This window comes from Lepidochelys kempii, chromosome 10 (assembly GCF_965140285.1).
Source record: "Lepidochelys kempii isolate rLepKem1 chromosome 10, rLepKem1.hap1, whole genome shotgun sequence".
NCBI lineage: Eukaryota > Metazoa > Chordata > Testudines > Cheloniidae > Lepidochelys > Lepidochelys kempii.
The window spans coordinates 60475793-60764150 of NC_136389.1; the positions used below are offsets into that span (position 1 = coordinate 60475793).

The 288358-nt window shown below is 41.4% G+C and overlaps 5 protein-coding genes and 1 long non-coding RNA gene across 26 annotated transcripts; 4 read left to right on the forward strand and 2 right to left on the reverse strand.

The window, feature by feature from the left end:
• Positions 1-651: 651 nt before the first annotated feature.
• CCPG1 (cell cycle progression 1) lies at positions 652-66610 on the forward strand. Of its 9 annotated transcripts, none has more exons than XM_073303801.2 (12): positions 16768-17213; positions 21848-21918; positions 33589-33706; positions 37868-37947; positions 38114-38321; positions 41502-41597; positions 44979-45233; positions 46772-46783; positions 49012-49133; positions 54022-55427; positions 57290-57381; positions 64530-66610. In XM_073303801.2, the coding sequence occupies exons 1-12, from the start codon at positions 17126-17128 to the stop codon at positions 64538-64540; spliced, it is 2559 nt and encodes an 852-aa protein (XP_073159902.1). In that variant the 5' UTR covers positions 16768-17125; the 3' UTR covers positions 64541-66610. The 9 variants fall into 9 exon arrangements, with proteins under 9 accessions (XP_073159905.1, XP_073159900.1, XP_073159902.1 ...); XM_073303800.2 differs by lacking the exon at positions 64530-66610 and adding an exon at positions 57918-58629; XM_073303804.2 differs by lacking the exons at positions 16768-17213; positions 64530-66610 and adding an exon at positions 652-845 and having other exon boundaries at positions 57290-57719.
• LOC140894918 (uncharacterized) lies at positions 31570-46401 on the reverse strand. Its single transcript, XR_012153994.1, has 3 exons — positions 46084-46401; positions 39747-39846; positions 31570-31897 (listed from the first exon to the last, which is right to left on the reverse strand). It is a non-coding gene; the product is annotated as an uncharacterized LOC140894918 (long non-coding RNA).
• PIGB (phosphatidylinositol glycan anchor biosynthesis class B) lies at positions 55864-72427 on the reverse strand. Of its 2 annotated transcripts, XM_073303807.1 has the most exons (12): positions 72216-72427; positions 70447-70582; positions 69934-70051; positions 68745-68849; positions 68398-68528; positions 67258-67398; positions 66702-66753; positions 64890-65101; positions 62603-62667; positions 60171-60384; positions 59180-59357; positions 55864-58600 (listed from the first exon to the last, which is right to left on the reverse strand). In XM_073303807.1, the coding sequence occupies exons 1-12, from the start codon at positions 72364-72366 to the stop codon at positions 58481-58483; spliced, it is 1623 nt and encodes a 540-aa protein (XP_073159908.1). In that variant the 5' UTR covers positions 72367-72427; the 3' UTR covers positions 55864-58480. The 2 variants fall into 2 exon arrangements, with proteins under 2 accessions (XP_073159908.1, XP_073159909.1); XM_073303808.2 differs by lacking the exons at positions 62603-62667; positions 64890-65101 and having other exon boundaries at positions 66707-66753.
• On the forward strand, positions 72089-76214 carry PIGBOS1 (PIGB opposite strand 1). Of its 4 annotated transcripts, none has more exons than XM_073303813.2 (2): positions 72089-72469; positions 74075-76214. In XM_073303813.2, exon 2 carries the CDS (start codon positions 74159-74161, stop codon positions 74318-74320), a length of 162 nt encoding a protein of 53 aa, XP_073159914.1. In that variant the 5' UTR covers positions 72089-72469; positions 74075-74158; the 3' UTR covers positions 74321-76214. The 4 variants fall into 4 exon arrangements, 3 of the variants coding, with proteins under 3 accessions (XP_073159914.1, XP_073159912.1, XP_073159911.1); XM_073303811.2 differs by lacking the exon at positions 72089-72469 and adding an exon at positions 72507-72608; XR_012153993.2 differs by lacking the exon at positions 72089-72469 and adding an exon at positions 72615-73135 and having other exon boundaries at positions 74075-74146.
• A 6374-nt stretch (positions 76215-82588) lies between these two features.
• On the forward strand, positions 82589-155569 carry RAB27A (RAB27A, member RAS oncogene family). 9 transcript variants are annotated; one of them, XM_073303817.1, is made up of 9 exons: positions 82669-82755; positions 83794-83833; positions 99717-99906; positions 110391-110517; positions 139050-139223; positions 141274-141359; positions 142720-142823; positions 144454-144577; positions 152967-155569. In XM_073303817.1, exons 5-9 carry the CDS (start codon positions 139071-139073, stop codon positions 153163-153165), a joined length of 666 nt encoding a protein of 221 aa, XP_073159918.1. In that variant the 5' UTR covers positions 82669-82755; positions 83794-83833; positions 99717-99906; positions 110391-110517; positions 139050-139070; the 3' UTR covers positions 153166-155569. The 9 variants fall into 9 exon arrangements, with proteins under 9 accessions (XP_073159926.1, XP_073159918.1, XP_073159916.1 ...); XM_073303815.1 differs by having other exon boundaries at positions 99735-99906; XM_073303816.1 differs by lacking the exon at positions 99717-99906 and adding an exon at positions 138475-138574.
• Positions 155570-167328: 11759 nt separating this feature from the next.
• On the forward strand, positions 167329-185002 carry RSL24D1 (ribosomal L24 domain containing 1). Its single transcript, XM_073303830.1, has 6 exons — positions 167329-167487; positions 172129-172242; positions 178449-178521; positions 181956-182019; positions 183209-183294; positions 184776-185002. The coding sequence occupies exons 1-6, from the start codon at positions 167407-167409 to the stop codon at positions 184847-184849; spliced, it is 492 nt and encodes a 163-aa protein (XP_073159931.1). The 5' UTR covers positions 167329-167406; the 3' UTR covers positions 184850-185002.
• The last annotated feature ends 103356 nt before the right edge of the window (positions 185003-288358 follow it).

Genomic DNA, 288358 nt, shown 5'->3' on the forward strand with positions numbered 1-288358 from the left:
CGAGTTGCATTGGCTGTTTAATATCCGTGCCCGCTGACTGGCACTAAAAGTAAGTGCATGGGAATGTCTCGTCTCCTGATCCGATTTTGTACATGCCTGCTTTAGGTAACAGGGTTATTTTTATCCCTTTCTTCCCCATCTTTAAAATGCCGCCCAGGAGCACAGCCGGGACTTGGTGAAACAGCCAGGACACGACACGGACTTTACCCTCTCCTGCCTCCTCCAGCTGAGAAATGCGGCCTGTGCCTCCGGCTGCGGCGAGCCGGGCACGGACGGACAATCGTTTACAGCGCCAGGAGTGGGGCCGCGGCCTTACCTCACCTCTCAAGTTCTGAGACTTAACAGGCGCCAACTACCCACCGCGACAGGTCGGGCCGGCGCGCGCGCTCTGCCGCTGCTTACCACGGTCCGCCTCAGCCTGGCCGCCGGCGCCGCTGCTGCTGCTGTCCAAGGCGCTGCAGCCGGCTCTGGACAGTGGCCCCAGCTCCGCAAAGCTCAGGCGTCGGGGGCGTGCGGCGTTGCCATAGCACCAGCCCCTCAAGGAGCCGCTGACGGTTCCTTTGTTGACAAACCTCGTTGCCCTTTGACCTCTGCGCCGCCGCCCCGTTGCTGCCTGGGATCGGTAGTTCCCCTCGGGCTCGGCCCGCAGTGAGTGAGCAGCGAGCGGACTACACTTGCCAGGGTGCTGGGGCGCAGTAGCAATGCGCAGGCGCCGCTTACCCAGCTGCTGGTTGTTTGTTGTTTTGTGAAGGCATCAGGAGCTAGCGGCGCGAGCCCGTGGCGCCCCCGTCCCACGTCCTTGGCTGGCTGCGGCGGGGGGCGCCGCGCCGGGCCCGATCACTCAGGTACGAGGGGCCGCTCGGTCGAGGTGGGCGGCAGGCGACTCCTTCCTTCCTCTTTTCGCTCGGGAAGCGCATCTCGGCTTGTCCCTCAGCCCATGGTGCGACTGCGCCACCCGCTCCCCACTTGGCTCCCTAGTGACAGCGCTCCTCGGGGGGCAGCCCCTGAGCTCCCTGCCCGGGAGAGCGCTGCGCACCCCCAGCCGCCTCCCCCTTCTCCTCGTTCGGGCCCGCTGTCGGGGGAAGGGCCCTTTCGAGAGGGAGCTGCGGGCAGGGGAGCAGATAACGGGCGGGGCGCTGGTTTCTGTGCGTCAGCGAGAAGGGCCCCAGGCTGCCTCTGGGTTAGGATATGCGGCCCGGGTTTGAGAATCGGGAGCAGACAGCGTGGCTCGAGGCAGCGGGTTAGTATTTAAACGTCCGTGCTGTACGTGGGAAGCGCGTGTTTGGGCAATACCCATGTAATGACACGATCACTTATGTAACTATTCTTGCTGCCCTTTGCTATGCTTTGTAAGGGTAAATGTCAGCTTTTGGGAAGGGGGGTTCAGGATGAAGACAGCTAAGCACCTCTGCTGTTGGCAAAGGGCAGGGCCATCAGAGGGAATCCCATGGTTTTACTACTCTGTGGTGGGTGCTGGGCACTCTTTCTGGAAAACAAATTTCCTCTGCCATGTCTGCCAAATAGTGCTGCTTTTACTTTAGCCTGTTTCATCGTGGTAACGTTTAAATAAGAAATGGAATAGCAGGCCCCCCACCCCCGTGGTGAATGGGTATATACGTGTTTGTAGCATTTTGTTGGGGATTGGTCCTGCTTTGAGCAGGGGGTTGGACTAGATGACCTCCTGAGATCCCTTCCAACCCTGATATTCTGTGATTTACGGCTGAGTGCAAGAGGATCTTGAATTGCTCACTATATTGGTCAGTAAAAGGCGACACTGTTTTATTACTTTAATATATCTTATGTAGTTCAGTCAAATGAGAAATTGGCTCTTAGATCTTGAATATTATGCATTATGATTTCCCAACTTCCATCTGTTTCATCATCTCCATACAGGCTTGTGACCAATGAAATGTATTAGATTTCATAAATGATGTGATAGTTTACACTGCTGAATGTTAAGTAAGTTGTTTTGGAACCATGCTACTTTATCTGTAGCCAAAACGTCATACTTATGAGAGAAAAAACAATAATATATTAGTAGAGCACAAAACCAAATATAGAGATTGTTTTTAGTAAAGCAGTGCAGGTGCACAGACAGAACAATGTGTTCACATCATGCCCTGGGAATTCAAACAACACTAGTATCACGGTACAGTAAGTAAATTAGCATTACAGAATTGTGAGTTGTCAGAAATCTTTTCATAGAAATATGTTGATCTGAGGAAGCAGAAAATAATTGCTATTATAATTGAAGACTGCTTAGTAGAAGTAATATAAATTTGCATGAAGATCCTGCAATAGCATATTTACCTTAATTATTTATTCTGAGACTTTTTTTTGTACATCAGAAATAGGATATTCCTGTAAAACAGAATCCTTAGTTTCCCTAGCTAAAAGTGGAATATAATTAGCTAAAAATAATTACTTTTCACTATTTAGTCATTCTTCTTTGTTAACATTCATTCAGGTCTTTCTGGTCTGACAGGTCTTGTTTCAAGATGGAAGAACTTTGCAGTTATACGTAGAATGGAATTATTATTATGCTGTTTTACGTTGGATATCGGTTTTATTCCAACACTCAAATTTTGGTGAATTGGACATATAGTATTTTACATTTCTGTTGTATTACCAGTAAGAGACAGAAACCAATAGTTATCAAAAATCTTTATTTTGCACCCTGAATATTTATTTCACTTTAATGGGAGCTGCACATTGTATACAGTGATGTGAATAAACTGTTTTAAAAAGAGACTGTCAAATTTGGTTACAGCAGTCAAGACACTGTCAAATTAAGAAAATAATATTTATATATTGAATAAAATGAATTTCCTTTTACTTGTATCTAAATACTCTAAGATTAAAACTAGAAGAATGTTATTTCTTTCACTCAGTTTTCCTTTTCCTTCATATCTCTACATGCACATACCCATTTCTTTTAATCCTGTGTTAGATTTCATGCCATTACAGGAGCTTTATCTCATGTGCACCCTATAATTACCTCAAATGGCACTGACTCCTGTGGAGTTCCCCACACAACTGTGCAGTTGTGGAGAATGCAGCCAATTGCATCATAACTTCTGCTATGGGGGATGGAGCAGAATATTTTTAAGCACATTCTTTCAAGACAGAAGAACCAAGACTCTGGAAGTAGACAAACTAATTTCTACTTAATTACTGCCAACAAAATAGTAAAAAGACAGAAGGAAAATGATAGCTTTGTCATTACTGTGAAAGGTTTGGAAAACCATTACAATAGATTACATTTCTAGATAACCTCAGTTTGTAGACTGGCTGCTAATATAAATAATAATTTTCAAAAAAAATCTTCCGTCCAATTTTTTCAAGATTATGCCCTGTGTATTTTAGTTATATTTTCATCATAAGAAGCTACATATTTTAAAGTAGTTGGTTTTACAAACAAGAGTAAAATTACAGTAGTTTCACTGTTGATACCTTGGATATTGGGGTCTGATCCAAAGCCCATTGAAGTCGGTAAGAAGATGCCAGTTGATTTTATAGGGCTATAGGGGAGATTCTCCAAAGCTCACTAAATTGTAAGCTCTTTCAGGCAGGAACTGTTGTTTAATATGTTTCCTTCACTGCCTATCACAGTGGAGTACCAACCTAGTTGAGGTCTCTAGATAGTATCATAATATAAATGTCAAATAACAGTAGTAGTAATAGCTGAATGAAAGACTTGGACAGCTTTCTTAGAAGTTTGTAATATAGTATTGGTAAAACATACCGCGTTATTTCTGTTTCTGTTATTATAGGGATGTCATCTTAAAAATAACACTGAAATTTATCTATTGTTATAACACCTCAGATTACTGTAAAATAACCAAAATTAAAAAAAAAAAGATTTTTCAGTCTGTGTACTTTGTGCATTTTGTAGCAATTGGTGTATAGTCTTCTTCAGTCTTTCCCCTGTTCACATGAGTCTTTTACTGGAGGGGAAATACACAATTTTTAAAATAAGAAAATGTAATTTTGAAACCACAGGAGGACTGGGAGGGTCAGCAGCTATAGAAACTTAAACTGCTTTTAATTTTTTTTTTTTTTAAATTTACTAGATTTCAAGTTGACTGTGTCCCTTTAAGTCAGTGGTTCTCAAACTTTTGTACTGGTGACCCCTTTCATATGGCAAGCCTCTGAGTGTGACCCCTATTACAAATTAAAACCACTTTCTTATATATTTAACACCATTATAAATGCTGGAGGCAAAGCGGGGTTTGGCGTGGAGGCTGACAGCTTGCAACCCCCCATGTAATAACTTTGGCATCCTCTGAGGGGTCCCAACCCCCAGTTTGAGAACTCCTGCTTTAAGTCTTTTAGTATCAAACAGGTCGTGAATGGTAATGGCTGGACAGCTGGGTGTTGAACTTCTCCAGTCTCTCTGGTTTTGTACATTAATACCTTTAAAAGATCTCTTTGAGCAGGTATTTCATGGATGATGATAATAAAACTGCACTAGATTATTTATATGAGCTACTTAGCATTAGGCTGTATTTATGGAAGTTAATACTTTTTTTGAAAAAAAAAATTAGCAAATACTGTAAACAAGAACACAGTGGCCTTGCTTCTCACGTTCTAAAATGTGATTAATAGCTTTATGCCTCTTATCTGTAATCTAGAAGGGCACATTTAAAATAGAGAGCAAATAAATTGCTATAAAATGTAGTACGTTCAGTTGGTCCTGTAACTCCTCCATAAAACTGGCTCTCTGGAATCCACACAGAATTTGGTGTGAGTGTAGGGAAGCTCCCCTCTCCCTTCAAAAAATGTCCTACACAAAGTGTCAGTTTCCTGGAAAATCTGTGAAGTCAAACACATGTATTTCCTTGCTGCTTTGCCATGATATGGGGAATGATTTAGCACACAATTCCTTGATAGTGAAACTTTGAATCAAAGATAATATATGTAAATTTTACTATAGAAACTTGATTGCAAGAGGCAGTGCAACCCTAATCATTCATAATTTTGCTGAATACATTTTTGTCCAATTTTTAAAAACATAAGAAAACATCTAACTTTTGCATGGGAAATGCAAGAAAAACATAAAATATAAAGTTGAATGCAGTGTAGTGTATAACATATGGCTCTTTTCTGGAGTCTTCTGAAGCACATTGTGTGCAGATCTTTTGAGGATTTTTTGTAATTGAAAGAAGTGATATTTCATACAGATGATTTAAGACCTGATACATAGCATACTTTGGGCACTACATAAATAATATTTCAGAAAATGAGATATTTTCAGAAGTCTAACCACATTGTAGCTGTAACACTATTCTCTCCTCCTCCTTTCCCTGACAGCTTGGCATGTAGGTCTGATGACTATTTGAGAAGGAAATGGATTATTTTATGTAATGTAGGCATTACAATTAAAATTTGTAACCTTTCATTTAAGAATTTTTTAGAAAGCTTTAAATTATTGCTCAAGTGAATTTTATTTGGTCTAGTCCGAAGGAAGACTTCTTAATCCTATTCTTTGGCGCTGATAGGCTTGAATATGTCAGATAGGTGGAGCTAGCCTCTTCCTAAACCAGAGCCCCAGGCTGAACAGTCTTTCAGGGCTAGAACAAACTTTATGTTCTGAGCAGCTCTTTTCCTATCCAGGCTCCAAGGCCAGTTTTAGTCCCAAGCTGAGCAGGCCTCTGTCTAAGCGAAAGACCCAGGCTAAACGGACTATGAAAGTTTGGACAAGTTTTAAAACTCCTTAATCCTGCTCCCACTTAACTACAGCTAGTCAGCAATTGCTTTGAAACAAACCACTCCCTTACACACTTTTCTCATGACAACAACTTTTTTCAGGCCAACTTTGAACATGAGATGCTCTGTTCTTTATCCTAGTTCTCAAGACTAGATCTTCTTACTCATCTAACTAGTGTCCAGTTTTAATGTTATTTTTTCGGTCAGTTTAGAAACTGAGTCCTAAGTGCTATCTTTCAGAAAAGGTTGAACTGTACTATATAGCAGATGAAAGAACTTAAACTACATTACCATTTTCTACCCACATATACTTCTTTTCATGTTTTCATTCCCCTCATTTGCTTCTTGGTCTAAAATAATAAAATAAGTACTTTAAACAGTATCTTTTTCATTTCCAACTTTTCTTTCATCTGAGTTTACATTCGTATCAGCAGTCTGCTTGTACCCTAAAATTCTGAGAGGTATCTTAATCCAAATTCTCAGTGTCTATGTTGGTTTTCTAACTCAAGTACTAGAAAAGCTAAAATCATGCTTCTGTTTTTAAAGTTAGTGGAATTATCATTTTTAATACAGATTTCTGAATAGTGTCCATCAACTCAGATGAGGTCATATTTTATCCGTGCATGGATTAGCAATATAAAGTTTATTTGCAAATAAATAAAGTTGTACATATGCAAGTGGTACTTGAAATATTTTAAAATAATGTGAAGTTATTAGCAATTTTATTTTAAAACGCTGTATTAAAGAGCAATCTATTCTCCACTACCTTTTGGCTGGGGCTAGCATCTGAAGGGTGAGGTGGGTCATACTATTTAGAAATATATTAAAGATCTACTTTAAATGAAGTTGGTAAGGAAGAATAATGTTGTTTTTACTTTACTTTAAATGAGATTATTGGCAAAGGAACAACAATTCTATTTAGAGACAGTTGGTAACATTACTTTAAATGAGATTATTGGCAAAGGAACAACAATTCTATTTAGAGACAATAATTCCAGGACAGAAAACATTAAGGAGTTATGGTTATATTTAGCTTCTATTAGGTTCATAATGTTTTCTTTCTCTTTAAGTAATAGTTTTCTCAAGCCACGTACTTAGCTTGGAAATTTAACAGTAAAGTTATAACTTGCAACAAACATTACATGGTATGGAAATGCACAATTTAGGGGGAACCAAACAGCCTTAACTCTACTCCCACTGTCCTCCTTTACTATCTAAATGATGAAAGGAGGTGCTTTTTTTATTAATTAGTTAGTGAACATGATTTGAAACTCTCCCATTAACACCTGATGTAGACACAATTTAACACCTTTAAGATTGTGTTCTCTGTTCCAGTCATAACCTAGATTCCCACTCCAGATTACAACACCCATAACACAATATTGTAGGTGTTACACACTGTGTATACATCAGATGCTAATGGAGTGTTTCAAATCATGCTAGATAACTAATTTGTAAAACACATTTTTTTCTTACATTGTGTGTAGGATGGGTAACAAAGTTTAAAACTTAGGCTAATACGTGTTGGAGAAATGTTTCAAGCTAAGTGCGTTAGTTTCCTTAAAATACATGTAGAAAGTACAGAATTTTTTTATTGATTTCCTCATTCTGCTTCCTTTGATAGAAACAGAATATATATGACTTCTTGCCAGGATAACTCCTCTTAAATTGGCACTAGTATGGGGGTGCATAGGCGCCGACTCCATGCTCTGCACCCACCAGGAACCAAGCTCCCGTCACCCCCCAGCCCATCTCTTCCTTCTCCTCCCCCACCCCTGAGTGCGCTGCGTCCCCGCTGCTCTGCCTACTTCCCAAGCGTTTCCCACCCAGCTGCCGCCAAACAGCTGTTTGGCAGCCTTAGCACACTCCGGGAGGGAGGAGGAGGAGCGGAAATGTGGCGCGCTCAGGGGAGGAGATGGGGAAGAGGTGGGGCCGGAGTGGGGATTTGGGGAAGGAGTTGGAATAGGGGCAGGGAGGAGGCAGAGTTGGGGTGGGGACTTTGGGGAAGGGGTTGAAATGGGGGCGGAGAAGGGGTGAGTGGGGGCGGGGCCTCATGGAATGGGTAGATTGGGGGCGGGGCCGGGGGCAGAGTGGGGGTCAAACACCCATGGGAAAGAGGGGAAGTCAGCGCCTATCTCGGGGTGTGGTAAACCAAAAACATACACCACCATTTAAGCTAGATTCTAATATGGCTTGAGACACAGACCGACTACAACTAGCACACAGTTTGATTGAACTCATCTTACCTTACTACATAATTATTTTCCTATATAGTCTGTATTTCCCTTTCCCAATCTATTTACTCTTTTTACATGAAAACAGGAGCTTTTATTCCTTGTTTTGTTCTGCTTCCTTGGTCACTTGTACCTCACTTGAAGTCCTAATCCTTTGACATCACGATTGGTTGCTGTGGTGATGATTATAATGTCTCAGACAGGGTTATGGCTTGTGATACAGGGTTACCCAATCCCAGAGCTTTCATCATAAAAATACATGCACTCCCTGAAAAAATTGCAGTTTGTTTATTTTAACAAAACAACAGGGTAAGAATGGGGAAAAATAATGCACAAACCATATGTTAGAACTCTCTTCCTCTTTCTTCCCCCCCACCCCTCAAGTAGACCTTGGATATGCTCAGTTCATCCTTTATCAGCATCTTCTGCTAATGTCTTCTTTTTTACTCAGACAAGGACTTCTCTTAAAGGGTAAGAGTTCACTTATATTTCCTCTCCACAAAATCACTAGAAAAAAAGAAATAAAATAAAACAGATGTACACTGGACAGACAGGCGGTCACATACAAATTTCAAGACCTTATTACGAAACATGGAGACCCTAGAGCTTCATTACAAAACGTCTGTAAGAATTTAACGTGGTCAAAACAATGTAATTGTCCCTAACCTTGGCCCGAGCCAGGGCTGACCTGTTTTTGCTGAAATTTTCCCAAAAATTCAGTGAGAGGCAGACACTTGGCATAGAAATGTTAGTTCTTATGGTTAAAGTTTGGCAAAGTTACAAACCATTGAAAACAGGGTCTTATAGTTATAAATGTTGGGTAACTTTAATTGTAGGTGTTGCTACCTGTAATACACCTGAACATGCAATATATACACACACAGAGAGTTGAGTACTGGACACATGCATACTTTTGCATGCTGAATAATATAAATAAGTAGAGCTCTTAATAGAATGATTTTAAAAATCTTAGTAGTCTTCTAAATGCATTATTGGGGGTTTTTATTTTTTAACATGATGCACATTTATGTAGCATGCAAAAGTATCCATTTGCTGAATACCTTCAACAGTAAGTGAAAAAAGAAAAAGAGTACTTGTGGCACCCTGGAGACTAACAAATTTATTTGAGCATAAGCTTTTGTGAGCTACAGCTCACTTCATCGGATGCATTCAGAGGAAAATACAGTGGGGAGATTTATATACACAGAGAACATGAAACAATGGGTGTTACCATGCACACTGTAATGAGAGTGATCACTTAAGGTGAGCTATTACCAGCAGGAGAGCAGGAGAGGGGCGGGGGGGGGGGAACCTTTTGTAGTGATAATCAAGGTGGGCCATTTCCAGCAGTTGACAAGAACGTCTGAGGAACGATGAGGGGTGGGGGAGGGATAGTTTTACTTTGTGTAATGACCCATCCACTCCCAGTCTTTATTCAAGCCTAAGTTAATTGTATAAAACTCGTACAGATACAGACAGACAGACATCTTCCTTTCCAAATGCAAACAGATGGACATCATACCAAAAGGACTGAAGGTAAAAAATCTATTACAATCTACATACCACACACACTATGCTGACAGCTTGTGCCACACGCTCTCAAAGAAACTGCAGAACCACCTGATTAACATCCTCTACAGCAAACAGGGAAAGATTAAGAATGAGCTCTCAAAACTGGATACTCTCATGAAAGAACAACCTTCCACACTAACTTCATCATGGCTGGACTTTACAAATACTAGACAAACGATTTACAACACATACTTTGCTTCTCTACAAAAGAAAAAGGACACTAAACTATCTAAACTATTACATGCCACAAGGTGCCACAACAATGGTTCCCTTAACCCACCCAGCTATATTGTTAATATATCCAACTATACTCTTAGCCCAGCAGAAGAATCTGTCCTATCTCGGGGCCTCTCCTGCCCCTCCACTCCCACGAACATGATACACTACAGTTCTGTGGTGACCTAGAATCCTATTTTTGACGTCTCCGACTCAAGGAATATTTCCAACACACCTCTGAACAACATAATAACCCACAGAGACCTTCCTACCAAGACTACAAAAAGAAGGATTCTGGACGCCTCCTGAAGGTCGAAACAACAGACTAGACTTCTACATAGAGTGCTTCTGCCGACGTGCACGGCCTGAAATTATGGAAAAGCAGCATCACTTGCCCCATAACTTCAGCTGTGCAGAACACAATGCCATCCACAGCCTCAGAAACAACTCTGACACCATAATCAAAAAGGCTGACAAAGAAGGTGCTGTCGTCATCATGAATAGGTCGGAATATGAACAAGAGGCTGCTAGGCAGCTCTCCAACACCACTTTCTACAAGCCATTACCCTCTGATCCCACGGAGGGTTACCAAAAGAAACTACACCGTTTGCTCAAGAAACTCCCTGAAAAAGCACAAGAACAAATCCGCACAGATACACCCCTGGAACCCCGACCTGGGGTATTCTATCTGCTACCCAAGATCCATAAACCTGGAAATCCTGGACATCCCATCATCTCAGGCATTGGCCCCCTGACAGCAGGATTGTCTGGCTATCCAAGACTCCCTCCTCAGGCCCTACGCTACCAGCACTCCCAGCTATCTTCGAGACACCACCGACTTCCTGAGGAAACTACAATCCATCGATGATCTTCCTGAAAACACCGTGCTGGCCACTATAGATGTAGAAGCCCTCTACACCAACCTTCCACACAAAGATGGACTACAAGCCGTCAGGAACAGTATCCCGATAATGTCATAGCAAACCTGGTGGCTGAACTTTGTGACTTTGTCCTCACCCATAAGTATTTCACATTTGGGGACAATGTATACCTTCAAATCAGCGGCACAGCTATGGGTACCCGTATGGCCCCACAGTATGCCAACATTTTTATGGCTGACTTAGAACAACGCTTCCTCAGCTCTCGTCCCCTAATGCCCCTACTCTACTTGCGCTATACTGATGACAACTTCATCATCTGGACCCATGGAAAAGAAGCCCTTGAGGAATTCCACCATGATTTCAACAGTTTCCATCCTACCATCCACCTCAGCCTGGACCAGTCCACACAAGAGATCCACTTCCTGGACACTATGGTGCTAATAAGCAATGGTCACCTAAACACCACCCTATACCAACCCCTCAGACAGAGACAAACACCTACAAGATCTCTATCAAGCATTCTTACAACTACAATAGCCACCTGCTGAAGTGAAGAAACAGATTGACAGAGCCAGAAGAGTACCCAGAAGTCACCTACTACAGGACAGGCCCAACAAAGAAAATAACAGAACGCCACTAGCCATCACCTTCAGCCCCCAACTAAAACCTCTCCAGTGCATCATCAAGGATCTACAACCTATCCTGAAGGACAGCCCATCACTCTCACAGTTCTTGGAAGACAGGCCAGTCCTTGCTTACAGACAGCCCCCCAACCTGAAGCTAATACTCACGAGCAACCACACACTACACAACAGAACCACTAGCCCAGGAACCTGTCTTTGCAACAAAGCCCGTTGCCAACTGTGTCCACATATCTATTCAGGGGTACCATCATAGGGCCTAATCACATCAGCCACACTATCAGAGGCTCGTTCACCGGCACATCTACCAATGTGATATATGCCATCATGTGCCAGCAATGCCCCTCTGCCATGTACATTGGTCAAACTGGACAGTCTCTACATAAAAGAATAAATGGACACAAATCAGACATCAAGAATTATGACATTCAAAAACCAGTTGGAGAACACTTCAAACTCTTTGGTCACTCGATTACAGACCTAAAAGTGGCAATTCTTCAACAAAAAAACCTTCAAAAACAGAGTTCAAGGAGAGACTGCGGAATTGGAATTAATTTGCAAACTATATACAATTAACTTAGGCTTGAATAGAAACTGGGAGTGGATGGGTCATTACACAAAGTAAAACTATTTCCCCATGTTTATTCCCCCACTCCCCCCCGCCACCGTTCCTCAGATGTTCTTGTCAACTGCTGGAAATGGCCCACCTTGATTATCACTACAAAAGGTCCCCCCACCCCACCTCACCCCCCCGCCATCCCCCTCTCCCTCGCTCTCCTGCTGGTAATAGCTCACCGTAAGTGATCACTCTCGTTACAGTGTGTATGGTAACATCCATTGTTTCATATTCTCTCTGTATATAAATCTCGCCACTGTATTTTCCACTGAATGCGTCCGATGAAGTGAGCTGTAGCTCACAAAAGCTTGTACTCAGATAAATTTGTTAGTCTCTAAGGTGCCACAAGTACTCCTTTTCTTTTTGCGAATACAGACTAACACGGCTGCTACTCTGAAACCAGTAAGTGGAAAGTGTTGCTGTATTTTGGAAACAGCAATAGTGTAAGGTTGTAACTTGATCCATTTTTTTTATTAGTAGCAAATATACTAGTACAGTTGATTACCCAGGGCCACAATTTGAACTGCATTTACTTCCTTTATTACATCTATTGGAACACAACTTCAAATTGTTTACTTAACTTAGCTCACGAAAGCTCATGCTCAAATAAATTGGTTAGTCTCTAAGGTGCCACAAGTACTCCTTTTCTTTTTGCGAATACAGACTAACACGGCTGTTACTCTGAAACCTTCCTTTAATATGTTAATGTGACCTGAGGCATACATCAGGGAGAGAAGACTAGCAGTTCTTCCTGTGCTAACTTCCTGTTTTTGTCTTTCTCTTTTTTTAATATTCGCAGAACTTGTGTCAAGTTTAAGTATATTATCTATGACCTCAGATTTACATATGGTTTCTGGATATTTTTGTTAAACTTGTTCTTGCAGTAATGTGCATTCAGTCGCTTCTGTTGATAAAGCAGTTTATATTGCAGTGGTATAAGTAGCTTGGTGTTTGTGTGTTGTGGATATGTTTTAGTTTTAATTTGATGAATATTTAAATGATTTATTGTGTAGGGTTTCAGTATGTACATCTGATTGCATTCTTACACTATTCCTGTGTAAAGATTTTTGTTCTTTTAGATATCTTTTTTTTTAATTGCTATAATATTTTACTAGTTTTGACAATCATTGTAAATATGCATAGTTTGCAGAATCTGTTCATTTAGCAATCTACATTATTTTAGTTTAGTTTGAGAATAATATAAAAAAGGATTTGACCAATTTATGGTATTTAAAAAGTTTGCTACTTTGAAGTTAGATTTAGAAGACATAGTTAACTGTGATACTGGCAAAGTCGTTTGATTAAAAAAGGGATCTCTGGCTTTTTGCTTGTTACCACTTGCAATCTAACCGAGGAAAACAAATAGTGGCAGAATAGTTAGTGTGTGGCTCTTTTGGTCTGTATGAAATGAGTTGTTTCAGTTTGCTTTGAAATTGTTGGGTATCTATTCACAGTTGGTTATTGGAACCATTGTTGGCAGTCCCAGCAGGGAAATCAAATGTTTAATGGTTTTTGGAGACTGAGGGCTTGTCTACACTGCAAAGTTTTGTTGCCCAAAACTACCTTTTGGTGACAAAACAGCAAGAGCATACACACTACAATGGGACTTTTGTCACAAAAAAACTGCTCACCCCTACAAGAGACTTTTGTCTTTTCTTCTCCCTTTATTGTCGACAAAGAGCCAGTGTAGACACTGCTGATTGTTTTGTCGAGGGAACTGGGTTCTGCCAATATCCTGCAATGCCTGTGCTGATTGCTCTGCTCAAAAGTGTTTTGATCTCTGCTGCCCTGCAGGCATGCACCCCTCCCCTTTCAAAGCTCTGGGAAGTATCCGTGTACTGTTCTGTTTGGTAAACAAACAAAGAGGGAAGCACTGGCATGCTCCTGTTCTGCCCTGCACTAGGAACGCAGCAGCAGGCAGACTGCTGCTGTAGAGGGAGGGGGACAGACTGCTGTGCTGCTTTGCCATTCCTCAGCACGGAGAGCTCACAGAGCTGCTCACGTTGCTGTTCGCAGCAGCTGGGGGGGCAGTGGGAGAACTTGGAGAGAATCCCAAGATACGGAGAGATCAGCTCTTCCTTCCCACACAGAGGTGTTTGGGTGCCCAGGGCAAAATCTGAAACTGTGCTTCCCCGCTCCAAAAAAATTACCACTGAAGGGAGGCTTTGGGTGGGGGAGTTGGAGAGTGAGCCCATCGCAGTGGTTCCTATCCTATGGGGCTGGACCCAGCTCTCTACTCGGGGCGTTGCAACTTGGCACAAAGGGTCACAGTGCCACTCATGTTTGGCCTGGCTGCCCCTGGATCATGACAGAGGGGCAGCTGGGCCAAAGCTGAGTGGTGCTTTGACCCTGTACATCTGATCACAGTGCTACTGGGTTTGCACAACCCCTGGGTAGCTCTTTTGCTGCTTTGAGCGGATGTTAGTATGACAGATTAACATGTAAAGTGTTTTTATTATGCATGCTTGATAGCAGCTTTTTCTTAGTGTTCTAATGCGCTCTCTGCACTCTTGAATGATGGGGGAGACTTTGGTCAGCGGGAAGAAAGCGGTCATGGCCCCTTTAAGGGTCCCCTATCCCTGAGGGTGGAGAGACAGGGTGATATCACCTGAGCTGAGGGCTGACTGGAAAAGGCTCCCGGCGGCCGCTTGAACCCGGGGAAGGTGGGATCTATGTACACGTGTTGCTCCAAACAGAGCCCTCCTTCACTGGGATCAGCACACGTGTCATGAGCAGTTATTCATTCCATAGGTGGCATGGTTTCCTGATAGACTGGAGTGGGAAGGCATCCTCTAAATAAGCTGAGGAGTGGAGGTTGGGGCTCCTAATTTGTGGTACAGCTAGGAGAAAACCCTTTTTCCCTAGTCCCCTTAACCGTCATATGGGGAAGGGTGGTCAGGGTTCTGGTAATGGGATGGGACCAGGTTTGGAGTGTGGGTAGGCTGACTGCATTCTTCAAACAGGTGGAAGCAATTAAGAAAGGAGCGATAACCTGTACTGTAATTTATTGTTAGATAGTTCCCAGATGAGTTGTTAACATTGCAGCCTAAGTAAAACATACTTTACATCTTGCCTGTCTTTCTGCATGGCCAGGACAATGGGTAAACATTAGCTATGATGGCTATTCCTCCCACAACTAGGCACATCTGGATCTTAGATGATAGAAGAATCGGGATCTCCATTTTCTGTCAGATCGTGACATTGTTTTATTTCCAGTAAGTCTTCTCTTGGAAGCTGTAAGGTTCTCCCCATCCCCCATTTTTTAAGCTTTTGGAACTCTTAGATTTCCACCTTACAGGGGCTACACCTTGTGGCTACGGTCCTTCTAGCCCAGGAAGACTGGAGACCATTTATGGTGGTGGGATTGCTGTATATTTATACAAGGCATTGCCTCCCACACCCATGTTTGAACAAGTGGTCACCACAGCTTTCTTAGCCCATGTTTCAGGAGTGGAAGACCAGGATTGAGACACCAACTCAGCCTTCCTACATTGCAAGACAGAGGATTTCCACAAAGTCACTCAACTAGTCTAATTTTCTTATAGTGCCTCTTCCATTCTCTAATTGCTCCCTCTTTTCCTATTCCCCTTTCTCTCCCAACTTTTCCTCTCCATTTTTCTAAATCCACCAGCATAGTTTTGGTTCAGATACTTGGTAGAGCAGCTGTGCTGTCCATGTATTGAGAAAATCTTGCAGTAACATGCATCTAACATAATACAGATGCTTATAAGGAGATGACTTGCTGGCATGACTTCTGTGTTCCTTTTGAGCTAGCATCTTTAAATTTGCTACTCTAATACATTATGGACTGCTGAGTACAGGGAAAATTACTGCGAAGAAACCAGTCTTACAATATTTCAAACATTTGAGTGCCCTTTTAAGCTACAGTCTTGAAGTAAGGTATGAATTTAATGTGTTCCACTGATAATGAGGGGCTGTTGTGAGAAAAACAAACCTGAGATTTGAAATTTATAGTAATATTAATTGTAATAGTAATACAAAAATATATATTTCCTTCTGTGATGTGGTCTTGGATATGGAGCCTCAGACTTGGGCATCTGAGATCACCAGTGTTGTTTATTGGATTTTAGCCAAGAAAATTGTCAGACATGCCAGTGTACTCCCTGCAAGTGCTGATGTTGATAGTCACTGTCACCCAAAAGATGACTGTTAATTTTATATAATTGCATCTGAATGATCTGATGATATAGCACACATGTTTTATGTTCTCATCAGAATCCTGAATAGCAATTGTTGCCAGGTGGTCATGCATTGTTTGGTATAATAGCACACTACATAGTGGCCACTCAAAGAGTAAAAAGATTAAGTGTAGAGGGAGAAGGTTTGAAGGAGACCACCAACCACATCCAAAAGATGTGGCATCAGAGAATAGGACCTCACTATTAACTAAAGTTTATTTGTCCAGGCCCATAAGGGCTTGTCTGTGCTGTGCAGTTAATCTGCAGGTTTTTGATGTACATCAGGTAACTCATAATATACCCAAGACAAAATAATAGCATGCATACAGGTTGTGTGTGCTGTCTTTCAGTTCTTATTGTGTGTACGCATGGCAGCAGCTGGCTGTGTACTAAACACATGGTGTTCTTGGTTGGACATCCTGGGATCTGTTGCTTTACTGCTGAGTAGTGTGCATCCCTGGATTTTTCTCGTTGTTAATTGTGGGATATATAGCAGAAGCCAGATGGGTTCAAATTTTTAAAAATCCCTTATTTCCATTGCCTCGGTTCCATTTTTCCTGTGTGGGTAGACTAGTGCCATTTTCGACTAGTGCCAGCGTGGACCTGACAATGTTCCATGTTGCTACTCTAGCAACTGCAAATATGTAGAGGCTGCTTGGGCTGTATTTCACCTCTCAAAGCAGATGAATTTGGCTTTGACTTTATCCACTGCACTGTCAAGCAGATGATGTGGTGATGGCAGTAGCTCTTCCACCAGCAGTTTCAGTGGGGGAGGAAGTGGGATGAGGACAAAGGAAAAAAGAGGAACAATTGAGAGTAGAAGTGGATCTTAGAGCAGCTTCACACTGCGGTGCTATTTTGAGGTTTGGGAAACAAGCATGGATTTGTGGGAAAACATCATTCTTCAGATCTGGGGATGATCAACAGTGGTGAGAGATTACAGGGTGGGGAAGGCAACCTTTTTTATGTGCTGAACTAACCCAGGAGTACACAGCTGGTGATCCATACCTGTGGAGAAGTGGGTTGCCATTGCCATCTGGAAGCTGACCATGCCTGAATGTTACCACTCCATAGCCAACCACTTCAGCATGGCAAGATCAACCGCTGGAACCATTATCATGCAGATGGGTCATTCCAAGAAAAAGGTACTGTTGCACCAGGTTATAAACCCTGGTAATGCTCAGATTATTGATGGAAATTGCACCATGGGGTTCTTAAATTGTATTGGGGAAATTGATGGGACTCATGTACCTTTTATTCCCACATGCGCATCCAGGTCTGAATTTATAAACAGGTTTATTTCTCCATGGTACTCCAGGGGCAGGTTGACCACCATGACAGGTTTACAGACATAAATGCCGGGTGATTTGTAATGGTCCATGATTCTAGAATCTTTCAGAACTCAAATTTGTTTACCTTAATGGAGGAAGGACTGCTTACCCACTATGGACATTAACGGTGTGGAGATCCCAGGAGATCCAGCTTATCCTCTGCTTCTCTGGTTAAAGAAGCCATGCACAGGCTGTTTGGACAGAAAGAAGGGATTGTTTACCACCTCAGTAATTGCAGAATGATAGTCAAACGTGCATTTGGCCATTTGAAAATAAGATGGTGCTATTTGTGAAATAGGTTGAGAGTTGCAGAAAAAAAAAATTTCCTAAGATTATAACTGCATGTTGCACAGCATTTGTGAGAGTAATGGAAAAAGCCTTACCAGCGGGTGGGAGGCTAAAGTGCAGAGACTTGCTCAGCAGTTTAAGCAGTCAACAAGATTTTCAGTAGAAAATGGAAACACTCAAGGCAATATTGTCAGGGTAGCCTATTGTTTTTATTTTATTTTCATTCTGTGACCTGAAAATTGGCAGCTGTGCATCCAGCTGTTAACCTGTGAAAGAGGGGTGGGATGGATTGTGAGTGGTTTAGTGTTTTTTATGGGCAGTGGAAGTGTGGCATTGTGGACACTCCTTATTTTACCTTGTCTTTGCCTAGCTACTTCTGTAAAACCCTATGAATTATTTCAAACTTAAGGATTTTCTGTGTAAAACATATTGATGACTCCTTATGAATGAATTTTTAAAGGCTTTTGTTGTTTAATAATCAGTATGGAACAAAAATAAACCTTTAACTGCAACAGCGGGTTCTTCTTATTAAACAATACATTAAACAGCAATCTGTTATCTAACAACTACAAAGAATTCTTTGATATTTTTTGTTTCACTATTGTTTTAAAGTACAACAGTGCAGTGCAGGACAGAACACAAAGCAGGAAGTGGTTTAAAGTTGCAGGCAAGTAGATGCCTATCTTCTGGTACTTCTTTTTCATGGGCCTTCTAAACATAAGAATGGCTGTACTGGGTCAAACAAGTAGTCCATCCAGCCCAGTATCCTGTCTTCAGACAGTAACCAATGTGAGATGCTTCAGAGGAAATTAACAGAACAGGGCAATTATCGAGTGATCCATCCTCTGTTGTTCACTCCCAGCTTTTTGCAGTTAGAAGCTTAGGATACAACATCCCCTGGCAATGAGTTCCATGGATTGACTGTGCATTGTGTGAAGTAGTACGTCCTCTATTTCTGGAGTTTGAGTGGTGAGGCTCGAAGTTACCAGAGGCTTTTGAGGGCTCACAAGAGGTGGACTATCAGATGCAACTGTTTTTGCTGCCCTGAGTTTGTGAAGGGAATGGCCTCTGGGAGCAATGCTGCAGGAATACAGCTGGGAGGAGTTACTGTTCCCAATAGCCTGTGTTTCCAGGAATTGCATAACATGGCTGGGTCCTGATTTGAATTTTGCATTGCCTGCTGCCGTAACAGCAACAGCAGCAGAATGCTGCACCAGGGCATTCTGGCTTTGTGTTGCCTCTGTATCTCCCTATCCTTTTCAGTCTTGTCTTTTGACATGGCAATGCTGTCCCTGGCAACTACCATGCTGTCTCTGGCCTCTCTCATAATCTCTCTGGAGAGCACCCTGTCATTTTCCCTCTCTGTCCTAAAATACCACCTCCACCTCTTCGTTATTTTTGTTTTTCTTTGGGGCTCTGCAGTGTGGTCCGCAAATATTTCATCCTGAGTTTTCTACTTTCTCCCATTCAGGTTAGTCAGCCACTGAGATGTTGATAAAGGCCCTGTCTGTGAGGATCTAGCCACTGCAGGTCCTGCAGTTGTGAGAGTAGGAAAAACCCACAGTGGGTTATTGTTCATATTCGAGAGAGAGTATGGTAGCATTTTTTTCATATGCATTTCTGACTTTTCTTCCCTGAGATTCTTCACAGCCTTGGAGGAATCTCAGAGATGGTAAAACTGTTCGTAGTTTTTCTTGTATTGTTTAGCATTCTGGTGGTGGCCCCTCACAGTCATCTGCTTAGCTATGTCCACAAAAAGAGCTTTATTCCGGTGGCTGACCACAAGAACTTCCTGCAGCAACAGTTCTTCTCAGATGGTGATGAGAACTAGTGTCTCAGCATGGCTCCAAGCAGCTGCACAAATCATGTTGTAGGACTTCTTGAGTAATATTGCACCAGTCAAAGCCAATGGCCAAAATCTGGCACCCTGCCAGTTTTTAAACAGGGGAAGGAACATCCTGTCATCTTCACATCAGAGCAAGGGACGGCACAGAGTTAAACAGACAGGTCAGTGATGGTTACCTGCAAAACAGTGGGATAGCCATTAGAGTCCTGACAAAGTAATATACAGCAGCATTATGTGCACATGAACAATAAACGGGACTAACTCAATTTACAGCAAATTTACTTCACTTTGAAAGAGGATTCTAGATTTTGCAATAAATGCAGAGTTAGTTCACTATAATGGATGGAGGTGTGTATTCTTAAGTTTTTTCAAAACAGACTAGTGACTTAATCCAGTTTAAACCCTCCCATGTAGACAAGTTCTTAGATCGTATTTGGTAGCCTTCTCGTACCTGACCCAAAGCTCATTCATTTTAATGAGTCTCTTTCTATTGATTTTAGTGGATTTTTTTAATAAGGCCCCTAGGTAATCCAAATATATTAACCCAGGACTGGCTAGTATCTTTCTGGATCTGTATGGAAAGCATGAATGTGTTTTGCTTTAGGTAAATTTCCTTTCTTTAAAATGGACCAAAATTTAATTATTTTGGTTTTTCAGTATTCTAAATTGATATCTGAATTGTTAATTATTAAGAATTCTTAATCTATTAGCAGTGATCAGTTCTGGTTGTTACCATATCTCTGTAGAAATCCTAAATATTTTAACATAATTTAATGAGAAAATGGAATGTTATAAAATAATTGCTAATAAATTTGGCGGTGACTGCAGGGATTGGTCAAATGTAACTCTAAGAAACACAATAGGAAAACAGATTAGGTAATTTTTCCCTCTGTAAATTCCTAGCTACAGCTCTGCATATGGAGTGACATTGACATTTATCTTTGAAACGAGTTCTTTTTCATGTTTAGTTCATATCTTCTAAATATGGTTAAATATATAGAAAGGGATAAAGGCAGCAGGGTCAGTAATAAATGAAGTAAATGTATTTAAGCGAGATACTATGTTTGTACTCTCATCAGAAATATTTTGAACTGGCAGAATTTCTGGTAAAGAGTGCGTGTTTATGAACCAAAGTGTTATAACTCTCTTTTCTTGTGTTAGTAATTTAATCATCACTTTGTCGAAGTTTTATTCAGCGTTTGTATCCCATAAACTTACTCTTCCATTCTGTTGGATGGCTAATACAGCATGATTCAATAGTTTTCCGATTACTTGGAATTTTTTTTTATAAGTGATAAATGTATACCCTGTTTATAAAGTTTGACCCACTTTGTCTTTTTTAAGTAGATTAAATCTTTTTAAAAATGAAGAACTTGTAACTGTCTTCATTTTAGTCTTTTGGGAGTTTAGAAACTTAGATTGCATTTTAACAATGAAGAAAACAGGATCTTATTGGTAAATGGGAATAAACAAACATCAATTGCAACCATACATCTACTTTTCTGAAAATCATTCCTTAACCCCTCTCTTATAGCAGCAATTATAAGTTCACAGTTTATTGTAACTAAATTCCACCTTTACATTGTTTTGTTCTCATCAATCTACTTTCTATGCCCACATCATATTCCCCACTTCTTTGGAGTCATTATTAAGGGTTTCTTACTTAGTGGAAGGAATTGAAGAATGATTGTACCCTGGTTTTGAGGCTTGGGGTGGAAGTAACTCCAATAGACTATACTTTATAAAAGATTCCAAGTTTGTTTCCTTGGAGCCTGCTGGACTTCAAACACTGGGGATTCATATAATCAGTCATCTCAGGGAAACATAGTTGCTATGACAAGTAATGGTTTTAATCATTTTCATTATAGTTGCTTGGTATCTTAAGCACTCGGAATTACCTTTAATCTTTAATTGTTTGTCTGTAGGAAATATTCTTGGGATATATTACATAATTGCACTTAGTTTTTTCCTCACATTTTGAGCATTTTAGATGGCTAAAAGGGGAGCCATAAGGGCCAAAAACACTGCCTATGGTCTTGATATAGAAAGTCCATATACTCAATATTTACTTAACTTTACAAGAATATAGTTTTAAATATTGAAATACAAAAGTATACCTTTTTTTTTTCAAAACAGACCTGCTCTTTTTATTCCAGTTTATTCCAATTCTGTAAATTGTAAAGTATTGTATAAGTATTATAATTGTGTGATCTGTGGTTTTCTAAGCTGGATACATTTTCAGTTGTTGTTTTTTAGAAAAAAATTACAATAACGATATATGTTTCATGCTAACATGATTTATTTTCACTTGTAGCTACTTTGAAAATGTCTGAAAATTCCAGTGACAGTGATTCATCTGGTGGCTGGACTGTCATCAATCATGAGGTACTTAGTCTCAATTAATATTAAACAGACATGGTTAACTTAAAAGTCACATTTGTTTTCCAGTTTACGTTATTCTATATAGTCCAATGCACCTTTTCCCTTCTATAGTTAGTGAATTTTCCATTTGAGTGGATATTTCACACAGACGTAGAGGAGAAAGAAATATTTTTTAAAATAGGAAAATATGATTGCAAAGCTATAGAATTTGGCAGATACACTTGGGGGTTGGTGTTGCATCTGATACAGCTTTTAACTTTTAAAACAACAATAACAAAAAAAACCCAACTAAACAAAAAGCCGATTAGATTTCAAGTTGATGTCCCTTTAAGAAATTTGTAGAGTTTTGGTCACATTTTCTCTTTGGTGCATTTCCCTCAAAAACATTAATGATGTATGTCATCTGCACTTTTGTTACCATTGCCAGCATATTTCTACTCCTCTCCCCAAACCTAATGTGGGAAGTGGACAGTGCAGTGGTTCCTCCAAGGTCTGTATTACTACCGCCAAGCAACTTGAACCTTGCCTCATCAACAATGGCTTTTGACCACACCTCCCGCCTTGGGTTCCTTCCTCTTCCTGTGCAAAACCATGGCAAGAGGTCAAAGATCCAGTGGACAACAAGGTGGTGGTAAAGGGCCTTTGAGTCCAGTCCCCATGAGCAACCTACAACCAGTATCTTTTATGTTCCTATTTACAAGGGTTTAGTCAGATGCTTCATGGGGACTTGCTAATTAGTCCTCTGTATTTTGACATTCAAGATATAGTGGGCAGGAGTTGATTCAGCTCCACTGGAGGTTTATCAACAGTCAGAGTGCTAGTGTAGACAGGGTTCTGGTACCTACTGTTATTTTTAACTATTGTATTGTCTAACCCTCTTCAGAACATATCTAGATGACATGATGGAAAAACACTAGTGGCCTCTGGTACTCTTTCTGCACCAACACGTCCCGTATTGCTACTATTAGACGAGCTGAATCCGTGGTAGCATAATCCATTAGTCAGTGTGCGTTATGCATCCCCATCTGTGCCCAGTCCACAGAGCGTGTGAGTCATCTGTTACAGCCCCCAAGTACAACTGTTGTCATCACAATAGCATTGGTGTGAAAGTCTGCTATAGGTAAATCCTGTGTGTTCTGATATGGGGTTCAAAGAAGCAATAACTTTATGGGTCAAACAAAGTTCATGTCAAACAAGCAGACCTATGGTTCTGATTCTCAATGGTAATTCATTGGCTACTTCTGTCTTCATCTGAAGGGTGTGAAAAATCTATTTGCCCACAGTGAATAAGAATATTTCACAAGTGAATAGCATCAACTTCTGCAGAATTTAAGCTTTCCTTTAAAAATGAATCAGATCCCTAGCTTGTATGGTTGCTATGATAACCTTCCAAAGATGAATTGAGCATAATCTAATGCAATGAGTTGTTCCAAATTCTGCAAAGAAAGAGCTCCAATGTTGTCATCGTTGTTCAGTGATGTTCAGAAATTAAACAGTATTTTCTCTGTGGTTTAAAATTAGTTCATTATATTTCTCTAAACACCACCTAGCAAAAACAAGGCTCTCCTGTGCAATGGTTAAAAGCTGGTGGGCTAATATTTCATTAGGGTCAGGAACAACCAGGTGAATAGATTCATGCCTGAGAAGGAGCTACAATGTAAGTTTAAGTGTACTAAGGACCTCTGTGGCATCCTCCCACCTCACTTCAGTGATTTTGGCATGGAAAAACTTGTCCAGCCTCTTCCCTTAGAAAGTTAAAAAAAAAAAAATTCTCAGAGGTTGGAAGCAAGGTTTCAGAAAGTCCCCTGGTTGCATTATTTAACTGAGATGTCTCTTTAGATCCTTTTAACTTCTCTGCTATGGCTAGCAACACAGGCATAGGTTACTGTTCCTAGAAACTAGACAACAAAGCAAAGCCGCTCCTGACAGCATCAAAATATCATGGAAAAAAACTTTGTGAGAGCTGATGGACAAAGCAGTATAAAAGGGAATTCAAACCATTCTAAAAGTCAGACAGTCCTTCAGAGGCTATTCTGTGAGAAAATAGAATAAGAGAACTAGTACAGTGAATAAAATGGAATAGATGAAGAGGAAACGACACAGGGAAGACTTACCTAGGAAAAGCAGCCCCACCACATAGCATTCCACATGACCCTGGTATACCCAGTTGGAAGAAGAGGGCTGAGTACAGTGGTGGACTCTACTCTCTTCTTTGCAGAAAAATAGACATTCACCAAATGAGTATTGGACATAATCCAAAAAAATAGTTAATAGAATAATCTAGAATATCTAAGCTCATATTTCTTATCCTCAGTATCAAAATGCACCACCAAAAATTAATAATATTTAAAATTTAAAAATGAAGTAAGATATGGATGTCTACTATAGACCACCAAATCACGAAGAGGAGGTGGATGAGGTGTTTCTAGAAAAAATAACAGAAATATCGCCAAAACTGGTAGTAATGGGGGACTTCAACTACCCAGACATCTGCTGGAAAAGTAATATGGCAAAATACAACATTTCCAGCAAGTTCCTGGAATGTACTGGGAACAACTCTTTGTTCCAGAAAGTGGAGGACAGACTTGATTCTAGCCAACCAGGATGAATTGGTAGCGAATATGAAGGTGGAAGACAATTTGGGTGAAAGTGATCATGAAATACGATAAATTTCACGATTCCAAGGCAAGGAGGCAAGGAGAGTAGCAGAATAAGGACAACGGACTTCAAAAAAGCAGACTTAGAAGAAAATCTAAGGGAAAAAGGAGTGCTGGCAGTTTTTCAAGGAGACAATATTTAAGCACAACTGCAAACTGTACCAATGCAAGGGAAAGGTAGGAAGAATAGTAAGATGCAAATATGTCTCCATCAGGAGCTCTTGTAATGACCTGAAAATCAGAAAGGAATCTTACAAAAAATGGAAATATGGACAAATTTCTAACGAGGAGTACAAAAGAATAGCACGTAGGAACAAAATCAGAAATGGTAAGGCCCAAAATGAGTTACTCCTAGCAAGGGACATAAAAGGCAATATGAGGAGGTTCTTTAAATACATTAGTAGGAAGAGAAAGATGAAGGAAAGTATAGGCCCTCTACTTGTGGGGAAGGAGAACTAATAACTGATGACATCAAGAAAGCTGAGGTGTTTAATGCCTATTTTGCTTCAGTCTTCATTAAGAAGGTTTGTGGTGACCAGATACTGAACACAAGAAATATGAACAAGTGGGAAGGAATGCAAGCTAAAATAGAGAAAGAACAGGTTAAAGAATATTTAGATAAGGAAGGGGCTCTATATCTGGTTGAACAGAAGGATACAGCAGTAGCCTGAGCCCCTTGCACAAAAGCTCTATTTCCTGCTGTAAGGGTGATATGAATCCTGCTTGCCCCAGGAGAAGATATCTCCTTGGCTGGGGGTGAGTCCTAGCGAGTATGGTGGTTGATAGCCTGATGGAGCTCTTCCCTTCCCATCCCCAATTGTGCGGGGGAGAGGTAGGGACTTTCCCAGTGGCTGCAATCACTTACTGTGTAGTGGTCAGAAGGTTCCTTCTCAGGGGACTTGGGGATGGCCCAAAGCTGTGGAGCTTGTGGAGCGCACAGAGATTAGGGTTGAATGTTTTTTCTTTTTCCCCTGGATTTTCCAGGAGCTAGCAGCAGCCTGTAATGCAGGCTCCCTGTGCTGTTGGCAGCCGGGCTGCCAGATTAGGTTGGGATTGTGGATTTCCTGAGTCCTGTGCCCATACATAAGAAGATAGGCAAAGTAATGCCCTGTAGTGGAATCTATATGGTGGCCCCCTGCAGGGCATGCATGGGTGTGGGATTCAGAGACGGAATGTTGGCACACTGGCTATGGTATTGAGAAAACTGTCCGTGTAACTGTGTAGGGGAGGTCATACATTGGAGCTAACTGTGCCAGTATTTCATCAAAGGAAGCATAAACAGCAGTAGCTGCTCAAGTCCTGGTGTACCTTCTCAAAGTCAATAGAGATAATATTTAAAGTGCAGTATATAGAAATAATCTCGGTGCATAAGGGAATCATGGAATGTGGGTCAGAGAGAGGTAAGAGGGACATGGAGTAACTTTGATCTGGGGAAGTGGACATGCCACCCAGCTGATATGTGCAGGTGCATGGTTGGACAGATACTTGGAAAGAGGCTCAGCCTTGTCAATATAGAGCAAATTAGTCTGTTGGGCTCTGTTACAGGGCTAGCTGCACTTCTGTCCCCTTTCTGGTCTTTCTGGTGTCAGGCCTAATGCCTTTACCTATCTTGGGATGAAATTTTACAATTCTTCCATTTTTTGACCAGGATCTGGGCTTCAGTAACCTGTTCTTATCCTGCAGGTCCGACTGAATTCGGGCCCCTGTTGTTCTTCCCTTTGGGAGTCTGTGACTGGTGGTATATAGTAACAAAAAGCTTTCTTAAATCAAAAGTATTGTTTATTTAGCAGTGAGAACAAAGCTTTTAGGGAAAAAGGATTTTAAAACAACAGTTATATGCATGTCTTTTACTTAAAGACTTCCCATCCCCTGATGGTGACCTAGGCAGTCCTAACTTCTTCAGACACCCTCAGCAGGATCCTCTATGTCTGTCTGGTTCTCTGAAAAACAACTGCCTCTCTTTAGAGTGTCACTTTAAATCCTGCCATAGGGTTTTGTTGTTCTGTGCTTGGGAGGTCTTGTTTGCTGCTAGTCAAACCAGTTTTATAGGCTCAGTAGGGGATCAAGCCAGAGTCCTCAAAACCAATGGTTCTGTTCTGGTGTTGTCCTTTAAATGACACTTAATTGTCAGTTGATAGGTGGCTAACGGTGGAGTTTATGTGGGAGTTTCGGGGGAGGATTCCCTCCCTTCCCCTTTTTTCCCTAGGAATAGGATCTAGGAAGTGAAGACAACAGTGGCTCCTGTGACAGCACTAGAAGTGACCTGAGGAGGAGAAGAGACAAAGAAGATGGTTGGATGCAGAAGCTGTGGGATATACTTCATTGTTGAGAGAGCATCTGATGGAAGTCACCTATGTTTGAAATGTTACCTAATAGAGTTCATGGCAGAGAAGATCCAAGGATTGGACATGCAGCTGGAGACAATGATGGAATTTATATGGGGATTTGAAGATGGAGATACCACAGACAGCTCAAGATTTGCAGACATCTGCCAAACAAAAGGACTTGGAGAGTGAACAGCTGGAAGAACAGGGTAATCCATGGAAGAATGTGACCATGAGGACAAAGCAGAGGAAGACACCAGCTAGTGGTGGTGAAAACAAGTTGGATAACAGGTTTGCTGCACTGGGGAATGAGGAGGAGAGAAACAGGCTGAACATAAGGTTGTCAGGAAAAAAAGAAGGGAAGCCAGTCCCTGCAGAAGAGAGGAGCAGATGGTGGAGATAGCCAGGGAGAAGAGCCTAAGGAAGAAGTAACGATAATGTAGAGGGGACTGCAAGAAAGAACGTAAGACCGATTCATACCAGCACCAGGAAGAGACATGTCTGTGTGACTGGGGACGCCATACTCAGTAGAATTGACAGGCCTGTCACCAGACCAAATCCAGAGAACATAGGAGTTGATTCCTTCCAAGAGGACTAAGTACTGTATCAGAAAATGCTTAGTGTCTCATCTCTTTTTATTATCTGTTCACTTAAGTCACAGGGCTACTTAGAGGTCTGTTATATTTTTTTCCCTGAATGTTCATTCAGGTTTTAATAAATTATTTTGAGGGGCATATTTCTGTGAAACCTTTGAGATTAAAACTAGTGATTTTTTTTTTTTTTAGTTAACAGAAACCCCACACACAAAACACTTGCTAAACTACAAAAACAGGTGACTTAGTTTTTAAAAGGGTTTCAGAATTGGTAATAACCTTATAACAGGATTGTACAGATTTTTCTTTATTCAAAAGTATTTAATGTGAATGTTTTGTGAGATCTCTAATGTTCTTAAAGCTTGTGGTTAACATAAGCGCTCTTTAAAAACAAAAACAGATCTGTTTGCTTAATGCCTGGAGGAGGGAGTAGAGGGGGAATGATCTTGAAGTGTTGCTGTAATCTCACACCTGTTGCTGCAAAAATAGCCAACTCTGTTTACAAAACGGCAGTTGGTCTTGATCCAGGATGAGTTAGTGTTTTCACTTAGGCTCTGTTTTTCTAACAATCTTACATGAATTTCCTCAGTATTTTTTGTTTGTTTTTTGAGGAATGTTACATTATGAAGATTCGCTATCTAGACAGTTAGACTAATCAAGCAAGACTGCCAACCATATTGAGAGTTCTATCCCGGCAGTTGTCTGGCTTTGTACATCTTCAGTCTCCATTTAGCTGTAAAGTAGTCAGATACTTGCAGCCCAGGCATCTGTGTTTCCTGGATTAAAGAGAGAAATCCAATTTAGGCAGGTTTTAAAAGCTATTCTGCAGTCCAGTATTGTTGATCTCTTGTGTGTTATACATGTTACGTCACCTTGATCTGGGCTGGATTAGCCCAGGGGCTTTAGGGGCTGCAGCCCAGGGCCTCGGGCTTAGGGGGCCCTGCAAAAATAAATCCATAATTATATACAATTCAACGGTGACCAACCTGTTGATCATGATTGACTGTACAATCCTGGAGCCTCTGCCAGTCGATCACAATCTCCCGGCCGCTAAAAATCCAGCAGCACAGCACCTCCTAACCTCCCAGCCGGAGCCTGCACCTCACACCCCCTCCTGCACTCCAACTCGCTGCCCCAGGTCAGAATCCCGTCCTGTACTAAACTCCTTCCCAAAGACCGCACCCCTCTCCCTCTCCGTCTCCTGAGCCCCAACAATCTGCCCCAGCCTCTAGCCCCCTCCTGCACCCAAACTCCCTCCCAGAAAGAAATTATTATTACAGCTGTTTTAAAGTAAGAAGTAGGCTATTTTGAATTAATTTAACTATATTCTACATGTTTTAAAACTGAAATGTAACCACAGAACTGCTTTATGTTAATTAAAAGGCAAGCTTAATATAGTGTTAATAGCCTCAATGCCATAATTGTGATAATTTTGTTTTAAATTAGGAAAAAGACTTGTATGCAAGGGCCCCACAAAATCTTATAGCCCTGGGCCCACAGGAGAGTTAATTCGGCCCTGACTTTGGTGTCCGTGTGGAAAGTCACTCAATTATGCCAAGGAAAAAAAATCAGTTTGCACAAGTATAGTAGAGACTTGTTAGAAACTGGCAGCTAAATTCTCTGAAGATTTCAATGAGCATCAAGAATGCTTCATCCCCTTATAGCTCCTACATACCAATTGGATTGCGTTTAGGCCATCCCTTGGGCTGGGCTGGATTTTCCCTTTCTCCTCTGAGTTGCCAGGGCACCGAAACTGAGAGCAGGGGAACTCTCTCTCCTGTGCTTTCAATGTTGCTTCTAATGGGGCTCAGGCAGCATGGAAGATGAGGAGGAAGCAGCCTGACTTGAATGTAAAAGGATGAGGAATAGGGGATGGAGGAAAAGGAGTAGATGCAAAGGGATAAGGGCAAGAGCAGGGGGAGCAGAAGATGGTGGTAGGAACAATGATAGGGCAAAGGGTCAGGAGCAGTGTGTGTGTGGTATGGCAGGAGCCATGGATGGGGACAGAACACTGCCAGAGGCTACAGGATGGGCAGGAACCAGAGAGAAGGAGGAGGAGCTGGGGATAGGGGCAGAAAGGGGGACAGGGAAAGGCATTAGAGGATGAGGATGGGATGGGGCAAAAAGGTCTGTAACACACTGGAAAGCACTTCTCCAAAGAACCTGGAATCTAACCCAGGTCCTGAGTGTCAACATTCATAGCTATTTGCTGACAGCAAAGGAAACACAAATGCAGAGTGCCTCAATCCTCCTCTAAAAGAAAAGGAGTACTTGTGGCACCTTAGAGACTAACCAATTTATTTGAGCATGAGCTTTCGTGAGCTACAGCTCACTTCATCGGATGCAGCTGTAGCTCACGAAAGCTCATGCTCAAATAAATTGGTTAGTCTCTAAGGTGCCACAAATACTCCTTTTCTTTTTGCGAATACAGACTAACACGGCTGTTACTCTGAATCCTCCTCTAGTGGCAAGTCCACATAGTTTACAGCCTTCTATTGCTACCTCTTGTTCTGTTAGTTAAAGTGATAGAAGGCTATGCTGTGGATCTAAAGATCTCAACCCTGCTGGTGGTCCACATAGAGGTCAGTATGGTTCTATGTGATGGACTTTTTTTCAATTTGTGTTTTAAAAAACACAGGAAATTAAATTTTAAAAAAACCCACATTAAAACAATGTTAAAGTTGCAAGTGATGCACTCAAAAGTTAAGACATGCTAGAATTATGGTTGCCTGTACATTCTTAATTTAGCTCCTTGTGCATATGGATTATGATGAAGTCTTTAGCTACATATTCATATGATATTTTTTCCACAGGACTCAAGACACGTTTCTTCCCCTACCCCATACTTCCATACTCAGATGCACCAGCTTCTTCTTGCTTGCTTTCTGGGCATGAACAGCTGGAGCACTGAGAGCATAGGACAGAGAATCTCCCTGCTTTCTGTTCCTGTAACTGGCTCTGTAGCAGGGGGGAGCAATTGCAAGAAAAGCCCTGCTCCCCTTCTGCAGCCAGGAGTTGGAGCATGCCCATTGCAGACAGAATCTTCTTGAGATAACTGAGCTGCTGAATTAACAAGTCTCTACTGAGCATGTGCAATCTGTGAATTTTTAGAGGTTTATAACTTGGCCAAATAGGTAGATTTTCACATAAACAGCAAAAGATACATCCCTGACATCACAGTGACTCCCTGCCAAATTTCAAATCTCTGCTTCAAAGCATGGAGATGCAAGAGCTTCTCAGTGAAACAGTTGTAAGAATTTTTGAATGTGAGAGAAAATAATTTAAATTTGTTCTTAGGAATGGCTGAATCATTTTTACTGAAATTTAAAAAAAAAAAACATCCTGAGGCAGACATTCAACATGGGGAAAAAAGCCCAAATGGTTAAAATTTGTCAATGGTTTCTATGAACAACTGTAAAATAGGGTCTTATAATGGGAATGTTGGACGTCTTTAACTATAGGTGGCAGTAATAACTGTCCATCCATCTGTCCGTCCATCCATTCATCCACATGAAAGAATTTGGTCACCTTCTGTTTATTCAGGGTTATGCATACCCATTGCTTGGATGCTGCTTTCCCTATTTCTCTGTTTTCCTTTTACAAGTAGGTATGTTCTCTGCTGGAGAAGAGTATGTGTGTGCAAGGGACAATTTTCAACCTGATTGGGAGTGTCTGATTGACAGGGGTAGCATGAAGATACCCATTAGTTTGTATTGATGAATCTCACAGGGAATATTTCCAGATAAGAAACTGATCATTCTTTTAGGGTAAAAATATTATTTTAAACATTTTGATGTACACTTGGAAATGTTCATTGTGAAACATATCAGAGTTTGTATGATACAGTACTATTAGGTTATATTTTTGAAACCCTGTTGAATTATTAGTGTCTTCTGGTTTTTGAAAATGATGTTGTTTTTATTATATTCCTTTGTCTCTGTGTTACTGTGTTTAGCTTGACTTAATGTTGGGCTTTTAAAGTTTAACCATACCCCACTCCTCAGCCTCATTTTGTTGCGGGCGAAAAGGGATCCAGAATAAGATATCTACATTAATAAAGACCATGTATTTAATCTTTCTAAATTCTACTTTTTTTAGCAAAATAAAACATTTGGATAATTTAACTGACTCCAAACAAATAAAGGGTACAGTTACCGAGTTTGAACAGTTAGGTGCCAAGCCTGATTGTCAATTTATTGATGTTTATAAGTATCATGGTTTCTCTTTCTACATTTCTTTTCCTCTGCTTTTCTCATTCATAATAATTTTAAATCTCATCCTTTAACATATTTTCCTTCCTCTAATTAGTACCTTATCTAGTGTTTTTACATTTCTTTTTCTTCCATCTTCTGTACCGTAACACTTCGTTTCGGGCTCTCGATTCATCGCCGTTAACTCACGCGATTAACTAAAAAAAATGAATCGCAATTAATCGCAGTTTTAATTGCACTGTTAAACAATAGAATACCAATTGAAATGTATTAAATATTTTTGATGTTTCTCTATATTTTCATATATATATTAATCTGGGTTGTAATTGAAATCAAAGTGTATATTATTTTTTATTACAGATATTTGTACTGTAAAAATGATAAACAAAAAAATAGTATTTTTCAGTTCACCTCATTCAAGTATTGCAGTTCAATCTCTTTGTCATTAAAGTGCAACTTACAAATGTAGGTTTTTTTTGTTGTTACATAACTGCACTCAAAAACAAAACAATGTAAAACTTCAGAGCCTACAAGTCCACTCAGTGCTACTTCTTGTTCAGCCAATCGCTAAGACAAACAAGTTTGTTTACATTTACAGGAGATAATGCTGCCCTCTTCTTATTTACATCACCAGAAAGTGAGAACAGGCATTTGCATGGCACTTGTGTAGCCAGCATAGCATGGTATTTATGTGCCAGATATGCTAAACATTCATATGCTCCTTCATGCTTCAGCCACCATTCCAGAGGACATGATGATGATGCTCGTTAAAAAAATAATGCGTTAATTAAATTTGTGACTGAACTCCTTGGGGGAGAATTGTATGGCCCCCGCTCTGTTTTACCTGCATTCTGCCATCTATTTCATGTTATAGCAGTCTCAGATTATGACCCAGCACATGTTGTTCATTTTAAAAACACTTTCACTGCAGATTTCACAAAACGCACAGAAGGTACCAATGTGAGATTTCTAAAGATAGCTACAGCACTCAACCCAATGTTTAATAATCTGAAGTGCCTTCCGAAATCTGAGAGGGATGAGGTGTGGAACATGCTTTCAGAAGTCTTAAAAGAGCAACACTCCCATGTGGTAACTACAGAACCTAAACCACCAAAAAAGAAAATCAACCTTCTGCTGGTGGCATCTGACTTAGATAATGAAAATGAACAAGCGTCAGGCCACACTGCTTTGGATTGTTATCGAGCAGAACCCATCATGCATGGATGCATGTCCCCTGGAATGGTGGTTGAAGCATGAAGGGACATACAAATCTGTAGTGCATTTGCCACATAAATATCTTGTGAGGCTGGCTATAACAATGCCATGTGAACGCCAGTTCTCACTTTCAAGTGACATTGTAAACAAGAAACAGGCAGCATTATCTCTTGCAAATGTAAATAATGTAAATGCAAATGTAAATTGTCTGAGCGATTGGCTGAACAAGAAGTAGGACTGGGTGGACTTGCAAGCTCTAAAATTTTACATTATTTTATTTTTGAATGCAGTTATTTTTGTACATAATTCTACATTTGTAAATTCAACTTTCATGATAAAGAGATTGCATTACAGTACTTGTATTAGCATTGTACACTTTGTATTCTGTGTTGTAATTGAAATCAATATATTTGAAAATGTAGAAAACATCCAAAAATATTTAAATAAATGATATTCTATTATTGTTTAACAGTGTGAGTAATCATGATTAATATTTTTAATCGCTTGACAGCCCTACTTTGTTTAGTTTTAGAGATTGCCAGTTTTCAATTTGGTCTGTTATTTTTGTTCACTATTGTTATTCATGTTGTTTTTTCTGTAACCCTTTTCAAGTACTTTAGAATAAAAATGTTGTAATTTCAGCAAATATAATTTAAAGCTTTCTATTCTTCAGGGGTCTGATATAGAGACAGTGACCTCTGAAAATGGAGGAACAAATAGTAATCTTGAGTTTGCTTCAGAAGAATATGCTACTTTAGTGGAGAAAGAAGAGCAACCATTTGATTTGAGAGGTAAGATATTAAAAGCAGAGCTATTCTATAAAATATGCAAGGCTTCTGTTGTAGCGATTAGTTTTGTCCAAGATATTCTATATGTACACCTTAATAAAAACAGTACATTGTATAGGCCTCTGTCGCATTACTACTTTATCAGTGTTGTGGACAACTTTCAGTAACTAGCATTACAAATATATTACTTCTTAATGTGTATATGGGAGTGAAATAATTAGTATGGCGCATATTACTGAATCATTACTTCAGGCATGTTAACGAAGAGTACCTATTTGTATAGTTGGAAGATAGCAATACAATTACTGATACAGAAATCATGATTTAATTGAAATTCCTTAATTATGTCATATGCCAAATCAGGATAATTTAGAAGCAAATGTGCATTATATCTAAAATAAGAATTCAGTAATGTCACTATGTCACTTTGAAGCCTAAAATATCTGTGGAGTCACTGTGAAGCATTGGGAGCAGCTACAGGGATAGTTGAGAGCTACCCCTTCTTGTCAACTGTTGGGAATGGGCCACATTCACCCTAATTGAATTGGCCTCGTTAGCACTGACACCCCACTTGGTAAAGCAACTTCCATCTTTTCATGTGCTGTATATTTATACCTGCTTACTGTATTTTCCATTCCATGCATCTGATGAAGTGGGTTATATCCCACGAAAGCTTATGCCAAATAAATTTGTTAGTCTCTTAGGTGTCACAAGGACTCCTCGTTTTTTCTTTTTGTTCAGCATATTCCCAGGCTGAATCATCATTGGGTTTTGTGAACTAGTAACATCCAATTTTTAAGTTCTGAGCCAATCTGACTTTATAAATTACATCTGTTCAGTGTACAGCTACAGAAGGCATGTATCTATGCCATGCCAAGAGACCTAGAGTAGACCATTGTGATATCAGAGGTAACTCAAACAATCACCACCCTTCCTCTGCAGCTAATTTGCTTGCTAATTTCATTGTTTGTATGAGGGTGACTGCACAGATGGTGGATTACTTGGCCAGGCTGCTACACCCATGCACCCATCTGATACCCTTACAAATCTCCCAGAACCACCCTGAAACAAAAATCAACATAACCACCTACACAACAATACAACCGGCACACACAATAATTGCAAACACACAGAACCCCTCACCGCAGTACATACCCCTTATTGACCACCTACACAAGTCAGCACAAATCTCCAAGCGCAGCCCATGCAAAACACGAAGTCTCCAAGCACAATCCCCCACCTGCACAAATCCACACAACCACCCCTTATTCTTCACCTGCACAAAACAACACAAAATCCCCCAATACAACCCTCCAGACAGAAATCAACACAACCACACAGTCAGCACACACAATAATCTGAAACACAAACAACTCCTCGCTGTAGCATACATCCCTCATTTGCCACCCACACAAATCAACACAGATCTCCCAGCATCCCCCCGATGCAACTCAACACAACCACGCACACTACAACACAGTTATCACACACAATAACCCCTGCTAAACCCCCAGATGCAACACAATCAGCATACACAAATATTCCAGTAAAACACAACCAGCACACATAATAATCCTAAACACATTTAGTCCCTCAAAGCAGTAAACACTTTCATTAGCCACTCTCACAAGTCAACACAAAATCTGCCAGCACAACACACTCAATTGCCCATCCTTATCATACTTACCATAAATCTGAGCTGTCACTGTGTGTCATCACTAGTTAAATAAACTTCAACTAATTGGTAGTATAGAGGTGCCTCAGTGGCTCTGTGTTAAGATTGCATTGAGATTTGTGCTTAAAGCAGAATGAAAGTCCTTCCATTTTATACTTTAATTATTGAATTTTGTATCAACATTTAATACTTTCTCTCTTTCTAGAGCAATTGAGTTTTCCATAATATTTTTTATCAAAGATTTATTAAGTTTACCAGAGGTAACAATTGGAAATGAGCCCTTTTTGAAACTTTTTACTGAGTCTCACATTTTTTCAGACTGACTCTTTGTTTTATACTCAAACCACCACAATCCCTTGAAACTTCAAATTTCTCTGTCCTAAACAGTCTACCATCTTGGGGATAAGACAGTTTTCAAATCATACTGTGAAATGTAGTTATTATCATAACTAAAATTGAGCTCCGCAAAGACAAAGAATGGAGCTGTTAAATTCCAGTAGCTGCTATTTCTCTGCAGTTGAGGCTGTCTCCCTGAATCCACCGATCAACTCCTTGTGTATACCTCCCCAGTCCCTGACTTTAAGAAGCTAGGCTGGACAGCCGTGATATGGCAAGGGGTGCTGTGAGCTATGAGGGGCATCAGAAGAGAGTTGAGTATTGAGGGGATGCTATTCATGGCAGCAACAGCATGGGAGGGCCCTTGAAGGTGATGGTTCAGCTCAGATATATAATGGTCGCCTTCTCCTTAGAAGCTTTCCAACACAACCCCATTTCCCCTCTATGCCCTCTGCATAGCCCCCCATATTTTCATCTCCTGAGGATCTCAAAAGGGACAGGAGAGAAGCTGTGCTCTAACAAACAATAGGGAGTTTGTCAAATTGGAGCTCTCCCTCTTTGCTTATCCATGTCCCATTTTGTTTCCCACCCTCTGTGGCTCTGCTACCTGGTACACTAAGAGAGCACAGTATTTCTGCGCTGAGGCATCAGTGCTTCAAAGACCCCTAATGGCAGTGCTGCAAGGGAGCTGATAAGGGGTGTGCTTATAGGCCCATGTGAGGGCCTATAAGCACGAAGTGGAGCTATAGGGATTGAATGAGGCTTATGGGAACTATGTGAGTAGTATGGGAGGAGTGCAGGGACTTCAGTTAGGAATCCACTGTCTCTGTGACAAGGTGTAGAGTTTGAAGTGCCAGCCGAATCTTAAAACACAGGATTTGCAAAGTTGCAGTTTGTGCATGCTCAAATATATGTTAATGAGGAAGCTTAGCATTCTGAGGCCTTTACCATGAGATCTTTCTCTAGCAGACAATACATGTTCTGTCATCCAGAAATTAAGACCAGTTAAACTATCAGTAGAAATCTCTTTGAGCGATACTTAATAATTTGCTAAATACTTTTCACAAATTGGTGGTGGTCTTAGTTTGTTGTTACGGTTGTGCCTAGAGGGCCCAAACAAGATTGGAGCCAATTGTGATAGAATACAATCCCTGTCCCAAGAAGCTTACCATATAAATAGATGATACCTTGTCAGACATATGATGGAAAGGGAAACAGAGGCACAGAAAGGTGAAGTGACTTACTTAAGGTCACGCAGCAGACCATTGTCAGAAATGGAAATGGAACACAGACCTGCTGAGTCCCAGTTCAGTGCTTTGTCCACTGGACCTCTCTGCCTCTCAGTAGAAGCAATCTACAAGATAATGGGGCAGATCTTCCAAAATGTGCATGCACATTTGTGAATGCCCAATTTTAAATACCCTATCCCAATTCATATTTATGTCTGGGTTTCCACATATATAAAGCAAGTGCAAACCTCAACTTGTATGCATGTATTTGCACATCTAGATTGGGTGCATGAATTTGGGCTTGCATGTTTTTTGAAGTTAACTTCATAATATAAATTGGAAAAAACTATATGAACCCTACTTAATCTTTTTATAAATAGGTTGAATAGGATACATATTTTTTCCAATTTGTATTGTGAAGCTAAGACCATTCATGGCAATTTTAATTAAATGGGTTTAACAGTGAGATGATTCACGCAGTTAATGCAAAACCCCAGATGATAAAATATAATAAAATTTTGATGTAATGTCTAGGAATCCATTATCCAAAGCGTGGTCAGGTCCATCAATATCTTGAAAAGTCCTTGGATTATCCAGATTTATCAATGTTCCATCATAATGTCTGGATAACTGAGGACATAATGTTGAATTTAATTTAAGTGTATGTTTTAGGATGTACGTTTCTTCTAGTATGATCAATGCAATGAGTGTCTAAATAAAAGCATCCTTACATCATCATATCCTAGTTATAAAGTATTTGGATTCTGATGTTTCTTAGAGGGATGTTAAACGATGAAGTTTAATACATTTGAAGAATGTTTATTCAAGAATGATTTGACTTTAGAAATTGTTTGATATTACTGAAGAAAACTGGGAGTCCATGTTTTTAATCCCACATTAATTGAAGATTTCTTTGTACTACAGCTGAATGCAGCAAAGATGATGTGGTGTCAATGGTAGAAGCTTCTCCTGCTGCCTTGGAGGAAACCCAGGCAGTTTCTGAGGTATATTATATATTGTACAGCTCAAAGAATATTTTTAAGACACAAAAATAAGATGTTGTTATTCCTCTTTTGCTCCTAAAGCATTAACTACTTTCTGTTTTTAAAATGTTCTACTTTCTCTTTGTCAGTTTGAATAACCTGTTTTTATATTACTGATTATTTTAAGGCAAAGAAAGAGAAATTGCCTGATCATGGTTCCTGTATTGGGGCTAATAGTGATGATTCTGACATTGTTACCCTTGAAACACCTAAAGTAGAAGAAATTGGAACGCAGGAAGAAGCTGCAGTTGTTGATGAGGAAGCTCAAGGTTCAGATGATTTTAACATGGGTTCTTCCTCCAGCAGCCAATACACATTCTGTCAACCAGAAACTGGTAAGAGTAGTTAACTGCCAAGGAACTATGTACAAATGGTACAAAAAAAGGGCGGGGCTGGGATCTCCTTTAGTAACTAAATTATGTGAGCCTTATTTCTTGCTTGTATAGTTCTCTTTGAGAAACTTTTCAGTCTATATGAAAAGATATCCCCAATGTCTGAAGATTTCATACTCTTGATACCTTACCTCTCAAACTTTGCACTAGCATAAGTTTTATGGTACTTTTCAAAAGTAGTGCTAAATTGGAAGCATTTATAAGCAGGAATGGGCAAACTACGGCCCACGGGCTGCATCCGGCCCGTCAGGGCTTTGGATCCAGCCCATGGGATTGCCACCCTGTGGTGCCACGGGCCCTGCACCGCTCCAGGAAGTGGCCGGCACCACATCCCTGTGGCCCCTGGGCGGGAGGGGACAGAGAGCTCTGTGCACCGCCCTTGCCTGCGGGCACCGCCCCCCGCAACTCCCATTGGCTGGGAACGGGGAACCACGGCCAATGGGAGCTTTGGGGGAGGTACCCGCAGGCAAAGGGCAGCGCACGGAGCCCTGTGCCCCACCCTCCTCCCCCAGGGACCACAGGGACATGGTGCCGGCTGCTTCTGGGACTGGCACGGGGCCAGGGCAGGCAAGGAGTCTTCTCTGGCCTTGCTGCACGCTGCTGCCATCCCGGAGCTGCCATCCAGGTAAGTGGCGTCAGGCTGAAGCCCACACCCCAACCCTCTGCCCTGAGCCCCCTGCCACACCTCTCCTGCACCCTAATCCCCTTCTCTGAGCCCCTGCTGCACCCCAACACCCTGCCCTGAGCCCCCACCACACCCTGCACCCCTCCTGCACCTCAACCCCCTGCCCTGTGCTGCCTGCCACACTCTGCACCCCCTCCTCCACTCCAGCCCCTTGCCCTGAGCCCCGTCATGCACCCCAACCCCCTGCCCCAGCCCTACATTCATGGCCCTGCATGCAATTTCCCTGTGCACATGTGGCCCTCGGGCCAAAAAATTTGCCTACTCCTGATTTATAGGAATGTGAAATGCATGCTGGCTAAAATACAAAATATATTACTGACATGTTTTAGAGGATTTATATGATTTTTTTTTAACTTTCATGCTTCAGATTTCTTACTTAGAAATCTTTTATATTCCCTTTTGGAAATGTGTTGATTTGCCAAATCTCTGAGATAGCTGGAATTATATCTCAGTAACCAATTAAGTATCATACATTGATGTTTGGGGCATAGAAGACTAATAACAATGTCATGCCACAAATGGACTCTTTTGCCCCTTATACTTTAGCACTATGTATAATATTTTGTAGAGTCGAAGCTCTTACTAATTTATACAAGTGTCACACAGCATGATATGTAAGAAGAAGGGTATGAAACTACAGCGAAGTTAGAAGTTTTTTTTACATTTGTTTTCTCCCTTATTACCTTTTTCTCTAGTTTCATGGGCTTCCTCCTCCTCCTCCTCGCTCCATTATCCTGCTTACTTGTGTTATGTTCTCTTACTGCCTCTTCTGCGGAAAAGGACCTAGGGGTGACAGTGGACGAGAAGCTGGATATGAGTCAGCAGTGTGCCCTTGTTGCCAAGAAGGCCAATGGCATTTTGGGATGTATAAGTAGGGGCATAGCGAGCAGATCGAGGGACGTGATCGTTCCCCTCTATTCGACATTGGTGAGGCCTCATCTGGAGTACTGTGTCCAGTTTTGGGCCCCACACTTCAAGAAGGATGTGGATAAATTGGAGAGAGTCCAGCGAAGGGCAACAAAAATGATTAGGGGACTGGAACACATGAGTTATGAGGAGAGGCTGAGGGAGCTGGGATTGTTTAGCCTGCAGAAGAGAAGAATGAGGGGGGATTTGATAGCTGCTTTCAACTACCTGAAAGGGGGTTCCAAAGAGGATGGCTCTAGACTGTTCTCAATGGTAGCAGATGACAGAACGAGGAGTAATGGTCTCAAGTTGCAGTGGGGGAGGTTTAGATTGGATATTAGGAAAAACTTTTTCACTAAGAGGGTGGTGAAACACTGGAATGCGTTACCTAGGGAGGTGGTAGAATCTCCTTCCTTAGAGGTTTTTAAGGTCAGGCTTGACAAAGCCCTGGCTGGGATGATTTAACTGGGAATTGGTCCTGCTTTGAGCAGGGGGTTGGACTAGATGACCTTCTGGGGTCCCTTCCAACCCTGATATTCTATGATGCTCTTACTCATTCCCTTTCGTAACACACATTTATACTGTTTCCAGGTTAGGGTTGCCAACTTTCTAATCACACAAAACTGAACACCCTTGCTCTGCTCCGCGCCTTCTCCGAGGTCTTGCCCCTGCTCACTCCATCCCCACTCCCTCCGTCGCTTGCTCTTCCTCACCCTCACTCACTTTTCACCAGGCTGGGGCAGGGGGCTGGGGTGCAGGAGAGGGTGAGGGCTCTGGCTGGGGGTGCGGGCTCCGGGGGAGGCAGAAATGAGGGGTTCAGGGTGCGGGGGGGGGGGCTTTGGGATGGGATGAGGGGTTTGGAGTGCGGGAAGGGGCTCAGGGCTGGGGTGGGGGGTTGGGATGTAGAGGTGTGGTGTGGGCTCTGGTTGGGGATGTGGGTTCCCAGCCAATGGAAGCTGAAGAGCTGGCACTTGAGGTGGGGGCAGTGTGTGGAGCCCCCGTAGCCCTAGGCACAGGGGCTGGACATGCTGGCTGCTTCTGGGAGCTGTTTGGAGCCAGGGCAGGCAGGGAGCGTGCCTTGGCCCCACTGTGCCGCCGACCGGACTTTTAGTGGTCTGGTCAGCAGTGCTGATCGGAGCCACCAGGATCCCTTTTTGACCAGGCGTTCGGGTCAAAAACCAGATACCTGGCAACCCTATTCCAAGCTGTATCCCCTTCTTAGTATTAAGCTGTAATTTGGAAAATAATATACGAGAAAGAACAACTTTCAAAAGCATTGCTTTAACTTGGGAGCAGAGAGTGTATTGAGTAGGTACATATACGCCATATCTTTGTGTTTATAAATGTCCATATGCATCAAAAGATTGAGAAACAGCCCAGTGTCAAAATCTGACCCATTTGTGACTGTTATTAATAAAAGTGTCATCAACTTTTTAAAATCTTCCACATTATCTGATTTTATTTTCTGTTATCTTGATTTTTCCTTTTATGGATAAATTCTAAAATCTTTCTTCTGTTTTAATATACAAAAGAAGGTTGGTGGGAGAAGCTGAGGAAGATTCCAGAATGTGTAAGGGGATGGGGTGATGACCTGAAAGAGCATGTGTCTGGCAGCCTTCCTTTCCAAGGTGGTGTGACTAAATTTGATCAGCTTGTATAAAGTTGACTGCTTGTGCCTAGCATGGAGTGCTTTTAAAGTATTAATGCCAACCTGACTTGCTGTTATAGTGGTAATGTGCCAAACAGGTGCTCAAAACCTGTCTTTATTACAGACCTTGGCTAAACTATTAGGCTCTATTTGACTGATATGCTTTTCAAAAAATAGACTGTACCTTAATTTGGAATGAGCATCAATAAACTTTAAAAACAGTATTTTAATATATTTGCTTAACCAGTTAGTTGGATGGCTGCTGTTGGAGTCCAAATGTATCTATAGTCAGAGAGAGACTTTCTTCCATGTTTAATTTAAATGATTTCAACCAAGTCTTCAGTACAGTGCATTAAATTGATTGTGTGTGGAGCATGTTTGCATTGTTTGGAAAGCCATTTGTAATTTTAGCAGTCGGCATGAAGAAATTCTACCTTTTTTCTTTACTCCAATGGTAGTACATAGCATCCAAGTGTGAACTCTTCATTTGCTTGTCTAAACTCTGGTTGAGTTTTATGCTATGATCAATCAGGACAACTGGCTTCCCCAAGGCAGGTACTTAGGCCAAGTATATATTAGAAGATGCTTGCCAGTATTGGTATATTAGCAAACCCTCCTAATTTAGACACAGCTTATACTGGCAAAAAAGGACTTTTGTCAGTATAGCTTATACTGGTTCCCTGTGTGAAATAAGGCATAGCCGCAAAAGCATTTGTATGCTGGTAAAAAACACAAGGGCTTTAGCCAGTACAGAAATGTCACCAAAAAATCAAATTAGTATTGACATTACTGTGCCGTCAAAAGTTTCTAATATAGATCTGGCCTTGATGATCATAACCAGAAGATGATATTTAGGATTGCCTCTAAGGATCACACTTTATCTTTCATATCCACTATCTTTCTGTGGGTATTTTGCAGTATGGCATTATACTGAATCCTCCTAGCTATTGTAGGAAGGTGTCGTTCTTATCCGAGTGTAGTGCTATTGAAAATTTGCCATTAAGTGCTTTTGTTGGTGCTTTAAATATTTTCAAGTCTTATAGCTGTTTCTCCTTTCTTTCTGATTGTCTTTTTTTCCGCACCTTTTTTCTATAGTGTATCAAAGAATTTCCCGTGCTGGTTAAGGGTATGTCTACACAAAAAACTAGACATCTGAGGCTGGCCTGTGCTAGCTGACTTGGGCTCCCAGGGATCAGACTGTGGGGCTGTTTCAGTGCTATGTAGACTTCCAGGCTTGGCCTGGAAAATGAGCACTAGGACCCTGCGAGGTGGGAGGGTTCCAGAGCTTGCACTCAAGCCAGAGCTTGGAAGTCTACACTGCCATGAAACAGCCCTGCAGCCTGATCCCTGCGACCCCAAGTCAGCTGGCATGGGCCAGCTGTGTGTGTCTAGTTGCTGTGTAGATATAGCCAAAGAATACATTATTCCTCTGAACAGTTTAATTTCCACATGTGTAGGCTTCCTCTGCTAGCTGAACCAACCTTGAAAATACTAAGTATTATTTTTCTAGCCATTTATTATCTTGTGAAATATTCCTTTTGTAGGTGTGTACATACAGAACATATGCATTTGTGTCTGAGCTCCACGCTGAATTCTAGTTCAAATACTTTTTCTCACCTGACTGAGCCATTTCTGAATGCTTGCTTTCCTCCTCCTCAGTTGTCGAAGTGCATATCTACTTAAATGATCCATTCTATAAAAGACCTTCTTTGTTAAATTTAAATTGATTTAAAAGTGTCTGCACTTCAGGATAAGCAGCTTACATGGTTCAACTCAATTTAAATTCCTGTTTTTCCTACCCATGCATATAAAAATTGCTCAATCAGGGATATAAACTGGATTGTATTATCAAATGAGGGGAAAATTCTCTTTCACAATCTAACACGCTACTTTTCCATGGAAGTCCAAAATAGTATATCTTAGTATTCCAGACAATACTATTTGGTAATCTGTCTCAGGGTGGGCCTGATTGGCCCTGCTCTTTATATCTGAAAAATTAGGATTTGGGTTTTATTTTCAGTGAGGAAACTTAAATTATAATGCGTGGTCTGGTTATTGCTGTCATTGTTTGGCATTCTTGTCTATTCAGTGAGATTTGCATGTTTTTACTTAATTGTTTGGTTGTTACAGCAGTGAAATTATATGTTGACTCATATTGGCCCCACAAAGATATTTTAATTAGACTTTTATGTTTGTGGCCTTAATGCCAACCACCTGTTTGTTTAACTAGGAGAAGAACCACAGAGATACTTGCATCTTATTGTCAGTGGTATTCTGGCAAGAGGCAGTAAATGTTTATGCTTATGCATATGTAGTAAACAAACGATAAAATCTAGTACTGTATACATGCACAAAGACTTAAACTGTTGCTGTCCTCTGATAACATTTCTTTCACTAAGAATCCTGTCTCCTCAAATCTTGGTGGTAAAACATGTGATTGGCAGCAAGTGTTTTGGTTCCATGGTGCTGGATAGAACAATTTTTGTGGGGCTCCATACCTTATGTGCCCTTAGAACACAGACCCATTTGCTGAGCCTTCTCCTTTCCTATGCAGGAGTGGTTGAAAAGTGGCTTTTTGGGGAAGTGTGAAAAGATTGTGGTAGGGAGGTATGATAGCTATTCAAAGTAAGTGAAAACATTTAAATAAAGTTGCTGTATAGAAAGCTATTTGTATTAATAAGTACTTTGTAATCTGCATATATTTTTATATACAAAATATTCCACTCCTATGTCTGCAAGTGTTTCCATGAAGTGGTTCTTTGGGTGTAGAGGGTTGCGTGCATTGCTTTTGAGAATATAATAAAACCATATCAACTAGCATGTGGGGTTTTTTGAGTAGACCTCTGTTCTAGCAGCTTCTGTTCCATCTTTTGCATTAAGTGGTTTTTATATATGAGAGAGGGAAGTTTGACAGTTCAGGTTTTTTCACGTTTCACATTCTGTGAATGGGAATGGAAATGAAATTTCTCACTTTCTAACTTTTATAATCATATTCCATTGTTTTGTTTTAAAAGGTACAGTTGGCCTAGGAATGTAAAACTTTCTAATAAATGGAATTCTCAGGCTTGGGAACTGTCAGGCTGTAAGATGAAACAGCTTGTTTTTATCACAGTGGTGTCTTGATCCTTTGCTTGTTTCCCTAAAATGGGGATTTTAATCAAATATGGCATTCTAAATAAAAAAGGAGCTTTTTCTGTATGACAGTTTGTGCAGTAAATGATGTACTGTGTTCTCCAGTTCTAAGTGCTAAAATATACTTTTAGTGGGTATGGCAGATAAATTTTTAATTAACTCCAATATAGTTCAGAAAACTGCAGCTGTTTCATAATTCTTTTGTTACAGAGTTGTGTTCACTTTTCAGGTTTTCCACCTCAGCCTAGTGATGATGAATCAAGTAGTGATGAAACAAGCAATCGATCCAGTCCCACACTAAGGAGACGGCGTGCAAAGAAGAGGCTAGTCTCCAACTCTGAATCTGAGGGCGGGGCACCTAATGAACAGGACAGTGAACCTCCCAAAGAACAGCAACACAAACGCCAATTCAGTAGTGGCCTGAACAGATGCATTATACTGGCTTTGGTGATAGCAATCAGCATGGGATTTGGACACTTCTATGGTAAGTACATGAAATTTGAGTTGAATTACATAACTGACAGGTGGTGTACAAAATGTACATTTGGCATACCAGTATATTGTGATTCAGATTTTTCATTCAACATATTTATTCATGTCATAGGCTCCTTAGTCACAATGGGTGTTTTTTCTATTATTCCTTCAGAAGTACAGATTGTACTAACAAGTAACTTTGATTTCTAAATGTTTTGTCCAATACTGTCTTAACTCATATGATACAAGCTTATGGCACCATTAAGTTAAATATAAATCATATTAATATAACTTTGAAGTCTCTACCTTATCCTTTCATTAGCTGCTGTTCTTTCTTCTTTTAGCTTTTATCTTGTTTGATATTGCAGAAAGGAAATGTCTTGCTCTGTTCATAAAGCACCGTGTACATTTACTTCACTAAATTATTAGCAGGGAACCGAGAACTCCGTTTGCCACAGAAAAAGGCAGAATTTGCGTTTTTACAGAGAATCTTTAGTTTTTACATTTTGTGAAAAAATAAAATTATATGCTGTGGAACTCCAGTTATCTGATCTAATTGGGACCGGGGCCAGATAGGATAATCAGAAATTAGGAGAATGAGGAGATCCCTGTCTGTCAGCCCCAGGAAGCGGCGGAGCTCCAGCTGTCATCTTAAAAAATTGAAATATATCAATAAAACATTGTGTTCAACTGATACCTATATATATTGTGGCTAGGGAAACTTAAAGTTCAGCATTTCATTTTTATCATGGAAAAACTTGGATTTTTATGTTTTGGTTTTTTTTGGATCAGAGGATTTGTTTTTGTAACGGAAAACTAGAATCCCTGCTTAGTAGTAGTAATACTTTGGACTTATTCACCTTTTAAATCCTTTACTTTTCTATTGTTAGTCTTGTGGTAACCCTTATTGTTGCTGGCAAGATACTGGAAGACATTTGTGGCCTTCATCCAGTGATTCCTCAGTTGCTGAATGAGAGAACTAGATATACTTTTATTGAACAATTCAGAATCTCTCTCGCCTTTTACATTTTGTTTGGCGGGCAAAATATTAAGTAGCACTTGAAAATGTACCATAACTTTCAATGCAATTTCTCAGTGTAGTGATGGAATCCAGTGCAGGAGCTTCTCTCTGGCTTCTTAGTACAGTGTCTAAGGTTGATTCTTTTCTGTCCAATTTCAAACCTGAGCAGTAGAGAAACACCAGAATAGATGGTAACTACCTGTCTTTTCAAAATAGCTAAGTGCAGAGCTCAACAGCTTTCCAATCTGCCTAGCACAATGGAGACCCAATCCTGGTCATGGCTTTTGGGTGCTATTAATATAAATAATAGAGTAATGGGGACTTTCATTTTATATTCATTGTATGATATTAGTAGTCTGTCATGAAAATATGATGCCGCACTAAAATAATCTGTTGATTCAGTTTCAGAATGGGAATGTACATTATCTTTTTTATTAGATTTGACTTTGATTAGTAAATTTTAACATTTAGCATAAACCTTTCAAAATTAATTTACCCTTGAATGTATTTTTTTTTTTTGTTCTCAGGTAAACCTGAAGGTAAGAAATAGTGAGTGCCATTTGGAGGATCCTATGCTTGCAATCAGATTGATTTAAAAAATATATATAGTTGTGTAATCAAGGCTTCACAATTACTACTATGTTCAGGATTATATGACTCAGCCATATAAAATACTCCTGCATAGAGCTTGCAGGCCTTTTCAGCTATTTAACTGGAAAACAAATGTACAGTGTCTGTTGGTATGGTTGAGGCAGTGTGGTCCAGTGGAAACCTGGGTTCCTTTCCAGTCTGGGCCAGCCTTCTACTTTCAGAGCTTGGGCAAATCACTTCATGCTGCTCTTCAGTTTCTCCAGCCATAAGATGGGGCTTATGATATCTACCTACCTTTTATAAAGCATTTTGAGATGTATGGATAAAAAGCAATGACTATTATTATGAATTATTATTTTATTATTATTATTTATATAGTAAAGACCATATTTTCAAATGTTTCTAATTTTCCCTTATTGAATCCATTGCTTTAGAGAGAAGTTGTCATTAATGAGATATTTTTCTCTAAGCCAGCAGAAAGGAGGCCATTTTTTAAAAGTGAAAGCTCCTCATGCTCACATAGTTTAACTAAACCACTCCTCCAGTGTTTCTGCCTCCACAGAGTGGGAAATGTTTACTGTTTTTCTCACTCTGAAAAGGTTTTTGCAAGGAATTCCTTTTCTCTGGGAAGTGATGTTCTCTTTATATTCTCTAGGATTTAAGCATTTGGACTGGAGAGCAGCACTTCACAACATCCTTTTAATGTCAGGTTAATTGTAGTTTGAGAGGGTCACTTTTGTTTCTAGCCACATAGTCACTTCTCTGTTTGAAGTTGACTGATTTTGTTCTACTTCACTGTTTTATTACTTGTTCTGTGTGGCTTGTTGTCACTACTATCTACTCCGCCGGAATTATAATTTCTAGAGAAGTGGAGCTAACATGAGAGTGGGAAACTAGTTTTCTTGCAATTGTAGTTTCTCCTAGAATGAAGCAATTGTTCTGAACAGAACTCATAAATTCATATTGGGACAGGAGGAATATTCTGTATATGCTCGGTTTAAGATGGGATTCTCTTATCTTTAAATCAGGATGGGAGAATGTTAAATGAGGTTAAAATGTCACAATAATTACCTCAGTAGTTCTTTATTTCTTTACATTGTAATAATAATAAAACATGAAAGGAGGAGCTTTGTTTCAAAAAAGGAACTCTACATGCATTCCACTGGATTGGACAAAAATATCGCATACTTTGTTACTTCGTTCCAGAACAGTGGATCCAATGCAGAAAATTTAAAAACAAAAACAAAAAAACCCCTAATATTGTCTTTTGGACTTTTTATTTATTAACTAAGCTAACATCAAAGCCAACATGCACAAATTCTATATTTTGTATGTGCATTGAGACTCAGGTAAAAGGGAGTGCAGGAGAATGCTAATTACTAAAGAAAATCTTTTATTACTTAATAATGAATTTGTAGCTAGTAGAGTGAAGGCATATATTGGAAAAACTTGGGGAAAAAGTAACATCTGTCAGACACTTGAAAGATGGGAACATGGATGTTTAATGAGCATGTGCTCAATTCTGTCGCCTTCACTTTTGCAAGTAAGGATTGCAAGATTGGACCTATGTAAGCTATTCAGATTGCTTTATAACCTGTTTAAGAATTGTGTGTGTAGGGGGTGTTTGTTTTACTTTTTGGGGGTTTTTGTTTTGCATGAATGTTAAAATAGCATGCAAATATCCAGGTAATTATTAATATAGTATTACTTGACAATGTGAAGCTATAATTTCAAAACATCTGTAATGTGGATTTGTTTCATTTCTTTTATTGTGGCTGTTTTTCATTTTATTAAAAACACTCACTAAGTGTACATGTAACATTTTCTGCATAGCTTCTCGTTGATTATATTTAAATATAGGTATTTTCTAGTTAACGTCATTCCATCTGTTTAGCATTAAAAAAATTGTTTGCTTTTATCCAAACACATAAGTATAGCAAAGTTGCTTGTATGGATGTGTTAGAAATTGTTGCTGCAAACAACAGAATTGGTATATAACAACTATAAGACTATACAATTATAAAACTAAACAGAACAGAACAAGTGTACCATACAGTGAAATACAGTATCAGAATGTTCCTTTATTTGCCAGGAAACTAAATGCATCATCTGATAGGTCATTTCCATCTCTAACTACTGAGAGTCAAACTAACAGATGAAAGTTTTGCCTTTGTAGGTACAATACAGATCCAAAAACGTCAACAATTGGTAGAAAAAACACATGAAGATGAACTAAATGGTATGAAAGATGACCTTTACCAGTGCCAACGAGAGCAAGGGGTTAAAGCAGACTATAAGGTAGGGGTAGGTGTGATCTTTTCATTACAAATCATTGGGGAATATTATCTCCCCATGAGAGGTGTGTACCTTACATTAGTGTTGAATCTGTTATTTTTATATGTTGAGAGAATGCTTTATCCCTAAGAAACAATGGAATCCACTCTTTTCTACAGGTTTCAGAATAGCAGCCTTGTTAGTCTGTATCCGCAAAAAGAAAAGGAGTACTTGTGGCACTTTAGAGAGTAACAAATTTATTTGAGCATAAGCTTTTGTGAGCTACAGCTCACTTCATCGGATGCATGTAGTGGAAAATACCATGGGGAGAGAACATGAAACAATGGGTGTTACCATACACACTGTAACAAGAGTGATCAGGTAAGGTGAGCTATTACCAGCAGGAGGGTGGGGATGGGGGGAACCTTTTGTAGTGATAATCAAGGTGGGCCATTTCCAGCAGTTAACAAGAACGTCTGAGGAACAGTGGGGGGTGGGGGGGGATAGTTTTACTTTGTGTAATGACCTATCCACTCCCAGTCTTTATTCAAACCTAAGTTAATTGTGTCCAGTTTGCAAATTAATTCCAATTCAGAATCTCCTGTTGGAGTCTGTTTTTGAAGTTTTTTTGTTGAAGAATTGCCATTTTTAGGTCTGTAATCGAGTGACCAAAGAGATTGAAGTATTCTCCAACTGGTTTTTGAATGTTATAATTCTTGACATCTGATTTGTGTCCATTTATTCTTTTACATAGAGACTGTCCGGTTTGGCCAATGTACATGGCAGAGGGGCATTGCTGGCACGTGATGGCATATATCACATTGGTAGGTGTGCAGGTGAACGAGCCTCTAATAGTGTGGCTGATGTGATTAGGCCCTATGATGGTGTCCCCTGAATAGATATATGGACACAGTTGGCAACGGGCAAAGGATAGGTTCCTGGGTTAGTGTTTTTGGTGTGTGGTTGCTGGTGAGTATTTGCTTCAGGTTGGGGGGCTGTATGTAAGCAGGGACTGGCCTGTCTCCCAAGATCTGTGAGAGTGATGGGTCGTCCTTCAGGATAGGTTGTAGATCCTTGATGATGCACTGGAGAGGTTTCAGATGGGTGCTGAAGGTGATGGCTAGTGGCGTTCTGTTATTTTCTTTGTTGGGCCTGTCCTGTAGTAGGTAACTTCTGGGTACTCTTCTGACTTTGTCAATCTGTTTCTTCACTTCAGCAGGTGGGTATTGTAGTTGTAAGAACGCTTGATAGTCAGTGGTGTCTCTAATATGAACAAGAGGCTGCTAGGCAGCTCTCCAACACCACTTTCTACAAGCCATTATCCTCTGATCCCACTGAGGTTTACCAAAAGAAACTACGCCATCATCTTCAGCCTTCAACTAAAGCCTTTCAAACGCATCATCAAGGATCTACAACCTATCCTGAAGGATGACCCATCACTCTCACAGATCTTGGGAGGCAGGCCAGTCCTTGCTTACAGATAGCCCCCAAACCTGAAGCAAATACTCACCAGCAACCACACACCACACAACAAAAACACTAACCCAGGAACCTATCCTTGCAACAAAGCCCGTTGCCAACTGTGTCCACATATCTATTCAGGGGGCACCGTCATAGGGCCCAATCACATCAGCCACATTATCGGAGGCTTGTTCACCTGCACATCTACCAAAACAGACTCCAACGAGAGACTGCTGAATTGGAATTAATTTGCAAACTGGATACAATTAACTTAGGCTTGAATAAAGACTGGGAGTGGATGGGTCATTACACAAAATAAAACTATTCCCCTCCCCTCCCCACTGTTCCTCAGACGTTCTTGTCAACTGCTGGAAATGACCCACCTTGATTATCACTACAAAAGGTTCCCCCCACCCCCACCCTCCTGCTGGTAATAGGTCACCTTAGTTGATCACTTTTGTTACCGTGTGTATAGTAACACCCATTGTTTCATGTTCTCTGTGTATAGAAAATCTCCCCACTGTATTTTCCACTACATGCGTCGGATGAAGTGAGCTGTAGCTCACGAAAGCTTATGCTCAAATAAATTTGTTAGCCTCTAAGGTGCCACAAGTCCTCCTTTTCTTTTCTACAGATAACTCAGCTATATTTTTATTGGACCTTTATTTGCCTTTTAATTTATGTCTCAACAGTACATATGTATAATACATATTTTTCTTCATTAAATTCTCTTAAATTCTTACATAACATTATTATAAATTATATAGTGAAAAAAGTTTTTTTTTTAACCTGTTGCCAAAAACTTCATAATTTGATCAAATTTTAAGAGTAAAATAGCTTTTTGAAGTAATATAGGAGTCACTGAGGGCAGAATTCAGTTAGCAGTATATTGATTACAGGTGATGATGCATGGAACAGAAATAATGTGGGCTCTAAGAGCCCAGTTGGGATACGTTTTTTTGTAAAGTTAACAGCCCTACATTTTATTTGTAGACTGAGCAAACCTGAAATGGAATCAGTGAGACACAATAAACATGGGATCATACAGTACCATTTTTAATTCCTCACCCTGTTTTGGGCAAGGGGAAAGCAAGGTTTGATTTCCTTGTTCCCTACTCTAGCATCTCTTGACCAAGGGATGAAGAAAGTAACCAGAAGACGTGGTTGGAATAATATTGGCCCCTTTGAGCCATTTGCCAACTGCATTTACATCCTGGGGATCTGGTCAGACTCTCTACTTCTGTTAGAAGAACAGGTAGCAGCAACAGGCTGATTTTTTTTCATTATCACACAGCCATAAAATTGTGAGCAATTTTTTGGATGTAGAACTTGAAGTTATTTATCCCTTTGTCACCCTGACAGAGCACTGCAGTGTGTTTTGCATGGGCTTACATTTTAAAACCATCCAGACATGGAAGCTGTTGCAGAATTCAGCAATCTGCTTAAGTGGTTGTTCTTCTTGTGAGCACATTAACCTCTATGATTTGTAATGTCTGCCTATTGGTTGAAGTTGACTTCAAGATACTGGTTATTCTTTGAGTGATGGTCCTTATGGGTATTCACCATGGGTACATATGCACTCCATGTGCCTGAGACTTGACAGTATTTCATCAGAACTGCTTAAGAGTGGAGGCCTGGATTTCCAACTCTCTGCTCCTTTGTGATATATACCCTGACAACCCAGAGGAAAAATTCTAAGATGCTCTTTTGCAAACGCTATCCTGCCTCTCAGTCCTGTCATCAAAGGCCCTGTGAGCCCCCTAGGAAGCATGAGAGGTACACTCTTTGGATAGCTGGAGAGCGTTAAGTTTCTATTTACAAAGGACAAAGCTTTTTAGAAAGTCCCTGAGGCTATTTGTATCCATCTCTGAAAGAATGAAAAGAGAGAAGCGATTTCCTTGCAAAGACTCTTGAAATGGATTTTGGGGTTTAGTCTCATCTGCTATGACTTATGGTGGCCCTTCCCCTCAGTATCAGGATCCACTCAGCCAGAACACAAGCTGCCTCAGTGGCTTCCCTGCAGGGAGTTCCCCTCTCAGAAATCCGTTGAGTGGCTACTTGGGATTCCATTCACACCTTTACTAGGCATTACACCTCCTTTGGTTCACCAATCCTAGAATCTGTGGTGTACCATTCTTCCTTGCAGCTTCCCCTCCACAGTGAGTACTGTTTGGGAGTCACCCAAGCTGCCCCTTATGTTCTCAGTGGCATAGGGCATGGGTGCTGCCAAACACCACTACTGAAAAATCTTCTGGTCTCAGGCACACGCAGAACATACAGTAGAAACTCAGAGTTATGAACTGATCAGTCAACCACACACCTCATTTGTAACTGGAAGTACACAATCAGGCAGCAGCACATACAAAAAATAAAAAGCAAATACAGTACAGTACTGTGTTGAACATAAACGACTAAAAAATAAAGGTAAAAGAGCATTTTTCTTCTGCATAGTAAAATTTCAAAGCTGTATTAAGTCAATGTTCAGTTGTAAATTTTTGAAAGAACAACCATAACATTTTGTTCAGAGTTATGAACAACCTCCATTCCTGAGGTGTTGATAACTCTGAGGTTCTACAGTATGCGCCCACAATGAAAACCCATAGGGATCGCACATCTTGAAGTACTCCAGTTACTATAAGGCAAGTAACCTCCATTTTTAATATCTAGAACTCTGTACTTCCTGAAAAACAGGCCCCGGAAGTATTGCCAAAATGAAACATCTTTTAAATCATGTTTAACTTAACTGCGCATCCAAAGATAAAGCTAACACAACATTATGCTTTAGTATATGAGCTTATTCTTGCAGTTGTTAGGAAGAATTTGCACCCCAATACCAGATGGAGCATTGCATAGTTAGATATAGGTGTCTGGGTTTCCTGAAACAGATTGTGGATGTTTTCGCCTTCCTCTGACGCATCAAGCACTTAAGGCTAATATTATGTCATGGAAGGTTCAGAGACCTCCGTGACATATTCCGCAACAGCCCCAGGGCGGCGGGGCTGGAGCTGTCAGCTGGGGACCCTGCAGCTCGCAGCAGCCGTGGGCGGTGGTGGAGACCCCGGAGCCACAGCAGCGGTGGGAGCAGGATCTCCCTCCATCCCCATTTTGTCAAGTTATTTTTAGTAAAAAATCAGGGAAGTTCACAGGCTTCTGTGAATTTTTGTTTATTGCCCATGGCCTGTCTGTGACTTTTACTAAAAATAACCACGACAAAATCTTAGCCTTAAGCATAGGCCATTCCTAGAATCAGGATACCAGACTTGACGGACCAATAGTCATTTCAGTATACCAAGTGTTTTAGGACTGTTATTCAGTGTAGTGCTCGAATAACACTTATGCTTTGTGACTAGTTGGATGATGCTATGAATTCTTAATCTTTTACCTTTTTCAAACTTAAATTGTATGAATTCTAAGATTAATAAATTTGCTTGTTTGCTTTTTGTTTGTTCAGTCACTAAAACAAGACCTTGCCACATGTCTGATCTCTACTGAGGTAGAAAAGAAATCATTTGAATCTCAGAAAATAAGTCTTACTGCAGAAAACCAGCGCTTAAGGGAATCTCTGGAGAGGGAAGAAAAAGCTTTGGACTTGCTGCAGGAAGAGTTAAGGAAGCTGAGAGAACAAATTAGAAACTTAGAAGATAAAGGTATTAGTACAGAGTCAGTTGTCATGGAAAATAAAAAACTTAAGGTACATTTGGAAGAGGAAAAGCAGAAAATACACAACTTCCTTAAGCAAAAGGAGACACTTTTTGCAGAAGCACATATGTTACGGAGAGAACTAGACAAAGAACGTCATATAACTGAAGTTCTAAGAGAAGAACTGGAGCAGTTAAGTTCTCATCAGACACCCGACGACACAGACAATACATTAAGAGAGAATGAAGAAATAGAAACTTTGCGGGGAAGACTAACAGAGCTGGAAAAGAAGCTAAACTTTGAACAACAACGCTCTGATTTGTGGGAAAAACTGTATGTTGAAGTGAAGGACCAAACCGAAAAACAGGAAACTAATAAAAAAGGACAAGAGAAAGATGGTAAAGGAACAAGTAAGACCAAAAAGAAGTCCAAAGAATCATTTTTTGGCTCTGTTAAAGAAACTTTTGATGCCATGAAGAATTCCACAAAGGAGTTTGTAAGACACCATAAAGAAAAGATTAAACAGGCTAAAGAAGCAGTGAAAGAAAACCTGAAAAAATTCTCTGATTCTGTGAAGTCCACATTCAGACACTTCAAAGACACAACTAAAAACATCTTTGATGAAAAGAAGAAGTCTGGTGATAAAAGATATGAGGCAAACAAAAAAGGTAAAACTGTTTTTTGGGAATATAACACTCATGAGAATCCTTCTAAGCATACACACCATAGAGGGCCTAGCATGAAAAAAGAATTCAGAGAAGGAAGAAAACAGAGATCAACTCACTTTACATTTGAAAAAGATAGTAATTCACAGAAATGCATCAATAACCCAGAATGTAACAGAAAACGTCACTCTGTCCTAAAGGGCTGCTCTGGTATTTTTGAATGCGCTCATCAGGAATTTATTAGCCTGTTTAACAAAGTACTGGACCCTATTAGGGCTGAAGAATTTAATCAGTTAATGCAAAAATATTTGCAGCAAGAAGTAGATAGTTTCCATCACTGGAGAGAACTAGAGAATTTCATCAATAAGTTTTTCCATAATGGGATCTTTATACATGACCAGATGCTGTTCACGGACTTTGTTAGTGATGTTAAGGATTATCTTGAGGACATGAAGGAGTATCAAAGTGACCATGAAGGGATGTTTGAGGATTTGGATAAATACATCTACAGATACTACTTTCATTATGATAATTCACCTCAGTATGGACCCAGGTTGGTTTTTGTGTAATGTTTCCTGAATTAAAATATAGTTTTTAAGGACACCAAAGGAATTAGTATCATTGTTACCTTTTAACCCTAAAATGAATGTGGTGGGATGTCTCATGGGGACAGATTTTATTGGCTGTTGGGGCAAGTGACATTAGCACAGATTCCACTGTACCTTTTACAGCTTTAATGTGTGGGGGATTCCTTTAGAAAATAGTTCTGGATTAAGATTAAGCATTGCTGCTTGGAGCAACTGTTGAATGCAACAGAATGCTTGCTTACTGGCCTGAGCATCTGTGGTAAACCCCCCCCCCCCTTCCCGCCCCCGCATCCATTTTTAACACTGGTTACCAATAAAATTGCAGTAACTTTTAAACAACACTCCCTCCTCCTCCCCCTCATTGTTTCTTAAACCCCTTCATGGGGAGGGACAGGTATATTTGATAACTCTTCTGTGAGTTCTCTCCTAGTACATATGACTCTACCAGCTTTTTAGGGGTTTTTACCATTTCGCTGTAGCTTGCCAGGTGACTGAGCTTTGCTGTAGTTGTCCCTTGGGTGTGGATCTTGATCTTTTAGCCCCACAATAAAGCTTTTTCAGAGGTGTTGTAATCACTTTCTTTCTTTCTGCTTAAGACCCTTCTTATTGATGATGCATTTTGCTTGGATTTTTAATACTTCAACTGAGTTATTCCACTTACATATTACATTCTATTTTAACTGTTTTTTCTTAGCCTCTTGAGGGAAATAAGTCCATTTTGATCTGATGAGAGAGGCAAAGTTATGCTAATGTTAAAAAAAAAAATCTCTCTCTCCTTCCACTTTACAGTAGGACAGTAACATAACTTTTCCCATTGCACTCTTCTCTATAAAGCATATTTAACCCTTTAGAGCAAGAGCAGTTTTATATTAAAAATGTAAATGTACTGTTTGTCTTTTGGACTACTGTGCTGCTCCCTTTCTCACTCAACTTTTTAAAATATTTTTGAAATAGTTTGTAATTTTTTTTAATCTTATTGCAGTTTAGCTTTTAGAAAACAACTCTCAGCTGTTTCTTTATTGGTAATAATGATCAAGGGGTAGTTTCTAATTCCTGGTTTTGGTAAATGCACACCACATCTAACTAGCTGTATTTATTTATTTAGATTTTAATTTGCCTGTCCCATTTCATTATTAAAAGAGCTTTATAATATTTTGATTTCTCATGACTTTATTATTGGGTAGCTTGTTTTTCTATGCTCTGAATTAATTCTGAATGAGACTAAAACATCTGTTCACTGTTAAAGGCATTTAATTTTAAATATATTTAGTGACTACGTTATTTATCACTACTGGGTGAGAATATTAAGCAAAGTAAGACTGTATAGCCTTTTGCTTCAAAAGTGTGGGATGTGAGACTGTAGTACAAGCATAAAATTCCTTGGAGTTCCTATCATAGCAAAAAACACAAAAGATGAGCTTCAACTGTTTAACTGCATCCCCCAGCCCTCCACATAAGTGCTTGTATTGTGCATACACAGACATACATTATGGTGCAGATGTTTCTATTTGAAACTTTGTTTGCATATGGTCCAAATATCTTCATGTAGGAGTATTGTTCAGTCCTAACCAGCGTTGTGTTCCCTGTAAGTCAAGCAGAGTGGTGTGGTATGGAAACTTGCACTGGAGCTTATTTACCCTGACCCTAACTAGGGCTTTGCGTAATCTATTCAGTACATTTTGAGAGTACTAAGTACATAATAAATAAATAAAACCCACCAACTGTAACTCTCCTTTGAGCACTGGTAGTGAAATAATAATTATGGATGTAGTTGATTTTATTAAGATATTTTCAACAGCTCTAACCAAATTTTGTTTATTCCTTTCAGTCGACCTGCTAAAAGGCCTACTTTCACACAGTCTGAAAGTTCCAGACATGAAAAACAAACTCAGAAGCACCACCACCGTAATAAGAGAGAAGGTAAATGGCATAAACATGGTCGCACTAATGGAAGACACATGGCAAATCTTGAAATAGAATTGGGGCAATTACCCTTTGATCCAAAATATTAAGTAATTTGTGTATGGTAAAATCAGGAAGATAAGTAGGTAATTTCTAGTGGTTCCTCAATGGAAACTAATTGTTTTTCAACAAAACTGCAAGATGCAAGTGTTTCTTTATACAGATTGATTTTTACCCTGCTGTTCAAAAGCAGCAATCAAACTTCCTAACTCGCATTTTCTCTAGTGTTGCTTTACTGTTCTTTGGAAATGATTTTGGTTGTAGTTGTACTGTTATGGAAACTAGGTATGTTGTGACTCTTCTGTGAAAAATAGGCTTAATTGCATTCCATTAGTATAGTTCAAACTTGAATCATACATAATGTACATGTAATTAACATGGTTTGGTGTACTAACTTCATCTCGTCCTTCAGAAAGTAGATCTAAATTATGGCAACGCATTTGTTAATGTTTTGTAATCTTATACTTGCTTCTTGTCTTTTTTGGGGGTTCAAGAGCCTGTTGACTTATGAAGAATTTGCTGTGCTGCATTCTAATCAGCTTGCTGACATATGCACTTGAAATTTCTTGCACATCTTCATATTGTGGAAGAAAAATAAAGAGACGTTGTGGGTAAAAGTCTTTATTCATAAACAAATTTAGCATAGGTGTATAGTCCCATAGAGTTATGAAGTCTTGTCTTACTCCTCCCCTTTAAATCACAACAAATATCATGCAGTAGCTGTTGGTGTTGCTGGTGTTCTGTTAATTATTTATAGAAGCCCTAAGACAGATTAACTTTGTTTTTTTCCCTCCCCTCTTAACACCAAGAGATAAGATGAGAATATTGCCACTTAAGTTCAACTTTTCCACCACTGAAGAAGCATCACTAAACCGGTTACGTCCAGTATAATCCTTATCTACTGGCTATAAATTTGAGCCAGACCTGTCAATTTTGCTTACCTATTTTTAAGTATCACTGCCCTCTGTTCTGTACTAAAAGGCTGTTTAACCGAGACACCGCTGTGCAATACTGACTTGGGTTGGTCCCAGTTCAGAAACTGATCTTGAAGCATGCTTCATTTCACCCTTCTTGCGTAGACATAGATGTGGCTTCCAATTCGTCCTTGAGGCATATGGGTGTGAAAGACAGTAGCAGTTTTCTCATAACCATTTAGAGCAAGAAATGATGATATTTCCTGTAAATAAATACACTTTCATTTCCAAACAGTCCGGCATTTTTATACTGGTGGGGTACAGAACTGTGTTCCTAAACTTCTGTTAAACCAACCACTCAGCTACCTACAGAAGTTAGGTTCTGTGTTGTGGGAAGGAGAAATACAAACCATACCATATCATGACCCTTGGTTAGAGTGAAATCTTGCTCAGCGCCCCCGCCCCCACCTTGGACTTTACAGAAGCGTTCAAGGGGAAAGAATTCTGCTGATTGCAGGCTCCTTTACTCACTTTATGCCCATAAAGTCACTCAGTGCAAACCGTGTAGATTGTGTCTGTGCACCTCAAACTTGCCTTGGCACAGCAGTACTTCATGGCATAAAGGATTTGCTGGGTCCCCATGCATGCCCTCTCTGGGATCTTTCCCTTCACTCCAGTGACATAGTAGTAACTATGCTGTATTTTGGGCAAATGTTCAAGTCATACATTTTTAAAGGCTAAAGGTCATTTTCAAAGCTGCAATATCAGCTCTTCCTTCTATTTCTTGTGCATATTTGTGTTCTTAGCCTGATCTAGATAAAGTTAACTTGCAATTAACATACCTGTTCTAGCACACTGAAGAAGACCAAGTGAGTAGGTAATGTACCATTGTAAAACTCCTCATTAAGCCACTTGAGTGGATTAGAGTAAAATATATCTGCTTCGTCAAGGTAACTCTCGTTTCCAGTTAGGTCTGGAGGACATCGAAGAAATCTCATTGGTAGAGGACAGTGAACATGGCTAGGAGGGAGAAAAAGAAAAAAAAAAAACAGATGGTTGAGATCCAGTGTTAAGTGATCAATTCAGATCTTAGTTTCAATTAAGGACGCTATATTGGAGTCTGTAAAACGTCTTGTTCTCTTATTTTTCCATGATCAGTAGGTGCATCTTTCCTTTCTGTGCTAGATGTATAATGTTTTCTCATTTCTGTATTTCAGGTAAGCATACAGAAAGTAAAATGAGGTGCCAGTAGTGAGTGTGGTTGCAATTGGAGAGGTTCATAGGAAGCAATAATCCACAATCTGATTTATTTTAGATTTTAATAGCAAAAAGACCATCCTGAGTGACCTCAGTCCTATACTGGAGCACACTTTGAAAATAACATTATATTGTATCAATCCTTTAATTTTTATATATGTATCAGGATGTGTTACATACTGGAAGAGTTACTTTAGTCATGTCATACGTAATAGTTCTATCTGTTAACCTGGTAGCGGAAGTCAAGGAAATAAGTATTAAATCTTGACTCACCGCAGTAGATAAATATTGGAGAAGGAGTGAAGCAAAGCATACTGCTAGGGCAAGCAATAAGGGACCATCACATATGTCTAACACTAAGCTGTTTTGGTAAAACAGGAAAAAATGTAGATGCTGGGTGGAACAAACAATATACAATTGATTTTTCCAATTTATTATTTCATACAGAGTTAATACAGATGGAACAATTTGGTAATAGATGCACATTATCCATCAAATAATTCAGTATCTTTGAGGGGAAACAATTGTATGCTTGAGTAGATTTAGTATTACATACTGTATTAGCTACCTTATTACCTGTAAAAAGGAGTAGAGTGGCATGGCATCATTATAAAGACAGAAGCCCATGATTGGTTAGAAGAATTGTTACAGAGCTGCTGCATATGCATCATGACATCAAGAGAGCCACGCTGGTGAATCAAACCAGTGTACAGAGCTGGGAGTAAATTTGATAAAAGCAGGAAGGTTATTGCAGATTTCTTCCATGTCTTCAATTGTTTAAGAGAATACCCTAAAGTGAGAAATATAAAACAGTTAAGCAGATAGGCAAGTGTTAACTATTAGTTTACAGCCCTCTTTTGACATAGTGCAACTTACTGAAAATTGATTAGTCATGGTTAAAATAGAAGCAAAACAGTTCCTTATTTTTAAATAGTCAAAGTCATTGCCCCCTCCAGTTTTTTGTTTAGAATGGAAAAAAGGGGCATGTTTTCTATGGATTCCACACTCTAAAGTTGATGAGAGGTTAAGCTCTTGAACCTATTTTGTGATTCAGAGCTGCAATTAGGGCAGGTTCACCGGAGCCAATGCTCAATTTTTCTAGGCCTATATTTAATTCCATGGAGTGGGAAATCATTTAAGAAGAGGATAATGAATCAGTTTGAACAAATGATAAGGGAAGACTGTTACCAAAGTGTCTGGTTTAAGTGTCACAGCACATGACATACTTCCCCCTGTCAGTAATATGGCTCTCTGGTCTCTCCAACACTTTGAAAGGCCTGAAGCACGTTACTATACTCCAAATGAATTGCTGTTGTAGCAAGGGAAGTGGGGTTAGGTGCTAAGCAATGCTTCAGCAGCTGTGGGATGAAGGGAAAAGCAGCCAGGAGCTTCAAAATTACTGTAATGGGTGTTGACTCTTTATCAAAGGCTACCCTTCTGCAGTTAAGTGGACTGTTAACAAAAAAGCAAGATGGTATAAAACACCTGACTAGGACTTTGTCTACAAACTTAAGATGAACCAGTTCCACTTCTATCAGTTTTTAAATTGACTTTGTTAAACCAGGGCAACTCCTGTGTAGACACTCTTATTTAAATTTAAAATCAGGATTATTTTGGTTACAGCTATTTCTACTTAATGTAAACTAAAACAAAATAAGCCTGGCTTAAACTGCAATAAGAGTGTCCACACAGGGTTGCCCTGGTTTAAATAATGCTGTTTAAAATTAAACTGGTGTAACTTTGTGTGTGTTAACAAGCACCAAAAATCTGTTTTGTAATTTTGCTCAGCTTTCATGGCTTTTGAGATATTCTTCCGGCCCAGGCAAAAATGACAATTTAATAAGAGTTTTTTAAATAATACCCTTTCTACATCATGAAGCAACTAAAAAGGAGAAGTGCAATTTTACCTTTGCATTTAAATGTAATTGCAAATGCAATAAATTCTGTAAAAGTCAGAGGGCATGAGCAGGATAGGTTCACACGCAATTTCTTTTTAAAAGACACTACCTTAAGGGCATTTGACTCCCAGCATTTTTGAGGGGGTCCAGGAATGAATGGGAAATAAAAGAACAGATTCAGCTAAAAGGCAGCATTGTTGAAAATCTAAATGTTAGAAACTCATTATTTTTATGGCTTTAGAGAAGGGGTGGGTAAACTTTTTGGCCCGAGGGCCACATCTGGATATAGAATTGTATGGAGGGCCATGAATGCTCATGAAATTGGGGTTGGGGTGTGGGCTCTGGGGTGGGGCCAGAAATGAGGAGTTCAGGGTGCAGGAGGGTGCTTTGGGCTAGGACTGAGGAGCTCGAAGGCCAGGAGGGGGATTAGGGCTGAGCTAGGGGGTTGGGGGCGTGTGTGCGTGTAGGCTCCGAAGCGGTGCTGGGGATTAGGAGTTTGGGGTGCAAGAGGGTGCTCTGGGCTGGGACCAAGGGGTTCGGAGGGTGGGAGAGGGATCAGGGTTGGGGCACGGGGTGGGGGTGGCTCAGGGGTGTGGGCTCAGGGCAGCGCTTACCTCAAACAGCTCGTGGAAGCAGCGGCATGTCCTCCAGCCAGCTGCCCCATCCATAGGTGCTGCCTCTGCAGCTCCCATTGACCGCAGTTCCCAGCCAATGGGAGGTGCAAGGGCAGTGCTTGGGGCAGGGGCAACTTACGGAGCAGAGCCCCCTGGCTGTCCCATGTGTAGGAGCTGGAGGGGGAACATGCTGCTACTTCTGGGAGCCATGCGGAGTGGCCCCCAACCCTGCTCCCCAGCAGGAGCTCGAGGGCTGGATTAAAATGGCTGGCAGGCCGTAGTTTGCCCACCCCTGCTTTAGAGGTAACATTTAGCGGTGCACCTAGGCAATAGTTGCTCCTGACCCTATGATTCAATCTGTTTTGGTGGGGCTGTAAGTGAATAGAAAACTAATTCTAAACAACTTGACCATAACTAAACTACAGCCTATATTTCATGTAACAAAGTTTCTACAGAAGGGTAATCACCACACAACATTTAAAATCCAAATGCTTACCACAAAACACCATGCAAAATGGCAGTATGGGATATATAAACCTGAATTCTTTGTGGCTCAGCATGCTGTAACAAAACAGGTATGGTACTACTGAAATAAAATTATAGGAATCACAGGTTTGTTGACGATTCAATAGTATGTTTTATAGCATGTAGGGACAGAAAAGACAACTTGAACAGATTTTTAAAAAACTGAATTGTAAGCCTCCTCCTCGCAGTCCCGGCTGGGGATTTCTGCTCTATTATCAAACCACCGCATTATCTGAATCCGTTCCTTGGCCCCCAGCATGAAATATATGGGGCACGAAGAAGGGATTCAGAAAATGTGGTGGTTCAGGTAATAGTGTTTTGGAAAACAGGAGTATACTGCAACTGCAAACAAACTACCATTTTCCAGGAACTTTACTAACATATGCCAATTGCCTCCAGACAGACAAGGAGGAGCATTCAGTCACCCCACTTACATAAAGAAAGTTGTGCAATAAATATCATGCTTGACTACTGTGACAATCACATACTGTAGATGTTTTTACACCCTGGCAATGAACATATTAAAAATTTAGATCATAATTAGTACTTTACTAATTTTGTGACTGGGCAACAAAATGGTAGATAAAATTCAATGCTGATAAATGCAAAGTAATGCACATTGGAAAACAATCCCAACTATACATACAAAGCGATGGGGTCTAAGTTAGCTGTTACTGCTCAAGAAAGAGATCATGGAGTCATAGTGGATAGTACTCTGAAAACATCCACTCAATGTGCAGCAGCAATCCAAAAAAGCTAATAATGTTAGGAACTATTAGGAAAGGGGTAAATAAGAGAAAATATCACGCCATATAAATCGATGGTACGCCCACAACTTTAATATTGCATGCAGTTCTAGTCTCCCCATCTCAAAGATATATTAGAATTGGAAAAGGTACAGAGGGGGACAACAAAAACGGAGAAAGTAAATAAGGAAATGTTATTTACCCTTTCACATAACACAAGAACCAGGGATCACCCAATAAAATTAACGTACAGCAGGTTTAAAACAAATAAAAGAAAGTATTACTTCACACAATGCAGTGTCAACCTGTGGAACGCTTTGTCAGGGGATGTTGTGCAGGCCAAAACTATAAAGAATTAGGTGTGTTCAAGGAGGGTGGGTCCATCAATGGCTATTTATCAAGATATGGTCAGGGATGCAACCTGTAAGGAGAGACTGTTATCTTGTCATAAGCTGCTGTTCTTAACAACAAGTGAGGAAAAGTGCTGGTGGTGAATCAAAACTTAGTTGGGCACACTACACCTATGGAACAAGATTCATCTAAGCTAGGACCATACTACTATTCAATACAGTCCTATAACTTGTGGAGTCAGCCACGGGAGGCCCACCCCATTATACCCAGATCAAGTGATGTATAACTATCACAGTCGCTCCTATGCCAACTTCCCTCCTGCAGGTAGTACAGGGGGCATGACTAGGGCATCAGACTACTTTAACTTGTGCTATGGGACTGGAGCCTTACAGGACTGGGCCAGTGCAAGGTAGTTTAAAACCATTTTTGCATCCCTCAGTTTTGTGACCCAGTTACAAAATTTGTCTATATTCTATTAATACCATGTTCTGAAACATGGGAAGGCGTTTAACATTATTTGATATTTAAATAATCACGGTCACCTGTTTCACCTTCACATGGAACAGTCTGTTTCTACAGTGAGTGGTGTGTGAAGAGCCTGAACAAACTAATCCTCACTGCCATTTCTCATCCCCTGCAAACTGCTGCCTTCACCTCTGGTTGTCTTTTGTCATTTTGGCAACAGACAGGACAGATTTTTATATTGCAATAATCTCTGAATTGCTCCATATGCAAGTCTTTTCAGACGATTTCAGAAATCTTGAGTGAAATTAAACAAAAGCATGTGATTTTCTTTAACAGGCCTCAAGTAAACAAGACTTTCAAACTCACTGTGCTGCTGAAAGCAAACACCTTTTAACGATTCAAAGAAGTTCTCAATTTTGCTGCAATGCCCAATCTGCTCTCTAATCGCTTACTGTGCCACCAACATCAGTTTAGAATTATTCCATTAAGCCACTGTAGTAATGTTAAACACAGCTATGTCATACCATTGAATAATTTATTGTAAAATATTTGGATAATTTTTGTAATTGGACACTGCAATTTGAATGAAATTTTCTTTGCATTAATCTCTATTTTGTTCTAGAGAAAATAAGTTATGATTTTGACTTTAAAAATAATGTGACTGATTCAAAGTTAATTACATTTAAGGGAACTTACCTGTATACCAACACTGTCCAAACCACTACCACTAGAAAGATCCGATACCTCTTTGGTGCCTGGATGCAGCCGTGAATAAAGAAGGGTAGATGGGTGCCCAAAATAACCGGCAATCCCTGGGTCAAGTACCAATGCCAAGGATGAGAACCATAAAATGTCCCCAAATTCTGTAGCACATTAAACTTCAAGAATTTCAGCTGAACCAGTATCCACTGAAAGGTTAAAAAAATGAATTAGTTTTAAGTATGAAAATGTTAGATTAAGTCTGTCTGGTTCTGTTATGCAGCACTGACATTTTTTTTTAAAAGTACATGGTTTGAGCATTGGCCTGCTAAACTTAGGGTTGTGAGTTCAATCCTTGAGGGGGCCATTTAGGGATGGGGCAAAAATTGGGGATTGGTCCTGCTTTGAGCAGGGGGTTGGACAAGATGACCTCCTGAGGTCCCTTCCAACCCTGATATTCTATGATTCTATGATACCATGATTTACATTTTTACCGAAAATCATTACAGCAAGTTTTTAAAGTAAAAAGTATCTTGTGAAAGCAATTTAGTTACTTTCAGCAGTTAATACAAGTTACAAGCATTATGGTTTGAAAGTTTTCTACTACGATTCTGTCATACAGAATAGGCCTCTTATGCTGAACAATACAAATGTGAAATGTTTTAAAAATCTACACACAATCGGTCTTATGTGGTCACTAACTAACTTCCACAAAAAGTACGGGCTTATCTTTTACGGTTAGTGAATCCTTTAAATGAGACATGGGTTGTCCATAGAACTTTCTTTTAAAAACTAGGGGCAGGATTCTCAGATTTGCTCAACATCGGTGTAATCTGCTCATATTTAAGTTACTTCAATGGAAGCAGAGTTGGATCAATGCTGAGCACTTCTGAAAATCCTACACTAAATATTTTATACATCTCTTCGAGCCCTATAGAATTTTCTTCTGCACACTTGCCTATTGCTCTAATACTTCTGTTACCTCTGTAATGTCTCCTGCTTGGAAAAAATCTTTTCTACATATTTTATGACATTGGGTTAGATGGACAACTTCAAGTTCGCCAAAATTGTCCATCTTACAGTAATATCGGCAACAATCATCAATATATTTAACACTTCTTACACAGAGAGCTGTGCATCTTTACCAGCATGAAAACTGAAAACATGCAGGATATGACTTTGAGCTTTTGCTAATCTTTGTTTTACATAATTGATACCTATAAAAGCTGCTTTTTGTAAATGGTAAGTACTAAACTGCTGAATACTTTATGGTAACACAAGATGTCAGAAATGAAGTTTCACAAGCAGGTTTACTAGGACAGTGCTAACTAGGATCTGTAAATACTTTTAGAAGCAAATAAATACCAAAATGCTACAACTAAGCTATCCTAACAGAAATTAATGCTGAGCTAACCATAACACTACAGCTCTCCCAGAACATAAAATATGCTGCAGAGAACTGTGTAAAGTTTAGTTATTCTGTACATAATTAAATTAACATGCAAATATCTCTGAACACTGACACTAAGTATCAGTGAATTGAGAAGCCATTGCATTGTTAGTCTTATTTGAAATGGCATTCTAGTTATTTAACATAAGTGTAGATATTAATGGCTAGAATTATACTCATAAGATTATAGGATACAGACGAACTGTTATTTGAGGTGATGCCAAAGGCAGAATGTACAGATCTCAAATCATTGAGACAGTGACAGCTCTTGAATTAGGAAAGTGTGGAACCACCTGCCCAAGTACAAAATTGTTAAACATGCTCACAAATTTAATTTAAGACATTGTATGGCAACTTACCTCACCAAAAAATACACGATCAATTATTAAAGAAATCCCTAGAATGACCAATCTGCAAAAATCAAGAAAAAACTCCTTGTATTACTGACATCTTCTGAATGTTTACACTTTTCTTCAGCTTGCCTTACACTTCATTGTGTATGTGTCACTGTCCCCTAAACTAGTCACAGTTACTTAGAATGATTGATTCACCACACTTAGCCTTTCCGGAACACCCCCTGGTTGGCTTCGAGGTCCTCCTCATATTTTCCCCTCATGAGATCTTTCCATGAAACCTCCCTCTTGTGGGGATCACAGCATTTGTACAGGAAGCAATCCCCTTCTCCAAACTGTTGCCATAGTGTTTTATTCTTCACTTTTGCACATCTCCCTAAGTTAAAACATTCAGGAGGTATCCTGCCCCTGGCTACAGTCTTATTAGTTTTAAAAAAAAAAGTAAATATTGATAAGCAGAATGCCTAAATGAAACCTGTTAGTATGGTATAGATGGTAACATATAATACTTACTATTTATTAGGCACAGTGTCATAATTTACTGAATTAATAAAATACTTACCCTACTGGAATATAGCTGTATAGAACAAGGTCTGCCTTCTTCTGTTCTTGCCAGAAATGCCTGAGCACCAAAGGTATCCATGGAATTACAGCAGTTGGACGAATAATAAATGCAAGTGTTACCAACGTTAAATATTTGCAACTAGAAAAGAAGAAAGTATTAATTAAACCGTCAGAGCACAATTATAAAAAGAGACTTAATTGCTTTTTCATTATATGATATTTTGGTCTAATGTGTCAGGACTACCACATTTTTCATGTCACCATGTTTCTGGACACTGACTCAGGCAAGTACAGCATACAGACTTCTGTACACAGCTCTGCCTTTAACCTTGAATCTTTAGGTGCAAACGCTTATTGGCCTGGTTCTATGAAAAAAAACTGTGCAAGACTTATGCAAGACTAAGTATCTAACTAGAATACAGGCTTTTTAAAAGAGTAATTACTCAGTTCAAAATTAGTTAATACATTGACTCTGAATACTTGTTTGGCTTGAGTGACCATCTTTCATGTCCTTCTTAAATTCTCACAAATTAATTGTCTCTGCACTCCCCTAAAGATGAAATTAATGTCCCCCACAGGTAATTATTTGGTTTGAAATGAGGAACAGCAGAGTAGTCATTTTACACACCTACTACCATCCCCTGCAGATATGTGTAGCAACAGCACCAGTTACCATTCCACTCAGGAACTAGAACAGCTGCAGCTTCTCCACAAACTGAGGATCTTGGGTTGCTGGATCAAGTAAGGATTAGGTTCCTATGGCCCCATCCCCAACAGCTTATTTGGAACCAGCACAAAGAACTCTTGGGATACAGAGAACTTGAAGGCTCCATAGATGAAACATCTATGCAGTCTTGCCTTGAGGCTTAACTGGTTTGCACACCACTGCACTGGACCTGTGAATTTCACCCTCAGTAACAAAAGGAATAGTTACCTTCCATATTATCTTTATACAACCTGAACTAATCTTTCTAAATTCAGAAGCCTCTGGATTTGTTCCAACAGAAGTAAACATCAGGGAGGATAACAAAAGGCAGGAAAAGTTTATATATGAACAGTAAGCATTATTTTAACAATTGCATCCATTTTGATTATCCCAACCAAAAGTTACCAATGTTGTTAGTGTAAATTCTCTCACCTGCTCTTTGTCTTTGAGCCTTCCATGGGATAGTAGAAAAGAGCAAAGATGGTAAGAACGGTTTCCATGGTGTTTGTTAGAGTTCTGGTACAGCAATACCATGTAAACCAAGAGCACAACTGGCAAAGGTACTAAAAACAATTATGAACAACAGGGTATGGGGGGGGGGGGAAGCGTTAATACAATATTTGTATAGCCTTTAACAAAAGTGGTGATAGCATTTAAGTCTAAAACCTTTCAGACATTTACTAATATCATTAAACCATTTCTTAATTTCTGCAGTACACTGTATGCTAAAATACTATAAGGCACATACATAAGACATGTATTTCAAGGCTGAGACTCACCACCCACTTTGCTGTTTCTGCAGTTTCTAGGTGTCTCACTAATGAGTAAAGCTTTACGTCTGCTAGAGCTGACAGAAGTGCTTGCACAAGTCTAGGGATCCAAATCTACATTAACAAAAAGAAGAGAAAGTTTCCTTATTTTTCTGACTCTTGTTTCTGAAGCCCCTATTAACTCCCAAGTTTAACTGCAATATATAAAACTAGGAGATTCTTGAAACAGCAATCCACTGAGGAAACAAAACTAAAGGTATATGACTGTCCTCTGTACATTTTAATGGAAAGCTCTTATTATTTTAAATACTGTAGTCCTAGAGAAAGATGAGTCCAGAGTTTCTATTAAAACCAAGCAAAGAAAGCCAGTCAATTTGACATTCAGTTGAAAGTTTCCAGAAACTCAAGGCAGCACTTTCAAAATTGTTCCACAGTGATGTAAGTCATCTTCTAATGAAGTCAACGGGAGTTTTATTCACAGTCTTCAGTGGCAGAGTTATGTCAATACCGAGTGCTTTTGAAAAAAACCTACCCTCAGATTCTGTTCAGTTGTTAGTTATTTGCAGTGGTCTTATACTTACAGCCAAAGTAATCTGCTAATTAAAGAGCTACTGAGTACATCATGTTCTGACTCTAATGGCTAAGGATATGATTTAATCACGGAGGTCACAAATTCCATGACTTCAATGAACCTCTGTAACTACTTCAGCTACAGCCCCCCGCCGCAATGACTGTGGTGGGGGCTGGAGCTGTCAGCCTCCCCCCGGCTTCAGTCCCCTCACTCCATTATTTGTACTAAAAGTCATGGGCAGGTTGCGGGCTTCCATGAATTTTTGTTTATTGCCCCCGACCTGTCTTTGACTTTTACTAAAAATAACTGTGACAAAATTTTAACCTTACTAGTGGCAAAACCCTATCTTCTTTGACATTTGAAGAGGTTGACAGAGGTCAAGAATCACCATCTTCAGCCCCACTTCTGCCACTGGAGCCATGCAAGGGGACCCTTGTGGCCAGGCAGAGCCAGAGTTAACTTAATTGAGGCTTTGGGCGCTGGCGAGTGTTTCACTCACCTGGATCCAATAGCCAAATCTGGGTCTTTCATTTTATGTGGAGGGCAGTTAAATTTCTTACCTACAACACTTTGAAATTAATTTTAAGTAGTATCTGAGCTTTTAAAAAATATTTCCTTTGTACTTACCAGCAGCTGAACGTCATCCTTTGCCAGCAGCTGTAAAACTCTGTAGATAGTTGCAAAGAGTAGTGGGTATGAATAACCCCTTAAACCTTCTGCCCATTCCCAGGTCAAGTAGCCATAATTAGTAATATTAAGGATATTTAAAGAACTTAAAAGTTTTCCTGTTAGCTTTCTGCTTATTCTCAGGATTTCCTGATTCTATGTCAAAAATCTTACTCTGTGGCCATTTTCAATTAATGATTTCTGCCAATGGTCATATTAATTTCTCACTGCTAGGGAAACCTCTAGCTTAACACACCTCCTACCAAAAAAGGACAGTAGTAGTGACATAGCTCCAGGAAAGTTACTAGGATATATAAAAGCATGGAGTGGAGAGAGCATTACTAGGGCAATAAAGTCATCATAAACAGATATTACAGTATTGAGGACAAAATTATGACAAAATGAAAAAGTGAGCACACTTAGTTCAGTTCTAGAAAGATTCCCCTCATTTTAACTTCAAAAAGCAAAGGATATTTGAATACCATATGATGTGCAACTTCAAGCGACTGCCAATATTCATCTGGAACAAAGCTTGTCTGGACTAAAAAGCAGTTAAGTACTCGCAGAGTTATGGTAAACAAGACCAGATAAATGTTCTCGCCAATAAGATCTGAGAAAGCAAAACATTAGTTTAGAGAAAGTCCTTGTTATATTCACTGAAATAATAATTGTTTATGGCTATTGATCATTGAACAAAGGCATTCTCTTTAAAGTGATAGCTTTTAACTGTATAGTAGCTTGATCTTCTTAGAAGTGAGATATATGGTAGCACTTCTGAACAACTTTCATTGTAAGAAAAAATACACATCATACTTAATCCTTTGTCAAGAAGTTCCATCATTTTATGTCTCAGTTTGCACTTTAATAGCATTATTCCTTACAGCCTCCAGTTTGATTCCATGTTGAAGTCTTAAATTATTGTAAACTACTGTATCATCAAATCAGTTGCAATGACTGAAGGATCAAAATCCAAATTAAAACTGAATTTAGTGAGAACTTTTCAAACAGGTACCTTGGACAGTTATTAGTGAGGAAGAAAGAGTTAGTGGCTTTGGGTTTAGTTATTCTTCCCCACAGCTGGGCTTCATTAAAAAAAAATTGCTCTAGTCTGGAATCTCAGCTTTTATAGATATATATTTTTACAAGTAAGCCACTGGCTCTCAAGTTTGTAAACATTAATTGAATGTAACTGCTGTAGTGGTGTCTGATTTTGCAGAATCTGAAAAATTGACAGAGGTGTGAGTAGCCCTGTTCATTTCACTGGTTACTGACTCTGATGTCCAATGAATGATAGCCATTTGAATTAAGAATAACTATTTCAAAATTGATCAAAGCATGAAGGAAAGGTGAGGAAAGGATAGAGGACACTTGCAGCAACCAAAAAGTGTTACTTTCCCACGGTTTAGTGGTGGCAAGCAATGTTCTTCAGAGTCCCCTGCTACAGGGTCAGTTATGGTAGCCTCCTTCTTCCCCCGCAATGATGGCAGCAGAATGACACCCTTAAGGGCCTAATCTGCTCTGGTGGTGACTGCAGGGGTCAGGCTGCTCCCTCCCTTACTGCCACTAGCTGCAACTGCTGCTCCCCCCTCTGCTGGAGGCTGTCTACAAACTCAACTCAAGCACATCAGCTATACTGACCTCTCCAGTTTCTCTTCATAAATGTGAGCTAGAAACTTTTTAAAGTAAAAGATTAGGTTCTAATGTAATCAGTTGACTTTGGGAACATGCTACTTTTCTTATGCCTTCATGTAATCATGGGTGTATCCTATCCTAATCAACGGTGAACTCTAGCAGTGCAGCTATACAAAGTTTTGAAGTGCATAACTGCTGCAAAAGACATCTCGCATTGGAGTCCCAAGGAGGCGAGTTTGCGGGCAGAGTTTCTGAAGAACTGCTTCCTCCGCCCCGCCCCTTGAAGAAAACACCTCACACGCAACCTGGCGTAATTAAGAATCCCCTTGGGTCCCTCCCATTTACCCAACTAACAACGGGAAGAGACTGCAAGGCCCTGGCCCACTCTTGGCTGGGAGAGAGCTGAGCCCAGCCCCGCTGTGCTGGTGCCTCTCACGCCCCCCACGCAGCCGGCCCCTCTGTTGGGGTGTCTCGCTAAGCGGCGGAGCTCCCTCTCCGATCGCTGCGGCCCGGGCTCAGAGGGCTCAGCGGGACACAGCTCTGCCTATTCCACCGCGTGCCCAGCCTCAGGCCCTTCCCTCAGAGCTTCTCCTCTCCCGGGCTCCCCTCACCTGGGCCCCGCTCCCCGCCGGCCCCCGGGGCAGCGCCGTACAGCGCAGATTTTCTCTTCCGGAGCCGCACGGTATCGGCACTGCGGGTCCGGCCACGGGGGAAGAACCCGCCTCCACCCCCCGCCCGCATGTCGGACTCCGCTCTCTGCATGGAGCCTCGAGGCCTGGCGGGCCACTCTCTCTTCCGCAGTGGGCGGAGTCAGAGTGACGCCCGGGGGCGGGGCTGTGGCCATGTCGGAGCTTTTGGAGGCTGGGTGAGCGCATGTGCGGAAGAGTAGGGGCGGGCGTTTGGGTCCTTAAGGGCGGGGCCAGGCTCTGTACTTCCGGTAGCTTGTTTGGCCTCTGGAGGTTTCATCTCTATGGTTTAATCGGTTCGACCGAGGGGCTTTGGAGGTAGGCGGCGTGCGCGGCCCCGCGGTAGGAGGGGTTTGCGGGGCTGATGTCCCCGGATCTCTCCTCTCGCTTCTCTACCCCAGCCCCCATTGACGATCGGGGGGGGGGGGGGGAGGGTGTGTGTTCCCCTCAGCCTTGCTGTGCCCAGCACGGAGCAACAGAAGCCGCTGGGCGCGTGCCGCTTCCTTCTCCCCCCCCCCCCCCCCCGGTGCCTTTCCTTGGCTGCCCGCGGGTGGGGCTGCGCTCAGGCCTTGGGGTGGCGCCCCCTAGTCTCCTCCCCTTTTGCCGCCCCCGCCCATATTTCTAGATCTGCCCCGGCCCCGTGGGCGGGCGAAGGGCCGCGGGCAGCGCCTCTCCCGCACGCTGCGTCCCCCTCGGGAAGCTGGGCGTTGTCGTCTTGATACGCCTCTCGGGCTACAGCTCTCCCGTGCCCAGCGGTCTCAGCTGTTTCAGTCCACAGCCCTCTGCTGCCCGCCCTGGCTGGCTAGTCCCGCTGGTGTCGGGAGCTGGAGTCTGGAAAAGAGCTGGTGGGTCGTGTCCCCGAGCCTTAATCCGTGCGGCGTCTGTCACCGAGCCGCTGGTAACCGGGATTTCAAGCCGCACTTCTGTCAGTTACACCTAGTGGCTAGTACTTGGTGAACCGCCATTGAAATCCAGATTGCTGTGAGCTCAGGTCGCGGGGAGAGACACTAGCTGCGCGGGGAGACGCCGGCTGCGAGCGGACACAGGGCAGTGGCGGCGTAAATTTTCCCTATGCTGCCCTAATGACGCTGCTGCTGAAGGAGACTGTAAGCGGCTTTCTGAAGGGGAGTTGAATTTCTAAAAAGTTTGGGGAAATGCTGAGATAAAGCTTTCTGCCATATTTTTTATGTGTTTATCATTTAACAATGGCACTGCTTTAGAGAATGGACAGACACATTCCCTCTACTGAAGAGCTGAGAGGCAAATGCGATCTATTGGATGATATTGGAACTAGTACCCATAAAAACCTCAATCCTGTTCTGGAGAGTGAGCTTAAAGACCTCCACACTCCTGATCTTTGTATTATACAGTACAGAATGTGTGATCCAGTTCCTCCATGTGACCAAGAGAAACCTGCTTTTAAGGTGAAAGCAGTGTTTACAAGAGAGGAGCACTTCTATCTTACTATCAGTAACTGAACACTGATTGTTAATCATGGTTGGAGTTCTTGCTCTGAAAAGTGGAACAGAGCCATAATTCTTATGCTGTCTCAGTTTAGGTGCAAAATATAAATATTGGTCTTAGACCCATCTGTTCACAGTTCAAATTGATTTCAGTGGAAATTGTGTGCATGGGTGATGTCAGAGTATTTTTTGTTTTGTTTTTTGTATAGCAGCCCCTACCCAAAGTAACTGTGATAGTCACTTGTCCATACTTCATTCTTTTTGGACTGCAACAAACATTACAATGAGTAACATTTTACATTCACTTTCATTTATATCCAGATCTGAAGACTTTGCTTGGCTACTCAGATGTCTTTAGAATTTCTTTGAAGACCAGTGTGGCAAGTTACAGCTTTGGCTGTTAAAATGTATGGTAAAGTGCCATTACCTCATATCTTTCTGGGGGCTCTCCTTGGAGTTGCAGGAGGAGTCTACATCTATAAACCAATATTTGAACAATATCACAGAAAACAGAATAAATTAAAAGAAATGCTGCAAGCACCAGAACTAGAAGAGAAGAAAGAATAGCAGGAATTACATGGAGCTGCTTGGTGATATTGGCTTAGACACCATAAACTTTTGTTCTGAGATAAAAACAAAATAACCTATTTTATTCTTCAAAATGAAACTGGTTTGTCTTGGTGAAGAATAAATATGCTTTTTAATTAATGTAAATGTGTTGTTTTCTTAGTTGACCAGCTGCACATACACTGACTGAATTGCATTTGTTTCCACTGACATTTTTCCTTAAAATTATAGGTTTCTAGTCTTATGCAAATTCAGAGTTAGGTCTGTCACTCTGCCCTTAGTCCTAACCCCATTGGGAATAGAAAGCATACTTGTTGTATGTGTGATCTGAGAATGGAGTGTGCGACCCAACACTGAGTTTCTTAGCTTTTTAACAGCATGTTATAACCTTCATGCTGTAAAAGTAGAAAATTAGACATAGGAGAGCGAGTGCCTTTTAGGGAGAGATGCTCCATAATGGTGTGAGCAGAAGGCTAGAAGGGTTAGGGCCTGCTGAGTTCTAGTTTGAGGTCTGACACTGACTTTCAATGTGTGTTTTTCTTTTGAGCGGGGGGAGGCAAGTCAACTGACTTCTCTGTACCTCAGTTTCATTGCTACGAAAGTGGGGCTAATGCTTACCTGTGATTTCTCACAGGGAATTGTGATGATTAGATAGATAGTAAATGTGAAGTGTTTTGGTGGTGGTAGGGATGCTTATTAGTCTATCCCTCACAGTCAATGCAGGATTGCTCCTAACCAACTATTTCTTAATGTCTTGTCCACTGTGGTTCTAAATGTTCTACTTGATGGGACTCTTTAGGAGCTAATGCTGCAGTCTAATAAGTCACCCTTTGGAGACTACTTCAGCACAAAGATGTTGTATATGTGAATTTGAAAATGGTCGCCATAATAAACAAACTCTGGTGCTAGGGTGAAACAGCACTGCACACTTTCATAGTATATTTTTAAAAAGCATAACTGTCTTGGAAGAGCTATTTTAATTCAAATCTAGGTGGTGTCCATATGGAATCTCATTTGGACAGCACAAGAAAAGTGCATTTCCCTCAACTCATAACATTTTATTATTAAACTTTTAATGTTCCCTTCCTAAGACTTTTAATTTAAAAAAAAAAAAAAAGCCTGAAGGAAGTGGCAGCTGGATTCTGTTAGGATATAGATATTCAGGCCTGTCTGCAAAGGCCTGTCCTTTAAGAATTTAGGGGTATTCTTATCACTTGGCTAGTTCTAGAGGTATAAAAGAAAGAATCAAAATCACTGTCTGCTGGTGTAAGGGCCTTCTCTTACTGTGACAGTTTGAGGCCCTGTTCTTAGGCTAAGGCCTTTGGCTAAGCAGCAGAGGCAGCCATAAGCTAGGAAGCAAACAGTCACATCCTCACATTCCAAACTAGTCACATTGAAATAAGGTGCTATTGGGCTGTCAAGCACTATCAGGACAGGATTGTATTCCTATCATCTCCAGAGAAAGGGAAGTGCCTAGAAAATGTAAAAGGAAACTTAGTTTGATAGCATCCTGTCTGGCAAGAACTCACTTATCAATAGCTGGGATGTGAAATCCTCACTTCTGCATTGTTTTGTCATTATAGTTCCCACTTTGCTATTGTTTGTCTGTATAATCTCTGTCTGGTTCTGTGATTGTTTCTGTCTGCTGTATAATTAATTTTGCTGAGTGTAAACTAAGGTGGTGGGATATAATTGGTTAGCTAATCATGTTGCAATATGTTAAGATTGGTTAGTTAAATTTCAGTAGAATGATTGGTTAAGGTATAGCTAAGAATAATACTATATAAATTAGGGGCAAACAGGAAGTAAGTTGGGATTCGAAAATAAGGAAAAAAAAACTTGTATTTAAGCTTGCTGGAAGTTCACCAATAAACATCAAATTGTTTGCACCTTTGGACTTCGGGTATTGTTGCTCTCTGTTCATGCGAGAAGGACCAGGGAAGTGGGAGAGTGAAGGAATAAGCTCTCTAACAGATTCTTTGGTGGATTAATAGCAGGTGAAGTGAGGAGACAGAAAAACAGGGAGTAGAATAGGTCAGGCAGGTGGTGAGTGGTACACTGATCAGCTGCAGGTCAGGTGGTATACAGACTGAATAAAAGAACTGTAGGTATGTGCTCTTTAGGCAAGAAAACTACTTGCTCAGGTAATCATTTCAGGAGAGGGTTACAGTTGTAGTAAGGAGTGTAGGACACCTACCTTAATTGTGAGTTAAAGTGGGTGAAAGTTCATAAAATGTTACAACAACCTTTAACAATCAATGTTGATAGAAAAGTTACAATAAGACAAAATTTGAATTTTTGTTTTCAAATGTAAAGGGTTACTCATGCAACTCACAGACTGTTAAAATCATGACTGGTAAAGAGGCAAATGAAATTTGGAAATTAATAGACCAAAATTGGTGTATGGGGAGTTAGACTTAATTGGTGAACAAAATAATGAAGGGATATTGTATTCCACTCATGTCCTCCCACCCCTTTGTGGATCCCCCACCCCACCCCAAAGAAAAAGTGCCTCTGGTGATCAACAGGATGGATTAGACTCAGGGGTGGAAGGGAGGCCTATAGGTCTGTGACCACCCCAGAGCCTGTGCTTCACTGGAGAGGCTTGATCATTAGGATGTCTAAACAATTGCACTGATGAGGACTCCTGACCAACGTCACTGGACCAGCAAGGACCTCAGTCTGATACACATGAGATGCTGGTCTGTCTTTCCTTATGTTCCTTTTGGTGTGTCGCTCTTGCTCTACGCTTTTCACTTGATCTGGAAACTAACTGCAAGGCACCAGCATGACAGGCTGAGAGAGCCCTCCAGCTCTGCCCAGCCTGAAGGAAACTGATAAAGGAAAGTGACCTGACCAGATCAGCCAGATGGCACCCCAGACTGAGGAAGTGAATGAGGGTTTCGTCTTTGATGTGAACTTTTCTCTAGGCCTTCACATCTGGGCATGTCTAAATCTTGCCAATTGTTTCTTTATAACATCTCTAAGATGTGGTCTTTCCTCTCCAACCACATGGCTAAAACTCTTGTCCAAGTTCTCATAATCTCACATCTTAATTAGTGTAACCTCCTTGTCTCTTGCCTTCAGAAATTTAGTCTTGCCCCCTCTCATCTGTTTAGCCATGTCAGCCTTCTTTGGGTTCTTCCCTGGCTCCCCCTACTCTATCACATCACTTTATTACTTTCATGGCTCTTCAGTCTATCACCCTCTACCTGTCATCTCTTATTCTGTATTGATTCATACCTCCTGTTGGCCCACTTTCCATCCCCCATTTGTTAAATTTTCAAACTAGCACCTTAGTTCCATGCTGCCCCTCAGACTTGGGGGAGCTCCCTTTAATCATGCACACAACTATTTCCTATTATCCTCCTCCATATTCCTCTTTTAAACTCTTCTTTGCCATGATGCCTATCAAAAATACTTGACAACTATTAGGCCACTGGTGTGTTGATACCACTGGTAGTCCTGGACCTGGAGTATACCTTGTCATGGGGCAGATAAGAGATTAGAAAGGACTGAAATCATATATGCTGGAGCTATGTTGTGGTCTGAGCAAGATCATTGGAAGATAGCAAATGAATTTATCTGAAATAGTGGAATCTTGTTTCATTTCGTATAGAAAACTGAAGGCATTACTGATGCTTTTCCTGTGATCAGTGTCTGTTTGTTTTTTGTCCTCTGTGATTTATGAAGAACTACATGCTCCTGCATTATGCCTTAATTCATTCCCTAGTAATAAATCATTAAAGTGGCCAGAGTGTGGTGCTGTTAAGCTTGGTGTTGCGTTCTTTTCTATGGCAAAACTTAACTCATTTCACTAATTTGAGGTGTGAAATCCAGATTCAAAATTTGCTTCTCCTGTTTTGGCTTTATAGGTAAGTCTCTTCTGTCAATGAGGGGTGAGGTAGCTTGCACCCTCTGAAACCCAGGTGTTCAGTTTTGAACTAGAAATGGTGTAAGAGATGGGGGGACTAACATTGGCATATACAGTCTGTTTAATGTATCTAATAAATTATCTTGAACTGTATACAGGGCTTTGTGTGTAGTTGTGCCATCCCCTCGCTCACTGCAGATAGTTGACAAGATCATGGAAAACTGAAGCATATGCCCAAGCAGTTGAGTATGTTACCTGGTTCTTGAAATGTTCAAAACTATTTTGAGGGGTTGTATCAATAGCATAGCAGAAGCCTTAGAAATAATAATTAGCTTTTATTCATTTATTTTGATTTCAATATATAGAACCAGTTTATTTTATACACTAGGTTCTATGACTATGAATTAAAAATACAATTAATACAAAACTACCCTCTTCCACAAGCATCAGCCTAACTAAGCTCTTCCTCTATGACACCAAGAACATAGTTCTCAAAGACCTTTACAAAGGGATGTGCCATTATTTCCCATTTTACAAATGCAGGAATTCTGGTGAAGTGTGTTGCCCATACAACAGCTCAGTGACAGAACCAGGAGTAGAACTGAGGTTGTCTGACTCTGTTTACTAGGCCATGCTATCTGTCAGCTTTCCAAAGCACTTTTGCATTACTTTGTTCCAGTGTATGCCTCTTTTAAGGTCTATGACTAAAAGAAGCAGCATACCAGGATTTGGGGGGCGGGGGGGGGGAGGGAGTATTTGAGAGGGAGCACCTCTTTTACAACAGAAGTGGGAGGGACAGTCTGGAGAAAATTTTTTGGATTGGTTTCAAAAGGAAAACAGCTGCCAGGTGGCAGCAAAGATTCACATTAGCTGTTATCAAAATTAACTGTGGGCAAAAAGTGATGTTTACCCCTGGAAGCCTGCTGTATCTGTCTGTAATAAGCAGTCTAGCTCAAGCTCAAGGAGTGTAAGCTGCTTTCAGAAAAGATATATTGTACAAGAGGAATAAAAGATCACCTTCTATTCACCTTTTTTCTTCATTTGGACTACTTTGTGCTCAAGAAATTTCAGCAGTGGTATGTAGTGTCCGACTTTGGTGGCCTCTGCCACAGAGGAAGTTGTACTTAATACTAATTACACCTAGTTTGTAAAATGCTTTGCCATCCATTTGCAACAGATAGTAAATATATTAAATGAAAGAAAATTCTAGCAGTAGACATAGGCTTCACAAATCAAAGATCTAAAATAGCTAGGCTTTGCAGTAATTGGGGATAACTGATATTTATTATTTAGAATATGGATAAGTTAAAACCAGCTTTGACCTGTGCAATATCAGACTATGGATATGTCTATGTTCCATTGTAAACTTGTCTCAAATCCCCTACTCTGCGGGGAGAGGAGAGCCAGATGCTCCTCAGGTTCAAGTCCTGTCATTTTTTGCTGTGTGGATGCAGCTCAAGCCACAGACCCAAGTCAGAAAGTCTGCATAGTGTAATATGAACATAATAGTATTTGTTGTGGGTCCAGGATCCAGCAATTGTAAACCTAGGTTTACAATGGAGTGTGAATGCTCAGGTGTAAGTTTGGAGACACTGGGTCCCATAAACCTGTGTTTACAATGTAATTGAGGCATACCCTAGGATCACACTGTGTAAGATTAAGGAAAGATGTGATGTTAAATTGGTGCAATTTTGAGTGGGGACATGCTTAGTGGCTTTACTTGCTCTATAATAAGTCACTAAACTGAAATAAGACTCTTCAGCGGGGCTTGCAGCAGTCTAACTCTATCTTTTAAAAAGCTGATTTGCTATTAATATAGCACTTAAGAGCCCTACTCCTGGCCCTGATCTCATTGTACACAAGGATGAGCTGTTCAGGGCAAAGCTCTAGAACATTATAACCAGATTTAAATCTATATCTGTGTGTATGCACAGAGGCTAGCACCAGCTTAATTAAAACCAAGGCAGGTTTGAGTGTTGACAAGTTACTTTTATCTTCCACCCCTACTTGTGGCTTGTATTTAAGGTGAGGGTAAGCTAGGGCAGAGACTCTTCCTGTGTGTTTAGATAGCACCTGTTGATGGGGTTTCAGAGTAACAGCCGTGTTAGTCTGTATTCGCAAAAAGAAAAGGAGTACTTGTGGCATCTTAGAGACTAACCAATTTATTAGAGCATAAGCTTTCGTGAGCTACAGCTCACTTCATCGGATGCATACCATGGAAACTGCAGCAGACTTTATATATACACAGAGAATATGATACAATACCTCCTCCCACCCCACTGTCCTGCTGGTAATAGCTTATCTAAAGTGATCATCAGGTGGGCTATTTCCAGCACAAATCCAGGTTTTCTCACCCTCCACGCCCCCACACAAATTCACTCTCCTGCTGGTGATAGCCCATCCAAAGTGACAACTCTTTACACAATGTGCATGACAATCAAGTTGGGCTATTTCCTGCACAAATCCAGGTTTTCTCACATCCCCCCACCCCCATACACACACAAACTCACTCTCCTGCTGGTAATAGCTCATCCAAACTGACCACTCTCCAAGTTTAAATCCAAGTTAAACCAGAACATCGGGGGGGTAGAAAAAAACAAGAGGACACAGGCTACCTTGCATAATGACTTAGCCACTCCCAGTCTCTATTTAAGCCTAAATTAATAGTATCCAATTTGCAAATGAATTCCAATTCAGCAGTTTCTCGCTGGAGTCTGGATTTGAAGTTTTTTTGTTTTAAGATAGCGACCTTCATGTCTGTGATTGCGTGACCAGAGAGATTGAAGTGTTCTCCGACTGGTTTATGAATGTTATAATTCTTGACATCTGATTTGTGTCCATTTATTTTTACGTAGAGACTGTCCAGTTTGACCAATGTACATGGCAGAGGGGCATTGCTGGCACATGATGGCATATATCACATTGGTGGATGTGTAGGTGAACGAGCCTCTGATAGTGTGGCTGATGTTATTAGGCCCTGTGATGGTGTCCCCTGAATAGATATGTGGACACAGTTGGCAATGGGCTTTGTTGCAAGGATAAGTTCCTGGGTTAGTGGTTCTGTTGTGTGGTATGTGGTTGTTGGTGAGTATTTGCTTCAGGTTGCGGGGATGTCTGTAGGCAAGGACTGGCCTGTCTCCCAAGATTTGTGAGAGTGCTGGGTCATCCTTTAGGATAGGTTGTAGATCCTTAATAATGCATTGGAGGGGTTTTAGTTGGGGGCCAAAGGTGACGGCTAGTGGTGTTCTGTTATTTTCTTTGTTAGGCCTGTCCTGTAGTAGGTAACTTCTGGGAACTCTTCTGGCTCTATCAATCTGTTTCTTCACTTCAGCAGGTGGGTATTGTAGTTGTAAGAAAGCTTGACAGAGATCTTGTAGGTGTTTGTCTCTGTCTGAGTTGATGGGGTGTGTCTCATCTCACCTTCACTCAGGGCTGCTGGAACAATTTTTATAAGGTGTGCGCTGAGAGCCCTTGAACCAAATTGTAAATGCTCTACAAAAGGTGACCAGAGAGCAAGTGTAAAAAATTGGAATTGCGGAATCAAGGGGGTGGAGAAAGGCACCTATATAAGACAAAGCCCCAAATCTCAGGACTGTCCCTATAAAATCAGGACATCTGGTCACCTTACCTGTATATAATGAAACCACTTCCTGCCAGGGGCTGTGGCAGCATGAGCATCCCTAGTTCCAGCACCTATGATTTTACTATAAATGTGCAAAAACAACAAGGAGTACTTGTGGCACCTTAAGGACTAACTCATTTATCTGGGCATAAGCTTTGGTGGGCTAAAACACACTTCATCAGATGCATGGAGTGGAAAATACAGTAGGCAGGTATAAGTACATAGCATATGAAAAGATGGGAGTTGCCTTACTGTGTGTGTGTGTGTGTGTGTGTGTGTGGAGGGGTGTGTCAGTGCTAATGAGATAATTCAATTAAGGTGGAAGTGGGCTATTCTTAACAGTAAAATACTTTGTAGCAGTAATGAGGTCAATCAGGGTGCCCCATTTGAAACAGTTGACAAGAAGGTGTGAGTAACAGTATGGGGGAAATTTAGTTTTTGTAGTGACCCATCCACTTCATCTTTATACAGGCCGAATTTGATGGTGCCCAGTTTGCAAATTAAGTCTAGTTCTGCAGCTTCTCCTTGGGAGTCTGCTTTTGAAGATTTCTGTCGAAGACTTGCCGCTTTAGATAAATGTGCGTTACAGAGAGAGCTGGCAGCCAGGCTCGCTCTCAGCTGAGCCGCAGAGTAGGGGCCAGCCCCGGGCGCTGTGCTACTGCTGCGCCGCGAGAGCCCTGTGGCCGCGCGGGCTGGAGGCTCCCGCCCCAGGGCCTGGCCGAGCTCCGCTCAGTCCTTACCGCCCGAGTGTGACTAGGGCGCCCTCCGCCAGGGGTGCCGGCCCGGCCCGGCCCGGCGGGGAGGGGCAGTGACCGCCCCCCGCGCCGGCTTACGGGAAGTGATGTCGCCTTGACGGAAAACACACGCTCGCCGCCTAAAAAAGGGCAGGGGCCAGAGGGACTCGGTGCTGGCTGGAGCAGAGCGGGGAGCTGCCGCCAGGTAAGGGGGCTGCGAGCTCGGTGTCCTCGCTGGCCGCCCGCGGTGAGGAGCGCCCGGCGGTGTGAGGGTGGAGCCAGGGGCGCGGCGCGGGGCGGTAGCAGCCCGGGGAGGGGGTCGGAGACCGGGCTGGGCTGGGGAGCAGTGTCCGGAAGGAAGGGCTGGAGCTGGCCGGGCAGCGGGTTACTCCAGGGAGGACGGGCAGGGTCTGCTTTGCCCGGCCTCTTCTCCCCCCTCCCGGGAGCCCAAGCCGCGATGCCGGGCTCCGGAGCTTTCCCGGTCGGGTGCGGGAGATTGGCGCTGCGTGTCGTTACAGGGCATGGCCCCTGCGCAGGTGTAAGGGGGCCAAACGGTTGGTTTCAAAATAAAACGTAACGGGTCCTTCGGGGGCAGGATCCCAGCCCCCGCCTGGCCTCAGGAAACGCTGCTTGACGAACCCCTCCAAGGTCCCCCTGAGCCTGCCCCACCAGAAACCTGCTGAGCCCTCGCTAAGCGCAAGTTATCTCCCGTGGATGCTGATCGACTTTCCTGTGTGTCGAGCCGTTTAAAATCTCCCTCGGATCGGCGGGAGCGTGGCAGCTCACATGGAAGCAGCACGGGGAGAGATCGGTGCACTAAAGCAAAACGCCAGGGAGGCGCTCCGCACGGGCGTGCCGGGCTCGGAATAACTTTTCGTAGCATGCGTTTGTTCAGATTTGCTGTCAAACAGGGGCTGGACCGGGGTTCTGCAGGTGGGAGAACAAATGAGGGGTGTTGTTGCTTTAGTTTGTTTAGCATTGCTAAGCCGGAGTTGAATTAGAGTGAAAGACAAGGCGGATTTCTTTTTAATTGTAATAAATGTTAAATAGGCCCCAAGATGTCCTGGGGTGTATATTTTTAAAATGATCAAGATATGTTTTCCTTGGGCCTCCAGGCTCAGCAAACATGGTGAACTTTGCAAAACAAAAATACTAAATCATTTAAAGGGAGCTTTGTCGGGCTTGGTTTTCTCTAGAACTGGTTTGCCAGGTGCAAATTAAGTTTTTTTCCATGTTCTTTCAGTTCTGCTGTGAACTTTTAAAGGCTTCTGTCCTGCAAGCATGTAAGTACATGCTTAACTTTATACATTGGAGTAGTTGACTTACCATATGCCTGAAATTAATATGTGTAAGTGTTTGCAGGATTCAGGGCCAAATTCATGTTCTGGAGGGAAGAACTTCTAGGTCCTGATCTTGCAATGATTTATGCATTTGCTTAACTTTATTATGGCATGTAGTCCAGTTTGAAGGATCAGGGTCTTAGCACACAGCAGCTAAAGAAACTCCACGTTTCCCAACACTGAGGACTTAAAATTAGTGGGGTTACGCCATTAAAAAATACTTTTGAGGTGGGTCAATGACTGATGAGGGCGAAATATAAATGTATGTCAACAAGTTATGCACATACTAATAATAACTACTGAATTTTCATCATTACCTTTCTACAAAGGGCAGCTTTAAAAGAGCGAGCTAGCTCAAATGATTCAGTGGTTTTGTTCACACTGACTTGCAATGCAACTCCTCTCTCTGAACCAAGACTTTGATCATGTTAGAACTAAGGAACAGCAAAGCAAAGAGGATCAAGATAACTTTCCCCTTCCTTTTGCCTGTCTGTGTAAAACTTTCTTAGTAACAGATAACTGTATCCTTGACCTCATTTTAATGTCAGTTCTAAAGGGCATGTCTTCACTGTCTGAAATCTCCAACTTCAATTTCAGTCACTGCTTTGAGCTGCATCATCATATCTTAATTTGAACATCTTGATTGTGTGAATGATCAGACAAATACTCCTAACTACTGGTGCTTAGATACTTTGGTGATAGAAAAGCCTTACTAGGAGTAAAAAGCCTAGTAACCTAGCCTTACTAGGTTATCCCAGATACTATTGGAAAGATAATTTTCTTTAGAATTGCAGTATGATGTCAGGTTTGTTTGTGACCTATTAAAAATGTTTCAATTTACATGAATAAACTCAAGTAGCAGAACCCATTAATTTTTAAAATATAATTTGCATACCTTAAGTATCCTGTGTCTTGGACATATATTGTCACTTGTGTTGTATTCCTGTGCCTTTACAAAGCTATTTTGTCCTTATTTATTATTTTTATTAACCCTGTGAATTGAATCCCTAGTCATGGACCAGGACCCCATTGTGCTAGGTGCTGATAGCACTTCTGTCGCTTTTTTTCCTGGCTGGCACAAAATAACACAATCTGAAAAGCAGCTATAGTGATAGAGTTCATGATGCTGAAAGATTACCTCTAAAGTACCGTATAATAGAAATGAATAGCGGTATTTTAATATACTATTGTGTCTAGCCAAGGATTCAAATTTGTTGTTAAAGGTCTTATTTCAGGGTCTGTAAAGTAGTTCTGAACTGGTGATACATTGTGCAACTTAGAATTTGTCATTTAAAAATTTATTAATAGGTATAACACGTAATGGACTAGAATTTTAAAGCCTCTAGCCCAATGAAGCTTTTGTTTTAAATATTTTATAGTGTTTTAAGCTTTTTCCTCACTGTGTGATGCAGAAACTTGCTAGTTTATCACTTGAACACTCAGGTTTTTTCCTTCCAAAGAGAAGAATGTTGAGCTAAAGGGATTTTTAACTGGATTTAGGTATACGGACAAATATTTTTGGTAGCAATCAGTGACTTTTCTGTAGGTGGTGTTTTTGGAGAATAGCTCCGTTTCTGCCAGGTGTCTGGTGTGCTGGCACATTGACTGTTAATTAGTCTATCACTCCATCACACACCCCCTTGCTTACATACAAGGGGCATTTCTAGACCTCACAAAAGATATCTTGTTCTAAGTACGTATTTTATTTAGGAGTGGGTAGAATGGCCATTGGAGATTAGTTGCTATTGCTTATATCTTCTATTAGTTATAACTCTTTGCTGATCTAGTAAGTAGGTGTCCCTAAAAAAACTACATTAAATTGTTAGGCCTTTGACTTAAGAATTTCTCTTGCTTTTTTTTTTTTTTAAAGTAAATGTTCTGCTTCACACTAAATTTTTCCACCCTTGTGTTTAGCTTATTGCATGTACAGGCCCTGATCCTGCAGAGATTTAAATTTGTGCTTAATTCATTTAGCTCAGTGGGACTAGTTATGTGCTTAAAACTAAGCATGTGCATGTATCTTTGCAGGAGTGGGATTGTTATGTCTGCTCCGGAGTATGTTTCTCCTCTTTGTCTTGAAAACCCAGTCCGTGCTGGAAATAAAAAATTGTGTTCACACAATGGGTTTAAACATAGTTAAAATTGGTTCAAGTAAACACAGATTGGGGAGCAGATTGGGACTGCACTGGTGTTCATCAAAAACAATCTCTTGCAATCAGCAGAAAGTAGATTTTAATTTTATGGAAATTTGTTTCAAAGGTTTTTCTTTAATCACACCACCTCTAAGTATTCAGGGTTAGCTTGAACCATGCTTTACACCAGTTCCGGTAACACATTTTTATCTCCACTCTGGAGGAAGCCTTGGTGGGGGTGGCAACCCAAATGCTTCATTTTTATAATTGATCTTCCATATATTATTTTTATATATAATACAATTTTACTAAAGTGTTATAAAAATAAACACCCCACTTATGACCGCATACACAAAATCTGTTTGTTTTTTTTATACCCAGTCTATAGCTCCTTCAGATACAATAATAATATAAATAGAAACAATTTTCTTCCAAATGAATTATTGTGGCTCCCTGGAATTGCCACAACGTGATCTTTGTCAGGATTTTGCCTACTATAAGACCTGGAATTCCATTTGCCTACTCACCAGACAGCTCAGGGGCAGCTTTCCCTGGTGAAAACGGAGCTAGTCCATCAATCTGTGCAAGAATCAACAACTTAACACAGCCTCAGACAAAACTGAGTAAAGGAAGTTATTGGTATTTGTGGGAGATGGATCTGAAAAAAAAGGCTGGAGAAAGGTAGAGAGGAAACATTTTTTCTTTCCACTTGCAGAAGCTAGGAGGCTAGGAGAGAGGTAGAAAGTAGGTTAAGTATCCCACTCACCAAACAGTGAGGAGGCTCTGGAGCTTGGGGGGTAGAGGGGATAACCCTTCCAGCAACTGGTGGGGGGGAGAGAAGGAATTCTCTGATTTCAGGTACCTACTGGCCAGAGGCCGATAACTAAGATGGAGTTTTTCAAGCAGGATCTAGGCACAGGAATTCTAGAACTCTGCCCCTTCACAATCACTGGGGATTGGTTGTCCCATACTAGTGGTGGTCCTCTCAGCGGCTTCCACTTTTCTTCCCTTCACGTTGGGGATAGTAGGCTTAATCCTATGGCTATAAAAGGCATAATGAGGGACTATGGTTGGAAGCAGAACATAGACAATAGAGTGAGGGTCAAAGTTGTCCATTGGAACGCTTTTCCTAGGAATGTGGTGGATTCTCCATCACTTGAAGACTTTAAATGAAGACTGGATATCCATCTAAAATATATAGTTCAAACAGAAGCTCAGGGTTGGATGCAGAAATTATTGGATGAGGTTCTTTGTCTTGTGTTTATGCAGGAGGTCAGAATAGATCAGTCGTTCTCAACCTTTCCAGACTACTCTACCTCTTTCAGGAGTCTGATTTGTCTTGCATACCCCAAGTTTCAGCTTCAGCCCTGCACAGCGGGACTTGGGCTTCAGCTTTCTGCCCTGGGCCACAGCGAGTCTAACACTGGCCCTGGTGACCTCATTAAAGTGAACTCGTCCACAGTTTGAGAACTGCTGACAGTATTAGCAAGTCATTGTCCATATGAAATTTTTGTTTGTATTGGTTTTGCTAGTGCTTTTTATATAACCTGTTGTAAAAGTAGGCAAATATCTAGATAAGTTGATGTACCCCCAGAAGACCTCTGTGTATCCCTGGTTGAGAACCACTGGATTAGATGATCGTACGTGTCCCTTATAGCCTTAAAAATCTATGAATGGAGGTGTCTGGTAAAGTTTTCAAGCTCTGACCTATCCTCTAGAGTCCAAAGGTTAGGTACTAGATACTACTTTAATTTTATTATCTAAAATTCCTTTTAAAACAATGGTAGTTTGCTAGGTATCCAAACTATTCATAATGCACATAATATAGAACATTGTTAATGAAAGAAAAATGCGTATACTACACATTGTACGTGTGGCAGTACTTTCTCACCAATAATAAGTGAGCCACCAGGTTGGTGGGTGGGTGTTGTTTTTGTTTTGTTTTTTTGCAGATGTTGAAATGGTTAATCTTCTTTTGCAGGTCAGCTGTTTTGCAAAGTCGTGTTTTTGAAATTCAGATAACTTAATTTTGGAGAATTCAAGGAACAAAAATGTTCAAAATGCCAAAATACTGCTTTGGTGAATTGTTTAATGACTGGCTCCTGGCTTTTCACCCACACACTGGGCCTCCCTTGACCTGAGGAAAAATGAGTAAGAGGAGGCAGGAGGGAGGCTAATTGGTAGCATCCTACATTGGTGGGGGAAGAGGGAACTAATGGGTAGCATCATAAGTTGTGGTTCTGCAGACCCGTGCTTATCTTTACACATGTGTGTGAGCAGTCCCTTTGAAATGAATTGGAGCTTTAGTAGGCATCTGCAGGCCAGCATTGCAGAAGGCAGGCAGATTAGTTAGTCATCCAGAAGATGGATCTAGGGAGTTCCTTATCCAAACTGATGTGAACCTAAGGGTGAGGATTCAATCTGGGAATTGTTTCTTTCTTTCTATGAACTGGTTCATCCATCCCTTATTATGAACTACAAGAATGAGCAGCTTATGTCTATGAGCAAAGCCTGCAATGGTCTCATTATAGCATCAGTAGTCTGTGAGCCTACTAGTCTGTAGATGGCTTATTTAATTCTGTTAATTAGAACAATACTGAAATTGTTATACAAAGTTTTATTTATTTGTAAATGTAGCATGCTAGGCTGTCTTAAGCATTGCCTGGCAACGTCTCACCCACCGTGCAAGCTATGCTTATCTAGAACACTGGAATTAAATGTCTTTAGGACTAAGAATCTTGGTGTGGGAGGGTGTTTTCTTAGTAGTAAGACCTTACCTATGTAATTTGCTACTTTTAAGCAGGATCCTGGCCCCTTTTAGGCCAGGTCTATACTACAAAGTTTTGCCAGCATGGCTATGTCAGTTAGGGTGTGAACAAAAACACCTCTTCAGCTGAGATAGCTATCCCTGCAAATCCCCAGTGTAGATGCAGATATGCCAACAGAAGAGGGTTTCTGTCAGCATAGCTATTGTCATTTGGGGAGGCGGTGTCACTCAGCTGGCTGAAGTCCTACTTCTGGCAGCATACACAGCGTTTATGCTAGGGGGCTCTGCCAGTACAGCTATACCGGTATAGTGTAGACTAGCCCTTAGAACCAGATGCAGGGTGCACCTCTTTAAGACCTTGCCAACTAATTTAAACCTAGTTTCATAGGTGACTGGTAAATCGGCAGGTAGCAGGAGTGAGTGTGATGTCTGACCCTCAAGCCTTGTAAGGTGCCCAGATACCATGATGATGGGCATAAAAATACTATTTTAAGGCAAAATGTAGTCAATAAGCTGGATTCAACCTGGGTTTACTTGGTACATGGCCCAGGTAATGCAAAGTCTGCCTGGGGGTAGGGGTGGTTGGTTACAGAAAGTGGTTGCCATCTTCCAGTGTGAGGGCAGAACTTAGCCTGTGTGTGGTGCTGGTTGAGGAGGAGGCATAGCCAAGACCGGATCCTTAAAGTACCTCTGTTATAAACTAAAGATATCTGCTTCATGCCTCTTCCCCCGCAAAGTATGAGCACTGAGGAAGGAATATGGGGAACCACTATCGGAGACCACCCTTTGTACTGTACTTCTATCTGAGGATACAAATGATTTGTTATCAAGTGATTAAATGTGTGGGATCCATGAATTGTTTAGAATGCTAGAACAGTTTATGCCTGGGTTTCTAATCTTGCGCACACCTTCACTATGATTCTGCACAAGTATCGGGTATATGCGTGTACAGGTTGCCAAGACAGGATCTAACTGGCAATTTGTATGTGCAAATAAAATACCTATGTTGTGCATGCAGTTTTGGTAATTGCATGTAAATCAAGCAAATAATTCCATGCTTGCAGTTCTGAAACTCAAGGCATCACAAGCAATGAAGTACTGTACTCCTGATTGTTGCAATGTCCTTCTCTGAGCTATTGCTTTTGGAATACTGCTGTTAAGAGCATGGACAAAGTAAACAGCACTCGGAACTATCTGGAAGGGTAGATGCTGATGACTGTTTTGCAGAAGTACTTTCATTTAGATTTTTTTTTCTCTCCATTTCTACCTACTTAGAAGTGTCTGGGCTGGCTTGACAGCTGCTATACAGCCCTGAAAATGAACAGCATGTGTGCACCAAGGTCAGCCTGGAGACAGCTGTCTTGTTGCTTTCATAACTGACGGTTATTTTGTTCAGTCTTCCTAGCTGCTCAGTCAAACAGGTATAATGAAATTGGTTGCTATGAGCACTGAGAAGGAAGAAAACAACTCTTTCAAACAAAGTAGAGTGGAGGCTAGCATCAGAGGTGAGGACTACTAACCGACTGAAGGACTGAAACTACTCTAGCCTCCTGGCAATAATGTGCCAAAAAAACTTTATGGTTATTGTGGGCTAGTGGTTTACCTAAATCAGACTGTTTTGTAGGTAGCATATTTTTGCTAGCTAACTTGCTTTAATGCCTGTGAAAAGTGAGTATCTGCTTTATTTTGGTTCTCTTTTCTCTCTCTCTCCCCACCTGTTTTTGAAGCATGTTTAAAATTCATAAATAGTAAGGGACATCTTCTATGTTCCTGCTATAAACACATGCTGATGGTTCCATTATAAATACTTAGATTTGCATTGCATTGTGAAAACTTCAGGGATTCGCTTAAAATTAACACACACAACACCAGTCTGCATTGTTTAACTTTTTGATGTTTTGTGGGATGGTTAATGTTGTAACCTTAGCATGAGAAGTGCATAGTAATTGTGGTTATCAGCAGCAAGTAGTGCCTTCCTATAGCAAATTTTTATACTTATTAAAATATAATTCACTCATGTCCAAAGTGTGGATGGTGGTGAAAGGTTAGTATTCCCCCCCCCTCTTTTTCAGGTTTTAGAGATTGATTTGATTTAATTTTTATATTTTCTGGCTTCAAACCAGACTTCATAAGTGACTGACTGCCCCAGGGTGCAGGCAATATTTTAGATTTAATCCCCTTTGGTTTTGCTATGAATTGTTTTTACTTTCGTTTCAGGTAGGATTCCAGTATTTTAAGCTGCTACTGGTGCATAACATCACATACCTAAGGCCCTTTGTTTTTTGGTGGTGGTTTTATTTATGTTTTCCTGGGAATTTATCGGTGTTTATTACAACAACAACAAAAACAGCTGAAAATCGGTGCAAAAAACTATTAATAATTTTTCAGGGTAAATATCGGGTTTTATTTTGGTATTTATGGAGGTGCGGAATTCACTTTCCAGTTTTTCACTTCCTTTGTTAGAACCCCCAAAGGGGGAGATTATGTGAGCATACTTTTTAAATTTATCAGCTGATGCCACACTTTTACAATGAGGGTCAAACAGCACAATGACTTTCCAGAATGGTGATTCGCTGTGAGAAGCTTCAGGGGACATAATGTGAATTACAGTAGCTTTCCACTTCTTTGACAGCTCTTCGTAAAAACTTATGAAAGTTTTTGCGAGGTTGATCTGCTCAGTGACTGGCAACATAGACAAGAAAAGATTTTTGTTTTTTCTGGAATCTCCCCAGATGTGCTTTTGTGAGAAAGTTCTGTTGAGATATTGTTAACCAGATTGCTATACACCTCTGTATTAGAAAATGTGCTGTCTGTTAAAGAATTGGATTCCAGTTTCTTCTGTGCTTCATGTAGTGGTTGAAGTGTTTTCAATTAGGAATTTGAGTTTTGTACAGAGGCTTTGCCTAATTTCTTGAGTAGCTGCTTGAGATTTCAACTTTTTGACTTTTCCACTGTTGAAATCTTTGTGATCTAAAAATCAAATTAAGATTTCCCCATGCCTTCTGAACACTCTGTACAGCCAAATACATACTAAACCATCCTGTCGGTATAACTGCAACTGAAATGCTGCTTCAAAGGCGATCTCTTCTCAAACATAATAGAAGAGGTTGGGTGTGGGGGTTTTTGTTTTTTGTTTTTTACTTGAATGCTTGAAAACTGCTCCAGCTTCTATTACAAAGTTTTTCAAATCCTCCATTTTGGGGACACCTGTTGCATGAGGGACAGAAACATGCAGTAGGTGAACTGGGCAAGACAACAAAGCAATTCAGGTTTTTCGTTCAGCTTTACATCTTGCGTGAACTTCATGCAGTAAGAAACCGAGTTGGAATTCACTGTTGCCGCATCTTTCCAAGTAAGTGCATATTCATGTAAAGTTTTACTGACAAGCTGACTTTACAAACTTCAAATCTGCCAAAATGAGTGCAGGCTTCTCCACAACAAAATAAAAAAAGAAAACAAAATCCCCAAGGCGGGGTGGTCAAGAACATCTGGCGATTTGTCAAAAATCAGAGAACTAACTATATTTCCAGCCAACCTTTCTTTAATTTTGTTGGTCAGAGTGATATCATTCTCCTCCAGATATTTCTTGGTCAGATTGAATTTGGCAAGGATTTTGCAGCTGGACAGAAATTTTGTACAAAGTCCCCCAAAAGACCATCAGCAAGGCCTAGCGGCTGCCATGAAAAACAAAGGGCACGTACAAATTCACTTACTACATCATGTTGATCTTGCTCTTTCTGCTGTGCCCTGATGAATGCTGATTCCAGTGTTTGCTTGCTTTCTGTTTTTGTTTTCTTGTTTTAGGCTTAAGTGTCATTTGCTCTGCAAATGTTTTTTAATCTGGTTGGCCTGAATGTCAACTTTGATGCCACACCATTTGCAGTACATACACCGCAACTTCATCCTTTTTCTCCTGTTTGTTTTTTTAAGACTTTTTCAAATACTGCCTTATGTTCTAAAATGTATTCTGACACCAATTTTCGTTTTCTTCCCATTTTAGTGTCAAATCTTTAAACCGTTATTTGCTAACAGCTTGAAATGTGTACGTGGAAGGTGTGAGATTTATCAGTACGTTCAGATGCACACGCACTTCAGAGCTTGTGTGCATGCATGTATGTTTGTGTGTATCTGCATGGCTAATAAATAGCCTTACTTCAACAGGCAGCTTTGCACATACACACAGACAAATGTATTATTGTAAAACATCTCATGCAATGTATTGTATTTTTCTAATAAAACAAGTTATTTTTATATAATTGAATGATAAAAAATAGGGTGAAAATTGGAAAAAAACGAATAATACTTCTGATAAAACCTGGGATTTTTCGGTAAAAATCGGTTTAAACTGAAAACGGTGGGGCTTACACATCCTTACTGACGTGCTCCTGTAGCAGTGCTCAAATTTGGTGGTCTGCTAATGCTGGGTCTTGAATTGTGGTGCTATATTTGGTTATACCCTACTTAAACTTGCACTGGTGGCAGAAAGGAAAAGAAGTGTGATTCAAGGGGAGAATGTCATCCCTTGTCCTAGTTTGAATACTATGCAGTAAGACCTTGGTTCTGCTCCTGTTGAAGTTGATAACCAATCTTCCATTGACTTCCATGGGAGCAGGAACTGGCCTCAAGTTGGCTTTTGAAGGGTTCTTTGGCTATAAAGCATAATTGATGTTTGCTTGTTTTGTTAAATTGCAAATTTCAGATATGGTGCTCCAATGTCAGAGACGTAGTAGTAGGTTTCTTTTACTGTGTTTGTGCAGCAGGGACTAGAAGTCTTGGTTTCAGAAAGAAACTCAAGAGAATCCTTTGGAAGAGTTATTGAGAGGCTGCTTGGAACAAGCTGCTAGAATGGAATCTTGTCATAAACTGATTAACAAGGCAATGTTAACTCATATTGCAGAGGGATTTAACCTAAGCTTATGATATTAAAGCTTCTTTTTACTTTTATCTGCAAATGTGAAGTTAATTTGACCTACCAGAACAACAGAAAACTAATTACATTAGTTCTTAAAGTAAATTGTGTTTTTCAACTGAGACATTTTGCTAGAAGGTTTGTAGCCTGATTCCACAGGGTGTTGAACACATGCAACCCGCAGTGATTCAGGAAGTGTTCAGTGCCTTGCAGCCCTGACTTTTTCACAAAACCTTTAGAATTACAGGCAACAACTCCTTTTCTTGGTGGGTGGGAAGGAACATAAGTTGAAGGGGACCCATGTACTGGGAGTCCTCATTTTAATCACCTATTTCAGAAACATCCGTACCTCAGAAAGCATCTTAATTTTTGTGAGATGATGTAGAGAGAAATGAAGGAAGAACTCGGTCAGCCTGGTAGGACATGCTTAATTGACGGAGAAATTGAATGAGAGGGGAAATGCATCGCTCCCTATGTTGACAGTACCGTGTGTGGTGATGGTTTAAAAAAATACATGGGAGTTACAAGACATGAGACAGCCTTCATTAACGTCACTACAAGAGAAGGCTAAGCAGTAATGGGCCTCATCCTCCCTGATTGAACTAACCTAGTTATCCCTAGCCTGATTCTTGCTTGCATATTTATACCTGCCTCTGGAAATTTCCACTACGTGCATCTGATGAAGTGGGTATTCACCCACAAAAGCTTATGCTCCAATACGTCTGTTAGTCTATAAGGTGCCACAGGTCTCTTTCCCATGTTCACATAGGCATTGTCTTGACATGAAAAGTGATTTGAGTTTCAGTTTAGCTAACATGCTAGTTAAACTCATTAGTCTCATGAAACCTAGGCTCTGAAGTGCTTATTCGCTCTTGAAAATGTTATTTAGGAGCCTGTCACTTAAGTGGTTTTGAAAATTTTGCACCAGTTAGTTTGTCAAACTGTAGCTTAGGCTTCTTTCTGGGCTAGAACATGAGCTAAAACCAAGCTAATGGTGTTAGACTTCCTACTGTAGTGGCAGAGTATCATACAAAGTTTTGTTGGCATAGCTATGTTGGTCAGCGGTGTGAAAAAACACTCTTGGCAGACGTTGCTAGGGCAGCAAAAACCCAAGTGTAATGTTTGGGGAAGTGATATTACTATACCAACGGAAAAATTCCTCCTGTTGGCATAACCTGCATCTACACTAAAGGCTCTGCAAAGCATTGATTGAGTAGACAAGGTTTAAGGCCTTCTACTCAAGACAAAGCCATAGTGAGGAAAAAGCTTTACAGCTTTTTATGGGGGGGGAGAGAGAGAGAGAACTCTGTCCTATTGGTTAGCTGTAAAGCAGCTCTGTATTAGGAAGACTGCCCTTTGTATTGAAAGACCCCCCCCCCAAAAAAGGGGGTTCCCAGTCTTAGAGACGAGTTTTAAAAGGCAATATTTCTGTTCCTTTACTGTACTAGACCAGATCAGCCAGAGCAAGGAACAAATATGTTCCTTGTTAAACAGCTAACAAAATCATCCAAAGGACAGGACTTGGTGGTGGTGGTGCGGGACTTCAACTACCCAGACATCTGTTGGGAAAATAATACAGCAGGGCACAGATTATCCAATAAGTTCTTGGAATGTATTGGAGACCATTTTTTATTTCAGAAGGTGGAGACAGCTACCGGGGGAAAGGCTGTTGTAGATTTGATTTTGACATAGGGAGGAACTGGTTGAACATTTGAAAGTGGAAGGCACCTTGAGTGAAAGTGATCATGAAATTATAAGAGTTCATGATTCTAAGGAATGATAGGAGGGAGAACAGCAAAATAAAGACAGTAGATTTTAAGAAGGCAGGCTTTAGCAAACTCAGGGAGTTGGTAGGTAAAATTTCATGGGAAGCAAGTCAAAGGGGAAAAACAACGTAAGACAGTTGGCAGTTTTTCAAAGATACATTATTAAGGGCATAAGAGGAGACTATCCCAATGCATAGGAAAGATGGGAAGTATGGCAAGAGACCACCCTGGCTTAACCAGGTGGTCTTCAATGATCTAAAAATAAAGAGTCTCACAAAAAGTGGAAACTAGGTCAAATTACAAAGGATGAATATAAACAAATAACACAAGTATGTAGGAACAAAATTAGAAAGGCCAAGGCAAGGCACAAAATGAGATCAAACTAGCTAGACACATAAAGGGTAACAAGAAAACATTCTACAAATACATTAGAAGTAGGAGGAAGGACAAGGTAGGCCATTACTCAATGAGGGGGGGCGGGGGAGAGAACAATGTGGAAATGGCAGAGGTGCTTAATGACTTCTTTTGTTTCGGTTTTCACCAGGAAGATTGGTGGTGATTGGATGTCTTAACATAGTAAATGCCAGTGAAAATGAGGTAGGATCAGAAGAGGCTAAAATAGGGAAAGAACAAGTTAACAATTACTTGGACAAATTAGATGTCTTCAATTCACCAGGGCCTGATGAAATGCATCCTAGAATACTCAAGGAGCTGACTGAGGAGATATCTGAGCCATTAACAATTATCTTTGAAAAGTCATGGAAGACGGGAGAGATTCCAGAAGACTGGAAAAGGGCAAATACAGTGCCCATCTATAAAAAGGGAAATAAGGACAACACAGAGAATTACAGACCAGTCAGATTAACTTCTGTACCCAGAAAGATAATGCAGCAAATAATTAAGCAATCAGTTTACAAATGTCCAGAAGATAATGTGATAAGTAACAATCAGCATGGATTTGTCAAGAACAAATCCTATCAAACCAACTTGATAGCTTTCTTTGACAGGGTAACAAGCCTTGGGTATAGGGGGAAACAGTATATGTGGTATATCTTGACTTTAGTCTTTTGATACTGTCTCGCATGACCTTCTCATAAACAAACTAGGGAAATGCAACCTAGATGGAGCTACTAGAAGGTGGGTGCATAACTGGTTGGATAACTGTTCCCAGAGATGTTTCAGAGGAACAGCCGTGTTAGTCTGAGTAGTTATAAGTGGTTCACAGTCATGCTGGAAGGACATAATGAGTAGAGTCCCACAGGGATCAGTTCTGGGTCTGGTTCTGTTCAATATCTTCATTGATGATTTAGATAATGGCATACAGAGTACACTTATAAAGTTTGCAGATGATACCAAGCTGGGTGGAGTTGCAAGTGCTTTGGGATTAAGATTCAAAATGATCTAGACTAACTGGAGAAATGGTCTGAAGTAAATAGGATGAAATTCAATAAGGACAAATGCAAAGTACTCTGTTTAGGAAGGAACAATCAGTTGCACACATACAAAATGGGAAATGACTGCCTAGGAAGGAGTACTGCGGAAAGGGATCTGGGGGTCTAAGTGGACCACAAGCTAAATGAGTCAATAGTGTAACGCTGTTGCAAAAAAAGCAAACATCATTCTGGGATGTATTAGCAGGAATGTTCTAAGCAGGACACAAGAAGTAATTCTTCTGCTCTGCTCTGATTAGGCCTCAACTGGAGTATTGTGTTCAGTTCTGGGTGCCACATTTCAGGAAGAATGTGGACAAATTGGAGAGAGTCCAGAGAAGAGCAACAAAAATGATTAAAGGTCTAGAAAACATGACCTATGAGGGAAGTTTTCAAGTATGTAAAAGGTTGTTATAAGGAAGAGAGAGAGAAATTGTTGTTCTTTATCTCTGGGGATAGGACAAGAAGCAATGAGCTTAAATTGCAGAAAGGAAGGCTTAGGTTGGACATGAGGAAAAACTTCCTAACTGTCAGGGTAGTTAAGCACTAGAATAAATTGCCTAGGGAGGTTGTGGAGTCGTCTTCACTGGAGATTTTTAAGAGTAGGTTAGACAAACACCTGTCGGGGATGGTGTAGATAATACTTAGTCCTGCCTTGAGTGCAGGGGACTGGACTAGATGACTTCTCAAGGTCCCTTTCAGTTCTATGATTCTATGGGACTGTTAAACTTAAACCCAGAGAAAAATATCCAGACAACTGTAGAAACTGCATTGTAATTTTTCACAGTATCATACAGTGTATTAAAATTCTTCTTTCTAAGGAAACTGTGGTAGTTACTTATTCTTTCTTTTCATCACTACCACAGCTTCCTGTAAACTGCAATCTCTTTGAGATAAAAAATGCACTTACTCATCAACCCATTTTGCCATACAGATAAGAATCACTGATCTGTTTAAAAAAATAGTGCATTTCTAATTCTTCTCATACTAAAAGCAGAGGCATCAGAAGCTGTTGGTTTATTTTTTTAAAGCTTCTTTCAAGAACATGGGGGGCTTGTTATTTTTGGTTCTTACTAGCTTAAATACCACTTAGATAAAAACAGGCTCAAAATGAGTACTCCCAGAAAGTGAAACCAGTAGACATCCCACCCATACTAAAGCTATAGCCTGCTAATAACTATGCATTTCATCCATGTTATGTTCCATCTTCCGTTCTTCTCAAATAGAGCTTCTTTCTTTTTAATGGTATGGGGATTGCAGAAAAATAAATGTCAATTTTGTAATTTGCCAGGGTACGGACCTACATGAGTCAAGTTAGTATATGTAAACACTAGTCTTACCTTCTTTTCTGTTGATTATTACATTCTTTATGCTTTCAGTTTGACATGTTTTGCCAAATCTATCATGAGCTAAAAACAACAATCATTTACTTATTTTTGTGGTCACATCTTGTATTTAAAAGAACCCCACAAACAACCTCCTTCCAACCCCTGATCCCCGATCCCCAATACACTCTCGACTAGGATGTTCACTGCAATCTGGATTCTAATCTCTTTCTACACTTTGTGTCATTTTCTAAAAAAATAGAGCTTTTTAATAAAATCCATTTCTACTTCTACACTACAAGGGGCTGGAACCCATTTCACTTTTTTTTTCTTCTCTCCTCCCTCCCCCAGCCCCCTTACCTCCCTTATCTAAAAAAGGTTCAAGATAAGAAACTGAACATCCTATATAGATTGGAACTTAACACTTGAGTCTGATCAGATGCAGGACTTGCATGAGTTATACTGTGTGGTTCAACATTACTTTTATCCCTTTTATGTGGATCTGAAGTCAGCACCTGAATTTTACAGATGGAGAAAGTGAGGCAGAGAGGGCAAATATTGGGACTAAGGCCACACTGCAGGTCAGTGACAGAGTTGTGATAAGAACTCTGGAGTAGAGCTGGGCAAAATATTTTGGTCTTTTTTTTTCCCCTTCAGGAAAAGGTGCAGATTCAGCAACACAAAATGTTTCATGATTCATATCTATTGCACCAAATCGTTTCTCAGTCCTGCCCCCCACCCTCCAATTTGGAAAAAGTTTAAGTGTTTTGTTTCAATACTTTTGAAATGTTCAATTTGTTTGGGCTGAAACAACTTCATTTTGTAATTTCCTTACATTTTACCCTTAAAGCAAATATGATTTTTTTTTAAAAAAGCTCAAAATTGATATGAAACCTTTCAGGTCAAATTAAAGTGTTGTTTGACTCCAAACTCCTCTCTTCTGCTCTGATTTAATAAAAATTCTGAAAAGTTTCATTTTCAGGTAAACTCAAAATGAATTTTTTAAAAATTCAGATCTGCCAGCAAACTGAAAAATCCATTATTCACCTATCTCTGCTCAGGAGTTCCTGACCTTAAGTCCCTTTCTCTAGTGTGCACTGCTTCACATAACTCGAAACTTCTGAGCAGGGTTAATGTGATCAATGTCAATATAATGATACTTCACACCTACATTGTACCTTCCATCCAATGATGTGATGTTAAACATTAATGAATCAAGCAGAGCTGGTTGAAAAATGCCAATTACTTTTTTGTGGGAAACTTTCAAAACAAACAAAAACCCTGAAAAGAACTTTTAGCTTTTCAAATGAATGTTTGGTTTTCAAACATTTTTACTGGAAAATTTTGTTTTAAAACCAGAAAAATTCAACCAATATGAAAATTTTCTGTTCGAACTTTCAATTTGGTGTCAATTATTTTGTCAAAATATGATTTTGGTGAAAAAATTGACCAGTAGAATTAAGCCTCCCGCAACTCCTAGATGACCTCAAGTAGTAGTATAAATTATGTTTGCAGATGAGGAAGCAGAGGGAAGTGATTCAGGAAGGAGCTGAGAATAGGACCTACCTGTCCTGCTTTGAGGTGAAGTCAGTAGGAATGCAGAATGGAGCCTAGGAGTCTCTGCAGTACTGATGAAGAGCTGGCAAGGAGAGCTAATATTTGGCTATTTTGTGGGGTTAAGGCTAAGGTAAGTTCAAACCAAAAAAAAAAAAAGTGCTTTTGAAGTATGTATTCATTTCACAGTAGTACATTTGTGTGTCCTATTATTGAAAAGATACTTGTATCCCAGTGAAGTGTGTCCTCAAGATCATAACAATTGTAGCTTTTTATTAAATATTGTAACCTTTTAACTCCTTGGGAACTAATTACTTACTATTAGTGTGGAGAAACTGGATTGTCTCATTAGTGCTCCTTAATGTGAGAGACTAGGAGTAAGGAGCCACTGACTTCAAACATACTTCTCCTACTTTTATTTGCAGTGGTAAAAATGCAGTAATTAGTATAAATAATGCCTAGATTTACTGTCTGTTACAATAAAAGAAAATTGAAATTTTACTTCAATCCCTTTTTGCTGCTGAAAACTCTGTTAAAAGCAGTTGTCTTTGTTGCTTCCAAAATGTTGTTTTGGATTGCACGCTTCAAAGAGAGCTTGACCTTCATTCATTTTAATCACTGCAAGGACATTTCACAATCAGACACTGGCAAAGTTTAATCTTTACCTTTCTACCATGAAGATTTATCATCTGGTCTTTATACTAGAGTGAGGCAAGTACAAAAGGATCAACATAATGCTTTCAGCTCTCAGAGTTGCATATTCGAGAACGTTGCTGTATTCACTAACTTTGCATAACACTAGCTCTGAACGGAGAACTCATCCAGTATATGGTCAGATTTTCTTTACAGTGCTTTACCCATAGATGAACTGTCAGTTCCTCCTTTTGATGTTTGATCAAGTAAGGATGATGGTTTTTGAGAGGCGCGCGCGCTCTCTCTCCCCGCCCCCAAGGAGATTTCTCTAGCGTCTTACCTAATTCTGTAGTAATAATGGTAAGAATCAGTTTCATTACCAGTCTGTCTCCTCATATTCCTTGTGCTCCTCCTTTGGTCCTGCTCCCCTATCATTTGGTTAAGAGTTTTTTATTTTGGGCTTTGCTTAGTTGTCGGTGATTTAAAAACAAAGTGCCATGAATCAGTTGAATTTGCACTTTGGTCTTTATTGTCTTGACAACATGTATTAAAACCAGTCTGCTGGCTTTTTGAGCTTCATGTTTAATTGCCAGAGAGGCTCTGTAGCAGAAATTGGCTGGCAAATGACATCAACTTTGGCTCTCTACTGTTTGCTCTCAGCCTGCCAGCCTTGCAAGCATAATGTTCAACATCTGTTGTGTGGCCTTGTGAAGATTAAGCACGTGTTGTGTGTTCATATCTTATTTTAATGACTTAAAGGAAGAAAAAGTCCTTCAGTCATAAGAATTGTCAGAAGAGTGGTGATAGACATCCTCAACTGAATTGGAAAATTTCCTTGACAGACTTCTGTCAAAGAACAAAGACAGCCAGCAATGACACTGAGTACACACTGCTTTCAGCACTGGAATTAAACAGTTCTTCTGCAGTATTATCTGAAGACTACAATGTTTATCATTAGTAGATCCATCTCCCCCTGCCCCCTCCCTCAGTCAGGTGCCCTGATCCCATGAGGAATCATGGCATAACATGTAACTGATCTGACATGTTCTTCATGGGGAAGAATCATACTCAAGTGACCACTGACTTTCTGTTATCTTTGTAACCCATCCCTGAAGATGTGTGAATGTACATAGCACCATCTTCCTAATACTTGAGTTTAAGAATTCTCCAAGCAGATCAGGTGTCCTTTGGCTTTCTCCAACTCACCTTCTAAGTTCCTAGGTCTCTACAAAGTAGAAAAATAATTGACTCATTATTAAAGTTAACAGCTTTCTAGTGAGCACAGCTAAGGTCACAAGTTCCAAGTGCTAAGATTATCTTGTTAAAAGAGCTTGATTGAAATTGGAGGAAAATGTAATAAGAATTTGGCATTCCTCTGTAGAATCTCTCAAATTACAATTCAGCTCTTAGTTTTTGACTTTCCAAGTATATTTAGAAATTTTCAGTCTCTTATTAATTGCTTTTCTTTGTTGATGCGGTGGACTGCATCGAATCATAGAATATCAGGGTTGGAAGGGACCTCAGGAGGTCATCTAGTCAAACCCCTGCTCAAAGCAGGACCAATCCCCAACTAAATCATCCCAGCCAGGGCTTTGTCAAGCCTGACCTTAAAAACTTCTAAGGAAGTAGATTCCACCACCTCCCTAGGTAACTCATTCCAGTGTTTCACCACCCTCCTAGTGAAAAAGTTTTTCCGAATATCCAACCTAAACCTCCCCTATTGCAACTTGAGACCATTACTCCTCATTCTGTCATCCGCTACCACTGAGAACAGTCTAGATCCATCCTCTTTGGAACCCCCTTTCAGTTAGTTGAAAGCAGCTATCAAATCCCTCCTCATTCTTTTCTTCTGCAGACTAAACAATCCCAGTTGCCTCAGCCTCTCCTCATAAGTCATGTGTTCCAGTCTCCTTATCATTTTTGTTGCCCTCCACTGGACGCTTTCCAATTTTTCCACATCCTCCTTGTAGTGTGGGGACCAAAACTGGACACAGTACTCCAGATGAGGCCTCACCAATGTTGAATAGAGGGGAACGATCATGTCCCTCGATCTGCTGGCAATGCCCCTACTTACACATCCCAAAATGCCATTGTCCTCCTTGGCAACAAGGGCACACCGTTGACTCATATCCAGCTTCTCATCCACTGTAACCCCTAGGTCCTTTTCTGCAGAACTGCTGCCTAGCCATTTGGTCCCTAGTCTATAGTGGTACATGGGATTCTTCCGTCCTAAGTGCAGGACTCTGCACTTGTCCTTGATGAACCTCATCAGATCTCCATGCTGACTGTTCCTGATCACTTTCCTCTCCTCTAAGTGCTTCAGAATTGATTCCTTGAGGACCTGCTCCATGACTTTTTTCAGGGACTGAGGTGAGGCTGACAGCTCCCAGGATCATCCTCCTTCCCTTTTTTAAAGCTGGGCACTACATTAGCCTTTTTCCAGTCGTCCGGGACCTCCCCCCGATAGCCATGAGTTTTCAAAGATAATGGCCAATGGCTCTTCAATCACATCCGCCAACTCCTTTAGCACTCTCGGATGCAGCGCATCCGGCCCCATGGACTTGTGCTTGTCCAGCTTTTCTAAATACTCCTGGACCACTTCTTTTTTTCACAGAGGGCTGGTCACCTCCTCCTCATGCTGTGCTGCCCAGTGCAGCAGTCTGGGAGCTGACCTTGTTCATGGAGACAGAGGCAAAGAAAGCATTGAGTAAATTAGCTTTTTCCACATCCTCTGTCACTAGGTTGCCTCCCTCATTCAGTAAGGGCCCACGCTTTCCTTGACTTTCTTCTTGTTGCTAACATACCTGAAGAAACCCTTCTTGTTACTCTTAACATCTCTTGCTAGCTGCAACTCCAGGTGTGATTTGGCCTTCCTGATTTCACTCCTGCATGCCCGAGCAATATTTTTATACTCTTCCCTGGTCATTTGTCTAATCTTCTACTTCTTGTAAGCCTCTTTTTTGTGTTTAAGATCAGCAAGGATTTCACTGTTAAGCCAAGCTAGTCGCCTGCCATATTTACTGTTCTTTCTATACATCGGGATGGTTTGTCCCTGTAACCTCAATAAGGATTCTTTTAAAATACAGCCAGCTCTCCTGGACTCCTTTTCCCCCTCATGTTATTCTCCCAGGGGATCCTGCCCATCAGTTCCCTGAGGGAGCCAGTCTGCTTTTCTGAAGTGCAGGGTCCGTGTTCTGCTGCTCTCCTTTCTTCCTTGTGTCAGGATCCTGAACTAGACCATCTCATGGTCACTGCCTGCCAGGTTCCCATCCACTTTTGCTTCCCCTACTAATTCTTCCCGGTTTGTGAGCAGCAGGTCAAGAAGAGCTCTGCCCCAAGTTGGTTTCTCCAGCACTTGCACCAGGAAATTGTCCCCTACAGTTTCCAAAAACTTCCTGGATTGTCTGTGCACTGCTGTATTGCTCTCCTAGCAGATATCAGGATGATTGAAGTCTCCCATGAGAACCAGGGCCTGCGACCTAGTAACTTCCGTTAGTTGCCGGAAGAAAGCCTCGTCCACCTCATCCCCCTGGTCCGGTGGTCTATAGCATACTCCCACCATGACATCACCCTTGTTCCTCACGCTTCTAAACTTGATCCAGAGACACTCTGGTTTTTCTGCAGTTTCATACCAGAGCTCTGAGCAGTCATACTGTTCTTTTACGTACAATGCAACTCCTCCACCTTTTCTGCCCTGCCTGTCCTTCCTGAACAGTTTGTATCCATCCATGACAGTACTCCAGTCATATGATGTGATTGGAACAACAGAGACTTTTTGGGATAACTCACAATTCCTTGACTGTGCCAGGACTTTTGTTTCAGTTCTATTCTCCACCATTTGCCTTCAAGTCGGTTTTAGCTCTATGCAACTTCATATGAAAAAAGAATTCCATAATTCTAATTGTACCTTTTTTTAGCAAAGTCCTTCTATTTTTGATAGACTTGGCTTCTGGAAAAAGAGTAGAGATGCTTGGCTGGTAGGAGAAAAGTTAGAAGTATAATCTACTACCTGGAGGGAAGGAAATGCTTTACAAACCGTTCCCTTAACTCCCCCTGCTGCTCCTTTTTCAATAAAGAAGGGAAAACATATTAATGTGTTGGAGAGGTTGAAATCCTTCTTCTTATATTGAGACCCTTCCAGACAAGTAGGTTGTACGTGCTCATTGTAAGTAACCACCATCGAGAGCAAATTGCAACGTGCCAAAGAGGTTGTTGCTTGTTCTTTCACCATCTCTTATCCTGTTCCTCTAGCCAGATTTCCAGAAGCAGTGCTTCAATAAATCCTCTAGCCTACTCTGGTCTTAAATTGTTCTCAAGTTGACTAATCATGTTGGCATTACTGAGGGAGCCGATAGTGCTCCATACCAGCTCCCCTCACAAAACCTAAAGGAGTTCCCAAGCTGAAAAAACACGTCAGTGAATGTAATAAGCATTATTAACAAATTGGTCTGTTTTATATTTAGGTAATTAGGTCACTGAATAAAATACTTTCAATGGTCTTTTGGGGAAAGGAAAACCTACTGTGATCAGGGACAAGCTGTTTCAGAAGAGGTACAGAGGAAGCATGGTCTGATCTGAGACTGGCTTAGCCACTGATTCATTGAAGGACCTTAGGCAAGTTGCTTGACATCTCTCTGTCCATTACATGTAAGGGCTTACAGCTGGCCTGCTTACCTGCCAACTTAACCCCCAGACAGTCTAATGAACACAGCTGGGCCCCAACTAAGTTGCCTGCTTGGTCACACACCCTCTTTTTTCCTCCAGTTGGCTGAAGGGATTAGCACACCTGCTCTTAAGGGCAGCAGCAGGGTGCTGGCTGCTGAAAGCATTTGGCTGTGGGCTGCATTAACTTCTGCCCCTACCATGTTGCAGTCCCACTTTTTTGCTGTGATTTTCTGCCATGCTCGAGTCTCACCACTCCCCTATTTCAGCCCTGTCCTAGCCTCATTCCTGCCTCAGACCCAGCCCGACTCCTGCCTTCCTTGACTCCAGGTAACCCGGTTCTGACCCTGGGCTCGGATTCCTGGCTCTTACTCAAGCTTGACCCTTGGCTTGGTGATTTTAGAGCCTCTGATTCTGGTTCTGACCCTCTGTGACATTCCCAAGGGTACAATCTGGATTACTGAATAGCTGAGTCCCCTTAATTCTCTAGTGTGGGGTGCCTTTTACACTGCTTTCCTGTGAACAGCCACCTTCCCGGTCCTACTCATATATAGCCACTGGCATGTAAACTCACTCCTAGCGATGTTACACGAATGCTTTCCCAGCCATTCGTGAATTTACGTACGCATATTCTTCAATCTTAGCCTTGTTCCCCAGAAATGTGCATCTTGCACTGCTCAGTATTCTCCTGTACAGTATAAGCTCATAGTAAGTCCATCATTCCAACTTTGGGTAATGATTACGCATCAGTCTTGTTATCCTACATAGAGCTTCCCAAACGCTTCAATCCAACACACTGGTTTAGATAAAACAATAAAGCAAAACAAGTTTATTAACTACAGATTTTAAGTGGTTACAAGTGATAAGGCATAAAAGTCAGAATTGGTTATAGAAGAAATAAAAACACAAGCTAATACCTAAGTGAACTTAAAAGCAAAATAACTGTCTCCCCATAAGCTGCAACAGTTCACAGACTGGATTTCCTTTCAGCCAGGTACCCCTCCCCCACTTCAGAGTCCTTCAGGTGTTCACTGATGAACAGAGAGATGGGAGGAAGAGAGGGGTGATGTGGGGGTCATGGTCTCTTATTTTTATACCCCCCTCCTCCTCCTCCTCCTCTTTCAGGATTACCCCCTGCCGGGGTGTAGAAGAACATTCCTCTGTGTACGTGAGATTTGAACCATCTCTGGGATGAAATATAAATTTTTGTTTATATCATCTCCTCCTTGGAGGATGGCTGCTTAAGCAGTTAATAGTTTCTTCACACCCGTGGTCGGTTCTTTTCCCACAAATTAGCTCTTCAGAAACAACATTCTCCAGAACCAGAACATATTTTAGTAATGTAAAGCAAAATCATGTAATTTTGCATGCAGTGTTGTCACACACGTTTTAACAGAATAATAATATCCAGAAGATTGAGTTTTCAAATCATACCTCACAAGGCATAGTTTGTACAAAATATATAACCATCTAAAAGTGGTGAACATGGGGTATAGGGTGTCACACCCTCACTTTCATTTCTCTGCTCCAGACTCCTCCTCGAGACCACTAGGCCGGACCGCCCATGTCCTCCTGGTTCCTAGAGTGCCTGGGTTTCCCCTTTGCACAATGGAGATAATGTTGCTTACCCACCTTTACAAAGCTCTTGTGGGGCTCTGTAAAGTGCTATAAAGTGTGGCTTTATATATATATATATTTTGATTTCCTGTGTCTTTTTCTTGAGGCTGGGCCTGTAGTTATGTCTAGTTCTGGTTGCGCTGCCCAAGACTTCATTAGGCTAACCATTTGTCAGACTGTTCTCTTCCTCCTGGAATTAGTGATCTCTTACTGTCTAATTCTGAATTTGTGAAATCTACTGAAGTAAATTCTGTGATGCTTTATGGAGCAGACAATAAGACTATGATTTGAACTACACTATACAAGTATATACAAGTTCTTGATGCGGCTACACCAAAGTAGTGTGAAAGACTGCAACGGGTTTGGGTCAGAAATATTTAGTTATAAAAGCTATTAAAAATCCTGAAACTATATTTATGGAGGGCAGCTTTATTCACCAGACTATTTCGATTGAAATTATGAAGCCCTTTTGTAAGGGTCTAATTTTTCCTTCCATGAAAGTCAGTGAGAGCAGGATTGGTCCATAAATTTTTACCAGTTCTTATTCTGCCATATTATTGTTTTGAAGTCAGGGGGAGTTTGACCCAATAAAATACTAAGGAATTGGACCACTGACTTCAGTGGGGCTGCTTGTGGTTACTCAAACAAGTAAAAGTTGCAGGATTATTTTCCTATCACTTATTCAGGATCTCTCTAAATAAATTAGATACTCCCAACATTTTTCAAGCAATGGTGACCAGTAACTGTCTGCAAGAAAGTGTATTTTGTATACTTATTAAATAAATTGCATCACATTGTCACAGGTCAGAATGGAGTCTTAAAGTGAACACTTAATTTTGACCAGAACCAGTTGATAAAAAACGTGAGTCCTGGTATTGTTAGGCTGCATTGAACAACATGCACAGATCAAAGAGACGGGTTAAGAAAAGGAGGAAGTCAGTTTTGTGTGTGAATGCCCAAGCAGTTACGGTTTTATAATTGTATGCATTTTTAATGTAAAATTCACCAGTAAATGAGGTATTTTGATCAATTATCTAGATTTTTTTTTTAAGAAGTGCATGTTAAATTAGATCTGTTTTTTACATCTTAGTACTTTGTATCTTGAAAATGTTGAATAAATGGAGACTAATATGCCAACAATAGTGTATTTATTTGCTCATAGCTATCCTTCCTTAATTAAAATATATATATTTTCAAATACAATTCAACGCCCAGCATAAAATAATAGATCACATCAATAACATCCTGGCACTCATGGTACTGAGCCCCTTCTGACCAGTACTGATGCCCTCAGCTATCACTGACAAGCATTTATAAATCATGGTGTACATGTGCTTTGAATATTTGGGATGTACCTATGTAAGTACTCCAAGCGTGTAAGATAATTTGATGGATTCCTCAGTAACAGAAGTAAGTGTGGTTAAAGTCTTTTCCTTTCGCTTAAATGAAGTCAGAATAATCAGACTTTATGCAGTAAATCCACCCGCAGTCCAGCGGTAGAGTTTGGGGTTGCAGTATTTGAGCAAAAGTAGCGGCATTAGTCTCTCTACTCTATTTGTGCCAGGGGTTAAAACTACTGGATCTGTGTAATTGTGGCTTCACTAGCAGCTGACCTAACCTGCCTCCATGCTGACCTATTTGGGGATGGTGGGGAAACCCTATTGCATGGCTGCTCCATCTGCAATGGACAAATACAAGGCTTAAATAAATGGTGCAGGGACCCTCTACACCATGGGATGTTTTACCCATCATGCTTTAAATAATTAAATCTGAGAACAAACTTAGAAATCTTCTAGAGTTGAGAAGTGAGAGAGGAAACCAAGAAATAGTGAGGAGAGAGCCTTGAAGTAGGAAAGGGAATGATATTAAAGGTAATCCCGCATCTATTGGAGGAGATGATGTGGTTTAAATGCCTAATCTGTTAGAGAGACTGTTGAAATCATTTCAAAATGTGAAGTGCCTGTAAGTGACTCATAGAGCTGTGCAAAACTTGGTGATTTTCAGTTCCCATGAATTTATGGGAATCTCTTCTTGGGTCTCGATCCCCTCGAGGTTCACACCCTGTTGTTTTGGCTTAATTTTCATGTTAATTTCCCACTGCTCGCAACAAAAGATGGAAGTGCTTTGCTCTGGCACCACCCTGTTACTGTTAAACTTGTCCTTCTGACTGAGTAAAGGGACAGTATAGGTGGGATTTTGGCAAACACTGTGATACTAATTTATCAAGTGACATATTGCTGCATGCATATGCACCATGATTCTAGCACTGAGCATGGAATTTATGTTTTAGATCGTTGTAGCTTTTTGCAAAATGAACAGTTATAAAATGTTCTCTCAATACAATTGAGTTGGTGGAGTTCTAAAGAAATCCATAAACTGATATTTTCTTATATATACACTATGTTTCAAGGTAAAATTTGTAACTATAATTTGAAGAAAGCTGTAAAACAAATTCTGTCTGTGCAGTGCCCTGCACAAGAGAACACTATAAAAGCATGAACCTCTGTTGCTTGAGCTAAAGGACTAAATCCACCAGCTGAAACCAGTAAAATACTTCCCCTTTGAACAGCTAGTCACATTAACCTCTTCTGGAGTAAGACTTCACTCCCATCGAGCAGGTCGCCTCTATACTATAATTGAAACAGTGCTAGACACAACTGTTAGCCAAGGTTTTTAACTTTTAAATCTGAAAACCATAGTAAATGGTGCTATAGAGCATAGCCCTCTATGCAGCCTGCAACATTATTTTGTGAGGAGGAAATGTCTGTATGTACAAGGTTATACTGTTTAGTATTGTGTGTTTTTCTATGGGAAGAAATAGAAGTAAATAATAGACAGGTCCTCCACTCTGCAAATTTTCAATACTGATGAAATGCCTCTAACTTAAAATTTAAGTGTAAAAAGTTATTTAAGAAAGTATCTATTTAATGGTTAACACCCCACTCCTGCAATAAACTCTCTGCAGGTGGATTCCTACACCTGCACAGAGGTGATTACATTGGTGCTCTGTGCAGTGCAGGGGTCTGTCTGTCCAATGCTCATTGCAGGATTGGTTAAACACTTACTAAAATTCTCTGGCATCTGGTTCTCATTCTACTGCTGTCATATGTCCTATTTAACTGAAGATTTCCCTGACTTACTTTTTTTAAAAGGAAGTTGTCTGTTTTTGTTATGGATCAGTTGTAAGGGAAGATGTGGACCCAGCATGCTTGAAGCTGATGTTGCTCATTACATTTTAGGGAGCTTTTGCTTGATGCTGGCTGATGTCCCATTTATAAACATTTTGTAAAAAAAACAAAAACAACCGCACAATAATAGGCTAGCATCCTTTTGTAGCTTGTTTTTATTTAAAAATAAATAAAATGCACTCTCTTTTTTTAACTACACACACTCAGACTTGATCCCTGGGTTAAGCAAAGGTTTGATACATTTATACTTGGTAGAGGATGGGCTAGTTAACTGGGTTGCTAGACTTGTGAAAGGAGGAAAAGAAGTCACTTGATCAGTCAGCAAGACCACATGACAAACAGCTGAAAGTAATTAGGTGGGTTGTGATGCTTGTACAGTGCTGGTTGCTCTTGTATGTTACTATATAGGCAGCATAACCTCTGAGTGCAAATAGTGATTTTAGAGTCTTTTTTCTAAATACACTTTTCTAAATTACATGTGTTTTTCCTCCCTCCCCCCATCCCCCATTGATATCAGTTGTAGATAAAAACCAACTTTTTTTGCGTGGATGTGGTGTTCAAGAGATCCAAACTGCATCAGCACTGGGAAACTTGTAATTAAAGTAGATCTGGAAAACTACAGATCTATTTCCTGTTAGCCCCAGGTATGTAAACTCCTTTTCTCTCTCAATGATTTACATACATATTTTACTGTGTTACTTTCTGGTGCTGATAAGAGTTTATCATAAATGAATCTAAATACTGTGATTTAAAAAACACAATTCTTGTACTTTGACAAGTTGATTTTAAACATTTTAATTTCATCTTTGATGTAGACTTAATCAGCAATACTAAATCCTCAAGTCCTGGAGGTGAAAGTGAAGTTAAGACTCTATAAATGCAGTATATGGTGTTATGTAGAATGTGCTGCTCTATCTTTTGTAAGTAGTTAAACAAAATGCAGCTCTTTGGTGCTGAGTAAAATGCCTTTTTGTTTTAGAATGATGTGTTTGGGGATTGTAAATGTTTGAGTCAAAAACCAACCTGACTGAAGTAAATTTAAAAGTGTTCATGGGAGCCCTAGCTAAGGTTGTCAGTGCTGCAGAGGGTTTCTCTGTAAACAGTCTTAAAAGCTTTTTAGAGGCAGGAAAGTTTATTTTACTTTTGATTCATATATGCTTTCTCTTAAAAAGTATTTCTCAGATTGCTGATATAGGATGATATTCTGCTTTACAACTGGGTCAATCATTGGATAAATAAATACGGATTAAGTATTTCTTTGGTGAACTGTGTAGAATTTTTGGCCTATAGTCTGAGACTATAATTACCTAAACTTTTATTTAAAAATACGTGACCAAAGTATTATGCAGATAATAACTACTGACTTTTACATATAAAACAAAACTGAAACAAGACTATTTTTTTAATGATCTTGTAGTATGAATTTATTTTATGGGATAAAACTATATTTTAGCTGTATATTTAATCTAAGTACAGCAGTAATATGTAAGCTTTTTATAGCTAAACTAAATTATGGATGATAAAACAATTTACAGGAAGAAATAATCTGATTTTTTGCCCTGAACCTGCATCAAGATCCACTGGGCTAAACTTCTGTATCCGTGTAAATCAATGTATATCTATGAGATTCCATGACCACAAGTGTCTGTGCTAGGGGATCCTGATACAGGATCTTTGTGTGTGAAATAGTCTATTCAGAAAGAGACTAGCCCTCCCCTCATACCATCTCTGCTGGTAGAAGGGCATGTAGTTTATATGTGAAACATCATGAGCTGCTTCTCTTTGTGGGTTGATTTTTAAACTGTGCATCCTACAAAGTTGTGCCAGCTCTTGCACATAATTAACATGCAGGTGATCAAAAGGACAAGGATGGCCAATTGTATAACAAATGCAACTTGATTTTAAGAAGACAGTTCTAGGACTGCAAACATATATCTGTGCTGAAGGACCCATGTGGAATTTTGTACTTCAGCCCAAAGGATACTCCTCAAAGGATCCTGAAATGTTTTTTCAGGTCACATTTTCCACCTCCCCAACATATCACAGATCTGGTTTGTGTCCCCCTGCTGGTGGCAGACCAGCTTGAGAGGATCCCAACATGGAGTGCCCTGTGTGCTTTAAGCTTTCCTGGGTCTCAGCAGGCTGCAGTATTGTTTCCTCCCTTGGCCTCTCTGGCATGTTTCCTGGGCTCATCAGTCTCCTATATGCAGCTCCACTCAGTGTGAGCTGGTGAAAGTCTGAAGAATCCCCAAATAGATCAGCACCTGCCCTTTGTAACCTTCGAGGCCCTTTGTGAGGTGACATCTGAGGAGGCAAATGCAGGACGCTTTGTAGTCAGGTGACCTTCTCCCTGACAAATCAGTTTTCATGGTCCAAGCCAGTCTTTTTTTGTCTAGAGCAATAAACAATTAAATTTTCAGTAGCTGAACACTGCAGTCAACAATCCTCTCGTGTCAGTAGCTTTGGCATTTCAAATCCAACATAAAGGAAAAAGAACATAGAGAAGATACTTAGCCTCCATGTTCAGAAGGGAGTTTGCAGCTTGGTAAGACGCATACAGAGTTGATAAATTGTACAGATCCCCAGATCACTACTCCCCATTATGGCCCGTGAGCACGTTTGCATTACCATCACAGTGCTCATTGGAGCTGGGTGAAATTTTTCTTGGTGAAAAATGCAGCAACAGAGAACAGTTTCAAGAAGCAGTCATTTTTCATGAATATTGTATGCATTTTAACACACGCACGTGCACACACACAATACCCCTCTTCAAGTCTAAATGTTTTGACTACATCTTTGAAATGAAATGTTTAAATTTTTTTATTTGAAATGAATTAAGTGAGAAATTTCCTTCCAGTTTATTAAAATAAACATGAAATGCTCAAAATTAAAATGAACTCTTTCATTTGATCTGAAACAAATTTGTTTGGCAATTGCCTCCCTCCCCCAAATAAAAATCAATGAACTGAGAAACCCATTATCCGCATAATGCTCAACTCTGGGATAAAGAACTAACTGTAGTGACCTCTAAGACTGCCATCTTCATCATACCATAAATAAACTAGAAGGAATTATTCACAGAGCAGAAGGCACCATTATCATGCTCCTTTTTTGCAGGAAAATCACAAGGCTGCTCCCAAATGCCTGGTCCTTCTTAGCTTTGAAGCCAGCAGTTTCTGTTTGTCTGGTTTTGAAAAGACCTCAGTCTGCTGATTAAGCTTCAGTGCAGAGTATCTATTGTAAATGTAAGTGACTAAAAAATTAGGATCATAAATGTTTTGACTTGGATGAACCATCTATCTGGATTGGGCTTATTTCCCTTTCCTTCAGTCCCTTTCTTAATCAGTTTATTACAGTTACAAGGCTGAGCCCCAAACCTCATTAAGCAGATACATGAACAGCTTCTTTCTTTGTTGGGATTAGTATGCTGTTTTCTTATAAAGAACTATCTTGTTCAAAACAGTATTAGGTAAAATAGCCTGGAACAAAACTCCCTGTAAATGCCATTTCCCAGAGTCAGACTCATTGTAATCCTTTTCCTGCTCTGCTAGATAGACTTGCTGTTATTATTTCAGATGCCTGTTGTCCTTTTAAAAGTAATATTTCTGAATAATTTTAAAGTGTGTGTGTTAAATATCCTGTTGGGAAATCAGTAACCCATTCTAGTTATTTTTTTAAACTATTTAAAAAAAAATCTTTAATCAGACTAACTCATTTGGGGATTTGGTTATCATTCTAGCTAATTTTTTCCCACTTTCTGTTACGACTTCAAGATGGTATTGGTGAACTTGCCCATTTTCCAACATATATTCTGTTTTCATCATTCTCTGTCTGAGTTACTCAGAGCACTTTCTTTAACTCACTTGTATCACAGTTCTGCTAAAAATAAATAACTAAACCATAGGAAAATTATTCAGGATGAGATTAATGGTGTCATTAGGAAGGGAATCTAATAAACTCTAAACAATTCAGTGATCCAGTTTTCTAATCCATTAAAATGGACAACCAACAAAAGTTAAGCAAGTTTCCTCCAATTAAAAAAACTAAAATAAACTCTGGTTTAGCATTTGGTGGAAAAGCAGTCTTGGAAGAAATCCTAGAAGAATCAAGGAAAGGAGTTCAAGTCAAAAAGGAAACAGAAGTGTCTTAAGGAAAAAAAAGCTAATTCTGCAGAAAGAAACTTTGGGTCGAATTGGTGTAACACCATGTAGCAGAGTGCTGACTCCCCGGCGTGGCACCTCCTACTGGTCAGTCTGGGAATTAGCTCATCCAGCTCAGGAGCACCCTCCTCTGTCCAGTTTCTTGCCCTCAGTTACCTGCCCTATTGTCTCCACCACCTCTGGCCCCTTGTCCCTCCTGGACCCCAGTTTCCCTTACCTTGGGGTGCTGCCCCACAGCAGTGCCCCCACACTCTGGGTCTCTCCTCCCAGGGGAACCCCTATACCCACCTTGCCTCAGTGGCTACTGCCAGTCGTCATCTAGCCCCTTCTCTCAGGGGCAAACTGCAGTCTGAAATGGCCACTCATCACTGGCAATGGTTGGAATTGCTGCCTTTCTAGTCCCAGCTGCTTCCCTGCAGCTCTAGTACCTCCCCTGGCCTTTAGCAAGGCCTCAGCCTGGGGACTCTCAAGTCCAGAGTTCCTCAGCTCTGCCTGCCTTGCTCTGTCTCAGGTATCCTGCTTGCTCTCCCAGGCACCTTGGTCCTCTCTGCTCCCCAGCTGGAGCAGGAGTGTCTCTCCTGCTCTCTCAGCCTGCCCTTTTGTCCTAACCCAGCTGTGCCCTAATTGGGTACAACCACACCTGTGGCTGACTACCCAACCAGCCTCCCTTGGCTGTTTTTAACCCCTTTCTGACTGAAGGGGGGTGACTGCCCTGCTACACACCACTGACTTCATTCATCACCAAGAATGTATTTGACCTCTTTCTACATTTAAAAAAAGTGTTATAGGAATAATGCATTCTTCTCAAATAACTTGGCTCCCACTAATAAAACACGAGCCAGCTATTGACTTAAATAGGAGCAGTAGTGGGTGCTATGTGGCTGTTTTAAGAGTTGGACAAAATGAATTTGGGACTCTGGCTAGATTCTCAGCTGGTGTATATTGGTGTAATTCTGTTTCAGGCAGTGGAGCTGTGCTGATTAATATCAGTTAAGATGTTCTGTTTCACTGTTTGATGAAGTAGCTTTCGCTAAATGCTTAGGTGAGTGAAACTTTAATGCTTTGAAACTGCAGAAGTATTAACAAGCATTCTGCACTGCTAATAGATCTCAATTTTTAACAATTTTATGAAAGGTTAGATTTAAATATAGCCTGTATGTTGGTACAAATATAAAAGAGAGGGGGAGACAAGTATGTTTTATTGTCCGACATTTTCCCTGACTAGAGTCCCAGTTCCACAATTGGATCCACATGGATGGACTTTTGTGCTTTTGTAGAAGCCAGTGGTACTCTGCATGTGTGCACGGCTCTGCCTGTATCGATCGAGTACAGGACTGGGGCTTGGGTTTTAATATGTAATTCTGTGATTGCTGCCTTTAATGGTCTGTTGAAGCAGACAAACTTGATTTGTTGGAAAATGTTCTGTATACCGCTTCTCTCTTGTGATTTGTGGGCAGACATCCATATCTGAATTGCTTCTTTCATATCTATTTGCATTTTAGAACGCAAATTCCATTTCATGGGTTTTAATACCTTTTTTATAGTCATAATTTTTGTGGTAACTGTTAAGTTCAGATCACTGTATTCATTTTGATGGTTAGTTTGCATGGGATCTTCTGATTCTTATTAATGTGTGTTAGACTTTGCTGATCTTGATTGTACAGCAGTGATTGGTCTGAATTTCTCTTGAGTTGAACATTGCCGTTGAGATACTCTAATATATCTTTATGCAGTGAATCTACATTAGTTACATTAGTTTGATCACTCACTGAGTAATTAGTGCACTTGCTCTGGAAAGTGGTAGGGTGCACATGTGCACCCCCCAGACCCTTGAACTAATACACAGGACTTGTGTGTTTATAAGACAGTAGAGCACCTTTCTTGGAGGCAATGTAGATAGGTTCTAAATAAAAGATATTAATGGGAAATTCCTCTTTGGGGAGGGGCAGGAAGTCCGTCTGGCATGTAATGGTCTGAAAGTAGCAAAAGAAAAATGTCATGTAATGCCTCCATGGCCATGCAGTTTCTTCAAAATAAAGAACTCTTTATGAAAAGTAACCATCATATGACAGACAAAGCTCTGTCAGCTTACAGCTAAGAAGATGTGTGTTAACTATGGAACTAACATACCCCAAGCCTCAAAGACAATTGGTAGTGGGGAAAACCATAAGCAATATACTAGAGATTGCTTTTCCTTAATTTTTCTTTTGAGCACCACATTTCTCATCCTGCTCCCTTGAATAATACCAGCCTGAAGCTTGGAGAGCGGGGCAGGGAGGAAATATCATCACCATCATGTGCCTTTTACACCTCTGACGTTTAGGGCAGTGATGAAGCTTCTCCACTCCTGTCTGTTTCTGACAAGTCTTCCAATAGTTTCCCAGCTGTACCCTAGGTTTTTCAGCTCGGCTTTCACAACTCTTTGCCATGTTGTTTTCGGATGGCCTCGTTTTCGCTTGCCTTCAGGTGTCCATCTTATTGCTACTCTGGTGATGGAATCAGCTTCCATCAGAAGCACATGCCCGATCTATTTCCAATGCCTCCTGGAAATGATGGTCCTCTTGGCTGCACTGTGTCAATAGATGTTGGTTTGAGATTGTTCTGGGCCAAAAGATACGGAGGACTTTTCTGAGGCAGGTTCTATGGAATGAAGCAGTTAGGACATATCTTACTTTCTCATTTCCCCAGCATTCTGCACTATAAAGTAGTGTTGAAAGTACGTGCTCTGATAAATCTTGAGTTTGGTTTTGGAGTTGTATTTTGATAATTTCTAGACTGTAGTTAAGCTCCTGAAGGTGTTCCTGGCTTTACTGATTTTGTTCTGGATATCCTGGCTGATAGTGCTGCCCAACTATGTGAATGTTTCTACGTTGGTGAGAACATAATCCTCTATCCGTACTGGTGATGGTGCGGCAATATTAAAAGTCATGATATCTATCTTTATTGTAGTTGATTTTCAGTCCAATTTGCTGACTGAATGCATTAAGTTGAGTTGTTTGTTCTTGTTTATGGTGTTTGGGTATGTGATAGGAGAACATGATCATCTGCAAAGTCCAGGTATTCAAGGGATAAGAAGAGTGTCCATTTAATGCCTCTTGGCATGTCTTCTGTTGTACGCTGCATTACCCAGTTGATGGCAATGTTGAAGAGGATTGCAGACATGACCCACCCCTGACATACTCCTGTTTTGACTTCAAAACTGAGCTCATTGTGATCAACACTGCACGTGAAGTTGAAATGGACGCTTTTGATGACGTTGATTATATGGAAAGAAAATCCATATGCCCGCAGAATGCGCCATAGGCTGATTCCGTGAATGCTGTCAAAAGCCTTCTCAAAGTCTGTGAAATTTATGTAGAGTTGCCGTTGCCATTCTAATCACTGTTCTATTATGTTTCGTAGAATGAAGATCTGGTGTGTGCATCCATGCCCTTTCCGAAAACCAGCTTGCTCTTTTCTGAGAATGCTATCAACTGCCTCTGATATTCTCTGGCCTATGATCTTACACAATACTTTGCTTGGTACAGATAAAACTCTGATACCATGCCAGTTATTACAATCACTGAGAGTTCCTTTCTTTGATATCTTCACTATAGCCCCATTGATCCACTCACCTGGCACTTTTTCCCTTTCCCAGATTTACATAAATTAGAGGGGCCAGGATCGATGCTGCTAATTTAGGGTTTACCTTGAACAATTCTGCATTCAAGTTATCCTTGCCAGGAGCTTTCCCATTTTTTAAGGATTTAATGGCTTGAATAATCTCTTCCTTAGTTGGGGTGTCTGTGTTGATATCAAGATGATCTTCTGCCTTCTGGATGTTTGCTTCCTTTTTAGGTGGCTCCCTGTCCAGCACATTTCTTGTTCTTTTTTGGTTGTTAGTAGGTGGCCTTGTTTGTTCCTGACAAGAGTGTTTGGTGGTGTGTGCCGTTTACCATTGATAAGCCACGTCATTTTGTAGATGGCTCCTTGTTCACGACAAGCAGCTGTATCCTCTGCTTGTGTTGCCAGATTATCAATATAATGCCGTTTGTCCACTCTCACAAGGCGTTAGACATCCTGGTGTGCCTTGCTATACTGCTTGTGGTATTTGTCCTTTAGCTTCTGGGATTTTGTGTCTAAAACTTTTTTCTTCAGGGCTCATCTGATTTCTAAGGCGTTCCATGTGCTGGGTGTAATTCACTCCTTCCTTCTCTTCCACCTGTAGCCTACCTAGAGAGGCTTCACTGCTCTGTTTATAAATTGCTGTTACTTTGTCCCACTTCTTGCTGATCTCTTCTTCCGCATTCCCCTCCTCTTCATCAAGGTCTGTAAGTGCTTGAAACCTATTTTTTTTAACTGCAGAATGAAGGTGTTCTGTATTTCAAAGGACTTCAGCTTGTCAATATTATAACATCTATGTCCCTTATTTGGTGGACCCACACTTCTCAGTTTTAGCTTCCTGGAGACTGTCACAAGGTGGTGGTCACTGCCAACATCTACACCCCTTCTCAATTTCACATCTGTCAGTGAGTGTCACCATTTGCCTTTGATCATGATGTGGTCAATCTGGCTCTTCTCTGCCATTTGGAGAACACCATGTCAACTTGCGAATTTCACGATGTTCAGATAGGTTTCCGCCAATGACTAGGTCATTCATATTACAGAAATCAACAAGCCTTTCTCCGTTTTCATTCATGGTGCCACACCCATGTCTTCCTATTGTTCTGTCATTGGTTGTGTTGTCCTTACCGACCTTGGCATTCGGGTCTCCCATGATAGTTAGGTCATGACGTGGTACTCTCTCTCTAACTCCGCCTGTAGCGTAAGGTAGAATTTGTCCTTTACTTCTTCATCACTGTCATTTGTTGAAGCATAGCACTGAATCAGGGTGATATTATTCTGTTTCCCTTTTGGTCTGGCTCTCATAACTCTGCTGCTGCTTGATTTCCATTCAAGCAGGGAATGCTCCACTACCTTCTTCAAAAGGGTGGCAACATCGTCATGGTGTTGTCCAGAAAACAGCAAAGTTTTTCCTGAGGCGGCTGTTAATCTTCCTGATCCCGTCCATCTGCTCTCGCTGACAACCAGGGTGTCTATTGCGTCTCATCTCTGCTGTGACCTGAGCTAGCTTCCCTGTTTCGTACGTTCCAAAACCCAAGTTTGATTTTTGTCTTGGTTTTGAGCACTTCAGTCTTCGTGCCTATGGCTTCCTTTCAATTTTCACCACTGGCAGTCTTACGGGTCATTGACTCCTGAAGGCCATCACACCCAATAATGGTTAATTTCTATCACTATTTCCGTAACATATTTTGTTTTTTACAGGACAGAGTTGTTAGCCCTGTGCCTAACCCCCAACCAGGGTGTCTGTTTTGTCTGGCCCCTCCCCCACAGACCAATCCGGCCTGGTTGAACCTACCAGTAGCAAAAAGCCCCCGCCGATACAGACTCTGGGGATCGTTAGAGGACGCAAGCTGTTCAGCCACAGCAAAGCACGGACACCAGAGGGCAGCAGGGAGGAAGTATATTCAAGACAAATACTAGATAAATTCCTAATTTGCAAATTGGATAATGGAATAATCTAATAAGAGAAATTGCTGAGGCTACCTCGCTAGGTAGATTTAACAGAGAATATAATATTGAAATATGGAGTACAGGAACTGCTGTTCCAGTGTGATCAGTCCCTTTCGTTGAAGTATAGATCACATCAGAATGTAGGATCCTGCCCAGAGAGTGGTAAAATGGAAAGAACAATGAAAAGAGGTAGGTGTGAATGGGCAACTTACACAGAATAGTTCAGCCTGCCTAACCAATGCCTCCATTAATGTCCTATCAGTATCTTTTTCATGGCTCTGGAAAACTGACTATACTGGAATAGCAATTCAAATAATCTTTTTGCTAGGGGATAACCTGAAAGTTTTGACAGAGTTCACTCCTTTATTAAAGAGCGTAGCCAATGATAATTCACAGTGTGTGTGTCATACAAACTGATTTTTAAATTCTTGCACAGAAGCACGTGGACGTTCTAGTTGTGCTCCCTTTAAAAGGAGTGGAAACATATTCCTCCAGTAACAGACTGTGCTCCAAGAATGCATATGCCCTGATGTGACATCTGTTAGGATCTCTGCTTTTCTGTCACAAGCTGATAAGCCATTGAACAAAACAAATTATTGCCCACAACCTACAGACTGGCTCTTGTCCAGGGTGAAATGGTATGTCCTATTCCATAACAGATGTGTTAAAAGTTCCCAGAAAAATGTTTCTGAATTACAAATAACACTTAAACCTGGAAACATCAGGAATTCTAATTAAGTTCCAGATATATAGTACTAGCAAGAACCTGCCCAGCTGTGGCTGAAAATACATCTCCAAGGTACTGGCTGTCACAGTCCCTGCCTGCGTAAGATGGGTGAACCAATTTCCAAACACTAAGTACACACCTTTCAAGTGACAGACCCCTGCCTTCACTTCTTTTTGGGGTGGGCCCCACAGTCCATCTGCTCTTGACTGTGTCTCTGAGTTGCATGCCACACCTTCCTCCCAGTTGCTAACCATGATACCTAAAAGGTCCAGTGGGAACCTGTGGATAGTAATACTTCACAAGGACAGAGAAACATTATATTCAGAATAACATATGGCTTATTTGCCAAAAGGTTCCTAGCACTCAGAAAAATGGATTTAAAACAGACTTAAATGCATACTGTCTTATGTATATTTGGCATTCCCCTCAAACCCCTCAGAAGAAGTACTGTGCTTTCATTCTTTTGGGGACCAAGTTACAGCCTGTTTGCGGCACACTCTGATTCTCAGTTGGTCTGGGTGTCAGACTATGGCCACTCTTTATGTTCTTCAGTCTAGCCCAGTATCCTGTCTTCCAACAGTGCCCAATGCCAGGTGCTTCAGAGGGAATGAACAGAACAGTTAATCACCAAGTGATCCATCCCGTGTCATCCATTCCCAGCTTCTGGCAAACAGAAGTTAGGGATACTTCAGAGCATGGTTTTGCATCCCTGTCCATCCTGGCTAATGACCATTGATGGACCTGTCGGCTATGAACTTTTCTAGTACTTTTTTGAACGCTGTGATAATCTTGGCCTTCACAACATCCTCTGGCAAAGAGTTCCACAGGTTGACAGTGCATTGTGTGAAGAAATACTTCCTGTTTGTTTGGTTTTTAAATCTGCTGCCTATTAATTTGGTGACCCCTAATTCTTGTGTTATGAGAAGGCGTAAATAACACTTCCTTATTTACTTTCTCTACACCAGTCATGATTTTATAGACCTCTATCATATCCCCCCTTAGTCATCTCTTTTGCAACCTGTAAAGTCCAAATCTTATTAATCTCTCCTCATATTGAAGCTGTTCCATGCCCCTAATAATTTTTGTTGCCCATCTCTGTACCTTTTCCAATTACAGTATATCTCTTTTGAGATGGGGTGACTGGATCTACCTGCAGTATTCAAGATGTGGGTGTACCATGGCTTTATATGGAGGCAATATGATATTTTCTGTTTTCTTATCAATCCTTTCCTTAACGATTCCCAACATTCTTTTAGCTTTTTTGACTGCCACTACACATTGAGTGGCTGTTTTTAGAAAGCTATCCACGATTTCAAGATCTTTCTTGAGTAGTAACAGCTAACTTAGACCCTATCATTTTATATGTATAGTTGGGATTATGTTTTCCAATGTGCATTGAATTTCATCTGCCATTCTGTTGCCCAGTCACCCAGTTTTGTGAGATCCCTTTGTAACTCTTCACAGTCTACTTTAGACTTAACTGTCTTGAGTAATTTTGTATCATCTGCAAATTTTGCCACCTCACTGTTTACCCCTTTTTTTCAGATAATTTACAAATATGTTGAACAGTACTGGTCCCAGTACAGACCATTGGAGGACACCACTATTTACCTCTCTCCATTATGAAAACTGACCATTTATTCCTACTCTTTGTTTCCTATATTTTAACCAGTTACTGTTCCAGGAGGGGACCTTCCCTCTTATCCCATGACAGCTTACTTTGCTTAAGAGGGTTTGGTGAGGGACCTTGTCAAAGGCTTTCTGAAAATCTAAAGTATCACTATATCCACTGGATCACACTTGTCCATATGCTTGTTGACCCCCCTCAAAGAATTGGTAGAGGCATGATTTCCCTTTACAAAAAACATTGACTCTTCCCCAACAAACTGCGTTCATCTCAGTGTCTGATAATTCAGTTCTTTGCTATAATTTCAACCAATTTGCCTGCTACTGAAGTTAGGCTTACTGTCTTGTAATTGCCGGGATCGCCTCTGGAGCATTTTTAAAAAATTGGCGTCCCATTAGCTGTCCTCCAGTCATTTGGCACACAAACTGATTTATACGATAGGTTACATACCACAATTAGTAGTTCTGCAATTTCACATTTGAGTTCATTCACAACTCTTGTGTGAATACCATTTGGTCCTGGTGACTTATTGCTGTTTAATTTATCAATTTATTCCAAAACCTCCTCTAATGACACTTCATTCTGTGACAGTTCCTCAGATTTGTCACCTAAAAAGAATGAATCAGGTTTGGGAATCTCCCTCATATGCTCAGCCATGAAGAGGAGTTCAAAGAATTCATTTAGTTTCTCGGCAATGGCCTTATCTTTCTTGAGTGCTCCTTTAGTGCTTCCTTGAATGCTTCTTTCATCCTTTCACTCCCTGAGCAGTCTCTTTCAACTCACTCAAACTCCTTTCCTTGGCCTGGGGTCCTGTAATGCTTTAATATCCTCCTTTGATCCTAGGCTTAGCACTGGCAAGAGCAAACCACTCTAACATGAATGGGGGGGGTGTTTCCCATAATCAGCTTCCCCATTATTCCCTCAAAGACTCATCTGTGTGATTGTTTTTGTCTCTTTTGCCTGGTTTCTCTAACAACCCCTTTTGATTTAATTCCATAGCAAGTAACACATTATAAGCAAACCTAAAAAGGCATGCGCAGTAGTCCTAAAAATAATACAAAGATATTTTCCAATTTGTCACAATGGCCATTGATTGCATGCTCAATTAAGTCAATAAACTGGGTGTTGTGTTAATAATCTTTTGCTCTGAGATTTATCAAACACAGGAGACTTTTACCTGCTGACAAAACTGACTCAGCTCAACTCATACCCCCAAAGGCTTAGGAGGACTCCCAATTAGCTGGTTTTGTTTTTTTATTTGTTTGTGTATCAGATGAAACTGACATAGAATAAACAAAACTAGAACGGATAAAGCAAAATCAGATATGAAAATGCAGTATGAAAAACCTTACATTAAAACATCTTTCGTACCAAAAATAAGAGAGCTGGTGGGGGGCATTTCAATATCAAGTAGAAGCAGCTCCATGCTAGCAAATAACAGCAGCTAACAAGAAGAAAGTGTTTTGGGGTTTTTTTTGTATATTCCAACCTAAAAACCACCCTCCAACCACTAAGGAACAGATTCTTATGCTGCTGAAAAGATAGGCAACTCCATCAAAAATGTAAGGAAAATAATCTGATCAAATCAAATTCTGAAAAATGCCCCCATCCTCCCCAACTCTTTTGCATGTTAGCCCTTTGTTCTGGTCACAGTTATTTCAGATACATCAGACAGTTTTATGTTGTAGTCACATTCTGTATTATAATTCATGGTATCTGTGTGGACTAAATAAATTATGTGGAGAACTTGCTGGAGTGACCTGCTAGGTATCTAAGAGACTGATGCCTAATCTGCCCCTTGGACACCTGATATACTAATGGCCATAGTCACTGTTGTCATTGGCTCTGCCAGATCTCTTCTAATACAGCATGTACATTGTATCCCTGCTGAGCTTGGCTATGTGACTGTTTTGAGCCAGATTATCTGTATTCCATATAAATCAGTCTCCCAAAAATCAGAGTACAAGACAGCTGAGAGCTTTCCTATCCAAAGGAAGAAAAGATTTTTTTTGTTTGTTTTTTAAACAGGAACTGTGGAATAAGTTTAGTTACTCTTTAGAAGCGGTCAGACTGCAACTCTTAGAACTTGTCAAAATTCTGTCTAAATTGTTTGACAAAAATTGAGTTTTTAACTGAACAGTTTTTGTGTGGTGAAGAGTGTTTTCTATGAAAAATTAAATTTTTGAAATACAAAATATGTAATGCCCAAGAACCAAAATGTGTTCAGTTTTTCAGCTGAAAACAAATTTCCCATGATGCACTATGTCCACACAACTGCCATAGTGCATCACCTCCCCCTGTCGAGAGAGGAGCCTGCAGCGCATCAAGGGATATGCAGTCAGCCTGGCCTAGTGAGAATGGAGAGCATGAGAAACCTGAACAGCTTCTCCCATGAAGCATCCTAGGGGCATTTCGGATCTAACTATTTGGGATTTGGCTGAGATGAAATATTGAAAGTTGAAAAAACTTTTGTAGGGGAAAAACATTTCCCAACCAGCTTTAGTGACTGGATTATGTCCAAAATGGATGATCATGGCTATATTGTGTAAGTAAAGGGTCAGAAGATGTCTAGTACTCTCCTACTCAACAGACTAGCCATTTTAAAGTACTTGGTAGGGGTTTCTAAATGTTCCAACAAACTTGCTTGATTTCTTAAAAAGAAGTTCCCAGTAGCCACAGAAGTAAACTCAAGCAGATGATCCCAAGGCTGTTTACAGATAGCACACTCCAAGGAGATTAAACAAATAAGCCTGGCATGTTTAATTTATAGCATGGTCTTCTGAAACAGCCAATCAGATTAGATGTTATGATCTATGTTGCCTTCAGCTGTACGCAATCATACAAACCTGCTCATGATTTGTGTGAACGGCAATGTCACTTTCTGCCTATACAAACCACACTTGAAATGGTGGGGTTTTTCCCTCCTCCCAGTTTTGGGGTTTCCACGCTTTCATATTCCCTCCACTCTGCTTTTTCATTTATTACCATAATTCCAGTGGCCTGCTGATTTTTTTTTTTCACTTCCAAGAGCATACAACAACTCCCTAAAGTTTAATTCCTATAAATATCTAAAGCACTGGTCCTCCATCTACCCTCTTCCCCATAGGCTTTTGTGGGGTGAGGAAATGAGGGGGCTTGTTTTTTCTCCCTTCCTTGTCTTCTCCTAGCTCCTTAGAGGTGGTGGTTTCCACTCCCTATCAGCACTATGTTGCTGTGAGGGTGGACAAGCTTCTGTTTATCTTCTTCCTTTGGCAAGCATGTGTGTCTTTATTAGGGAAATCCGGGTGGCTCCTAAGCTGACAGTCCAGGTACTTGGTGCTATGTAGATGAGGATGTCGGAATTGTTTTTTAAATTTGAAAGGAAGCCCAGCAGGATTGTGGCTGGGACTAGTTCTAGGCAGAAGCTCTGCTGAAAAAGACAGAGCAGCAGTTTTAGGGAATAATATTTTTTCCTTATCCTAATTGTGAGAGTCGGTGTTAGGAGACAGTGTCACTTTGTATTTATCAATGTCATAGGATACCTTACACCAGCTTTTCTCAAATGCGGCCACTGAAAATTGTCACGAGACAGAACTGTTGACCTCCAACCAGCTCTAATCTACATGCATGCAAAATTTCATTTACATTGCACCACTTGCTGTATCTCCCGCTTTTTCAAGATAAAGCGGATGACCGTTGTCCTACATTGTGATTATAGATTTCTCCATTAATAAGGCCTCTACAGAAATAGTAGTACTGGTTGCATCAAAACAGAATCGGAATCTTTGAGCAATACCCCAAATTCCACACAAAGTTCAGTCTAGTAGAGCTGGAAAAGGAGCAGCTTTCACTAACTTGGCTTGTATCACCGCCATGACTCTTGGCCTTCAATAATAAAGGGGGCAGAAGGGTACACACTTTCCCATATGTGGCCTCAACTGTGTGTTATACCGTGCTTCTTCCAGGCAGGGTGCAAAGGGCCTTCCCCACATGTCTTGTTCAGACAGTGGCAGCGCACAACTGCAGTTCTTGCTCTCATCTGCTGGGCTGGATTCAAAGGGGAAACCAGGCAGTGAAAGCTGCCAGTCCCATGAGATGTCCATTCTACCTATTGCACAGAAGTGTTAACTATTTTTACCACCATTACCCATGAATTCTTGTTTCTTCGGGGTTTATTGTTTCCTTGATACGTGTTCATGCATCTCATTTTTACAATAGTATCAGAGGACTTCAGAGGGTGGGGGTGGAGGTGTTGTGTTGTATTGAAGATGCATGATATTCTGAATAGGTTTTTGTTTTTTTACTGCTATCACAGGTGACACACACACAAACCCTGACACTATTAACTTTGAACTACTTCCATTTAACTCCTGCTTTTGTGCCCTCCCCTTTTGTTCCTACAAATTTCTCTAAGCCTTGCTCTGATGAAATTCAGCTTCTTACTTTTCCTTGGTTTGGTCTTATTTTAACAAGAGTTATGAAACTAACTGTTGTCCCCGGCCTCTTCCTGCAGCCTCTACATTTCTGATGGTGTCCCCTGGCTTTCTCAAAATGATATCAAGGACTTCTAGTTTCCCTTCTTATCCTCTTATGTAAGATTGGAGTCATATACCACATCCGCAAAGCTATTGCCTAACTGACTGCTTCCATGCCTTTTTTTCTGGGAAGTTTGGGGGAGGAGGATAGAGTTGTAAGGCAGCTAATTTCTCTCACAATAAAGAACTTTTCTGTGAAGCTAGTTTGATGCCTGCTAGTTCCTGCTCTTCATTTTGACCATTCTTTTGGGAAATTCTGCAATTCTGGGCTAAATAAGCTGATAGTGGATGCAGATGCCACAGGATACATTCACGTGGGATACATGTGGTATCGCTATTTGTGAACTGAAGCCCTACAACTGGCTTAACGGGGACAGACCCTTGCACCCACAGTGAACTCCCCTGAAATCAATGGGGCTCTGCATGGGCACAATTTCAGCCTGCATATAGTTAGTCAGGGGCTAACGGTTTAATATTTCCCTTGCTTCTTGAAGAATCTGATTCCTTCTATTCCCTTTTTAGAGTGGAAGCTAAAAATGTGCACACAGCAATCAAATGCCAAATAAGCGGATGCACATACTGAGAGTATCCAAATTGGAAGGAATTGGAAATAGTGCGGAACAATTACCTCATAACTGTCTGATACTTTGTTAGTGGTAAGACCAAGGTACCATTAAGTTCTGCTTAATTCATGGCAATAATGGCTGTAAAAAGCAAACCAGGTATTAGATTTTATTAGGAAGGGACTATAGAGTGACACTAAGAATATTCTAGTGTTATATAAACTCATGACATGCCTTCACCCTGAGGTACTATGTTTGGTTCTAGCTACTCAGGGGGTGAGGAAGCAGGGGGAAACAGAGTATAAACAGAAGGGTATTGTCAGTGATTAGAGGCATTTGAAGGCTTCCATGTGAGGAGAGAGTTAAAAACATTAGAACTATGGTTTAGAGAGGAGACACATAAGAGATGGTATGATATAAATGTATAAAACAAATGCTATATAGGAAAGCAGTCAGGTGCACTTAGTTTCTCCCTTGTCTTGCGTTGAGAGGGGGTCATGCAATGGAATTTAAAAGCTACACATTTTAAAACTGTTACTCTAGCAGTTTCTCTAGCTGAAATAAGAAATTGAAAAGTGATATCAAGGTTCATACTTCAGGAGATAGCTCAACCACTAACTGTCAAGTTCCAGGAAGAAAATTTCATAATCGTGTTGTAGAACTGTTATGGGGGTTTTACATCTTCCTTGGAGTATCTGGCACTGGCCACTGTTGAAGACAGAGTACAGTAAGTATGCAGTTCCGGTGTCAGTCAGACAATGCGCAGTAGTCTGCTTTTTAAGCTAATGTTAGTACTTTTGCTTTTATGCCTAAGTCCCATTTTTCAAAAATGAAAGGCAATAAGACTTTGGGTTTATCTACAGTGTGTCCTAGTCTGCACTAGCTTGGGAGTAAATTCTAGTGCATGCCAGCAGGGTCCATGCAGGCCAGTTAGTGTGCAACATACCAGTGCAGATTAGAAGTTCCCTAGTGGGTGTTAACATAGTACTTTTTGAAATGAGACTATATTAACTCTCACAAGGGAGCTTTTTGGAGTCGACACAGGCCAGTTTGTGTACGTTATATTAGTGCACACTGGAATTCATGCCCCACTGGGGCAGACTAAGATATTATGTAGACAGGCCCTTAGGCTCTTAAGGGCCAAAGTCATTTTTGAAAGTGGAACATAGGGTATGTCTAATTGCAGTCGGTGGTTTGGTTTGCAGCTCATGTCAGCATTCCTGTGATAGCTTTAGTTTAGCTAGCTCACTAATGATAGCAGGGAGTATGGAGCAGCACAAGCTTCAGCACGGACTGTGCAAACTGACCCAGAATGCTGGGTACATACTCACATTCCTTGCCTGGGTCTGTGCTGCTATCTTTTGCCCTATTAGATAGATTAAGACTAGTGCAGGTATGTCTACATGAGGTGCAGTCACACGATTGCGGTGTAAGTCTCCTAAGTCACTTCGACATTTTTGAAAATTTTACCCTATATGAAAAAACCCACCATTAATTCTTGTTTATATCTATTGTCTAATAGATAAAAACACTTCTCACTAAGGAAAGTCTATCTTGTCCTTTCCGCACAATGCTCCATCAGCACAAAGTAATTCAGAAGGTTTAATATGGAGAAGTTCTGCTAGGTCTACTTCATCTAACCCTTTCTTTCCCCAGATTACTTGGGTTAAGGAAAGATTTAATAGTTCACATCAAGAATATCTACAAGTGACATCATTTCTCTGCTTACCTGGTGAGCGTTAAAGGCTGTTCACTCATTGGATTTGATAAAGTAGTCATGGTGGGGGTAAATCAATAGTTAGATGAGAAACTGAAGTTCTCTAGGGAAAAACCTCAGGTACTGCAGGTGTTAAGTGATTCAGTAGCTTGTATGGTTTCCATGAGTACTGAACCAGTGCCCCACTATGGTGTTAAGAAACACTGCAAGTGACATGCCATCTTTCAGCTGGACAATAAGACTTTACTCTTAACCCCTTGTGATTATTAAAAATCACCAGCCAGTTTTGCCATAATACTAACCCTAGGGTCGTGGATAAATAAATTCCAGGTTCTACCTGTCTAAATTCCCCGTGTAATTTCTATTGGCTGTAGTGTCTTTCATTTCCTGTCCTAATCTTTGTATCATTAAATATTTTCTGTTTCACTTTAGAGAGATGGCTGTGGAGGGTGAAGTGATTCCTATAGAGTATTTCTAAATCAATTTAGTTGAGTGGCACTATTTTTGTGTGTCAATTTAAGTATGTGCCTAAGTGTTTGCAGGACTGGAGGCTCAAGAATTGTTAAGCAGTTTTAGGATCCATTTGGCTGACAGCTGCCGTATGTGCAAAATCATGTCATTTTATTTTTAAAGTGTTGAATGGGGAGTCATGTGTAATTCCCCGTTAGCTAGTTGGCAAATATCTAACGTTGACCTACTTAGCAAGGACCAAGGTTCCAAATGAGGCTTTATTCAGAGGGTCACACTGCTAAAAAGCTGGCATGGAGGGAGGCCGCTCTGAACTTTTTACCCAGGCTATGAGAAAAGGTTGTGGGCAGTCCACTATAACATCAAAGAATGAAGATACTCTGATTTTCTCACTATATCAGTTGGTTAAATGTGGGTTCTTGGGGGTCCCCCTTCTATAAGGGCATTTCCATCACAACAAACCAGGTCAGTTATAACTACTACTGTAGTCATGTAGTGCGAAGTTGTTGTACACAATGAATTGAAGACAAACTAGCTTGCATGTCCACCATGTTTAAAAACCTGTGTAACTGCATTGCTCTTCAGTACACGATTTCACCCTTAAGCCAAGCTTTTCAGGGCACTCAGTGGGCAAACATTTTACACTGGGGCATTGGGCCTTAGAAACTAGGGTCTGTGATAACTGCAGGATAATTTTTCTTTGAAAGAAACAGGAATTCAGTCTTCAGAAGAAGTGAAGCCACCATTCATATCTCTTGAAAGTGGCTCTGAAATGTGGGATTCCATCTTCATTTTGCCTAGAGCTTAGTTGAATATTTTCCATCAACATTTTTCTTCAGAAAATGCCCTTTCAAAAAACTTAGAACTGTTTTTTTTATTAAAAATATTCATCAGAGGGAAGTATTTTTATTGAGGGATTAGCTCTAATGGTCCATGATTTCTATATCAAATTTACAGAGCTTACAAGTAAAAAGATGATAGTTGCTATTGTTCCTAACCGACCTTGGGCAGTTTGGGATCTGAGTCAGCCGGAGTTTGTTCCTTCATGCTCCTCATCACTAGCAATACAGGCTCTGGAGGCTAAATTCTGCCCTCATAGTTACATCTGTGCAATTCTGTTTAAAGCCCCATTGATGGGCAGTGGGGGCACAAATGTCAGCGGGCAAACTGAAAAGAGTGGAGATGCACAGGTGTCCCTGCAGGTCTAATTTGGTCTTCAGAATCTGCATTATTGATGGTGATGCCTGAAAGAACCCAGCTTGATTCCCAGATCCCAATGATGACTTTGCAGGGATGGTAGCTGGAGGGGAAAAAATCTTTCAGTCAGTAAACTGAGCAAATTCAGTATAGATTGAGCAAGAGACAATAAAAATGGAAGCCCATATGGAGTTGCTTTTCAGAGCAGAGCTACGCATTGGGATTTCTTGGATATCAGCATTTTCTAGGACTTAAATATCAGTAGATTTGTGGCAGACTATATTTTTGGTAGCTTTGCTCAAATGAGTACTTGTCAGCAATAGATCCCTATCATGTACCTACATGGTAGTGCCTTTTGATTATACTGCAGTCTATTTCCTACCATATCCTCTTGGTATGATATGCCAATGTCAATCGTACACTTTCCCAAGAAATATACCCCCTTTTCTTTCCCACAATCACTTCTTTCTTCTCTGGCTTGCCTTCTGCTACCTGGATTATAGAGAGAATATGCACACCTCACAGAAGCCTGTCTCCCACCTCCCTGACCTAGTCCCCAATGAATCTACCCCCTATGCTACTAGAATTAATTTCTTGCTGAATACAGAAGGCAAGGTACGTGGCAAGGTTTAATAAAGATGCATCCTTGTTTGTCAGACATGGCTCCTTTCTTTGGTTGTAAGCTCTTCTTGAAAATTTTATGTCGCTTCTGGAAACATAGAATCATAGAATATCAGGGTTGGAAGGGACCTCAGGAGGTCATCTAGTCCAACCCCCTGCTCAAAGCAGGACCAATCCCCAACTAAATCACCCCAGCCAGGGCTTTGTCAAGCCTGACCTTAAAAACTTCTAAGGAAGGAGATTCCACTACCTCCCTAGGTAACGCATTCCAGTGTTTCACCACCCTCCTAGTGAAAAAGTTTTTCCTAATATCCAACCTAAACCTCCCGCACTGCAACTTGAGACCATTACTCCTTGTTCTGTCATCTGCTACCACTGAGAACAGTCTAGATCCATCCTCTTTGGAACCCCCTTTCAGGTAGTTGAAAGCAGCTATCACATCCCTCCTCATTCTTCTCTTCCGCAGACTAAACAATCCCAGTTCCCTCAGCCTCTCCTCATAAGTCATGTGTTCCAGTCCCCTAATCATTTTTGTTGCCCTCCGCTGGATGTTTTCCAATTTTTCCACATCCTTCTTGTAGTGTGGGGCCCAAAACTGGACACACTGCTCCAGATGAGGCCTCACCAGTGTTGAATAGAGGGGAACGATCACGTCCCTTGATCTGCTGGCAATGCCCCTACTTATACATCCCAAAATGCCCCTGTATCTGACTCTAACTTGTGAAATAGCAAACAAAGAACAGGATGGCTGTCACATGACCTTTTAAAATTATAGTTGCCATATAACTTAATTACATAGGCCTGTTCTCTGTTATCTGGCAAATTCTAATTAGCTTGTCTCTTTAAACATCTGTCTGTGTGAAAATTAATGAAATTTAGTCAATGCATTTCTTGTTGGCTGCCCTTGCTAGCAGAGATATGGAGGTGATGACTGACATTTACATATAAAATTTTCTTTTTTTCTTGGTGTGGGGAGAGGTGCAAGTTTCACTTGCCATATTTTCTTAGAGGATGTATGGCCTTTGCTTTGCTATGAGAGCTGGTGTTGAGAGGAAAGGAGAGAAAACAAGCCCTCTCCTTCAATCTCCAGGAGTCTCAAAGTTCTAGATTACACATAGCTTCTCTTTTTGAAATTTTAGAGTGGTATAAATGGTATTGGCATATGTTGTTTCAGTCAGCAAATGTGCTTTCGAGGTTTCGGCCAACGAGTCACTTCCATTATTACCAAATCTTGCTCAGTTTCTTTAGAAATAAATGCTCCTGTCAGACCCACCCAAACCTCTTCTGTGTATTCAGCCCTATATACAGGGGAGAAACACAGATAATAAATTAAAACTAACACTAGAGAGCAGAGATTGCTGCCATATTGGCCTCCTCTAAGACAAGGGGATGCAAAGTCGAAAAACATATGAAGATCATTATGCCTTTTAAAATGTTGCTTGACTGTGATCAGTATACTATATCCTTTGTATATTTATATATAGTGATATTGTTTCTAACAGGCAATTAAATATTAAGATTTATTATAATACACACGAGGTCTCACTACCATTTTTATTTGCTCCCGGGTGGGATATATACAGATCTTTTCTTAAAGTGCTGTTTCCATTTAGAAAACAAATGGGACATTGTAAGTGTGTAGCTGTTCCCCTGCACTGCTGCCAGCCAGCACCGTCTTTACACATACAGACATGAGGCACACCTTTTTATCTATAAATAGTCACTGACAAATGCAAACAGGTGACACGCAGGCTGCTCGGCTGTGTGCTAAACAGGTGGAGCTAGAAAACTACTCCCGCTAGGAATAATAAGTATCTCCGATTAGACCAGCAAATTTCTTGAACAGAGTGGAGGTAAGTTTTATATACAATTTTTTGGGGTATAAAATTGTGTTTAACATAGTAGAGGACAGTCTGATTAAGAGCAGGTGTACAGATAGTAGTTTAAAATGCATGTGTCTGTGCCTTCATATATTTTAACTACCAGTTCCATGATTAGTCTGCTCTTCTTTTGAGCTTCACCCTTATTGCTGTAAGCCACTCTGGTTTGAAGCCCCCCGCCCCCAATCAGTAGCTACATGTTTTTAGTAAAAACATGAAGTAGCTGTTTGTGTACAGAGAGCATGTTGCGTTGTAAAGGGGAAAATCCTGTATGCCAAGATTATTTCCTTAACTTATCCTCAAACAAAGCTTCCCTACTCTTGAATGCTTTGTCACACAGCAGCATCATGGTATTGTTTATAACCAAATGTACCCTAGGTGAAACGTGACCATGTAAAGCTGATAGAAGCCTATTAATGTAAAACCACCTTAAACTAATGTGAATAGACTCATTTATCAGGAGCAGTACTTGCCTCAAGAAACATGTAGCCTTTCCTATTGGCAGAGAAATAAGTAGTAGAGTAGGCATAATTATTTGGAGATGCCACAGACATGGCCACATTGAAATAGATAATAATACGATCATACCAGCAGTGCAACCTGCCAATGGAGCTTCCCAGATTTTCATATTCTCTGTCCATCCCAGTGTTTTACTATGAAGTATCAAATGCAACCACAACACAAGAGGATCATAAAAAGAGAAGAGTTGGCTAGAGTGCTTGCTGTGTAACCTGTTCCTTTGGTAACTTACAGTTCTCAGCAAAAAGGAGTTGCTCTTGTATTTCCTACTCTTAGAAATAATGTTGAGGAAGTCCCTTCTAAAACTATTTTGGACCTCCTGCTGGGTTCTAATTATATCCAGCTCCCTCCTAGATTTCTTATGCCTTCCTTTAGGGCATATGAATGTGACCGGAAGGGACTGAAAAGTGTGCTGCAGTGCTGAGAGCTTTGATTAAAAAAAACATGTGAATGAAGGAGTTATACCAACTCCTAACTCTTAGATTATAGGTCTTCTGTTTTTTAATTGATTTTAACATCCACAATTCTTTTTCCCCCTTTTGACCTCTTCCCAAAAGATGAACACAGGCTGAATTATTGTCTCTAATTTGCATTTATATAGAACTTTTAATCCTGACAGATCCCAAAGAGCTTTACAAGCTGTGTGCATATGGTAACACTAAAATGAGGGCATCTTTAGGATAGAGAGTAGCAACTGACGCAGAGCAATGCATAACATACAGAAGTGGGTAGGGAATTTTTGCCAAAGGATCCAGGCAAACCCCAATTTATGGAAGTTCCATGGGATTTTTAATGTCCAGCCTGAGCAGACAAGAATTTTGTTTTGAAAGCAAATGGCAAAGAAATCGGTTTTATTACCTGGAAGAATGAGGGACTGAACTTGCCTATCTAGGGTCTGATCTGGTGATTACAGAGAGCTGGGTGAAATCCTGGCCCCACTAAAGCCTATGGGTGTTTTCCCGTTAATTCACTGGGGGCAGGATTTCATCCTCTGTGTATTTTAAATCTATGACTTTGGGCACCAAACCATCACTTTCATTTGTCCCATCTCCACCTTTTTTCCATTAATGGGTAAAGATTTATATACATGTAATACATATTTTTTTTTAAAATAACAAACACTGCCTATTGTATAAAAGAAAATAAACCTCAATAAAAAGTATCAGGTTTTGTTTTGTTTTTTTAACTCCTTGAAGGATTTTGCTATTTAACACAGTGTGTCAATTTATATAGTAGAAATGTGGAGGCTTCTAGGTTCCTGGAATGTAAGCCTTGTAAGGCGGAAGGTGGAGAACACTTTTTAAATATTTGTACAGGGAGGAGGACAGGGCTGGGACTGACTGAAAATAACTCTTGCTTCTCTTCAGGGTTAGGTTCATGCTTTCACAGTAAACACATCCTGGAAATATTTGAATACTGGGTTTATCTTGTAGGGTGAGAGGTGGGAGTGATATGAACTTTAACTTGACCGAGGAAGAACTTTTCCTTGTCAAGGATTGATTAGAATGTATTTTTCTTTTATTTCATGTTAAGGACTCTTGGCCCTGTTCCCAGCCATTTGGAAATTGTTAATTACAAGCTATATGGTGAATTAAAGCAGGGGTAAAAAGCAGTCTGTATTGTGCGGCAGCTTATCCAAACAGATATTCTGCAAATTCCTCTATTGGAAGGTGTATATGTTTAATCTTGTGCTAGCTCTGTCCTTTGCTCAGTGGAGGGCGGTAGCTATTTACAGTAAGTTTTAGCAAACTATACAAAGTGAGATGAAGTATAATAGTTTTCCACATTTCCAAACGTGCTGCTGCTGCCAATACTTCGCACTTCTGTTGCATCTGTCTTCTGAGGTCCTTATACACACGTACTTTTCTCACAACAGCAGTCTGTTAGGAGTAAAGGGTAGCATTACTACTAGTCTTACTTTAGTGCACACCAGCAGGGTCCATATGGGCCAGTCAGTGCACAACACACCAATGCACATTAGAATTTACACCTCTCTAGTGCAGACTAACGCAGCATGTGGATAAGCCCCCAGAGAGGGGTGACTTGTCTTTGTAACACACTAGTCCCAAATTGCACTTGTTGAGTATCTAAGCATTTTTAAAATACTAGTAATTTTAGAGATTTATGCACAACAGAATGTATATTTAAAAAGAGGGAAAGTTTACAAAAGCCTGCAAGGTAGCTTGGCAGAAGATGTGGAAGCATTAATTTAATCACAAACTAAACATTAGGAAGGAGTCATAGTCAATCTGAAGATTTTAAAAAATGTTAGGGTTATAGCAATCATGTTATTAGCATAGAGGGTAGGTGAATGTGTTTCTGGAGTGTCAAGTCTGCACACACAGCATAGAAATCATCCTGCTAGTTCTGAATGTCTCGTCTCATCTCTTGAGGGCTTAATGTCATGACCACATTTTATCATGTTTTAAAACTTGAGTGTGGAAAGTTGATTTAGCTGACCCAAAGCTGACCATGACTTTGTGCTGAGTGTAGAAGTGGAGAATTTGTATCAGCTGTTCATCAGCCCTGACGCCAGCAGGATTCCATCATGAGTAGCTGAAATGATGCAGAACAGGAGTCATGCTTGGGGAAAATTTTCAATGGCACAAATGACAGCTGGGCACCAAACTCCAGTTAAAAGTCAGTGGCCATGAAGCACCTACCTGCCACTTGTGCCTTTGAAAAATCTTCTCTCTTGTCTGCACTGACTAGCATCATGGGGTCTGCACCGTGTTGGCTAACCAAACTTATCACGGTCATGTTCTGTTTACAAAATAAAATTTTGCAACAAAGCCAAAGCCTCAGAGATAGTTACATTCCTACCTTAGGGGTGGTGATTGACACCCACACACTAGAGGTCTGGAGTTTGTTCCAAACCTCAAGTTGTGCAGTAGAGACTAAGGACTGAATTTGATGCTATGCTATTGAGGACAGTTGTAGTGTGAAGAATGTAGTTGAAATACTATGGACTTAATGAAGTGATTAGCCTTACAGCTTTGTATAGTTTGAGCAGTAAATAGTATTACAGTTCTAATAATATTATTTGCAGCCCAAATTTCACATTTTGCAAGAAGAATGTATTTCATTTTATGGTCTCTCTTTTTTCATATTTTGATACCTTTTCTCCCCTGGTAATTGGTAATTTTTTGTGCTAGATTTCTATTGGTTTTGGAAGAGCTACTCGGGTTTCTTTTTAGATGTTTTCCTTTAAAAGCTGCGTAAGGCAGCAAGATACTGCTTTTGGGGAAGGAGAGATCAGTAGCTATTCTCAAACAGGAAACTACTAGAGCACAATCCCCATATGGCTTTTTCACATACACTGAATTTTCCCTGGAATTGACGTGGTTGGTTTAGGACTTGCTTTGTACAGTCTAGGCATTTTGAAACACCTAATTTTTCACTTCAAATTTTAAATCTTATCCTTTTTTTTCTTTTAAAATCCGCAAAGGGGGTAAGACTAGAAATTTTAAATTTCTATAGTAGTGTCAAGCAGTGTATTCAAACACCTAGGTTTAGTGGTTGGTAAAACTATTCAAACTATCATCAATAAATTACAAAAATACCTGAAAATTGTCTATTTTATTACAAACTCAAAAATGGTCTTTTTTTCCATGAAAACTTGCTCAGATATGTTTTTAAGTGGAAAAACAGGCTGTTTTGGAGGGAAAAATAGCTTTGCATAAGAAACATAGGCAGTCACATTCATTTGCATGTATTCCATGTGAAAATACTAATTCTTCAAAATTTTGCGTAAAGTGAAATCTTGGAAAATAAAAGTTTTGATGATAGGCAGTTCTAGTGTTTTGGTTTTGTTTAGCTGGCTATTTTCTGTGTTGTAATGTCCACATGTGCCTTTCAAAGAACACCATATTTTTCAAGGGATCTCAAACTAGCTTCTAAAATTGCACCCACGGCGGGGGAAGGGGATTTTTTGTTGTTGCTTTTCTTTTAATCCAAGTTTTTGTGCACACATGAACCTGGATTTGCCAGTTACACTCTCGTATCCTTGTTTTCATACAAGAAGGTAGATATAGAGAATTTGGGGTTCAGTTTCAGGTGGCATTTGAAAATTTGACCATGCATGTACAATTTAAGTCCCAAATTAGTTTTAAAGGCCTAGTACAGATACCATATCATAGAATATCAGGGTTGGAAGGGACCTCAGGAGGTCATCTAGTCCAACCCCCTGCTCAAAGCAGGACCAATCCCCAATTTTTACCCCAGATCCCTAAATGGCCCCCTCAAGGATTGAACTCACAACCCTGGGTTTAGCAGGCCAATGCTCAAACCACTGAGCTATCCCTCCCCCCAGTTGTACATAAAGGGCATTTTTTAAGTAGGTTGAATGTAACTGTGACCCAACATAGTGAATGAGGCTAACAGTGTTCCCATCATGCCTTTTATAAAAAAGGTAGTGAGGTTTATAAAAAGGGTAGTGAGGTTTTATATTAATTGTGGACTTCTGCATCAAGAACATAGATGGAAAGTGTTGGAGAGACTGTTTGGATTATCTGTCTTCAATGACTAATGAAGAAAATGAACTCTTTAAGCAACACTTAAGTTGAGAGGATAGGTCAGTCTTCTTAGATCATCCAGAGGAGCATCTCCTGAAACTCCTGCCAAATTCATTTTGCATAAGACATGGAGCACTTCTTGTTAAGCGGTTTTTAAAAGAACCTGGTATGTATGGTGCATTCACCCCCCCATCTCCCCAAAATGTGCAATATAGTTTGATTACTGCAGTACAGTGCCTTTTTTTTGAATTGCTGCTTGTGGTAGGCAAAGTGGAGAGAATAAAATAGATTCTTCAGTATTCCAAATCTAGTATGCTCTGGTGAACTAGTATACTAGTTCACTAGTTCAGCAGGATACTGCAGATGTATTTATATAACTGCTGCAACTTTCAGATACGGATGTAAATAGTTCTGTGACTAATGCTGTGTACATGGTTTTCCAGATTACTTTAATTCTGTACTTAGTTGCTTTTTGCTTTTTTATAAAAAGTAAAAATTTTATTTCCTCCTTCTTTTGTTTTTAATAAATGATGATCTGTAGCAACTCTTATTGTGGAGGACCATCCTGCATTCACTTGTACCTTCCATTGACCGGCAGGGAGTTTATCCGGGACAGCTGATTTCTCTCTTTATTGAACAAAGTGAGCCTGATTTTTCTCTCACTTACATTGGTGTATATCAAGAGTAATTCAGTCAGAGCCACTGGAGTTGCACAGAGTGTAAAACTGGGGTGAGAGTAGATTGGCCCTTGGCTTCTTCTGATATTGAGTTCGAATCAGTTCTGTTGTAGTTAGGCACTGAGGTCAGTAGATTTGTGTCCCTTGAGGTCAGTAGATTTGTGTCCCTTGAGGTCAGAGCTGAATTTGGCTTCAGCCTTTCAAAATGTTAAGCTTGACCTTCCGCTCCATCATTGCCCTTTAGTGGAGTTACACCAGAATAAAACCAGTGTAAAGGAGGGCAAAATCAGGCCCATTCTTCTTCTCTTTATTTTAAAGAAGTAAGTTGCAAACAAGTTTTTGTGGAGACTTAGAATTAACAAACGTATGTATTCAGAATACTGCCATTTTCTTTGTGTAATGAAATGAGAGAAGTGTTCTTTTGTTTTGCTTTGTAAAGGTGGTCTACAAAGATCTCACTATGTCTGATGGAGACTATGATTACCTCATAAAATTCCTAGCACTTGGTGACTCTGGAGTAGGAAAGACCAGCATCCTTTACCAGTACACAGATGGCAAATTTAATTCCAGATTTATCACAACAGTGGGTATTGACTTTCGGGAAAAGAGAGTGGTAAGTTGCAGCAACTCTGTGAGCTATTTTGAATGTACAATTATTTAAAAAAAAAAATCTAGCCATCAGCTGCATAAAAATTACTGTTTTAAAACCTGATAGTCACTGCATAGTCGAGCATATATCATGGGCACAGAATACCTTCTTGTCTCTCTAGGAACTGCAGATAAAACAAAGGCTGTTTCTGTGAGGTCCACAAAATAATTATTTTGTTACTCCCTTCTGCAGAAGCAGTTAACTAATAAACCAAATTCAGTGAGCTGTACTGATAGCAACGGATGATGCTATGGCATTCAGACCATTCCCTGTAAATTGAACTGCCATTCTCATCGGTAGACTTTCCACAAGGGAAGGCCTGCAGAACTGGCCCCAATTGAGGATGTATTGACATAAATTTCTTTATAAGCCAAAGTGGCTAGTAAACTAAGACAACCGTGTTAATTTTTTGCACCACTGAAAAATACATGGTAGGGCAGTGGTGAATAATTAATACTTTCTAAATGAAAGGGGCAGCGCTTGTAGGACGCCTATGTTTTCCAAACTCCTAAGCATCCGAGGTCAAAATGTGAAAACTAAAAGCTACTCTAATACATATATTTAACAAGGTCTCGATTTTAAATGCAACAAAGTTTGAATGGATATCTACAGGATTTCCTCCTTTTAATCGCTTTTTAGAGAAAATCTGTGATCCATCCTGAATATTCTAAAGCCATTTTTTATAAAATTGGAAAACTTTAGTTGCTGAAATTTTATCTGAAGTGAGGATCCTGTCAATAAATATTGTAAACAATTCATGCCATAATATTACTATACCAACAGGGCATCCAGTACAGAAAATAATCTGGCATTGGGTGTTGGATCTGGGCCCTGATTACCTGGGAAACCCATTCTCCCATTGTCTTCAAAGAATTCAGGAGGTGGCTCTTGAATTATCTAAAATGTGTGGGAAACGTTATTTTTGATTTGAGGCAATGGAGAACCGCATTGATTACCATACCACTGCAACGCTGCTCCCTGCCGCACTTACACGTTCATAGTTGGCACCACGCCCATCTTGTTAGCATACGGGTACAGGGGTTTCAGATGACTTTCAGCAGAGTCACTTTACCTGGGCTACTCACCCCACACTCAACATGTATGAGTACCAAGGGGTTTTCTTGGTGCAGAATGTTCTTGTTCAGACTTGCTGCTTATTGGTGAGTAATTGTTCTAATGGAGGAACCAAAACAAAATTATCAAAACGAATAACTGTCTCTTGCTTGGAAAATAAACTTGATGGTTTTGCTTTGATATGCCTGTCTGACACTGTGTGACAATTATCCTGTGACACATTCTGTGCCAATGATATTGCCTGTATATCCATAACCCTAAGATTAAAGAAGTTCAGTAATACCAATAGGAAAAGGAGAGGACAACCAAAACTGAAAATGTCTTCTAGACAATGACTTGAAACACTATTTCCATTTGATGCTCTTCATATTCAACAGATGTCTTTTTATTTATATTCACCTGCTAAATAATATGGTAAGATCTACACTAGATTCTTCTTAGCAACCTTGTGACAGTTAAACAGAAGTCATTATCTCTACAGTCATATTCTGTTTTGCTGACGTAGTTCTGTTAATGGAACAAATATATTGCCACATTACATTATCTGATTGTGCTTTTATAATTGTTTCAATTTGAACAGAATGAAACGGTAATAGTAAAACTAAAAAGAATCAAGCCTGCCTAATGCAAATCATAACTACATTGAATTTCTCTTTAGCTCTTCTTAGGTTATTGGAAACATTTTCTCTTGTCTCATTTGATGCTTTTCTTTTCTTAAACATTTTACTAGAGGGCAGGATCAAAGCGGGCACCTACAACTCAGCTTTATAAGGCAAAGAGATGGTGTCTGTCTGTAGTGTTGATTCTTAGATCAACAGTGCATTAGATTGTTATTGGCATCAAGACTGATTAAAGTATTATACTTTAAACGGCAGTTTTTTGCAATGCTGTTGAGAGTGGACTGCTGACACTTCTATCTTGAAAAATTGTCTCGTTACAGATGTATAGATCCAACGGGCCAGATGGCATTAGTGGCAGAGGACAGAGGATACATCTGCAACTGTGGGACACTGCAGGGCAGGAAAGGTGTGGCCTTTATATGAAGCAAATGTGACTGTGCTCACTAAACTATTAACTGAACTCAAGTGCACGAATTCTCCTGTTATCTGTTGCATTTTATGAGCATGCCTCCTAGATGAATCAAAATGTGCCCTTATTCTGATGTTAACAGCAATGTGATCACAATTTCCCTGGGGCGGGGGTGAGGGGTGGGTGGGTTGTTCTTACCTATAATCTTTTTTTGTTGTTTTTCTAGCTTCTCTTTCTCATCTGGCTATATAATCTATTTTCTTAATTTATCTTCTTGTTCTTTCATTCATTCTTCTGAAGATATTAAGACTCAGTGGAAGCCATACACATGAGGTCAGAATGTGGGTTCTGCCAGAAGTCTGCAGTGCATATTTGGTTATAGCTACTTGCACTCTGTTTAGGCTTTCATTAGCTCTTGTAGGCAGCTAGAAGTGGCTTTAATTTATTTGAATGGTAACTATTGAGGATGATACATATATTATGCTGTGCTAGCAAATTTATATCTAGCACTGTATCTCCAACCATTTGCCCTCTTTCAAGACCAAAGCCAGTAGCTATCTGTGGGTCACATCCTGCAGTCTTTACCAGTTCTTAGGTAGGCAAACCCTCCATTGTCTTTGATGTGGACGTAGAGATGCAGGATTCATCCCTTCCTTTGTAAAGATCAGGTAGATGGCTGGTGAGAGTCACTTTCTAATGTTCTATCCTGCATGGAATCCAGTTTTTGTCCTGAATATTGTCGGCAGTTTCTCTTCATATAGAAAGTAAAAGTTGTGCATATTCTTCACATGTCCTATTTGTGTTTCAAAAGGCTTTAATATCGCCACATTTTTGGTCTGACAATGTTTTAAAATATTGTCAAATTTTAAATGCACAGTCATGAATTTCAACATGATTTGACAGGTTTCAGAGTAGCAGCCGTGTTAGTCTGTATTCGCAAAAAGAAAAGGAGTACTTGTGGCACCTTAGAGACTAACCAATTTATTTGAGCATAAGCTTTCGTGAGCTACAGCTCAATTCATCGGATTTAATTTGAATTTCACTTTGAATTAGATGCTTTTTTCAAGTTGATCAAAATGTGCTGTGTAATGTAAGGCTTGATCCAAAGCGTACAGAAATTGATAGGAGTCTTTCCACTAACGTCACTGGACTTGGATCTGGCCTATAGTAACTTAATTGGTTCAGGCCTTATGTCAGCAGAAATCAGACCTGACTAGTGGTGGTTCTAGTACAATTAAATTTTAGATTACCTCATTTGTCTGCCTATTTTATAGTATGATCATTTTTCAAAATAATTGACTCATCAGCTATACCTTATGAAAGGGAAACCAGCTACAGCTATGCTTTGTATTTCTAGGTTTCGTAGCTTGACAACAGCTTTCTTCAGAGATGCTATGGGCTTTCTTCTCCTCTTCGATCTGACAAATGAGCAAAGCTTTCTCAATGTCAGAAACTGGATAAGTATGTCACTTCTTTAATTGTATGTCACTGTTTTTCCTGTGCTGCATTTAGAAATATGGAGCTCCACAAAGGGGTTAGGGCCAAAAATATATGACTTAAAGCTTTCTAGAAAGGAACAAAATGGAAATCTGCATAAAATAGCTGTGAGTGAATCTGGTTTCCAACACTGTATCTGAAGCCTTGGCTTTCTTAACTGGCTTGCTGCACTCACAAAACCTCAGTCAGGCTGGTTTCGTGCCCCTGATGTTCGTAATGCAATGTGAAATTGGGTGATGTTTAGTAATTAAATTTGAAATCAGCCAACTTTAAACTCAGTCCTGATTCTTTTGATTGAGAGCTTGTCACCACTAAACACCTGGGAGTTTTGTTCTGGAGTTTGTTATGGAAGAGACAGGAAGCACTTGCCTAACTGTTAATGCAACAGGAACAGGGAAGTACTCACTTTCCCATTGCCAGCAGCTCACTGGAAAAGCGCATAGGCAGATCCTTCATCCTTAGACTGTGGGTTCACAATCTAGCACTCAAGGGATTTTGAGGCACATCTGCTTCAGTGATTGGCTGGCAATGGGTGCAGGCATGTTACCCAGCTCCACTCCACTGAACCGTAGCAAGAGGTTTGGTGCATTTTGTCCCCTAATCAGAGCCATTAGTATCGGGGAGGGGTAATGGGCAATACTGGATGATGTCCCCTACTGGCTGATGGGGTGGAACATTGTGCTTAACATAAAATCTGCACATCCATAAAACCAGTTTGCATGAATTGTTATTGAAAAGAGGCACGTGTACAGAATATCGAAAACCATCCATGGCTACTGGTCTATGGTAACGTCCTTTCCTCCGTATATCATAAAAACTCCGTTCTCCAGTACTGTAATTGAAGACCTTTGAGAGTGTTATGGAAAATCTTAACAAATATTGTGCCCTTGACTTCAGTGGAATTGCCGTTTGAATGGATTTGGCTCGTTCCATGTATTTTCTGTATTGTCCTGCTTTTTAAATATTAGGCATGTTTGGACTGAAGTAGGATTTTTGTTTGAGATAATCTGCTTGTCTTTCAACTGATGTCAAAACACTCTGGCATCACAACTGATTGTGGAGATGAGTGTCCCAAAGTGGAGTAATGACTTCACATGGAGAGAAGGGTGGTCTGGGGTCCTAGCACTCGGGAGACTAGGCTGAGTTCCCTGCTCTGCCACAGACTTCCTGGGTGACCTTTGGCAAATTGTGTCCGAGTTTCCCATCTGTAAAATGGGGATAAAAGCACTTCCCTACTTCACTGGGGTGTTGTGAATGTAAATACGTTAGGGATTTTAAGCTCTTGAATCATATAGTAATGGGGGTCTTATAAACATCTAAGATAGAGTAAGCAGCAGGACCAGATGAACTTATAAGCAGCAAAGATTCCACTGGGGTGCAAATATCGCAACTGCTTTTAATAAAATATTTTAAAAAAAAAAAGGTTGGGGAAGAAAACGGGTGAGAAATTGGCCCCAAACTTATTTTTCTCATGTCTGAGAATTACTTCCCCAAGTTCTCCATTTCCCTTTTTAAAAGGTATTCATGTTCTAAGTGAACATTATACATAACAGAATAAGATAAGTCCTGCTTTTGCTGTTTGTTTTGCTGTTAGGCCAGCTACAAATGCATGCGTATTGTGAAAACCCTGATATTGTATTATGTGGAAACAAAAGTGATATGGAAGACCAGAGAATGGTGAAAGAAGAGGAGGCAAAGGAACTTGCGGAAAAATATGGGCAAGTATCATCTTCTTGTGGTTAAAACAAAACTAAATGTGTTTTTTGAAAGGTCTATGATGTTGCTTCGTGTATTGGAAAGCTCTTGTTAGAATGGTCATCTTGGAACACCCCAGGGACCTGTTTGATCTCGTATCCTGTCTCTGACAGAGGCAATTGCCACACGCTTTAAGCAAAGATATGCACTTTATTGCGCAGTACTGCAGCATGAGGGAGGTATCTTTGTGCCCCTCTGCCCTTGCAGTAGAAAACAAAGTAAACACCTCTCCAGAACTTGATGGAGAATACATTTCATTTATGAGGAGATGAAGCTACGCAGAATCCTAGAAATGGCTATAAGGCTGGAAGGGACCTCAAGAGATCATCTGGTCCATTCTCTCTCCCCCCCCCCTCCCGCCCCATGATGAGGCAGGATTAAGTATACCCTGACAGGCATACATTTAAGCTGTCCTTAAAAACCTCCAACCTCTCTAGGTAACTTGTTCCAACACTTAAACTTTCAAACTCTAAGGATAGTTTTCCTAATATCTAATCTAAATCTCTCTTGCTGCAAATTAAGCTAGTTAATTGTGTCCTACCCTCAGTGAACATGAAGAACAGTTGATCACTGTCCTATTCAGAACAGTCTTGTCTACATATTTGAAGACTGTTATCATATCCCCTCTCAGCCTTCTCTTTTCTAGACTAAACATGCACAGTTCTTTCAATCGTTTCTCATAGTTCCAACCTCTTTTAGTTCCAAACCATGTTTTCTAAACCTCTTATCGTTTTTGTTATCCTCTCTGGACTCTCCAATTTAGCCACGTCTTTTTTAAAAGTGTAGTGCCCAAGACTGGACACAATAGTCCAGCCAATGCCTCACCAGTGCTGAGTAGAGCAGAACAATTAACTGCTGTTAGTACACCTCAGAATGACACTTGCCCTGTTGACTTGTATTCAGTGTATGATTCATTATAATCCCCACGTCCTTTTCTGCAGTACTGCTGCCTAGCCAGTTATTCCCCATTTTGTGATTGTACATTTGATTTGTTTCTTTGTCAGTGCAGCACTGTGCACTTGTCTTTAATTTAATCCTATGGATTTTAGACCAATTCTCTGATTTATCAAGATCATTTTGAATCCTAATCCTGCCCTCCATAGTGCTTGCAGTCTTTCCCAGCTTGATTTCATTTTCAGTTTTTTGAAGTCTACTCTCCTTTGTCATCCAAGTCATTAATGAAAATATTGAATAGTACCGGATGCAAGACAGACCCCTGTGGGACCCCTCTAGATACACCCTCTCAGTTTGACAGTGAACCATTGATAACTAAGGCTAAAATTTAGTCAAGGGTATTTTTAGTAAAAGTCATAGACAGGTCATTCATGGGGCAATGAACAAAAAATCATGGCCCTGTGACCTGTCCATGACATGTACTATATACTCCTGACTAAATCTAGGGTGTTCTGGGGCGCTCTGGGGGCACCGCTGGTGCCAGGACTGCTGCCGTTGCTGGAGGGGGGGCAGTGGAGCTGGCCCTAGGGCCCTAGCTGCTCCAATGGCCCTGGGGTCAGGCACGGGGCAGGCCGCAGAAGTTCCAGAGGTCCCGGAAAGTCACAGAATCTGACCTCCATGACAGACTTGCAGCTTTATTGATAACTACTCTTTGAGTGTTGTCTTTCAACCAGTTGTGCATCCACCTTACAGTAATGCATTTAGACCATATTTCCCAAGTTTACTTATGAAAATGTCATATGGGCAGAGGTGAAAATAAGTTGGTCCGGTATAGTGTACTGGTAAGAAAGCCGGTACACAGCCAACCGCGCTGGCAGGACTGCTGATGGTGGGGTGGGGCAAAAGGAGCAGCTGCCCCAGGGCCTGGCAATTTAAAAGGGCTCGGGACTTCCAGCAGCAGCCACAGCCCCGGGCCCTTTAAATCGCCGCTCGAGCCCTGGGACTCCTGGCTGCTGCCGCTGCTACCCCAGGGCTCCAACAGTGATTTAAAGGGCCTGGGGCTCCAGCTGCTGCCGCAGTATCAGCTGGAGCTCCAGGCGGTGCGGGCTGGGCAGTGCTGAAGGGCTGGTTGCAGGAGTCTGGCCCCAGCCCCCACCCCCCCCCCCCCGTTCCACCTGAGGCCCCACCCCTTCTGGGGGCCAGAGCCGCCTCCCCACCTTGCCCAGGACCCCAGCCGCCCTGCGTACCGGTAAGTCCATTAAATTTCACCCCTGCATATGGGACGGTGTCAAAAGCCAAAATCATGATTAATACTACCCTGTAGTATTTAGTATGACTACAGTAGGCAGAGAACCTAATTTCCTTGTGCAGTGAAACCCGAGAGTATCGTTTAGTCAGATTTGTTCATCACATTAAATTCTGGAAGAAACTGGAGGCAGTACTAAGCAGTGGCACTCTTATTTTTAAGTTAAGCTTAGCCTCACAAATTGTCAACCCTGTTTATTAAGGAGGGACAGAGCAAAATGGGGTTTAGTGCAATAATCCTTCCTTCCTTTTTCCTCCTCCAACTTACATGCTTGTGTAATGCTATTTGTGGGGCACTAACCTCAAACCAGCATCGTTTTGTAACATGTACCTTTATAAAAAGGAATGGAAATTTGGGAAATGTGAAGCAGTAGATGATGTGTGTGCATATCGAAATCTTTTTGCATGCCACTTCATACGTTGATATTACTTGCAGAAGGTGAAATGTCTGTTAATCTTGTGGTCAAAATACCAACTTGATCAATTTGGGAATCAAAAACTAGAAGGCTGATTCATAGATCAGATTTGACTCTGTGAGCTGCTCTATGGTTCTCAGTCCTTATAAGTGGATGAGGAAAGTTACTACTAATAGAGATGTTCTTACATCTTCAAAAGATGGGGTAGAAAAGGGGAGCGACCCTTCCTCACTGAGTGAGCTGTTGCTGCTGCTAACCATTCTGGATACTACTGAAAATTTCCCCCCATGCCTGTTACAAGTAAATGTTGCATTTAGAGTGGGACAGTCACTAGGAGACTGATTAGTCCATTATTAAATATTTAACGCTTAGCATTTTAACAGCATTAACTAAACCTCACAAATTAAGAGAAAAGAAAAGGAGTTCTTGTGGCACCTTAGAGACTAACCAATTTATTTGAGCATAAGCTTTCGTGAGCTACAGCTCACTTCATTGGAGTGAGCTACAGCTCATGAAAGCTTATGCTCAAATAAATTGGTTAGTCTCTAAGGTGCCACAAGTACTCCTTTTCCTTTTGCGAGTACAGACTAACATAGCTGCTACTCTGAAACCTGAAATTAAGAGAAGACAAGCAAGAATTATCTGCATTTTACAGATGGTGGTGACCTATTAAGGCTACCATGCATGGCAGCAGGAGAGGAGATTTTAAAAATTCCACCTATGATTTATCTCTGTAAATTTGTGCCTAAATAAATAATAGGGCTCTCCCTCTACTAATCCAACAGGTTCCTTTGCCTATGATTGCCCAGTTACCTTTGTGTCTCTCAGAAATCCAGACTTTCATTTCTCTTTAATTGTATAAACAGAAGCATAATTGTATCAACCAAAGGATTCAGGTGAAAGTCATTTGAAGCTTTTCATTCTTACAGTCTCCACCCTTGCATTCCTGACCTTCAGCTACGTTAGCTATTTCTTCACCTAATGAGAATGGAAGATTTACACAGTATGACAGAAGCATGTAGGTTGCTCAGCAGCGGGCCCAAGAGACAGTTCCTTGAGGCTCCAAAATCTCTTTAACTAAAAGGATTTCCCCTCTCATGAAATGTGTTGGTAAAACGTTACCTCAATGATGTGATCTTTAATGGCTTAAAACTTTTTTATCGGTATAAGAAAAGGAAGAAATGCTTCTGTATTTAACGGAAGGGCCCGTAATTCTGTCGTTTGTTTCAGCTCCATGACGAATTACTGAGTCTTTCTTAATCATCTGCAGAAGGATCCAGCATTTCCTCCTAACACTTTCATGTTTAACACATAGCCCAACAGTCCAGTGCTTTGCAGTGTGTGTATTCAATGAACCTCTCCCCAGTTTTTTGGACCTAGCACCCAGGATACTGCTAAAATCCACTTTTGGCACATGAGGGAAAGAGAGAGAGCAAGAGTGCTAGTTTGAGACTTACTGCTCTAGTTATGATCAGCTCTCATCTCCATTTTAAAATGTTACTGTGTTTGTTCACAAACATGTTCGATCAAATTAGCTGACAGGAAGCTGAATGCAACTGAGCAGACAGTGTAAACCAGGACAGACCGTAATCAAACTTTACTGGGACCAGCGGAAGGCTGCTGATTTCCTGTCAAAAGGGAGATAAGAGAGAGAAGGGTGGATGTTAGAGGCAAATTGGGTACAAGTTCAGGTTCCTCTTGCTCTCTCGGCCTGCGTGATAGCCCGCTACTTTGGGGACAGTGGCTGAAACAAACCTTTTATATTAGGGGCTTTAACGGGCCAGGACAGATTTTGCAATAATATACTGCATAATACATATGCTCTGCCCTGGTGGGCCAAGTCCCTTGCTTGACTAACCACTCTTCTATCCCATTCGCAGTATACTTTTGAACTAGGCAGCTGGGTTAGACATGATTCATTCTCAAGCCCCCTCCAAGCATACAAATAATAAGCCTGTGTTTGTTTCTGCTTCATCAGGAAAGGCATTCTAGGAACAGAGACTGTGTTTTTTATCACCACCAAGTATAGTGCCTGTGAATAGAGGTCCACATGTTCTTTTCAGATCCAGACCAGAAAAGACATCTTGGGAAATAGCTCTTGGGGAAAAATATTCTCTGCTCCTGCAACTGCATTTCATCTGGTCATTTCCTTTACTGTGAATAATTAGCACCTGAATAAGTCTGTCCTTATTTCCATTGATAGATGCCCAATTTATTTATATACAAGTATTTAAAAAAGCAAGCTTGTCCAGTTACAACAAGGTCCTTGAGTCATTCCTCAGGCTGTCAGGATTAATTTTCATGTATGTAGTATGTTAAAAAAAGTCCATAAATTAATAGATTTTAAATTGTTCAATAGATAGTCTCCCCCCATCTCCCTTTGGTCTTGTGTACATTGCTTAATTTATCATATTGCTTATTCTTTGCATTTCATATAATCAGGAAATAACTGATTTTAAATGAGACAAAATGGAAGTGTCATCAGCTCTTTCCTCTCTGAACCCCTCCTAAGTAAATTGGTTTTAAAATTCAACCACACCCTTTGGCACACTGAGGCTGCCAAAATAAAAAGCAGACAGACAAGTTGGGTGAGGTAATTTCTTTTATAGGACCACCTTCTGTTGGCAAGAGACAAGCTTTTAAGCTTACACAGACCCTGAGACAGAGCATTAAAACATATTACCTCACCCACCTTGTGTCTCTAATATCCTCGGACCAACATGGTGACAACAACACTGCATACAATAAATATAAAAAGCAGTAACAAGTCAAGGTGGAGAAAGGAAAATGCTTTGTGTATCACAGCTTCAGAAGAGGAGTTGAAGTGGTGGTGTGATGTTGTCTGGAACAATCATTAGCTCTCTTCACTTGGGTGAAGCTGCTAGTTACACTTACAGTATTAGACATGACTTGTTGGATTCTTCTGTTGGCAATAAGAATGGCTTGGTGATTCATTACATAGCTGAGATGTAAATGACAGAATTACCTGCCCTTCCTGTAAGGCAGTACCTGAGATTTTTCCGAGTGTTTGTCTATTTGTTCTAGGCTGAGAATTTCACATTCTTGTGCTGAACAGTTTTCATGGGGAATATGGCAGTAGTTTACAAAGGATTAAAAGTGTACCTTTTCCACCTGAATTGGTCCCAAGGAAAAGTTTCAGAGATCACAGCAAATCAAGAGTTTGATGTCTGTGGAAACTGCCTCTCCAGTTCCTAAATGGATCATTTCTTTTATTTTCTCCTCCTCACTCCTTCAGCAGCTGTGTGACCTATACATGCAGTCCCAAAATATGTTAGTATTTTTCAGTGTTATACAGTGTACAATTTTGAGACTGTAACTTAGTTTTCATGAGTGCAGGTATCCTTGCAGGGTGACATACTAACTGTAGATGGAGCTGTAATTTTATGTCAAAATGACTTTGACCCAGAAGAGCAGTGTATAAAGCAATAACTAGGGCAAGTTTCCAGTTATTCTCCTGGGGCCACTCTCACCTGAAGGATTTATTTCAGTGGGGAAAATCTAGAATTTCACTAATATGCAGCCTATTTATTGGATTAATATTGCAAATTTATACTAGACTTGTAGATGATACATGACAAAGGTATGTTCACTTAGAGACTTTTTGTCCAACAACAGATTCAAAATATTGAGAGAACAAAGTATTTCTACCTTTTTACTAAATACATCTCCTTTATTTCATCAAATGAATATTCTTTCCCCTGTGTTTGCATCCTGTGTCAGAAGATGAAGGAGTTATAAACAAGGATTATTCCCTCTAGCTCTGGAGCACAGCTTCAAGTGTTTAAACCAGCGATGGGCAAACTACGGCTCAGGGTCCACATCTGTCTCCTTAGATGTTTTTAATCTGGCCCTCGAGCTCCCGCCAGAGAGCAGGGCCGGAAGCTTGCCCTGCTCCGTGTGGCTCCTGGCGGCAGCAACAGCATGTCCCCATTCCGGCTTCTACACATAGGGGCAGCCAAGGGGCTCTGCATGCTGACCCTGCCCAAGCGCTGTGCCTGCAGTTCCCATTGTCCGGGAACCATGGCCAATGGGAGCTGCAGGGGCGGCGCCTGCAGATGGGGCAGCATGCAGAGCTTCCTGGCCGTGCCTCTGTGTAGGAGCTGGAGCACGGACATGCCGCTGCTTCTGGGAGCTTGAGGTAAGCGCACCTCTGACCCTATCCCTGCCCCAGCCCTGATCCCCTTCCTGTCCTCCAAACCCCTTGGTTCCAGCCCGGAGCACCCTCCTGCACTGCAAGCCCTCATCCTCAGCCCCACCCCAGAGCCCACACCCCCAGCTGGAGCCCTCGCCCCCAATTTCGTGATCATTCTTGGCCCGCCATACAATTTTCATACCCAGATTTGGCCCTCAGGCCAAAAAGTTTGCCCACCCCTGGTTTAAACAGACTTTCAGGAAGTTCACTAAATATATAAGAAGCAGAAATGTTGGGGGAGAGTGGGTTGTCTGGACTACCATGGAGTAAAAGGAGCAGCTGAGGAGAACACTGCACAATAGCTAGATGACTTTTGTATCCATCTTCACTATGGAGGATGTTGTGGAGATGATACTCTTTCCTGGTAATAAGGAAATCTCCATTTCCCAAGTCACCTTTTCCCATCTTTCTTCTCCAATGTGCGCAATTCAAGGTTGTCCATCCCTGTCCTTTCCTCTTTTACCGCTTTCACGTGCTTTCCTCCTTCTGTTCTCTCTCTCTTGCTTTTTCCCCTCAACTTCAATGCCTATCTCTGTCCCCTATCTTGCCTTCACTCCTCTTCCCCTAAATTACTAGTCTCTTCTTGCACCCTAAGGTGCAATCCAGAATCAGGGGAATCCAGATCAGTGAAGAGACAATGATTGACCATCCCACATGCGCTGCCCATTGTCTCTGATGTTTGCCACTGCCCCAAATCTGAATCCTTAAGTGGCCCATTCTCCCCGGATTCCTTGCAGCTGCCACTCTGTGCTGGAAATAGTGAGATTCACATAATGGGAGAGCCCATGGAGGAAGCACCTAGAGCAGGAGTTGAAGAGGCAACTGTTCTCTGAGACCTTGAGGTCCTTAGGAGCCGGAGGAATACAATAGCACGAAGAGTGTTATGTCCTTGGCTCTTTTCTGCTGGAGAGAAACTTTTGAGGGAGGGACATCACATACGCACAGTGGCTGTGGTACATACATTTCCCACCCCCCACCCCCTTTAATGAGCATTGCCTTTGCACCAGTTCAGCTACACCCTTGGTAGCTAGTGTACAAGATGTCTTGGCAGCCCATATATGTCAGCACTTCCATTATTGCTACCACCAATAGAGCAGCCATGGTGGGAAGTTTTAAGTAAAATGCTTGTGGAGATGAGGCCCAACAGAGCAATTGCATCTGTCTATGGTTAAAAGAAAGGACTCGAACACAGAACTCCAGGATTTTTTTTTTCCTGGCTCACTGTGGAATTCACAATCCACCAATGCCCAAGTAAAATGGGGTTAATACCCACCTCACCGGGCTGTTATTAGTTTAATTAATATTTGTCCTGCTTTTGTGCTTCTAAGCACGTCACAAAGGGTTGCATTTAAATTTCAGCTTTTGTTGAATTCTGTTTGATTCTGTTGACCTCTCCAGACATTCTCTAAGGCGAATGTTTTTATGCACATGGCCATAACCATATAATGCGTTCCTTCCAGGGAAGGTCTCACTTGATCTGTGATGGTGGGTGTTTTTTTGTTTTTTTTGTTTTCCCCTTTACAGGATACCATATTTTGAAACAAGTGCAGCTAATGGAACTAATGTGACCAAGGCAGTTGAAACTCTGCTTGACCTTATCATGAAGCGCATGGAACGGTGCGTGGACAAGTCATGGATACCCGAGGGGGTAGTACGGTCCAATGGACACAGCTCTACTGAGCAGCTACATGAGGAGAAAGAGAAAGGCAAATGTGGCTGTTGAGAAACCAACTTCATTGCAACAATTAAATTAACATATTTATGTTAAAGTATAGTACAGTTGTAGCTTAATGGATTCATTTATGGACAGCTCTTACCATATGGATATATAATAACAAAGCTGTATTAATTCTTGGTATTTGCTTTCTAACAACATTAACCGTTGCTTGGCAAATGTTTAATTTATTAGCAGTTAGCCAGACATGTATGTTTAGGTTTGGTGCAACATTGGACACTCTCAACTTTCAGTATCTTAGTCTGTAACAATGGTAAACCAGTCAACTTAAGTCCTATTTGAACAGAAATGTTCCATCATTACAGCAATAATGATAAACAGCAAACTGTATGTGCTTTTCAAAAGCAGGCAAGTAATTTTACCTTGTTTTTCATGAATTATTAGAGTCTAATCATAGGAGCTAAAATAGGGCTATTTTTATATGGAATAAAAAGCTGTCTAGAGAAATGCCAAGATGACACTTGTACAGCACTATTGCTATGCCATGCAGTCGTGAACTTGATCTTCTAAACTCCAACTGTACTATAGGAAAGGTTCAATACATTCTAATAGATCACCTAACGTGAATTTCAAGAACGTGCTGAGGCATATACATACCAAGGGCAGGTCTACACTTAAAATGTACCATTTGGTGCAGCTGCACCACTCTACCACTTAAGTGAAGATACTCCTACACCGATGGGCAAGAGCTTTCCTGATGGCATAGTTAATCTATGAGGCGGTAGCTATGTCGACAGGAGAAGCTCTCCAATTGACATAGTGCTATCTACACTGGGGGTTAGGTCGGTATAACTGACTCACTCAGGCGTGGATTTTTCATACCCCGGAGCAATGTAGTTATACCAATATAGGTCTGTAATGTAGAGGAGATTGTAGATGGGGTGTGTGTTTATGAATGCATACGTTTTTATATACAAACTCTTTTATGTTTTAACAGGAATTTAGGGCAAGCTAAGTGCCAGCAAAATTTCATCAGAGCTAGTGCTTTGCACTGAATTTGTTTGTACCAAGCGTACATTTGGAACATTTCTTCTTCAAATTTGGACTGAAAATTTAAATATTGGTCTTATTCTGGTGAGCTATAACTGCCTAAGACATCAATGCTGTTTAAATTAGTATATCCGTAAATGTATAAAGCTGGTTTTCTTCGGTTTATCTCTGGGTCCTGTACATCTTGTACATGTTTTGTATGTGTTTTGTTCATTCCTTTTAGTCTCACCTAAAGTAGAATTGAGGGAGTATGTTTTGATTATGTAAAAGAATACTCTTTCTGGTGTATGATCATTTTTATTTATCCTCAGATATAAGGAATAATCAGTATTCTTTTACATTTCTTTTCAGCCTGATTATGTGATATGCCTAATAAACTGTTTTTCTACTGTAGCAGGTTCATATAACTCTAAAATATTGCCAAGTAAAGTCTCAACATGCCAAATCCAGAGTCTTTTTATAAACTTCTCATAGCAATTTGTTTACAGAACTCCAAAGCTACTGCTGCTTTTAGAAATTAAATATTTATTTATTTAAAAGTGCTAGTTATTTTGGCTACCACATGCTCAGGCAAACTTCTACACTCAGATGGCAGCATGAGATGTAATGTAATATCTTTTTAATTTAAAAAAATTGAATATGTTAAAAGGACCAAAAATGTGTACTAGAAAGGTAGCTGAGAAGAAAGTGATATCTTCACTGAATTGAATAGAAACTTTGTACATTTCCGATTGCTTTTTAGAAATACAGAAAGTGTTAAAACTCACTGCTAGCTGTCAAAAAACATTCTGTAAAGCAACGCGTTTGTTCTTTAACAAACACACAATGTAAATATTGGGTTTTTATCACAACCTACACAGGATATATAACCTTGTGCAATATAAGTTGAATGCGAAGGTACTATGACAGAAGTTGTATCATTTTATATTGTATGAATTACTGTATTTTCTGCTGTACCATACCAAGAATCAAAATGCCTGTGGACCAGAGTTACTGTAGTCTAATTCATGAGTGCCTTTTGAAGTTGCTATCGCCTGGGTGGCCAGTAGAGTAACTGTGGAACCCAACACATTTCAGTGCACTTAAGTGTCTGGGTTTTTAATGCAGAAATGTAACCCCTCACTTTTCAGAGGGTTCCAATGGAATTTTTGCCACCTATTAATTTTAATAGGAGTTGTGTGGCTAAAATAATTTCCAGTTCCTGAAAAAAGTAAGGATAAGTGCAGCCAACTACTGAGTTTAAATTACTACTGAGGTTACTTAAGTATATTTCCCTTTGAATGCACATGTTTAGATTTTATACTAAATACTATAATTGCCATATTTTGTCCTACATTTGTATGTATCTATTTTACAGTGCTGTAAAATCAAAAATCTATCTTCATGAAATTGCTTTGATGTAACGCCATAAATACATACCTGTATTAAAAATCTATTATACCAATAGTTGAATCTATTTGAGTTATTTATAGCACAACTTTGCACCTACTGCAACTTTCAGCAGTGATTTGAACAGTCCTGTGAGTGACACCATTATACCAGTCTAGAGCTGGTCAAAAATCAGAATTTCCATGGTTTGGAAAATTCTGATATTTTAACATTTGTTTTTGTGCCAAATTAGGAAAAAAGGTTGAAATACTGAATTTTATGCTATTGGCATAAACAGTTGGGCTCCTTGCATCAATAAACAGGAGGGATTAGAAAACAGCCATTTGACTCCTATACAGCTATGGCTAAGGGGTTTATTGGGCTGATACAGTGCCTGTCAGCTGAGCCAACTTCACTAGTTTGAATTGGTGGAATTGACCATGAAAATAGTCATTTTGTGCCTTCCCCAGTGTCAAATTAGTGGCAGTTTATAACAAAATTACTCTTTGTACACTAAATTTGCCAAAGCCTGAATGTTTTAGCTTTCCCAGTCAAAATAGCTATCTTTGCTCCAAAGTCAGTCTTTTTTTCACTCAAAGCATACAGACTCAGCATAGAGTTCAGTATAAATGGAGCCCATGTCTGAGCTGGTGACCAAACAAGAGTAACCTGGCATGGTAAGTAGTTTTATATTTTAGTATGTGAATTGGTCCAAATCCTCACCCCTGCACCAAGCAGCAGTAAACTGGCCTTGGTGCAGAGATCCTGCATGCCATGGACAGAGGTAGGAGCAACATCTCCCTTCTGCAAGGTGCAGAGTGGGAAGTAGAACCGTCCTGCATCAGATGTGGTAATCCGAAGATTGTGGAGTCCATGGTGAGTATCAGCTGTGTCCTCATGCCCTCTTCAGGGGTGAATTCGATGCCCCCCATTTGTGACAGCACAGGAAGGACTATCCCCAGAAAGCAGGTGCAAGGAGTGCCTTCTCACATCCTACCCCATTGGCCCTCCTCTGGGGGAGGAAGAAGGTAAGATTTAAAAAAAAAAAAATTTTTTTTTTTCAATCTCAAAGACTCCAAACCACCGAGAAAATGAGCCCTGTCTTGCTCTTACACTGAATAAGTTGCATAAAAGGACTTGATCCTGCAAGGTCCTGAGCACGCTGACCCAATCCCTCAAAACACTTAAGCAGTACCTAACTTGAATCATGTGATTAGTTTTACTGACTTAGGACTCTAAATGTGCTTAAGTGCTTTCCTGAACTGGGCCGGAGTGCTCAGCACCTCGCAAGATCAAGCTCTAGAACAGGGGTTCTCAAACTTCATTGCACTGTGACCCCCCCCTTCTGACAAAAATTACTACACAACCCCAGGAGGCGGGATCAAAACCCACACCTGCCTGAGTCCCGCTGCCCTGGGTTGCGGGGCCAAAGCTCAAGGGGTTCAGTCCCAGACAGGGGGCCAGTAACCTGAACTCAGGCTTCAGCTTTGGCCCCAGGCAGTGGGGCTTGGGCTGAAGACCTCAGGCTTCAGCTTTAGCCCCAGCAAGTCTAAGCCAGCCTTGGCAACCCCATTAAAATGGGGTTCTGACCCACTTTGGGGTCCTGACCCACAGTTTGAGAACCTCTGCTCTAGAAGAACTTGTAAGTGTGGTCTGAACTATCCATCACTGCGTTAAGAGTGAGACATATGAGAAGCCATCCCAGCTTTGCTCAATAGTTTGGCATAGACCAGCAGACAAAAGAGCTACTCAGACTACTGCAAAACCTTCTTCAGGCTCACTGTAAGTAACTCTTTAAGGTAGTTGAGTCATAGAATCATAGAAGATTAGGGTTGGAAGAGACCTCAGGAGTCATTTAGTCCAACCTCCTACTCAAAGCAGGACCAACTCCGTCTAAATCATCCCAGCCAGGGCTTTGTCAAGCCGGGCCTTAAAAACCTCTAAGGATGGAGATTCCACCACTTCCCTAGGTAACCCATTCCTATGCTTCACCACCTTCAGAGTGAAATAGTTTTTCCTAATATCCAACTCAGACTTCCCCCACTGCAACTTGAGACCATTGCTTCTTGTTCTGTCATCTGCCACCACTGAGAACAGCCTAGCTCCATCCTCTTTGGAACCCCCTTCAGGTAGTTGAAGGCTGCTATCAAATCCCCCCTCACTCTTCTGCAGACTAAATAAGCCCAATTCCCTCAGTCTCTCCTCATAAGTCATGTGCCCCAGCCCCCTAATCATTTCCTTGCCCTCCGTGGGATTCTCTCCCATTTGTCCACATCCTTTCTGTAGTGGGGGTCCCAAAACTGGACACACTACTCCAGATGTGGCCTCACCAGTGCCGAATAGAGGGGAATAATCACTTCCCACGATCTGCTGACAACGCTCCTACTAATACAGCCCAATATGCCGTTAGCCTTCTTGGCAACAAGGGCACACCGTAGACTCATATCCAGCTTCTACTCCACTGTAATCCCCAGGTCCTTCTCTGCAGAACTGCCATTTAGCCACTCAGTCCCCAGCCTGTAGCAGTGCATGGAATTCTTCTGTCCTAAGTTCAGGACTCTGCACTTGACCTTGTTGAACCTCAACAGATTTCTTTTGGCCCAATCCTCCAATTTGTCCAGGTCACTCTGGCCTCTATCCCTACCCTCCAGCGTATCTACCTCTCCCCCCAGCTTAGTGTCAAGCGTGAACTTGCTGAGGGTGAAATCAATCCCATCATTGATGAAGATGTTGAACAAAACTGGTCCCAGGACTGACCCCCGGGTCACTCCGCTTGATGCCAGTTGCCAACTAGACATCAAGCCATTGATCACTACCCATTGAGCCCAACGATCTAGACAGCTTTCTATCCACCCTATAGTCAAACAATCCCTTTCAATAACTGATCTTGTTTCTAGCTCAAGAAAACTCCAATCTACATTCTTTCAGAGCTCAGGGATGTACATTTCAAACCAGAACACAATGATCCTGACTTAATTTAATACTAGGAGATTTAATACTTTGCTGAGAAAAAATAATCCAGCTGAAAGTGCTTGTTTACTATCATTGTGATTTAACATTCCCAGCTTGTCTGTTGCAGGCTTTGTCTGCCAAGTCTGTAATCCAGGCTGTTTAAACCACAGAGGCCACCAAAGACTTTGCAGTGCAATATTTTTACCAAAAGTAAACTGAACGGTTGTGAAATAAATACAGTCCGAAGGGGAAAAATCACAAAAGGCAGGCTGCTCTGACCAATCAAATTGAAGGGGCCTAGGGATTGTAACTGTGTATGCCAGACACCAGAACACAGCAAAGCAGCCCCGAGCTAGCTTGTTTACTTTGTTGGGTTTGCCCCTAGTCATCTAGTAGGCACGTTCATAGCTTCCATCCTAAGACTGCATTGTGTCTGTGAGTGTCTCTCTATTATTTCCTCTTATCAGCCTGCGTCTGTCCAGTCTTCAGTCACAGATGCAGCACATTCACTCTCGGGTGGAGGAAGAGACTAATATATTCTGTACAGCTCTCTCTCGCTGTCTGTTTGTGCCTGTTGAAAGCAAGTGTTCCCTGGGGGAATGAGGGGACTGAGACAGTGCTGCTCACCTGTGTCATGTGCTAGCCTTGGTCTCCTGCACAACAGGGTGGCTCAGACTGGGCTTTTAAACACACCTCCCATGCTCTGTGATTGTGACAATGAGATTTGAAAATCCCACATTGCAGGCTTTCCGCGCCAAACTGCCCCTTCTCTTTTTCTCTTTTAGAAATCTGTATACTCAAAAACTGCTCTAGGCATGTGCTGTTCAACAGCTGGCATATGTGAGTTCGAGGTGAGCCTCGTCAGAGTGAAGCCTAGCTTTACGGAGATACCTGTTTTTAATTGTCTGCTAAGGAAAAGCCCCAGCACCTCACACCAGAATGGTAGATTACGTTTCTACAGTGTCTTCTCTTCTGGAGATCTCAGAGCACTTCACAAAGGTGACTCAAGTTTTTCACCCACCACCGTCCTGTGAAGGAATAATAACAACATGACTCAGTGTTAAGTATGGAACAGTAACCCACTTTTAGATTGGGGGGGAGGAATAAGTCTCAGTAAACTTGTGAGCTTAATTTTGTAGTATAATCTCCATTTTGGACTAGAACAGCCATTTTGTCTGAGCGGGCTGCTAAGCACATGTCAACCCTTAAGCTGCGCGCAAGGTGGTTATGTATTCCAGACAGCTTCCTTGATCACTAATTCAATTACTATGGCTGAGAAAAAAGAAAAGGAGTACTTGTGGCACCTTAGAGACTAACCAGTTTATTTGAGCATAAGATTTCTGTAGCTCACAAAAGCTTATGCTTAAATAAATTGGTTAGTCTCTAAGGTGCCACACGTACTCCTTTTCTTTTTGCGAATACAGACTAACATGGCTGCTACTCTGAAATATGGCTGAGAAGTCATCACTGAGCAATGGAAGGCCTTTCAGCAGCTGGTCCAGTCCCATGGAATGATGAACTCTTTCCCCAGAAGCCAGACTGTGGGAAGGGCCTGGACTTCTTCAACCTGGCCACATGGCAGAAGAGGACACAGACAGTCTTAAAGATGAGGAGCATGGGGATGGGGGAGGGGTGTTCATCACCACATGCAAGAAGACTGGGCTGGAGAGAGAGCAGAGACTCAGCCTCTCCTAAAACCATGGGTTCCAGAAGGACTGCAAAGGTGTGTGGGTGTGGGGGGGAGCCCCCCTTCAGCTCAACCCTCCTGGAGCCCCTGAGGGAACCTGCACCCCACCCATCCCAGCCCCTGCCACTGCCCCAGCCCCTGCCACCTCCACTGTTTTATGTGGACCGAGTAGAGGAGGAGACAGACAGACACTGAAGGTGTCCTGCTGCTGATACCATCCCAGCTGGCTGCTGTGGAGACTTTACTGTCCCTCTAGCAGCAAAACTGAAATCAACACAAAAGGGGGGAGGGATAGCTCAGTGGTTTGAGCATTGGCCTGATAAACCTAGGCTTGTAAGTTCAATCCTTGAGGGGACCACATAAGGATCCAGGACAAAAATTGGGGATTGGTCCTGCTTTGAGCAGGGGGTTGGACGAGATGACCTCCAGAGGTCCCTTCCAACCCTGTGATTCTGTGTGGGAGGTGCTGCATGGGGAGGGGGCAGGTGATCAAACATTTTAAAGGGACAGGACAGCACACCCGCCCCACCAACTCTGCCACCCCACCACTCTAGCCAACCCTTCTCTTCCCCTCTCAGATGCCACCCCCCTCCACCCACCCTCCAGGAGCTCCTGCCTCCCTAGCCCAACCCTTCTGGAGCCTCTACCCTCTCCCCTCAATCCTCCTTGAACCCTTGAGGGAGCCCTCCCCAACCAACTCCACCTTCCCACAGCTTCCCCACCCAACAGCCTGACCATCCTGGAGCCCCTCCCTCTCCCTCCGCCATCTCCCCCCGCCCCAGCACACCTAACCTTACCCTCCCTGCTGGCAACCCTGAGGCCCTTGGGTGGCAGGTCCATCCTGCTTCACAGACCTGGTTAGTCCCTGCTGCCAGGAGGAGCCACTGCTGCAGTTTTGACAGCTAGCAGGTGAAGGCCCAACTGCTGACACATGGCATGATGCAGCAGGATGCCCAGGTCCCAGCTGCCCAGGCCAGGCCATTGCATACTCCCTCTTAGCCAGGTTTTAAAAAGTGGAGGGGCAATAGCATATTCCTGAAATGCTGATAAGACTTTGGATTTACAGCTGGGAGTGAGATCAGCTTCAGGTAGGATGAGACTCAGGACCGTATTTTGCAAACATCTATAACTCTCAAGAGCTTTTTAAGAGTAAAGTGAGCATGGCTAAGAATTCCTTTGCTAAGCCTGTGTTCCTTGCTTACTGCCGCATTAGTCCCAAAGGAGTTAAACAAGAAGCAAGAGGATAGGTGGAGCCCTGGGGCAGGGTATGTAAGCAACCGGGGGCTTGGGAGGTCTGAGGCACTGGTTCCAGGGTTTAGGTGGATGGAGTGTGGAGTCCCATGTCTCAAGAAAGGGCTCAGCCAAGGGGGTCTGAGCCTGGGAGTCTGCCTTAGAGCCCCATAGCTAGGGACACTGACTCAGCACAAGAACCAGCTGTCTTAGAAGCAATGGCACCCAGCATTTAGGGCCACTTACAACCTGGCCCAATCCCCCTTCTGGATGGACACCAGTCTGTTGTAATATACACCTTAGACAGTAACATATTGAGCTGTCAGTTTTAAAGCAGAACTCACCATTGATGTTAATGGGGCATTCTGCTTAAATATCAATTGTACAATAGAACACCAAGCTCTTACTGATGGGGGGGAGGCGAGGGGTGGGGGGAATGGGGTACCGAGAAGTAATTCCCTTGAAATTACAGAGTGAATCAATGGTAGATTTTAAAATGTAACGCCATAATCATGACTCTTGGTCCCTGAGCCTAAGTACTGAGTGTACTCCCTCGCTTGGCATTATACTGAATTTTGGCATTTGGGGGCATTTTCTATTTTACTCAAAATTTTTCACATTTAAAACAGAATTTTGCAAACACAGTGAGAGCCCAGAGGCCGTCAAACATAATCTTATTTCCTAGTCCTGCTCCATTCTAGGGCGGTCAGCTATGTTTCAAGGAAATAAGCGTCAACCATGTGAAAAAGTGATGACAAAGCTTATTTTTAAAGGGACAGCACCATGCAATGATTTTCTTCCCAACCCCATTCCTTGGGGATTAGTCCTGTCTGTAGAAGCCTGAGCTGCTCCCACCTTTTATCAAAACCATTCTCTATGGGAAGGACAGGCAGGAGTGTGGTTGTCAGCCTCTCACACAATGGATTAAAATAAGTGAGCATGATGCTGACAGTAGGCATGATCAGTGGGTAAATGCACTACATGTTCCTTTGCATTTTCCTGCTCTAGCTGTGAACGCTAGATTAGTGATTTTCAAACATTTTTTCTGGTGACCCAGCTGAAGAAAATTATTGATGCCTCTGACACAACGGAGCTGGTGATGAGGAGTTTGGCGTGTGGGAGGGGCTCAGGGCTGGGGCAGAGGGTTGCGGTGTGGGGGATCCAGGTTTGGGGGGGCTCAGGGCTGGGGCAGGGGGTTGGGGTGCAGGGGGGGTCAGGGCTCTGGGCTGGGGGTGCAGGCTCTGGGGTGGGGCTGGGGATGAGGGGTTTGGGGTGCAGGAAGGGCCTCCAGGTTTGGGGGGGCTCAGGGCTGGGGCAGGGGGTTGGGGCACAGGCTTACCTCAGGCGGCTCCCGGTCAGCGGTGCAGCGGGGGTGCAGAGGCAGGTCTCCCGCCTGTCCTGGCACCATGGACTGCCCTGCGCCCCGGAAGCGGCCAGCAGACAGTCTGGCTCGGTGGAGGCGCACAAGCGGCTCCATGTGGCTCTTGCCTGCAGGCACTGCCTTCACCAGCTCAGATTGGCTGGTACTGGGTTGAGACCCACAGTCTGAAAACCACTGCACTAGACAGTGCACGAAGGGGGTTTTTGCAAAAAGAAAAGGAGTACTTGTGGCACCTTAGAGACTAACCAATTTATTTGAGCATGAGCTTTCCTGAGCTACAGCTCACTTCATCGGATGCATACTGTGGAAACTGCAGAAGACATTATATACACAGAGACCATGAAACAATACCTCCTCCCACCCCACTCTCCTGCTGGTAATAGCTTATCTAAAGTGATCACTCTCCTTACAATGTGTATGATAATCAAGTTGGGACATTTCCAGCACAAATCCACTTCCTGGACACTACAGTGCTAATAAATAAGTGCTAATCACAGTATGCATCCGATGAAGTGAGCTGTAGCTCATGAAAGCTTATGCTCAAATAAATTGGTTAGTCTCTAAGGTGCCACAAGTACTCCTTTTCTTTTTGTGAATACAGACTAACACGGCTGTTACTCTGAAACATGTCATTATGAAGGGGGTTTTGTTTATTTGTGGGGTTTTTTTTAATGATTTAGAAGTTACTGCTCCAGTTGGCCACCAGGTAGAGCTCTCTCTTAGATTTGAAGCAGGCTTGGAGATCTGAGATTGCATATATAGTCCAACTACCGCTTAGATAAGAACAAAATCCTTTTGCCCCGATTTCTCATTTTGGGGCTAATAAACCCTGGGTGCAAAATAAGACGCCACCCCTTCAGTACCAATTGGACTTACTCTCCAGGCTAATAGAAAAGGAGTACTTGTGGCACCTTAGAGACTAACAAATTTATTTGAGCATAAGTTTTCGTGAGCTACAGCTCACTTCATCGGATGCATTCAGTGGAAAATTCAGTAGGGAGATTTATATACACAGAGAACATGAAACAATGGGTGTTACCATACACACTGTAATGAGAGTGATCACTTAAGGTGAGCTATTACCAGCTGGAGAGTGGGGGTGGGGGGAAAACCTTTTGTAGTGATGGTGACCCTCCATCCTTCAAAGGTAGTGTTTTTAAACACCAGAGCAGATTTGCAGTTGGGGACAATGTCCTTGACAGTTCTTGTCATTGTGGTGCACAGTAATCTGGCTCCCACAGAGTTTGTGGCAGTGGTAAGACTGTATGGCATGTGTAGGTTACTACCACTTGTCTTTATGCCAAACAGTGTGGTACTCCCCTGAGCTATGTTGTAGTTTCAGTTAGTACCAACACATACTTCTGATTGTGATCTCCTATAAGAAACAGATTCACTGGTAGGAGAAAGTCTTTGGTCTTTGGATCTATTGTGATGAACTGCAATCAAGGTTTGATGGTTCATCAGGGTAGACTGTACACAAGACCAGACGACTTCCTTCTGAAGCAGTAACATCCCAGATTATAGATCCTAAATGCTACAGTGATGTCCCAAACTACAGCTCCTGAATACTACCAGTACAGTATGTACAGGGTGTAAGGCTAAAGTAGCAGGATGGATCCTTACTGATTAAACACATCTCAGCTCCCATATGTTTAAGGAGGTTGGACTATGCAGGAAATACACATAAAGACTAAAATACTACATTTTATTCCATAAGAGCTCCCGGAGAAACAAGAATGCAACAATAATAATAAAATGTAATATTGACCTGAGTAGATTGGGGCATCAGAGCTAAGTGGTAGTTTAAAACTGTGGGCAACTATGCTGTTTATAGCCTCTGGAGAGAAAGCAGAGGCTGTCTGGCCTGCCAGGGAACTCAGAGTGCAGGCAGGGAACTGTGCGGTGAGGGTCTCCACCCAAGGGCACTGACGGCTGAGATGAGAGCCTAAAAGTGGGTGCCCTTGTGGGTCCATGAGGGAAATAAGATGCAGTTTTCATGAACTGTGACAATCTCCACAATTGCTTTGCCAGAGCAAATCTGTCCCGGAGCACAGTTATCTCAGTGGGATGAAGGGGAGAGGGGTGTTTCAGGTAGTAAGGAGGCTTATGCCCTCCAAAGGGAAGACAATCTTTACTGTTTCCCCTCCAATATGGCAGTGAGCACTGCTGAAGCAGTAGTCGATCAAATCTCCTGTGCAGAAGCAGCCATTAGCATTCAGGAGGAGGCACACTATTTGCTTTACCATTTCACGTTCAAATATTTGTTTGTGTTCCTATTTAAAGAGTATATTTCCTTGTGGTGTTCCTTTAGCCTGTTGGGGCCTTCAAGCTGAGCCCATATGTCTAGCTATGTTGCAGTGTGTGGTTAGGAGGGGCAGTTTGGTTGGACTGTGTTGCAGTGTGTGGCCTGTGAGAAGTTAGATCATTGTTGTGTCTTTGCATATTGTCTTTTACACAACATTAAGAGTATGAGGAAAACTGGGTTCCAAATAACTGTTTTTAATAACTACATACAAGCCACGTTACTTGGATGCACTGCTGTTCTGTTAGGATTCTCATGGCTTCTGCAACACAAGAGACTTTGAAACTATTTAAAGGGCTACTATAAAATTCCTGCACATGATCTCTTCTGTGTAAGATTCAGCTCTGGGAAGGTTATGTTTTAAATTAGTATGCTTTTAACTTCAGGAGTGCTATTTGTTGGATATGTAAATGAAGTGAAATTTATTTATATATTTGTTGATGTATTTTTCTATTATTTCCTCTTTTATGGGTAAGTCCTGGTTAGTGAGTTCTTCCAGCAGACATATAGTGTAATGGCTTCTCTTGCAAAAGAAGGTAAACTTTTGTTATACTTGTAGTATCAGGAATCCAATTAAGATATTGTCCTGAGAGGGACTTGTTTATCTTCACCCAAGAGTTTTCATTTGGATTGCAGTAACTCCTAATTATTATTGGCTATATTATTGGTCACTAACTCCTCCATAGTTTACAGTTATGTATAATTACTCTAAAGTCAATAAAACTGAATATAAAAACAATAAAGTTCATAAACCATTACTTTTGTGGTCAGTAGCTTACAGGCACAACACAGCCAACATGTGAGAGACATAAAAGTATATTTGGGCCAGAATTGAATGACAGACCTCACAATCAGTTACCACAGGGGCTCCAATCATACACAGCACCTCACTTTGCCCCAGTGGAAATCATCATGTTTGAAGAGTAATTCCTCCTATAGTAGGTTGTCTTGGGGTGGGAGACAAAAACTCCATGAGGGTCTCCCTGTGGAGCTACTTCAGATCAGGAGCAAGGCAAGGTCTTGTCACCCTCTACTTTCCCCTCCCCATGGAATAAGCCACATCTCCATCTCCAAAATCCAGTGGATCTCCATAAAAAAAAGCAATATAGTTTGGAACCTTATTACTTTTTTCTGCTAATTACTAATTACTTTTTCCTACTAATCAGGGTTGGTGGAGGACTATCACCTCTACTTGTGCAGATTCTGTAGTATTATGAATTGTGGTAACTCCTGCAGCTGTTTGGAGTCATATTGATTTCACGAAGGGCCCAAATGGACCAAAAGGTCTGGCCATAGACAGCAGCTTGCAGAACTGGGGCCTTGATTTCTTAAAACTAATGAGATTTTAGTTTCACATTTTGTTAAACTGTTAAACATCTGAGAAAATGTTATACATTTTTTTAATGAAGTTGAAACAGCATCTCAGTTGTTTTATGTTGTTTAATTTTTTAAAACTTCAGCTGATTGTTTTAAACTTTTGTTTATGCCCTGATCCTACAGAGACTTCAGCATGTCAATGGGGCTATTTAGGCTTTGCATGATCAGGGCTTTAGATATTATTAATAATCATCCATCATCTTAATTACAGTAATGGCAAGGGACCAGCCAAGATTGGGGTGCCATAATGCTAGGTGCAGGATAAACACAGAGCAGAAGATAGTTCCTGCCCCAAAGAGTTTACAATCAACATTTTGTTGTATTTTTATGCCATTCAACTATATTTTTATCTCAAACAGTTGGGAAAATTACCAATTTAATTCTTTAAAAAACAACACCCTTTTCATTGACGCAGAGAGCAATTATTTGAATTAAATGAAAGTTGGACCCTGTTTCTTGATACATTTGGACAAAGAAATGCTGAGCTAGCTCAGATAATGCCGGACTTCCATTCCACCGAAATTTGCTGCTCTTCCCCCCAGCCTCCTGCCCGCTCCTGCCTTCATGTCTTTTCTCCTCAATGGTCCTTTGCCTTTTTGTATTTGTTTCTGAAGATTAATTTAAAAATTAACCACAAAAGCCCCCGCTGTACATTTAATAGCCTTGGATTTTTCCTTTGCTGATAACTGGCTCCTGTGGGCACTGGGCTGAGCCACGGGGGACACCAAGGGCCTAGCAAGGCCCAGGTGCCTGCCTTGCTCATGGTCATGAACAAGCAGCAGGGGGCGCTATGAACAGTTCACGTCGCTCTCCCTCACGGAGGAGACGCTCTATCCGGAAGGGAGCATTATAGCTACACTTCCGGTCAGGTGTATTCGGTCACTTCCCGCGGCGCGGCGTGGCCAGGCGGCTGGGTGCCGGGAGGGTTCAGTCGGCAACAAGATGCGCATCGAGAAGTGTTATTTCTGCTCCGGGCCCATCTACCCGGGGCACGGGGTCATGTTCGTGCGGAACGACTGCAAGGTCGGGGCGGAAGGCGCGGCCCGGGCGGGGCGGGGGGGGGAGGGGGTGTCGCATCGCCACTCGGGGTTGGTCCAAGCCCAGCCCGCGTAGGGGCCACACAGCCTGGGGCGAGGGCAGGCCCGTCTGAGGACCGGCTCCGCTCTGGCGGCGGGCTTGGGAGACCCGGCTCTAGCCCGTTAAAGCGCAGCCTGGGCTGGCCGTAGCCCCGCAGCCGGGCGGCCCGTGACGCCTGCGGGCGCTCCCCGTCCGCTCCCGCCCGGCTGCCGTGTGCTGAGAGCGCGGGGCTTGGGGGGGTTTTTCCCAGTTCACACGGGCGCACTTGCACTCGTTCTAGGGGAGCTGGCGTGAGTCGACAGAGCGCGGGCGGCGGTGGCCAGGCTGAGCCCTGGGCTTTTCAGCCCTTCCCCCGCCCCCCCCCCCCTTTGCAGACCCCTACACATTTTCAAATGGAGATGCGGACTGCTTTGAAATCTTCGCCGTAGTCCGCGGCCCCCTAAGGGTGCGCAGACGATAGGTTGAAAACCACGGGTTTAGCCATGCGGTCTACGTGCTCGCAGGGTTTAGGATGTCAGAGCTAGGCCTGGCTAAGCCCTGCTGTCACTGCCTCTGCTACAAGTACTATTTATACTTGAGTTAGCTCTCCTCAGGAATCACACCCCTTGCTCCTATTGTAGATGTAGTCCAAAATTAATTAAGGTAAAATCTTTTCTGCCCAGCCAAAACTGAAAGTACTTGTGTGGCAAAATGTAAATATCAGCATTTGCTCTATTGTAAAGATCAGTATTAGACTAAAAATGCTTGACCCATTGAGGTCCTGATTCAGCAGAGCTCTTAACCGTGAGCTGAAATACTGTTTTAAAGTTTAGTAAATGTTTAAGTTCAACTGAAACCATTAGAATTTAGGCATGTGCTTAGGTGCCTTTCTGAATTGGGGCCTTAAAGATGAAATTAAGTTCTAAAAAGTAGTTTAGTATTTTTTCTCTGTACCTTTCAAAGCCTGACTATTTTTATGTGCGGTTGGGCACTTATCCTGTAAGAAAAGCACTAGCTCTAGGACTAAGTGACCTGTATAGAAAATTCATGGAACAGTTTTAAGGTTTTGTAGTTACTTCTGTGCGTGATAATTTAATAATCCTGTTCCCTGCAGCTTTTTGACCATCAGTTTGTTTAAAGGTAATTCCTGTATAGATGCATGCATGTTCCCAGCAGACTGTAACTGAAGATACTGTGAAAACAGAGTAATGTGACTTTGTAAAATAAAACAAAGTAAAAATAATGTTCTAAAGCTCATACTAACTTGAATAATACCATCATTGCAGAAGATACTTGTATTATTTATCCTGTTCAGTATCTTTCTATAATGATTTACATGATCTAGTGATATATTAATCTCATTTTGCCAAATCCTATTGAATATAATGGTGCATACAGACTGTCACAACAGGATTTTGTGAAATAAAACTACACTCAGAATTATGCATTTGTTATACATGCAACAGCAGAAACCTATTATGCTAACTTAATATTTCTGTGCAAAGATCCATTGAAACAGTACAAGTATCTTACTCATTATACTGAAATTTTATGTTTCAATAGTAAATATTCTGTATTCATTACTCTGCAAGAAGGTTAATGAATATTTATTCCATTAAAATTCTATTCTGTGGATTGTAGACCAGAGTTTAGACATGTGATCTGAACTAACCAAAATGAAGTTTATTTTTCAAAATTATGAAAAGGATACCCTGTAAAGCTTAATAGCTATATTTAAGTTGAAATTACCAAAACACACCAGGGCTGTTACACAAGTAACTTGCTGTAAATGCAACCCCCACAACCTCAAAGTGGGGAATGGTCTTTGTCTGGGCTGGTAGGGAAATTTGACAGTGGCTTTCTTAAGGATCCCCTCTTGAGAGAGGCAAGTGCGAGGTGGTGACAGGGAAGCATCACCTGAGCTGGCAGGTGGGTTTATGTTGCTTAGGTAAGCCATTGGCCTCTCCCCACTTATGGGAGGGTATATAAACCATGTCCCTCCTGCCTGAGCCTTCTTTCGTGCCCAGATTAGCAGCTCCCACCCTGGGAATAGCAAAGGACCAGTTGTTTTGGTCTGCTGTGGTGTTGTAAAGTTCCTTTTTTGCACTGGGAAGAAATTTTTCCCTCGCTACCAGACTGACCAGGGTGGGGCATTTTTTTTTTTTTTTTTTTTTTTTTGCCAGAATGGGCATGAGGAATGCACTGTATTTCCTAATCTCTGGTAGATCCTTCAGGTTCAGACTAAGGCTCATTGGCTGTTCGGTGTGGTTTGGCTTCCATGAAAGCTAAAATTTCTGTCCTACACTTAATAACTTTAGTTTCATTGGTACTTTTCATTATAAGGAAAAAATAATGGTGATTCTTTAAATTGGCACTGAATAGTGCCAGTAGAGTAACATAACTAAGATTGATTTCAGAGTAAAAGCCGTGTTAATCTGTATTCACAAAAAGAAAAGGAGTACTTGTGGCACCTTAGAAACTAACCAATTTATTTGAGCATAAGCTTTTGTGAGCTACAGCTCACTTCATTGGATGCATACTGTGGAAAGTGTAGAAGATCTTTTTATATACACACAAAGCATGAAAAAATACCTCCTCCCACCCCACTCTCCTGCTGGTAATAGCTTATCTAAAGTGACCACTCTCCTTACAATGTATATGATAATCAGGGTGGGCCATTTCCAGCACAAATCCAGGGTTTAACAAGAACGTCTGGGGTGCGGGGGGGTAGGAAAAAACAAGGGGAAATAGGTTACCTTGCGTAATGACTTAGCCACTCCCAGTCTCTATTCAAGCCTAAGTTAATTGTATCCAATTTGCAAATGAATTCCAATTCAACAGTTTCTTGCTGGAGTCTGGATTTGAAGTTTTTTTGTTGTAATATAGCAACTTGCATGTCTGTAATCGCGTGACCAGAGAGATTGAAGTGTTCTCTGACTGGTTTATGAATGTTATAATTCTTGACATCTGATTTGTGTCCATTTATTCTTTTACGTAGAGACTGTCCAGTTTGACCAATGTACATGGCAGGGGGGCATTGCTGGCACATGATGGCATATATCACATTGGTGGATGTGCAGGTGAACGAGCCTCTGATAGTGTGGCTGATGTTATTAGGCCCTATGATGGTGTCGCCTGAATAGATATGTGGGCACAGTTGGCAATGGGCTTTGTTGCAAGGATAGGTTCCTGGGTTAGTGGTTCTGTTGTGTGGTTGCTGGTAAGTATTTGCTTCAGGTTGGGGGGTTGTCTGCAGGCAAGGACTGGCCTGTCTCCCAAGATTTGTGAGAGTGTTGGGTCATCCTTCAGGATAGGTTGTAGATCCTTAATAATGCGTTGGAGAGGTTTTAGTTGGGGGCTGAAAGTGACGGCTAGTGGCGTTCTGTTATTTTCTTTGTTGGGCCTGTCCTGTAGTAGGTAACTTCTGGGAACTCTTCTGGCTCTATCAGTCTGTTTCTTCACTTCCGCAGGTGGGTATTGTAGTTGTAAGAATGCTTGATAGAGATCTTGTAGGTGTTTGTCTGAGGGGTTGGAGCAAATGCGGTTGTATCGTAGAGCTTGGCTGTAGATGATGGATCGTGTGGTGTGGTCAGGGTGAAAGCTGGAGGCATGTAGGTAGGAATAGCGGTCAGTAGGTTTCCGGTATAGGGTGGTGTTTATGTGACCATCGTTTATTAGCACTGTAGTGTCCAGGAAGTGGATCTCTTGTGTGGACTGGACCAGGCTGAGGTTGATGGTGGGATGGAAATAGTTGAAATCATGGTGGAATTCCTCAAGGGCTTCTTTTCCATTGGTCCAGATGATGAAGTTGTCATCCTATAGCGCAAGTAGAGTAGGGGCGTTAGGGGACGAGAGCTGAGGAAGCGTTGTTCTAAGTCAGCCATAAAAATGTTGGCATACTGTGCGGCCATGCAGGTACCCATAGCAGTGCTGCTGATCTGAAGGTATACATTGTCCCCATATTTAAAATAGTTATGGGTAAGGACAAAGTCCAGCCACCAGGTTAGCCATGACATTATCGGGGATAGTGTTCTTGACGGCTTGTAGTCCATCTTTGTGTGGAATGTTGGTGTAGAGGGCTTCTACATCCATAGTGGCCAGGATGGTGTTACCAGGAAGATCACCGATGGATTGTAGTTTCCTCAGGAAGTCAGTGGTGTCTCGAAGGTAGCTGGGAGTGCTGGTAGCGTAGGGCCTGAGGAGGGAGTCTACATAGCCAGACAATCCTGCTGTCAGGGTGCCAATGCCTGAGATGATGGGTACCCGCATGGTCCCACAGAAATGGCCCACCTTGATTATTATACACATTGTAAGGAGAGTGATCACTTTAGATAAGCTATTACCAGCAGGAGAGTGGGGTGAGAGGAGGTATTTTTTCATGCTTTGTGTGTATATAAAAAGATCTACACTTTCCACAGTATGCATCCGATGAAGTGAGCTGTAGCTCACGAAAGCTTATGCTCAAATAAATTGGTTAGTCTCTAAGGTGCCACAAGTACTCCTTTTCTTTTTATAACTAAGATTAACATCCGAGTTATTTTGGATGGGTGGGCAATAATGTCCTTTGATTATAGAAGTTTTTTCTGTTTGTATTTAATCTTTCTTTAGGTCTTTAGATTCTGCAGATCAAAATGCCACAAAAACTTTAAAAAGAAACGAAATCCCAGAAAGGTCAGATGGACCAAAGCCTTCCGAAAAGCAGTTGGTAAAGAACTAACAGTGGTAAGTGCTTGGTACTGCTGTGCTACTAAAGAATTTAAACACTCTTCTATGTGTGTTTAAGTCCTGGCCAAGAATAAAAACAAAACATGAACATTACATGTGCAATACTCCAAGTGCCATAGCCAGGCAAGTCACGGTGTGGAAGTGCTTGTGTGACCCCAGAGACAGTGAGAACAAAATCAGTGCTTTAAAAATACAGTTTGGTCTTTCCATTTTCTCAGTAATAAAGCACAAATATGCAGCATGCTTTTCTTTGAAAGTTTAAAACTAGCCATTCTTTACTCTTCACCCTGAAATTTGCCTTTCTAATTAGGCTTCTGTATTTTCAGTTTAAATGTGTTGTGCTTTCTTCTTGCTTGATAACATTGAATTACTGTGAAAATAAATAGATATAACCATTATTTTTATTCTTCATGGCACTCCTAATCATTTAGAATCGAAAAGGATTGTCTGACATGTGAAGAATAATGTAGTAGTAATTGTAGCTTTAAACTTTATGGTCATAAACATGCAGTATCTGTGATAAGAATGGCTAATCTTATCACAGATAATGATGCTGTGAAGTGGCAAAGAACTGCCCATTTTGCTTGAATCACTTTTTAATGTACAGTCTTACGATTATTTAAATTTCGAGATGTTTTGTTCCCAATTTATCAAGTAAATGCCTGAGCTTCCACACTACTGTGAGTCACAGACTTGGAGATTCCTTTAAAATCTGTTCCTCAAACCACACATTCAGCAGTAAAAACAAATGGAAATTAGTTTTACAGAGGTTTTTTTTTCTGGGTTTCTGGCTTTCCAGACGTACAGGGGCAGCAAGGCCCAAAGCCTTGTGAAAAAGGTTTGTTCTTCATTGCTGAGAGGGATGGGCAGCATGGACAACAACAACATAGTATTTTGCACTTCTGTAGCATCTTTCATCCAATGCATTCAAAGTATTTTACAAATGCAAATTAAACCTTGCAACCCACCTGTAAGTTATGTATCACCTCCTTTTTTACAGAAATCAAAACAAAATGCAGAGATGGTTTGTTTGGCTTTTTGCAAGTCATTCAGTGACAGATATGGGGGTAGGGTGCAGAAGTTCTTAATTTTTCTTGAACATAGGCATTCACAGAGGCCTGGTCTACCCAGAACTTTTGTACTGGTACAATTATGGTGGTTAGACAAAATTTTTTAACTGATAGTATGGGGATAAGCTATACTAGTATAACTGTATCCACACTGGCCAGGGGAAGGGCAGTTGTAAAGAACTATGTGGGTATAGTTAAAGCAGTACAACTTTTTTGTGTAGACAAGTCCTAATTAAGGAGTGAAAATTTTAAAATTACTGCACCTGTTGTTGATTGGGGATGCAAATGACAACTTGGATGAGTACACTGGTGTCCGCAAATCAGGTAGTTCACGTATACAGCACTTTTATCTATTGTACCCACATTTGATAGCATGGATATTTGAGTGTTTACTCATGGGGTTGGTTGTGTGGGCAGGTGTCATATCAGAGAAAACTAACGCCTACCAGTTTGTTCTTATGCCTGTCGTTAACTGGTCCGCTCATCAAGTTCTAGACTTTCAGTGCTTCATGTGCGGCAGTTATGATGATGCAGTTTTGACGAACATCTTACTTACACTTTCCTCAGACTCAAAACTTATTTATTGGAAAAGAATATTTCCCTTGTTTACTTTCATTTTAGCATTTTTCCCCATGTAATATACTTTTTGTTCTGAAGCATCTTTAATTTAATCTGTAGACTGTATAGATTTCTCAAGTGTAAGGCAGTTAACTTTGTTGATCTTTCTCTCTAAGGAGAGAATTATAAGAAGAATCTTCCCCCACAAGGATTCTTTCATTTTCCAAGCATGAAATAGATTTTAAAAAAAGTTAAAAAGAATTTCAAGACAGATTTACTTCCCTGGGAGAAATTGATTAAATATGCATACATGGTTAGGACAGTCCTTAAATAGAGGATTATTGGGATTTTATTAGCTTTTATTAACAGCAAAATAAGGATGCTCAATACTTTTTTGGCACTGTTGGTGACCTACTGCTGTCTATGTAACTTCCCTGTGGATATTATTGTGCAGTTATCCAAGAGTGTGGTTTTTAATGTGCCTGCCAGACATAATCTTTAGGCAGCCATGTAATAACTGGGTCTTCTGAAGAGGTGCTGTGTGTTACTATACTGTTAAAAACTAATTTAGAATTACTGGGTGTGGGGGTTTTTTTAGGTTTTTTTTTTGTTTGAGATCCCTGAGCTGATGGAGTAGGAAGAATGGTCAGAAGATCTTAGTTGGTTCTGTTCTCACATTCTCTTAAGCTCTTCACTTCAGATTTTAGGCTTAACAGTATCCTAACAGAAGCTGACATTATTCTAATTATAAAGAAAAGGGAAAAACAAAAATTAAAAAGGAAACTGTCAAATATAAGGCCAAGTTATAGTATATTGTAGATGAAAGCTCTATTTAGATCTAAAGGGTTCCTGTTATTAGGGAAAATAAACTGAAAAGAGGTGGAATCGTCTACAGAGTCATGGCTAGCACCAGAACTACCTATCAAAATACCACTAAAATATATGTGCTGAACTGAACATTAGCCAGTCAGTATTTAGCTATTTTTTTAGCATTGCCAGCAGCAAATGAATGTTATTAGCTGTAATGTAATCAGCAACTGGACAGTGCTGTGTGTACCTTTTTAGGAGCACTTCTGGGGTGCTGAGAGGCTTTTGCAGCCACTTTTTGCTTAGAGGGTGTTCAGATCTCTGGTACTAATAGATGATGATTTTCTCCGGGGATTTCTTGCCGCTGTACTTAGACTGGATGAAACATCTATTAATGCTTAGTTTTTGGGGCTGTCTTTCTGAGTGGCATTTGATCAGCTAGTCTGGGAATACTCATGAGAAGTTTTTCCTCAGTATAGTAGAGGAGAGACTTCCTGAGACAGCTGTATAAAACTTTTTGCAGTTCTAGTTGGTGTCCGTTAAGGCTACTCAGAATAATTTAGGACATAACAAAATACTTGTCTTTGTACTTCTCATCCTCTCCCCTTTCAGAGCTTGGGTTGTTACCAGGATTCTTGGTTCAGAATTAAACTGACCAGATCGTCTTTAGGACCTACATTTAGACTACTACTCCTGGCATTTCTAACTCCTGACCTAATTGATGGATCTAGTCCAGGTTGTTGCATTTTGATTTCTGAAAATTCCCCTAGTTCAAGTAGACTGGAGCCACCCAGAACTTTTTCTAACTCCCTTGAATATAATTTGGGTTTAAGTCTTACTTTCAAAGTACCAAGAAGGATCACTATGAAAAGTTGCAAACTGCTTCCTAACTAACTTTTCTGTACAAATGGCTCTTAAAGCTTAGTAATGATATTACTAGTTTTTAGAACCCCAGGAGATTTCTCTAGGTTTTTCTTGTCTTTTGAAATGTCTGTAGTCTGACGTGATCAGATGTTTAATGGTGATCTTATGGCTCCTGCAAAACCATTGGGTTCATGTTCCTTGCTTCTTTTATTGAGAAGTTAGTCTTGTAGTTAAAGCATAAAATCGAGCGCGGAGATCTGGATTCTCTCTCTGATTCTTGCCATAGATGACCTATGTAACCATACCTCTCTTCAGCATCTGTAAAAAGGGGTCTTGCATACCTAGCAAGGGTGTTGTGAGCCTTAATTTTTTTGCAAAGTGTGTTGCAATCGTTGGCTGAAAGGTGTTATAGGTGAGCAAAGTATTTCTTTTCACTGTTTAGGTGGTAACTGAAAAGACAATGACATGGACAAAGCATAAAACAGTTACTCTGTTCTGCTTTTTTCTAGAACTAGCTTCACTCAGTGTCCTTCTCCCCAGCTCCAAAAAACAAAACTCACTCCTTGCCTCCCAAACCTATAGTCCTTCACCCAAAATGTTAATATCTTACTCTTGCTTCTTAAGTTCACTGCACAAACATGATTTTTGGCAGAAGGATGTAATGTAAATTACATCTACATAGACAATAAATAATTTAGAATGTTTCTCCAAGCAGTAAGCAATCTGAAGTTGGTTTGGAAAGAGAATAGGATAGTTACCAATTAGGGATGCAGTTCCTGGGTGTTGAGGGTCTGCAGCTCTAACTGTTAAGAGCCATAGCAAAATGATTTGGCCTTTAGCACTCTGCATTCTCTCTTCTTGCTGTTAAGATGTTTATCAAATGAAGATGTTCAAATACAGAGGAGTTTAAAGGATTGGTATTTTCTTTACAGCTTAACTTTGCAGTTCCAGCTAACAGATAAAAAAGGAATTTTTTTGTCTTCCAGTGTCTTTAAAACTGACCTTCAGTAAGATTTTTTTCAATGAAGATTGTGAATGATGTTAAATTGTGTGAGACCGTTTACAAGCGGTACTTCGGCATTTTTCTGAGAACTATCTGGAAACAAGCAAATGATATATTAGACTCCGTGAATAGCCATCTGATACCATTTTTAGTTATTTTGTTGTGCGTAACTACCTGGTGCTGACTCAGAACTGCTGCCCACTCTGCTCTCCGTTCAAACCAAGTTTTCTTTGTTTAAAATGGTGACTTGTCCTTGACTAACAAAAACGTGAGGGTTACGGCCAATATGTTTGCTGTTTGGAGGGTGGTAGTGATGTGGGGTCCCCAAAATCTCCATCTCAAAACCATGAATAAACCCTGTCCTACTGATATTTGAGAGGGAGCGCCACAGGGCACTCTCTTAGCAACAGCATGGAGTGGACAGGTAGTAGAAGGTAGCCCAGCTATTGCCACACTGGGCAGAGATGCTGCTATGGTGCTCTTAGTAGCTGGTCAGGATGGAGCTCAACAGAATTAAATGCCACTGACCTCCAGATACTTCATCACTGGGGGAGCAAGGCAGGTGTGGATGATGCCCATCCTACATCAAGATGTGTAGCAACAGCCATGTGGAGAGTGAGAGGAGAGAATAGGTAGGTCCAGAGACAGTCATGCAGGGATTACTTTGTGAGGGAGGAAGGGGCCTGCTGGGAACTAACCACTTAAAAAAAGTCATGATTGCTGTGTGTAGGATATGTTAGAGGTGGTGGGAACAGGGAAAACCATGTCAAACAGTCTGTGTTGGCTGTTCTCCTTCCCTCTGCTTGCAGTCAGTGTGCCCCTTTGAAGCACAGCAGGTGATGTCTGTATAGTTCAACTCTCACAGAAGAAGGAATCCTTTGCTTATCTGAAGGCAGAGAGAATCGGCTCAAGCCTCCACATCTCCAAAACGGGGCTGTCCCATAGCAGTGGAGAAGTCAGTGATTGTGTTTTCAGTGAGATGAAGGGAGGATAAGGGCATAGAGGTCTGTTTGGCAGTGGTTCTCTATTTCTCTGCAGACAACTCTCTGTGGTGATTAATATATAGAGGGTTAGTGCCCACCTAGAACCCCCTGCATAATGTTCTCATTGGTAGCTCATGTCTGAGGCAATCTGTTTGCTTGCCTGCTTCCTCTTATTAAATATCTTTGTGAGAGGTGTTTCTCTCATGCCTATTTTCTCCCCTATCTTGTTAAATTAACACAGTAACATAGCATAGGTCAGAGTGCATAGTTCTGCCTCTTAGCATTACTGCCTGCTGCTGCTATGAGAGTCTTCTATGGCAGTGCTACTCAAAGTGGTGGTCCGCAGACTGGTGGTGGTCTGCGAGCCATCAGCTGCCGGTCTGTGCGCATATTGGGGAAAAAAATTGCTGGTCCCCCACATCAGATAGAGCAATGCTTCTCAAGCTATCGGTTCCTTCTTAGCCATCACAACAGGGCTCTGGGATTATTCACCCCCTGCCAAGACTCAACGTTACCTCAGAAAATGATCATATTGGGTAATTTCTGGTCTTCACCCCTGCTTTGGGCGTGCAGGGGAGAAAAGGGGTACTTCCCTTTAAGACCTAACACAAAAGTATATTTTTAAATATTAAGTTTAGAATTCAATGATATGTAGCAGAAATTAGTATTGAGAGCTGCTAAGATGTTTTGTATTTAAATTTTTTTGTTTTAGGTCTAGAGAAATGTCTATAATAGATTATATATCTTGTTCAATCATATTGTCAGATAAAATGAAGGGAGTTTTATGTTGAGATCCTTTAGATTTCTTTTCACAAATATAAATTGTGGATATTTATGCAGCTACTTGTTCCTAAAACTATGTATTGCCCACTTACTGTGTCTCAATGTAAGCTGTATTCGTTTTCCTTTTTTACACAGGATAATTCATTTGAGTTTGAAAAACGTAGAAATGAGCCAGTGAAATACCAGAGAGAGCTGTGGAGCAAAACCGGTAAGTCACTTTAGGAAATGCCAGCTTTTGTAGAAGACTAGCTGGAAATAAGCTCTTCTATCCATGTACAGTTGTCAGAAGACTTTAAACCTTGATGTTCATATTTATAATTAGTCTTTTGTAAATACTAGAAACCTGAAAAGAGATTTATTTTTAAATGTGCCCCAACCTAAAACAGGAATTTTTGTTCTGCCTCCCAGCTGCACATCATTGATATGAAATGGATTAGTCTTGGTATTCTCATAAAAAAATAAAATGTAATTTTTCATTATAATCTAGATAGACCTGTCCCATATGATTGATGCCTTTTATGGTAAATGAGTCCACACGTTTTTTCCACTTAATTTGTAAAAAGGGTAATATCAAACTTGATAGGGACAACTCAGCACTAAAACTAAGATTCTACTCGGATTACAGATATACTTTGTTTTCTGCTTCCATTTCTACAAAACAATAGTAATAGAATATGATTGTCTTATCACTCTATATAATGGTGCTCAGTTATCAACTGTAATCATAAATTACAATATTTATTTGCCTTTGTAAATCATTGTCATTCACAGAACTTTAATTACAAAACAGTTTTCATAGGTATATAACTCTGCAGTAAAACACATTCTCCTGTTTGAAACTTGATGTCTGTTTTGAGGCATTTTTGAATACCTAATTTCAGAGCAATCTGTTAAATTGACTTTTATACGTATAACAGTTCTTTAAAATGCTTTTACTAATGTTGGAATGACTTTTGTATGTGTTTGTTCTTAAAACCAGCTTAAATTTTTTAAAATGCAATCTGGAAAGCAAGTAATGTGTAACATGTTAAGTCGTTAATGCTCTTCATTCTTAGGCATTTTTAATACGTATTACACAAGTTCCAAATACATAGTTACACAATAGATCACCATAGCTCTGAAGATTTATAGCTTTCTACCAGAAATGTTCTTGTCCTTGTTAGTTTTTTAAAACAAACAATTTGACCAAAAGACTTTGTCAGGAATGCCAATAAAAAGCCAGAAAATTAAGGAGATTGGACATTGCCTATTGCATTTGAGGGGGAAGTATGATGGTGGGAATTAAAAATGGAGTACCACTCTAAAAACTCTGACTTGGTCTGTGTTCAGCATTTTGTCACAATCCTATTGTTAAGAGCACAGGATTTGCCATACAAATCAGATCATTGATCTTTCATGTTCACGGACCTGCTTCTGACTGGATCCCTCAGATGGAAGTGAAGAAAAACCCATCATGCGTTGGTCTAATGGTTTGTTTATGTGCATATGGAAAAAAAAAAAAAAAAAGCTTCATTCCTCCAGCAATCAGATGACAAATCTCATGCTTCAGGGTGATTACCCTTAGATGTGAACCTATGCAAGTTGCTAGTAAAATTGTCCAGACCTTTTAAAATTCATGTAAATTACTTAACTCTTTGCTCCTGTGATGGTGTGATGTTAAGTAAATATATTTTTAAAAATTAATATTAAGTTTTGTTAAGACTTAAATAGCTAATTTTGCAATTGTTTCAACAACAAAATAGTAAATAGTTGAAGAGAATCGTGATTCAAAAATGTGCTGTTCCTTTGTCTAAAAAGTCATAACTGCTAGGACTCCTGCTTCATTTTCTAATGACTCACCTTAAGTGTTTCCACAATTATATTTAGGTTCCTGTGTAAATATATATTACATCTTTGCTAGTAGGTACCTAATGTTCAGTCTGTTTGCACAAGTAGTCCATTTTTTCAATAAAAAATTTCCACTCCCAACAGCAAGGAGTTGGTGAGTTTCTGTTTTAAAAATAAGCGTTACGTTACTTGTCACTTATAACATGATCTCAGAGTGATGCTTAGGTTGTCTTTGCATTGTTTACATTTTAAAAAAAGTTAGTATGTTACTGTGACAGCATATTTGCTCTGCAGAGTTTGTTGGTATACCTGTGCTGCCTATTCAATTTACAGCACCGTCAATCAAGCCCTAGGTTTGATTGAGCAGTCATTTGTAAACCTCATCAATTATAGGTAAGAGATTTGGGAGTGGAAGGAGAGCATATTTTACTGGAATTATGCATCTGTAATCTTGGATTAACCTGATCTTCCTTATATTGGTTTTTCGTTTCACATCGCTGTTCAAAAGAGTTCAAACTTTTTGGGTGGTCAGGCTGTGGGCAGGCATTGGGTTTCACTTTGTCCTTATTTTTTTGAAGAACTGTTAGAGCAGTGGGTTCTCAAACTTTTTTTGTTGTGGACAACTTGAAAATTGCTGAGGGTCTCAGCAGGCCACTTGATGATCTTTGCAAATGTTGTTTGTACCATTAGCTAACTATTATAAAGCGCTTTGGATAAAAGCGCTGTATTAAAAAAAATAATTAACTTTTTTTGTTCTACAAACAAAAGCACACTCATATTTTAATATCAGTAGCCTTACCTTTTTAATGTGATAGATGTGCCCTCTCTCCCCCACTGCGGCAGCCTGTGAGCTGGGGCTGGGAAGGAGTGGGGGGTCTCTCCCCTGCCACACTAGCCACAGAGCTGAGGCTGGGAAGGAGGGCCATCTCTCCCCGGCAGCCGCAGTCCTAGAGCTGGGAAAGCAGTCTCTTTCTCCGGCTGCCGCAGCCCTGCACATCCCAAATTCCCCCCACCCACTCTTCTCATCCCACCTTCCCCCTTATTTCCCCCAAGGCCACCATCTCGCCTTACATGTGCGTCTTCTCCAGGGTCCAGGCACCTAATTAGTGGAGCCATGCCTGCCTTCATTCTCTTGTGTGCGGCAGCCGAGGTGCGCACCTTAGAGGGAACTATCCATGGACCACCTGAATGGAGCTCAGTGGTCCACGGAGCACAGTTTGAGAACCTCTGTGTTAGCGAATCAGAGTATAGAATCAAACTGCATTCTTAACCACTATGTTAGTGTTTGAGTGATTCTGTCTCCTGCTGTCTTTTAAAGCTATGCTGTCCTGTTCTTTTGATCCCATTGATTCTACACTAGTTTGAAACAAAATATAGCAATCATGATAATTTTGTGGCATGTGAGACCATCATTTATTTTTAAGTTAGGAAGAAGTATTATTAAGGGGGAAAGGGTAATGACATTTGGATAATGGTGAACTAGAAACAAAAGTCCTCCATTGTGAGAAAGGATGGAAGGGATAAGAGAGAGGTTGTATAGACAAAGTGGAAACTTGAACTGAAATTTTAAAGTAAAATTGATGATAGTTTCTAGCTACAGAATAGTATCTGTCAGTACTACATTGCAAAGAGAACTTCTCTGTTATAATTGTTAGATGTTTCTTTTATTCTGGGTTCTGTGCATATTAAGGAACACATTATAGTAAAATGTGCCTTTAAAACAGTACTAGTTAAATTGTTTCAGGATGTTAATTAGATTATCAAACATACATGTTTAAAAATATTTAAAAACTCTGTTTTTTTTTTTTGTTTCAGTTGATGCAATGAAGAGAGTGGAAGAGATCAAACAAAAACGCCAAGCTAAATTTATCATGAACAGGTGAGAAGGATTTGCAGTAGCACTTAAGAAATCCCAGTCAGGTTCTGGGTTGCATCATGCTGTACAGGCATGCTGCAGAGAGATAGCCCTTGCTCCATGGAGATGATGCTCGCAAATTTTAAATGGATGTTTGCTTCTTACACACGAACGGTAGTGCAAGTATTATTAATTTATTATGTGTAGCACAGTAGTACACAGGAGAGTCATGGACTAGGACCATGCTAGGCGTTGCAATAACACAACAAAACAGTCCTTGCCCCAAGGAGCATACAGTCTAAGTTTAAGGCAACAGACAGCAGATAGAAACAGACTGGGGAATACAAGAAAACAAAGACAATATTGGTCAGCATGGTAACACACTAGGAAGCTTGAGAAATGAATCTACATAATGCTGACTGTTCAAGGGAAAGGAGGTCTTGCCAAACATTAGGAGCTCTATTCTGATATTTGGAGGAAGCTGGGGGAAGACTTGTATGTTGTTTGAGGTTTCCAAAATCTGAATAAACTTCTCATAGTTTGAAACTTTCTTTCGTTGTCATCCCGTTGCATCAGTATTTATTGGATTCTATTTAAGTTGTAACTGCCACTATAATTCCGGAATGGACTCTGAGAGAGATGTGGAATTTCATTAAGACTTAATACACATGCTTAAGGCTACGATTTAGTCGTGGGTATTTGTAGTAAAAGTCATGGACAGGTCACAGGCAATGAAAAAAATTCACGGCCCATGACCTGTCCGTGACTTGTATTCTATACCCCTAACTAAATTATAGCGGGGGAGGGGCTGCTCTCAGGGGGTGGGCCAATGGCACCTGCTGCTGGGGGCCACTGAGTAGTGGCTACCCCTGAGGCCGCCCACCTGCTGCAGCTCCCACAGCCCCCAGGATTGCTGCTCAGGTGGTCCCCATGGCCAGCTGCACTGGCCACAGCTGGCTGTGGGGCTACTCCAGCAGTGGCTGGTGTGGCTGTCCCTGGGGCCACCTGAGCAGCTGCCTGGGCAGCCCTGGGGTCAGCCACACCAGTAGCTGTAGAAGTCACGGAGGTTGCGGAAAGTCATGGAATCTGTGACTTCTGCAAATTCCGTGACAGATATAGAGCCCTACACATGATGTATATACATTTATTTTAAAAAAAAGAAAGTAAGCTTTAGTATATAATCTCCAAATAATAACCCCCCCCTTATTCTCAGATTAAAAAAGAGCAAAGAACTGCAGAAGGCACAAGACATCAAAGAAATCAAGCAAAACATACACCTTGTTCGGGCTCCACATGCCGGTAAGAACTGGATTTATTTAATCCTTGGTTGGATAGTTCATGTATAATTATTTTGAGCAACATCCATCATTTAATGAGCCAGATATAATTCCCTTCTCACTCCTTCTCCCACAAGAACAACCTCCCCCATCTGGCCTTCACCCATGGCAGACAGAATTCCATCAGTGTCTGTTACCTATTCAAATTCTACAGTATCAAAATACTCGTTATATGTCTGGTCTCCATCATTTTAAAATCAGTCGTTGGCACACATTGAGCACATTGTAGTTACTACATCTGTACAATGTCAGACTTCTTGAAATGTTGGACTCAATAGCAAATAATCCCTTTTGAGGAAGTGACATTTTATAATTCAGTTGTTTGCAGTGTTGTAGCCATGTTGGTCCCAGGACATGAGAGAGACAAGGCGGATGAGGTATTATCTTTTATTGAACCTCACTCATCTTGTCTTTCATTCTATAATTGAGTGTTTGTAATGACATCTCAAATGCAAATGTTTATTAAACTTAATGTGATACAGCTAATTAACTAGACAATTCAAAAATAGGTTGTTAATATTAACCAAAATGTATCTGGTGAATGCATAGATACAAATTTATATTCTCCATTACTGAGCAAACTTTACATTTTTCTTGGTTCCAATTGAGTTACAGTTGGAAAAATCTGTTCCTCCTAACTGGTTTTCTGCTGGTCCAAAATTTTTTAACTACGAATACTAGGTTATGCATTAAAAGTTATTGGTAAAATAGATTGTGTAGACATTGTCTTATTTGTGAATTTTGTTTTATTCTTAGATATGGTTTTTACAGGATATGTTTTCAAACGATCTCCATCTTTTGCATACAATTAGGCACACAACTACCCTTACATAGAATGGAGAGCAGCTGAATATTTGTCTATTAATGCCTTGAAAAAATTGATCTTGGGGGATGTTGATTTGATATATTATAAAATACTATTATATTTTATATGGTAATGTTAATATAATCCATTACAACAAATTGTCTATAATATTGTAGCTGTCTTCTGTGTGGTGCTAACAGTGGGCAGTGTAAAAGAGCATAGTGCTTTTGCCTACATTTCTCTCCGCTTTAATCCTCCCCTTGGTGTCCTTTTTGCTGGGACAGTTCTTCTAAATCTGGAGAAGTGAGCAGGAGCCTCTCAGTTTTGCTTCCTTTACCAAAGGAGTGGTTCATACTACTGCATGAAGTTCTGATTGATACTGCCAACTGGTGAAAGTCCATGGTACTAGATGAGGGGAATGTTCAGTGTATTATGCGAAAGTGAAGCTGATTTTAGTTATTGCTTTAAAGTAATGACAGCTCTCTTTTTGTTAAAATCTCTTTATCAGTATGGCTAGCTGATGATAAAGGTCATAATAAGTGTGTGTTAACTTGATTGCTGTAATTTGAGAATTCCCTCTAGACAATTTTTGTTAAGTGTATTCAGTTAAAATGCTTGATTTGTCTTTTCTTTTGAAGGCAAAGGAAAACGGCTGGAGGAGAAAATGGTTCAGAAATTGCAAGAGGATATAGCTATGGAAGAAGAGTCCTAAAAACCTTGTCCCTTGTCTCTTTCTTTGTTTCTTTCTTTCCCTCCTCAACTTACTTACGGTTTTTTGACTCGCCTCTTCAGAGTTCTGACTTGTGCATTATTGATTCTTCTGATATTTGAAATGAAAGGTGATTAAACACACCCTAGATGCACATCTGTCTTCTGTGTGTGTGTGTGTGTGTGTGTGTGTGAGAGAGAAGCACCAGACATTATTTCATTATATCTTTTAAGGGAAGGTACTCTCTTAATTCTTTATTGGGAGAAAAATACACGTTACTGAGCAAAAGTTATTTTGCAAGTCATCCAATACTATTTGTAATTATAAAAATGAGGCAATTGGTATGAAACAGCTGTCCTGCAGATGATAGTTTTGGACAATACTTTTTGTAATTCTGTAATTATACAAAACCTTATTATCAGTGATGCATAACATAAAGCCTTTCATTTGAGATAATATATACCTCTTTATTGTCCAGGGAGGGACAATGTAATTTACCTTTTATCTAGCTAATAATTCGTGGTATAATTGGCTTCAGTGGCAGTTTTCCTCAGTGGACTTTTGCCCAAGGCTTTTCTAATTTGGTATGCCATACCCCTCCAGGGGTGTGTAAATTGCATCTTCGCACCTACAAGGGATGGCAGAATCACATTTTATCTATATTTACTGCAGTGGAACCTTAGCTTTTTACTGTATGCCAGTAGGGGAAAATAGGCTGCTTAAAATGTAACAATGGAAAGTGTTTTTGTGTATTTTTCCTTCCATATTTAAAAGAACTCTTCCTTTAGGACAGTCTATTAGAGCAACTAACACCAATGCAAGTTTTACTGTTTGGAGAAGGCTGCTGATAGAATGTTGGCTTCCAGTTTGAAGACTGGAACCATCACCTGTATAACCACTGGAACTCGAATCTGTGCCAGAAAACCAGGCTAGTTCAAATATGCAATAAATCTAACTTTTTACCATGTATAATGTAACTTAACACTTTTGTAATTATGTTGACAGAAAAATTGTTTTAAAGTATAGGTATATTGGATATTCTTAGTAGTATTTTCTTCATCCAAAGTGTTGTTAGTGTTGCACTCAGATAAATAACTTTCAGTGGACAACTATTATCTGCACCATGATTAGGGAAGCCTTTCAAAAACACTTTAAGTATTATTTACTTTCTTGTCACTGCTAATTACACTGAAAAATCATAATTTGCAGTTTCATTCCTGATGTTAATAGGAGGTAAATTCAATTGGAAAACTACCTTATTTTAAAAATGTATATACCTGTATGCTGTTTGTTTTAAATTAAAATAGAATTACAGTTTGTACTTTCAAAAAGAGACTGGGGAAAACTGATGTGCATGGATTCAAAAATGTAGATCCACTTGAATTAAATGTCAACTTAGAATATTCTAAACGCTAACACACTCAGTTTCAACTGCTGCTAAAACATATAATTTAAAATTAGATAAATAACAATTGCAGGAGTTTGACACGAAGGTAAAGTTTAATTGTAAGATTTGCTAACTGATACACAGTGGCAGCATAAACTTGATGATCAGTGCCTTGGCTGACTGATATGAATTGTATTTGCTATCTAAGTTCTAATTTTTAATACTGTCTGACAATCATTTGACAGATGAGCCAGGGGTATGCTGATAGGGTGAAGCAGTTAGGTGCTAAAATACACTTTCGAATGAAGAGTGCTCAGACTCCACCAAGGCAGAGAATATTTTCCCTTTGAAAGGTACCAGCATGTCCATTTTTGAGCATTGGGAAAATGCAAGTTAAGTATCCCTTTATATATGTTTAGATTGTTCTTTAAAATGCTGCATTTCTGATATCTTTGCCCTATATCAAATAAGAAATTAAGCAGTTTGTGTATGTTTGGGGCAACAAAACAGTGAACCTAATCAAATATGTTAAAATACAATTGTAAGATGTAATTTGATGCCTGATCTAAAGTATATACTAATAAAGGGATTCCAATTACACAAAAATACACTGACTCACCTTTTTGGGAAATCTTACAGAAACTTGCAGGAAAAGACTGAGAAAACTGGGTGCTATTGTTTTGAGAGAAAAAGTTCTGCTTTATGAGGTTTTTATTCTCTGGTTTTATCAGAAAGTTTGTAAATAAGACTAGGCCGTGCTAAAGCTATTGTTAATGATTTTTCTCTTAGAAAACTTGTTTTTGTGAATGAATCAGGGGAAAGGTAATTTGTTTTAATATTGGGCTGAAGATGATGGAATTGCTTCCCGAGATGACAGGTACTGCAAGGACTCTGGCTGCAGTCACTGCAAGAGCCTCAAGGGCTCTGGTAAATCCTAGTTATAAACTAGAAAAGGATTTAAACTCTCTCTTGTCTGGTACAGCAACTCTTAAGGCAGAGATTAATTTTATTAGTTGGATTACAGATCTGTGACTATTTCTGTGTTATTTTTAAAAAGGAAATTCTGATTTCTCTTTAGCTATACAAAGCTAGTTTTCTGTGGGCCAGAGTTTAGTTTTTCAATTTGATATCTGCCATAACAGTGAACTTGCACTAGAAAAAATTGTTAATGGGAAAAAGGACCTCACAGGTTAGATGTAATACTTTAGGGCCAGTCTACACTGGCAGCACTTTAATATGCCTTGTGTGGTTGCAGCGCAGCGCTAAAAAAACCACTTCAACGAGGGGCGTAGCTCCCAGCACTGGCGCTTTACAGTGCTGCAACTTGCTGCACTCAGTGGGGTGTTTTTTCACACCGCTGCAGGAGAAAGTTGCAGCGCTGTTAACTGCCAGTGTAGACAAGCCCTTAGTTACTGTAACACTGTAGAGCAGTGGTTCTCAAACTTTCTGCTGGTGACTCCTTTCACATAGCAAGCCTTCGAGTGCAACCCCCTTTGTAAATTAAAAATACTTTAAAAATATATTTAACACCAGTATAAATGCTGGAGGCAAAGTGGGGTTTGGAGTGGCGTCTGACAGCTCACAGCCCCCCATGTTTTATCCTTGCGACCCCCTGGGAGGTCCCAACCCCCAGTTTAAGAACCCCTGCTGTAGAGCTTAGTTTTATGGAGTATTTCTTTTCAGAGTGCATCAGGCCATATTGGTGACATGCAAGTTGGATCTAATTCATGACAGGTGATGGATAGTATGGTGTTTTTCAGGGTGCACTTAAACTCAGATTTTGCTTCCTGTAGAGGTATAAAGAACATCTGAAAATGGAAATAGTGTAGTTCTGTGCTGGGAGTGAAGGGGCTGGTGCGAGGAGCCCCTGCTGGTGCACAGGGGTTCACAATATAGCAGTGTGCAGCAGCAGTTTAGGGGAGCCCAACCTTATATATGGTGTGTTAGGGCAGAGGTCTTTTTTAGACTTCAGATTCTGCTTTAGCTCTGTGCACCGGGGAAGTTGATTCTTCCACCCGCTTTTGACTTTCCCTCAGATGCTTGAGGGCAATTTTGGTACCTTAGTGAATGCACTTTTAGATTCCAAAATAATACATTTCTAAAAGCCACCTGTCCTCCCCTCCCCCCAACTTAAAGGGATGCATGAAAGAAAGCCATTAAAGAACCTTGGCTTCAAATTCCAGATATCTGAACATACTGGTGTAAATTCATTAAATAATTGTATTGCCAGGGTTCTGTAGGCAAATACAGCATGTGTATTCAGAAATAGCTCACACAGCTTGCAGATTGGAGCCTGCTTTAATGAGAGAATATGAGAGAGAACACTGGGCTCAATCTTTTTTTAAGGACTCATGGGTAAGGCTACGTTTTAATCACAGGTATTTGTAGTAAAAGTCATGGACAGTAAACACAAATTCATGGCCTGTGACTTGTCCATGACTTGTACTATATACCCCTGACTAAATGGGGGGGGGGTGTCCTGGAGGGTGCCACGGGTGCTCATGGGGGGGCAGCCTGGGGGGCGCACTGTGGTTGCTGGGAGTGGGGGCAGCCTGGTGGTGCTGCAGATGCTGCACCTCTGTGACAGTCTCACAGTCTTATTCATGAGTCTCTGTGTCCATGATGACCGGTTTCAGAGTGGTAGCCATGTTAGTCTGTATCAGCAGAAAGAACAAGGAGTACTTGTGGTTAAGAGTTGGTATGGCAACCCTAATTTTTTCACTGTGTGTGTGTGTCTTTCTACTGTATTTTCCGCTGCTTGCATCTGATGAAGTGGGCTTTAGCCCACGAAAGCTTATGCTCAAATAAAATTGTTAGTCTCTAAGGTGCCAAAAGTACTCCTCGTTCTTTCTAGTGTCCATGATCATTTCCCACGTCTCATTTATTGCCTTATGCAATATAGCACCTGTTTTTGCCAATTTTAAATAATTTACCCATATTGTTTTCATCCATGTTAAACCAACAATCAAATTCTCTCTCGGAATTTAGGCACTAGTTTGCTCAAACTATTTAATCAGTCAGAGTTATTCTTGAGAGGATGATTGCCTCCAAAATATAGTCTTAGATGATTAAATCGTGCTTGTATGTATAGCCAATTTCTTATGCAATGATTCTTAAAAGGATACATTTTAAAATAAAACACAGGCTTTAATATTAAACTCAATCTGTGGAAGAATTTTTCTCTAGAGAGCTTGACTTTATTAAAAATTCACTTTTTTACCCAATAAACACTAACTCACTAAAGTAAATTTACAGCTCAAGCTATGCCTAATGCTGCTATATAGAATAAAAGAAAGTTTCAAAGTGTTTCATACAGTAGGAATACATTCGCAAAAAGAAAAGGAGTACTTGTGGCACCTTAGAGACTAACCAATTTATTTGAGCATAAGCTTTCGTGAGCTACAGCTCACTTCATCGGATGCATACCGTGGAAACTGCAGCAGACTTTATACACACACAGAGAATATGAAACAATACCTCCTCCCACCCCACTGTCCTGCTGGTAATAGCTTATCTAAAGTGATCATCAGGTTGGGCCATTTCCAGCACAAATCCAGGTTTTCTCACCCTCCACCCCCCCACCCCCCACACACAAATTCACTCTCCTGCTGGTGATAGCCCATCCAAAGTGACAACTCTTTACACAATGTGCATGATAATCAAGTTGGGCCATTTCCTGCACAAATCCAGGTTCACCCCCCTCCCAAAAACCACACACACAAACTCACTATCCTGCTGGTAATAGCTCATCCAAAGTGACCACTCTCCCTACAATGTGCATGATAATCAAGGTGGGCCATTTCCAGCACAAATCCAGGTTTTCTCACACCCCCCCCACCCCCATACACACACGAACTCACTCTCCTGCTGGTAATAGCTCATCCAAACTGACCACTCTAGAGTTGTCACTTTGGATGGGCTATCACCAGCAGGAGAGTGAATGGCCTCAGGTTCTGTCATACAAAACACAGCACCTCAGTTAGAGCGGACTATTTAAACAACATACCAGTTGGCCAGTTCTGGCCCCTACACAGACACACATGTAAAGGTGCAATAAATAAGCCATAAGGGACTGGGGGAAATTCCCCTGATGAAGGAGCCCTATGCTGCCCATTCTTGTAAATTTGCCTAGTGTCCAGGGGAGGAGGAGGAGTTCAGACACTACAAATTGTTTTTTGATGGAAACTTGAAAATTTGTACAGAAAAAATGTGACTTTTTGTTTGTCTGAAATTTTGTCAAGGGAAGAAATATTTCCAAATCAGCTGTTGCTGTAAATTAGAGACCTCCCAAGGATAATTTAATATAGATAATTAAGGGGCTATTTTGACCCCCTTAGCAGTCTGGAGTGTAAGTGATATAAAGCCACCTTTTGCCATCCCTTCCTCTAGGCTGCCTCTTTTGTGCCATGTTTTTGACACAGCACAGAATCTGGCCCTAAATTTTAAATTCAGTACTGAATTTGAGGAAAGGATTCTATTTGAGTTGCACAGCTTTCTTCTACATATATTTTTAAGCTCTCCCATCCACATTACTGACCTTACGTATATTGAGATCTAATGTGAACACCGCATAAGGTGCTAGGAGTTAAGTGTGATACAAGCCAGATATTATTGCCACTTGGTTAAATATTATACAATGGAAAAAATCAATTATGCGTGAACAGTGGATTATGCATAATTTCAGTATGCAGTTCATTTTGCTAGTTGTTTACAAGAGTCTAACAAAAGATTGCACTCTTAATTTATTTATCTTGTACAGTACATGGATAGGTGCATCTGTTTTTCAAACAGAGTATAGCAGAATGAACAGGAGAAATGTCTAAGTAACTTTAGGAAATATTTTCTAAGTTTCAGTTATCAATCTCTATTTTTACCAAACAAAATAAACATGGATTTGCCTATTTTCTCTAAAATTCTTGTGCAGAAAATGAAAATAGGGATTTTAATAACAAAGGGGTGTGTGTATGTATGTAACATAGTTTTATTTACACTTCTCTTTAGAAACAAACAGCCATAGTTACAAAAAAGCTTTAAATCAAAGACTGGCTGTTTTTTTGCAGATGAAGATTGCCTATTGACACCACTGATCGCTAATCTTCCCCTCACTTAATATACTGTGTAGTTAAAAGCAAATTTCAGGTCTCTGTTTTGACATTTGTAATGTGCATAGTGCTGGAGAGGTCTAATGATTTTATGGGTAGTGAATCTGTAAACTTAGTATTTCAACAGGCTTTTTCAGTTTCTCATTTGTTTTTCATATTAGTGATATAATCGTGGGGAGGGGAACTGCAAATAGTAATCCTCTGAATTGGGATATCTTCCAAAGAAACAAGTTAACCCTAACAGTAGTTAATGGCAGCTCTATTTAATAGGGCAGGTAGTACTCCTTAATGGGGATTACTCCAGGTGATTTAGTGGTATTGTGGTCTATAAACCCTTCTTATAATTTTTCTGTTCATTCTCAATAAAGGAGGAAGTGAAAGCTGTTCACTTCTAACAGAGGGCTGGTATAAATTATTTTGCTCCTATCTGTGCTGATTTGGTCTTTCCACACCTACAACCCAGGATGTTCTACCACATCAGACACCTTCCCCAGTGTCCCTGCCAATAAAGTGGCTCATTCCCTACATGTGCCTTATCATTAATTATTTGTATTACCTTTGTGCCTCCAGCAACATAGAGCTGGATCAGCACATTCAGGCAGAAGTATTTCTATTGAATTATTGAATGTTGGTGTTTAATGGGGATGAAAGCCCATCCATTTGATGTGCTGATTAAGTGGATTCTGTTGTGTGTGTTCTTGTTAAATTTTAAATTACTTAGTATAAATTCTTAGACACTGTTCAATGTAATCATGGTAATTTATTTATGGAACTATGTAGTATACCTTGAAAAGCCCTAATACTGCCGCTTTGTGGTGTTTTTCCCCCTACTCTTTTTGGTTTGTGTGTGAAAAGGTGGTTTCCTTAAATCAGTAATTCTCATACTCTGGTCTGTGGAGCCACTTATGTCACCATTGGGAAGGACTCATTGATCTCTAAGCAGTGATACTTTCTTCAAAAGTAAGGGTAAAAAGAATTTGTTTGGGGTTTTATTTTGGTCCAACTTCATTGTATTTTGAAAAAAGCTCTTCTGTTCTCTATCTCTGTCAGGTGACGTTATTGACTTAATCTGGGACCGTATAGATCATTGTTGCAACCAAGGTCCTGTAGTGGCACCAAATCTTGTATAAAGGGAGTCAAATAAGGTGTCTAAGACAATGTTATGGTTTGCTGATTATGATTATGCTGTCTATGTGTGTATCATTTTTGTAGTTAAAGTTATGAATATTGTCTCTATACTGTCTGTATTTCCAACTTATGCTATGCTTCTGGGTGAGACCCCAGACAAATTGGTGTCAGCTCTCCCTAGCCTATTTGATGGCCCATTAAGGACCATCAGCTATACAATTAACCCATTGAGAGAAGGCAGATATGCCTTGTGACTCAGCAAAGTATGCAAGGACTTGCCCGTGTGACTCCAAACTCCATTTTACTGTAATTTTCCACAGTAAGAACAAAGAGGTGTTCTTACACCTGGAAAAGACTATAAAAGGCTGATGCCTCATCTCCATCTTGTCTTCAATCCTGCTTCATACCTCTGAAAGAACTTTGCTACACTGAAGCTTTGAACCAAGGACTGAAAGACCCATCCTAGCTGTGGATGTATTTCAGCAACTTGATTTGAACCTGCAGTCTATTCCATCACTGCTACAAGCCTGAACCAAGAACTTTGCCATTACTGAATGTAATTGATTCCATTTAACCAATCCTAGCTCTCATCTATATCTTTTTCCTTTTATGAATAAACCTTTAGATTTTAGATTCTAAAGGATTGGCAACAGCATGATTTGTGGGTAAGATCTGATTTGTATATTAACCTGGGTCTGGGGCTTGGTCCTTTGAGATCGAGAGAACCTTTTTTCTTTTACTGGGGTATTGGTTTTCATAACCATTTGTCCCCATAATGAGTGGCACTGGTGGTGATACTGGGAAACTGGAGTGTCTAAGGGAATTGCTTGTGTGACATGTGGTTAGCCAGTGGGGTGAGACCAAAGTCCTCTCTGTCTGGCTGGTTTGGTTTGCCTTGGTATGCATAGAAACCCTAGCCTTGGGCTGTAATTGCCCTGCTTTAAGCAGTTTGTCCTGAATTGGCACTCTCAGTTGGGTCCCACCAGAACCAGCATTGTTACAGGTGTTTTTCTTTGTCAGGTGTGTCTAGGGTGCAACTTCAGCAGAAATACAATTTGCAGCCATCACCAAAATTGGAGGAGTAACAAAAAGGGGGACAGAACCAAAATGCAGAATGACTTGGAGAGGTTAGTGGTGGAGACTGCAAGGAGACTTGGCATTAATAAATGCCACTCTTCCCTGAAGATGAAATAAATAGATACATTACTGAGGGTCATAACCAAGCACGTGCATCTAACACATTAAAGTGAATTTGTTTTCAACTTTTCCCACTATTTCTTCCTAATATTACAACTTTATGTAACTAAGCACTTCAGTCCACAGGGAAAATATGAGGTTGAAGTTTAGTTGTCCACAAGAGGATCTGTATTTTAAAGTTGATCAGCGACTTTTTATGCCTTTATAATATCTAAAGGTCTGAAAGCATTACTTTCTCTTTAGTCTTTTCTTCATAAATATCAGATGTTAAGACTGGCCCTCCCTGTTCTTGCTGGACCACTCATTGAGGATGTAATGTGTATGAGTTGGGGGTGGAATGGGGTGGGGTGTGAAGTCTTTAGCCATCAGAGCTTTCTCGAAGTGTTTTATTCAGTAGGGCTTAACACAAGCAAACAAAACAAAGTGATAAGCAGTTGGGATGAAAATCACTTTCCTCTCAGGTTTTCTTCCATGATCCTTGCGCTGTCACCATGTAGTTGTCCGTGGAGCCCTCTGGTGTTGGATAAGACCTGAATTCCTAGATGTAAAACAGACAACTTGTTTCTTTTTAAAAAAAACCTTCCAGGTCTCCTTTTATACACGATAGAGGGAACAAATCTAGGTTTTATTTTTCTATAGAGGTACTGATTAATACACTATGAAAAAATGTGAGAATTACTACTTCACATGTAATGGAATGGTGTGTTGAATTATTGCAGACTTTCTTTACAGGAAATCATTTTCTCATGCATGGTTATGTGAGAGCTGCATTTTCTAATACTGGAAAAAAGAAAAATCTTTACTTAGAATTTCTGGCCAATTGTAATTCTAGAAATTTGTTTCGCCCTGAAGCTGTTCTCATTAGTAAATATTGGCAATAAAAATATATAAAAATTAGAAAATTATATTATAAATTTTAAATTATTAAATATTAATTACTCAACACAAATAGTAAAAAGATTGTACAATACTTTTAACTTCATACATTTTCAGTTCTGGTGTTAGTAAATAATTAAAATGAGTTCAAGAGGTATCTGAAAGCTCAGAAAGGGTACATTATTTCACCAGTGATCGTATATATATTGCTAACTAGTTTCAGATAGTATTAATGCTGCAGTAATTGAATAATGCAGCCTAGAACATACATTAAATCTCTGTGCATTTGTAAAATAAAGGAACCTAAACCAGTTAAATGTGTCGACATGGTCAGATGTGTCTAACAAGGCCGAAAAAGTAATATAGACAACTGATGATAGGTTCAACTGCTTGGGTTATTAACTGTAAGGGTTATTCTAAGCTCATCTGTTTGATTCCTCTTACTACTGCAGTCTCAAAAAATTCAATCTCCTTTACCAGCCTAAATTTGGTCTGGATTGTTCTGAAATGCAACTAGAGTAGGCAGAAGGCAGAAATAAATCAACTACTGACATTTTTGTTTAAATCTGAGTCTACCCATTCTTTAAAGAATGGATTTTTTAAAAAAAGGTTAAAATACAAAGAAATATGCATAAACTTATTTTCCCTCAATATAAGTAGTAATTAGTCTGAAATAAAATTGAAAATATCATTCGTCATGAATTCAAACTGCTTAAATCAAGGAGAATGGATGATTTAGTGTTGGTTGCCAAGTGGAGTAACATTTAGTTTATTTTATTTTAACCTTTTATATATTGAATGTGTCCTGACTAAACTCATGATTGAACAAATAAGGAAGACTTCTTAATGGAGAGTAATAAAACAATAGCTAGTGACTGGAGAAGGCAGGCTGGAAGTGGAGTTTCAGGACATTTTGTCCTTTTAAAAAAAAAAAAAATCTTGTTTAGACCTTGCCTTCTTATAGTTTATTTAGCTCTTTTAAGGTTCCCTATATTTTATGAAGCATCACTTGTTTAAATGTTCTCAGAGTACTCTTAAAGGTCAAGCAACAGCCATCTTATTACATTTAGAGGTAGTGCACATTTATGTGGCACTGGAGATGTGGATTGGTGGATATAGGAGGATATCAGATCCAGCTCTTAATTTCAGCGTTATTTATTTGTGAAATCACAGCTGAATAGGAAACAAACTGATGCACAAAAGTAGATGCGCGCTGTGTGTGTAGTTCTGAGCTTCCATAGTTCTTTACAGTTATCACCTTGCATCTAGAATCAATGCAGGGCCTTTGTAGAGCTGACAAATACTTTTATTTACCCCGTCCTGTCATCTGATCTTCTGGTGTAAACTAAGTGTGCAGACCTACAAAACTCTTCTTTGTCATCGCACCTAATGGTGGTTCCTTGCTAGGACGTGTGAAGAATTTCTTCTAGTCTCTCTACTTATTGGTAACAAAAAAAAGTTGTCACAAATTCCCACCTATGTCTAAGGAAGTTGGAATTACAGTCCCTCTGCATATGTAAAATTTTCCCAAGTGCTTGCTCTTTAGAGGGACCCTTGTAGTAGGTAGGATGAGTCTGGTGGAAACGCCTCAAGTTAATTTTGTACAACAGACTGCTGCTTGTTCCAGGTATATATTCCCAGCCATAGATGCTTTTTGGTTGCTTCTTAAGACCCCAAACATTCAGATGTCTCAAGTTCCCTGAGAGAAAGCTCAGCACTAGAGCTGTACAGACCATGCTGGATCTAGTTCAGTCCACAAGGGGCTGACAAACCAAATCCTGCAGGCTTGCTTTCATGGTGGTCTCGTCTCTAGTGTGAAAGTCAGCTAGCAAGGCAAATTCCTACATGCCCACCATTTTTAATAATTTTTTTTTCTAACAAGCCTAAGGAGCTAATACTTAGCTTAGATGTCAAGTGGAACTTGATGGCCTGCTTTTCTGTTTCTCCTCCTTCCTTTTGCATCTGGATGGAATTTTATCCAGGATATGTGCTGGTGCCTGGCATTTGAGGTTTGTTGCAAGTAGTTCACTCAGCATTATCTGGCATGCAGTACATGAGTACCCTCTGGACTATGGAAATTCAAACATCCTAATGTGATTCTCATTCACGCAAGACTATTGACTTTAAGAAATCTATGGCAATAGAGGTAGTGACTGTCACTGGGCCAGGGCCAGATTAGAGCAATCTTAGGGCACTAAGCACAGACCAGCATGGTCCTGCTGCTGTTTGGGGTGTTAGTCACTGAGGGCCCATGCTATCTTGTGGGGAATCCACTGTTGCTCCCTTTGGTTTGGCTGGTACTTTGCCTTCTCCCTGGACACCATTTCGCTGTCTTCAGGTGGGCAAGGGTTGAGACAGGAGCAGGGAGGACTCTGTGTGTGTGTGGGACTTTGCCACCAATATCATTTCAGTAAACCCAAGATGTAGTAGTAGCAGCTAGGGCCTTTCCTTTCCCACAGTTCTATGCTGAGGGCACCATCAGCAATTTCAGAGGTAAAGGGGGTAATTCCCAACTCTTAGAGCTATTGCTTCAGGTTGTTTGCAGATTTGCTGCAGCAGTTGTATTCAGTTCACATTGTCTGACTTTTCACAAGCATGAAGGCTAGGAGCACAATATTTAAAAAACGAAAGCTGAGATTTTGATATCAAATGACTCCAGAACATGGAGCCCTAAAACACCTCTTGTGCCTATGCCTGGAATCTGTCCCTGTAATTTTTGTGCGGCTGAACTGTAAGGCTGATCCTGTGAAGCCCAGAGCTTGAATGAAAGGGGTTTTATTGGTCAATTTTGAGGTGTTTTTGCAGAGTTGAGTGAAAAGTTTTAAACATCCGATTTAGCAATATTAATGATTTTTTCCCTTTTGGGAAGTGTCTACAAACAGCAATATTTACAAGTCAATGGATTGCTCACAAACTCATCGCTGCATTCTTTCTTGTATTCAAGACCTTGGATGTGGTGTTCACACTCTGAATGGTCACCTAAAACATGTAGTGGCCATTTCCTGATTGGATGTCCCAACCTTTATTAAACTATCTTTGCCCAATACATGAATCAAAGTAGTCATGAATCTAATTTTACTGCATGATTAAATGAATCATGGGGACTGGCCCAAAATTCATTCTCCATTAATATTTGTTTAAAATTGTTCACCCCAGCTCTGTCAAACCACCTCATGCCTGACCTATAAAGCCCTTTTTAGTTTTTTTAGCTTGCTAGAATATTTTGCAAAAAGTGAATAAAAAGAGTTGTGAACATAGAGAATTTGACTTGGAATTTGCTGAAATATTGATGATTTTTTCTTGCTATTTTTTCTGGTTTAGTGAGAAGTTGATCCTGTAGCTACTGGAGTGCCCAAGACAGTGTGACATTGCTTTTAAGAGCACTAAGATAAACCTCAACATTTTAAACAAAATAAACATTAAAGGAAAAAAACTGCAGTGGGAATAAGCTCTGTCAAACTGGATCTTGGTACATGGGCTTCTGCTGCTCTTAATAGGCCAAGAATATCATCATGTGTGCTCTTAGTTCAGCAGAAATGAGTGATTTTGCTGTTCTAAGTGTTTGAGAGGCTACACACATGATGAGAGATTGAGAGAAGTGTGCATTGGGACAGTTTTATGCATCATTTACCTTTTTAAAAAGACATACACTTGAAATAGAAAATAGCGTTTCCCTTCCCAAGCATTACATTTAATGGACTTTGAGGTGTGCAGAGAACTTGGAGTCAGGAGACCTGACTTGTATTCCTGGCTCTGCCCACAGATATCCTGAGTGAGCTTAAGAAAGTCGCTCCACCTCTGTCTCTCTATAAAATGGGAGGACTCAGATGTCTTGCTCTGGTCACCCAGAATTGTGAGGCATTATGTTACTGCCCTGCTGCAGTTCGAGCAAACTTTGCTACTGCTAAACTGTGTCAGCTCCCTGATACATCAGCTTGTTTGCCTTGTCAACAAACCGTTCAGGCTCTGCCTTCCAAACCTTGCCTTGCAGGTAAAAGTCAATTAACCCCAGCTGCTGAGTTCCCTGGAGACATCCTACTGTGTTCAGTCCCTCATCCTGGACACTCACGGAAGTTAAGTTCTCTTCCCCTAAAGAAACAGAGTACACCTCAGTCTGTTAGTCTAGCTGAATTCCCACATTTCACTTCATTATAGCAGTGATGAGATTGTTAATAAACTTTGTTTTATTTCAAAACTAAGGATATAGGTTTAAGTGATGTCAAATAAGAGTGAAAAGATGAAAGGTTACAATCAAAACACAAAAATGCTTTCTGGTGACTAAAACTTCAGCAAGTTACAATCTTTAAGCAGGTTTCTCACCTACAGTCAATTCCCAGAGACTTTAGCCCCCTTGGTCAAAGGCTCCACCTTTCTCAGCTTTCACAAGCTTTGGCCTTTTGTGTCCCTGAGGTGATGGTTGCCAAAATGGCCCTCTGTTTCTGCTCATATTTCCCAAAGTCCATTATCTCTGTTTCAAGAGGCAGGAAGGCTTCCTGTTCATACAGCCTCCATCCCCCATCATGATAGTTATGTGGTCATCTCTTCTACTTGCTAGTTTGATGGCTTTGTTTACCTGATACGCAAATGTATTTCCATTGTTTCTAGCCTCACCTTGCTCAGTTTACGCTGGGGAGACAGTCAAGCAGATGAAGCAGCACTTCTTCGTCTCGGACTGGCTGGGCTTGTGCACTGCTTGTCAAACATTTTAAGAACATACTTCCAGAACAGACCTATAATTCTTTATACGCTGCCCAAACATGCATGACACAATACTATTAATGACCAGTGTATTAACAGTTTGCGTATGATACCTTACGTGACACCGTTCAGATACATATTATGACAGGAGTGATTTGGGGTAATGAGTGTGTCAGTTTTTGGTGTGGTGTGCCCTTCTCCAGCTGGCATTGACGGGTTCCCTGGGTCTCAGGGACCACAATACTTCTGTGCTTTGCAAGGGTGAGCCTGAATTAAAATCCTTGGGTATAAGGCATCATACAAGTGCAGATGTTATATTTTTAGTAAGATGGAAGGGCCTGTCCGCTGGCTGTACTATCTGAAGTATCCTGGATTATGTTTATTTTAAACTGAGTATTCTGAGCCTGTTTTATTAACAGGAAAATAATTAGATGTACCTGAACATGAATTTCCCTTATATAATGTAGCAATATTTTTCTGGTTTAGCTTTTATCATCTTGAGCCTTCACCAGGTGGAGGCTATACCTTAGCTAAGCTATACTTAACTCCTAAATCTGCGTTCTAACTGCTGCAGACATTTATCAGTAACTGTTGGTTTTGCATTTCTTCTTAATTTTCATCCTGAAGCCTTCAGTGTACCTCTCTACCTTAACCTCCTCAGTTGGATTGGGCCCCAAGGAGTTCTGTCTAGTCCTTAGCTAAGGAGAATGGGCTAAGGGCCCAATCCAATGTGCATCCAAGTTAGTGGGAGGTTTTTAATTTAATTGATCCTTTGGAATCTCTCATTTCTTGAAACATTCTCTTCCTCTCCACTCACTTCTTGGTACACGCCTTAGAGAGGATGATTTTCTGATTAAGGGAATGGAGTGGGACTCAGGAGAGTTGGGTTTAATTCCCAGCTCTGCCTCAAATGCATTTGTGACTTTGAGCAGGTCACTGGAATTTCTGTGTGTCTTTTAGTTGTGAAATGGGTATAATACTTCCTTTCTCCCATCCTGCTGGTCTTGTCTGTTTAGATTATAAGATTGGAGCAGGAGATGCCTTTCACAAAGTATTTGTACACTGCCTTGCACAAGAGGGCCATAATCTTGGTTGGTATTTGTAAGTATTACTCAAATAGTGCTAGAAGTTATAACCATGTTACTTTCTCTGGGAGCAATAGATCAGGTCTCTCATACTAGGCTTCCAGAATGGCTTCAAAACAAGTCAGATCCACCAGAGGAAAAGTGACAACAAATTCAAATGAAATGGGAGGTGGCTGTTAACCTTTTTAAAAATTAGGGTTTTCACAGCAACACAAATTAAATGTGGAAACAACATTACAAAAAGAGGAAAGTCACTGAACCAGATAGAAGAATTGCTATGGATATGAAATATTTTAACTAAAAACTTCAGATAATCCATAAAGGGTGAAATAATGAGTTTCAGGAAAACAGTCATTTTTAAAAGAAATGCACAGATCTGAATGAACAAACCTAGGAGGGGCTTTCCATGCTTCACAAGGATGCGCCTGTGTGAGGCAGTCTTTCAGTTCTCCTTAGCACCCGTCTGTAACATCTGGAAATGGAACTTCTGGTCATGAATGTGTTCGACAACCAATAAATAGTTACCAGGTATGAGAGAAATAATGTATTTGCGGTAAGAAGAATGTTTCATTCTGTTCTTCATCTTGATGAGTGTGGCATTGCTAATCTACACTAGGTCATTCTAAATAAGACTCTCAAAGTAGGTTTTGTCTGGTTCTTGTAGTGAAACTGGATTATCAGAGGTTCTTATCTGAGTTTTTCCAGTTAGTAACATTATACATGATTCTCCTTTAGGCTAAGCTTCAGAAACTCTTAGCATATGTAATCTGGAAATCCTAATAGACAAACATAAATCTAATAAGCAGCCAAGCTTAGCACTGAGATCTCTGCGGTTATTAACATTGGTGAAATAGAGCAGAGGAACTGAAATATTCCCAAGTGCATCTATTTAGGCTAACACCCTGTGTTTTATAATTTTCCAAGGCTGCGGATTTTGTCATCTCTTAGCACAAGATTGTAGTCTAGTGTCGAAGCTTTCATTTAAAACTTTTTTTCTTAGCCATTACAGATTTGAAGAATATTTTAAAAATATTAACCAAGTGTAAATGGATAAAATTATGCTTTCCTGAGTCTGCAGGCAGCTTGACATAATAGCTGATAGATGAGAATGACTCCCATTCTTCTCATTCTTTGAGCTGGGTAGTTTTTCTGGTGCAATTGTCACAGTTGATATAAAAATCTCTAGCTTATCGAAAACTGACAACGAGGGAGCAGCATAAAAGAAACTGAATTTAAGGTCATAAATAAACAGAGGGGTTGCTGTGCTGACTATATTATACATTCATAGATAATTCATTAAAAATGTTTCTTCTCCTCATTCAAAATGAAGCTGCCTTGGGATTTCCAGTCTTCTGCATTAGATTACTGCAGGATACACCAGCTTGTCACTGATCATTCAGGCTTTTGATTTAGGCATTAGTGATCACATTTATGATAGTGCTCTGTAAAATATACTCTGCTCTTTGGTAGGATTAATTTAAAAAAAATACAGACGCTAAGACAAAAGATTAAAGGGGAAGAAGCTTTTCCTTTATTTTTAGTTTCAGAAAATTTCCTCCCAAAGACCATCTCTTTAGAATTTGCTTTTTCATATTCGCTCTGACTAAAATATGCTTTGCAAACAGGAAGTCACCTTTTGCTATATTAACTTCAGAATGCATACTGAAACTCCAGACATTCATGAGAATTTAGTGCCAGACTTCTTTGTCAAGGAACAAGACACTATATTGTCATCGTGTTGCCTTTTGGAGCTGGATTAAGGCTAAATCCTTCTTCTTTTACTCACAGCAGTCTCAGTGGACTTCAGTGGGGCAATTCACACATGGTTTTCTGAACATGAAATAGAGATAAACATTGTCAATAGCTTATATTTTTAATATTATTTTTCAACTTTTTTGTGATCCATATCCCTTCAATAAAATGATTAGGTACAGTCTACCTTTGGCTATGTTTGTCTCCTAAAGCACTGTAAAGGAGTGGGGTGGGGGGGAAGCTCTGTGTTCAATTCAGGAAAGCATTTACATGCTGAAAGTTAAGCACTGCTTAAGTGCTTTGGTGATCTGGGGCCTTATTGAAAGAACTCAACCCTCCTTTTTTTCTGACATTGATGTATGTTTTCCTGTTTTATTTATTCCACATATTCTATAAAATGCCTGCAGCATATGGGATGCTGTATTCTCTTACATCAAATTACTGTAAACCAAACCTGGGCACAATGCCCAGAAAAAAAATCCACTTTCAAAAGAACACAAAAACTGGGTTGAAGGGCTGGGAGGGAGGTGACAAAAGGGAAGACCTGGTGGAGGTTAGGGGAGGAGATCATTTTCCAGTTTTCCCAACTCATAGTTCCATTTTTTTTTTGATGGGGGGGTGAGGTTGGAGAACATTCACCTAGCAAGGTGGCCCATGCGTTCACATCGGATATTTTGGCATCAAATTACTGATGTTCATAATGTTACTGTCAAATGGTAATATGACAAACTTGAAAGATTAAAGATTCAGTTTTATAAAATGTGTGTAAATAAGGGCAGTTTGAATGTATCCAAGCATTTGAATATATTTTTAAATAAACCTGAACTTCAGGTCTGCTGGAGTTAATGCACTACAGATCTGAATTCCCTGTTCAGCCAAAACTCCTGTTTACCACAGTAGGAGTTCTGGGTGCACAAGGAGTGCAGGATTGGGTCCAAGATTATAAAAATCGTCTCAGAACGGAGGCTCATTCTAGACATAGAGTTCATGACTGGAGGCCTGGTCCACTGTTAACCACTGTGATAATGCAGGGATGACATCAGGTTTAAAGATCGGATTCAGGATGGTTAAAATCAGTAGTAAAATGCACAGTGAAGTCTGTGGGGGTCTGTGTGGAGGCAGGGAGTAGAAAGAGGTAGGAAGGATGGTCCAGGGGATAGAGAATTAGACTGGCACTAGGTAGACTTAACTTCAATTCCTAGCTTAGCCCCAACCTTCCTGTGTGACCCTGGACATGTCACGTAATGTACTCTCTGTCTCTGAAAAATGAGGCTGATACTTTCCTTCTTGCAGGGCTGTTGTGACAATAAAATCCAGTGATTGTGAGATGTTCAGATGTTGCTTAATGATGAGGGACATATAAGCACCTAGACAGACAGCTTGTAAGTTTGGGACCATGGTCTGCATTTAATGTGCCGGAGTTCATATGGGCAAGACAAGTGACAGAACTGCACTATGATTTATTTGCATTTCTACAAATGCAGTCAGTCCTAACAGATAATCTGTCTGGGTATGCCTGCTTGCCATGAATAGTGTCAGTAAACTTTTTCTTTTTTTTTTAGCCTTCAATGAATCTGACATTAATCTTACAAGAAATCTTGAATGACTTTTGGGCCACCATGTGACAATCAATATTTGGTTTTCGCTAATGAACTGAATCCGAAGGTTGTTCATATTCAAAGAATCCTATCATACTAGTGACATTTCCTCCTAGTGTAAAAACTGTTTCCTGCTGCACTGCACACGTTCTAATGCAGGGGTGGCCAACCTGAGCCTGAGAAGGAGCCAGAATTTACCACCGTATGTTGCCAAAGAGCCACAGTAATGCATCAGCAGCCCCCTATCAGCTTCCCCAACTCCAACCTGCAGCGCCTTCTGCCCGCTGGCAGCCCCACCAATCAGTGCCTCCTGCTCCCTCCCCATGCCTTCTGCCTGCTGTGATCAGCTGTTGCGCGGTGCGCAGGAGGCTCCGGTGGGGAGGGGGGAAGAGCGAGGGCATGGCAGGCTCGGGGGAAGGGGTGGAGTGGGGACAGGGCCTGGGGCAGAGTAGGTGGTTGAGCATTGAGCACTCCCTGGCACAGTGGAAAGTTAGCATCTATAGCTCCAGCCCTGGAGTCGGTGCCTATGCCGCATGCGGCTCCGAAGCCACAGGTTGGCCACCCCTGTTCTAATGCATCAGTGACTCTGAAATGTGAAAGCAATCAGGAATGCAATTGATATAATTCAAAAGAAGCAATAAATAATCCTTCATGTGCATGATTTTTTTTAAACTCAATATAAAAGGTGATGTAGTTAAGCTAGCATTTCCTATGCTGAATTTTGTGTTCAAAGGAGGTTTATTAATTGGCTGGAAGGATGAAAACAACCTTCCAGACAGAACAGGAGTCTCCTTTTGCAGCAAGGACATCCTAGTGCACTTGTCAGAGTCTCTACATCTATCATCTTATTCAATTGTCCCACTTCTTAACAGCCCAGGATGCCTTATTTGGACTTACGTAATGAATCCTAAATGATAAAATTTGTACAATTGTTGCATGTTTCAATTGGTTGGGGTGCTCTGGTGGGGAAGTTGATCTTCAGAAAAACACTGAACTGTATGTGCTTGATGAGAAACCACAGCGACAGCAGTAATTTCTTTTTAATTTTAAGCAGAGAGCAACTTAATACATAATTTAAATAAAGATGTAGGTAATGTGATTTCAGTGTCTCCGAGCAGATTTCACATTATATAAGAGACTCAAATTTGGTGTTACGGTAAAATGGTTGCTTGCCAAATGCAGAAGTAACAGGAGCAGAATGATATTCCTTTCAGTTCAGGTAGGTCAGTATCAAACAACCACAGTACATGTTGGGTACCATATTGTAACTCTTAAGCTCTTAGCTAACATTGAGTAACAAATATGAGAGGAAATGACAGTATTTTTCACAGGGGGCCTTTCCTTTATGTTTGTCCTGATTTGATCTCAGAGATTCTGCCAACTCCTCATTTTAGATTCCAAGCCCTTCTTCTCTAAGAACTGATACTGATAAAATATAGGATACAGTTATTTAATCTATATGTATCTGCTGTTTTATTTAGCAAGGCACCAAGCTGTGCATTCAATACACAATTAAAAACGGACATTCTGTTTCGCTGTGTTTTTTTAATTCTGGTATGTTAGCTGCAGTGCATGCTGCCGCAGAACGCACGCATGGTGTGATAGAAAATATAAGTAATTCACTGAAGGCAACGTTTACAATACATCTCATAATGTCCAGTGCCTGGATTTTAAGTTTACCCAGGATTCTACTGGTCTATACCACTGCTGAATAACTCCAGAAGAAAAATGGGAACCCTAAAAGGGATTTCCAACCACATACTGCAATGTAGAAAAAGCACCTGGAAAGCATGCTTGTTACCTTGGCTTTGCAACAGATCACATTTAGTCCATATTCTGCATTTGGGATGAGTCTTGAATTTACTTTTCACCAATGTGTCTTATTGATTCAGTAGTTATAGAACATTGTGTTTTATTTATGACTGAATCTATTCAGAATCTTGCTGGATAACCATCAATCTTTCCAAATTGTTTCAAATGTTAAAGCCCTTAGGGGCAGTGCTCCAGGAATGATTAGTATGGCACATGCTTAGCTCACTTGCCAAGTTCGAATTGGTACCAGGTTTCTCATTAATCCATTATGGTGGGAATGGTGGCATTCTGAACAGTGAATGCTGTATTGTCAGGATATTAGGGTAGTTATGTGTCCCTCTCAGATAAACAGCCTGCCACCTATCCATCAGGACATAGCATAAATGGTGTTGATACCAACCCCTCTGGCCATTACTTATACCACTGGTACACACTTCAAATCACTCTGCCCCTCTAGGGAGCAAACAGAGGTCAGAACAGACCTTTCCTATCAACTTCCAGGCGTTAACAAACCACTCTCCAAACAACCCACAACTGCTAATGGAACATCATAATGTGCTATAGTTACACAGGTGAAAAACCCTGACAAAGTCTACCATGTTGGATAACAGGCAATTCCACTATGTGAGTTGACTGGTGACAGCCTTGCTAAGACATTGTTCATTTAATGTTGAAGTCTGGTAGGCTAGTAGTGATGTTGTATAACAGCCATAGCATGGGAACTGTAGGCGGGAGGCTAATAGTGTGTAGGGAAGAAAGATGGAAATCAGTCAGGATGTTCTTTTGTATTACATAACCGGGAAGTTTTATTTAATGTCCCTACTATCCACATGTTCAAGTGTAAGCAGTTACACCTTACGAAGATTACAGTCAGTCTTGTGTTTCCTTCATGACATTTTTGCATTTGGAGCCACTGTCATGAGTACATGAGAAGCTCCAGCATTCATGCTATTTCCTGCCTGGCCCAGAGGAAACCCCCACTGATTAGCCACCTCCCCCCAGGGAAGACTAGACACTCAGAGTTGCTGCAGGAGGCAGGATGAGCTCTGCCCCTTCCCCTCAGGAATGGGGTAGCAGCCGTCACACCATTCTCACAAGAGGAGGGAACAGAAAGAGCCAGCACCTCAGGGAGTATCTCTGCTCCTTCCATCCTTCCTCTCTGTGAAAAATGGGTTACTCTATGTTTTGCTCCCCTCCTCCATCCCTGCAACACCAAGCTTGGGAAGGAAAAAGGGTGAACCCCTGGCGTTGCAGCAGGGAAGGTGCATTAAAGTGCAGAGGCAACGTTGATGTGGGTGCTAAGTTTGGGTGCATAATTAATTGCGGTTCTCAGGGATAGCCAGATGTGGGGCTCAGGAGGACAGAGGTGGTATGGGGGTTGGGCAGATGTGGGGATGAGGCTGCCCAGGATTAATTAGGTTTGGGGAGAAGCTAGAAGCTCCGCCCCATCAGGCAGCCAGTCAGAATCACCTTACGCTATGCGTGGGGGAGAGATGGCAGTACAGTAACTGCCCCACACATATTGAACTGGGCAGGGGAGCCCAAAAACCACAATGATTTTTGGACCAATCATAATTATTTTGGAGTCTGATTGGTGAGTTTTAAACTCTTGGAGGTGGCAGGACTGCGAGAACTGGAGCCTTCTTAAGTCCTAACCTGAGCAGCCTTAGTTGGTGCCTGGCATGGCTCCTGGCTGCACCTCCTTTTGGCTTTGACTAAGGCATTTTCCCTGCTCTTCGTAAGTTTCCCTTTTCCTCCCACCATAGTGTGTTTCTTTCTCTGTTTTAATCATTAAAGTAGTTTTCCCCTTGATTTCCTTTCCCTAGAAGAAAGCAAAGGGAACCCACTGCTATTCCCTGCACCAATAAACAAGGGACGAAGACAAATAAAAAAATGGAAAAAGCATAAGCAGGTATCTGCAAGTTCCCAATTATCTGAGTGGCCACGGATGGTGCTGTGTGAAGTTATATCAACTCCACCTGCAGGGTGGCTTATAAGATTCAAGATTGTGCCTGCTAGCTGCAAGCATGCATTCATTGCTGGCATCTCCTGTGCCCCATGGTCTAGAAAGTGATTCTCTATGTAGGGGGACACTCTAGGATAAGAGAATACCCAGCCTGTATTCTTCTTAAAGGTAAGAGAATATCCAGTTTTCTTTTACATTACATAAGTGGGTAGGAGAAAGGAGGAATAGGTTGTAGTGTGCATCCTGAAGCTAGTTCTTGATCCTGTCTGTATTCAGGGCATTCCTATTAGATTTTCTTAGGGAAGAATTTTTGTTACAATTAGGATAATCTTCTAGATTAACTCGTTTACTGGCTTTCCCTGCTCTGAATGGCAGTTCCTCAGTGTATCCCAATAGTAAACATTTTCTAGTGTGAATATTTTGCAAAGGAACTGAATGTGAGGGTCAAACTCAGAGATAACCTCAGAGTTTTGCCTGGTTTCCACATACAGCTATAACTCGGCCTAGGCTGGTTTGAAATTAAATCCAGGATGGTTTGAAATGTTCATAATCCCCAACAAGCCTGGGCTGATAGCAAAATCTAAAATCAGGACAACTAAGTTTCATATGCTTTTAAAACTTTACTTGTTAAGTGCTAAACCTGTACGTTACTACAACATAACTACTACCAGCTGTAAACAAAACAGTCCCCTCCCAACCCCCCCCCCCCCCTTTTTGCACTTAACAGTGAAGCAACACTTTCCTACTTTGTCTTGCTGCATCAGGCAAAGGCCAAAGTGTAGATCATCTGCTAGACGCTTTTGCAATATTTTATTCTTTAATAAATTTATAACTATATAGAACAAACTTGAAAAAACGAGCCTTGCTCTTTAAGTTGACAGATCTAAGAAACCATTCATTTCCCTGGAAAAATAAATAGCTACATCATTCCTCTTATGTCTTCTAGAGTGAAGGTCCATGCTATGACCTATTTAGGGGGCTTGCTGTTCACCGCTGTTCCGATGATTGGAGGGTTGTTACAAATAACTGTTTGTTTGTCTTGGCTTGTAAACTTAAGCAGGGGAAATTATAAGTATGCTATATGCATCATCGGCACACTTCAACAGACTCCAAAACTCATCCTGTTCCCTCCACATTTTGCTTTAGTCAAACTGAGTTGGTTTTTTTCTGCAAGGTCCTTAATATTCAAGCTCAATTTAGAGCAGTTCTTCTAGCATATTAATATGATCTCTACTACATTAGATCAAATACTTTAAATTAATTCATTAAATAGGATGCAATTAATTCATTAGTGAAGGGTTCATCTGGGAAGAACCATTTTATGATTATGCCACCAGTGCTTTTATTGCATTTGATCATGTTCCCATGTCATTAGAGTTCAAATTGAATGGGGGTAAAGCAGAATAAAACACTCTATTTTTGTATAAAGAGAATAGAAGAAATTTAAAATGTACAGCTATGCTATTACAATGTGTGCTCATTTGTTGAGTGGATGTTGCATGACTTTAGTAATAGAGTCTGTGTTATAGAAGATTGAGTGGGAAGATGTGGAGTAAAATATTTCCTGAAATGAGCCGTCCATGTGTATTAATAGTCCCGATATATTTTGCTCTTATCAGTATTAAAGAAAAGAGCTGTTGGTAATCTAACTCCCAAACTTTCATGCACCTCTGGGCATGCTGCTGACTCATGAAATTTAATGTCAGATTGTTTAGTTGGTATCCAAAGAGAATTTCTTCCAGTCTTTGAATTTTAAAAAAGCAGGATATAAATTGCAAATGGACATAAATAAAAGCAGACAAAATGTTTTGAATTTCTTGAGAGGCAGAAAAAAAAAAAAAACACAGTCTGACAAGGTTTTTTTCAAACACAGTTTGGGCATTTGAATGTATCCTGATGCATTTCTAGTGGAAATCCATATTGTCCAAGATTTCTTGAAAGATAGAACTCAGCCTATAAATAAAAAGTCATTTTGCCCAGTGAACCTGCACCTGGGAAGCAGTCCCTTTCTTGATGCAGATAATTTTGTTGAGGGCTGCAAAAGTACCGGACTTCTGCAGGGCCAGCAAACTGCCCGTGCCAAGTACAAGCTTGGAGTAAAGTTTGATGGGAATAGGCTCTGATCCCAGAAAGGTTTATGGGACCTCAGGCTTTATTTTAAAACCAGCAGATCCCAATCGGAGTAAACTAAAACAATAAAATCAATATTAAACTAGTGTCAGGGCTCAGATTCAACTGGTCCATGGCAGTATAGCATACTGCCCCATCCTCAGCTTGGCATCTGGTTCTCCGATTTCATGGGGGCAAAGGGGAGTTTCTAGCTGTTAATGGTTGTGAATAACATCTTGCAAATGTGAACTTAAGTGTAGTGGATGCAGAGATCTACCTGAGTTTGGGGAGCGGAATGATAGCTCTGACAGGTGTGAATTGCCCCAGTCATCTTGGTGAGGTGCCAACAGATGTTGATGTAATGTCAGCTTTAACTATTTAACTCTTCATGTAAAAATAAAAAAGAGGGAAGAGGACACATCTATACCACTTACTGCCAGGGGCATCTCATTTTGCTGTTAAGACTGGGTGGCGTTTGGGAAATACCTCCACTTATTTTTTCCCCAAATTAAGAAACCAGGGGCTTATTTAAGTCCCACTGAGGGAGAGCTAGGCTCAAGGAGCTTAAAGGGTTGGATAGTTTACTGTAAGCAGCATCACATTTTGACAGCACACACAGGCAAAGCTTATTTTGTGGGTAGAGTTGGGAAGAGTGCTCCTACCTCTCTCTCTCTCTCTCTCTCCAATCTGAGTACTAATTATTTAGTTCTAGTTGTTACCTGACTTAAAATCACAGTGAAATAGAAACATACAGAGTTGGCTATTTATTTATTTATTTATTTTTTTACCACCACCATGAACCTTGTTAGACAACACAAATGCATATTGTAACTTCCATGATTTTCTTGACTTGCCTTAATATATTGAGTCTCAGTCAGTTCTCTAAGCATATTTGGAGACAGAGTGCTAATATCAAAGCCATTTTTAATGTGCCCACAATTGTCAGATGACTCTGTGAATTATTAGTGTATGGTTAAGCCTCTCTTAGACTGCTACTGAGATACATATTAGCTTGCTTTCTTGCCAAATGGACTCCAGTCACTGTTGGTAAGTGCACAGCTCTTGGTTGATCTTTTTGGTATCTGTGCTGTAAAGGTGGGTAAGTGTTAGTAAAACAGAATCTTAGAAAAAAATGGGTATTTATCTCTAATGCTACGTCAACTGGAATGACCTAAAAGTGCATGCAAATGCCCACTCCAGCTTGCGAGTTGGAACAAATACTATAGTTTGACTTGATGTGTAGATCTTGCTGTTTAAAGTTAATATTTTCATGGGCATTTGTGTCACAGGTTTATAGCTGGCAAATAGTTTTGTTGGTGCTGGATAGGTTATGGATAAAAAATAGCTTAATCTGTATAGCTTCTACAATTTTTAATGCTACAAACGGTTTAGATAAAAAAATCAGAGGAGAAATATGAGTGGATGAAACCAGCTCATTTTTCAAATGAATTGTGAGTTGGACTAGACTGGTCTGTTTCCAGAAGGTGCAAATATAACCTGCATTATCAGATGACTTCCATGGTATTGGTGATTGGTAGATAGGATGGGGGAGAGGGAAATCTTTCACTTCTGTCACTGATCTGGATGTGGCCAGATTGGTTGATCAAAAGACATGACCATCTGGTGGCTATATAGTGGCCTATGCCAAATGAGTGTGGTGTTCTTAGTCCAGTAGCTAGAGGCTAAGTATCCACATCATAAAGGCCACTGCTGTAACTGATACCTTTTCAACTGAGGCTCCAGGGAAAGATGAACACAGTCCTATTGGAAATGGCAAGCATAATAACTGTATGCAGTGTAGTTATAGCTGTGTGGGTCCCACGATGTTAGAGAGACAAGGTGGGTGAGGTAATCTCTTTTATTGGACCAACTTCTGTTGGTGAGAGAGAGACAAGCTTTCTAGCTTACCACATAGCTCTTCTTTAGAAGCTGGAAAACTTGTCTCTCTCACCAACAATTGCTGGTCCAATAAAAGAGATTACCTCACCCACCTTGCCTCTCAGTTTCTAGGGGCATATGTTGAATTGGTTATGAGAAACTTTCCCTGTCAGCCACTTATCATTATTTTAATTCAAAGTAACACCAAGCAGGAGTGGCCCTAGCTGTTTTGCTGAGCAGGGCAGAAAATGTTCACCTCTCCTCCCCCAAATAAACAAACCAGCTGAGTGGCACAGTGGTATAGCACCCCCATGGAAGAAGCTGCCCAGGGTGACTGCCCTGCTCCCCTGCCTCTAGAATCAGTCCTGGCACCAGTTATGTTTCTTGGATCCCCCCAGTCTCTGGTCACAACTGGAATGGATACAGCTATATTAACTCCCTCTTCACCAGCAATCACTTTGTGCTTTTTCTTTCTGAGAATTACGTGCTAGGATTCTCTACCTACTGAAGTTTTCTTTCTTTTCTTGGAGGATGGCCCTGAGATTTTTAGCTAGAGAGAGAGAGCTGCTCTCAGATGGTCATCAGAGGATCTTATTGTGGAGGATCACTAAGAGGACCACTTAGAAAAAGTTTGTTATACGTAGTTTTCTTGGCTAGCTGAAGTTAGTGGTGGAGGACCCTCGAGAAAGAAAGTGGTGGTTTTCAACATTGGTGGACATCTGTATTTGCTGGTAAGTATTTGTTAAACTGTGTTCAGTCAGAGCTTTCAAAGATGTTAGTCCCACCATGATGCTTATATGAAAGGGCAGCATGTGATGAATCATTGATCCCCACGTGGTAACTGAGTTTGGCAAGAACTGTAGTGCACCTAATGCCACCAGTGAGGTTATTCATCCTTGCCATAAGCATGTGCTTTGCTTTACTTTGTACGTTCTGCAGATCCTTGGTATAGTGTTGACAAGATTTGCAGTGAACAATCACTAACTCTCGCCATGGTGTCTGTAGCTCTGTAATACTAGCTCCAGTCACACATCTCCAAGTACAGCTTCCGGTCTTGTGTTAATATGCTCCAAGAAATGAGGCATAATAGAAGCAAATGATCAATTTACAAAAACTTTCTTTCACTAGGAGCTGGAGTAATTTGTGCAGGATGAGGGGCTGGGGCTGTTTCAGGTACAATTGTGAACAACTGTGGACCATGTTCTGTCTCCTCCTTTATGCACCCAGAACACAACTCTGTGGCTTCAATCACAGGGGATTTGTAAAGGGTCCTCTGTGACTTTTGGGGAGTCCACAATCCGGGCAAAGCACTTTCACTCTCCCGTCTGGCCACAGCTTTTGTTATGCTCCTCAGCACAGTGGCACTCAGAATAGGGCCCTCAGATTATAAGCATCAGGGTGGAGCTTTTTTCTAAAGGGACAGGCAAAGTATGCAGGGCAGAAGGGATATTGATGAATGGTCCTGTGTGAGCAGAGTGAAATGCTCAACCTCTTTTGGTTGACCCAGCAGAGTCAATTTGGATGAAATTTAAGGACAATGAAAGTAATCCGTGGACTTTTGGATCCTATACATCGCTGTGGCAGTGATAGCAACTAGATTAGGATTTTTCACAGGTAAGGGAAACTCGTAGGAGAACAGAAAATAGTTTACGTAGGATTTTAATTACGCAGTTGTTGATTGGAATAAACAACCTTAAAATATTTATAGAGGTGAATCATGACTGTTTTAAACCCTCCGTTTGTTGAACAGCCTGAAGCTATTTTTGGCTTACATTTGTCGACATGGTTATGTCGCTCTGGAGTTTGAAAAATCCACCTCCCTGAGCAAGATTGCTATGCTGACCTAATTCTCAGTATAGACACAGCCAGGTTGAAGGAAGAATGCTTTCATTTCCTAACCCTTCTTTTGGCATAGGCTGTGTCTATGTTATGGAATTATGCTGGCATAGTTCTCGTAGTGTAGACGTAACATCAATCTACAAGTGAAATTCCTTCTCATTGAGTCAAAAAAGGCAAAGCTAATGGAAATTGATTAAAAGTAGGGATCTAAAGCATAGTTAGTAAGCAGAATGCTTTTAAATATTTAACCCATTTGATTAGGTTTAAGAGATGTATAAATAGTAAGATAAATAAATAGAAAGGTAATTGACATTTAATTACAATACACAGTCAGAAAATACGGAGTGGGCAGATTGTACATAATATGCTATTGTACAACCTATTACAATGGTCAATGAATGATAGGAGATACGAGTAGAGAACAGGTCTTCTGTAAAGTATAATAGAATATCAGGGTTGGAAGGGACCTCAGGAGGTCAACTAGTCCAACCCCCTGCTCAAAGTAGGACCAATCCCCAACTAAATCATCCCAGCCAGGGCTTTGTCAAGCCTGTCATTAAAAACTTCTAAGGAAGGAGATTCCACCACCTCCCTAGATAACGCCTTCACCATCCTCCTAGTGAAAAAGTTTTTCCTAATATCCAACCTAAACCTCCCCCACTGTAACTTGAGACCATTACTCCTTGTTCTGTCATCCGCTACCACTGAGAACAGTCTTGATCCATCCTCTTTGGAACCCCCTTTCAGGTAGTTGAAAGCAGCTATCAAATCCCCCCTCATTCTTCTCTTCTGCAGACTAAACAATCCCAGTTCCCTCAACCTCTCCTCATAAGTCATGTGTTCCAGTCCCCTAATCATTTTTGTTGCCCTCCGGTGGACTCTTTCCAATTTTTCCACATCCTTCTTGTAGTGTGGGGCCCAAAACTGGACACAGTGCTCCAGATGAGGCCTCACCAATGTCGAATAGAGGGGAACGATCACGTCCCTCGATCTGCTGGCAATGCCCCTACTTATACATCCCAAAATGCCATTGGCCTTCTTGGCAACAAGGGCACACTATTGACTCATATCCAGCTTCTCGTCCACTGTAACCCCAGGTCCTTTTCTGCAGAACTGCTGCCGAGCCATTTGGTCCCTAGTCTGTAGCAGTGCTTGGGATTCTTCTGTCCTAAGTGCAGGACTCTGCACTTGTCCTTGTTGAACCTCATCAGATTTCTTTTGGCCCAATCCTCCAATTTATCTAGGGCCCTCTGTATTCTATCCCTACCCTCCAGCGTATCTACCTCTCCTCCCAGTTTAGTGTCATCTGCAAACTTGCTGAGGGTGCAATCCACACCATCCTCCAGATCATTAATGAAGATATTGAACAAAACCGGCCCAAGGACTGACCCTTGGGGCACTCCGCTTGATACCAGCTGCCAACTAGACATGGAGCCATTGATCACTACCCATTGAGCCCGACAATCTAGCCAGCTTTCTATCCACCTTATAGTCCATTCATCCAGCCCATACTTCTTTAACTTGCTGGCAAGAATACCGTGGGAGACAGTGTCAAAAGCTTTGCTAAAGTCAAGGAACAACACGTCCACTGCTTTCCCCTCATCCACAGAGCCAGTTATCTCGTCATAGAAGGCAATTAGATTAGTCAGGCATGACTTGCCTTTGGTGAATCCATGCTGACTATTCCTGATCACTTTCCTCTCCTCTAAGTGCTTCAGAATTGATTCCTTGAGGACCTGCTCCATGATTTTTCCAGGGACTGAGGTGAGGCTGATGGGCCTGTAGTTCTCAGGATCCTCCTCCTTCCCTTTTTTAAAGATGGGGACTACATTAGCCTTTTTCCAGTTGTCTGGAACCTCCCCTGATCGCCATGAGTTTTCAAAGATAATGGCCAATGGCTCTGCAATCACATCCGCCAACTCCTTTAAAACTCTTGGATGCAGCGCTTCCGGCCCCATGGACTTGTGCTCATCCAGCTTTTCTAAATAGTCCCGAACCACTTCTTTCTTCACAGAGGACTGGTCACCTCCTCCCCACGCTGATAGAAAGGAACTAGAAATATGCTGCAAAGAAATGCTGCTTGTGTTGAATATATTGCTTCTGCCTTAACAGGGCTCTGCTTCATGCTCCTTGTATAGACAGAACTTCCATTGACTTGATTGGGAGGCCTGCCTACATAAGAGGTGATCTGGCCCATTGAGAAGGGAAGAGGTTGGAGACAAGCATAATAACTTCTAGTCTGGCATGAGAGAGAATGTCAGTATAAAGTGCATATAACAATGGAATAAGTTGTGATTAAATACTCTTTAGGAGCCTGATCTTGCAGGCCTATTCAGGCATAACTCCCAGTGAATTTAAGTGCTTCCCCTGGCAGTGGCATCAAGGGAGATTTGCCTGCATAACAGTGTGCAGATGAACTTTCAGGGAAGATTCTCAGCTGGTGAAAATAGTGTAGCTCTTTTGACTTCAGTGGAGCTACAATGATGTAAGCCAGCTGAGGATCTGGTCCAAAGATCCAGACAATGCCAATGTATGAATTTTAAAGGATACAAATGGCTTTTTTTAGTTCTGTCACGGATCAGAATTTTAAGGACTAGAGAGTAGGCAATATGATTAATATTCAGAAAAGGTAATGAGTAATGACAAGTGATTACCAGCGAGTTAGCCAAACATCAGCTGTTTATAACTATTGAATGGGATTCATCAAAAAATCTGAGTTTGATTGGGAACAAACCACTGGTTTGTGGGTGATGATGTGATGGTTGATAGACCTCATCTAGAGCAGAGTGGTCACCTTAACTTAGGAAAAGGATGGTATTCTTGCTAAAGAAAGTAAAACAGAAGGCACAACCAGGATAATATAAGGCGAGAGAGGGACATTTCTGTGAATGGGGAATTGAAGGTTACAGAATCTGCAGTTCTTCAGTTCAAGTCCTTAAGTCTTTGTACGTGGAAGAGTGTTTTATTTTGACATACGTCTCTTAAAGTGAGTCTGATTATATAGCAGAATTTAAAGCGCTGTAATAAATTTAGGAAGACATTTGCATCTCTGCTACTGTGATCCAGCTGTGTTCAAAGTAAACACACCATCACACGCATTCAGTGAGGATCTGGAGCCGGTTCGCTGGAACCGGGTGTTTAAATTTAGAAGCCCTTTTAGAATCTGCAGTACAACTGGTTCTAAAAGGGCTTCTAAATTTAACAACCGGTCAAAAGTTGCACCTTAGGCGCTGACTCCATGGGTGCTCCTGGGCTGGAGCACCCATGGGGTGCAGAACACCCACCAGCAGCTCCCTGCCTGGCCCCAGCTCACCTCACCTCCGCTCCGCCTCCTCTCTTGAACACGCTGCCCCATCCTGCTTCTCCGCACCAGCCCCCCAGCTTCCTGCGAATCAGCTGTTTGCACGGGAAGCCTGGGAGGTCTGAGAAGCCAGTGGCGGCTTCGCACTCAGGCCCAGGGAGGTGGAGGCGAGCTGGAGTGGGGAGCAGTTCCCCTGCGCCCCAGGTTACATGCTGCGGTGCAGGCGGCCCTCCTCGTGCCCCCCCGCCCCAGTTCCCCTCCGCTCCGCCTCCGCCTCCCTGGGCCTGAGTGCGAAGCCGCCACTTACTTTTCCGCCCTCCGAGGCTTCCCGCGTGAACAACTGACTCGCGGGAAGCCGGGGGTCGGAGAAGCAGAGCGGGGTGGTGCATTCAGAGGAGGAGATGGAGCAGAGGTGAGCTGGGGTCGGGCGCGGGGTGGGGCAGGGCGATGCTGGTGAGTGCTCTGCACCCACCAAATTCTCCCCATGGGGGCTGCAGCCCTGGAGCACCCACTGAGTCGATGCCAAGGTACCACCTTTGATGTGATTGGTGGGGGGAGCGACCGCTCCCCCTGCTCCCCCCTAGCTACGCTACCCTGCACCTAGGAGCCAGAGGGACCTGCCAGATGCTTCCTGGGAGCCGCCCCAGCTAAGCACCACCAGGCAGGTCCCTCACTCCCTGGCAGATTCCTCTGGCTCTTACGGGTGGGCACCCACTATGGTGGCCCACGAGACCCTCCTGCCTGGTTCTGGGGGCAGACAGGGGAGGGGGTGGATGGGGCAGGGGTTCTGGGGGTGGGGCACGGTCAAGGAACGGGGGTGTTTGATGGGGCAGGAGTCCCAGAGGGTGGGGGCAGGCCATGACCCCCTTGTACGGTGAGGAGGGAACAGGTTGCTAAGATTTTGGTAGCTCATCACTGCATGCATCTAGTGTGCTTTGCCATGGATTTGAATTAAGATAAATTACAGTGCAATTTCCTCATTGCTTTGATCCTGCTGCACTAACAAGATTCACAAAGTTAGTGTTGGGAGAAACCGAAAGCTTGGCCTTGATCCTGAGAACTTCTTTTCTTCACTCATGTTGTTTGAGACTGTAAAGGTGAGGCAAGTGAAATCTCCAGTGCAGTTCTGTGTTTGACTTCACAAATTGACTCGTGGGTACCCTCAGAGGAGGCATACTCTACTCCTGCACACAGACCCCCAGTGGAAATTAAAAGTACATTCTGTTGTATGTCACTAGTTTATCTAGGCCATGCCCATGGAAGAAGAAAATGGGTAGCATGTCAATATTCCTTATGTAGCCTGCTACATAAACTCCTCCTTGCTCTTCCAATTCTTGGGTGCTGTTAGATCCAATACCAAATGGCTCCCATTGACTAGTGCGTCTTCCAGCAGCCTGTTGATGGATCATGTGTATTGTATTACTGTTAGCACAACTAGTTTAGCAGTGCCATTAAAACCGATTGTGTCAGATCCTTGGCTAATATACTTTGGTTTTGAAGTAAAAGGAGCTGTACTGATTTATACCAGCTGAGGGTCTATCCCCTTAACACTAGCCTGGGAATGGTTTTGTTAGCTCCCAGATGACTTATACTGTGGCCTTGTATTTCTTTAACTGTTAATGGCAAGTGATTTGGAGGGAAAACTTTATCATACTACTTGGAAATTTGTAGCTGTGTGGTGAAAATAGCAGCTCGTGCAGTTGAAATGGTTTTCACCATTTGCCATGTTAACCACAGATATTGGCAGCAGATTATGTACTACAATTCTTGCAGTATTTCTTAATCAAAATATCTGATTAGGCTGCAAACTTTTTTTTCTCTCTCTGTTGATGTCTTCTCTTGCAATAGTGAAAGCTCTTGGTCTGGAATGTTTTTTACTCTCGATCCTTTGCACTGTCTTTCCAGAGCTCTGATGGAGCAGGTATTCTACAGGAGAACAAAAAATGGCTCTTCTGCGTTGGCTGAATATGGTTCTTGGCAAAACAATACCTCTGCATCCTGAGTTCCCCTCTTTGTTGGAAGATTTCAGTACTAAACAGAGAGAGCTGACTTTAATTATCTGGACAGCTTGTTTAATTTTATTCATAGATATTTGTATGGCTCTCACCATTGTAGAGTCCATGTCTCTCTCAAACACCAATGAATTAATCCTCTCAATACCCTGGTTTTACAGATGGAAAGTAAGGCCCAATGAATAAGTGACTTGCCAAGAAGTCAGTAGTAGAGCTGGGAATTGGGGTTTATTAAGTACCTAATTAATAACAGACATCAGGCTACCTACCAGTAATTTGGTAGTTAGGAGGCTAAAATTGCTCTAATTTCTGCTGAGTACGCACTCTTGTTGTATAGCATGGAATTACCGAAGGGGATGTCTTCATTAGAAACTCTACAGTGGGACAGCGGTAGTGTAGACACCTACTACAGTGATTGAAGGGGTTCTTGCATTGCTGTAGTAAATCCACCTCTCTGAGAGACAGTGACTAAACTGAAGGAAGAATTATTCTGTTGACCTAGCAGTCACTGGGGTCAATGTAATTGGCAAGCGAATCAGTTTAGAATTCCAGATTCAAATAGTGGGGTTGGCCTGTGCTGCTCAACTGCTGTCTCTAGGCATTCAAGCTGTACAACTCCAGACCTTCATGTCACTCCTCTTCCCTATCCTTCCCCCAATATAGTGCAAAAGCATGAAGTTGCACCTTCCTCGCAGTAGGTGCAGGATTATCAGAAAAGGCCCATTTGCATCCAGAGTAGGTTAGTTACAATATGATCACTTTCAAAATTGAGTTCCATTATGGAATAGTCCAGGAGAAGCAAAGTCTTATGGTCTGAGCACAGGACTGGGAGTTAGGCATGCCTGTGTTCTGGTCCTCCCTCCGTAGGCTAGAGCAAGTCACTTAAACTCTCTGCTAGTTTCTCCATGCAAATAATGGGGGTAAACATTTTGTCGTCTTCCTCGGAGGATGCTGTGAAGATTAATAATAAATATTTTGCACTTACTGCTTTTTTTCCAAAGGCTCAAAACACGGCACTGGAGTGAATAAACTTCACTCCCCATTACTGATGGACACCTGAGGCAGAGGGGTGTAGCACTACTGTTAGTTTGTGATTTTTGGTCCTGGCAAGAACCAGTCTCTCAATAAGGCCAGAAGCTCCAGCAGGCCTAGGGAAATGCCCCTCTGATTGGCTGCTCTTTCCCAGAAGGCAGGGGGAATGGAAAGACAGCCAATCAGGGCTGCTGCAGGAGGGAGGCTGTCCTCCCTCCCCTTGGGGTTTTTTGGGTAGGAGAGTAAGCAGTTTTGAATATGCAGTCCCATATAAATTGACCACTGCACTAGTTGATTTCAGTGGAAGAGGAAACCCATATGTGAAGCCTATATTTCTTTCAAACTGTCAAGGTTCCTCCCCCACTCTGAACTCTAGGGTACAGATGTGGGGACCTGCATGAAAAACCTCCTAAGCTTATCTTTACCAGCTTAGGTCAAAACTTCCCCAAGGTACAAAATATTACCCCTTGGACAGGCCGCTACCACCACCAAACTAATACTGGTTACTGGGGAAGAGCTGTTTGGACGCGTGCTTCCCCCCAAAATACTTCCCAAAACCTTGCACCCCACTTCCTGGACAAGGTTTGGTAAAAAGCCTCACCAATTTGTCTAGGTGACTACAGACCCAGACCCTTGGATCTTAAGAACAATGAACAATCCTCCCAACACTTGCACCCCCCCCTTTCCTGGGAAATGTTGGATAAAAAGCCTCACCAATTTGCATAGGTGACCACAAACCCAAACCCTTGGATCTGAGAACAATGAAAAAGCATTCAGTGTTTTACAAGAAGACTTTTAATAAAAAATAGAAGTAAATAGAAATAAAGAAATCCCCCCTGTAAAATCAGGATGGTATATATCTTACAGGGTAATTAGATTCAAAAACATAGAGAACCCCTCTAGGCAAAACCTTAAGTTACAAAAAAGATACACAGACAGAAATAGTCATTCTATTCAGCACAATTCTTTTCTCAGCCATTTAAAGAAATCATAATCTAACACATACCTAGCTAGATTACTTACTAAAAGTTCTAAGACTCCATTCCTGTTCTGTCCCTGGCAAGCGCAGCATACAGACAGACACAGACCCTTTGTTTCTCTCCCTCCTCCCAGCTTTTGAAAGTATCTTGTCTCCTCATTGGTCATTTTGGTCAGGTGCCAGCGAGGTTACCTTTAGCTTCTTAACCCTTTACAGGTGAGAGGAGCTTTCCCCTGGCCAGGAGGGATTTCAAAGGGGTTTACCCTTCCCTTTATATTTATGACACGCCCCCCAAATCTCAGCTAGGGTGAAACACTGGCTGGGATTTCTTCCTGGAGCTCTAGGAAAACAGAGTTAATAAGACACATGCATCTCTAAATATATTACCAAGTACATAAAGACTAACAATATTTTCCACATCTCAAGGACGATTTTAACCAGTTGATTCTGGGAAACTTTCACGGGAGAGTGCATCAGCCACTTTGTTAGAAGCTCCTGAGATGTGTTGGATGTCGAAATCAAAATCTTGGAGAGCTAAACTCCACCGAAGAAGTTTTTTGTTAGTTTCTTTGACGGTGTGAAGCCACTTTAGTGCAGCATGGTCGGTTTGCAGGTGGAAACGCCGTCCCCAAACATATGGGCGTAGCTTTTCCAGAGCGTAGACAATGGCATAACATTCTTTTTCAGTGACTGACCAGTTGCTTTCCCTCTCAGACAGTTTTTTGCTGAGAAACACTACAGGGTGGAATTCTTGATCAGGTCCTTTCTGCATTAAAACTGCTCCCACACCACGCTCGGATGCATCTGTGGTTACTAGGAACGGTTTGTCAAAGTCTGGGGCCCTTAGTACAGGGTCAGACATGAGTGTCGCTTTAAGCTTGTTAAAGGCCTTCTGACACTTTCCGGTCCACTGAACAGCATTTGGCTGTTTCTTTTTGGTTAGGTCTGTCAGTGGGGCAGCGATTTGGCTGTAGTGCGGTACAAATCGTCTGTAATAACCGGCCAAGCCTAAGAAGGATTGAACCTGTTTCTTTGACTTTGGGACAGGCCACTTTTGGATAGCATCCACTTTGGCCTGTAGGGGGCTGATAGTTCCTTGACCCACCTGGTGTCCAAGGTAAGTCACTCTGTTTAGGCCTATTTGACACTTCTTAGCCTTAACAGTTAGTCCTGCCTCCCTTATGCGCTCAAGGACTTTTTGTAGATGTTCCAGGTGGTCTGCCCAGGAATCCGAAAATATGGCCACATCGTCAAGGTAGGCGACTGCATATTCTCCTAATCCCGCTAGGAGACCATCTACAAGTCTTTGGAAAGTGGCGGGTGCATTTCGCAGCCCGAAAGGGAGTACATTAAATTCATACAGCCCGAGATGTGTGATGAAGGCTGACCTTTCCTTGGCAGATTCATCTAGCGGTACCTGCCAGTACCCCTTGGTTAAGTCCAAGGTAGAGATGAACTGGGCCCTTCCCAGTTTCTCTAATAGTTCATCTGTGCGTGGCATGGGATAGTTGTCTGGGCGAGTTACGTTTTTGCGTGGACTACCGTAAGCTAAATGCTGTATTTCCCCATCTGGTTTGGGAACTAGAACCACTGGAGATGCCCATGCACTTTCAGAGGGGCGGATTACACCCATCTGTAACATATCCTGGATCTCCCGTTCTATAGCAGTTTTAGCTTGAGGAGACACCCAGTAAGGTTGGACCCTAATTGGGTGAGCATTACCTGTGTCAATGGAGTGGTATGCCCGTTCAGTCAGTCCTGGGGTGGCTGAGAACGTTGGCGCGTAGCTAGTGCACAGCTCCTGGATCTGCTGTCGCTGCATACGCCCAAGGGTCATGGAGAGGTTCACCTCTTCCACACCACCAGCACATTTCCCTTCGTAGTAGACACCTTCAGGCCACTCAGCGTCGTCTCCTCCCTGGGCTGTAAACTGACAAACCTTTAATTCTCTGGAATAAAAGGGCTTTAGAGAATTAATATGATACACCTTAGGCTTTCGGTTGGAGGTGGGGAATGCTATGAGATAATTAACAGCTCCCAGGCGCTCCTGGACCACGAATGGCCCTTCCCACGATGCTTCCATTTTATGGGCCTGGAGCGCCTTTAAGACCATGACCTGGTCTCCTACTTTGAAGGAACGCTCTCTGGCATGTTTATCATACCAGGCTTTTTGCTCTTTTTGAGCATCCTGTAAGTTTTCTCTAGCAAGGGCTAAAGAGGTTCGGAGGGTGTTTTGTAGGTTGGTTACAAAGTCCAGAATGTTAGTTCCTGGAGAAGGTGTAAATCCCTCCCATTGCTGCTTCACCAACTGCAATGGCCCCTTAACCTCACGGCCATATACAAGTTCAAATGGGGAAAACCCTAAACTGGGATGTGGTACAGCTCTGTAGGCAAAGAGCAACTGCTGCAATACTAGGTCCCAATCATTGGAGTGCTCATTTACGAATTTACGTATCATGGCCCCCAAAGTTCCATTAAACTTCTCCACCATGCCATTTGTTTGATGGTGGTAAGGAGTGGCAACCAAGTGATTTACCCCATGAGCTTCCCAAAGGTTTTTCATAGTTCCTGCCAGGAAATTAGTCCCTGCATCTGTGAGGATGTCGGAGGGCCAACCTACCCTGGCAAAAATGTCGTCTAGTGCCTGGCACACACTTTTAGCCCTGGTGTTGCTTAGAGCTACTGCTTCCGGCCATCGGGTGGCAAAATCCATGAAAGTCAGTATGTACTGCTTTCCTCTGGGTGTCTTTTTCGGAAAAGGACCCAGAATATCCACAGCTACTCGCTGAAATGGAACTTCAATGATGGGGAGTGGCTGGAGAGGAGCTTTGACCTGGTCTTGGGGTTTTCCCACTCTTTGGCACACCTCACAAGACTGGACATAGGTAGAAACATCCTTGCCCATTCCCTCCCAGTGGAATGACCCCCCCAAACGGTCTTTGGTCCTGTTCACCCCAGCATGGCCACTAGGGTGATCATGGGCTAAGCTCAAGAGCTTGGCCCGGTATTTAGTTGGAACTACCAACTGTCTCTGAGGATGCCAGTCTTCCTGGTGTCCCCCAGAAAGAGTTTCCTTGTATAAAAGTCCTCTTTCTACAACAAACCTGGATCGATTAGAAGAGCTGAGAGGCGGTGGGTTGCTCCGTGCCGCCGTCCAAGCTCTCTGGAGACTTTCATCTGCTTCCTGTTCGGTCTGGAACTGTTCCCTTGATGCTGGAGACATCAGTTCCTCATGGGATTGTGGACCTAGGCTTGGTCCCTCTGGAAGCGATATAGGGGATGGAGCTGTTTCTGTTGACTGTGAACCGCTCTCCGCTGGTGCACTATGTTGGGATTCAGGCTCCGGCTGAGCCTCTTGTGTAGGGTTATCGGCTGCTGCCAGTTCAGGTTCGGTGGGGCCCTCTGGTGTTGAGGTTGCAAGTACTGGATTCAGTGCTGACACGGGGTCTGGTGTTGGTTGTTTGGCTAGTTCCGGTTCTGGGACTGGTTCCGTCTGGGTCTCTGGGACTGGATCCACTACTGCTGTTGCAGACATTGGCCTGGGGTCCAGGTCCATCACCTCTGACTGGGTCCTGATAGAAGTTTCCGGAACAGAGCTAGGCCTCACGGCTTGTTTAGCCTGGTTGCGGGTGACCATTCCCACCCTCTTGGCCTGCTTCACATGATTGGCCAAGTCTTCCCCCAACAGCATGGGGATGGGATAATCATCATAGACTGCAAAAGTCCACATTCCTGACCAGCCCTTGTACTGGACAGGCAACTTGGCTGTAGGCAAATTGAAAGAGTTGGACTTGAAGGGTTGAATCGTCACTTGGATCTCTGGGTTGATTAAATTGGGGTCCACTAAGGAAGCATGGATAGCTGACACTTGTGCTCCGGTGTCCCTCCACGCGGTGACCTTCTTCCCACCCACACTCACAGTTTCCCTCCGCTCCAAGGGTATCTGGGAGGTATCTGGGCCTGTGGACCTCTGGTGTGATTCCGGTGCAATGAACTGTAATCTGTTGGGGTTCTTGGGGCAGTTGGCCTTTACATGCCCCAGCTCGTTACTTAAAACATCGTCCAGCTGACGGGTCACTGGGGCGAGGAGGGTTGCTGGAGAACGGGGTGGTGGGACGATAAGGGGTCTGGAGGGTTCTTTGGGAGGTAGGTGGGGCTTTGGGCGGCCCCCGGTAATAGGGTGTGGTCTGGGGTGGTCCCTTCTGGTCTCCGCTCCAACTGCGACCAGTTTTCTTCTTCTCTGCCACCTCCACCCATCTGGCTCCAATCTCTCCTGCCTCAATTACAGTTTTGGGTTTCCCATCTAGGATGTATCTTTCTATTTCCTCAGGAACACCCTCTAAGAATTGTTCCATTTGCATTAGGAAGGGCAAATTTACTGGAGATTCAACACTTGCTCCTGATATCCAGGCATCCCAATGTTTTACAATGTGGTAGGCATGTCGGGTAAATGACATGTCTGGTTTCCACCTTAGGGCTCTGAACCTCCGACGAGACTGCTCGGGTGTTATCCCCATTCTGACTCTCGCCTTGGATTTAAACAGTTCATACTTGTTCATATGTTCTTTAGGCATTTCAGCTGCCACCTCAGCTAAGGGTCCACTGAGCTGCGGCCTCAGCTCTACCATGTATTGGTCAGTAGAGATGTTGTACCCAAGGCAGGCCCTTTCGAAGTTTTCTAAGAAGGCCTCAGTATCATCACCTGCCTTGTAGGTGGGGAACTTTCTGGGATGGGAAGTGGTACCTGGAGAAGGATTGCTAGGGTTTGTTGGTATATTCTGCTGGGCCTTTATCCTCTCCATCTCCTCCACATGCTTCCTCTCTTTTTCCTTCTCCTCCTCCTTCAGCCGCATGAGTTCTATCTGTCTTTCATGTTCCCTTTGTTTTTCCTCAGCCTGAAATTTGGCTAATTCCAGCTGTAGTCGAGCTGAGGATTTGGCCATTCTAACCTCTCTGTTTTTAACTAACTTTACACCCGAGGTTTGGAAATAAACAAACAAAACTTGGCTGTAAAATTTTGCTGTGCTGGAATAGAATACCTATTCTCTGATAGTGATTGTCAGCCTACAGAAAAAGACAATTCCCTTGTCTCTGCTCTGGGCCCAAATTAAAGCAAAAAACCTCCAACTACTTGGAAACCTGCTTACCCAGCCCAAAGAAGAAAAAAAATTTCTTTTCAAACCTGTGCTCCTTGTAAAACAAAAAAAAAAATCAAAATCCTAAAAAAACCCCTGCCACTTTTGTCTCCAGGCAAATGGGTAGAGCACACACCCCCTATTTACTTTTAGGAAGAAAAGAAAAGAAAAAAAAAAACCCTCTGGGTTGGAAGACTGTGAATTTCCCTGCAGGAGTTAAGTACCCTGCCTCCAGGCAAAGAAAACCTGCAATTCACAAGATAATCCCCTTTTGTCTCTGCTTGGCCACAAAGCAGAGAGAAACCAAGCTGCTTTCAGTTTCAAAGCTGCCTTCTGGACTTCCTAAAAATTCCTTTTTAAAATCTGTATTTCTAGTTCAAAAAATCTCAACTGGATCTCAAAATGATTTCAGGTTAATCCCACCACTGTGCCACCATGTCAAGGTTCCTCCCCCACTCTGAACTCTAGGGTACAGATGTGGGGACCTGCATGAAAGACCTCCTAAGCTTATCTTTACCAGCTTAGGTCAAAACTTCCCCAAGGTACAAAATATTACCCCTTGGACAGGCCGCTACCACCACCAAACTAATACTGGTTACTGGGGAAGAGCTGTTTGGACGTGTGCTTCCCCCCAAAATACTTCCCAAAACCTTGCACCCCACTTCCTGGACAAGGTTTGGTAAAAAGCCTCACCAATTTGTCTAGGTGACTACAGACCCAGACCCTTGGATCTTAAGAACAATGAACAATCCTCCCAACACTTGCACCCCCCCCTTTCCTGGGAAATGTTGGATAAAAAGCCTCACCAATTTGCATAGGTGACCACAAACCCAAACCCTTGGATCTGAGAACAATGAAAAAGCATTCAGTGTTTTACAAGAAGACTTTTAATAAAAAATAGAAGTAAATAGAAATAAAGAAATCCCCCCTGTAAAATCAGGATGGTATATATCTTACAGGGTAATTAGATTCAAAAACATAGAGAACCCCTCTAGGCAAAACCTTAAGTTACAAAAAAGATACACAGACAGAAATAGTTATTCTATTCAGCACAATTCTTTTCTCAGCCATTTAAAGAAATCATAATCTAACACATACCTAGCTAGATTACTTACTAAAAGTTCTAAGACTCCATTCCTGTTCTGTCCCTGGCAAGCGCAGCATACAGACAGACACAGACCCTTTGTTTCTCTCCCTCCTCCCAGCTTTTGAAAGTATCTTGTCTCCTCATTGGTCATTTTGGTCAGGTGCCAGCGAGGTTACCTTTAGCTTCTTAACCCTTTACAGGTGAGAGGAGCTTTCCCCTGGCCAGGAGGGATTTCAAAGGGGTTTACCCTTCCCTTTATATTTATGACACAAACCAAGAGAAAGGGCTACAATTCTTTTACAACATATTTCCTTGCATGATCACAGCACTCCGACATTGTACATCTAATGCCACAGTTGCTCAGAACTTCAGTCATTGCTGGGGACAGAATTTCTGCTTCAGAAAACTAGGCTTCTATCCCCTGAAAATGCCCTTTCTACAGTAGAACCTCAGAATTATGAACTGACCGGTTAACCCCACACCTCATTTGGAACCAGAAGTACACAATCGGGTAGCAGAGAGAGAGAGGGAAAAAAAATAAATACAGTACAGTACTGTGTTAAACGTAAACTACTAAAAATAAAGGGAGTTTTAAAAAAAAAGATTTGACAAAGTAAGGAAACTGTTTCTGTGCTTTTCATTTAAATTAAGATGGTTTAAAAACAGCATCTTTCTTCTACGTAGCAAATTTCAAAGGTATATTGAGACAATGTTCAGTTCTTTTCTTTTGAAAGAACAACCCTATCGTTTTGTTCAGAGTTACAAACAACCTCTGTTCTCCAGGGTGTTCGTAACTCTGAGGTTCTACTGTAGTTTAGGTTTTTACCCTTTGTAGGTCAGTCGCTAGGGGGTAGTAGTTTGTATAGTCTCTCCCTCTTATTAGTCAGTATTTTAAAGAGTTGCAATTTACCCCTTGTGCTATGGTCATTTACTGCCTTACTTTTCAAGGTTTGGGTTTCTGGCAATTCCCTTTCATTGATTGGCAAGATGTCTGGTTTGTTTTGTTTTTTTTGTTTTTGTTTTTTTAATTCAGACTCTCCATTTTGAAGGTTTACAATATTTAAACCTTCAAGCAAATAATAATAAAAAAAAGGGTTTGTTTTTCTAACTAGTTTGTTTTACAAGTTCAGATTCAGATCCAGATCTAGATATTCCCAGGAACTGAAATGTTTAGATCTGGATTTTCAGTTTGACTCCCCCATCTTTAAAGTTATTAAAGTTGCTGTGTTTTTGAGCGCCTATCTCTTTTTTTATATTTAGGAAAGAAAGTAAAATGTGTTTATAAGCCATTCAAATGGAGTGTGCTATGTTGCACCCAATACGTATTGCTGTTCAGATGATTCTGATCCATGTTAGCACCCTGTATAATGTGAGCTATTTGTTTAAATTTAAAGCGCTATCCTCATTAAGACAGAATAATATGTTAATTGGTACACATCACACTGAGAACGGGAGGTATATGGAATAAAGTGTCATAAGCAGAGTATAAATTGCCTGTGACCTCCTGGGGGGAAATGCAGCCTAAGTTTCTGCTGTGTCTTAATGATCTTAGCGTTAAAAATAGATTTGCTTTTACTTTCAACTTTTTTTAATTTTTAATTAAAATTCCAGTAAGAAAACAGGATTTGGATTTTAGTTTAAACAAGGATCTAAGTGTGTGCCTGACTTAGAGAGAGAGCATAGTCTATAAATGTAGAAGTGGTTTGGTGCATATGTAAAAAAGAATTGTAAAATGTTATTGTATGCCACTGGATAGACCTATAATTTGAAGTGGGAAGCATAAACCCACACATGTAAATCAAACGTGCTCTTTGAAAGCCCCACTTTTTAACCATAGTTACTATTAAAAGCTAGAAAATTCTACTTTAAGTATGAATTTTCTTCTTAGGCCTTTCTCTGATTTTAATTAAACCAGTGCAAACCCCTCTGTGGACATTCTTATTTTGATTTTAGCTTAAAACTGTTCCTAATTGACTTCAGCTAAACCTGAATTAAGCCTGGTTTAACTGAAGTCTACATATTCTTTTTCACTTTAGTTAAAGTGGTTGAAAATCACATTTTAAATTAAACTTGTGTAACTCTGTGTAGATAGATTCTGAATGTGACTATTCAGCTGATGTGGCCTCTGTTAGCCAGTATACATAAATGGTATGTATTTGCTCTGGAGAAGAAAAGTTACTTTAAAGAAAATGTTGATGCACCAATATGCACTGCTGTTTGAGATGACTACTGGATTTGGTGACCTGCTCTTGGGTTTAATCAGCGGCTGAGCTGCTGCTGGCTGGGGCTTGATTTCAGAATCTGGGGAGTATCCTTGCAAAAAGCAAACAATTTTGCTGTTTGTGCACAAGGCACTGCCAGGTTTGGCTGAAGGTTGCAAGACATCCTTTATGTTGGACTTTCATGGATTTTTTTTTTCTTTCAATGAGAAAAGACTTCATTTCAAAGAGAAAATGTTAAAATAAGCCTGTCTCCTTTGACTTATTGATAGGCAGAAATGTTATGAGTAATACTGATATGTGAGAATAGGAGCCAGGAATTCAGCTCTAAATAGCACTGAAATAGATAGCGGAGACAGTAGCAATGTGTCCTTTTTCTGTCTGCTTTTCTTAGCTGTTGCGACTTGCTTTCATACTTGGATGTCAGTTGTTGCCTGTTGCATCCTGATATGGTAGGAATGTCCGAGCTGGAGACCATTAAAATCTGAGCTCAGCTCACCCAACAACGTAACTTTCAAAGATCAGATCTGAATTACTGTCTCCACCTTGAAATTATTTGCACATCAGACGCTCAGCAGCTAACCTCCAAGTAAGAAAACAAATGGCAAAAACTTGTCTTAAATTTGGACTGTGCTTGGGCTGAGAGAGACCAGGAAATAGAACCCAGTTCTCTGTCTTAGCAGAATAGGCCTTAAGACTGCTGGCCTGATACCATATTATAAATAGTAAAAACCGAACCAATGTTCAATAAAGTTTGTTTCCACTAGTGAAGAAACAGCTTGCATTTTCTTTCTGCTCTGCTGCATATCCTTTTCTCTTTGCTGGCTTATAATAGCCATATGCAGCTTTTGTTTTACTGCTGTACTTACTAGGGAAAATAAATATCAAAGGTAGCTCGAATCACCATGTGAAACATATTCCCAGAAGCCTAAGTCCCCGAGTGAAATGCATTTCTCTAGTCCCCAGATCCAAATCTGTGCTTCTCTTCTGCTACTTTCATATTTCTTTTCATTTCCCTCATTCCCCAGTTATTACAACTCTCTGTCTCCAGCTACCTCTACCATCCCTATTTTGGGCATGTCTAGCTGTCTGCCCAGACCAGCTCTCCACATGTGTTCCCTTTCTGTCTGGTTGTTTCAATTCTACCGATGGGCTGGCCGCTTAATAGAATCCCTTTCAAAAAGTGAACTGTACGAGAATTTGAGTGATTCAGAGCAGTGCAATTCCCTGCATCTTCCTTGTTCTGGCCTCAGGTGTGGCTCCAGTTCAGTGGGGGATTTCCCAAGTGCCAGAGCTGACATAGTGGCTCCACACACTTCCTGTAGCTCCCAGCATACGGGCATATTTGGAGTGTTTTATTCTCCAGTAGTGTCTGGCAACCCCAAGAACCAGTTTCCAGCCCTCCCAGCGTCAGGGCTCCGTTTGAGTGTCTTTAGCTACCTTTCAGAGTAGCAGCCGTGTTAGTCTGTATTCGCAAAAAGAAAAGGAGTACTAGTGGGACTAGTGGGGGAGGGGGGTGGAAGAAAATCTTTGCTATTCCAGCTGGTCCTGCTTCAAATGCAGTTCAGCTAGACTGCAAGATCCAGTGCAGTGGCTTACATTTTCAGGCCATTATGTGTCTGCCTTTTCCTTAAAGGGCTATATGTGAATGCTCTAAATGAAAAGCAACAATGCTTGGGGAAGTGTGGGGAAGCTCTATTGCGGCCGTCTGTGCTGTCTCTGCTCTGTGGATAGACAGGATTTCAGGCTCCAGGTCTCTGTCTGTGATCCTTTGTGAGACTAAATTGAGCTGGAAGGTGAAGCTGTGGCAGTCCTAGAAGATACCCTAGGCATAATCTATTCCTGTGTTGGAACAGAAAGAACATGTCTGCACAGTGGGGGGAAGGGAGGAGAGGGAAACGGGGGTAGGCAAGGAAGGATGTGGGGATTGTGAGGAGAGGCTAATGATTTTACCTGACAACATAGAGCTGCAGCTTGGTTGCATACGCTGGGATGGATTTCATTCAGTGGAGTATGGGAATAATGAAAATTTCTGGTGCACCACACAGTTAGTTTCATTGTATGTCTGGGGTCAATCAATTTTTTTTGATTGGTGGATAAATCGTTTTCCCCCCCTAACATTGTGAGGGGATGGTGGATTGATTTTTTTGCCTGAAATGATACTGTTTTGCAAGGCTGTTTTTGGGACGAAAAGACTTGTTTAAAAAAAAAAAATCAATTCGGTGGAGGGGACATTGTATCAAGGCTGCCCTGTTTCGGCATACCTGCCTATAATATCCAGCACTGTGATGTGGGGTGGGCTGGGCTTCCTTTGTGTTTAGGAAGCTCTAGTCATGCTGATGTAACATTTACCTCAGTAAAAACATATTTGGAATTTTTTTAACCAGACTGGATTGTATTTTCCTCAGAGACTCTGTGACTTTGGACCTAGTCCAGACAGCTATTCTCTTCCTGTAGAGATCTTGCCTTTTTCCAGTCCTCCTTTCCCTTTAGTGTGGCCTACTAGGCTGTGTCACTGCAGTAAACTTTCCAGACCTAAGGTCCCCTTTTTTTGGCAGGCGCAATTGATGTGCGCTTTTTTTTTTTAGTTTCAATAGCGTGATCTCTTAATTATTTTAAAGTTAGCCTATTGTACATTATGGTACAAACCAAAACTGTATGGACCATTCTGCTGACCTGCTGCCTAGTATTTCATGGTGCCATGTGAGAGACTGAGGTCCAGTTCCCAGAGCCAGTCACTTCAGGGTTGGCATTGCACTCAGCCATTGTGCAGAGGAAGCATATTGCATTACTGTTGAGTAGTCTCTGTGATGGAATGAAGAGAGATGATGATGGGCTCTGGAACCTTCTAACCAAGGATAGTTGCTGGAACCCAGGTCTAGAAGAGTGGGGAGAGGGATGTTTTCTACTTATCACTGGGAGCAAGGAAAGAAAGCCCCCCCCCCCACAAATGAAAATAAAAACTGACTAAGAAAAGCACAAAGGAGTGTTTGATTAAAAATGGAAGGAACTGACACCAGTATAAAAACAGGTTTCAGAGTAGCAGCCGTGTTAGTCTGTATCCGCAAAAAGAAAAGGAGTACGTGTGGCACCATAGAGACTAACAAATTTTTTGAGCATAAGCTTTCGTGAGCTACAGCTCACTTCATCGGATGTGTAGCTTATGCTGAAATAAATTTGTTAGTCCTAAGGTGCCACAAGTACTCCTTTTCTTTTTGCAGTATAAAAACAGTACAGGAGCAAATGGTAGAATTATAATTACAAGGAGAATATTGTAAACATCTTTATGGTGCCCCTCAGAGATGTAGTTTCACTTAAAATTAGAAGCAATGGTTTTAGAACCTTTTCATCTGAAAATCTCAAATTGTTTTACAAATGTTAGTTAATCCTCACAAGACCCTTGTGAGGCAAGTTGAGATCATTTCACTGCTACTGTAATTCATCCATCTCTGGTGGCAGCTGCTTCTAGTAGCCCAACTGCTACATTCCACAGCACATGGGTGTTCCTCATCGAAGTGCTGGCCCAGACCCACACTGCTTAGCTCATGAGAAGTGTCAGAACCACAGCACGAAGTGCAATTCTGAAAATAGTCTTCAAAATTGCAGTCTTTGAATTGTAGCTTCATGTGAACAGGTTGGAAGGAGACAGTCTTTTTTTAAAGTCTCACCTCCATGCATAGAATTGCCTCTTTCTCAGGAAAAAAAAATCCTACTCCTTGTAGATTGCAAAAGTGTTCAGATTTCCATCCAGTTTCTTGTCGTCTTCTACCAGAAGATCCATCATCTGTGCCTGCTTTGTCATATTTTTACTGTATGTCTGTTTGAGAAAAAGACTGTTATGTATTAGGAACAGCATGGACATACTTTCTTTTCTAATCTAACCTGGGTAAAGCAGGAAGAGGAAATTAGCTGCCTCTAAACAAAATGTGGATAATTAGGAATTGATGTTATTTATGTTACACCGTTTTTGAATTCTGTGGAGCTAATCTGGGTTTATACTGGTGTGAAAAAGAGGAGAATTGGGCCATCTGTTTTGTGTCTGGCAAAACTCCATGTTTAGTTTATTTTAAAAAGTGTTTTTTTGTATGGTGTTACACTGTGTGTGTGTGTGATGGTTTTTTCTTTTGGGTTTTTTGGGCCACAATCCAAGAGAGATGAGCCTGTGGAAAAGGGGAGAGTGTGAGGTGAAGATTCATTACTGCGCTGTCCTGGACTGAGTGCTGACTAATTTCAGTTTGTTTCTGGGAGTTGTACTGTGTTATCTGTATCCAGTTGACTAATTTCCTTTCTTTTTGATGCAGATCTAGACAATACTACTTGTTGTTTAATGTAACTGCAATGGGGGTTTCTTTTGTCTTGCATAGGAAATTTGTTTTTTTTTTCATTATATCTTACTTAGTTAATCCTCCTAAAGATATATTTCCCTTCAAGTCTGGGTTTTATGGTCTCCACTTCTGTTGAGTGAGGGCTTTAAATGGGGTAGTGATTTATCTAAGCAAGTGGTTTCTTTTTTATTTATCTGTCTTTGAAACACTCTGGATGTTCTCAAAGTATTCCCCACAGAATAAATAAAACCTGTGCCAGAAATGAAGAGAGAAGCAAACTTTTGTGTGTGCACTGATCTCAAACTGAAAAGCTTATTCAGTTACTCAGTGAGATTTTGTGGAAAAAGAATGCATATGAGAGGGGCTCAAAGTTGACAAAAGTCCTTAACAAAATAAAATCCTTCTGAATTCGGGTTTATAATGGAAATTCTAGGAGACCCATTTCATTTTAATCTGTGCTGCTAGTATCCTCTTGGATAACAGCCAAGAGGAATTTCTAGGAAAAAGCATATAGAACTGAAAGCTGAAGAATGCTACCAGGATATCAGACAAGACAAGCTGGCTGTAAGGCCAGGCTTTAGGTGGTGCTGGAGTGATGCTGCCCAGCTTCTAAACTACCCCAGCAAATATAGGCCACTGTACTGGCTAAAAGCAGTTTTAGGCTGTTTCTCCCCATCAGTGCACTCAGTATTGAGATTGAAAATTCAAGACAAACACCAGAGGGCAGCTGGGTGCTGAGACCGAGTTTGAATTATGTCAAATTGCACAAAGGCAAATAAAGAAGATTGTTGTTTACAGGACAATTGAGAGACTGAGTTTGATGCCTGATATGCTTTAGGTTTCTGAAATTATTTTGCATGGTACTGTACAAGGATAGTACAACTCTTTCACTTTTTTTCTTCACATCCTCTTGTGCTATGGACGGAATCCTTGTCTGCTGAATAAATGTTTTTTGTGTGAATATCATATTCATCCAATATTCTTTTTTTCTTTTCCACTCCTAGTGTTTCTGATGTAGTGGAGTGTCTGGAAATGGAAAATAGCTTTGATGGTTTAACTGTGAGACAAGTGAGTTGAAAATATTCTATAGCTAAATCCTCACAATAAAATTGGATGGTTTTAGGCTGATCATTTTGCTAAATCCTTTCACTGTTTCTGAAACTTATGCAGGAAAAAGAGTATCTGAAAAGTTTGTGTGAAGATTGGCCAGTTTCACTGTCAGGCCTGAAAATAGGCAAAACTTACGTAGATTTATTAATGAATGTCACATGCTTATCTACTCCAGAGGAGTTAGAAAAGGAGTACTTGTGGCACCTTAGAGACTAACCAATTTATTTGAGCATAAGCTTTCGTGAGCTACAGCTCACTTCATCGGATGCATTCATTTTAGAAATTGGTTAGTCTCTAAGGTGCCACAAGTACTCCTTTTCTTTTTGCGAATACAGACTAACACGGCTGCTACTCTGAATCCAGAGCAGTTGGGATTCTTGGCTTTTTACATGGGAGTCCCTGGTGTATAATTGTATTACATGGCTACCTTTTCAAACACATTACTAACACAAGTTTTATTTTGTTCAAAAAATGACCATTGAGTGCAAAGGCTGTGATGTACTAGCACTGTAATTCAAGACTGCTGATTTCCCATGAATGTAGCTAACACACAAATGAAATTTTGTGCATACCCTCTTATGTCAATGTGCAGAGTAATTTGATTAGCTTACCACAGCCCTTTGCCAGGTCAGCTTGCCTTGTTTATTGCTTTGTAGCAATAAACTTTCTGAAATTGATCCACTATACTCCATTACTATCAACATTTAACTCTTTTTCTGAAATTATTTGTTGTTCAGCACAGTGAGATTTGTAATAGCAATGTCACTGGTGCAGCTCGGTGCCAAGTGAAACCACTGAATACAAGCACAAACCTACTTGAAATATAAACTTGCTATCAACATTCCTAATTATCTCTCTCATGCAGCTGGGTCCTAGCGGGCCCAATTCATTTCCCACTGAAATCACTGGAATTTCTCCTTTTACTAAAATGGGAGTTGGGGCGGTAATCCTTTGGACAAATCATAGAATATCAGGGTTGGAAGGGACCTCAGGAGGTCATCTAGTCCAAACCCCTGCTCAAAGCAGGACCAATCCCCAACTAAATAATCATTTAAATTAAATAATTTAATTCTGGGCTCTTTTCTCTTTTGAAAAAGGAACAGATTTCATATGTTGGAAGGGAACATCTCTGCCACTGAATAATTAAGGAAACCCCCACTTTTCCACACCTGTATTTGGGGTGTCTGTTGCAAGTCTAACTGCAGTGGAGGACAGAGTTGTTTAAACTTCTCCATATCTAGTCTCTCATACTGCTGCCCATCATCAGAATATCGGATTACCTTCCAGATAAAATCAATAGCAATAATAAAGTCCTTAGTTGACCTCCTGGAATCTCTGGTTCTGACCTTTTGGGGGTAGAAACTCTTATGCCATTTGGTGGGTTGATTGGTTTGGGCTTTTTAGAGGGGGGGAGACATTTGAGTATATGGTGTTTAGAGAGCTTATTCCTTCACCCACTTACTTCCCTGGTCCTTCTCACATGAACAGAGAGCAACAATACCCAAAGTCCAAAGGTGCAAACAATTCGATGTTTATTGGGGTGAACTTCCAGCAAGCATGATTCCAGTTTCCTTCCTTAGTATCCTCCTTCCCAGCTCTGACACCACAGAGCCTTACACCTGTGTCCCTGTTCCCATTCCTACCCTTAGCCAAACATGATTCCAACTTCCTTACTCCCATTCCCTGTTCCTATTTCCCCCTTTAGCCAAACATGATTCCAATTTTCTTACCCCGTTCCCATCTCACATGCCCACACCCTCCCACTCCCACTCACTTCCTCATTGACTACAGATTATATAGTAAAACTTGAGTTCTGCTTAGCTATACCTTAACCAATCATTTTCCTGAAATTTAACTAACCAATCCTAACATATTGTAACATGATTATGTAACCAATTATATCCTACCACCTTAATTAGTTTACACCCAGCAAAATTAATTATACAGCAGACAGGAACAATCACAGAACCAGACAGAGATTATACAGACAAACAATAGCAAAGTGGGAACTATAATGACAAAACAATACAGAAGTGAGGATTTCACATCCCAGCTATTGATAAGTGAGTTCTTGCCAGCCAGGATGCTATCAAACTAAGTTTCCTTTTACATTTTCTAGGCACTTCCCTTTCTCTGGAGGTGATAGGAACTATCAGGACAGGATTGTATTCCTAACAGCCGAATAGCACCTTATTTCAGTGTGACTAGTTTGGAATGTGAGGATGTGACCGTTCGCTTCCCAGCTTATGGCTGCCTCTGCTGCTTAGCCAAAGGCCTGAGCCTAAGCACAGGGCCACAAACTGTCACAGTAAGAGAAGGCCCTTACCCCGGCAGACAGTGATTTCTTTCTTTTATACGTCTAGAACTAGCCAAGTGATAAGAATACACCTAAATTCTTAGAGTATAGGCCTTTACAGACAGGCCTGAATATCTATATCCTAACATATGGGGATGTCCGTGTTGAAAGAGCCATTCTTGGTATGGAGGGAACCGTCCTTGAGACAGACTTGACATCTGCTATATAATTATTTTACAGCTTTGCTTTCTGTATTTCTACATCACTGTGATGGAGTGTTTGCCCCACATTTGCCCAGAAAGGTTTAATACAGAGTGAGAAGAGGGCTAATTAACCCAACAAGCCACAGCTGAGGGGAATCAGGTGGCTAAGCAATCCCCTGATTGAATGAAGAAGCCTAGCTGAGGAGGAGTGAACTGGGCTGTGACTGTAAAGGCAGCAAATTGGCAGCAGAAGGGAGTTGTTGCGAAAGTCTGCAGTCATTCCCTGGGAGAAGGGAGATGTGTTTGGGCTGGCAATCCCAGAGAAGGAAGGAAGCCAGGAAGGTAGGGCAGGGCTTGGAGAAAGGCAGTAAGGTCTAGATGGGGTCAAGCAGACCTTGACTGCTGGCTAGAGGGTCCCTGAGCTGGAGGCCAGAGTACAGGGTGGGCCCAGGTTCCCCTGCCAGTCACTATGGGCGTGGCATACAAGTCAGTGAACAGCAAGACTGCCCAGGATCACTGAAGGAGGCTTTGGAACCCTGGAAGGGGAAGACCGGTATAGTGACCTGGCCAGAGAGACAAGTCCTGAAGAGGCAGCAGCAGCAGCTTATGGGGTGAGAGAAGGGCTGCAGACCCAGAGAGAGAGGTGGTGAGAGGGCATGCAGCCATGGGAAGCAGTGTTGACCTGGGGAGCTATTCCTCAGAACGACCAGGAGGAGGTGCCATACTAGGGGTAAGTGGACCAACCTGTCACAATCACATTAAACTGCTTGAGATTAACTTTTGTAGTCAAAATAAAAATATGCTCGGGGTATTTCTTACAAATCTGATACCTCTCCTGTAGTCTTCTCAGATGTCAAATGTACCCAGTGGTAGAGGCCTGTAGAAGCCCTTATCGAAGGATTACAAACTGGCTGCAGTCTTTTTCAGTTGGATCTGCATGGGACTCAGTCTGTGTTCAGTGTTTAAACCCCATCCAGATCTAATTGAAGGATCTGGGCCTATAATTCTGGATCAACTACAAAGCTCTATGCAATCTTGCCCAGTCCTACACCTCTCCTTTGGTTTTGTTTGCCATAGTGTCATTCTGTAATTTTGTTGTGGTTTTTGAGGTATTTTTTTAAATCTCTCTCCTGTTACTGTGGGGGGAAAACCCATGCAAACCGTAGGAACTCCCTAACTATTCAGGGCTAAGAACGAAACATGCTATACCTGAAATGCTCTCAAACGTACAAAGCAAACAAGGTGAAAAATTAGAAATATTTTCCCCTCTAATCTTTCAGTTGTAGGCTTTAGGTGTTACTTTATAACATTAGGTATGTAATGTCAGGAAATGTTGAACTGAACAAATTGCCTGCATGATTGGCTATTGCACAATTAGGTTGAGTTATTAAGCCACTTAAGAGAATTCAAGCAGGTGATGACCCCTGAGGGTCTGCAGACTAAGATTTCCAAAGGTCAGCATATCCATTCAACACTTTTTAGGGGTTCACCAATGAGAAAAGGTTGAAAACCTCTGTACTAGAGGAATAGCCAGGTAATTCATGCACTTGGGTTTTGGTGTGAATTTGGTAGAGTGAAAAAAGAGGATCAAAGGTGAGTGGAATGGAAAAGACTTGGGAAATGTGAGCAGTGGCCTGTGGGGGCAGAGAACAGAACTCTGGCAGTTTGAATGACGCCCAGATTACATTGTAGACAATACTGTTTATCAGGTGTGTGGTGTATGAGAGTATCTGAATAAGCATTGTCTAGAGGATAGAGCAAGGGACTGCAAATAAAGTTTTCTGTATCCTCTTCATGACATACTGCCTTGCTGTATATGTGCTGTGAAATGGGAAAAATCACTTAATTTTCTTTAGGCTTCAGTTTCCTCATCTGTAAAATGGGGAATAATACTTGCCTATCTCCTAGGGGTGTTACTCTCAGAAAATCCTTCAGTGAAATTTGCAGTTAATAGGGAAAAGTTTACAATGATAATCTGTTGCATGTAAATCCAGGTCATTGTTATAAGAGGCGAGACTTTGTATTTTTTGGCTATCAGGCTCTTCATTTTGCATTCTGTTATGTTTGCAGAAAGTGTTTAATTTTATTTAAAATATTTTTGTGTGGAAAGGAGAGGAGGATGTAACAGTGATGCCAGTGTGAAGACCTGGACTGAAAGGATACTATGGAGGGTGGGGACAGGGCGGGGGGTGTCTCTCTATTATTATTTATTATTTTATTATTGTTGTTATATTTTTGGGTAGGCTTGTTTTGGTAAGAGACCTTCCCAAATAGGTAAAGGAGACAGAATTGGTAATCAAATTTCCACTTAAAGGAGGTGGGTCAAGAAGAGGCACTTAAAAACCAGTACCATAGAAAGAATGGGCCAAATAATCATTAGGTCCATGCATGCAGTTGCCATTCAGTCTAAAGAGTCCTGCATTTTCATCCAAGCGCAGAGATTGATCCATTGGTGACAGAATCTTCTTCCTTATGGGTGTTAATGCAGTGTGTTCAAGGTGCAGCTAAAGTTCCTCCCCCAGCACATGGGTGACAATGACACACACACGTGATTTGATCAAAACTATGTACACAAAAATAATATTCATTTGCAGTTCATTAGGAAATTAAGAATGTAAAATATACATTCTCGCGTCCCTATTCCGCTTGTTGATTTCTTTGTTTACAGTATTAATGGACAGTCTCTCCACTTTTCATTTTTTTCCCACTTAGATAATGCCTGATGAACTCCTGCCCTTGGATCCTTGACTATTCAGTTTTCTGCATTCTGGTAGCCTTTTTTGCAATTCTTTCTATAGCCAGGGACTTGACTGGACGTGTGAATCAGCAGCAATGGCGAAATCTACTTTAAGCAGCTCGCTTGGTAAATTGCATGCTGTGTTCCTAATTATACACACACAAACTTGTGGGAGCATAATCATATAGTTCCCCAGTGCGTAGCTGAGTTGCTGTGCCCAGATTTTGAAAGCTAAAGGAGAAGATGATTCTTTTTAATATTGACTTACAAAGTAAAAGCCAGGGACCTAGGGCCACTTGGCTCAGTCTTTGCTGTGCTAAGAAAAGATCACTTAGTCTGCTTTGAAGGAAAGCTTCCCTCTAAAAAGCAACCTGAAAACTAGAGCAGTTGTTTAAATCTTGATTCCTACTCTTGTAACAGGACAGGAATCCCTCGGGGAAACCACTCCTGCAGCTGCCAGATTAATAAACTGCAATTGTAGGGAACAGATCCTACTTCTGAAATATACTAAAACTCTGTGGCCTGCACTGAACAGACACACAACTGTGTCAATGTTTCATTTATATAATGGCTAATCTCCTGCTTAATGAATATTTGAAGTCAAAATGTGTCACTGTACATTTGGATGAAACACTGCTGACTTTTCTACTTTTATGCCACATAGAAGAACAGTGCACTCGTCATCAATATTATCCCTGCATTGCTTCTTTACTCTAACCTGGGGTATATTTGGTGTTAGAGCTGAATACGTTATTTTTAGCCGTGCTTTAGGCATTCCAACTGAGACTTTATGCTGTGTGCTAATTTTGAAGAAGGTGGCCATATTTTCAGTGTATCTCAGTAGTTGATCCTCACTGCTAGGTGGATTAAGACCAACTGGGACCTTGCTCTACTAAAATTTGCACCCCATCCCAGACTCTTCCTGTATCTGTAATGCCCCTGGGCTATTTTGGATAGTTGGGGGCTAAAAAGGTTGGCTTTATCCATTCTTCCCTTCCCCTTGTCTGAAAGCTTCTTTTTCTTTGTGCTGCTGGACTATTGGTACATTCTTCTCTTATTTGATTTCAGGGTGGGTGGTTCCTTCACTTGCTGTCCTGTGGCCTGTTACATGAGCAGGGAAAGGCTTGATGCATTCAAAATGCTCATAGCTATCGATTGTCTGCTCTTTCCCCGAGAAACAAGCATCTCCCCCAGTGCTGGCAGGAAATCCTTGAAGCTGCATCTTGGGAGGCCAAAGCCATGTTCCCATTGCCCCCTGCAACAATGTTTTGGTCCCATGAGGTGTTGCAAGCCCTTCCCAAAAACCTGTGTAGCTAGTTGCACTATGGGATCGCTACCCTCAGTGCACTGCTCTGTGCATCAAAGCAAGTGCTGCTAGTGAGGACACACTCCACTGACAGAATGAGTGTGGTGTGGAGTTGTACAGCTGACTTAATTACTGTGGAGGCTGGATGTTGATTTACATTAAGTTGACTTAACTTTGTAGTGTAGACATGCCCTCAGTGATCCTGCATTCAAAGATCATCTTCCAAACTTGAGGTCCAGCTATCCTGAAGCACAATCATTTAGCTGGTGAAGGAGTCTCAATGCTCAGAAGAACTAATGGGGCACTGTTTGTGTTCAGATTATTTGTCTTTTGCCTGGATCATAAGTCTGAAAATTTGGCCATTTTAAATTTACCTGGCTTGTCCACCTATCATTTTAGCAACTCCACAGAAAAGAAATTGTCATTGCTGGGGGTAATCCTCAAGTGACCCATCTCCTGTTGCCCATTCCCAGCTTCTGGCAAACAGAGGCTAGGGACACCATCCCTGCCCATCCTGGCTAATAGCCATTGATGGACCTATCCTCCATGAACTTTTCTAGTTCTTTTTTTAACCCTGTTATAGTCTTGGCCTTCACAACATCCTCTGGCAAAGAGTTCCACAGGTTGACTGTGTTGTTGTGTGAAGAAATACTTTTTTGTTTTTAAACTTGTTGCATATTAATTTCATTTGATGACCTCTAGTTCTTGTGTTATGAGAGAGTAAATAACACTTCCTTATTTACTTTCTCTACACCAGTCATGATTTTATAGACGTCTGTCATATCTCCCCTTAGTCAATCTACACTACGAAATTAGGTTGATCTTATAGAAGTCGATTTTTAGAAATCGATTTTATACAGTTGATTGCGTATGTCCACACTAAGTGCTTTAAGTCGGTGGAGTGCATCCTCACTACCGTGGCTAGCATCGACTTATGGAGTAGTGCACTGTGGGTAGCTATCCCACAGTTCCCGCAATCTCTGCCGCCCATTGGAATTCTGGGATAAGTTCCCAAAGCCTGATGGGGCAAAAACATTGTTGCGGATGGTTTTGAGTACAGGTAGTCAGTCACGCCCCCCCCCCCCCCCCCGGGGAAGCAAGGTCAGACAATCGTTTCGCGCCTTTTTCCCCTGCAGATGCCATACCACGGCAAGCATGGAGCCCGCTCAGCTTAGCTCACCATCACCGCTGCTGTTGTGTCCTGGGTGCTGCTGTCAGCAGACAGTGCAGTAGGACTGCTAACCGTCATCATCCACCACTTTCACTGCAACTCCGCTCTCCTCCTCCCCAACGATGAGCTCGGGGGATCCGTTCTGGTCCTCCTGGGTACTGTATGACTGCTAATCGTTGTCATCCACTGCTTCCGCTGCAACTCTGCTCTCCTGCAGACACCAGACCACAGCAAGCATGGAGCCCGCTCAGCTCACCGTCACTACTGCTGTTGTGAGCATTGTAAACACCTCGCGTATTCTCCTGGAGCATATCCAGAACCAGGCTAAGAGACGCCAGCACAAGGAGGATTTTGAGGAGGACATGGACATGGATGTTCCTGAAAGCATGGGCTGTGGCAATTGAGACATCATAGCTGCAGTGGGGCTGGTTGAGACGGTGGAACGCTGATTCTGGGCCCGGCGAACAAGCACAGATTGGTGGGACCACATAGTGTTCCAGGTATGGGATGATTCCCAATGGCTGCGAAACTTTCGCATGTGTAAAGGCACTTTCCTGGAACTCTGTGAATTGCTTTTTCCCCCCACCCTGAAGCACAGGAATACCAAAATGAGAGCTGCCCTGACAACTGAGAAGTGAATGGCGATAGCCCTGTGGAAGTTTGCAATGCCTGACTGCTACCAATCAGTCAGGAATCAATTTGGAGTGGGCAAGTCTACTGTGGGGGCTGCTGTGATCCAAGTAGCCAATGCAATCATTGATGTTCTGTTATCAAGGGTAGTGACTCTGGGAAATGTGCAGGTCATACTGGATGGCTTTGCTGCAATGGGGTTCCCTGACTGTGGTGGGGTGATAGACAGAACACACCTCCCCATCTTGTCACCGGACCACCTTGCCAACCAGTATGTAAACCGCAAGGGGTACTTCTCAGTGGTGCTGCAAGCACTAGTGCATCACAAGGGACGTTTCACTGACATCAACATGGGATGGCCGGGAAAGGTGCATGACTCTCCCATATTTAGAAACTCTGGGCTGTTTGAGCAGCTGCAAGAAGGGACTTACTTCCCAGACCAGAAAATTATCGTTAAAGATGTTGAAATGTCAATAGTTATCCTTGCGGACCCAGCCTACCCCTTGCTCCCATGGCTCATGAAGCCTTACACAGACAGCCTGGACAGTAGTAAGGATCTCTTTTAGCCAAGCGCAAACAGCCCAGCATGAATGGGGTCCTTTTACTGTTCCCTTACAAAAATTCCCCTAGTTCAACTAGGTGACCATGAACGCTATTGCTTTTAAACCCTGTACTGTAGTTACAAATGTGCACTCACCAGAGGTGCCTTCTCCAGCTTCAGAGTCGGGGATCCCGCCTTGGGAGGGTACTGGCTCCAGGGTGATGGAAAGGTCCTGGCTGCCAGGAGAACGGATTCACCGCTTGCCTGCTGCGCATCCTCCTCCTCCTCTTCCTCATCCACAAAATCTTCCTCCCTGTTGCGTGAGACTCCCTCCTTGCAGGTGTCCACGGACAGTGGTCGGGGTAGTGGTAGGGGTCCCCGCCCCAGAATGGCATGCAGTTGTTCATAAAAGCGGCATGTATGGGGCTCTGACCAGGAGTGACCGTTTGCCTCCTTTGTCTTTTTGGTAGGCTTGCCCGAGCTCCATAACTTTTACGCGGCACTGCTGTGTGTCCCTGGTGTAGCCTCTGTCCAATATGCCCTGTGAGATTTTGGCAAATATATTTGCATTTCTTCTTTTGAATCGGAGTTCTGCCTGCACAGATTCTTCTCCCCATACAGCAATCAGATCCAGTATTTCCCTTTCAGTCCATGCTGCAGCTCATTTGCGATTCTGGCACTGCATGGTCACCTGTGCCGCTGAGCTCGCCATGCTGACCAAACAGGAAATTAAATTCAAAATTTGCTGGGGCTTTTCCTGTGTAACTGGCTAGCGCATCGGAGTTCAAAGCGCTGTCCAGAGCCGTCACAATGGAGCACTCCTGGAGGCCAATACCGTCTATTTCCGTCCGCACTACCCCAAATTCAACCCAGCAAGGTTGATTTTTAGCGCTACTCCCCTCGTCGGGGAGGAGTACAGAAGTTGATTTTAAGAGCCCTTTAGGTCGACAGAACAGGGTTGGTTGTGTGGACGCGATCATTTTTAAATAGACCTAATGTGGCTAAATTTGACCTAACTCTATAGTGTAGACCAGGCCTTATTCATCTCTCCTCATATGGCAGCTGTTCCATAGCCCTAATTGTTTTTGTTGCCCTTTTCTGAACCTTTTTAAATTCCAATATATCCTTTTTGAAATGGGGAGACCACATCTGCACACAGTATTCAAGATGTGGGCGTACCATGGATTTTATATAGAGACAATATGATATTTTCTGTCATCGTATCTATCCCTTTATTAATGATTCCCAACATTGTTAGCTTTTTTGACTGCTGCTGCTGCACAATGAGTGGATATTTTCAGGGAAATAGCCACAATGGCTCCAAGATCTTTCTTGAATGGTTGTATATGTATAGTTAAGATTGTTTTCCAATGTGCATTACTTTGCATTTATCAGCATTGAATTTCATCTGCCATCTTGTTGCCCAGTCTCTCAGTTTTGTGAGATCCCTTTGTAGCTCTTTGCAGGCTTCTTTGGGCTTACTTGTCTTGAAAATAGTGTACTGTGGCAGATTATGAAATAAACACTCAAATGCAGAAAAGTAAGATGCTGTTGTGTGGTGTTCTTAACCAGTAAAAACATGCTGCTATTCTGCACATCAGGTAAAAAGGATGCAGTCCTTGTACACTACAGTAAAATTCAACCATATGAATATTTTCAGCACTTTCAGGTGTGAGCTGTTCACAGCGTTCCAGCCATTTGCCCTCTCTTGGCGGGGGGGGGGGGGGGGGAAAGCTGGATGGCCAAAATGTCAGGGTTGTCTTGCTGTGGAAATGTTGAAATAGTCCAAAAGCTGCACATTTACTCCAAAGGTCTAAGTCTGTTTTACCTGGTCTGTGCGCACACAGTATGATGTTCTCATGAGATACTGAAACATTATCCCCTGTGTTCATTGTAGCCGCATCCTTACTTGGAATATTGATTCCATTTTTCTGTATAGGTCATCAGAATTTTTCTGGCATGGTTATTTCTGATGAGCCAGCAGACCTTTGCTCTTTGGTTTGTTTTTCTCTTTGTCACTTTCTGTTTAGTATGGGTTGACACTAAGATGATTGGTATTAATTATATTACCATCCTTTAATTCTTTATTAATTGAATCCTGTTCCATTATCTTTCCTGGGATTGATGTCAGACTGACAGGCTTATAATTATCCAGGTCATCCTGTTTACCCTTTTTTAAAATATTGGTACATATTTGTTTTCTTCCAGTCTTCTGGAACTTCCCCAGTGTTCCAAGTCTTATTGGGGGAAAAAAAATCAACATTTACGGTCCAGCAAGCTCCTCATCAGCTCTTTCAAGTGATGCAATTTCCTCTTGTTTGCATTGTATTCACTACACCGAGCCACACTGAACAATGGAAGAAAAATCATAGTACAATTTACCCTTTTCTCTGCTTTGTTAAATAGAAGCATCTGTTTTCCTTGTTGGGTTTGAAATGTTCAGAAGAAAAGTAACACCTGGCAGAGGCATGATACTACTTGCTGGGGAGAGTTGTCTTCAGATGCATACCCGCAATTCTGGAAATATTTCAGTGGATTAGATGTGTAACTGAGCAGAATTCGATCTACTGCTGGTAAAAACCTTTATTAATTCAGCATAATATTTAACATTCTGTGAATACTTCCTTTTTTTTTTTGTATTGTGGCTAAATCCACGTTTTCTCTCTCCCTCTTCCATTGTATTGAGGAGAATGCAAAGGAAGGTGGTTTTAGTATTTAAAAAAAAAATCTAAACTAACATATGCTTTACTACCTCTGAATTTATGGTTGGTTCTCAAGTGCTTACTCCACGCCCTTGCAAATATTGCTGGAAGGAAAAGATAGGTACATGTGATTTAATTCTCCACTCTGTTTTTAAATGCTTGTAGTTCCATAATGGATTATGCTCTCCCTACAAATAATACAGCGTGTGTTTGTAACAATATTTAAACAAAGGGCCAGTGTTGTAAGAAAACTATTCTAGTAAGAAATTTGGAAAGTATAGGTTCCTACTGTAGCAAATAATATTTGTATTATTGTAGTGCCAAGGAGTCCTGGACCAGGGCCCCATTGTGCTAGGCACTGTACATACACAGAACAAAAGACAGTCCCTGCCACAAAAGCTTTGATTCTACTCCATTGTCTAGCTAGGTAATGAATTGTATGAAACTGTGTATAGTTAATTGTCTTTCATTTCAGTTATTTGAGACAAATGAACCTAAATATCACTTTAAAAACAGACAATTGTAATAATCTTTGGCATTGTTTGTGTGTCCGGATAACATGACTTCTTTACTTTGAGATATTGGAGTGCATGTTTAGTTTTTGCTTTCCACAGTTGGTTTTTATTGTTACTCCAAAGAGTAGCAAAATTGGAATTTTTACTTCGTTACTGTGAATACCTTTCAGTATACTTGAAAAGTACTGAGCTTTGCATCAGTGGGGAAGTAATATGACTGGAAAACCTGCAGAGGGCACTGTATTATCTCAGATGAGAGCTGCAGGACCCCAGAAGCATTCTGGATGCGTGTTTACCCTGTTTTCTGAATTTCTGTAAAATGGAAAAATAAATTTTTGTAAAGTTAATTGTGTTATAAAGATTCAGTAGATTTACTGGGTGTGCATTAAAATGGAAAATTGTAGCTATCCTATCTCTGGGGTGAAGGGACAGACTAGAAATCCTGTTCCACATTTCCTTCATTAGCTCTTTGTCAAGATCCCCAAGCAATAACTTAGTAAATATTTCAGTTTTGTAGGTACGTGGGGAAATGCTGAGCAGTTTCTATTACTGAAGGGCAGCTATTTAAGTCTGTAGTTGAACAGGAGGCTTTAGTTTATCCTATGACAATATAAGGTAAATTATACAGTTGTTAAATTTGGAGATTCTAAGCACCAAATGAAAGGATGTTTGGACAGTATTGGATAGAGTGTGCAGACAGCTTGTTCCAATGCCCTGAGAAGAGATCCTGGTTTTCAGATATGAAATCAAGCTCTTGTACAGATGCAGTATTGAAATAAGAACTTCTGTATGCAAGGTAAATGATTTGTGATTGACAACTACAGTAAACTATGGTCCTCCAACCCTCCTAGACATTGAAAATTGCTCTGTCCCATCTACACCAGCAGCTAGACCATTTTTAACACTTTCAATAGAAAACATTCTAGACACTGCATTCTACTAGGTGTCTATGCTGCTCTGAGTGTATGTTGAAAATGGTTTTACCCTTGTCTAGATTAGAGCCCAAAGTTTCATCACTAGTTGAAGAGGCCTCTGTGGTTTATCCTAAATATGAATTTTTCCTTTCAGACATCAGTGCATTGTTCTTGCCTTCTTTTGGGCTAACCCCACTAATCCTCAAAGGTGAACCTGCTAGTTCATGGATGTGGTTAGGAACTGGATGGTCTGCTTCCTGAAACTCAGCGTATTAGAAAGAGAGCTACTTTGCTTATTCATTTCATTAAAGGGAGTCCAAGACAAGCTAAAGAGTTCCCTATTTCATAGTATAGTTGACTTGTCTATGTATCAAGGAAACTTACTTGGCTGAGGATAGTTCTGTACCTGTGGTTCTAGGCCTTACTGGACTTGATACATAGCTACTTCCTAGATGAGAGAGAGTTTCCCTTAATGAGATTTGCTGGCCGAAATCTGAAAATCAGTTGACATGTTTACTTACTGTTCTGGGGAAGATGTGGGGACATCCATAGATGTTTTATCCAACAGCTGGGCTCTGAGTGTAGTTCTCCAAATAGGTTCTCTTTTCCCATTTCCTATTGGTTTTGTGTCCCACTTGGTGTGGGTTTCCTTGGGTACTGCAGTGATAACCCATATTCCAGATTGTGGGACACTTGAGCAGAAAAGCAAATTTGTTTTTAATTGGGAAGCTGATCTCTGTGAAGATGCTGCCAACTTGTTGGATTTTAATTAGTTAGGTGGCCTGCCAAAGAAGCTTTGACTGGTTAGAATGAGAGAGGCTGTGAGGAGAATGAAAAAATTCAGTCCTGGCAGAGCCCAAGTGTCCTTAGCCCCAACAGGAGCAATGAGTACAACAGCAAGAAAATATAAAGATTCCCAGCTTGTTTGTTAACTGATCCCTGTCACAGCCCTGGTCAAGATTTCCCCCCCTCCCCCCGATGGACATTCACCAGGCCGCTGTGTTTGGGGCCCAACATGCTGGACCTGTGCTTTTAAGCTTCCCTTAAAGCTTTTAAGCTTCCCCCTTCTACCTGGGTCTTGGTAGGTTCCAGCCATCATTTCTAGATCCAGCTTTTATGGCATACTTACTTGGTATAGACTCTATTTGCTACCACTTCACGGAAGTGGGACCTCCCAGTCCAGCTGCCCTTGGCCCCCAGGACCAGTGCGGTCCCTCTCAAGAATACCAGTAGTTTAAACACACCTTTTCCCAGAGCTCCAACCTTGTGGTTACTCTGTCTTGTAGTTCACCTCTTCAGGACATGTGATAGTTGGAACACAACATATGCAAGATAACATAGCAAATATACAGAGGTAGACAAAACAATAGCACACCTATATGCATTTCCCTGCCTCCGTTTTCTCACTGTTGAACATTCTTTTGGCTTAGTCGGAGTCCTCTGAGGAGTCCCAGCTCCTTCCTCTCTCCCTGCTGCTGCTCAAGGCTTTTCCTCTGGAACATGGAGTCTCTTTTCACTCCTGAAGACAGTTTCCTGCTTCTGGTGTGTGTGTGTGTGTGTGTCTCTCTCTCTCTCTCTCATGGCTGATGAGAGACCCTTTGTCTTATAACCTCCACCTTTGGTAGGTGACTCCCTGATTTCCCCCCCATCTCCAAGTAATCAGTTGCTTGGTTACCTCACTACTGGAATTTTAGACTTCAAAAAATGGTTTGCCCTGGGCAGTTGCCAGCTCTTCATCCAAAGGGGCTTCCACTTTAATAGAGGACCATCAAGGTTTAATAACCCTCCGTTGTTACCACTGAATCACCATCCCTTGGCATTTCAATCCAAAATGGAGGTAAAAAGATACCAGAGAAAGCAGACAAGCTCTATGGTCAACATTGAGTTAGCAGTCTGACACACAGGCACAGAGAGTCCCCAGTATCCAACAAAATTCATAAGCTGTGCATAGATATATTCCCCAGTGAGAACTGCAGGTTCTTAGCACCTCTGAGGATTTTAGCGGAGGTGGTTGTACATATTTCAGCTCAGCTAAGCGCACTAGTTTGCTACTAGCTTTACATTTTTGGGTGGTGGTGGGGTCATCTGTATCTGTGCTACACAAACATTGTTTTTCCTTCTTCCACTGAAGCCCATGGGAGCAGAATGAGGCCCATCGAATATACTTTCCTAACTTTGTAATATCTATAAACGGCTGTGACAAAATGAAGTTAAAAGTATTTGAACCCATTAATGGAAAATTTTTCTGTCATTGTGGTGATAAAAATGAATCCTTTTGGAGTGAACATTTATGTTTAATCATTTTTCAGAAGTTACTATTAAATTCTTGATAGGAAACAATCAAATGAGAATTTTATTATTCATAACTTGGAAGGGATGAAACATTAAATACTGGATTCCAAATGAAACTATGCTGAATAGCTTAAATACAGACTGTGATAATAACTGAAGTGTGCTGTAAATCTTACTGGTTCATTTTTAAACAATAGATGTAAGCAGCAAAACAACAACAATGGTATTTTAAATTGTATTTACCTAGGTCAGTCTCTCAATAAAAAATAGAAAATCTTCCTTTCAGTATGAAGCAACAACGCAGTATGTTTGTGGAGTTTAAACTTGGATGATTCTATTTCCAATCCTCTTTTTCCAGGGACCAGTTATCATCTTGGGTAGGTCGTTTAGGTTAACAGAGACGGAGGTTATCTGTAAAATGCAGATAAGACCTTCCTATAAGAGGAATAACCTTCTAATGATTGTAAAGTGTTTTGAAATCCTCAAATGAAACTTTAGGTAAGTGCGAAATATTACCAAAAATGTTTAAGTGACTGGGTTGAGAATATAAAACTTGTACTGGCAATTAATCTGTGAATTATTCTCAATAACCTGCTACTAAATCACTAGCAGCACTTAAACAAGAGGCAAGATGATACTCTAGTTGATCTATATGTCATTAAAATAAATGTTCTTGTACTGTCCATTATAACAGCACTATTTCTGCTCCACTTATTTGGGGCCTGCTCTTGCTCCCATTGAAGTCGTGGTGATAATATCATTGTTAGACTTAGAGCTTCATTTAAAGAACAAAGCGACCTTCTGATCCTCAAAAAGCTCTTACAATGAAAATAGCCTTTTTCAATGTAAATCAATATCCCAATGTCACAGCAAGTCTGTACCTGGGCAGACAAATTGTAGCACCAAGGGATGTCTGAATATCCAGAAGTAATTTTTAATAGGTCATTACTGAAATGTTAAAGTTTTAACTGTTGCAAAACTAAACAAAATACTAGATGTATTCTCTAGTGTTGGATGTACCAGATATGTATTCCATTACCGTTTGTTTGAATGGACTGTCAGAACACACATTCTGTCTCTTCCACCTCCTACCCCCTGTAACAGGGTTCAGCATCCTATTCAGCTGAGGCCCAAAGCATGGTCTGCCTTAATCAAAAAATTTCTTCTCAGTAAAGAGACCATGGATGTTAAAGAGCTTTTATATTTAGAGCGGTTACTTAAACTGGTGCAGTTAACTCGGTTTGCATCAAATTACTAACATTTACATGTGGGATAACTGGCCTTTTAAATATCTCCTAGCAGATTGATTTCTTTCCCCCACAAATTAGTACTTCCCCTTAGTTGTGTGTAATGCTACAGGAATTCTAGTGCTGTTTGATGCTCACTAATATTCTTTGTTTCAAAGTGTTTCTTCAGCTAGATTTTAAATGGGGCTGGATAATGTTGACTCGCTTCTAGCTATGCATGCGAAGAGGAGGGTGTTTAAAACCTCAGGCTGTAGGGTTTGGTCTTCCAGGCTGCTGAAAGATGTGCAGGGAGCCCAAGTGTCAGCACACAGCACTCTGTGGTTGCTCACCAGTGCAGAGAGGCATCTGCATAGTGAAGGGAAGTGGGTAAAATCTCAGCGGTGTGGACAAACTTCTGTCTGCAACAAACTGAACATTGGTGAGAAATGGGAGATTGGGGATGATGGGGTTGGAGATGAGATGTGGCTAATAAATGAAGTTCAGCAAAACAATATGATATGCATAGCCTCTCTTAAAGGGTTTTCTGCTATTCCTGCTGCTAGCCAGGATTAGCCGCATACTTAAGAGCGGCATTTAAAGAATGAGATGAGGTAGCCATGAAAGTCAGCTACTACAGCAAATGTATCAAAGGATCCCTGAAACAGTCTCACAGCCAGCTGCCGATTCTCAAAGGGGTGTGGTAGGCACAGCAATGATGCTGGCCCACTAGCACCTGCTCCCTCCTTTATGCTTCACTTTACAGGACTGTTAATAAGTGAGGTAGAAGAACCTCGATATGTGGAAACACAGTCCTACACACAGCCATGGGGTGGATAAAAACTGCTTTCTCACAACTCTAATCTGTATCCCTTTCAGATTGTGCCCTTAGTTAGCTGATCATTATAGTGATTAAGAAGGAATTTCTCCTCAAATATAGCATTACACAGTTAGCAAGAGTCATTATGGATCTTCTCATCTGAAGAAGTGATTCATACAAAATGGTCTGAGTACGGATTTAGGAATTTTACTCACTCATTTTTGTCGTCCTCTCGTGCTTTGTCCCAGAATTGCATCTCACTAGGTTAGGTGTTTGCAAAAGGAATAAAGCAAAAGCAAATGTCTTCTGCTAATGTCAAAGGGCTGCTCTGAACTGTAACAAATTAGCTATCCTTACCCTCAGATATGGTTGTTTTCAGGTAAGGGTGGAGGCGTATGAACAGGGCAGTTGGGGAAGTTTGCATTGCCCCAGCTGTGCTTTCTTTGTGTTCTGTGAATGAACACTGTGGAGCTGTCAGCCCAGCAACCTTTAACTAGCAGTAAATTCACTTGGAAATGTGTGGTGGTTTTTTTTTTTAAGTTTAACACAATTTTACAGCAGAAAATGAGTCCACAAAATCAATTTTTGAAGTCTGTGTTTGCTGTCTTTCCTGTTGCTGCATTGCATAGGGATTTCATATCCTCATAGGATGTGCAATACCAGCTTTCATTTCCCATGGCTAGAAGAAAACCCAAGATAAAGAAGGCTATATTTTGTGTGCGTATCCTATATTTAATAAACTGGGCCTAAACTCTACAAGAGCTACAGAATTTGGGATTCCTTAATGGGGAAAAAGCTTTTAATTTTTTTCCTCATATGGTTCAGTCTTACTCCTTTGTCAGCTCAGACTGGAAAAGGCAATCTTGCCAAGAAAGTGATTTGCCTTCTGTGCTGTGCTTAATATCATAAAACACTTTTAAATCAATATATGAAACATTAGCACCTGAAAACTTTTGCTGCTTTGTCCAACAGTAGCTAATGAAGATATGACAGTAGCTGATAAAGTGGTAAACATTATTTCAGCAGGAACAGAAAACATAGGGTCATACTTGATGTGTCATGCCTATTTTCCTCTCCAGTTTAATTAGAGCAGTGGGCACTAAAGACCAGCACAGGTGCTCTGTAGTATAAGGGGCGTGATAGGTATGTCTTGCAAACTAGGAAATCATGAAACCAAGCCCCTTCCCCAGAAAACTGCCTAATACAAGAGCTGCTGTTCCATGCTTCTTAGGAGTGTAGACGGCCCAGGTGCTGGGGAGAAGTTCTGAACCTCATTCATATGCCTTTTGACTCCTGAGCCCTTAGCATTCATGTTTACAAGCTTTTTCTCCAAAACCATGAAGATTAGAATCTTTTATTAGTGAAAATTGAGATTCTCATGTAATCACAGGAATCTTGGAGCTGGGATGTTAATAAAAGCTGGAAATACCATAAGACTTCCAATAAAATTCCAAGAATTGGCAACACTTGTTGCATTGATTACTACTAAGGGTTTGTCTACATTTAAAAGGTTACAGCAGCGCAGCTGCACTGCTGCAGTGCTTCAGTACAGACGTGACCTACACCAATGAGAGGGCTTCTCCTGTCAGCATAGGTAATACACCTCCACAGAGGTGGGAGCGAGGGTGACAGAAGAAGTCTTCTGTTGACCTAGTGCTGGTCTACACCTGGGTTTAGGTTGGTACAGCATGACACTCAGGAATGTGGATTTTTCACTCTCTTGAAAGACTTAGATATACTGAAGTAAATTTCTAGTGTAAATCAGGCTTAAGGAGAAAAATGTACAAAAATGACCAATTTTTAAAAAATACTTGAAACCAAATCTATTTTAAAACAATTCCCATGCTATTTTTTTCTTTAGTTGGAGGATTCAAAAAGGCGCACAGTTACTCTGTACACTTAATAGATAATAGAGAGCTACCTGTTGGTCACAAACAAACCACCAACAAAGTCAGCATTAAGGCCCAGTTGTCAAAGATGTGTGCCTGTGCAATTTAGATGCACAAATCCCAATATACACACACCTGGGTGAGTGTGTATGGGCAGTCTGGGATAGCACATGTTCATTAGGGATTGGTGCACCGTGGCTGGGCATATGCAAAGTGCATGGGCACACATCTTTGGACAATGAGTTTATATCAGGGTGTAACTATTGCTCTATTTAAGGTTGAAATGCAGCTTGTCTTAGAATCTCCCTACCTCCTACTTTGTCTTGGCCAGAAGTTTATTTACCAAAATATTTTTGGGCTAAAATTTTCCATGCTTGGACTTTGGAAAGAGAAGAATACATCTTCTCTAAATGTATCTAAATTCAACTGTTTTGGTTGCCTACATCTGTTTAAAAAATGCTGTACTGATGTGTTCAGACACATTTTTTTTTTTGCACAGGCATAATTCAACCATGACTAAATTGATTTTGTTAAAATCTGGCTTTTCAAATAAACGACAAATTTGAAGATGGTTGGCCTGATTTTTCAGAAGTGACATCACTGTGAGTTGAGTACTCAGCACCTCTGAAAATCAAGCCATGTGTGCCCAGTGGTATAACCAATTGTATAAGAAATTCCAGATTGTTTACTAATTACAAGTGTATGATGATATAAGGGGAAACTATATCTTAAAGATGACCTGCAAAGGGAGTGGGAGGGAAGGGGGGGAAAATGGGAAAGGGCATGTGACTTTGTTTTGCTTCTTTCTGATGTATAAAAAGGTTCAAACCAATAAAAAATAAACCCCTTTTTCTGCTTATTGGATGGAAGATGCTATGAAAACTGGAGATCTGGTGAAATGACTTCACAAGAGTGAGAGTTGAGCAATTGAGAGCAAAGGATTTTTAGTCAGACTGTTTAGAACTTAATTTTGATTAAGAAAACCCCACATTTTATTTCAGTGAATAATAAAAAAATGTTTCGGATAAAAGGAAACACTTAAGGGTTCATTGAGAATTTACAGCATATATTCTTGAGGTGACCTACAGGTTCTCCAGGAAAATATGGGAAAACCAAATGGAAATTCTTGTTGTTTCCAAGTTTAAAAAAAAAAAACAAGCAGAAAAGATTTAACAAAACACATAGTAAATAACCTCTCAGGCTTTCTTTGTACCCTTTTTTTTAAAGGCACAAGCCTACTTAAAAATTTTTTTTGCCAGTCACCTTGATTGCATAAGCATGGGGGGAAAATTATGGTTGAACATTCAACCTTAACGCCCTACTTTTGAGCGTTTTGAGTTGGTATTTCTTAATTTGTTGCATGGGAATTTTAATGGTAATTAGACAGACTGCATAGACTGGAGGTATGGTGAATCCATGGGAGGCTGAAAACATGAAGCCAGGGAATCTCACTGGGCACAGCTCAACATTTGGTACATTATGCCAAGAGGAAATGACCTTTTTTCTCTTTAATGTTGCTGCAGCCTTTGATCCCTTTTTACCTGGTAACTCTTCCTGTCAAAGATTAGCTTCCTGTCCTGTTTGTGACCTTCCGACCAAAAATATAATTTTTGGAAGATGTGCACACCTTCCTGGTGAATAAGATTTGTCACCCTCCTTTTTGTTATCAAGTTAGTTTGTCCGGCTCTATTGAGCTCTAGCCTGAACCGCAACATCTACACAGCTATTTTTAGCACAGTAGTGTGAACCCGAGACTGTCAACTCAGCCTCAGAAGCACACTGCTGTGGGCAGTGTAGATGTATCCTTACAGATCCCAGATGTGTTTTTGCATTTTGGTCTCAGAACATGAGTATTGATGATGTAACATGCAGGTTATGAGACTGAGCTCTTAAAAGTCAGGAAATTCCAGAAGATAGTTACTCCAACACTAACTTGACCTTGGAGCCCTGTGCTGGGGTTTCTGCTGAATCTGCACCTGTTAATGTTAAATTTCCTTAAGAAGTTAGTACTATAGGTCCTATTGACGGAGTCAACAAGCAAGTGGACAAGGGTGATCCAGTTGATGTAACATAGTTGGACTTCCAGAAAGCATTTGACAAGGTCATCACAGGCTCGTAAGCAAACTAAGGAGTCATGGGATAGGAGGGAAGGTCCTCTCATGGATTAGCTGGACAAAAAATAGGAAACAAGGGTAGGAATAAATTGTCAGTTTTCACAATGGAGAGAAGTAAATAAAAGGATCTCTTAGGATCTGGACTATAACCTATGCTGATAGTCATCATTCATAAACGATCTGGAAAAGGGATGAACAGTGAGGTGGCAATTTGCAGACAATACAAAAATTACTCAATGTTGATAAGGGGAAAGTAATTGGAAGGCATAATCCCAACTATACATACAAAATGATGGTATCTAAATTAGCTGTTGCCATTCAAACAGATCTTGTATAGTTCTCTGAAAACATCTGGTCAATGTGCAGTGGCAGTCACTAACGCTAACAAAATGCCGGGAACCGTTAGGAAAGGAATAGCTAATAAAACAGAAAATATCAAAATGCCACTACATAAATCCATGGTATGCCCACATCTTGAATACTCTGTGTCTGTTCCCCTAATCTCAGAAAAGATATACTCAAATTGCAAAGGAGGACAAAAAAATGATGAGGGCTATGGAACAGCTTCCTTATGAGGAGAGATTTATAGACTGGGACTGCTCAGTTTAGAAAAGAGACGAGTAAGGGAAGATATGAGAGAGGTCTGTACAATCATGAATGGTGTGGAGAAAGAGAACAGGGAAGTGTTTACCCCTTCACATAACACAAGAACTAGGGGTACCCAACGAAACTAATAGGCAGCAGGTTTAAAACAAGCATTTGGAAATACTACTTCATAAAAATGCACAGTCAACCTGGGGAAACTCGTTGCCGTGGGATGGTCTGTGGGCAAAAAATATAACTGGGTTCAAAAAAGACGCAGATAAGTTCATGGAGGATAGGTCCATCAATGGCTATTAGACAAGATGGTTAGTGATGTAACCCCACAGTCTGTGTCCCTAAACTGCTGATGGCCAGAAGCTGGGACTGAATGATAGGGGATGGATCACTTGAAATTGCCCTGTTCTCTGTTCCCTCTGAAGCATCTGGCGCTGGCCACAGTCCGAAGACCAGATACTGGGCTAGATGGAACATTGATCTGACCCAATATGGCCATTCTTATGTTCTTATTTCTATATATGTATAGTGTAGTAAATTCACCTTTTAAAAACAAGGACCAATTCCTTGGACTGGGGAAAAACTAGACGTAGGGACATGGGGTATACATTCCTCTAACCATCAGTCACTTTTGGATTTATATCTAGAATTTATCCTGCAAGCGTATAGCTTGGTTCAGAGGTTCATGTGCCATCCATTCTCCTCCCACTTTATGTATGATAGGAAAAACTCAGAATTCATACTGTTGGTCCTGTGTAAATATGGGTTAATGGGTAAATTATAGGTTCCCCATAGTGTAACTGTGGTTTTCTTTTTGCACACTCTGACTGGTATGTAAAAGGTCTTTATACCCCAGTGTCTGCTGCAGGAGCAGGGAGGATGAGCTTTGAGGAAGTTTTTTTTTTTTTGAGGGGGGGGGTGGTGTGTATATATATGGAGAGAAGGTGGCTGAAGTTCTGGTGGATCTAGGCCCAATTTACACCTACACATGACCATGGACACCGAAACCTGTCAAAACACACACACACACACATGCTACCTGTTGAAACACACGGGAAAGGTTTTGTGTGCTCTTGGAGGTTTAAAAAATTCTAGTATTTTTAATACTGGAAAAATTGAAACGCTTAGTTACATTTTTGAGATTTGCAAAATATATTGGAGAATGACTGTAGTTTGTTTGAGTGGTATGAGCATTAGTGACCCACCCCTCCCTCCCCCAGCTGTAGGGTTTTTTAGTACCAAATAAAATTATGCTTTCTTGTGCAGATGTGTTCATATTGGACTATTTGAGATGGCAATACAATTCTAATTATTTCTGAATGATTACAGTTTGCTGGCAAGTGTCACAGTATAGTCCCCCTAGATTGGGCTGGGGAGAGAGAAGAGAATACCTCTATATGGGATATTTCACCTCTCAAAATTTGAGTCTGTCCATTATGTCTCATTATAATTAATAATAGCTACAGTATCTCACTGGATATAGTTCATTAGTCTCTGATGCTGAGTGATAAGGATGGTCTGTATGTCAAATTATATTACATCATGTCAATTGGGCTGAGACGGCAAGTAACATGCCCTAGGGGGAATAATATGAGTAGACTGATGAAAATACCTTCTAAAACTGAGAGCATGTGAATAGTGGGTAAATAGTCACTCTGGGACTGATCCAATGCCCATTGATGTCAATGAGACTCTTTGCACTGACTTGAATGGGCATTGGACCATGTCCTTATTGGCTACCTCCCACCCACCTTTAGAAGATTGTGCAGGGCAAAGTGTGGGTTAACTATTTTGGGAGCAGCAGGTTTTCCATGAAGGGCTTGTCTCAGAGGGATGAAAAGTCAACATGAGGTTGCTGATCAGAGAATTTCTACTCCTGCCACTCATTCCATCTTCCATGTTTGCTGCTGGAGAGAAGGAGACCGCATACTGAGACACAACATCCTCAGAAAATTCATTTTCAGGGAGCTGGAAAAAAAACTTGATTAAAGGGACATGGAAATTCAGTCTGTGACTCCCCCATTCAGTTTTGTTGCATGTGGGGGTCAACTGATGGAGGGGAAAATGTTTAGTATGGGGGCTCCTTATGCAGACGGTAGAGATGTGGGAGCTCCTCAGCTGGTGTCAGCTGTCATGACTGTTGAAGTCAGGGAGTTATGATAGTTGACACCAGCTGAGGATCTGTCTCTTGTCTGAATAAGGAGCAAGGGCCACCTTCTGCACTGAGAGTCCCGAGCAGCCTAGTTTGTGTTCCTAGAAATGGAAACAAAAAGGTGGAAGGAGTCTGTATGAATGAAAAGTCTGAGGAAGAGTTTGGGGAAACATGGAAGGAAATGGAGCAGTTTTGTGCAGTGAACTCAGGACATTAATCTAAAGATCACAGTTGGATAAACTGTTTCCCTGATTAATATTATTCTGCAACACTGTAGTTAAGATTTTGGTTCATAATTTGTTCAAATTCTGATTGATTAGATTTAAAAAAAAACCAACCTAAAATATTTGCTTTCCTCTTTGATTTTGTTCCAGAAAGCATCCTTTCAGGGTCTGAGCCAAAAAGAAAGGGAAACCAGCTGCCGTTAGCACTAAAATGGGAAGCCTTTTGAGAGGACTTTACATATTGGCTCATAAAAATGACTAGTACATGAGACATTTGCTTCCTCCCAAATTTAATAAATTAAAAAAAAAAAGTCAAATGAACAGTGATTGTCAATTGACTATTCCCTACTTCTAAATGATTTTTCTTCAGGAGGATTAAAGGACAAATCCAATATCTTAATACTAACAGCTTAAATAAAGCAAGGAAGGAACAATAAGCCTCTGAAAACTAAGTTGCAAGACTTTATTTCCTTTTTGTGTCAGGAATCAGAGAGACATGCAAACCAACACTGAAACAGCAGAAAATAAATGCTCTCAAAGAAAAATAAAAACCCAAAGGACGATGTTCTACCTTCCACTCAGAAAGTCAACATGCCATCCTCAATGGCTTCTGTGGGATTCCTTTGTAATAGGCACTCTCCAATACAATGAGAGAAATAAAAGAAGCATTAGTTGCAGTGCCACAAAAAGTCCCTTTTCTGAGTTATGCAAACATACATTATTTTATCAGCAAATACAATATATATAGGAATAATGGAGCTCTTCTGTTGTGACTGAGATCTGAGACTGCAGCTGTCCACCCAGCAAAGTCTCCATCCAGCCCAAATTAATTCTTGTGCACCACATAGCCTCAATAGCAAAGGAATTTGACCTCTATCCTTTGCAAGCAAGTGGGTAGATGCCTTGGGGCCCACACAAGTCTGGTCCCTTCCTGGCCCTGTAGGAATAATGTAGGGGCCCCAGTTAGTATGCTTAGCACTTCGACTGAGATTCTAATAAGGAGAGAGTCTTCATTGGCTAATTCAGAACTGTGGTGGTTTTAAAACAGCTGGGTAGCCAAAATCACTTTTCTGGGCTGACAGCTTGAGATAAAGCTGCTCTACATCCTAACAATTACCACTCTTCACCCAGCGAATATCTTCTTTGGGGAGTAAATGAAGGGGAGAAAAGACCCCACTCTAGCAGCTCCAATTAGACAGCATCCAACACCCTTTTGATGGAGGAAGTTTGTATGTGACAGGATATCCGAATTTTAGGACCCTGAATGGAGAAGCAGGGCCTTCCTTACCCATATGCAAACTACGCAGCTGCATAGGGCACCAGGAAATTTGGGGCACCCAATTGCCCTAAATTTCCTGGTGCCCTAAGCAGCTGTGTGCTGGCCAGCCCGATCTCTGGCTGGCTAAGCCAGCCAGGAAAGCTGCCCCTGCCCCTGTTCCCACCCCCTTCCCCAGAGCTACAGCCAGGGGGACTGCAGCAGGGGTCGGGCACGCCCTGCACTCACCGGGCAACGGGAAGTGGAGCAGCCCAGCCCCAGCCTGCTCTGCTCTACTGGCTCCCACCCACGCTGCTGGTGAGTGCTGGGGGGTGGTTTCCCCCTGCCCACCAAGTCCTAAGGCTGGGAGCCAGGGGAGCAGAGTGGAGTGGTCTGGGGCCGGGTCACTCCACTTCCCGCTGCCCCATGAGTGTGGGGTCAGGCCCACCCTGCAATCACCGGGTGGCAGGCAGTGGAGCAACCCAGCCCCACCTGCTCTGCCGGCTCGTGCTGTGGGGTGGTTCCCCCTACTCCTCAAGCCTGCTCCTGTCCCCCACAAACCTTGGAGGCCTGGGGATGCCCCCTGTGGGGGGCGGGGCTCTGTAGGGCACCACAATGTCTAGGGATGGCCCTGAGCAGAGCTATTCTACTGACTCATTGTTTCTATCCTGCAGGATAAAAGATGGAGAGGGGTTAGGGAGTGAAACAGAAGGTCTTGGTGGGGGGGGAAACAGCTAGAAACAGCCAGCTCTATATTGGCTTGTTTGCTATATTTAAGAAAGAAGGAAGTTTGATTTGCAACTTAACCGGCATACATGTATGCTGGGTTCAGAACATGATAAGGAACTAGGCCTGTTCTCATAAGGATTGTGGGGAGTGGAGAAAATTCCCCCCCCTTCCATTTCTAGGGAAATTCAGGGAGCCAGTCATCTAATGTCCACAAGCTCTTTTCCTCCAGAAGTACCTCCATAATTCCCTGCTGTGGAGCTTCTTGGATAATGTGCATCATGGTACTAAATACTTGATTAAATGAATACAAATGGGACAGTTCTTTACTTTATTTGTGTCCTGCCCCGAACGATTAACTATTTCACTTCTCTTATTCACATTCCATTGAGATGAGTTCATACGTCTCTTGGAAATATCATCATTTTATTCTTGCAGTCTCGTGTTGACACCACTGCATTGACTCACATTGCGAAAGTAACAAAAATTTATTTCAAATCTCAGTTAAGACTGAGGAGAAATTTACTTATTTCATATCCAAGCTACTTTGACTAGTCATGTTACTCTTGAACATGTATTTCTTCGTGCTAAAGCACGATGTTAAGCACGCGAGGGACGCTTGTGTGTGCCTCCTTTATTTTGCTTGAATGTCTGCTATGACATTTTTGCTTTACAATTGAATAAATGTTTTAAAAATGGGAGGAATCTTGCTAGTTTTGAACATTAAATCTAAGGTTCCACACCCTAAATATGGCTAAAATCTAGACTCCTTAATGTCCTTTTCTTTGAAGGGAAAAACAAAAAACCCAATCCAGCCATACAATAGCATTTTGCTATTTGTTTGCTTTAGTTATGCCCCTAAACATTGCCAGTCAGGGTGGGAGATTGACAAATTGATGTCCAGTTGCTCTATCTGAGGTACTTGGGTATAACCTTGGACAGAGACTTGACTTTTAAAACTTACCTGGAAAGGATGTGTGAAACGGTAAAAGCAAGGACTAGCGTAGTCCGAAAACTTGTGGGCAAAACAGGGGATGCTGATGTGCACACGCTTCAAACAGTGACTCTAGCACTGGCATACCAAATCTCTGCATTTGCAGCTCAATGCTGCAATGAGACTCCTAGCTGGAACATTAAAATCAATATCTGCTCAATGTTTGCCCACTCTGGCACTTATACCATCAAACTATGGCAAACTTGAACTTATCAATTCATGAGAATCTTCCAAAGACATGCTTGAAATCTCACAAGTCATTTTAGCATCTGGCAAAAGCTCTGAAAGTGTCCTCATTCAATCCTGAGGCACGCTGGAAAGAATTGCGGGATATTACTAACGTCCCAAACAAACACCGATTGCTGACACCACAAAAGAACTTTCAGGCTTTAACCCAGTGGCTCTCAGCCTTTCCAGACTACTGTACCTCTTTCAGGAGTCTGATTTGTCTTGCGTACCCCCAAGTTTCACCTCACTTAAAAACTACTTGCTTACAAAATCAGACATAAAAATACAAAAGTGTCACAGCACACTTACTGCAAAATTGCTTCCTTTCTCATTTATCCCATATAATTGTAAAATCCATTGGAATATAAAAATATTGTATTTATAGTTCAGTGTATATAGAGCAGTACAAACAAGTCATTGTATGACATTTTAGTTTTTGTATTGACTTTGCTAGTGCTTTTTATGTAGATGAGTTGATGTACCCCCGGAAGACCTCTGAGTACCCCCAGGGGTACATGTACCCCTGTTTGAGAACCACTGCTTTAACCTACCCCATAAATGGTGGTGCACATTGCCACATGATGTTCTGAAGTGGTTCAGATGCTGTCATTTCTTCCATCTCTGGAAGAAGAGACACCATGCACAATATGACTGTGGACACTAGTTGCAAACTGTAGAGCACGTTGTCAATCAGTGCCCACTTTGATCATTTGCATCTCAGACTTACCCTTCTGAAATTACTAACTGGATCACTAATTTGGACTTGGTTATTTGAATGTTGCTAATCACCTCTCTTGCCATGAGAAAGAAAAAGTGATGTCGATAGGAGTTCTGTGATGCCCCCCTGGGTGCGTAACTGAAATCATTAGTTTTAGTCTGTATTGTATTGTAGATGCAGTGACTGAGAGACTTTTGGTGACCCATCACAATAGGTCATTCAGATATTCTCTTAACCATTATTTTTGAACTTCTGGAGTTCTGAGACCCTATAAGTTTGGGAAACACTGGTAGCCTCTGTGTTTTTCCTTCCCATGAGACCTGCAGTGTCAGTTGCTGTCCTAATTAACCGTCGCAAATCTTTACATTTCATGTCTCCCTCCCAAAGATCTTTCCTCCTAAGTAGTGTGCAAAGTCTAAAGGATTTCCTTGTTGTACGTTTAAAAACTTCTGATGTGACAAGCAGAGCTGAAAATCAAATAGTCGTTCCTCAAGTATGCAAGGCTTTTTGTACTCTAGTTGCTTTATATTATTGAGACATTTTGCTGACAGTAAAATTTTAGCATATTAACCAGTCTAATGAGAGAGGCTGTGGTGTGGTAAACATCAGGAGAAAAATGAATGTCTTTTGGACTGGATCTTAGGCCAGTCGTACAAGTGGGTAGCTCATCTGTGAAATGAGGATAATTATGCTTACTCATCTTTACAAAGTGCCTTGAGCTCTTTGGATGATGAGCGCAATATTAGTACAAAGTACTATTATTACCTCTACTGCCATGAGTAATGACTACTTCCAAGCAAAATGGATTTCAGGATCAAGCTTGGAAATCCACGTATCAGCGCATCTCATGGGCCCAATCGTACAATCGCTTATTCATTATGAGTAGGAACCATGCGAGTGAGAGGGGTTTGCAGGATCAGGCCTGATATTTTAAATATTAAAAACCCAAGGAACCTTGGGATCTGATTTTATATATTACACAGTACTTTTTGCAAACTAAGATCTATATGTGTCTGTTTAGATAAATCCTCTTTATTGGGTATGATATATGGAAAAATTAACGTGATTTATACTTTGAGAATATTGAGTCTATTGAAAACCTGAAAGCTTTTTTTGTGGAGTTTATCCTCAATACAGCATAAACAAATAGCAAAACTTACAACTTGTCAAATAAATTTGGTCAAGGGCTGTTGGCCCATAAACTTGGAATACTCACAAGACTCTGAGTACTGTTGCAGTAAATGAAGTCCTTCAGAATAATAAATTTCAGTCATTTGTACATTTCTGTATTCTGATGTAATACAACTGGATTCCAGAGGGGGAAAAAGGTAAATTAGGTTTGCTTAGATAAAATCATCAAGAACAGAATCTACTATGAGAAATTGAGAGTTCTTAAGAGAAGTGGTGAAACTCCTATCATGTATTTTTTTCTCCTAGAGCAACACTTCATGCAAACTAAAGAAAGTGGCAAATATTAAATGTGTTTTTTATTGTTACTAGCAGCATTACTGTGCAATTTTAAATTACGAGTCATTGTAACATGATCCTTTTTTGTCTTTTGTTGCAACCAATTGAAAGTAATAACAAACCAAGTCCTTACAATAATGCCAAAATTCCATCAGAACTTAATTATTGGCAGGGGCCAGAAGGAAGAAAACAGACTGTCAGATGAATGACCCCCTCCCCAAAGATTTTGTTTAATTACAGGTTAAAAAAAGCCTTTGAAGAGTTCTTTAAGATCAGTATGAGGTACAGATCATTAATCAACACTGCAGTGCACTAGTGGTGTGGATATTATTCATTTTCTTTTAAATATTAATAGGCAGTCCTTATTGTCTGAAGACAATTATTTCGAGTTATGTGAATGTTACATGCTGTGACGCATTCCAGCCCATGTTATGTGTCCAAGTTATGTAATTTAAGAATATACTGAATTAATATGATGTAATATGTTGTGTATATTCATCATGACTGAATATTACCCAAAGTTTACTTTCTCTGTGTTTTTAACCAATGTGGTAACAAACTGCATTCTTACAGAAGGATGTTTTTGAATTGCAAAGTGTCTCCGTGACATGCCCAAGAAAGTGGTTCACTGCAGTGAATGACTGCTGAACTTTTTTTAGAGTTACTGTAGGTATTTTGAGGTTTTCATTTTATTATACTGAAAATTAGCTTATGAGATAATGACTTTTCTGCTTTGATTTGCTAAGTGACTTTTATAATATACCAGTCAACAAAACCTTCTGTTCCATGTGGACAAGCGAAATCAAATTGTTTTAATTTAACAGAGCCTTTTAATTCATTTAGTCTATTTCAGGGGTTCTCAAACTTCATTGCACCGTGACCCCTTTCTGACAAAATTACTACAGAACTCCAGGAGGGCAGACCAAAGCCTGAGCCCACCTGAGCCACTCTGCCCTGGTGTGTGTGTGTGTGTGTGTGTGCGGGGGGGGGGGGGGCAAAGCCTGAGCCCCACCGCCGCAGGCAGGGGGACCGAAGCCGAAGTTCAAGGGCTTCAGCCCCATTCAGGGGGCCTGTAACCTGATCCCCGCTACCCAGGGCTGAAGCCCATGGACTTGGGCTCTGGACCCAGGACCCAGCAAGTCTAACACCAGCCCTAGTGACCCCATTAAAATGGGATTGCAACCCACTTTGGGGTCCTGTCCCACAGTTTGAGAACCGCTGGTCTATCTGAGCATTGGAAAAGGTGTATTAATTTAAATTTCATATATAGGTGGTAGTAATGTTTCAGTTTTGTCTTAGCTGCTCTTATTTTGATCTACTGTAATAGTTTTGCTGAAAGTTTTCTGAGATGAATTGAAGCGAAGACTCAAAGGAAGACGAGATTGTGGATCCTGCTCTATAGATGCATGGTTCAATGGTCTAGCTCTTTGTGGGCCCTGCTCAGATAAAGAGAGCTCTTTGAAGTTTTGCTGTTTCTTCACTCTGTGCTGAAAACCAGGTGTGTGTGTGTTAAACTTCTGGTGATGCTGGGCTGGGGCAAGGAGGTTGTGTTTACCGTGCCTTAATGGGCTCACATGTCCTGATCTAGGACTTTCTTGATGTTGCCCATCTGTAAAAACATGTGAATCACACTTTGATCCTAAGCCTACCCCTGGATGCACATCCCCACCCCTCACTTAACACGGTGAGGATCTGAGTATCAGCCTTCTGGGTTTGGAAGACAGCCAGGACCAGATTATCATTCATACTTCAATAGTGCCCAGAGGGCCCAATCCTGGAGCTGAGCCCTGTTGTGCTAGATGCTGTACAAATGAGTAAAATGGAGTTTCTTTATCAGAGAGCTCACAGTCTAGAATTCTGATAAAATGTAACCTGGATAAACAGATAATGTCATAACAGTAAAGATGTGTGAATTTTGTATAAAGTAGTAGTTTTGGCAGGTTACAGTTGTCACAGGATTAGTACAGTTCAGAGTTCCTTCTTCTAGACTGGGCTTTTGGGGCATGTGTCAGAACCAGTGCCAGAATTAGGACTAAGGTGGGCATTTGAAATTATTTTATAGCATTTTTTTCCATGTCTTTTTTTGGATTATGCTTAATTGGGTGAAATGATCATTTCATTAAATTGGGGGTGGGGGAAGGAATAACATTAACTTCTGTTTCAGCATTTTCCATGTGTTATCAATGATGCTTTACTGTGCAGTTCAAGAGGGAAAAAAAATAGTGGATGCATCACATGACACTAATGATATCTGAGAGACTGCACCTTTTGTAGAGAGACATTATATAGGGTGAGCTTTTGTATCTGATTTAATGGGGGTCTGACACACTTGATTTTGCAGTATATTCTCTACATATACATACTCCCACCCAGAAAAAGTTAGTATTTATTTTGTACTGTGGTGTTCCTTTTCCATTTTATCTTTGATATTAGTATATTTGTTTTAACAGGGCCAAAGGAGAGTAAGATTGTACTGAAAGGATGAGGATTTCAAAGTGCAGAAGTTGGTTGTCTGGAAACGTGCAATGATAGTTGAGGGAGTTTTATTGAACCTGAACTTGGAGGTATCTAATGCAGAGCGTAGTGGTTGCATTGCAATAATATTTAAGGATCAGGTTAAACAAGAGTACCTTGAAGCCTTTTGAGGTTCACGCATCACTGTTCCAGTCAGATCTGAGTGCAACTATTCTTGTGTTTCTTAATGTTGATCTACAAAAAAGACCGCCCCACGATGAAGTCTGAGAAGTTATTGTGTAGTTGCCAAGTAAAACAGCAGGCCTGCCAGACTTTCTAGTAACCAATGACACTCCTCTCTCTTGGGCCTTCCTTTGTCCCTCCCAGTTCTGTCATTTAGGAAAGCAGTCCTACTTCACCTACTCTCTTTCACAAGCCCTGAAATTCTAATCCCATGTTACATAGAGTATATTCCCTAGGTGAGGGTGTGATGGGTTCCCTGGGGTGCAGCCTGGGACTGTGGGACCACTGTTCCCTCTAAACTCTCTCCAGCCAGGGCTGTCTCTCACAATGCCTTGAAGTGATGAGCAGTGCAAATTTATTAATTGGTTCACCACTTCATCAATGGAAAGTAGACATACACCAACCTTTGTAAAACCTGAGCATATTTACCATTCAGTTCAGGCAAACTCACTGGTAAAGATAAACAGCAAAACAAATTTGTCTAAAAAAGATAGATTTTAAGTGATTGTAAGTGACAGGCAAAAAGTCAGTTAGTTACTAAAATGAAATATAAGCATGCAGTTTGAACTTTCAACCCTATTAGACTAGGAAACATCTAGATTAAGCAGTTTTTCTCACCCCACTGGGTATTTCAGTTCACAGTACAGATTTCACCCTTGAAATCTGGGCCAGTCTCCTCTGTTTAAGTCTTCTCAGTGTCCTTGTTGCTTGCAGCATGGGTGGGGGCAGGAGAAAGGCCAAGCATGAGCCTGCTCTGCTCTGCTCTGTTTTATACCCTCCGTCCCATGTGCTTGGGGAACACCCAAGTCCAGGCATGTCTGCGGGGCATTCCTGTGTCTCCAGGCAAGGTTGAGCAATTCCCCTGGTGTGGCCTCATGCAGGTGAGTCATTGCATTGCAGCTCCCTTGACAGACAATGGCTGTTGATAGGGTATTTGACCCCCATCTGGGTGTTGGTTACTTTCCTTGCTGTTGCCTCTGGGGAGCTAATATCTGGCCAGTTCCCCAATTTACCAAATATTTTAGTGACAACCATAAAACACAATCTCATAACTTCATATGCACTAAAGATATACATATTTAGATAGAACAGTGACTTTCAGCCTATCATAACTTTTACCCTGATACATCACATGACATGCTTTTATATGCAATATCACAATTATATACAGATGAGGAATATGGGGGTTACAAGACACTCCCCCAAGGTATAGTATGTCACAGAGGGTAAAGATGTTTTCCTCAGTTTTTTTTTTAAATTAAAAATACTGCAGAAGTATAACCTTCAGCTTTGTCTGGATTAATGTAATATCTAAGGCTGAAATGAGCTGATGAATAAGTCTGTCTCCATCTCCTTTTACATTCTGCTAAGTTCAAAATAATTATAGAAGCGCTTGCCAATCTAAATAAGGCCACAGTAGAAAGTAGCTTCTGGTGACAACGCTCCTCTGGTGAAATTCTCTTCACCTGCAGACAGCCTAAGTAATCAGGCTACTTTATTTAGCCACCATTACAGCCTGTTGGTTGGGGTAGCAACTGCAGCTCCTCTGTCACTTTTTATGCAGGTTCATTGGTCCCTTCCTGGCCTACTCTATCTATGCTTTCCCTACCAATCTGTGTAGGCCAACTCCGAGACCCCTGCCATGGTGTATGGTATCCCTGCTCCTCACCAATACCCCCACTTTTAAACCTTAAGCAAACTTTTTTTGGGAGCCTTGCTGTCTCTTCTGTAAATTCCATTCCTGTTTCTAGGGTTGACACAAGACTAGGTCCAATACTGTATTTGCCCAACCAAACAAAATAGAATAAACATACAATAGTGTTGTTTTTTTTTTCAGTATATTTTGACATGGCAAAAGAAAGGCTAAGGTTTTTGTTTTTAGTTGTTTGCCACATTCTGAAACACAAAACAATGTGGCAATGAGAATAGAACAGCACATCCTATCTTAGATGCATGTTAGCAATTAGTTACTTTTTGGAAAGAGTTTCAAAAATGTCTAAAGACGTATTTTCATGATAGCCTTGGAGCTGTTAGTCCTTAGATAACTGAGCTACATTTTAAAAATATGTCCCTGACCATTTATATTTAGCCAATACTTTGTCTTTGGAAGAGTAATAATCTACTGTTAGCTTTGGAATATTTCCATGGAAATGCTTTTAAAATAAAGATATTACAGAAGGAGGAGGAAATGAAGACTTATTTTGAAATGTCATTTAGAATGTGAAATTAGCCAGTAAACCAAATCAGATTAACTGTTACTTCTTCCTACACGTGGGCAAGTGTTTGAATAAAAAAATAAAATGTTTGGGCTGCTTTTGTGCCCCTTGTGCATTTGCTTTCTGTGCATATTATAGCATATGAGTTTAGTGATATGAAGATTAAAGTGATTTAGATAATTGTAAAGAAATATTAGGAATATTTACAGAAAGCAAATTTGGAACTTCAGAACAGAAGATTTTGCTATGCTTACCTAATCAGGAAACAGAAAGACCACATGTGGTATATATGCCCAATGAAAATTTTTCTAGTTTTGGATAGTAAACAACTCAAGAACAATCAGTTGACCAAAAATTATTCCACTATTAAGGAAGAATTACTTTTTTCAAGAATAATCCTGAATAATAAATATGAGAAAACATTTCATTGAGGAGGACAATTAGACACACACTCCTGAATCACATACAATAAACAGACTAACCCTGTGGGTTTGTTCTTGGCTTTTGTGAGGGTTATACATATATAGTGCAAGTGTTATAGATTTCAGTTCCTTTGATCAAATGAGCTTTTCAGAGTACAATGTTCTATGAATATAGCAATGATACAGTGCTGCTTTATAATTATAAATAGCTTTATTGCTCCCAACTCCAGTCTCCCATATAAATGGCTTCTTTCCGATACCTGGCTTTAATACGCATTTTGTATGTGTTTTGTGAATAACATTATAGAAACCATTATCACTGTGTATTTTTATGGGTGTTCTTTAGTAGCCCAGAAATGAACGTACTGTGACAATATTTTTAAAATGCTTCCAAAGCTTTACATGTAATAATGGGATGAAGCATAGTCTGGAGGTTAAAGTACAGGACTCAGCCAGGACAGTGGGGCTGTATTCTCTGCTCTGTCACAGACCCCTTGTGTGACCTTGGCCAGTCACCTAGGGCCAGGTTCTGACTCAGATTGTTGTTCACTGTGGGAGTAGTCCTGTTGACTTAAAAATGGGACTATTCATCTTAAGTAATGGTGGCAGAATCTGGCCTTTAACCTCTCCGTACCCTAAGCTTGTGTGTAAAATAGGGACAGCACATTAGCTCACACGGGTGTTTTGGGACTTAATTAAAGCACCTTGTATTAATCAAAGAGAAGGGATGATAGAAGTGCATTGTGTTATTGGTACAACATGCTGAATACCCAAGGTCTCATCAGAATGGTTTCAAGTACCTCCAAGTGTCTGGCTACTTATGAATGTAACTGTAACAGGGTGGGCAGTCCTTTTAAATGGTCAAAGAGCCTAGGTAGGGTTGCCAACTTTCTAATCGCAAAAAACTGAACACCCTTGTCTTGCCCTGCCCTGCCCCACCCCGCCCCTTCTCCAAGGCCTTGCTCCTGCTCACTCCATTCCCCCTCCCTCTGTCACATGCTCTCCTCCACCCTCCCTCACTCTCTCATTTTCACCAGACTGTGGCGGGGGTTTGGGTGCGGGAGGGAGTGAGAGCTCCAGCTGGGGGTGCGGGCTCCAGGTGGGGCCAGAAATGAGGGGTTTGGGTGCAGGAGGGGGCTCTGGGCTGGGGCTGAGGGGTTCGGAGTGTGGGTGGGGACTCTGCGCTGAGGCAGGGGATTGGGGTGCAGGAGGAGGTGAGGGCTCCAGCTGGGGGTACAGGCTGTGGGGTGAGGCTGGGAATTAGGGGTTTGAGGTGAAGGAGGGGGTTCTGAGCTGGGGCAGGGTGTTGGGGCCTAGGGCTGGGGCAGGGGGTTGGGGTTCAGGCTCTGGGAAGGAGTTTGGGTGTGGGAGAGGGCTGAGGCAGGGGGTTGGGGTGTTAGCTCTGGGTGGTGCTTACCTCGGGGGGGCTCCCTGGAAGTAACTGCATGTCCCTCAGCTCCTAGGCGGAGGTGCGGCCAGGTGGCTCTGTGCACTGCCTCTGCCCGCAGGCGCCATTCCCGCAGCTCCCATTGGCCATAGTTCCCAGCCAATGGGAGCTGCGGAGCTGTCTCTCGGGGTGGGGGAAATCATGGAGCCACCCTGGCCACGCCTCTGCCTAGTGGCCACAGGGACATGCCTGTGCGGAGCCAGGTAGGGAGCCTGCCAGCCGCACACCAAGCCGGACTTTTAACGGTCCAGTCAGTGGTGCTGACCGGAGCCGACAGGGTCCCTTTTCAAGCGGGTGTTCCAGTTGAAAACTGGACACCTGGCAACTCTAGGCCTTGGACAGCCAGCCCTTTTTGACTATCAGACCTAGCTGGGAAAGGGTCAAGGTGTTCTGTGTAAAGTGCTGAGAGGGATCAGTTGAAGAGGGGGCTGAAAGAGAGGGCTCCTGTGACTAATCTTGGAGCATAAAGAGAGCGGGAGAGCAGAGTGAAAGATTCTGGGCCTCAGCAGCCTACTTTGCTGGTAAGTTTTTGTTTGAATTAATAAAACAGTGCTCTGGCAGAAGGGCCTGAAAGAGTCTGGCTGTGGCAATGAGTCCTTTATGGGCTGGGGAGACAGGCCAGCACCTCGCAGTGAGAAATGACATTTCCAGTTACACCCAATGCAAATTAAAATTTTTCAATCAATTCCAGAGGCACATGTGGATGATCTGTTATTAAAAATGAACTATTGTACTGTCTGAAGTCAGTATAGCTGGGATTTCACCCCGGGTGTTCCCGCACATGCTCAAGTGAAGTAATAGAGGAGAGGTGTTCCACCCGGGGTGCCACATGGAACTGGGGTACCACTGAGCCTTCCTGACCCACCAGCCTGGGATCCCTTTTATACTGTACTGCTGTGACAAGCTGCTAAGTCCTTTCCAGGCTCCAGCCTGCACTTTCACCAGAACACATACAGGTAGGTACATACCCAGCTGCAGTTACATGCAGATGCTCTGACCAGCTACTGCATGGGAAGGCTCCAGCTAGGGAAGTTCCCAGCTACTTAGGTACACACTCCCTCTGAAGTGTGAACCCAGAATTATACCGTCTTGTGCTGCACAGGGAACTGTACAGCATAAGCTCATGAAATTCACTGCCTCTCTCAATGTCGAGAGGATTATACAACAGCTTTCTGCCCCGAGTTATGACTCTCACACACTGGTTTTAGATAAAGCAAAAACAAGTTTATAATCTCTCTGTGGTAGTTAATAAAGGATAGCAAGCAGATCAAAGCAGATCACCTAGCAAATAAACAAAACTTGCAAACTGAGCTTAATATATGACACCGATCAGATATGAATAGCAAATTCTCACCCTAAGTGATGATGCAAGCAGGCTGCAGATTCCTAAGAGGCAAGCTGCACTTGCTTACAGCTTGGAATCTCCAGGTGTTCCATTCACAGGCTAAAAATCCCTTTAGCCTGGGTTCAGCACTTCCCCCAGTTCAGTCTTTGTTCCTCAGGTGTTTCCAGGAGTGTCTTGGGTGGGGGAGTCAGTGAAGAACCAAGATGATGTGTCTCCCCTGTCATATATAGCTTTTGCATATGGCAGGAATCCTTTGTTTCAAAGCTTGGTTCTCATGCCAGGCAGTGGAAAAATACTGACATCCCAAGTTTGAGTTCAGCATCCGGTGACCTGGTCACATGTCTCTGTAGTGTCACAGCAGCCATTACTTGGAGGCTGTCTCTAGCTTACCCAGGAAGGCTTCCCAGGTGGGAGATAAGCTTCTCCTAAGGCCTGTTGTTCTCTCTAATGGCTCATTAACTTGAATGGGCCCTTCCTAGCCAGCCTTCTAGACTGAGAGCATTTTGCCGAGTGGGCATTGCCCAGGAATAGCAACATGTGAAATAGATACATAGTCAATATTCATAACTTTGGATACAAAAATGATACATGCATACAAATAGGATAATCATAATAAGCAAATCATAACCTTTCCTTCGCATGGCTTATCTTGCATAAAATACATCATAACTATGTCCTAATCATATAATGATATCACTGTGAAAAATATGGGGTGCAGTGTCTCAAGGAGTTCTTATTTTGTATTGTTTTATACCAAGAACATTAAGTCTAACCATCTTCCTTTTTAAAGAGAGGTGGTCTGATCTAGACAGCAACTAGCAAAGTAAGATTTTTTTTTTTCTGTTAAAGTAGGTGCTTAGGAATAGAACTGACCAGTGCAATCTCCAAGATAGATTCTAAGAACGTTCAAGCATCCATGCTCCAGTGCATAAACTGATTGACTAGAGTTGACCAGGATTGACTAGTTAGGCTAGGTATAGTATGAACAGTTGGCAAAGAGCTTTAGAGTGTCACTTTTTCAGAATACTTATGTAAGTGGTTAGGCCATGAATTGGCCATGGAGGCAGGCTGCTGGACTAAATGGACGATTCTCATAAGGCAGTTGTTTTTCTGTGTGTCTGATGCTTGTCAGGGAAACATAACCCCACAATTTGGGTTTTTCCAGGTAAGTAAATGTGGAATTGATTTTCAAATACTTTTACATTTGAAAACAAAAAAGTACAGTACCTTGCCATTTTTAATGCATATGTTCCATATACCCTGAAATAACAGAGGTTTACAATTTGCCTATAGTCTTGCTGAGTTTTGGAGAAAAAAAAGTTTTAAAAAGTTTTTCAGTTTACCTTTAAGCTACATTGATCATTATATCGGCCACCTGGGAAATAAAACCAAAGAGGAATAAACCTAAATTTCCCGGAGTCTTTTCCACAGATAATTTGATTTACAATATAATTGTAAAATGTGCATCAACCAAAAAACTGCATGGTATTGGGGGGGAAAAATTGCTGCCGGTGGAGTGCTAAAAGGTCTTTAAAGGAGTTGGGAGTGGATTAGACAGACCTTCCAACTAAGTGAGGGACTTGGTGGGAAAATAAGTAACTGTTTTATAAAAAAGCAAAAACAACCCAAACACAGAACTTAGGACCAAATTATGCGCTCTGTTATGCAGATGCCAATTGTATTGCACTTGATGTAACCAAGAGGAGAATATGACTTTGAATTTTTAAATTTTTGTGTTATAGGGACTTTTCCTTTGTTTAAAACCAGGTCTTAAAAATTGAAGTGTGTTTACTGGGCAAATACAGTGATCATCAATGCAACCAGGGAATCACTAGGTAAGATGTCATTCAACCTTTGCAACCTAAAACCATTTCAGTTTCTCCACTTTACCTCACTTGGGTCCAATATAGCTACCTCCACAAAGGGCCATGACTATTTGGAGTGGTTAGAAACAGCTGTGTTTTGACATTCTGAATTTTGAATTGGCTCTATGTTGAAGTAGATGGTTAGTGTATATGGTGTAGATTCACCATATGATGGTGATGGTTATGTTTAAATGTGGTGTGTGGGATTATTGCTGTCATATACATTCTCAAACACCTTTACTCCTGTCAAGGTTCCTCCCCCACTCTGAACTCTAGGGTACAGATGTGGGGACCTGCATGAAAAACCTCCTAAGCTTATCTTTACCAGCTTAGGTCAAAACTTCCCCAAGGTATAAAATATTCCACCCGTTGTCCTTGGACTGGCTGCTACCACCACCAAACTAATACTGGTTACTGGGGAAGAGCTGTTTGGACGCATCTTTCCCCCCAAAATACTTCCCAAAACCTTGCACCCCACTTCCTGGACAAGGTTTGGTAAAAAGCCTCACCAATTTGCCTAGGTGACTACAGACCCAGACCCTTGGATCTTAAGAACAATGAACAATCCTCCCAACACTTGCACCCCCCCTTTCCTGGGAAATGTTGGATAAAAAAGCCTCACCAATTTGCATAGGTGACCACAGACCCAAACCCTTGGATCTGAGAACAATGAAAAAGCATTCAGTTTCTTACAAGAAGACTTTTAATAAAAATAGAAGTAAATAGAAATGAAGAAATCCCCCCTGTAAAATCAGGATGGTAGATATCTTACAGGGTAATTAGATTCAAAAACATAGAGAACCCCTCTAGGCAAAACCTTAAGTTACAAAAAAGATACACAGATAGAAATAGTTATTCTATTCAGCACAATTCTTTTCTCAGCCATTTAAAGAAATCATAATCTAACACATACCTAGCTAGATTACGTACTAAAAGTTCTAAGACTCCATTCCTGGTCTATCCCCGACAAAGACAGACTATAGACAGACACACAGACCCTTTGTTTCTCTTCCTCCTCCCAGCTTTTGAAAGTATCTTGTCTCCTCATTGGTCATTTTGGTCAGGTGCCAGCAAGGTTACCTTTAGCTTCTTAACCCTTTACAGGTGAGAGGAGCTTTCCCCTGGCCAGGAGGGATTTCAAAGGGATTTACCCTTTCCTTTATATTTATGACAACTCCTCACTTATTTTTTAGTTTGATTGCCCACAGTTACATTACTGATGAAAATGCACTGTATGTAAACTCCTTACTGCTTACCAAGTGCCTTTTCTGTAAACACATAATGCATTACTTCACCCACTTTCATGTACTTTTTTTCCTGCCTTCAGCACAAATTAGTAAACCAATGAGATCCAATATTGAATCAGACTATAGCAATGTCATTCAAACATATTATTTTTTCAAAAAGGCAAAGGGAACTTTCAGCTAAGAAATCATTGAGGGCCAAATTTAGTTAATAAAATCTGTCTGGCTTTGTCCTACAGAAGTCCCACCTACATCATGCTAAATCTCCCAAAACTGATTTTTAATGTGGCTGTTATTTCTCTTAAGTTGAAAAGAATACCCCATTGTTCCAAAACAAACAGCTTTCCTTCTTTGCAGCTTGACCCTAAGGCTTCCTGTGTATTGCCTTCCCTAAAAATCCAGGAAGTGGCTTGGTTCTGCCATTGCATACATCTGACTCCTTGGTCTGAGAACACCATACCGATTATGTAGCTATATAGTCACACTCGTATCTACCCAAGGAATGGGCTATAGTAAATCAGTTGTATGCTTCTAAATTAGGTGGTTGCACACTTCATAGCTTCAGTAGCCTGAGCTCACTGCAGCAAGGGGCTTCTTGCATTCCCAGTCCATTTTTGCCCCCCACCCCCACTTTACAAGCTCTCTGTCTGCTGTCTGACCCATCTCCTCTATTTTAAGGACTCCCAGCACCTTCCCCACCCTCTTCTTTCATGCCAGCGGCTCTGTGTGCCCCTCACTCCCCCTGGTGATTGGCTGACACATGCTCAGGGTCTAACTGATTTGCCGTATCTGGGGTTGGGAAGGAATTTTCTTCTAGGTCAGATTGGCAGTGACCACAGGTTTTTTTTCCACCTTTCTCTGGCTCTGCAGCATGTGGGTGCAGGTCACTTGCTAGCATTATCTGGGTATATCTCCTGTAATCGTTTCCCTGCCATTGCAGGGGCCCCATGGTCTCTCCTATTCTCTGCCTGTGACACATAGTACTCTAGTCTCCTGTGGGCTGTACTATTTAGTCTAATTTAGATTGTTGGGTTCGTGTGTGGGTGCTGGCTCTTGTTGGCCGTCTGTGATGTACAGGATGTCAGACTTGATCATCTGGTGGTCCCTTCTAGCCTTAAACTCTCTAACTCTATCACTGTCCACCCCATGTTCCTCTCCTCCATTCCACTGTCCACTATTTCCCCCCTGTGTAAAAGTCTCTGTGTGTCCCCATGCCCCTTATCCCCTACACTAGGGTCCCCCATTCTCCCTTACCAGGAGTTCTGTAGCCCCTATTCCCCTTATCCTCATAACATTCTTATTTTCTTCCTTTCTGTTCGGGAGATAAGTCATGGCAGGATCAGCAGAGCTGAGATAGGGCCCAGGGATTGTTATGCTGTAATGTGTTAATGGCTGCCATCAGCTGGTTCTTTATAGACAATGACAGAGGTGGCTGAAACTGCCCAGTCTGCCAACTAGATGTCCTGGTCTTCAGGTGTCCCCTGTTTATCATTTCCAGTTTTTCAGATTTTCACCAAAAACCAATAGGGTTCTGCCCCTTCATACCTAGAACATTCTTTTAAATCTTCCCCCCTCCCCCCCAAAAAAGAAGGGTGTAAAACTACTGAGGGGAGGCCCCGGAGGGAGTGGAAGAAGCCCAGCATTCACCTTACAGCTGCTGCTCTTGTCCCACGGGGCAGGGCCTGGCTCCCTGCTTCAGGTGTTGAGACCTGGCACGTGGTGTCGCAGTGCCAAACCTGAGTGATGCTGTGATCCTGTACACCAGATCACGATGTCACTCACTCAGATTTGGCCTGGGTGCCCCTCTGTCATGATGATGGGGCGGCTGGGTTAAACCTGCGTGGTGCTGTGACCCTGTGTGCCGGGTCGCAACACCATTCAGTTTCGGGGGCTGGGGTAAACTGCCTGCCCCCCTAGTAGGTCAGATATGAATGAAAATGGCCCCTTTCATAATTTTGACCTTCTTTAAGACATCCAATGTGTAATGATACATGATCCTAGCAAGAGAACCGATATGATATATATATATATAGCACATATGTTAACAAAAGTTCATTTTTTAATTATATATGAGTTGCATTACACTTCTCCTATGTATATCAGATATGCACATTTACTGAGCATATATTGTATATGTAGCACATATACTATCATAATTATCATCAAACGTGCATCATCTACTGAGGACCATTGTGCTGACCAGAGTGACTGTTTGGTGGCCATGTACTAGGCACCATAGAGTGAAGGTTACAGATCTGGCTCAATTGTAGGATGTGCTATCTAAATATATGTGTATCCTTTCCTTATGGGATATTATCCATTTTCTCAGCTTGCTTCCCATTGCAGAACCTGCACCAAGATCTGGAATGGTTGTGAATTTCTCTTTATATCCCTGTGCCAGGGTGGACTAGGTCCAAAGGCCCCCTGCCTGAGGCCTTGTGGCCTTGCATTACCCTTCCCCAGTATAGAGCAGCAAGAAGTCCTCCAAGCAGCCTAGAGTGGCTGCAGAGCAGCAGCCAATCAGAGGAGCTGATGGAGCAGCCAATCTGGGGCCAGAAGGGCCCTATATAAAACAAGCAACAGAGCAGAGAAGTCAGTTGCTCTGTGGAGTGAAGACTGGCAGGCAGAGCAGCAGTACCATGGAGAGCTCACTGCAGGCAGGACTGAAGCCCAGGGAAGGCTGCTGAAGGCTGGTTGCCTGGCTGGTGGGAAGAGTACCAGGATCAGGGGAACATCAATGCAGGCAGGCTGAAGCCCAGGGGGACTGAGCATAGAACTTGGCCATACCAGCAAGGGTACCGAGATGGGCTCCACTGGTCTGGTTGAAGACTGAGCCCAGGGAGGCCTGCTGAAACACCACTAGCTGCAGGTACCGAAATGAGCCCCTGCTGGGTGGTTGAAGAAGGCAGAGCCTCTGGGAGAAGCTTTAGAGCTATAGCCCCATACAAGGGACTAGATAAGAACTTGGACTGTATACCCCGGAAGAGGGGACAGTGTGTGGGGCTCAGCTAGAGGGCTGAGCTGCTGAAGACCTGTGGAGAGAACCATCAGCCGGGGGTGTTCACGAGAGGTGGGTGCTACCCTGATGTATGACCAAAAAACAAAAGCAGGCTGATATCCAACTGAGAAAAGGGAGCTGTCTATGAGAGTTGGGTGCCGCCCCATGAAAAAGAACTGTGTTTGAAGGCGCTATTGGTCAGAGAAAGGGGGTGCACGTGCGAGGTGGGTGCTGACCCCTTACAATCCCACACATTCCAACACTGTGCAACCAGTCCCGGGTTTACAATGGCGCTAGTGGTGCCATGGAGCCAGACCCATGCTCAGGCCCTGCTCCACTTGCACTGCGCCCTAAGACCCCACCAGCCTGCTGGCTCCCCCTGCCCAGGCAAAGGCTCCTCTCTGCCCCCTGGCCTCACCCACCGGCTCCTCTCTGCCCCGTGGCTGGACCCCAGTGCACCTCTGGCTCTGGGAAGTCTCTGCTTCCCACCATCCGTGGGGCCCTGTCTGTCTCCCTGGAGCTGAGCCGCCTGGGACTGGTGCAGAAGCCTGGCCAGTCTTGGCCAGTTGGGGTGGGGATGAGGGGCTTGGCTGGATCCCTCCAGGCAAGTGGGTCCTGAGGGAGCCTGGCCTGGCTGATTGTGCCACTCCCAAGGGGCTGGAGTGATTTTCCCCACCCCAAGACCAGCCCTGGCAGATACAGTCCCCTCCCAAGAGGGCTGGTGAGTACGGCCAGGAGGCTGGGTGTGGAGGAGTGGGGTTCTGGGGGGGGGTTGCTGGGCTGTGAGGGGGCGGGGAAGATCTGTGTGTGTTGGGGCACAAGGGAGTGGAGGTTCTGTGTGGGGCACTGGGCAGGGGTGGTGGTGTGCAGGGCGCTGTGCATTTTTGGGGAGGCCTGGGGGGGTCTCTGGGCATAGGGAGTCAGGCAAGAGTGTTGGGTGGGGGCGCTGTGTGACACAGCATGAGCCCACACCTGAGGGGAAGGGGCAAGCTGGCAGCACTGGGCCGGGTGGGCCACTGTGTGTCTGGCAACTACCAGTTTGTAAATAGTGCCTTTGGACTGGGTGGGGCGGAGCGGGGAGGCCCCTGGCATGCCATACCATGCCCAATTGCCCCGGGCTGGCCCCTCACTCTGGGGACTGACCTCTGCACGCCATGCTCCATTGCCTCCATGGGGGCCCAAAAATGTGTTTGGAGCTGGGCCCACAAAAGGTTAATCTGTCCTTGTGTGCAACATAATTCTAACTTTTGGAGCTTTTTGTTATATATTAAAAAAACAAACAAACAAAAAAACCCACCTAAATGGGGATCAGTTTAAACAGATCAATATGCTTTTCAACATAATTAAGGAAAAGTGAAATTGAATACTAGACTGGAGACAGGGTTGGAAAGAACATAAGAAATGAGAGGTTAAGTAGGAAGAAATAAGGGTAGAGATGAGGGACTAGCTAAGATTATGTACAGTAGGTGTAGGCTGTAATTTAGGATGCAGAATCTGAATATGGTGAGGTGGTATTTGGTTAACGAGACAAACTGGCTGGTATCTGACTTTGTCAGGATAGGTTACAGGGATTCACTGCCACAGGACGGGAGAAGAATATAAATGAGAAGAAATTGTCTGAAGAACCTAATGATTGTAATTTGGCTACCATGGTTGAGATAACAGGGATCATATTGAATAACAAAGAAAGCAATGGAAGAATTATTAAAAGCTGTTTAGAAGTACCACTGCATACCTCCTAGATGTTTTAGTGTATGAAAATACAATATAAATGGGAGATGTTAGTGCAGGTGAAGGAGTAAGAAGATACTCATTATAGGGAATTTAATGAATGACATTGACTGAGACTTGGTGGAATTGTTAAAAAAGAAAAAAAAATCCTTTTTGCCAGTGGGTCATAGTCGTGAGACAGCTGTGTATGACACATACAGAAAAGGGTTGTTCTGACAAAGACACTATTGCTTAAAAAAAAAAAAAAAGAGAGAAATCATCCTTAGTTAATATTTTGAAAAGTTTTGGAGATAAAACAGCCATAACAAAAAAAGGGTTGTAGGTCAATACAATACTACAGATCAGGATTTTCTGAAAGCATTCCCTGTGTTTCCCAACTAGAGGTTAATATCTGTGATGCAGAATTATAAGATAAGAATGATGCTGAAGAATCTAGGTTGAAAGTATGGCCAAGGGGCATGAAACAAATGGTGGTTATAAATGCAAGCTCCTCAGGCTGAAGTTAGTAGAGGTTACGTTAATGAGTGCAACAATCTAACTTTTTTGGTGGTTCTCAGAGGTCATAAAAATTGCCTTACAAATTGACATAGAGTTTGGAGTGAGAGGTTTAGACTGAGCAATGTGGCAACAGTCCCTCTTCTGTCAAGGTTGCTTCCTTTTTTGGGCTGTGCTGGCTGTCTGTGGGCTCTGTGACAGAGCAGTACTTTGCAAAGGCGTGACTGTTGTCTGGATGAGTGTGTGTTCTGGGGTCACTAATACAGTCCTTGTGTGCAGAAGTCTGTGCAGATTCTAGATGAATCAAGCCTTCAGTTTCCATTATCACTGTGATTCTCCACCATTTAGGCCGTAGCTCAGAGTCCCTAAACCCTAAAATAGCATTGCTTTGCTCACTTCTCCCAACTATTCAGATTGTCTGTTTCCAGAATGTACCAAGACCCATTATTATTCATTGCAACAAAAAACTTTTTTTTTAAAAAAAAGGCACAGAGATAATACGGAGCTCTTGACTAATCTAACCATAAACAGAATTAATCTCCTCATGCTGAACCTTTTCTGTTACAGCTGTCAGTACAGCCAAACAATCACTAATGGCAAAGAGATTATTACTATACCTATTTCTTGTGGACATCTAATCTTCAAATTACCTACAAGCAATTTAGGTCAGGGACCTTATCATAAATATAAAGGGAAGGGTAAACACCTTTAAATCCCTCCTGGCCAGAGGAAAACTCCTCTCACCTGTAAAGGGTTAAGAAGCTAAGATAACTTCGCTGGCACCTGACCAAAATGACCAATGAGGAGACAAGATACTTTCAAAAGCTGGGAGGAGGGAGAGAAACAAAGGGTCTGTGGGTCTGTCTTTATGCTGCCTTTGCTGGGGATAGACCAGGAATGGAGTCTTAGAACTTTTAGTAAGTAATCTAGCTAGGTACGTGTTAGATTATGATTTCTTTAAATGGCTGAGAAAAGAATTGTGCTGAATAGAATAACTATTTCTGTCTGTGTATCTTTTTTGTAACTTAAATTTTTGCCTAGAGGGATTCTCTATATTTTGAATCTAATTACCCTGTAAGGTATCTACTATCCTGATTTTACAGAGGGGATTTCTTTACTTCTATTTACTCCTATTTCTATTAAAAGTGGTCTTGTAAGAAAACTGAATGCTTTTTCATTGTTCTCAGATCCAAGGGTTTGGGTCTGTGGTCACCTATGCAAATTGGTGAGGCTTTTTATCCAACATTTCCCAGGAAAGGGGGTGTGTGCAAGTGTTGGAAGGATTGTTCATTGTTCTTAAGATCCAAGGGTCTGGGTCTGTAGTCACCTAGGCAAATTGGTGAGGCTTTTTACCAAACCTTGTCCAGGAAGTGGGGTGCAAGGTTTTGGGAAGTATTTTGGGGGGAAGACGTTTCCAAACAGCTCTTCCCCAGTAACCAGTATTTGTTTGGTGGTAGCAGCCAATCCAAGGACAAAGGGTGGAATATTTTGTACCTTGGGGAACTTTTTGATCTAAGCTAGTAAAGATAAGCTTAGGAGGTTTTCATGCAGGTCCCCACATCTGTACCCTAACGTTCAGAGTGGGGGAGGAACCTTGACAGTGTTAGATTCTGTTTTGTTTAAATGGCTGATAAAATAAGTTGTGCTGAATGGGATGTATATTCCTGTTTTCATGCCTTTTTGTAACTTAAGGTTTTGCCTAGAGGGATTCTCTGTTTTGAATCTGATTACCCTGTAAGGTATTTACCATCCTGATTTTACAGAGGGGATTCTTTTACTTTAATTAAAATTCTCTTTTAAGAACCTGATCACTTTTTCATTGTTCTTAAGATCCAAGGTTTTGGGTCTGTGTTCACCTATGCAAATTGGTGAGGATTTTTATCAAGCCTTCCCCAGGAAAGGGGGTGTAGTGCTTGGGGGGGATATTTTTTGGGGAAGACGTTTCCAAGTGGGCATTTCCCCTGTTCTTTGTGTAACACTTTGGTGGTGGCAGCGTTTAACCTAAGCTGGTAAGAATAAGCTTAGGGGGTCTTTCATGCAGGTCCCCAACCTGTACCCTAGAGTTCAGAGTGGGGAAGGAACCTTGACAGACCCTGTGTTTGATTTTTTTTTTAATTGCTCTCTCAGCAGGGTTTTAAAACACTAAGAGCTGAACTGGAAGATCTCAGTAGAATTTAGAAGTAACAGCTTAAGGCATTTTAACTTTTCATTTTTTTTAGTTAAGATTTCCATTTGTGTCCATATGATGTGACTGTGGAGCACATTTAATAGAGGAAATGTTAAAAAGGAATAGAGAAGAGATGTGTTTTTAGATAGGAATTTTTTTTGGGTGTGGAATTTGGAGCCGCCAATAATGGGAAGCGTCTCCCCTGAAAAACCGTTTGCATGCCTTGTTCAGTTGATATTACAATGTAGATAGTGTGCGGTGAACAGAGCGGTACAAAATCTTTGTGGTGAAAATGGGAATTTTTATGAGTGTCACACTAAGTGGTAGCACTATTGCTGGCCGGGTCTTATACTTCCCTTTCTCCACGGTATGACTGGGCCTGCTGTAGGTTCCATCTGCCTGCATGTCAGCTCAGCTTTTCATGATACGTTTTAAGGTTTCAGGCTGCCATATGTCAGTTGGGGTTTTATTCCTAGGGGAATAATAATCCTACCTTAGGGCTCCCACCCCTACCTCGGGGTGGGAGGGATAGCTCAGTGGTTTGAGCATTGGCCTGCTAAACCCAGGGTTGTGAGTGCAATCCTTGAGGGGGCCATTTAGGGATCTGGGGCAAAAATTGGGGATTGGCCCTGCTTTGAGCAGGGGGTTGGACTAGATGACCTCCTGAGGTCCCTTCCAACCCTGATATTCTCTTGTGTGTAAAAAAGAAAAAAAAAGTCTTATGATATAAAGTTCATATCCATCTTGAGTATTATATTTCCAGTTAGATAATCAGATTTGTATATGCCTCCATGGGAGATGGACACTTGACTTGTGTTTAATACTTCCCAAGTTTTAATTTGTAATGCAGCCTGAACAATCACAAAACCAAGTGATCTCAGAGTTGTTATGCATGTACCACTCTTCATAGTTGATATCCCTATTATTCATAATTTCTCTTCGCTGTTGATTTTACTTTTAGATTTTCTTCTGTCTCAGATATATTCCTGACCTTTTGTTGTTCTTTCTCTGGCAGTACTTTGGGTTGGTCCCTTAAAACTATAACAGGGTTTCCATTTGGTTCCATAATTTACTTTCCAACCTTTATTTTCTTCAAATGGGTCACAGGTCTCATAAATAGGTACTTTTGTGTTGCACTTCCATCACAAAGTTTTGTGACTGCACATTATATTTTATGCACGGTTGCAAAATGGTTTGTTCTGTTTAAGTTTCTACAAACATTCCAATATGCAGGATACTTACTGTGGAAGGAGGTGGATTAGTACTGTACCTCTCACAACCCTGATTTTATCTTAGCTTGTTAGTTCTGTTAACTTTCTGAAATCCTCTTTTCTGAAGAGTGCGACCTCACCTGGAATACTGTGTGCAGTTCTGGTCTCCCATGTTTAAGAAGGATGAGTTCAAACTGGAACAGGTACAGAGAAGGGCTACTAGGATGATCCAAGGAATGGAAAACCTGTCTTATGAAAGGAGACTCAAGGAGCTTGGCTTGTTTTAACCTAACTAAAAGAAGGTTGAGGGGGGATATGATTGCTCTCTATAAATATATCAGAGGGATAAAAACAGGAGAGGAAGAGGAATTATTTTAGCTCAGTACCAATGTGGACACAAGAACAAAAGGATATAAACTGGCCATTGAGAAGTTTAGCCTAATTTCAAGTCTAAAAGTTTCTAACCATCAGAGGAGTGAAGTTTTGGAATAGCCTTCCAAGGGAAGCAGTGGGGGGCAAAAGGCTTATCTGGCTTTAAGATTAGACTTGATAAGTTTATGGAGGAGATGGTATGATGGGATAACATGATTTTGGCAATTAACTGATCTTTAAATATTCATGATAAATAGGCCCAATGGCCTGTGATAGGATGTTAGATGGGGTGGGATCTGAGTTACTACAGAGAATTCTGTCCTGGGTATCTGGCTGGTGAATCTTGCCCATATGCTCAGGGTTTAGCTGATTGCCATATATGGGGTCGGGAAGGAATTTTCCTCCAGGGCAGATTGGAAGAGGCCCTGGAGGTTTTTTGCCTTGCTCTGTAGCATGAGGCACGGGTCACTTGCTGGAGGATTCTCTACTCCTTGAAGTCTTTAAACCATGATATGAGGACTTCAATAGCTCAGACATAGGGGTGAGGTTTTTCGCAGGAGTGGGTGGGTGAGATTCTGTGGCCTGCGTTGTGCAGGAGGTCAGACTAGATGATCATAATGGTCCCTTCTGACCTTAATATCTATGAAAACTTTTTTTAATGACATTTAAAGCAGCTGCCTCTTTATTTTCTTCCTTGTGGTTTCTGCAACTGTGAGGATACTAAATTTTGCCTTAGTTATTGCGAGACTTGCATCTCTTAAACTGCATCTTTCATGATAAGAAGGATTATTAATACATAGAGTCTGGCCGAGTGTTAGTCCTCCAAGTTTCCAGGCCCACATTTTCAGAAGTAGCTGTACAGTTTTATACATATACTTTTAAAAAAATTGGGCACCAGTTTTACTTTTGAGAACTGTCACAAATTTACTTATGGTTTCTGTTTGTTATGGCTAGGGTTGGCAATTTTGATTGGGTGTTTTCCTGGAGGTTTTATCACATGGCATCATCTAATTCCTGGAAACTCCAGGACAATCCTGGAGGGTTGGCAACCCTAGTTATGGCAAATGAAGTAGTGATGTCTTTCACTGGTTTTTATCTTTCTTGGGTACTGTACTGATGAAACTAACATCAAGATTAATTTTAACCTCATTTTTTAGGTGAATGTGTTACAATCTTTCAGGGCTGTATCTCTCACCATATACAGAAATAAGTCTTTAAATGTGCAAGGCTTCTTTTCTGACTTTGTAGCCAATTTACAGAAATGAGTAGGTATTTCCTTTAATTTTCTAGCTGTGACATTTAACTCTGCAGTAATTAAAATTAAAATAATAAAATGGAAAATCTGAATCCCAATTTAATGCCAAAACTGTATTCAGGAGGCAGCCATGTTGGGTTATTTATTATGCATCATTTGAGTGCAGTAACAAGTAAAGTAACCTTGTGTCTAAAGATGGAGCTCTTGTACTAACATAATAAAAAACATTATTTTATGTTGCTTATTAAAAACCTTTCCCCATCTCCCAAAGATCTCCAGATTTTTGGCTTTGTTTGACTATCAGAGGAAACAGGTTCCAGACACAAGGGACCCTTGTTGAGTAAACTGTCCTGTGGGTTCTGAAATCGTTAGTTCTATAGCTGGTGGAAACCTGGCTGGTTTTCTTGTTTAAAAATTTTCTGTTAAGAAATTCCTGTTTTCCCACCGGAAATTTTGAAAATGTTGGAAAATGCGTGTCTTCCCCTTCCCCCAGCTTCTCCCCACTCTTTGGGTAGTCTACACAGCAGAAGCAGTACATTTGCTTACCAGCTGAGGTAGCTTGAATCTAGCTACTGTGAATAACAGCTGTGAAGATAAAGCATTGTGGGCTTCAGTGCAGACTAGTGAATGGAGTATGTACCCAGGGCACCTGCCAAACTTGTGCCATCTATGCTGAAGCCCGCACTCTGCTATCTTCACTGCTGTTACCCATATTAGCTTGGATTCAGGCTAAGCCGTGCACAGTTCTTGCTGTGTAGATGTAAGCAGTGGTGAGCTGGAGCCGGTTTTAGAACAGGTTGCTCCATGAGGGACAACCGGTTCTAAAAGGGCTTCTAAATTTAACCAGCCAAAAGTGGTGCCTTAGGCACAGACTCCATGGGTGCTCCAGCCCTGTAGCACCAAAGGGGAAAATTTGGTGTGTGCAGAGCACCCACCAGCAGCTCCCCGCCTGGCCCCAGCTCACCTCCACTCTGCCTCCACCTCCTCCCCGGAACGTACCGCCCCGTTCTGCTTCTCCGCGCCCCCCCGGCTTCCCGTGAATCCGCTGTTTGCGCGGGAAGCCGGGTGGGCTGAGAAGCAAGCGGTGGCTTCGCACTCAGGCCCAGGGAGGTGGAGGTGAGCTGGAGCAGGGGGCGCAAGGAGGGCCGCCCACACTGTAGCAGGTAACCCAGGGAGGGGGTGCAGGGGAACCACTCCCTGTCCCAGCTCACCTCCGCCACCCTCCGCCTGAGCAGGAAGCTGCCGCCTGCTTCTCAGCCCTCCCCGGCTTCCTGCCAAACAGCTGATTTACGGGAAGCCGGGGAGGGGGGCGTGATGTGCAGAGAAGCAGAGCGGGGCGGTGCATTCAGGGGTGGAGGCGGAGTGGAGGTGAGGTGAGCTGGGGCCGGGTGTGGGGCAGGGAGCTGCCGGTGGGTGCTCTGGGTGCACGGAGTCAGCGCCCTAAGGTGCCACTTTTGATGTGATCAGTGGGGGGGACTGGCTGCTCCCCTTGCTCCCCCTCCCCAGCTACGCTAACACACCCTTAGGGGCCATAGGGACCTGCCGGATGCTTTCTGGGAGCTGCCCCAGGTGAGCACCGCTGGGACTCCCCAACTTATCCTCCAGCAGGTGCCTCTGGCTCTTCAGGGTGGGGTGGGCACCCACTATGGTGGCCCATTTTTTTTTCCAAACTAGCAAAAGTTGGAAGACAAAAGTGAGGGAAACCCTCAATTTGTAAACCAAAATTTCTGGAAAATGAATTTCTTTGAAACCCTATTTTCTGATGAAAAATATTCTCATTAGAAATTTTTGACCAGCTGTAGTCAGATGCACTGACTACTAGAATGCCCTTGCAGACCATAATATTATATTATTATTGTAATCTTTATATTACATCACACTTAACAAAAACTGGATTTTGCTTCTGTCCATTGCCTTTTGCCATTATGGAAGCTCAACAGTTCCTGTGTACATCAAAAGGGCCAAGTTCACCATATGTTTCTTTAATGTTGATATTTTTGTATGCAGGAAAATATTTTGCATCCTGCTGGTTGGTGAAGGTGCAGCTGCCCTAATACTCCCAGCACCCGCTAGCCAACTGCACTCATGTGGCATGAATACCCCTGATAGTCTGCTCTGGAAACACTCCCTTTTCACTTTTGCTTTCAGTAGTTGTAGGGCTTGGATCTTCTTATAAGTCAGCAACTCAAGGGGATATGCTATTGAGGTCTGATATTTCATAAAGTAGAGAGCAGTGATTACACAAACTATACAGTACATACAACAAAGTACAATGCAATACGCTTAATAGGGAGTTAAGTTTATAGAGAGAGAGCATTGGCCAGCATTGGAGTCAGAGGGCGGACCTGAGCTTCAGGGCTGTCCCTACCCATATGCAAAGTATGCAGCTGCGTAGGGCACCAGGAAATTTTGGGGCACCACTGCACTGTGCAATTGCGTGCTGCTCCAGCCCCTGGCCTCTTCCCGCCCCTGCTCTGCCCCTTCCCCAAAGCCCCTGCCCTGTCCCGCCTCTTTCTGCCCCTGAGGACTGCGGCAGGGGTCGGGCCTGCACTCCCCGGCTGCAGGAAGTGCAGCGACCCAGCCCCAGCTGCCCCCACCGCCCCCCCCCCCCGCGGGGGCGTGGGGGGGCTGTATAGGACCCCAGAATAGCTACGGACGGCCCTGTTGAGGCTCATTCCTTTCTCTTTAAATGCTACCAGAACAATG

Excerpts from the sequence above, each read along its gene's own strand:
- CCPG1 (XM_073303797.2), top strand. The coding sequence starts at position 17,126 with ATGTTACCACTCCATAGCCAACCACTTCAGCATGGCAAGATCAACCGC. Across the intron at positions 21,919-33,588 it reads GGACTGTCATCAATCATGAG|GGGTCTGATATAGAGACAGT; the intron begins GTACTTAGTCTC and ends TCTATTCTTCAG. Across the intron at positions 37,948-38,113 it reads AAACCCAGGCAGTTTCTGAG|GCAAAGAAAGAGAAATTGCC; the intron begins GTATATTATATA and ends GATTATTTTAAG.
- PIGB (XM_073303807.1), bottom strand. The coding sequence starts at position 72,366 with ATGCAGAGAGCGGAGTCCGACATGCGGGCGGGGGGTGGAGGCGGGTTC. Across the intron at positions 70,583-72,215 it reads CGGCGGGGAGCGGGGCCCAG|ATCTTATTGGCGAGAACATT; the intron begins GTGAGGGGAGCC and ends TTGCTTTCTCAG. Across the intron at positions 67,399-68,397 it reads GGCTCAAAGACAAAGAGCAG|TTGCAAATATTTAACGTTGG; the intron begins GTGAGAGAATTT and ends CTTCTTTTCTAG.
- PIGBOS1 (XM_073303813.2), top strand. The coding sequence starts at position 74,159 with ATGTATGGTAAAGTGCCATTACCTCATATCTTTCTGGGGGCTCTCCTT.
- RAB27A (XM_073303825.2), top strand. The coding sequence starts at position 139,071 with ATGTCTGATGGAGACTATGATTACCTCATAAAATTCCTAGCACTTGGT. Across the intron at positions 142,824-144,453 it reads CAATGTCAGAAACTGGATAA|GCCAGCTACAAATGCATGCG; the intron begins GTATGTCACTTC and ends TTTTGCTGTTAG. Across the intron at positions 144,578-152,966 it reads GAACTTGCGGAAAAATATGG|GATACCATATTTTGAAACAA; the intron begins GCAAGTATCATC and ends TCCCCTTTACAG.
- RSL24D1 (XM_073303830.1), top strand. The coding sequence starts at position 167,407 with ATGCGCATCGAGAAGTGTTATTTCTGCTCCGGGCCCATCTACCCGGGG. Across the intron at positions 182,020-183,208 it reads GCTAAATTTATCATGAACAG|ATTAAAAAAGAGCAAAGAAC; the intron begins GTGAGAAGGATT and ends CCTTATTCTCAG. Across the intron at positions 183,295-184,775 it reads TGTTCGGGCTCCACATGCCG|GCAAAGGAAAACGGCTGGAG; the intron begins GTAAGAACTGGA and ends TTTCTTTTGAAG.